General features: G+C 44.0%; 8 protein-coding genes across 12 annotated transcripts; 2 read left to right on the forward strand and 6 right to left on the reverse strand.

Annotated features, from left to right (window-relative positions):
* Positions 1–3,458: 3,458 nt before the first annotated feature.
* Positions 3,459–52,461, reverse strand: RHBDL3 (rhomboid like 3; the record flags this gene model as incomplete). Of its 2 annotated transcripts, XM_080356594.1 has the most annotated exons (10): positions 3,459–3,730; positions 4,444–4,504; positions 5,609–5,709; positions 8,377–8,489; positions 12,915–13,063; positions 13,780–14,004; positions 20,857–21,015; positions 32,209–32,292; positions 48,878–48,901; positions 52,342–52,461. In XM_080356594.1, the coding sequence occupies 10 exons, from the start codon at positions 52,459–52,461 to the stop codon at positions 3,459–3,461; spliced, it is 1,308 nt and encodes a 435-aa protein (XP_080212720.1). The 2 variants fall into 2 exon arrangements, with proteins under 2 accessions (XP_080212720.1, XP_080212721.1); XM_080356595.1 differs by lacking the exon at positions 32,209–32,292.
* A 6,800-nt stretch (positions 52,462–59,261) lies between these two features.
* Positions 59,262–83,827, reverse strand: RHOT1 (ras homolog family member T1). Of its 2 annotated transcripts, XM_080356659.1 has the most exons (20): positions 83,682–83,827; positions 80,557–80,615; positions 78,257–78,338; positions 77,575–77,618; positions 77,054–77,107; positions 76,694–76,746; positions 76,032–76,140; positions 75,363–75,464; positions 73,954–74,052; positions 73,419–73,527; positions 73,126–73,246; positions 72,369–72,453; positions 71,861–72,006; positions 71,145–71,245; positions 70,768–70,898; positions 70,333–70,416; positions 69,477–69,596; positions 68,935–69,137; positions 67,476–67,598; positions 59,262–60,368 (listed from the first exon to the last, which is right to left on the reverse strand). In XM_080356659.1, exons 1-20 carry the CDS (start codon positions 83,716–83,718, stop codon positions 60,251–60,253), a joined length of 1,980 nt encoding a protein of 659 aa, XP_080212785.1. In that variant the 5' UTR covers positions 83,719–83,827; the 3' UTR covers positions 59,262–60,250. The 2 variants fall into 2 exon arrangements, with proteins under 2 accessions (XP_080212785.1, XP_080212786.1); XM_080356660.1 differs by lacking the exon at positions 67,476–67,598.
* A 1,096-nt stretch (positions 83,828–84,923) lies between these two features.
* Positions 84,924–89,686, reverse strand: RNF135 (ring finger protein 135; the record flags this gene model as incomplete). The annotated part of the gene is made up of 6 exons (XM_080356706.1): positions 84,924–85,459; positions 86,319–86,420; positions 87,066–87,222; positions 87,787–87,978; positions 88,514–88,600; positions 89,351–89,686. 6 exons carry the CDS (start codon positions 89,684–89,686, stop codon positions 84,924–84,926), a joined length of 1,410 nt encoding a protein of 469 aa, XP_080212832.1.
* A 1,920-nt stretch (positions 89,687–91,606) lies between these two features.
* ADAP2 (ArfGAP with dual PH domains 2) lies at positions 91,607–99,287 on the reverse strand (the record flags this gene model as incomplete). The annotated part of the gene is made up of 10 exons (XM_080356264.1): positions 91,607–92,209; positions 92,780–92,857; positions 94,138–94,200; positions 94,581–94,664; positions 95,398–95,544; positions 96,221–96,330; positions 96,678–96,763; positions 96,893–96,984; positions 97,537–97,667; positions 99,194–99,287. The coding sequence occupies 10 exons, from the start codon at positions 99,285–99,287 to the stop codon at positions 91,991–91,993; spliced, it is 1,104 nt and encodes a 367-aa protein (XP_080212390.1). The 3' UTR covers positions 91,607–91,990.
* A 2,695-nt stretch (positions 99,288–101,982) lies between these two features.
* On the reverse strand, positions 101,983–117,108 carry ATAD5 (ATPase family AAA domain containing 5; the record flags this gene model as incomplete). Its single annotated transcript, XM_080356735.1, has 23 exons — positions 101,983–102,061; positions 102,240–102,404; positions 103,247–104,073; positions 104,362–104,549; positions 104,966–105,146; positions 105,909–105,973; positions 106,136–106,229; positions 106,829–106,947; positions 107,612–107,782; positions 108,177–108,327; positions 108,442–108,587; positions 108,704–108,786; positions 109,184–109,280; positions 109,452–109,739; positions 109,961–110,111; positions 110,427–110,584; positions 111,354–111,535; positions 112,020–112,074; positions 112,526–112,664; positions 113,047–113,211; positions 113,709–113,796; positions 114,170–115,941; positions 117,043–117,108. The coding sequence occupies 23 exons, from the start codon at positions 117,106–117,108 to the stop codon at positions 101,983–101,985; spliced, it is 5,430 nt and encodes a 1,809-aa protein (XP_080212861.1).
* A 603-nt stretch (positions 117,109–117,711) lies between these two features.
* CRLF3 (cytokine receptor like factor 3) lies at positions 117,712–133,319 on the forward strand. Of its 2 annotated transcripts, XM_080356393.1 has the most exons (10): positions 117,712–117,844; positions 120,459–120,666; positions 122,469–122,556; positions 123,021–123,198; positions 124,645–124,867; positions 125,497–125,629; positions 130,270–130,382; positions 130,725–130,900; positions 132,318–132,375; positions 133,212–133,278. In XM_080356393.1, exons 1-9 carry the CDS (start codon positions 117,722–117,724, stop codon positions 132,324–132,326), a joined length of 1,251 nt encoding a protein of 416 aa, XP_080212519.1. In that variant the 5' UTR covers positions 117,712–117,721; the 3' UTR covers positions 132,327–132,375; positions 133,212–133,278. The 2 variants fall into 2 exon arrangements, with proteins under 2 accessions (XP_080212519.1, XP_080212518.1); XM_080356392.1 differs by having other exon boundaries at positions 130,725–133,319.
* A 2,055-nt stretch (positions 133,320–135,374) lies between these two features.
* On the reverse strand, positions 135,375–160,548 carry SUZ12 (SUZ12 polycomb repressive complex 2 subunit; the record flags this gene model as incomplete). 2 transcript variants are annotated; one of them, XM_080356504.1, is made up of 16 exons in its annotated part: positions 135,375–137,578; positions 137,911–137,990; positions 138,526–138,724; positions 139,128–139,285; positions 140,024–140,167; positions 140,612–140,703; positions 142,934–143,111; positions 144,623–144,728; positions 145,291–145,393; positions 146,126–146,357; positions 147,752–147,837; positions 148,923–148,972; positions 151,304–151,372; positions 157,240–157,304; positions 157,394–157,440; positions 160,236–160,548. In XM_080356504.1, 16 exons carry the CDS (start codon positions 160,546–160,548, stop codon positions 137,233–137,235), a joined length of 2,268 nt encoding a protein of 755 aa, XP_080212630.1. In that variant the 3' UTR covers positions 135,375–137,232. The 2 variants fall into 2 exon arrangements, with proteins under 2 accessions (XP_080212630.1, XP_080212631.1); XM_080356505.1 differs by lacking the exon at positions 157,394–157,440 and having other exon boundaries at positions 160,236–160,338.
* Positions 160,549–169,318: 8,770 nt separating this feature from the next.
* On the forward strand, positions 169,319–178,984 carry UTP6 (UTP6 small subunit processome component). The gene is made up of 19 exons (XM_080356597.1): positions 169,319–169,455; positions 169,542–169,626; positions 170,193–170,234; positions 170,319–170,411; positions 170,510–170,557; positions 171,158–171,221; positions 171,753–171,871; positions 172,360–172,437; positions 172,850–172,931; positions 173,649–173,730; positions 174,224–174,405; positions 175,238–175,317; positions 175,997–176,074; positions 176,243–176,422; positions 177,082–177,162; positions 177,510–177,619; positions 177,700–177,766; positions 178,059–178,131; positions 178,692–178,984. The coding sequence occupies exons 1-19, from the start codon at positions 169,364–169,366 to the stop codon at positions 178,847–178,849; spliced, it is 1,794 nt and encodes a 597-aa protein (XP_080212723.1). The 5' UTR covers positions 169,319–169,363; the 3' UTR covers positions 178,850–178,984.
* Positions 178,985–288,358: the final 109,374 nt, after the last annotated feature.

A 288,358-nucleotide genomic window follows, 5' to 3' on the forward strand; every position in this document is an offset into this window, starting at 1 on the left:
CTCTGGACCAGCGCTACAAAATATGTACTAAATGGGAAGTCCAGGTGTTGTGTCCTCACTCGAGGGCAAAAGCCAAAAATAACTCCCTCTAACATGCACTGTTCAAACCTGTCCACTGAGAACAGTCCTTGCCTTTTGCTCTAGCGCTGCACATCCGTAAGATTCGATAGATTCACATTTTACCCGACTGACGTGACATCCTGGCAGCAGCTGAAATAAAACCAGAACAATCACCAAACCCGGTCCCTCAGTGGATGGCTCCTTCAGGAACACGCTGCTGTGACAAGCTGGAACCACAAATGAGCAGGATGGAAAATATTGCAACTCCGACACAAGTCAGCAGCCTCAAGGACATTTGGAGGTAAAAGGCAAGTCTGGTTGCTATTAGCTCTCTGGTGCTGCAGCAGTGTGGCATTCCTGGGTGTATTAGAAAATAACATAACTAGATTTCCTGATACTCTGTAAAAACATAAGTTTCACAGTGTAATTTTAGTGATTAAAAAAAAATAGCATAAAAGCTTAAGCACTTTGTGCTGCTCCTGACTCCATGAGCTGATATATTCTTAGAAGACAACAGGCTCTATGTACAACCCACTCTATGTATGGGGAGAGATTTCAGCTCTGATGAGCAGGGATGTGAGAGGGTTTGATTTATTCACCCACAACACATTTCGTACTGCTTTAAAATCTGGCCTTTCTGATCCCCAGGGTTGCTTGTAGACTGCTCAGACAGGGTATGGGGACACAGAAGAGGAGACAGAGAGATGAACAACACTTTAAAAGAACAAGTCATAAGCTCAACCTCAGACCTGCTTCCAATCAGTTCGTGTAAACCATGTTCATCTACGGATACAGGACCGAAGGGTGCCTGGATTACTCTGATCAGCTCCCTCCTACACCTGAGCAGAAGCAAAAATATGTTGGCTAGGGTCAGACTGATGAATAAACTGGTGGCTCTTGAACTTGTAGCATGCTGCTTCACCCCACAGCACATCACCAGAGGCACAGAAACCTTTCCTGGGGAGAAACTGATGGGCATTAAATAGCTTTCAGTTGAGAAACCAGAAGTCAAAGTCAATCAGTGCATAATGTACTCTGGTAGATTATAGGCAAAGTAATCTGTGTTTTGTTGCGATTTAAATTTTAAAGTTTTCCTAAAACTTCCATGGGAACTCCCATTTCCACTCACCTCTGTTTAAAGGCATCTGTAATCAGAAAGACTTAGAAATAGGTCAGGAATGGAATGTCTGCCTTACACGCTAACCATGTGTCTGTCAGTGTTCTCCCAGCTCCCCGCCCTCCTGCTGCTCCCCAGGGAGATGATCTCCACCGCTATGAAACTCACTGGGCCAGCACCTGAAACGATGCGTGTAAACTCTCACAACTGCTTACATCTGGACCCAAACCACAGAAGTAAAATGGCACAGGGAACCAATCCCCTTCTCCAAAATGAACAGACCTCTGACCCTTGTCCCTTCCTCTTGTTCCTTGTTCTGAGAGTGCACAAGCAGTTTACCAGCCACACAGAATGGCAAAGGTGCAGTTGCCCTCAGAGGTTCCATTCCTGTATACAAAGGTGGCAAATATTGTTTCTTCTTCAGGTAAGGCTTATTCCAGACTGTAGAAACACTTATTTTGTCCATGCTCCCGTTCCACCAAGGCAACAGGAATTCTACTAGTGCGTTCTGTGGGGGCAGAACTTCACCCTTCCAGATCAGGGAGATTTTTTGCCTAAGAGGCAAAGAAGGGGGCAGCTCCTGAGCACTTGTGAATGTCCCCTCCAGAAAGACAGACTCCTACTAGTAATTTGTGGCATCATCTGGCAGCACTGATTACACAGCTGAGAGAATAAAGCCCACGATACAGAGACATTTTGCTACAGAGCAAACACAACTGCTACAGTGCCCATGAGATGTGCTGTGGAAGGCTCTGGTGGCTGGTGCCTGGGCACCTGTATGCAAACAGAAGAAAGGAAGAAAGGAGCTAGTCTAGAGAGGCTCCTACAGCTGCTTTATCCAGGCCATCAAATGAGGTGGGTAAAGGGGGAGAAAAGAAGGGCATCCATGTTCCTGGACTATAGTTTGACAGCTCTCTCAAGTGAGAAGCAAAATAACATAGGCACCTTACAGAGAAGTGTCCCTATAGGCGTTGTTTGTGCTACAGGTGTTCCAGTCTGGTCCCCAGGTCCATGCTACAGACCAGTTACAAATTGCTAAAACCTGGGCTTGACTCATGTTAAAGAAAAAGGCATCATTGCAACTGACTGTTGCTTGGAGCCCCTGAACATCCACTGCCTCAGGAAGAGGCATCCTCAACATTTAGCCGTCACTTTAAAACCAGTTTTGTCAGTTTCACAATGGTCACTGTAAGACTGTGAGACCATTCCTGCCTCAGTGGGAAACAAGTGCTACATACAACCTGATTTAACTCCACTTATTTCAGTGGACAGATTTGGCCCCAAATGGACTGTATGGCTGTAAAGATGAGATAGTGTCCACCCTGTGCTGCTATGGGTGATCCTGGTCCCCCTTTTCTAGTAAGAACCTGCTGGAAGAGTGGAAATCCTTGCTAGCAGCTTGCTACAGACCAGATGTTAGGTCAACGTGGCCAGAAACAAAGTGAGAAACAGCACCTGATTGTCAGCTGATAAAAGCACAACTGAACATTTGCCCTCCTTTTCTCCATTCCCCCAAAAAGAAACCCCAGCCACATCCTCTAGTCACAGCAGACTGGGAAAAAAAATAAGTCAAGTGAAACATGCACAGTAAAAGTCACCTCTGGCTGGGTGCCCACAGCACTCTAAGAGTTCCCAAGGTTTATAGTGCAATTTCATTCGACCTGTAGTTGAAGACCAGTCTCCTTCGCCTTGGGTGATCAAGTTCTGCCGATTCCTTTGAAAGGTGTGCAAGACAGGTGTCACCGTAGGCTAAAATATCTCAGGAACCATTCAAGTAATTAGACTGTGGCACTGGTATGGCTGAACAGGCAGATGTGTCTGTAGAAAGCAAACCCAAGCTGTCTTCTGAATACCATGTGAGTCTCTAATTAGTAAATATCTGCTCTTCTTCCCTTTTAGCGTTCAGTAACATTGAGGAGATTCATTCAACAAGTGGCCATAATTCTAGCACTGACCTGGAAAATACAAACTTCTCATACAAAATATTTCTGTGTGCTAACAAACCAAGCGGTAAGTGCCCAGGTACAAGCTGCCCAAGGGGAGCCCTGACAGTGGAGAATCCGCAAGGTCCACACCAGCCAATATTACAGTACCTGCTAGTTCTGTGAACAAACTGATCAGCCCATTCTTTCGCGAGATCTTTAAGCATCTCCTCCAGCACTCACTGGTGTTCAAAAGAATCATCCTCCCTTAAGTAAAATATAAAAATAGATCCTCCATCTTTGTTCATTTAACATAGCTGGCAGATGACTTCCGCTTTCGAGCTTTCTGTCCCACGTTTTCAAGGAGGGGGAGGTAGCTTTAGATCCAACAGGCTGTAGGCAAAAATGTTCCAGAAGATGGCAAACAAGACAAAAATGACATAAATAGAAAGGAAGATCCACCATAAAGTCTGATCTTGGAGTCTCTGCTCATAGTTCCTCAGGATGATGACACCGAGGGTGATGCCAACCATCACTCCTCCCAGGTGAGCCATGAAGCTGGGGTGTGGGCATGGTGGGTAAGCGGAGGGGTGGAATCGCAGCCACACAGCTCTTCCAAATTCAAAGCTCACTGGAACAAAGAAGGAAAAAGAAATTAATCGCCTAGGTCTATCCCTTCTTAACTCCATATTGCAGGCAGTGCTGCATCCACTGAAGAGATGGAGAGGGAGAAACTGCCTTGTATGGTGAGGACAGGGAAGACACGGCCATGTAAGGGCTGCAGCACAGACATGAGGTCTCCCCAGTGGCTGATAAGGGGTCTGGGTTCATGGGAGTGTGGATAGGTGGAGGAATATTCACCTTCCGAAATTTATATAAAACCATTTAAAAAAAGGAGGAGTTAGACTTTGAAGACAATTGTCTGTGATGGATACATGGCCTAGTTTCCCTTATCATGTCACCCTAGGGATGTGGCTGAAGAGAATTCATTAGCGTGTGTATCATGCTGTTGCTGTCCCAGACAGGAAATGCTCTAGGAAGCCTAAGTATTATCATTATGAAACCATTGCTTGTTTGTGAATTCAAAGATGAGATGTTTGAGTCCCAGATCTCCACAAATGCCACAAGCTACAGATGCTGGCTAACGACAAATCCTCGTTTACAAGCGCTTCTGCTGAAAGCCAAAATCTGCATTTGAGACTGATGTGGTTCCTGTTGCCAGAAGGTCCAGCTGCGAGTTCCTACCAAAACTGCTGCAAAGTCAAAACTCTCTGAATCAGCATGAACACTTACGACAAGGACAAAGCAGGATTGCGTGTGTGCCAGGTATTGCACAATACTTACTACAGATCAAGGCCACAGCCATGCGCAGCAGTTTGAATTGGCACTTCATTCCTGACCAGTTCTGGAAAAGAGACAAGGAAAACAAAGTGATGCTGCACCCAAACCAAAGGGATGCTAAAACAAACCAAAATTGTCCTCCTCTGACCCTGCAAATCTCGATGTGAAGAAACCACGTGTCTGCATTACCACCCTGTGAGACAGAGGAAACTTCCTCCTGCTTCTGTTGGCCCAGTGGCAGGGAACACAAATCGCAGTGAAAAAATGAGACTACTGCCTTCACTGCACACGAGCATTAAATAAAAGGTTTTCTTTCAGGCTTGACACAAAAACCACCATACATGCACATTTTCCAGCACCCATATAACAGACCTTCTGTCTCTACTCAGCTGATGGGCATTATCTTCCCACTCAAATCCCGAGGAGGACACATTACCATCATTTTAATGGTTATTCTGCTCTGACATTGCTGGCACAGGGCAGACACGCAAACCTGCACCATCACACACTAATCCTCCCTCCGCAAAGCCATGTTTTCCCAGTGGTCAGTGTAGGAGTCACACAGGCTGATAGGCTGCGCTTTACCACCACCTAGCTGAGGACCTTGGACGAGCTCCTGTTTCCAGCTCTCAGAGGAATGATGATGCTGGTACTTCCTGACCTTTGCAAAGTACTGCATTAGGTGAAATGGCAAAAAGATGCATCACTCATATGCCCAGGCTCCAGCTTCAGTCTGGGGTTTACGAGTGGAGATAAGGGATGTTCTGCACACAAATCCACCAAATTCTAAATTTCCTTAAGTACCTACTGACATTACATGGCACATGCAGACAGAAACAGGCCTGCAACTTCTGCAGAGCCCATCAGCTCATTCTTTTCCCAGCATTTGCCAGCCCTTGCAGGGAGAGCTGATAGCCGGGAGTACATCGGTAAGTCTTGGATTACCAGCCCCTTTGGCTCCTCCTGGCAAGCTGCCAGTCATCAGGGCACCAAGCCACCGACTGCGGTGTAACATTTCCATTCCAGGACCATTTGAATCATGAAGAGCAGACTTAACTGGGGCAAGCTCTGAATGACCAACAGCTGGGTCAGGCGCTATTTCCAGTCCCCTTGGGCCACCAGGCCTGGCTCACTTCCAAAGCGGTTAGACCGTCATTCTGGTACTCACCATGACTATATTGGCCAAGTGAGCGGAGACGAGAGCATACACACCTCCAGAGGAGCCCACCACAGGCGCAGTCATATCAGCTACTGACACTGCCAGGGACCCTGGGAGAAAGAACAAGGGGTTTTGACAATTGCCAGCCAGATAAACACACTCTCTCCTACCCTACATCTCTGCCACTGCCTCTTTTGTGCTAATTGCTGCAGGTCGGTAATACACAGATAAAGAGAAGGGAGGGTGGAATCGATTGACTTGTGCAGCCAACTCAGTCCTGTGGTACTGCCAAGGCAGCGACTGATTGATTCTTTTGCGCCTACTTTAAAAGCAGCCAAGCAAGGCAGCAACATACCATCGATTCTATGCTGCAAAAAGACACTGACTAAAATAACAGGGAAGCAGCAGATGATAGAAAAATGTCTGTGTCTTGTTCCTTACCTGAAGATAAAACAGACGTAGCTCCCATGCTGGCAAGAAAAATACTTGCACAGTAAGAAGGAACTGTGGATTTGTAACTTAGCACAGGTGTCTGATCAAAGCACAGCCTGTTACTTGTTAAACTTCAGAGTAAAACTAGCTAAAAATAACCTGGATGGAGGCAGTAAACACAAGACAGCAAAAAGACAGGTCGAGCACATAAAGGCACCACTAATAACAATAGAACCAAACATAGACATTGCTTCTCCTTATGCCAGTTGGAGGCTTGGATCAGCTCAAAGCTCCTCTCGTTGCAAACTTTAACAGAAATTTAAGAGACAGAGACAAAGGCAGACTTGGTGCCACAAGGCAGGGATAATGAAGATCTTTGTGATGAGCGGGAATGGGAAAAAGACACAACGGCAGATCTCGAGAGAGTCCTCAGTAGTATAGAATCTAACAAACTTATTTGCTAATTGCTCAGCTGATTCTGGGTCAAGAAAGTGTTGAGGTTCCACTAGCCGACTCTGCTGATACCTCCCCCTTCTTCACTGTATGGCCCTGAGACTTCCCAGCTCTTAAACGCTGCCATTAAGGAAAAAGTTAATGAGAAGTTAAGAAAGGAGTATTAAGAACTTGCAGTTAAGTCCTCGGATATTGCACTGAGCATATACCTTCAGTCTCTTGATCTCAATCTCAACATGTCTTCTTAGTATAGTCAGACTAATGAGGAAAAAAAACCCATAAAAGTAGGGAGTGGCCATTGTGGCTCGTGTCTACATTTTACTGCTTATTCCTGGTTGTTTAGGAGTTATCTTTATATTGCCAGATCATAAGCATAAGTGTGCCTCTCTCTCTCTCTCCTGGCACACATCAAAGAATAAAGCATGTTTAATACTTGGCTAACAACTTAAACAAAAAGGGTATCATGGGATGCCTTTCTGTGTGGGACTGTCTGGTGACATTTGTAATTCAAAAGTTTTCCCTTTCCATTTGGCACTTTGACAATTTATAGGTCATAAGTTGTGAAAGGCAAGCATGTGAGAATGTGGCATCTTGCCTGAGGAAAAAAAGTGGGATCATTTGTGTAACAGAAATGATCCAATAGTGCCAGGGGGGCTAGTGAGCTTCACACAGGCTCTGACTACAGCCTCCAGAGCTCTGGGTGCTAAGCCCAGGCCAATGCCTAGTAAAACCTGCCCCTAGCCCTGCAGATCCTGCCGGCAAGGCCATGGCCACAGGAATCCAAGAGGCAGCGGCAATCAGAGCTCTCGCCTGGGCTCAACTGCAGCAGACTCAACGCTTGCTTCCTTCGCTTACCTGGCACAGTTGTGCGATGCATATTTACAAACATATAAATGAAGCCCTGGGGTGTGGTAGATGTATCTATATAAAAGAGCTAATGTCTGGAAAGTTGTAGATTGGGGACCACTTTAGTGCTTATTAAAGTAACAGGCAAGGGACAGTGGAGCTGGTCTGCTAACTCCTTTCTCTGTAGAAAATAATGTGGTGTTTGTACCACGCCTAGTCCTGTGTCCTAGTCCAATTATTCTTTGCACAATCTCTCTACTGGACTACAGAATTTATTAGTATCCAATGCAGCCTGTTTTACAAAGGCGTTATCTGCTCATTATGGAAAAAAATAAAACTAAATGCCTGGGAAAACAAATCACCATAAACCAGTCAATCATTGTCCAGCTTCCACTGTGAAGCCCTTGGTTGTTTTCACACCCTCCTCCTGTTTTGATTAGATGTTGATCTATTGTCAGCTAACTTCCATCACCTCCAAACTGCTAGAAATGCCAAACAAATAAAAGCCATAAAGCACAAACTAAAAATCAATCAAACCCCACGGCTTCATGATTAAATGAATTTTCAGATTCCTGTGCACTGCTCACAACCTCCAAACACTTTTTGCTTACTCATGCTGTAGAAAGCAGACAGCACAGGACAAATGGAGGAAGAACTGGCACAGGACCTGGGGAAAAAAAATGACTCTTCATGCAGGGATGCCTGTGATGCCACTTTTCTTCTGGGCCTTTATGAGACACAAGAGGAAAGGAACAGCAAAACCTCCACATTCAGAAAGACCATCTAAAGGAAGGCTATTTTAAACTAACAGGTTGTTGGTGCCTTTTCAGCAGATCTCCTAAACACAGAGCCTGTGGCTAGTTAGAAACAGATGTCAAGTTGTAGTGTATTTCCCACTTCCAGCCTTCAAAAGAATTTCAACACACAGAAGATCAGCAACTGCTCTTCTCCTACACCCAAATGTCACAAAATATTTCTCCTACACAAAAGTCAGCACAGACCATTTTCACGTTTCTCCATCTGGGGCATCCAGAGGTGTCACCTACCTGCCACAACTCCAGCAACATACACAAAACTGATCCTCGCAGCTCCATGCACCATTTCCAGGGGAACCCCAACCAAGAGCTGAAGGACAACATTGAGTCCAAGGTGTTCTATCCTGCGGCAAGGAAAAACAACAGTTGTCCTCTTTTCTATGTCTTTGTCTCCCTTCTCTACCCTTGAGACAGAGATGTCTTGGAAAGCAAACCAAATAACACCTCCTTCATGAAAGTAGATTGTAACACTGGGAAAAAAAAAGTGGTTCCTGAAAAAGAATTAAAAAATCAGCCAGAGCTACGATGTTTCTTCCCTCCCTACTGCTCATTATCTTTTTCATATCCATCCAGGTCCTTCCAGACAAAGATCTCATTAGTATGTTTGGTTCTTAGTGAGACTCTTTTTTTTCTTGGGGGTTTGTTTGGTTTTGTTGTTATTGTTTTTCTTGTTGTTATTGTTTTGTTTTCAAATAGGGGGTTTGAAGAAGTTAAATGGCTCGTCCAAAAAAGCAGCAAGATGGTAGCAGAGCCTGGAACAGAAGCCAGAAACTTGACCTGCTCCTTTCTTCTCCCGTCTTAATGATACAGCCTTTCCCTGCATGTATGACACTGCCATGATGGGAGCAGATATTAAGTCCAGAGCAAGGTAAGCCTAGCAGTCCCAAGACAGTTTCTATTGCGTTGTGACACATATGCCACTTTACTGTTTGTGCTGTCTGACCCTCAGCCTTTTCCGCTGTGCCAGCTTCAATGTGATCATGGCCAGAATGGGAAGCAGAGGGCATTTTTACCTCTGGTTAGGTGTCCAGTGAGACACAAGGTGTATTCACTGAAGGCCTCTGCTCACCCGTCCTTGTTCTCATGATAGTCAATAGCAAAATTCCTTCTGAACGCAGGGAAAAGTTGGGCTGAGACTAGTCTTGTAGATAAACCCTGCTGTGCACATCAGGACCACTGCAGCCTAGAAGTAGAGAGTGTGACAGCTAAGATGGGCTTAGCTGGTAGAGTCCAGTGCAGCAGATTTCTCCTGTGCTGAATCAAGAGTTTCAAAGCAAGCCCTTTGTTGTCCTAATCAATAGTATTTAATGAAACTGTCTTGCTACTTTTCAAAGCTCTGTACAAATATTTACCCGTGCCTTCGCATAGGTAACAACAGCCCCAAGCCCCTGCACAGGGTCCTTCTCAACACGGTGCTGGTGTCGGAGATTTATCAGGGCTGGGACCTCGGCAAAGGGCCACACCATGCTGGACCAGGGGTCTCATGCATTCTGTTTGGAGAGTGTCCCAGTCTGCTTACAAAGCAGGTGGGCCTAAATGACACAACAGTACCTTTAACACAAAAGGCCAGCATCTTTTGGGGGAAAGAGTGCAAAATAGCTACTGCACTGAAAAACTATGTCCTGGTTTATACAAGAAAAGGATTGCTCAGACAGCCACAAGGAATATTTGGTTTAAGGTATATGCATTTTCACTGTCTCGGTCTTTCTTCATGTTACCATAGCAATTTCCCATATACATCAGAGAAAAATACTGATGATGAGATGCAGCAATGACAGAACAGTCTCATAAAAAAGAGTTTAAAGTTGGACCAGAAAAAAACTGCTAGAAATGATACTGCTGGAAACAGTCCTCTCTGGATATCTTAATAGGTTTGTTTCCACCGAATTTCTCTCCAAGGATAAATTTATCTCCTGCACGAGACACACAGCACTGCAATTTGTCATAATGGGAAACTGCTGCATGTAATGGAGTGTTTTTATTACCTTGCTCAAGACTTTTGAAGCCACTGGGTACAGGCACATTCTGGCACCCATTCTGATCCTGCGTGCTCACAGAACTTAGGAACTAATTTAGGAGCAACCAGCAAAGGTCAAACTGAGATCACAGAAAAGAGTCAAACCATCCAAGTGCCCTTTCACAGAGGGGAGGGAAGCAGCTTTGGCTGGCACACAGTCAACGTCATGAGGCAGCACCTGACATTTCCACACAAAGCACTGGGTCTTATTTTTCAAAGGAAGCTTTTGTAAGAGCTCGGCAAAGTTTATCCTAGACTCTAAACTGACTGCCCTGATTCACAGCTGTTCTTAAAAGACTTTCCAGGAGCAATCCCATTCACTTCTCCCCATCACGCTAAGAGCTTTGAAGGCTTCACAGTCAATAAGCACCCATAAAATATAATTAGCCTTTGCCAGTGCTGAATGCATCATTCTTGAAATGACAATTTCATTGATTTATTAAAGACTTTCTCCTTCCCCGGGACCAAACAAATGGGACTGAGCATCAATGCAAGTCATTAGTTATGGCAGTGTTACAAATGCGTGGGCCGCAGATAATCAACGTCTGCTTTCCATGAAAGCAGAAGGGCAGAATTTACAACTTCGCCTGCCTTTTCAGCCCTTGACAAAGCTCCCTCCACCAGGACCAACATGCATTTTTGGAATCTTTCTCGAGGCACAGCCAGCCAAGCCTTAGCAACTGCTGTCTTCATGGACACCTTCTGGCTGTCACTTGCTCTTCAAAAAGCAGACCAAGAGCACTAAATTACGGAGCAGGCCACATTACCATTTTAAAGTCTCAGCTGGAAGCAGGATAACAATAGACCCCATGGCATTGTGTTAGCTTCTCATTTGAAAATTAGAGGAGAATGATGGGCTTCCACTAACAAATGTTATTACCTTTCCAAGATTTATCTGTTCTCTTGATATCAAAGGAGTTTAGCGCACAGAAGTTAGCAATAAATGAACGTTTAGCCTAACTTCAGATAATACAGATAAATCACTGGGTTTATTGTCCCATTGGGACTCTCCATTGTTTCGAAGGCTACGTAGCTACAGAACTTTGAATCCATCACAAAAACAATGAGTCTCCTGTAAAACACCTTCCTCGCTGTTCATCTTGGAGCCAGCCACAAATGTGAAATAAACCTGCGATATTTTTCAGCCAGTAAGTGTGAAGAAATGCCAGAGTTCTGTCTGCTACAGGAAAGGGTCACCTTGCACAGGTTAGGAAAGCTTGGCACAGGTGATACAGGAAGAAATTGGAATGCTGCAAAAATTGTTCCTGTGCAGGTGCTTCTCTTCAAATATATCCCAAAGCAATCTGCGGTTACATGAGTGAGATAGTAGAACACCACCATGACCAGAAGAAGATGCAGATACAAATTAGCTAATGTTAGTTAATAACCAAGTGTTTCTTCCTTTTTACAAGCCTAGCTTTACCCATATCCTCAGCAGTGGAAATCTACAATCCTCATTTTACATAACCAGCCTCACGTCTAAGCCCAATAGTCTCCACTGCAGACTGAAACTTGTACACAATGGATTTTTGGAGGGATTTAGCATGCAGAGAACAGATGTTGCCTTGTACAAAAGTTACATCTATAAATTTTTTCCTGCTCTCCCATTGGGTCGAATCTGTTCTGTGATTTTTATCCAGAGATCTGGGGCACACCTCGTGCTTAAGGGCAATTACACGTGGAGGCAGTTACTTCATGGCAGAGAAGAGATATCAGCATGTCTTCCATCAGAGACATAGAAAAAGGAAAAGATCAGCTTCATCCTTCTGGCCTTTCATAGAAGAACATTGACTGATGGGAATATAGGCTCTCTGTTTAAGAACAAATGGTCTTTATCCACTTTCAAACTATAAACTACTGCTAAAAACCTTGTTGTGATTTTTTGATGACAGAATTAAAGAAAATTGCAATTATCTGCCAGGAATGTGCAAAGATAATGATCTGAGAAACTACCCAGAGGGGGCAGAGTGTTTTGTACAGGGATGAACTTTCCTGTGACACTCACTCATCACCATGGCATCACAAACATCACACAACTAAATCTCTTTGAAACTCGGGAGGACTAGCACAGTGGAGAAGCACAGAGTTAGAATCCCCATGCCTTTTATTCTCTTCCCAGGTCTGCTACATACCTCCCACGGGATGAAGGAGGATTCATTTTACTGTGCACCTTCATTTTGCGTTAGATGGACCATTCTCTGCTTATCTGGTCAGTCGAGATTGTCAGCTCTTCAGGAACAGTGGTGTCTGTACAGTGTGTACAAAATGGGAGTTCAATCTTGACTCAGGCTTGTAGGCATTACCTCAGTCCCTACAGAAGGGACGACATTACTAAGTGATGACATACCATAGGCACAGGGAATTTCATTGACTTTTCCAACCTCAACCAGGAAGTCTAGCAAGAATGCACCACGTAGTTTCTTTGCAGGCTTGTTCTGGCACCTGCACAGCTCCTCGAGAGGGACACTGGCCTACAGTCTGGTGAGTTTTCGGAAGCACACATTGGGAAGTGCACAGTAAGAGGGAGGTGTGGTCCAAACACTGCTGGGAAGAAGAGCAGCATATGTTAAGTCCTTTATGTTGCCTCCTCCTTTCAAACAGCTGCGAAGGTTTGCCCCACATTGCCAACACTCCACAACAACCTCAGATTTTTATACGTGCTTTAAATTGATTTCTGAGCTGATTCTGCACTTCCTCCCTCTCTTTGGGGAACCTGAACTGAGGAGAATCTCTGCAGTTTGTAAGTACTCACCCTGCATGCATGAATATGTAGGTTAGGTACCTCCAAGCCTGAGCACGGAGCTGAGGATGGTAAAGTAACGTGTTCTTCAGGTATAAGGGATGGGTCACTTGCAGCACAAATCTGTCTAATACCACTCCGTTGTAAAGAAAAAAGGCAGCCTAGAAGAGCAGGGAAATTTCTTGGTTAGCAAATGCTTTCTCTGGCTGAAAAGCACTCGGTAGCTCAAAATCATGGAGAAGAAAGTCAAATGTACAATAATTTTTCTCCCATTTGACAGCTTCACACACCATGGAAGTTCCTTGCATTGAGGAACCTTCAACACATCAGTATAATTCAGTGTGTGGCTTTCTGTAACACACCAGCCACTGAGTCAGAGGAACTCAGCACCCTACTGATCAGTGCCACATTATATCCTTCTGTGTACTTATTCCAGTGCACTACTCAGCAACTGTGCAAACAGCTCATCTGGGCAGCAGATGAGCAGGTCAGAATATTTAATCTAGTTTCTATTCCCTCCTTCTTCTCTCCATTCACAGAACAGAAATAACTGCATAGGAATTTTTCTTCCAATTCCGTTATTTGACTTACCAGTTTCCCTAGAAATGTTGAGACTTTCTCTCCTCAAAGTTTTGCTATAGTTTCCCAAATTCTGTAGTTTCATATACAAATTGTTTCAATGACTAATAACCATGCTTGGAGACATATAGGATCACAGTCTCCAGTTAAACACACGCATGAAGTGAGCCAAAATGGCTATCAGCTCTGTGCTTGTCCTTGTCTCAGTCTGTGTCCCACTCTAACCCTTGTTCATGTCCCAGCAAAGCCTCTGGCAGTGTGGGGTGAGTTCCCAGCGGGAGGACATTACGGTACTTGCCTCTACAATAGTGATAGTGATCATGAACCAAGGTGGAGGGCAGCAGGTGTAGCTGTCGTAGTACCACTTGCGGTCTATCTCTCTTGGCAGGGTCTCGTATGCAACATGCCGGATCAGCCTCTGTGAAAGGCTCAGCCCTGTTTCCTCCAGCAGCGCCTTGCTGCACAGCCTCCTGTTGCCCTGAAGGATGGCTTGGCGGAAACTATTCGACCTTTTGTTGCTCATCTGGATAAAAAGAAAAGGAAGAAACGCTGAGGACAAAGCAAGGCCTGGTTCAACCATACAGGGAGATCAGTGCCAGTTTGGCAGCACCAGGTTGGAGCTGTAGGGACCAAATCTCAGCATGATCACGGGGTAATCTACATGTGGTGTGAGGAAAACCAGTACCAGGGTTTGCTAGTATGGTGCAAATAAGCAAGGTCAGGGTAAAACAGTGGGAAAGCAGAGCAGAGGTGGCTGAAGCACCAGGCTGAGCTCTTTGGCCCATTCTCAGTTTTCCATCCACTGTGTTCACCATCAGTTATCACAATCCCCGTTCCTGTGTTCTCCTGCCCTCAGCTCTCCCTGCTCTGTCACACTTCCCTGCACCTGCCATCTTTTGGGGCAGAAAATTTCTTGAATGTAGCAGCAGGTACATTCACAATATCTAACCCTTGTGTTCTGGTCCTTGTTGGCAGGAGTCAGCTCTGGGCAAATAAAGTTATCTCTTTCTGTAAAACAAAACTGCATGAGCAACAGAGGCAAAACAATGAACTAAACTGGTGGACAGGCTGTCTTAGCTGCTGTAAACTTGCAGGAGGAAAGGATTTCCTCTTTTAAAACAGTTATACTCACAAGGGGGAGGTTTTGAGATGGCACAGGCTTTGGAGGACACAGCTAATTTGTATATGCATTATCATCATAGAATTAGCTATCTATCTTTTGAGATGGATCCCAATTTGGATGCATAATTAAAGCAATTGCATTTGCAAATTAGGCAGATGGAATTTCATGCCTAGCCTGCTTAGGAGGGAAAAAGAAAATCAGGTCTGAAAGAGCTTGCTCCAAGATTTGGGTAATTGCTAATTAGCCCTGATGTCAAACAAACCTGCTGCATTAGAGTCACTGTCTGTAATGGTTGAATCTTTGGCAGGAAGGCTCAAAAGGATAACTGTGCATCAAGACCACTGCAGGGGGACCCTTTACAGTAAAAGACAGAAAAATGAATGCAACAAACTGGTCCTTCTTCTGAAAGAACTGCTGACTGATCTCAGAAACACCAGCAGTCTCACAGAACCAAATAAGAGATGACATTCAACAGCATTGGCTTCCAGTTGTCTTGGACCACTCTGGTTTCACTTAATATCCCAAAGACAGCAAAGCCCAGAGCTTGTGCTCTCAGTGCCCAGGCAGCTGGGTAATTGTTCCAAGCTGGACCAAGCTGCTTAAAACACAGTAATCACTGCAGGGAGTCACCTCTTGTTAATCACTGCAGGAAGACGAAGGGGCCATCTGAGGTGATGGCACTACGGCCCATTCTCCCAGCAGCTGCCCAATCCTCCTTAGCCTTCCATTTGCAGTCTGTGCTGTGTCAGCGGGAGCCAAACTTCACCCAAAAATTAAAAGCCTTACAACTCTATCTCTTCAGAGCTCTTAGCACTAACTAAACCTCCTGCCAACTCAAGCAGGAACATAAAAACATTTGTCAGGCCCTCTTTAGAGCAGAGGATATGGAAAGAAGGTCCAGGTTCCCTCTAAATGCCTTGGAGTAGTTTTACACCCAGATGAGGCAGGGACACAGTGTCAGGAGCTACTACGCACACAGAAAAGCCCCACAGTCCAGTAATATGTGGATGACTGGACATACTGAGCACCTGTTAAAATGAGGCATCTCAGTGAGAAGGCATCCTGGTCCCCTACCTGAAATTATTGCCCATCACACCAAAGGGGAAACGAGTGCCAAAGGGGCAACACAGGTGACTGCCAGGTCTCAAACACACACATAACCCCACAGGCCTTTGGATGATGCTTTTAATCTCATACTAGGAGGTGATGGGCATGAGGAGAGACAGAGCATTAAGTCACTATCGCTGCTCTCACCATCTCTTGATGAGAAGCCTATTTTGGAAGACTCAAATTTTCCCAGAGTCTCCCCCATATGGTCATAATTTTCTGACTTGATTTTGGAATTACGTAATATTGGTATTTATGAGCCAAGTATTTAATCATCAGCTGCAAGAACATTGGTCCCATTGTTGGCCTGCACATCATTACAGCTCCAGGAAGCTCAAGGCAGCCCACCCCACTTCTCTTCACGCAACTGATCTGAGGCTTCTTTAATGAGCATGATATTAAAGCTGTAGGCAGATGAGTACAGCAAACAGTATGTGGGGAATGAAGGTGGCAGTGGGGACAACATATTCCCTTAGTCCTTCATGCCTGCAAAAGGTTATTATGCAGAGAGAAATAAATTTCCCTTGCAAAACGGCCAAGCTGACACGACTGGTAAACATGCACTGCCACCTCTGCCCTTTGGTGTTCCCAGACCAAAACAAAACAAGGCTTATGCTACAGCTCTGCTCAAAGGATGGGTTTGGTACATCTGCCAGAAGGGAAAATTTTTTCCTACTTAGATCTGAACCTGTCTCCAACATTGAAAATGTCAAAATTTAGGATAAGAGTCCTTATCTATCGTCTAGTGTGGGACAGTGCCAAACTCTGGCAAAATACAAAGCCCCACTTCTGTTCACAACACATGCCAATCCAGAACTAGTCTCAAATAATCTGTAACTCGCAAGGGCAACTATCGGTTCCCATTACAGACCAATTTCTCTGGGCTTCTTGGCTATCTGCACTACTGTTGCTGCCCCAGATAAACAATAGCCAAGTCATGTAGCATTTCCTCATCTCCAGTTTTGTGGTTGTGTGGGGCACAGTACACTTTCCATGGATTTTATTCAGCCTCACTCAGGAGGTTTTGAAAAATATGGATTTCTGCCCATTATGCATTGACATCTTTGAGGCTAGGCTACAGCTTTTTTAAAAACACGTACTACACTGTGATAGGTAATGCATTTAGCAGTCCAGCTCCGGTCCTCCAAGACACAGAACATTAAATCAGAAGTTAGCAAAAGCTTTTTAAAAGCCTCTGTCAGCTCCAGTTTTATAACCCACTTTACTTACAAATGCAGCCTTTCCAATCAATTTTGCTTTCAAGATTCACATTTATTTCCTTCCCTCACTGTGCACTTCTACAAAATGCTAATGTGGGTAAAGACTACTTCTCCCAAAACGCATATCTCAGCATCAAGTTCATCTGTCACAGATGTTCACATCCTCTGAGCCAACCTGGGAGCACTTTCCCAAACAGTATCAAATGGGAAAAAAGCAAATATCAACATCCTGATTAGCTCTGACGAAGCAGTGGTTTCCTCGGGGGACTGGAGAAAAGTTAGAGGCAGGAGAGACCAAATAAATCACCCTGGTCACTGCAGGGGTATTCCCTGCTCAAGGTTTTCTCTGGACTCCTGTTAAATGTGTCAGACTTAGACCTTCCAGCACTTCCATTAGAAAAAGTAAACCACATTCAGATTTCAAGGTTAATTGCAAGAACATCGCTTGCAAGACAAGACTAACACTGTGGTTAAACAGTATTGTGTCAAAACAGAGTGAGTTTGAAACTTCAAACCCCCCAACACTCGTTCCATTTTCCATTGGTGCTGGGAATGGTTCCACAACTCAAATGAATCCAGATTCAGTTTTCCAAAGCAATTTAAAAAAAAATATCTTCATGACATTTCCCACGCAAGTGTGTGTTTTAGATACATACACAATTAAAATGACCATTTAAGTTGACATTGTACTTTCAAGTTCCAACTATATATGATTGGAAACAGCTGAGGAATCATGGTTAAGGATGGAAATTTCTATGCTAAGTTCCACTTTAACTGGCATAATGATGATTTGCCAGAGTAGCTCACTTAGAAGAAAGTTCTCTCTTCTGCTGCGACGTGTAGCCAGTATTTAATGGACTCAGATCAATGTTCAATCTAAACACACTCCAAAAGCAGCTCTTGCATTGCAGTTATTAAGTTTCAAGATACTCACCTGGCCTTCTGCAGCTTTTTTCCCTGCTCAGAAGATGCATGTGGCTCTTGGAACACTAAAAATCATCAGTTTTCTCCAAAACAGGAAGGAAAACAACATGAAGGCAGCATGAGGCACATTTGTCAGGAGAGGCATCCAGCTCCTGGAAGTGCTCCCTGGAGTAAGAACTTTGCACCTCAGTAGTGGTTTTAATGTATTGAGAACTAAGAGTTGGATAAGGACACAATCACATGACCGCTCTCACCTATCTCTGAGAAAACTTCCTCCTTACTCATAATAGCATAATACTAGATCAAATACTGAAGTAGGGAGATTTTCAAACCTTTTAAAATTAAATATTTATTATTATTATACTCTGAATAAAGGCCAGGAAGAGAGCTCAGGAATTCTATGCTTCCAGCCAAGACCATGAATCAAGGACAGAGGAAGCACTTAAAGAGGTGTCCAACTGGAAGCTGAAGGATGTCCCAGAGGACTCCAGATGGGAGTCCCTGACGTTTGGCAGAGGCCCTGCCCTGGTTCAGCAGTGCAGCAACTAGAAACACAGAGGGGAAGAAATGGAGCTATAAAACCCGCAACTTTTCCCGCAGCAAACCTTTCCAGGTTAGCGACAAACAGCGGACAAGAACACTAGAACTGAGGTCTTGGGTTATTCTGCAATAGCCTTTAAGCTTAAACCACTCAGAAGGAAGTGAACAAGGATTTAGCAGGAAGAGGATATATTCATTTGGCCAAACTTTTGTCTTGCCTGGGGATTCCCCTGAGAACTGGAGATTTAGGCTTTATTGCTTATCTTCCCAGGGGCTCAGGTAATAAATAATTATATACGGTTCCTGCAAAGCCTTGTTCACCAAAGCCTTCTATGCAGGCTGTCAGCTGGTTCAGTAAAGGACGAGCAAAGACACTGAAAGTGGAATTTATAGCTACTTCATGACTGTGCTATGAAGCACTTCTAAGTACTTTTAAAAAAACCCCAAAGCAAGCCATGGTTTAAAGGACCTCTCCTTCCCCCAAGAACACGGTACATAACTTCTTAGAAGCTGATCTCCACAAAGATAATAGAGCCCTCCTGGTGCTGTGACAAAGCACAAGCATGTACTTAAACACCACCACATGTACTTTCCAGGACTGACAGCTATAAAATGAAGTAAAACACTAATTTCACAGTGATTCTGTCTCAGCTATGCTGCTTCTTTCCCTCAGGAAGTTCTCAAGGCAGGTTTGAGAGCAGGAAACTAGGGAAAAGAAAAAGAGACATAGAAAGTTTGGATGTTAGAAATCAATAGCAACCAGAGGAGTGAGAAGAGAGATGCCATTTGTAAGTAGTTTAACATTCTGGCATTAGTGTTGCCTATTGATCAGAAAATGCAAAAAATGCAGATGAGTTTAGAAGGACTGATGACATAAAAATCAATGGCTTCTTTACAGGAGTTATTCAATAGTAGTGAAGAAAATTTGCCATTTTGCAGAAATCACATCAGGTGGGTGTGAGCTGGCACAATCTCCCATTCCCCAAAGGAGGAGGATGTTCAAACCTTTCACCTCCCACCTGCTGCTCATTAGCTTGTGCTGCTCCAGGGCTCAGTGCAGTGAGGAGAGAAGAAAAAGCCCAGTTCTATTCCTGAGCCTGATGCTAGCGTGTTGGCTGGCCCTAGGCCATCACTGCTGTAAAAGAAATTACGCGATACCGCTTCCTGCTACCTAAGTGTTGTGCAGCTCAGTTAGTGAATGCTTGCGTGGTATTTTGAATACACCCAACTGTAGAACAAGCAGCTGTTACTATAAATACACTGCTGATCACCGAGTGCCATCGACAATTTATCAACCTGGACCTGAGGAAAACCTCACACTCACTGTGTGATCTATTTAATAGTTGCTACATTTATTTTACTGTGTACTGAAATACACACAAGGGGCTAACAAGGCAGCTTGATCAGATACAGCAAATCTATGTCACAGCATCACAGTAATTTCACCTTCACATTGCCCATGGCCAGACTGAGGTTGTGACCTGGATCCTTGACAGCTGTGCCCTGTTATCATGCTTTTCTGATTCATGGAAAGACAAGACACACAGAAGACACTTTCTTTCTAAACCAATAACACATGCATAAGTGACCAGCACAAATGGAGGGACCAAATCCCCATGTCGACCACAGGAACGCATAGAGATGCCTTCAAGAGGTCACTAACTTTAATTGCTCATTGACTTTGTCACCCACGTTTCTCTTGCTGCTGCAGTAAATCTGCTGAGATTCAGGTGGGGAATGACAGCAAGAGTGGTGCAAAGCTGCAGGAATAGCCACTGTTCAAGATACCTATCTCACAAACAACATTTCTAGGCCATCCTGGGCATTTAAGAACACGTGTATACATCTGTGTTGGCTCACCAAACTGCCTTGATGAGAAACAGGGAGATCTCTTCACTAATTAACTCATTAATAGAGATAGGGAGGCATCCAGATTATGACTCATGCAGTCTGAGACATCTCACCTGGGATTAACAAATATGACCTAGGAACGCCTTATCCCCGTTGCTGTTGATGCCTACAGCAGTGTAATATGACTCCACCCAGCAAGTCAACACATTATCTATATATTTTGTCTGGAAGTGGTGAAATCTCTAGATAAAATAGGAGACATCCAGACTGACAGACCTCTGCTTGCAAACAAATGGCTCTTTGTGACAGCTACCAACTGATCCTGAGAGCAAAAGCCTCTAAAGCAGCAAGCCACCACTGCTTCATGCTCCTCTTAAAACAGCTCCCACAGTTTCTTCCAATGCAAACTTGTTTCCCTTGGAAAAAAAAAAAATCAGCAGTAACTTGACTCTTGGCCTGAGAGTTCAGTCCCCACTGAATGCTTCAGCAAGCCCATGCAGAGTGTGTGTGATGCGGGGACACAAAACACCGGTGTTGATAGAGGGAGGGAAGGAGCCAGTGTTTGAAGCAGAGCAGAGGACTCATTGGCCCTGCCAACCAGAGCACTCACCAGGTTGACGAAGTCCTGGTAGCAGATCCTCCCCTCGGAGTTGCTGTCTGCCAGGGCCAGCAGGACCTCCAGCTTGTGGGGGTCCAGCTCTGAGCCGTGTCTCTGGAGAAGAGAGCGAAACTTCTCGGTGCTGATGTAGCCGGTGTTGTCAGGATCGAACTGGGATAGGATGGGAAAGTGCTAGAATTAACCATTCCATGTTACACACAGCTCTGCCCTCCTATGTATTCATCACCTGCTGCAGACCCACAGGGACCTCAGGGGCTGCTCTAGGCTTTGGTGACACCAAGTTTTTGATGATCACCTCTACAAATGCCTTCAAAATGGTGCGTCCACTGCCTGAGAGCTCTTTATTTTAAGATGGATTGGCAAGAATGTCTTTCGGTAGGGAGCAAAGCAGATTAACCTTATGATAAACTAAAAGTGACAAGGCAACCAGATACCGTTTTCAGAACATAAACCAGAGTCTTTAAAGGAAAGTCACAGGTGAAATTTGGAGTGAATCCCCACTCTGACCAAAAACATCACAATTTTCCCCCAAACTAAGCAGTTCATCTCCTAAAAATGCCACCAGCTGAAAAGAGACAGCTTTGCCTGACTGTTCAAACTTGAGTGCTTCCAGCAGCCTCTGTGCCACACTGAGCTCCCCAGGGCGCTGTGCACGGGGCTGCCAGCCCGCAGGCAGGATCACCCCCGGCCCGACAAAGCCAGCGCTGGCATCACGCCCAGCGCATTCCTTTTGTGCTTTGAAAACCAGAGGACGCAAGCTGCCAGACCAGCCCGCGTTCGCTGTGCTGCAGCCCCATCTCTGCCAGCTCTCTGTTGCTGGGAGATTTGCCTTTGATTTCCCAGACTTGGCTGTGAGGACCCTGGTACTCACTGGCCTCCTTCTGTAGATAATGATATCAAGCTTGTTGGTTGGGCTGAATGGCTGTCAGGGGGCAGGGTGGTCAGGAGGGAGTCTTTTCATGGAAATGCTTGGGACATAAAAGGCCTTGGCAGAGCCAAAAAGGTCCTGACAGTCCTCGCTCTTTCCTAACAGAGAACAAAAGCTGAACAGCCACCGAGCCTTCAATCTGACACAGTGCAGCAAAGGCTGCCTTGGCAAGGGAGGAGGTGAGAAGGGGGTGTGGGAGAGGAGGCAGCCTGCCAGCGGCAGGGCTGGCACCGCTCTGCGGCGAGCACAGCAGCTGTAAAACAGACCCGCTCCAGGCACAGGCAGCTCGTTTAGAGGACGCAGTGCCCACGTGCGAAGATCTGGCTCCATCTCCTCCCAGCCCAGGCGCCTTTGTCCTGCTGCTCCTGGGGATGCTGCGATCACTGCTTTGTCGAGGAGGAGCTGTCTAACCCGAGATCACAGCCCTTTGCTGTAGTGGGGCTGCTCTGCTGTTTTGTCAAAGCAGCAGCCCCTTTGTGAGGAAGCTGCTGGTGCAAGTGGATTAAAGAAAACAAGACAAACCAAGTGATCTGTGGACAATCAGAGCTGGGGACTTTCCCCCACCCTTTGCCAAGGGCTGTTCTGTCCTTGCAAGGTGGCCCGGATGCACCTTCCTGGCAGCTGGCTCCCAGAGCCAAAGGTGGATTTCCTCAGCTGTTGACTGTTAAACTAGGGCTTAATATTAATCCCAGGAGAAGTTTAGCTCTCCTACGCCAGTCAGCCCACTCTGATGCTTTGAGTTAACAGATAAAATTCTAAAACCAACCCCAAATCAGGGCTTCTCCACTCAGGCTCAGCTCATGCATTTTGGCTCTTGCTGGGACTCCCAAAGCAGCCCAGGTGTGCTGTGCCCGACCCCAGAGGCACAGATACCCAGGAAATAAAGTATTATTAGCACAATACCTGAAATGACCTTTCTCAAGGGGAATTTGCAGAAGCTGGGAGATGAGTCATTTAGCGAATGGATTTAACACCTGCAATCCCATAGATACTGCTGTGTTCATCCTTGTTTCCTGAAAACATTTGACCTAACCAACATCTTACTTAACGGCACCACTTTAACTATCTCTTGACATTTAAGACGTCAGAACCTATCTTGTCTAGGACAAAACCATTTGATCTTTGGAAGCTTAAATGCCTCTCTATTTTGAGGGCCAGAGTCAGCGACTGAAGCGTGGAACTCTCCCTCCGCACTGTGTGCTCACTGTTTGACTTCGTAGGACAGACCAATGGTCACAGCAGTGGGGAACATGGTTATTCCTTCAAAGAGCAGAGGACATACAGACCTGAAGCACCCAGGCCCCCAAAACACAAGAGAGCTGCTCAGATCACAAGACACTTTTAAAAGACTTTGTCCTGATTTAAAGCATTCCAAAAAGAAACACTTTGTTACCGAGAACAGAAATTACCCAACCACTTCAGAGCTTCAAACCAGCCCACAAGGACACACCAAAACTCCAGACTCACTAGTGCTACAGCAGATATGATCCTGTCACTCAGACAGCACTGTCTGTGCCTGCTGCTGGCTGCAGGCTTTCCAAACGGACAGACAGCTGAAGCCTGTGTGGTGGCTGCAGAAGAGCCTCTGCTCCAGAGATGCTTCTTTCTCACATTCCTTCTTCAGCTGTCTTGCTGCTCGTCCCACCGAAACCAAAGCAGTGGTAGAAGGTAGCTAGTATTTTCAGTAGTGCAAACATGCTAGGGAGCCTGTTCTCCCTCTTTCCTGTTACTGTGTATAATTTTATTTTTGGTACTAAGTTAATTATACCAATTAGAAACAGGTTTGAATGAAAACTGTGGCTCTGAACAGCACAAAAGAGTAAGAGGTGAACAATGAACAACTGGCATCTGAACTAAAAAGGCCTGTCCCAGAGCAGGACTAGACCACTGCTTCCACAACCTAGAGCAGAATGTTGTACTGTAAACCCCAGCTGTAAGGGAGTTCTCTTATTTATGCTTAAACAGGGTTTTTTTCCAGCATATAAAGACCTTGTCTGTCAACACAGCACTCAAAATCCACCCCAACACTTCAAACTGCCTCAAATCCTGTTTCTGATACCACAACTAGCCACAAAAATCAAGGCATTGAGCTGGTCCTGAAGAACATGTGTCCCACACAGGGCACAAACAACATGTGATGGCACATGCAAAACACTTGGGTCCATCAATTATAAAAGAGGCAACTGACCTTTGCTAGACGTTTCATGTATTTATCCATGATGATCTTGTTAAGGACCAGCCCAGCTGAGCACCGTTGTCTCACGGTGAGAACAGACGAGGACCAGCAGCATGGCTGCGCTGAGCCCCAGGTCCTGGAGCCCCAGGTCCTGCCCCACCGGGACAGGTGCCCAGCCACGGCCTCCCTGCAGCTCAGTCGCTTCCTTCAGTGCACTCACTTCTGCCTCTGCCCGTCTACTGGGGCAGACAAGTGCAACACACCCGGCACAGGGATAAGGAAGGGCATTTGCCCCCCCTCACCCTCACAAACAATAGGACACTAACAGCAATTTCATGCAAGGTTTCCTCCGCATTTCAATGACAATCACCCTTAACTCCCTTGATCCTCAAACCAGGCTCTTAAGCAAAATTGTAAATATGTTAATGATCGTAGCAGCCATCTGACCCAGGATCTTAATTCCCTGGCCCAAAACAAGCTGTTTTTTCCTATTTCTTCATTATTTTTGAGCAGACACTCCATAAACTGAAGGCACCACAGCAAAACCACAAGACGAAAATAAGGGGAGGGGGCCCCACAAACTCTGATGGAAATATGGTTGATAAAATTAAATCTCAAATTATTCTTCCTCTTTAGTTAAAGACACATCAGACACGGCTGAGTGAGTAAGTAGGGTGGAGGCTGATGCTGCAGACAGACAATGGGTGTCTTGGGAAAACGCAGACGTTTCACAAAGCGCAGGCAGCTGCTCCTCTCCCCCATGGCAAACAGCCCTCTGGGGCACCAGAGCAGCTGGAGGGTCAAATGCTGAACTGGGCACAACATGAGGATCCTTGGCTGGCTTTGGGATTGCAGATATGTTGCAGGAACAGAGAATTTGCTACCACCCATGGTTTCCCCATTCAGGGACTGCCACGAAGAGGAGATATCACCCAAGCCCTAAGTTGTTGCCACAGGCAAGGCTCCAAGCAACTTAATCTAATTTGTAAGTTGACTTTGAGTTGGGTCAGACCTTTCAGCTGTGAATCATTCTACGGTCTGGTAGTATCTCCACTTCTGGGAGAGACCGGCCTGGCAGTCGAGCCTCTTGGCACTGACTCCAGCACTGCTCCAGGCTAGGAGGTACATTCTGGAAATTAATTGGCTTGAGCTTTAGCTTTCCTTCCTGTTGCATAAAAATGGCACCAGAAAGGAACTGTCAATAGTAGGCCTGCTTCTTGTTCACATGTAGGTCCTTTCCCATGACTGGCACTGGAAAAGGGGAATCAATCATGTGCAAAATCTGTTCATCTCCAAAGGTTTCAGAAACCACTCTGAGCTTTGGTGGATTTGAACTGAGACCATTAGATGGCACAGTCTCCGCAACTGAGAGATGCTAACAAGCTTTGGAAACAACCAGACCACCCCCAGCCTCAAGGGCCATGCTATAGTTAAATCAAGAGTCTCCAAGTTGACACATGGAATTGACAGACTCCAAGTTCAAGCTGTGAAAATACGCTTAGGACAGGCATTGTGAAACTCTCCTCGAGATAGTCATGCATCTTAGCAGAGCCCATTCTCTACCTTTCAGGAGTCTCTGGGATCATGCTGTGAGTCTAAGCCAGTCTAAGATAAGTGCATATCCCTCCAGCTCAAAATCCAGCTTCTCACCATTAAAAGTCACCTGAAACAAGTTGCCTGAACACATGTGGTAAAACATTAGTGTTGGCTCCAGTGACTCACACTCTCTTCCCTGTAAATAATGAATTTACCCACCACTGCCCAGACAATACGAAGCAGTTAAGGGCTTTCCAGCAGTACTTTCAGTGCACATTAGATTGCTTTGACCTGAGGTGAACCCAAGGGCTGGAAACATCACCCAGCTCTCAAAAGCCGGACTTCATTTAAGCATGGATGATATACCTTCACTAACTCACCAAGCAGGGCCCCCAGAAAGCTGCAGTCAGAGCACAGCGCTACCCAGCTTCGCTTTCACCCGGGCAGAGAGGTGTTCACAGCACAGATGGCCCGTTACCTGGATTCAGATAAGTGCCTCTCTGCATGCAGCTCATAGCAAAGTTGAGATGGTATAAGATTCCCTTTTCCTCAAAGAGCAGAGCAGTCTGGAGGACCACATCCATCAGCTAGCTGGCCAATCTGTAGAGGCATTTCTGCTCTAATTTATTTCTCCTGCTATGTTAAGGTGCAAAGACCTACATTACTACCATCTGTTGTTATCTTCTGCAAGAGCACTTAATCTAGACAGACACTGGAAGCACAGATTCAGCATGAATGGGGGAGTAAGAAGTTTCAGGAGTGCACCACTGCTCAGTCAAGCAGACAGGAAAGAGGGCTTTGGGACCAGGTTTGATTCTTGGTATTACCAAGACTTCTGGAGTGAGTCCGGGTGCCTCTTGTAGTGCCTCAACGTCCCCTCAACGTACCTGTGTCTGCGAGATACAGCACAGTGAGAGCTGTGGAGAGCTCACAGGGCACAACTGGATGATGGCTGCAATGGCAAAGGGCAACTAGTGAGCCACAACGCCAAGCAGCGCAGGGGAAATATGAACAAAACTTGCTCTCTGCCAAGGTTTCACATATAGAAATATATTGGACTTTCCAAAGCCAATGATGGCTGGACACCACACTGGACTCCTGGACTCCACAGAGGTTCAGACCCCTGGTCCAAGTCACCATGAACTGAGCAAATCCTGAATTCAGAGACTCCAGGAATTTCTGACCCACAGCTTGCTGGGGAAGCCTATCATGTTCAGCTAGGTACCTAAATCCATAGTTCTGTCTCCATACACATTTTTAACACAACTCTCTCCTCAATCCTTCCTCTGCCCATGGGTTTCTTGCTGCAAATCCTTCCTAAGACACTAATGGAGGATAAAGCTGAGATGCACTCACAGGACCTGTTGAGCTGGCTTTCAGTCCTCTGCCTTCTCGACAACCCACAGCTCTGAGAGATCCCACTGCCTCTCTCCAATCAGCCTTCTGGCAGAACACTCACAGGAATCAGCCTCCAGTCTCAGCTGGGGAATTGCACACAGTGTTCAAGCCACACGGAACTAAATTATTGAAAATATGCCACTGTGCTGGCTTTGAAACCAAAGGCACTCCCCAGAAAGAAGCCTGAGTAAATAGAAGCTCCATTATCAGCAGCACTGACAAGGAAGGAGATGCAGTACCAAAAGTGAGGGAGATAATTACATGATTAACGAGACAGCATGGATGGCAGGAGATGCTCTCCATTATGCCACAAGGCTTAATGCAAAGAGACATGTTTATAGACCGAGCCTTCTCCAGCTCCACTTCTTCCTCTTATATTATTTATGTAAGTGCTTTAAGACTAACTGAAAGATGCTGAGGCACTCTAAAAAGTGGTGGGGCTTTTTTTTAGGTAGAAATATAATTTTTGATCTTGATTCAACCCTGGGAACCTTGCACGTTTCACAGGATAGATGTCCTTAGCTGTAGCAACAAGCTGGGCAGGTTACAAGTCCCATATCTTCTCTCAACAGCCCAGCTCTGGTGCTGACCATCCACACATTTCTGAAATTGTGGACAAGATAGAGCCTGCAAGAGATCACCTAGTGACTGCCATAACCAAACCCTAACAGTTAAAACCTTTTCTTAAATCCTTTGGCAAGAGGTTTAACACTCTTCCCAGATCTGCTTGTCAGCACTGGCCCAGACAGTGTTACATGTACAAGTACCCAGTCTCTTGCTCTCCCTTCTGAATTCCCCTAGTTTTCAGGGCTCCACAATCTCCTGAGGCAATGAGCTCTGCAGTCTAATTAAAATAAAACCCACTTTTCATCTGGATGGTGTAAGGCATTAAATATCAAAAGCTGAAAACAGCAATATCCATACAACCAGGACACACGATATTTTCATTTACCACCACATAATTATTGTTTATGTCTTTTCAGTCATGTCTTATTGGAGAATCTCAAAATCTTGTATCAATAGTAATTATATCTCCCAGGGCTTCTACACTGAGAGAGAATATAATGCGTAAGCCACTTTTTTCAGAGCTGAAATGCAATACACTGTGGGTGGGATGCTGCATTTATCTGGACTACAAAACTCAATGGAAGGCCTAGCATGCACAGTCAGCCTCACAGCCTGGAGACAGACAGGCTCTGATCACTATTGCTGCAAGGAAATTAAGACAAACAAACAACACACAACAGTCAGAATAGTTTTTCAGCTGGGGCTGTATTTCAGGCCAAGTTTCTTCAGTCAGATCCCTGCTTACCCCCAGGTTAACTAAACGTACACAAACATGCCTGTAAAATTCACAGCAACTTCTCGGCTGGTACAGATGAGGCAGACAAGTCTCCTCAGTCAAAACAAGGTTTTGGTCTGATATTATCTGGCAAAAGTAGCACAGGTGATGCCAGCACAAAATGGTCAGGAGCAGATGAAATGTTTCTGTTCAGTATATGGACAAAAGCCCAATGAATTATCTCTGTCATACAATGACGATACATTTTCTGTCCCAGCAGCAACTTTAGAATGTTACACAGCAGCTGCAAAAGTTAAATGGTTTTAAATCAGCAGGTCAAGGTAACTTTCATATGAAAGATTTTAAGAAGCTAGCGCTAATACTCATTTTCTGCAAGTCTGGGAACACTGGAGGAACATTGAGATCTGCTTTTTACCTTTCTTCCAGCTTTGAATCAGCAATGCAGCCCTTTCAACCACGGCTCCATAACTCCAGCCCACACATGGTGACAGGCATCCACACTGCTCCCAAAACTGCAGGGCTGCGACAAGAATTTAATGGGACAAAGTGTCTGCCAGCCTAATAGCAAACCACAGCAAATGAACAGATGACTGATACTGAGTAATGCATAATTGAAGGAGGAGTGGTCTAATATCAGTCAGAATAGGCTGCAGAAAACAGATTATGTTCAGTTGATATTATATGGATAAGAATACAATCTTGGTGGTATTAACTGCCAGTATTAACTGATTTCTGCAGGGCATTTGACTTGCCGTGCAACCGTGTGTTTGAGGGCTTGTGACACAAACTCAGGCTGTCACACATTCAACACGCCGATGTCTGTTTGACAGGTCTCAAAAATAAAACAAAGCTAGAGAGCTACCATCACCTCCAGATGCCACTAATGGGATCCCGTGAGAATTCGATCCTGCCCCTACAGAATTATCATTAGTGACTTTGGAGAAAGCCTAAGTCTGCATCATGCTCACGGATGAGTTAAGCACCAGGTTACTAAGCATGAGCTGGGTCTTTTGGTAAAGCTGGGTGCTTGCAAACAATACATATTACAGTAAAAACAAACAGAAAGCCATCTGGCCAGGAGCCAGGACTGCCAGCCAGCTCACAGGATGGGGAATACTGTCTGCACAAGCAGCCACTCTGGGGAAAAGAGAAAATAGCCTTGTTTGTTATACCAAATGCTCTAAACGTAATGCTGTCTTCAAAAAAGGAATTGTGAATTGCAGGTTCGTAGATGAGGTGACATTACCTCTGGGTTTGGCACTTTCTTACTGGTATAGTCTGACTGGCTCCACTGACAGGCTCATTTCGTTAGCTTACAAAAGGGCAGGTTAAGCAATGACTTGATCACTGTCCAGAAGAACCACAAAGGGAACAGAAATTTGGCAGTAGAGGATTCTCCACTGTGACAAAGGTATAATCCCATTTAGGGGCTAAAGGTCAAAGCAGAGCAGCTTTAGATTAGAATAAGTTGATTATTTTTACTATTAACAAGTGAAATGGCTCACTAACTTCATGAGAAGTTTTACAATGGAATTGTAAGTTTTCCTAGGAGATGAGGTGAGGTTGAGGTCAAGCAGAAGTCGGCTCAGAAAACCTTCTGGCCTTCATTTGGAGAGACCAGACAATCCCAATGGTTCCCTTGTGACCTGACTGCAAATTGTCAGGGCTCAGAAAAACTTAAGTGAAACAGATGCATTTAAAACCCCAACTAAAAGCTGCCATAAGACATGTATAACCAGAATGACCCACCTATACTGGAATTCAAAACATGCTTCTGGTTAGAAAAACAACCATGGAGCAAAACTGCTACTAAACAGACTGGGAAACATATTTAACTCATGCTGATTTTACATTTGGCTTTGCTCAGTCACAGGTACTAGAAGCTACCAAAGAAACTCCTCTGCTTTCCAAGCTAAACAGGAGCAGAAGATAATGTCAGCCTTGTGAAGAGGAGACAGAGGTATTGCGGGATTCCCTGCAATGCCTTGTAGGCAGAGGTGCTACGCTGCAATGACACAACCATCTCTAAACACTCCAGCCAGGCTGGTTCCAAATGCAGCACGGAACTCCGAGTATTAATTATTACTCTAACCTCTACCATTTAAACACTTGAGAGCAAGCAGTCCTTGCATCTTTCCAGTGTGATCCCAGGGGTTATGACTACAGTAAGGAGCCAGACTGCTGCAAGCTGTGGTGGTGCACGTTGTTTCTTAGGACATATACCCAAATCAGCCCTGGAAGGCACCCAGACTGCAGGTTTCCTAGACGGAGGACTGCAAGGGTAAGGTCTGCAGTGTTTGCACTTTCCCAGTGTTTGCTGTGTCAAATATACTTTGGTTTAAAGGCAGAAGAGATTTGTCCAAGTGCCAAAGGTGCGCAACTACAAATCAGAAAAATCAAGCCACATTTTTGGCTTCTTATAGGTCCTTACTGGATATAAGGGACAAATGCAAGGCAAGGCACAGAGTTACTCGAGTTTTCTTTGTGCAGTTTTCAAATGCACACAAAGCTTGTTAGAAATTTCAAAGCAGATAATGACTCAATAAAGACTCCAGAGCAAGAATGCAGCTAACTTCATAGGAAGAAGTGCCACTCATGCAGGTACCCAGCCCAAGCCTCATGGCTGGAACAGAGCAGCTCTCCCTGCAGGTGACAAAACAGCGCTGGCCTGGGGCTGGCCGTGCCCTGGTAGGTGTGGGCTTGGTTTGAAATGCCTCTTGTAAACAGTTATCAGAGGAAAGGCTCCTTCTCCCAGCACTGACAGAGCCTGGCCCTGCCTGAGCTGTGTTAGGGGCTCCTCACTGCCACGGGAGCCAGCAGCCGATAATCCCTTCACAGCCTCCAACACAACATTGCGCTCATCCCGTCACTCACACCTGCACTCACACAGGGCCCTGTCTCTGTCTCTGCCTCATTTCTGCCACCTTTACTGAGCTAATCAAGATTTCTCATGTGTACAGGGCTCACACATGCTTTAAAGAGCACCTGCTTCCTCTAGCAAGCCTGCACTCTCTTCCCAAGCTCTAATATTCCCCTTTCACTTGAACAAGCTGGTTTGAATGCAGTTTAACCGTTCAAAGCTGAAGCCCCCACGGCCACCAACAGGCAAGCAGACCTCCCACTTAGTTTTCCTGCCACACTGCAGGAAAGAGACCTTCTCCTTCACTAGGACTGGGTGGATATCTGTACACAGCCAGCTTGGGGTCAGGTGTGCAGCACATTGGGGGATCTTTGGCAGAGGCCGAGCAGAGCCTTGTCAAGCCTTACTGAGCTTTGCTGAGCCGAGCCTTGCCAAGCCGTGCTTTATTGAAACATGAATATATATCTACGTATATATATACACAAATACATGTGCCCATAGAGACTATTAAATCTCTGTCCCTGGAGAACACCCAAAAGAAAGGTTCTGAGCCACACACCAAGGTCATTGGGCCCTGTTCTGGCACTAGACTGATGACACACACATTTAACGGTCGCCTCCCACACGTACCACCGAGAAACTGAGTCCCTATCATGAACTGGAGGAAGCACAGGGAAACTGTGCTGGGCAATGAGACGCGTCCATCCCCATGCCAGCGGGTTTACACCAACATAAACCAAGCTGAGCCTTGCTGAGCCAAACCCAGCCTTGCCAAGCCATGGAAGCAGCAGGGAGATTAAGGGATCGATGTGTTTGTGCAGGCATAGGCACGCTCACAGCAGCGGCACAGGGACTAGAAGGGTCTCCAGAAAGGCTGCTCTGCCAAAGCTGACAAGCTCGAACACTGCAGCTTCACAGGCCAGCAGAGCCCCCGAAGAACCATTACTGCAAAAAGACAAGTGTCTTGCTTTTCCATCTGCCAGCCTGGGCACAGGCAGATCATGTTACATATGGCACCAGGGGGAAGAGAAACAGAATATGAATAATTCTCAATTCAGCGAAAGGAGTGTGAGCTGTGCAGCTGCTGCAGTGCAAGCAAGCCCTAACAGCACTAGCTATTGCTTTGGGTCAAGAGATCACACCGTTTCAGCCTGCTTCCTGGCTGGTGCTTCATTCCGGCTGCTTTCCTCTCCCTTTCGTGCCTGCCTGCAGGAACAGCTAGCTCTCTGGAAGAAATCCAAACACCAGGAGGAGGGGTTATGTGTGCCTGAGGGAGGTGACAACACAAGGCAGGTCACTGCTTAGTATAAAAGCATTCAAGCAGGGTCAACACCTACTAAAAATAAATACGCAAATACACACCCACTACACAGGAGAAGGATTTCCTCAGATGGGACAGCCAGGAGCTCAGGCGTGCTTGAGGTTCCTTGAATCTGCATCTCTGGGAAACTGGCAGCTCTTACAGCCGAACCAGACAGAGTTGTGCTTCCAGCGGCTGGGAGATGACAAGTCATCCTCCTTCCAGGCAAGGTGGCAGTAGCACCCGTGCTGTTAGGGACCAAACTGTCACTCCCTCCCCATCCCACAGCCAGCCTGGGAACTCTGGTTCTTTTCTGCTCCCCAAATCTAAGTATCCAACATCAGACAGCCAAGGCAAAGCCACTACCGCAGGCTGGTCAATCTTCTTATGCAAATGAACTCAGGGTAATTGGGACAGTTACAATGAATCCCTGACAATGTTTGCCTTTGTGGACACCACTGGTAAATATAGACTGAGCTGCTTTCTAAGGATGGGGGGTGAGGGGACAGCTGCACTGAGGGACAGCAGCTCAGCTTCTTCGAGGGACGATAAGGAAGCAAGCACTGTTTAAACCCAAGGATGCTCTCAGAAGTGTGGAGCTGGTGGGCAAGGAAGGAGGCAGATGCTACAAATAAAAGCTGTTGGCTGGAAGTCTCAAAAATATTCAGGGAAGCACAGCCACTGTGGCAGGTCCGTGGAGCTGTGCCCCACATTATAACCTTCATTCCACAGACAGAAAACTTCCACAGCATTCATCTGGCTAAGGATCTCAGCCCACCGGATTCAGACACACAAGCAGAGCTCCCACCAGAGCCAAGACTGGACACAGCACAAACACCCACCCAGAGCAATTGCAGCTGGTCCCAGCACAGTGACTGGCTCCAGCTCCGCCGCTCCCGTGCTGACAGCTTTGCCTCTTGGTTATCTCAGCACGCTTCAGCCCCATGAATCTCATATATATGCTCTGCCTTTGTTGTAGCCCTCCAGGGCCCATACAGCAGCCATGGAAGAAACCTAAACAAAAAGCAATCGCCCCCTGAAATCCTGTCATGCAAACAAGACTCTTCCCACCCATCGCTACAAGGACTGAATGGAGAGGGACTGAACACCCCCCGCCCACCCCTGCCTGGTGGTCTTTTTGTCTCCTGACCTTCCCCACACAAACACAAGCCCACAACAATCAAACAGGCAACATAATGCACCAGCGCCGGCTTTCCCAGCCCTTCAAGGCAAGCTGGGGAGGGGAGGGGGAGAGCTGGGGAGAGCTGAAAGGATTTGGGGATGAAGAACAGACAGGATGGGCAAGGAAACTCCAAGCAGCGTTTTAATTTCTACTTGCACAGGCCCGTGAGCCAGGATAAAACCAGTTTTAATGAAAGAAACAGAAGAAATTTTATATCAAATGGCTTAAAGTGACATGGGAATAGCAGCCAGTGGAATTTTCATATTAAAAAAAAGAAAATCCAACAATAATTCTAAACCCTGTGAACATCTTTTAACATCCCCTCCAAGAAGCCCACAATATTGAGCCCTTTGCTGTGTACTTTGCTGGTTTTACTTGGCTATCTTTGAGATTTAAAGTCTGAGACGGATTAGATAGAAAGGTTTTCCTTTAGACTGGGAGAAGAGAGAAGATTTTTTAAAAATTTTTTTTTGGCACCAGCTGTAGCTGTAGACACCATTAATACACACAGAAACCCCCTGGTGTGGCAGCTTCAAAGCACAGAAAGCTTCTGCCAATCTGTCCTACCTATGGAAAAAGTCTTCACTTGTGCTATTGAAAGCAAGGCCCCGGATTGTGCTCGTAATGTAACCAATACTCTTTGGTTTCTGCAGGACATATATCACCTTTGGGAAAGAGCAACAGGATGTCCAAGGACTCATTAGGAGTAGATCAGGACACCAAAAGAGGTAAAGGGGAAATCCTACCTTCTGAAATGCCAAGGGATTCGCCCCTGCTCCCTGTGCACATAAAGAAAAAACACAGACTCTATACAAAAGAAAAAAAACCCAAACAAACTAAAAACCATACATAATCTCTCAGGGCCTGGATCCAGTGAGCTTAGCAGAGCCCTCGGCTATGTGTCAGGGCACTGGAAATATATACTAAGTACCTTTACAAGGAAAGGAAGCCATGCTTTTGCCAAAAGCTAAGATCTGTGTCCCATGAAAATCCTGGCAGCTGAGGCTGTAGCAGAAGCCAAAGCTACAGGAAAGCACTTGTGTGATGTACAGACACATTAGCCACCTAGGGAGCATGACACAGTAAGAAATGACATCTCAACTCCTACTGCCAACATTCCCCACGATGCTGTTATCATTATCCACATCCTTGATTAAAGTACCGCGATCGCACAGGGAAAGCCACCTGATGAGCTGGGTATGAAATCACCTCCATGGGATGGTGCAGCTGATGCAGAAAGTCTTGACAAAGGCTGCGTGCAGCAGCTGAGTGCAGGAGGCCTCTCCCAAACCAGCACATGGTCTATCAGGCCACATCTGGCCAGCTGGCCTCGCTGAGGCACGGAGCTGTGACGGGCCCTTGCCTGTGTCCTGACGTGAACTGGAGTAACTGGAAGAGCAGCAGTGCTGAGCCCACACACAATTGGCAAACTTCCCACAGCAAGGATACTGTCTTCTGTCAATCCACTCCAGCCTTAATCCTCCATGGAAAGAGCCCATGAGCACCATGCTAAGAGGCAATCTTTCAAGACAGACGCTAACAATTAACAATAGTGAAGATGAGTGAGGAATGAGGAAGGGACAGATGGAGAACAGATATAACGAGGCTCTGCTCATCACACTGAGCAACTCTGAGGAGCTGGACAGGAGATATGCAGGCAAGACTTTTAGCCTTGCTCAGCCCTGCAGTAAAGTACTGCACATGAGCATGCATGGGAGAGCAAACCTGTTGCACTCCCAGAGACACAGGGAGGCCAGTGCCACAGTCGCTCACTGCTTGTTCTCTCTAGAAAGGAAAAATATGTGGCCCAGCTGTGAAGGTGCTTTGGGCTCAGCAGTATTTCTGTCCCATGCAGGACTGGCACAAACCTGCCACTGGTCTGAAGATTTTCACCCTGAATACTTTCCCAGTGTGAAAGGGAAACTAGAGTTTTGACTCGGCTCATTCAACAGACAATTATTTCAGCAGGAGGTGTCACCCACACCCCTAGCCACCCCACAATGGTACTTCACCCTGGTTCTATTCCTGCTGCCCACCCAGCAAATCTGTTTCTTTTGGTCCCCTCTCAGAAATGTACCAAAGTGCAGTCATTCCCTCAGGCTGCAGAACAGAGACACTATCCAGTCTAACCCTGACATATATTCCTACGAGATCAGATCCATCAGAGATGGGTGCAGTACCCACAGAGCTGGACATTACAGTAAGGATAGACTTTCCACAGCCAAACTCTGCTGTGTTGAAATCATCAGCATTTAGAGATGCTGTGGCCAAGGAAGACGCTGGCAAGTAATTTTTTCCCTGACATGAAAGATGCTAGCTGTTAGCAAGGCTTGGATCCAGCACTTCACCTTAGAAAAAATTGAGACAAACCATAAGAGCCTCAGGGGAAAAGATCATTTGAGCCTGGCTGTTCCTTTCTCCTTGGCACAACTTTATGGTGCATATCACAATATCCTCCCTACATATTTGCTGCTGCCCTTTCATCACTTATGCAGGCCTGGGCTGAGGAGCTGAAGTATTTGTCTCACAGAGCTAAGGGGAAAAGCAAGAAGTGCCCTCAGTAGCTGAGAAATCATCACAACCTCATGTGCCTGAAAAACAAAGTTTATGACACAAATGCCCTACCATGGAAAGGGTGCATATTGTGTAAGCTACCTTTACTAAAACCCTCAGCAGAAGAAATGGGGTATTTTTATGTCTGCATGCTTAAAGGAACACTGTAAAATGAAAATCTGAAATCAGTAATGAAAGTAGTGTGGGGCCCAAAGGAAGCAAATGAGGCCCCTTCGGAGGGGCCAGGATTTCATCCTGTGTTTAAAACCCCACAGTGGCATATCTGTACTTATTTTAATGACCCACCAAATCCTTTTAGTCCTCTACATCCCTCCATGAAAGCCTAATAATGAAGAATTATCTACTAAAACTTGGCTTTTCCTGAAAAATAGTATCTGGACAGATCTCCAAAGACATATATTTGTGAACACAGTGAATTTGGCCTGCAGTGTTTTGTTTTCAGATATCATTGCATTTCACATTTTCACAGCTTCCTTGGAACAACATTTGAAACAGAAAAAGTGTAAGCATTACTCACAGACAAAAGAATAGCCAACCCTCTGAAACCACAGGGCCTCTCCATTTGTATTGCTTTTGTAACAAATATAGCCCGAGCCACAGAATTCCAAGTAAGAGATCCTCAGGCAACTTAAAAATTCAAGCTAACCATTGCCATGCAACATTAAATGCATTCATTTCTATGAGCATCAAATTCCAGCTATTAATGGATCAGTCATCCTCTGCAGCTTCCCATTTACATATCCAGCCTGCAAGCTGCTGGGCGGCCAGCGGACACGAAATACATGAATACATTAAAATTGAAAAATGAAACTAACATCCGTCATAATTCAACTTAATGATCACATTCTCTTTACGAGCAGCAGCAGAGTCCACGGCTGACAACCACGCATCCCGCAAAGGCACCCCAGATGCAGTGAAGCACTGAACTCTCTACTTAAAGGTTGTGACTATATCACAATGTTCACAACAGAATCACATTCAGGCCCTGGGCAAAGAGCGAATTCCTTGGAGGTACATTTTCCCAAGGCGCTAAAACCAGTCCTATTGTACTAAATTCAAAGCCCTGATCCTCACTATGGAAGACAGTTTATGTGAATGTACGTTAAAACCCTGGAACAATTTCTCAGCCCTTTTGCCAAGCCAGGCAGTAATACTACTTTTAATGTAACAGCACTTTTGATCGTGTAACAGCTAGAATCGTGCTGGTACATCCTTTATTCCTCCTGGAACAGAGCCATGCTGATATCACACCTACAATTCACTCTTTTTGTGCACAGATATCTAGAAACAGATGTAAGGGAGAGCTTCTCAGCAGCATATGTACCCCTTCTGTATCTCAGGGAGGTGAATGACTCTCCAGTGCCCAATCCAGTGCCAATTACAGCTACAGCAAGAAGAAAATCTTCTATTTTAAGCTTGTTGAAGAGGTAACTGGGTACTGCAAGCAGAAGGAAAGTCTTTTATAAACTGGTTCTCCTTTTTCTCAACTGGGCACCATGCAGGTAGACAGCAGCTTGAGGAAAGAGGGGCAATCCCACGATGAAACGGATTCCATTCATTTTTTAGGTCTGTAGCAGCCTCTCCACCACTGTAACAGGATATGATCACTGTTCTCTTTATTCCATGTTCCCAACTGCGAAACTAAATGAACAGATAATGGAGAACAAGCTTTGAAGCCCTTGAAGAGGAAGAGCTATTGCACTGCTGAATGAGGCCAGTTCCCTACAGCCCACAGCCACTGCAGTGATACAAGAAAAACCCCAAGGTGCAGAAAAATCGGGCCCTGAAGGAAACTAAAAAGCTCTTAGAAAAGATGAAAGAAACTGAACATGGAAAGTTAATACTGCTTTGAACATTTACTGAGCAAAAATCCTTCTGAAAAGTGACAGAACTGCAGTTAGCAGTCAGGGGGTTCTGGTCTGGCATCCAGGCTGTTACGCAAGACCCACACCTCCCAAAAGATCAGGCTGTAGGGCTTACTCAGACACATCTCACAGGCATCAGCTACAGCAGTTTTTCAGAAATGAAGAGCAGAAACTCTTAGTTGACCAGTGGAGAAGCAGCAAGCACCACTTGTTTATTCACAGGTCTTGCTACTCCAACTTGTTGCTTGCATCAGATGTCACAGTGATAAGTACCTGTTCAAGAAACAAAACAGTAGCAACAGCAAAACCATCCCCCCTACAGCTAATCTAATTAAGACTCGGGATAAAGTTGTAGAGGTTAATCAGATCTGAGCCGCTGGGTCTCTCTCTGCTGCTGCTTAGTGACATATCTGGCGAGCAACACCGGTGAGACGAAGGCCAGGCAGAAACTCCAAAGATGTATCTATCGCCAGGAGTCGAGTGCTGCTCCTCTGCTGCATCAGGCAGAAAAGAGCAACGCCTTGCAGGGCAGGACTGCGCGTCCCTTCATACCACAGCATCACACTGGACTTTGCTAGACTCCTCTGTTAAATTGTTCCTCCTTCTTGGTAAATTCTTCAATCCAAGGACAGTGCTTGATGCTGTTTTTCAGTTTTATCAAAGGAAGTAAGATTCATAAGCCCCAAAATGAGAACTTTTGCCCTTCCTGTTGGAAGTTTTATCCTTCCTTTAAGGACAAGGAGGTTTATAGCAATCAGCCATGAAATTTGTCAGGAGAAAAACTACATTTTATAGTTTGGACTTGAAACATAGAACATTTCAGATTAAAAATAGCTCCGTTTTTCGCTGTCTGCCAGATCTGGGAGGAAGGTGAAAATCCACAGGGACTTGATTCAATGCGTGAAAAGGCAGAATTCTATAGCAGCAAGTATGCAGACACTTATTTTAGGTCAAATAATAGCTCTGCAATAATATGCAGCTTAGCAGAGAAAACCAAAGTTCAGGATAGACCCTTGCTAGCTGGTAGTCTGGTACTGAGTCCTCCGACAATTCAAGCGCATCCATCAGAAAGAGAAGAGTCAAAAATTATAGATAAATACATAAATATTTTGTAAAAAGCTAATCACATCACCGTTTTTCTGCCTTTGAGATAGTTTCTCTTTCCAATTCCAAATACCCGCCCCTGTATCAGCAATCATGACAAATATCCTACCAAGATAGGAGACTCTGTCTGTGTGACCCAGGTGTGGACACAGACCTGACCGTGACAAAACCTTCCCCCAACAGCAGGTAACTCCAGATCAGGCTCCCTCATTCCACAGCCACGTAGCGGGGCAGCAAAGGGTCCTGGTACAATATTCAACCTTCCTCCTCTCCCTTCTCAAGATGGGGAGAGGACAGGCCACGCACTGCTTGCAGCTTTCTGAGGGACTGGAGCTCAAGCCTGTGCAACTCAAACATAGCAAACATTTGCACAGTTGCTGCAGAGCACCCTCTGTTCTGCAAAAGGGCCAGCTCTGCTCTTTAGGGTGATGAGTTATCAATCAGAAAAAAACAGCAAAGCAGCATCTTGTGTGCCAGTGAGCAAAGGCTCTATGCAAAGCTCTGCCACCTGCTAAACTGAGCGACCTTAGCAAAGGGGAACAAGAATCAGCAGACACAGCCTTGACTCTAAGAATACAGGCAGCTGGCCATCCAGTATTAAGGGCTACTGAGAAATGCAGGAGCAATGGGATGGGAAGGGTTACTTTAGTAATTCGATTAAGCAGGAAGAACGGCCGGTCACTCCCTCCCTCCAAGCCGGTGTAGGATGTCAGAGGCTGGATCATCTGTGCAGTGTCGGTAAGTGTCTTGTCATTGGCAATGAACACAACACCAGGGCACTCAGAGACACCCCTCCTCTGATGTCACCATCACAGCCGGCACACGCAGAGCACGCTCACCGCAGGAGGCAGGTCCTGAGCAGGGCTGACTCGCTAATATCAGAAAAACACCTTGGTGTTCCACCAGGAAAGAGCTCATTCAGCGATCAGTGACCTCGGAAGGACTGCAGCATTTCATTGAAGGAACTTCTTCAGCTGAGGTTGGGTGTGTGTAATTCAGGCTGGTTTAGTCTACAGGAAACCATCCAATGCAGCTTTATGTCAAACCTTCACCCACACACCAGCTACATAATTAATAAGGATGAAAGAGAACATTATCCCAAGCTGGTATTCAGATCCTCAGTGATCAGTAAAGCTTGTTGTAGTCTCTTTGGCCTCAGAAGTCAGCTAAAGGAACACACTTCACACATCATACTGCGTGTTTGGTCATTAAATACAGGCTTAGAAGCTCATAAAGTCACTGTTGCTTGCAAGTGTGAAGTAATTTTTTGCATGAACTAGTTTGTTTTGCACCAGGCCCAAAAGTTAATTAGTTTTCACAGTTTTATTACTCTACATGGTCAAATAACAGCCTGGAGCTTCCAGTCAGCTGGAGCCGCATAAGGTCCAGAAAATTCTCGCTGTGCTTTCCAGGACTGTTTACTAGGGCCATAAATCATCACTTTTTATAATACTGATCCTTCCTCTGCCAAGAGGCAAGCATGGCTACGTCTCGTTGGCTGTAGGCTGTCATCAACAAGCACTTCTGCTACAATTGTACATCACAAAGAAGTATGTTACACAAAGCAGGGTCTCCATCATCTCTGGTACCCAATTGTGAAGGATTTCAGAGGCAAACATGCTTCTGCAGGGAACACTGCCCCTGAAGAAGTGCATGAGACCAGAGGTTTGATAAGAGTCACAAGCAGTTTTGCCTCCAGCAGCCTCATTCATTTTTTCCTCATGCAACTCAGGAAACTCCAGAGTAGAGGCTACTTACTGAGTACATCAGGTATCAAAGAGCACAAAGAACAGTTCCAAGGGGCAAGATTGATCTTGCTTGTTTAACATTTTCGTACATCGTTACTCTTCTCACCAGCAGCACAGGGTCACTGCAGACAGCTGTTTCTAAGCAACAGGAACATATACTAAGAATACATACATTCTCTGTGTCTTGCTCGTGCTGGGAGTTTAGTTGAAACTTTAGCTTAGTTTTAGTTGAAAGAATTCCAGGTCCAAGTAAGACTCCTGTGCCTTCTCTTCATGATTCTCTAGCACAGAGAACAACCCCACGCTACATGCACTGATAATTAGTCGCTGCTAATTGAGGTCACTTCCAGAGAATCTACAATTCTTTACTGCCTCGTGCTTTTTAAATAAGGAAGAGAAGTTCCTACTGGGAAGTTCTGGGTTGGTCCCAGAGCAGCTGATGAGAGCACAACAGCAGCCCTTGCACAAGACGCCCAACATAACACTACGACAGCCCAAAACAGAAGTGAATCTCCAGGTTCCTCTGCTCCAACACAGCATCTGAAAGAAATGCTTTACAGGCTTACAACAAGTTGGATGGTCAGATCTCATGAAGTCCTTTGGATGGTCTTTTCCCCAAGCAACAGAAAGTAAAGCCAACTTTTCCAGTGGAAATGACTGTTGGAGAAGTACTGTTAGCCAGCTGGAATCTGTCCAGGGCAGAGAAGATCAGGACAAATGTGATCACAAACATTCAGGACTTTGACCACACATTTCACCAAGATGTATCGTCTCTGGTGACAGAATACCCCCAGCATCACCACAAGCAGCTGAATCAAGGGAATGCCAGCACTCAGGAGATTAGGAGAAGAGAGGGAAAGAAGTGACTGTCCTAAGTGCTACAGCTTGAAGAGGCAAACGCTGCAAGGTTTGAATCACATAAAAATCCAGAGCATTCTGAGGTGAGCTTTCCTTAGCTGTCTGTATTGTACAACAGTGCAGGAAAACAGCCCACTACCTGAACCCCATCAACTTTGTCTCACGCTGCGTTAGTACCAAGTTGATTTCAGACCAACGCCTTGTACAATGCCTACTGAGGAGGCAGAAAGAGATCACAGCTTCCTTGGCTGCTGTCAAACTCAAACACACCCACTGCTGCATTTAATTTGCAAATGTGTCCCAGTACATTTGCACTGATGGCAAATAACTGAAGACAACAGGAACGTCATGCTTCCTACCACAGAGGAGAAACACTTGCTTTCCAGGTGTGGTGAAAGTAACTTCAAAAGCCCTTTAAATGTTACAGACATAAGTGATGATGGTGTAGAAAAGCACCTCCAAACTGCTTACACTCGCTAAGCAGCTGGTTTGTTCCTCTGGAGACAGGATGATCTCTTCCCCTTTTCTGTCGTAACAGAGCACACAGCCACAGAGCACAATGCACCAGCGGATTTGCAGAACAGCATCAATCTGCTCTGTTTACGGCTTCTTTCCTCCTTTCTTTTTAAACATGCAGGCTTAAATGTTCTTATTGCTTCAGTGACTTTCTATGTGCAAAACAGGATTTGAGAACAATAAATTAGCAAGGATCTATGTGCCTAAAAACCATCTCGCACATTCAGCTGAACTGGCAGAGCGCACGCTACCAAGGGCTCTCAGTGCAGCTGGGATCAGGAGGCAGCAGAGACAGCCTGAACGCAGCTTGCCATCCCGCTTGGGCTCCGCGCTCTAATGTGCAGGTTTCCAGGCAGCTCAGCCACGGAAGGTACACAAATGTGTAATGAGTAGGAAGCCTCCTGAGGCGTTTACAAATCTAGAGACATCAAGCTGCCAGTAACTCACGAGCTGTGTAAGACTGACTCAGCCTCCATGTGCTTTTCAGTGTGTTTGTTATGAATCCTTGAAACATTTCAGGAGATGCCTCCTTCCAGCAGCACAAGCTTAACAGTGCTGTGTTTGCTACACTGCTGATGTCTGGTTCCTGTTGATGGCTTCTACTCCCAACTTTTTGCAGGAGGCAAAGCAAACAGTCTGTGCACAGGCTGGTGGGATTGGAGAGAGGAGTATCCAAATAGCCGGGGAAAGGGGGAATGGGGTAATGGGTCACAAACCTTTCACACTGCAGAGGAGGTATAAATACAATCGCAGAGACCCATGCCCTGGGTCTGGCTGGTGTTTGATTTACAGAGGTATTAGAAGATTAAGGAGGAAATTGGAGACTTTTTGCTCTTCATCCTGCAAGAAGCAGGAAGATCATTAATGACCTCCAGGTAGCTTTTTCATGCTGAGCCATCACTCCAGGGTATCGTGGCTAAAAGCCAAATCTGGGTATAAGCCTTGAAGTGCTGGGAGACTGCCATCCACTGTAACAGCACTGGGGACAGATACAGGCTAATCCAGGCATGGTAAAAGACATTACCCTGCAGAAGGAATAATCTCTCAGGTATCTATTTGTTGCTTGATGCCTCAGTTTCTCCCCTTGACTAAAGGAAGGATAAATTCCCCTCCCCTCTTTCCTGGGGGCTGCTGTGTTCCGAAAAGCCTCTGGCAGAAGGCAAAGGGCTGATAATCCAGACAGAATCAGCAAACCAATCTTCTTCAACAAAAACAGATCCTGTCTTACCAACCCATTCTTCCCTTCAAGTCTGTCCCCAGGGCAATGAATTTGAAGGGACTCTGGGTTTTTTTTTCCCCACCCCACAACCCAAAGTGGAGGAGTCAAAGGGTAATGCTGCATGACAAAGGTCAGCCCAGTTTGGGGAGGGAGGAGAAAGGGAAGCATTGTGACCACAGCCAGCAGCTCCCTTCCACCACAACCACCACTTGAGAAATGTAAAGTGATGGCGTTGCTCAGGAAAAAAGAGCCCTGCCTAAATCCCAGGGCTTTATCATTCACAAAAGCCCAGCCCCTCGAGTCATTAATCGTGTGCTCCGTGGCAGTGTGCCTCAAAGAGCAGCAGATGACACAAGCCCAGCTGCCATTGCTGCCCCTCCTCAAGGTAGCGGGGCAGAGGCAGGTGCACTCCCAGTGCCCTCTGCTTGAGACTAATCTATTCTCCCTCCTTGTCCTCTGCCTTTCATCTCCTGCAGCAGCCCAAGCTGACAACTGTAAATGAGATTAGACTTGAAGGCGTGGGGCAGATGCAGAATCCCCTCTGTGCATTGCCAAGAGACCCTTGTAGATTTTAAAGTGTCTTTCCCCTTTACAATGCACAGCTTGGTGGAAGGGGAGAAGGGGGCTATTTCTTGTCACGCTCACAGAAGTGTCTAATATAGCAGACAAGGCAGACCCTGGTTTTAGGGCTGGATGCTAATCTGCTACCACCAGGGACAGTTTCACCACCAGCACCTCCAATCCTCTAGTTCACATTAGGAGATGAAGTAACAAGTCTATGGCTATTTCCTGATTCCAGTTCCTGCAACCTCCTCTTCGCAGCATCCCTCCACTTCAATGCAGACATATGTCCTGACAAACCTGATCTAAAATGGCAGTGATAGCCCAAATATCAGGCAAGGACTTGAAGGTCACATACAACCTTGTGCTCAACCCCTGCCTATACTACTGCTCTCACTGCCATCGTTTCCTATTCCTCATTTTGCAGTTTCTGCTCCTCCCACTCCCAGTGACCCACACAAACCAGTGGTAAAACACAAGCAATTTGTCAGAGAAAGTGGGAAAATCTCCAGGCACAAACCACTGTCAAGAGTTCAGAGAGACCTGCCTGGCAGGGTTTTTTAGCCACAGCCAGCAGGCGTCCGCCAGCAGCAACAGTCAGGGAAACTTTTCAAAGCCAAGTGTGATGTTTAGTTCAACAGTACCCCAGTAAACAAGCTGGAATTTCTTTTACAGTGTGGGAAATAGCTCAACCTGTCTGTGCTAAAGGCTATCCAGAGAAAACGGACACAGCTAACATAAAACATCATTGAGTTCAGAATAATTCCCTTTCTCAGCTACCACCACCCGTGGCCATAGCTGGCCTGATTGTATGGGTTGTTTTGCAATTTCAGTCATGCAGGAACCAGCCTGGATTTAAGAATGCTGCAAAGTCAGTATTTTTTAATGTTTTATGAGACCATGGCAGAGCAGGTTCAGCTGCACCCACTGCTGGTAGTGTCAGCAACTGAACTCTTGCTGGCAAGTGCATGTCTGGTCCAGGATATCTACAGCCTTTTTTCTGAGCTCAAGTTTTCCATTAGCTGCCTACACAGACCTTGGCATCTCTCTGCATTCCCCATAAACTCTGTTCATCTGTTACCATCACACCCACATACAAGTCTCAGGAAGGAATTCAGGATTTCTGAAGCAGCTGCAACAAAAACACAGCCTGGATTGACAAGCAATAGGATCAAGGTGCTGAGCTAGTAAGGGGGGGTCTTTTGGGGGAGTTTTATGTGTGTCTATTTAAAACAAGTTTGTTGTCATGACTACAAACCAGGGTATGGGTGAGAAGAAGTGAGAACTCTGAGATGAGGGCTGATAATGTTAATTCACCCTTGAAATCTCAACAGCCATGGAGATGAGGAAACAGGGATGAGAGGAGCTTTTGGCATCTAACAAAGCTAAAAGCCACCTTCAGAAGGCAGGTCTGTCAACAAACATCATCCTCCTAGACAGCCTCTTTCACCAGCACAGCCAAGGGCTGAATAATACCAATTAGCTGCAGTCATCTCTAAAGCAGGGGCACTGGGGCCATGGAGGCAAAGAAGGGCACCCAGGGCCCTAGAAAGGACACAGCAAAGCAGGAACAGCCCCTCCAGAGACTCATCTGCAGACTCACTGTCTGACCATCAGACAACTTGGGTTCAACAAGGACAGGGAGATGTTCTCATGTCTGTGTGCAAGGCAATTAACGAGGGATCTTACTAGCACAGTGAAGTGTGTAACTCTCAGAACCTACTCCTGGGATTGTCGCATTTTTAACTTTACCAGAAGATTAACAAAAAAAACCCTTTCTTTTGGCCAGTGAAGAACAAATGAAGAAAAGCCCAAGTGATTGCGGAGGGCTGGAAAAAGGCAATGCCTCACTCTGCTCAGAGCTTGGATTCCACACGGAGAGCATGGAGTGTTCAGTGGCGGCGCAGGCTCTGCAGAAGGCAGCAGATGCAGAGCTAATGTGTGTGTGGGTGGAGGGTGTTTATGAGCACAATAAATAAATGTATGAATCTCTATAAAAGTTCCCATATAAAAGTGAGTTAGGGCTGCCCAAGGGCCAGGGTCTCGTAATAAAAACCGCATCTCGTAAGCACAGTATGAAGCAGCAGCTGTACTGTAGCTGCAGCACTGAACAGCCACGTGTCTGCCTGCTCCCAAAGTCTTGGGTGAAGTGCTGACCACACTAAATGCAGGAGGAATCTTGGTGCTCACTTCAGTGTACTCTGGATTTTGCCCTGGGAACGGTTTCTTCGATGCTCAAAGCCTACCAAGCAGATCTGGATCTGCTTTTTTGCCAAATTTCAGTTATTTTAATTCTTAAAAATAAGTGATCTGCAACTGGCTGGAGATACTGACTTGAGTCACTGACAGTTCTCTGTGTGAATGATTAGAGCTGGATCAAATAAAATTAAAAAATTCCTCCGGAAAGCATTGTCTGTCACTCTTCTCCCTCAAAATAAACAAGGAAAAAAGCACTGCTTTATAGCCGAGCAGCAATTTTCATTAGAAGTCTTGAATTTTTAATTTAAGATGTTGGGGAAGTCATAAAAAAACCAAACCCTTTAATTTTGTATACCTAAATAGAAACCTGCTTCTTTGTCAGTAAACCTAAATAAAAGTAGTTTTTAAATTATCTCCCCACAGGAAAGAAAAAAAATAAAAAGGCATTAATAATAATTTATTTTCCTCCCCAAAGGCAAGGGGGGAAGTGCTGACCCCTCCCTACCCTGTTTGCTGCCATAGTCCATCACTGCAGAAACAAGAGACTTGCAGACTCCCAGTCTGTGAATTCCCAACTGCTCCAACACTTTCTCCAGAGCCTCCTCTTGCTGTGCTGCGCTCCGGGGACAGTGAGCACACAGACCCATGTGTCTCGGCTGAGAGGGTGGCTATCAAACTGCAGTCGCAGCCCATGTGCCACAGAGGCACAGGGGACGTGAATCTTTGGCCACCCATTTCTACTCTAAGTACCCACAAGGCCAGGTTGTATCTCCCAGGGAGAGCTGCAACTTTTCTGAGCTTAAACACATAGGCCTTCTCTAGTTATTAAGACTGTCCTCATGTTTCACATGGTTGCCAATCAGAGCTACATAAAACGCTCCCTTCTCCTACCAGCACAGAGCCGCTGGGAATAGCAACCTTGTTCCATGACAAACAGCATCTTGCAATTCACTGCAGGGCTAATTGCATCGCATGGCTGATATAACGTTTGAGGAAGACGTCAGCTCCTCAGCTTCGCCCACAGGCAACAAGGACGTTATTGATTTATTCAGGACTTACAACTAGTTGTCACAGGTCACATTCTTTTTGATAATAAAGCCCTACAGACAAGGCTTAAGTTTCAGCTGCAGCCCTAATTGAAACATAGCTAATTATTGAAGGTCTGCTTTTACAGTCCATTCCCTTGTTACTGGGGTAATGTTCTGTAAATCCAACAGTCAAATCCTCCCCTCCCTTAAAAAGAAAAAAAAGAAGGAAAAAAACACCATCTACTATTCAAGCGAGTCCAGTGGGAAATTACAGATTCCTCTCATTGAGCCCAAGGTAGCTACCAGCCAAGAGTCCCATCCCACAAGGACTCAATGACTTCAAAGGATGCTTGTAGAATCAGGCACCAAATTAAGGCCAACATTTGAGACAGGAGAGAATTCAAAGTAGCCGAAACCAACATTCAGCCCAGATCACAAGCAATTTAATTTGCACCCACCTTTTGAGAGGCAGCATGCCCTACGAGCCCCAGCAAATGCAAGTACACCACACAATTTAGGTGTGATCAACAATTACAGTAATCTAATTCCCAGCTGCCAGCTTGTTTGACTGTACAACAACAAATGTACTGCGATCCAGACACATGGATTGGCACTCAGTCATGGCTAAGCAGGTATAAAGGAACACTCATCGGAACAGGCAGCCTGTTAGTAGCTGAATGATAACGGGACCTCCAGGGTACCAAGGACATCTTTTCACAGAGACTGCACCACAGCTTTCGGCTTTGCAGTTCAGCCAGAAGCAGAAGCAAGATTATCGCCTCATAAAGCAGGGACGAAATCCCATCTGAACTTTAGTATTGCCAGGACGATGCTAGCATCCCAGTAAGCTCCCTTACAGAAGGTGACATTTACACGCACACACAGCAGCACCAAAGTTTATGACATCAAGAGACTGCTAGAGTTCAGAAGCAAGTCAACCCTAGGAAAATCCTTCAGTTTATAGCTGCTTCACATTTCAACCTGGCAGATGGAAGGAATACCACAAAGCAAACATGTCAGTTAAAGCAGCTAAAAGCATAATTTACAAACTAGAATCCACAACCCAAATTCTCAGTAGCTATAACTCAGAGCTCCGCAGAGCTGTGTTGACTTCAGCCAGCTACAGATCTGACCAGGGCATTTACCTGATAAAACCACAGTCCTTGGTACAGAAGCAGATATTTTGCTCATTCTGTGCAAGTTTAAATCAGCAGGTCCTCTCTGGGAGGATGTAACCCTGCAGAAGTCAGTTGAGCAGCTGGGGAGCCATTTCAAAGAATACAGCGCTGGTTTTACAGGTCCTAGTTCACCTGCCTCACAGAGCAGAAGATCTTTTAATCCACAAAGCAAGGACAGTGCAACTGGCAGCAAACAGAGCACCTGCTGCAGCACCTGGGCTCAGCCCCTGTGCTGGGAGGGATGGCCAGGCTGGGCCCACTTCTGTCCCTGGCTGCTCTGAAGAGGAATTGAGAGAAAGGCCCAAAGCAGCAGGGACAATTGTGACTTGCATGCCAGCATCCTGCAAACGGGGAGCACAGAGCACATTAGTCCTAGGCTGTATTTTAAATGAAAGAAAAAGCATATTACAGAGGAAATTAATTGGAGGTTAGACTCTTTGCTCACAAGACAGACACAATATATCAGTTGTTCACATACCTGATCAAATAGGACTTTCCAGTGCTGAGAGGCAATGCATAAGGGAAGAAAAAGAAGAAAAAGAAGGTATAAGAGCAACGACATTAACATAGAGTAAACTGTAGAAGTATATTCTAACAGAGAAATAACCAAATGATTTAGTGCCATTTCCAACATCCTTCTTCATCCCAGAATCACCTACCCTTCCGGGGGAGGAGGAAGGGGGAATCTACCAACCACAGGGAGGACAGTTTTCATTTACAAATCCAAATTAGGATGAATTCAGAACATTCATGTGTTAATTCTGTTTTCTCCCGCTTTGTCTACTTGCAGGCAAGCAAGGAATAAAAGGTTTTTTTACTCACAGGGATCAAGAAAGCTTGGTGTGTATTGAGGGGAGGGAGGAGTTAGCAATGGTTTCTCAGATCACTTTCTGAGGTCTTGTGGCCCAACACTGACCCACAGACCACTGTGTCTGGTTCTCAGAACCTTGTCTGCTGCCTGCTCCCAACTCTGGCAGGGTCCTTGGTAACCCATCAGTTCTTCGAGCCTCACATGTCCACATCTGAAAAACAGGTAATTCCTCTTGCACAGGTGGGAGGGTGAAAGGCCAGAGAGAGCCCATTACAAGGATTTGGCCCACAACTTTTGTTCCGGCAGATCTGCCTTAAAAGCCCTGTATAGGAGGAAGCTCCACTTCAACACAGAGACCATGTGAACACAAGTTCTTGTCACTCGGGAACAGAAAAAACAGGCTGGTGAGTGGCTCCAGCTTATTATTTGTAGAAAAAACAATATCAAGTCACCTCCCTGCCCCATGGAGCAGAGGAAATTCCTAATGAAGTGTTCCAGTCTCTCATATCTCCTGGACCAGCTGAGAAGAGAGCAACTTCCATGGGGCAAGAGTGGGGTAACCGCTGGCTTGGCATCTCCAGAAAAAACCTGCACATTTCCAGCTCTCCTATCTGAAGTGCTGTTCAGCACAACACTTTGTTTCTGCCTCATTCATCTTCCCAGAAACATAAAATGTGAAAAATAACAAATATCAGACTCATAGAAGCAAATCTCCACGCTGTTATATGCAGAGCTCTGGTGAGAGTCTTATCTAGTCCTGGAGAAACATTTGCTTTCACATGGTAGGCAGATTTAAAGCAGAATTGACTGAAGAGACAGTGGGATTATCAGGCCACTGAATCCCATTTAATAAGTTAAGTTGTTGGCTCCCCTGCTCCCCATGTCTCTATCCATTTATAAACTCCCATTTATCATCATAAATCAATCCAGCACTTTGAACAGAACATTCTGGGACTGCCTGAATCCCGGCTTTGTGGAACGCTGCTCCAAGGACTGCAATGACATCAGAGCTGAGCTGTTATATACTGTCAAGCCTGTGACAGCCAGACCTTCACTACGTAATATTTTTGTGGTTAATAACACATAAAAAACTGACCCTGCGTCAGTGCTTGCTCACCAAGCCAGAGAGGTTACATCAAGCTTTCGAATGTAATAATAACAACAACAGAAAATCAACCCCAGTTAGGTCTCAGGGGGCACGCTCCCAGCACAGAGCAGTTTGAATTTTCAGAGATGATGCTCTGTAGCCTGCTTGTTTCAGCAGGAAATCTTGGCGGGGAGAAGGAGAGCATTTACACCGCTTCCTGCTCTTCCGACTTGCAGATGATACATGATACCTCAGGCTTCTGTCATATCATCTATTGCCAGGTCTCAGTAGCTTCCCATAACCAATGCAACTGCGGGCTCTAGCTCTGTTTTGTTGATTGCAGAAAACAAGGTACCAGAGTCAAATAACAATGCAGATCCCAGTGTAAGTAACGGCAAGACACTGCGAGCTGGATCAGACTCACGCTGTCCTACCTCAAGGTCAAGCAGCAAGTCAGCAGCAGAACTAGGATGACAATCTAGATTTCACTAAGGTTCATGGTCTCCCTCCTGTCTCAGAAGCCCAATCCTGCCAGACACTCAGCACCTCAGCATCTCCTGGGAGGATCCCTGGCAGGATTTAATTGCTAATGGCTGCATTTGTGTAGAGGCTGGAGTAACTCCGGGGGACCAAAGTGTATCACAACAGGAACTCTTTCTCACAGACCATCCAGATAAGCACAATTTGTCAGGGAAGAAAAAAGGTCATAGTCTGAGACAAGCAAGCACTAGTATTTGGGAACCTAGACTGTGAAACCTGGAGCACCACCCTTTCCAAGTGAAAGCCACACATGCCCTTGGGTCAGGCACGGGGACTGTCCGGCAGCGTTATAACCGAGGTCAAACTGCATCACACGTTCCCTCCTGACAGTGCGGTGCTCAGGGATACAGCCCGGCGAATGCAGCTCTACCGGGCAACTGCGCTTCCTCGGCTTCCCTCTGGGGGGAAACTCCGACAACAGCCGAATTCTGGAGGATTCAAAAGGAAGGGCTGGGGGATGAGCGGCAGCACTGCCCCTAAGCAACCCCAAGCGGGCTCCTCCAGCAGTGTAATAAAAGTAGACGGAAAAGGGATGTGCCATTGCTGGAGGCTTAATTCACAAGTGTCCCCTTCATGCCGGTTCACGACCCAAGGCAGAGCACACTTCGGAAGGACATTTAGTATCACTGCTTCATCCTCCCATAGGCAGGAACAGACCTTGCGCTTACCTCTGCAGACTGAGTGCTTTGCACAGCCCTCATCCCAGCAGAGTTTGCTGGGAAGCGGAGCTGTGAGCAAACCTGTGATGCACCAGGAACACAGGATCTGCTCACGTTCGCTCCCTCCCAAACAGGTGCACAGCGAGCTCCTGCCTCCGGGGCCAGCAGATGCAGAACGACCGCCTCAGCTCTGCAGGCTTTGCTGCTCAGTGTGGCAGGACCAGGCTCAAACACGCAGAACCACTAGCGTCCTTCTAGGCAGTGGCAGAGACTCGGTGCCAAGTTATCCCACTCTCAGGTGCAATCAGAGCTCAGAGGGTGGAGAGAAGCTATCAGGCCTGCCGAGCCGGGCAAAAAACTTCCTCGGCTGTTTGCTTCTCGGGGGCTGGAAGAGGGAACGTGCTCCCGAGAGCTGGAGCATTTCACATCTGTCGCCTCCAGAGTGTCTGGAACTCTGGAAAAGCTCTCTGTACCCAGGAAGCCCCTCAATCCAAGGCGTCAGTCCCTCTGCAGCCTCTGGAGCCGCCTCTGCTCCGCCAGCCGCAGCCTGCTCGGAGCCAGCATCTCCCGGCGGCGCGGCTGCGGGCACCGAGCGGACCGGCAGCATGCCCGGCTGGGGCGGGGAGAAGAAGGGAGCTGCGGCTCCGGGGAGACACAGCCCGGCGGCTGCCGGAGCCCGCAGACAGTGAGGGGCGCGCAGAGCGGCGGGGACGGCGGCTTTCCCTCACCCCAGAGGGTCATCGGCCCCATTCCTCCCCCCAGCCCGGACTTTATCTATAAATAGCTTGAGCTGATTAACCCGGCCCGGGGGAAAGGGAGGAACACACGGAGCAAAGGAAACTTACATCCTCCGCGGCCATAGGTAGGACATCCTCGGAGTCCAGCACCTCGATTTCTTCCGCCTCTGAGCTGGCAGCCACAGCAGGGGAAGAGCTGGCGTGAGGCTCCGGCAGCCTGTCTCCCATGCTTGGAAACGGTCCCCCTCCAGCTCCCGCCCCCCCCCCCCCCCTTTCTCCCCAGATCCTTAAAGAAATTAAACCTAGCTGCTGCTTGGCAAACTTTCAAGCGCAGCCGAGCCTGCCTTCATGACTCCCGCAGCCAGGAGGGGAGGGAATCCTCCATCCAGGGAACATCCAATTAGCGCGGGCAGCGCTGGCGGGCGGCATCCCGGCGGCCGGCTCCGGCCGGGGCAGGTGACCCCTCCCCGGCCCGGCCAGCTCCCTCCTCCCGCCCCCGCAGCCCCCAGCCCGGGGCACGGCCGGCGCCCCCCCCGAGCCATGCCGGCCCGGGATGGGGGGGCGGCCTGCCCTGCCCTCCCCTTCCCGGTGCGGGGGAGCTGCACGTCCTCGGAGGCTCTGGGAGGCAGAGCCCGGAGCTGCAGCACGACCGAGGATGCGGGCTGGGCGGTGACGGGGGAGGGTGGGAGCCCCGGGTCGCCCCTGCCCGGGCACCGCCTCCCCCCGGAGCGACCCGCCGAGGTGCGGTCGGTACCGGGCAGGTCTCAGCTCGTTCTTTCTGCCCTCATCGAGCCCGCCCGCAGGTACCGGCCGTGGGGGTCCCCTCGTTCTCAGTCTCGCTGAGCAAGTGCGGGCAGGTGGCAAGACGTGCCGGGGGATTTGGGCTTTCTGAAGCCAACTTCTCCGTCCTGGAGAGTCTCACAATTCAGGGCCGGTGTGGGGTTTTAAATTCTTTACCATAATTATTTGTTCCTATATGTCAAGATGGGTATCTTAACCATCTGGAGCATGGATTAGGAACTTGAGGAATGCCTTGACTGAAGGCAAAAATCCAACAGTTTTAGCTTCTTCCAATCAAGTACAGAAATAGCAGGTTGGCAAGGGGGAAGGGCAGGCAGAGCCAAGCTGATCCACACGGTGCCACTGTCTCTGCTTCAGCGACAGTCAGAGCCAGACAGAGCCCAGAGTCAGAGCAGAGACGGGCCAGTGCCATGGGCCACGTCTTCTTGACCCAAGAGCTCCAGTACCAGATCAGACAAACCTCAGCCACAACGACAGAGCCAAAGTAGAAGTCCCCCTTTTCCCCTACAAATTTGTTTTAGGAAAACAACCAACCAGAAACAGCCAAATAAAACCAGACAGAATACCTCTGAACAGGAATGGGATCTTCCTTCCATCAGTAGCAGAGCATGCACCACACTCTCATCCACAGCTGTCATGAACTCCATACTGCATATTATTTTTGATCTGGATCAAATTTCTCCCACACAGTGATGGGAAACCACACAGCCCATGCTCTTAGCCACTGGGTCCTAGCTCCTTAGTTACTAAAAGATTTTTCCGTAGGAAAAGTGCCAAGTTCTTTCCATGTACCCACATGAGCTACAGCCACCAGAGAACAGCAAGCTTCCACATCTCAGAGTCCAGCATGGCTGGCACTAATCTAAGGTCAGGGCCGAGGGTTAAAATATCATCCCACACAGGTGAGCAAGGTCAAGTAAAGGGAATGATCTCTGTCACCTGATCTGATCCCTTGGCAAAACCAGTAGGAGACCTCAGTCCTGCAAATGATCTGTATTTTGGGAACAAATGAAAGAGTTAAGATGATAACCTTATCCTGTAGTACTGCCCAGACGCCCCATCTTGAACAAACACTAGAAAGAAATTATCTTCTTCAAGGAGTGCTACAGTAAAAAACTTCCCTCCATTGATGGTTCTGAGCCCAGCTGATCACAATCCTAGCCAAAAGATATTTTTTGAAGAAATATCCCTTCTGGTATTTTGAAGATTTTAGCTAAACGTTTAAAGCAAGTGCAAGAAGACAAACCAGGACCTTTGGCCATGAAGAGCAGAACTGTTCTACTTCAGGATTCAGATGGGAAAATTATAACAAAGTAAAAGGTTTTCAGGGCTCTCCAGTGCAACTGATGGACAACAGAGGTTCTCTCCCCTCAATGAGCAAACTGTCATCATCAGCTAAACAGAGCAGACCTTCTTCAGGTTTAACGGTGATTCCTTGAGCACAACATCCACTTCTTGCTCATCTAGAGCCTGCCCAGCCTGCTCCCCAAAGCGTAAGAACAGGCTACCCAATCCAGCACTTTTGAGAAGCACTAACCCACTTTACTCATACGACACCACTCCTGCCAAAATAGGCACTAAACAGCTATTATAAAAACAATCTCCTTTTGATTAAAAAACTAAATCTCATCAAAACTTCAAAACAGATGGATAAAGAAAATATGCTATGCCAACAGAAAGAAACAGCAATCACTTAAAGATGTCTGTAGGAAGGGAAGCGAGTTTTTAAAGAGAGAATAAATGAGCTGAATTTCAGGGGTAACAGGTTCCACACAGTTGGGGACCGCCGTGTCTAAAGCTCTGTATGGCCTCTGATTCCAGATGCTAGTGGGAAAATACTAACAATGAAATCTAACATTAATGCAATAGACAACAGAGAGAACCCCCAAAACCTTACTTTAACACCAAACTCCCACTGAACTGGAAAACCACTGCAAAATTATAAGCTCATTTTTTTCTTCTCTGAGGAATGTTTTTCACTGGTGGTAATGATAGTTTTTTTTCAGGGAAATATCTCTGCACATTGCACATATGAGCTAGTGCTGTGCTATAATTGTCACAGAAAGGAAATTAACAGTATTCTAATGAGGAGTTTTGTTACAGACAAATTATCATCTTCCAAGTCCGTGAGAGCCTCTTAATTTAGACTGTCATTTCTCCCCACTGCATCCCCTGGTGACTCTACCTTGGAAAACAGTAATTGCTACAGAAACTAGGGAACTGTGGGTCACCGCAGAGCAGATGCAGCCAGAACACAGAAGGGCTTCAGAAGAAATTTAGAAAGAACTTGAGATGATAAGCCCCAATTCATTTTCCCATTCAGTCATGCAGGCAACCTTTTATATTCCTAATACTGCAAACAAAATGTAGATATACATCCTTCCTGCATTGGAAGTGGCTAAAAAGGTCAGCTCATGAATATGCAGTAAAAAGCCCTCAAAGTAGGGACCCAGCCAACATCTGTTCGCTAAGCCTCCTGGAGCAAATCGAAACAGTTCGTTCATGGATCCTTTTTCCACCTAAAGTATCCCCAAAGGGCTTTTACAAAACTGCCCAGCTCTCACAATTGGAACTAAATGGAGCAACCTACCCAGCCGGCCAGCCCTGAAAGGAAACTTGTGGAGCAAAATGCAGTATTTTGGAGCAGAAGCCAAAAAAAACCTGTTCAAACACAACCCTAGCAAGAAGTTTGATACCACATACAGACCAATCAGATTAGCCCCTTCAGACTCATGAAAATGGCAAAAAATTTCTAAGGACCACAGATGGTATGAGATTGGGGTTTAAACTGTGTCCAAAAGGTGACAGTGGCAAAGGGCTCTTTTACTATCAATGATACTTGCTCACTTTTTAGGATCAATATGAATTAGACGATATGTGCTGTCTTTTGGTTTCTCCCTGATTCATGGATATTTTCCCTTCTAAAGAGAAGGAATAGTGGGAAAAAATAAGGTCTAATCTCTTCTCTGATTTCTAACCTGTGTTGAAAGACTGTGCTCTTGACCCTCCCTATTCTCCATGTTGTACTTAAAACTTTGTCAAGTCCAGCACTGAAAACGTAGACTCTAGTCTTTCCACCTGCTGCTCTCTTCTGCCCCAGTAGCTGTTATTAGTTGCAGCTGATTCTAATTGTCTTTTCGGTTATAGCTGGGGAAATAATGAAATTTGATATTAACTCTTTTTTGGGGTGATTGTCTGAAGAGGGAACTCTCCTATCAGGTCAACCATATGGTATTCAAGATGTGTCTCTGCTCCTTTTTAACTGCCACTTGATGGGATCACAGCACACATTGGTAGGTTCATTCCCAGTCAAAAGAACTGTTTGAATTTGAGACCAAATAGTAACTCAAGGTTAATTTCTGACATAAAATCAAATCGCGCTTACAATGAATCCGGGGCTGGCCAGTCTTGAGACAGGAGGTCAAAGGTGAGGGCTGAAGGATGCATCTCCAAGGAAGATGAACCAAGATCTTAGTCGTCTCAGCGACTTTGCACCATGGCCGGGCGGTCCCCACATCAGACTGGACACAAGAGGGAATGGAATCTGGTTTTGGAAAATACAATGAAAGAAATTGTCAGGAAAGTGACCAGACCAGAGGAAAGAAACAAATCACTGTTGGGTGTGAGGGAGCAGAGAGCTGACTGGGCTGCTACTCCTTCTCACCGACCAGCACCCAACAGCCAGAGCTCGATTTTTGGACTTTCTTAATGTGAAAAGTAGAATACTTTCTCTCAGTGTGCCTATAACCCTCACAGGATCCCGGGGGTCTCGGCCCTGATACAGTGAACATTGTCACTCTGGGGTGAAACAGCCACAGGGGTTTCCCAGAGAACCCGGCCCCCTGCCAGAGCTGCAGGATTTATCTTCCCAGCTTTCAGTCTAAGCAAATTCCACTCCCTAAGCCAATAGAGAAGCCCTTTTACAGCAGTACGTAGGGATCGATTCTGTCTCTCACCGTCTCGCTGGCAGCCCGGGGGCCGGGACGTTCCTCTCCCCGCCCGAACCGCCTCAGCGCTGCCGCCTCCACAGGCGTTTACCTCAGGGGAGGTCCGGGGAGCCCCCCGCGGCTGTCCCCCGCCGGCCTGCCTGGGCTGGGGGAGCTGAGGGAGCCGTTTCACACGGCAAAGCCGGTGTCCCCAGCGCTGTCCGCAGCGGGTCCCTCCGCCCCGGTCCCGCCGCGGAGCCGCTGCCCCGTCAGCCCGGCGGCAGCGCGCCCCCCGCCGGCCGCTCCCCGCGCCGGCCCCTCAGCCCGCGCTCGCGGGTCCCCCGGGCCCGGCGCGGCTCCGTGTGCCCACAGACACGCGTTGGGGAACGAGTATAAAGAGTGTTTAATTAACGCGAAAACACTCACCAGTTCTACCCACCGATCCCGAAGAACATGGGGCGGGTGATGTGCAGCAGGCCTGGAGCAGCACACCATGTAGCGCGTCATTAACATCGAACTCAAGAGATTTCTATGAGGTACATACGGATGGTGAGGGGGAATCAGTACAGAAACAGTCCGGGCAGCGCTGTAGGGCCATCAGTCTCCCAAAAGGCCCTTTAGCATCAGTACATGGGCAGTCTGAGATAAATTTGTGAGAAATGAAGTCCTGAAATACCCTTTCAGAAAGTGTGTGGGGAGAGTGGGAGATTAATCGGCTAGATTAAGATCTACTAAATTAGAATTTCTGATTAAGAAAACAAAGGAAAAAGTCTCAAGGCATGTGCACATGTAGTCGTCCCTGCTTGCTTTGATGTTAAAAGGTCAACAGGCCCAGAGGAGCAGTCAGAGGTCCCTGCAGATTTACACTATCACCATGTTCTTCCTTCTGATTTCTTATCACAATCTGGTCTCCCCCTACCAAGGCAGGTATGTTGTACCTGAACAGGAGAAAAAACAACCACAAAACAAGTGGTCTCTGAGCTCTGGAGAACACATCCTGCACTTTCCAGGTGCCACGTGCTGTTGCTGCACAGCACCACGAGCCCACGAGAAGTAAAACAGGGTATGGAAAGTAGTAAAGAAGTAAAAAAGGGTATGGAAACATTCACTTGCCCAGGAGAAGAGGAGGCTGAGGGGTGACCTTATTAATGTTTATAAATATATAAAGGGTGAGTGCCATGAGGATGGAGCCAGGCTCTTCTCGTTGGCAAACAATGATAGGACACGGGGTAATGGGATCAAGCTGGAACACAAGAGGTTCCACTTAAATTTGAGAAAAAACTTCTCAGTGAGGGTGGCAGAGCCTGGAACAGGCTGCCCAGGGGGGTTGTGGAGTCTCCTTCCCTGGAGACATTCAAGACCCACCTGGACATGTTCCTGTGCGACCTCACCTGGGCGTTCCTGCTCCAGCAGGGGGATTGGACTAGATGATCTTTTGAGGTCCGTTCCAATCCCAAACATACTGTGATACTGTGATCAGTTCAAAAGCACTGATGTGTTTATTTTCTGCATCGTGGAAGTCAGGAGACATATCACAGAAAAAGAGCAGGAGATACTGTTCATCTCCCTGACAAACGTTCTGGTGGAGCTGGAACAGGCTGAGAACAGGTACCTTGTTCCATTTTACAGGAAGGTTAATGTGGAGGAATCTAATTTCTGTGGTCTCCAGTTACCTGGCAGGAGGAGGATGCAGAGGTGATCTCTAATGATCAGTTTCCCAGGGAAAATAATAAGATTTTATGTAACAGCACACACACCTCCCCCCAAAAAAAGTATTAGCCCTGTTTTCTTAAAAAAGTATTAGTAATTTTCTATATAGAGTGTGGTAGTTTCCAGATTGGGAGCACTCTGATCTGGTTGATAAAACTTTCTCATTTACCACTTCTAGCCTCCCTTTTCTGGAAGGTCAGCACCACCGACAGGCATCAGCTCTCCCAAACCACCCACCGAACTACTCGCTTTCTTCTCCTGCTCTGTTTCACCCTTGACAGTAAACACAAAACTCACGCTTGACTACGCACTTGTGTTTCTACTTCAAAATATCACAGGAGCCGCTTTTGTCTTCTGATAAAAATCAGAAATAAACCTCTAATGGAGGTGGCGTGGTCTATAAGACAAAAAGAAACTACATAGCCAAGAGGTCCGACAACTGAAGGCACTGACAGTATTTTCTCAGAGAAAGGACATGGTTTTATAAGGACCCCCTTTCAGGGCAGGGGCAGGGGAAAGAATAGAAAAGAAAAAGATAACCACAAACACAGTACACAGTCATTTTATTGAAATACCTGAAAAGGCCAGCAATGGAAAAATAGGTTTGTCATGAGGAATTAATGTTTGATTTACTTGATCGTTAAAAAAGCTGTGTCTATAGGTAATTCTAGCCGGTTACAGAATGCACTGTGATCCATGCAGCTAATATACTACAGTAGAATAGGCACTGTGTATTGTTTTAGTTTTATCTTATACACAGCTTTCAACAGGTATGACTGACAGATGTGAGAAATTAAACAGCATTATAAACATTTATAATGTACAAATTTGCTCACCTGACTCATAAGGGTTATAAAACACAACATAACGGAAAATGAAAAACAGGAATTACACACAGCGTACTAATTGATCTGACGGTTTTTGAAGTTTACATTTTTCCTTTTAAAAGAAAAATCAGACTGATAATGATGTCACTGGTCAGGTAACACACAAAGCCACAGGCCAGGACAGCAACAGTGACCTTTTTTTTTCAAATACATAGTTAGTGGGGAAATTTGTTCGTCAGTTAAAAAGAACCGCTAAGGATGAAAATCACAAATTCCATCTGGTATAGCTTATAGTCCAAAAAGATGAAGTCACTTCAGATCCATGTGAAATAAATAAGCAATCCTTGAGGAAGTACGATCCGGGAGTTGAATCTACTCAACCGAAAATGAATTTCAACTATACACTAGTATGTCGTCATGGTGAAACATCTCTGAACAGTATTTGAATAGCTGTTTGGGAAGCAATGTCTTACTGCTTTAATATGTACAGGTTATTTACAACAAATTCCCTTTTGGCCTCACAAGTTAAGCCATTTTAGCTGGCTGGTAAGATGCTTTTTTTTTTTCCCCACACATTATGCAATACTGTAGTTAGAGCTATAATTTAAAATAATCTTATGCATGAATTACAAATATTAATAAAGTAACTCTGCATATATAAATATTTCTAGCAGAATTTAAAGCATTCAGAATGTACATAAAATGTTTTTTTTTACTATTGATTTGGTAGGGCCAGCTGTGGTTCTTCTCAGATCATCGCTGCTTCAATAACGCTTTGTACATAGCAAAACCCAAAACTGCAAAGACAGTAGCACCAAAACTTGCTCGGAGCCAAAACGTGGAGCTCTTGAGGTCAGCTTGTCTCACGTGCCTAAAATTTAACACACATACAAAACCAGGTTAATGCCATGACAGGAGTATCAGACAACTTGTGCTAAAACTACTTTGCTTTTGGAAATTCATCACTACACTTGTCACAGGCAAGCAGCTTACATTTCAGCCTTACGAGTATTTATATTGTTGTTTCACTTTTCTTAAAAGCTCAGGATCTGATCTGCAGCCCTGATCCCATTAGTGTATCTCGCTAAAGTCAGAGAGCTCGCACCGCTGAAGAGAAATGCAGGAGCAGATCATTAGTTATGAATGGGGGGGGCAGCGTGTCTTCTTCGAGTGCCAGCAAGCATTCAGGAAAGGAAAACAAAACCAGCTAGCAAATAATTAATAAGCCATAGTGACAACAACTCTGTCCAGCAAAATCCTTTTTTGTAATGTTGAGTTTGCATATTTCTGCTTTTCCATGAAAAACTTTCCAGTCCTGTTGAGTATCTACTTATACTTCTTCCCCCCAAAAAAGGTCTACTGACAAGTAGCAAGTAATATTTTTCCAAAAGCTAGAATCAAAAGCAAGACCATTTGTAAATCCCTTTCTTCCCAGTACAGTCACAAGAACAGCAATAGAACGTCATCCAATACCAAGCTGAAAGCTGAAAGTGCTAGTGAAACAAGCAGTGACGATGGCACCAACAGAAAAGGACAAGATGTAATAACAGTATGAAGTGACTGTATGACATAAAAAGCCACATCTTGCATGACATTAGGGACAGCACGACCCAACTCTCCCAAACATCGCCCGAATTCTGTGAGCATGCTCAGTTAAACACAGCTAGCCAGCCTCAACAGTAGTCTCAAGTATGACAGCTTACCAGAAAGCAGGAGCTACCGTTTAAAACAAGTTATCATAAATGCCATAATTCAAAGCACAAAAAGTTCCTAAACAATAGTGAAGTTTGTTTTTAATGTTTATTTACTTTCATTTAAGCTAGAATTTACACTTCTATTTAAGATTGAATTTACAACACAACTTCGCTAGCCTTCATATTTTAGGCTGTATTAATCATCGCGGGTTACTTGGTGAAAGCTGCAGGAGTATTAATATTAAAGATGGGAGGTTCACACAGCGTGAGCTGCAGAGCTATCGCATACAGGCTGTTTAATAAAGCAGGAATTGTTACTTGCATCAAAATACACAGAACCAGTTTAGGATGTTCTTTAGTAGACATTTGCAGGTGAAATATAAGCCATCCAGATAATCAGCGTACGGTCACACCACATGCTGAAGAACAGGCTCTTTGGTGCACAAACACAGCTGGTCGCTAAAAATTCCTAATCTCATGTAAGAATATCTTGCTGGGTTACGGAACAGATCACACTCATGAATTCCTGCAAGCATTAGTTCCTCTACAGCTAGTTTTGACAAAACTCTCTGCAAACTCGATGTCAAGGGGTTTGCCGAGGGGAAGAAAGGGAAGAGGCAATGGCAAGGTCGCCTTAGTTTGGCTGCTGTTACCTGGCTTCAAGCAAACGCGGACCAAGAGATGACTCCATGAAGATGGAATCTTCTACAGAGCTGACGGCGTGCACCTGCTGCATAATCCTGCTCTCCTGGTCTGCTAACAGCATGGCCCCCAACTCAGCTAGGTAGGCTCTTAACCTTTTCATACACACATGTACAGTTTGCAGTTCATAGCACGGCTCAACAACAGCGACTGGCTCAAATACACTCAAATGGGAAAGCCCAGACAACTGATAAATTTAGCCATCTAGCACCTGATTCTCATTCAGTTGTTAAAAACTTAGTGCTTGGGGAAAAACAGAAATATGTGGAGTTTGTACTTTTGATGAGCTAAGTAAAAGCTATGATTTTACGTAGCTAAATGCCATTACTTTAAGAGCTCAGAAAACTGCGTAAGAAATGAAATCTCTTCCCACTCCATCCCCAAAGCCTCAATGTTTGTGTGTCCACAGGAAACACACGAGCTCGAGAGTCCCTGCTGAACACTCTGGACGACCCCAGGACATCAGCTCTAAACTGACAAGATCTCATTACTGTTGACAATTCAATTAAAGACTGTATTTTATCACTACATGTGGTAGTTGTTTTAGTAGAAGACTATAAAGCCCTTGTCTTTAGATCTGTAAATTACAAAACTTATTTGGGTATGTAAAATAAATCCCTTGTATGTGACATGATTGTAATAGATTATGTGACAAGATCTGTTGGGTGAGTATTTGTATAAGTAACAACACAAGTTTAATTTGGTTAATTCAGCTGCTCGACTCTTTGTGTAATTCAAAAAACATCCCTTTAAATGTGCAAATCTCTGTTTAAATTGCAAATGAATTTTTTTGCGTTGCCTCATAAAGCACTATCTCTCCAATCTAGATTTTCTGATTCCTATCTACGATTTACCTTCTTTTGACTTTTGCACGTGTCCACATTTAACAGTATGCAAGAAACTTGCTGAGCGTGCTTCATCCTTTTAAAAACAATTCATATATTCTCAGTCATGATAAAATCCTCTTTTCATGTCTAAAGGGAGAGTAAATTGACTCTGATCCCCTTCCTAAGCCTAACAGAGAGAGACTCATTTAAATAAAGGAACTAAATCAAAGGCAGGGATTTGTCTAATAACCTCAAGGAAACCTACTGACTTCAGTAAGAAATTATTAGGGCCCTCTGAATATCTCAGGCCAAAAATCTGAAGTCCAAAAACACTTACTGGAGTTTGGAACACTATGGATGTCTAATTGCTTTACACCTTTGAAAAAAGTTCCTACTTTTCTTCCTTAAATGTTCCTTATGCTGTCACAAATTCCATTTTGTAACTTTGATCCCTAATGTTGTTTAGCTGCCATTAACGTTAAAAAAAGAAAGAAAAGGAAAATCTGTCTGAAATAATTAAAAGGATCAATATTTCCAGCACAGGTTCTTCTACCTCTTGTATAAAGAATGTTCGAATTGTATTTCAGTGCAGTTGTGTTTATGAAACTAATTTCCCCAGTGGTAGAAATTACCACCTTGCTGGTAAGAGAGTAACTCTGAATTAGAAAAGTTCTCTCCAAGGGTAAAACTTACATATGGATGTGCACATATACACACACAGAGTAGCAGTTAGGACTCCATAAACGAAGCTGTATTTGAAACTCTTGCTTACAAGTAATAATAACTAGCTTTCAAACTTGCCAAACAGATTGGTGTGTGTATTTAATTATATAATTAGTTCTACATATATAAGAAACTCTAGAAATTTTGCCTTTGGCATAAAATTCAGAGTTTAATGCATGTTTTGGAAAAAAAGCCAGATTTTTATTCAACCTACCCCTAACTTGTGACTTGTTGAATAAGATGTTTGTAATCTGTCATGTCTCTCCTTTCCGAGGCTTTAACAAGTCCCGAGCAGTTTGCAGCACGCAGGTACCAGGCGGTTAACTGAGCATGCCTGTCACGCTCACACACACAACCACTGAGTTACGGGCCGGTCCTGGCGCTTTTCCCCATGTCAGCAGCAGAACCCCAAGTCTGGGAAGGTTTAACCTCAGCTACAAAAGTCGAAGAACATTCCTGCATTAACCTCAAAAGCATTTTAAAAGCGCAGCGGCGAGGCTAACAGGCCACTCACCCCAGGATTCTAAACACACTAATGCAGCCAGCGAGCAGCAGCCGCCTGCGCTGACAGGCAACAGCTTCCAGCATTTAAATATAAGCAGCTGAATTCCAAAAACATCGCGTAACGTGCACAAGCTGCCGCTGCTTCCCTTCGGGCACAGATTCTTCTAGGATGCAAACCAAGCCCAGCAGTTAGAATTCGCGCCCATGCATTAGACATGAAATGTGAAAAGCTCCAAGTGCATCTTAGTATCTACAAAACCTAAACATAATGTAAAATGGTAATGAATTATATTCTGTTTGGAAAGAAATCGGGGGACGCAGCTTTGCAAACTTCTCAGTACGGGGCATTAAACCATTTAGAGAAGGAGGAAAACAGGTAAGTAAAATATTGTGATGCTGTCCTAAGTATCGGGGTAGATTTCTCCAATAATGTCTAATGGCAACATACTATAGTTTTGAAAAATAATCTGTGTATACTGCACATAGTTGAAAAAGAAATCCTCGGTTATACCCTTAAAACTTTCCCATTACTACAGGAAAATTAAACTATTGTCTTAACTTTAATTTCACAGAAGGAAGGTTTTCATAGGGAAAAAAACATCTTACAGATAATTTCTGAGACAACCATGTTTATATGCAAGTAGAACTCCCCTTCTATTCTGTAATATTTAAAAACTTTAGAAGGAAGAAACCCATGCTCTGAGAAGCCTTCCTCACTGAACAACACAATTCTCATGCATTACAATTAGTTTATTTTGAAACGAAATTAACTGACAGAAGAATGCCACTACTACACAAGCAAAAAGCAACAAATGAATGATTTTAAACCAAGCAAGCAGAAACACACACTTAAAATCAGTGCTTTAAAAAAAATGCGCCAAATCCAAGCTCATCATTAAAGGAAGGGTTAGAATGAGAGAAGCAGAAACCTCGCTTTTAAAAAGAGGCACAACAATGTAGTAAAAAAGAGATTAAGGGCCAGCCAGACAAATACAAACGAACACCCAAAGGAAAGAATAAATTAAAAATATAAAACTGCTACAAGACAGGACCAGGTCTCCCACATGCATGCGCGGTGCTCTGAACGCAGCCTCCTCCTCCTCACAGAGCTGATGAAGAGCGAGCCCGGGGAGTTCAAACCAACAATCCTGTTCCTGCATGATCAGTCTCTCCACGCTGAACCCCCACATTTGCTGAACTTGCCTTTCTGATACCCACAAACCCTCAAGAGTCTGTGAAATTTGCCAGTGGAACTGAAATGGAAGGTGGGCATGGATAGTATTTTCCAGTTGCACAGAGGCAATGTTCTTCCTTTAATTACTACAGTGGGAATATTGAAACGTGATATTATGTTTTGCCTTGGTAATAGTGTCGAAGCATTACTTAGCAACAAATAATACAGGGAGGGGTCCAATGTGAAAAATGTTACCTGCTTCTACTGTCTAGAGCTTCAGAACAGGAAGGGACCAGGAGAATAAGCACCTTCGAGAAACCTCCTTTACCACTCAGTTATCTCATTCTTGCCCAACTACCTGACCTAAGGGTAAGCACTTGTAAAGGCAAAATAAGAAAAGTTATATAAACTAACTACATCGGCAAATCCTTCTTGATTCAAAGGCTTTCTCTGATCTCATCACAAATCATTAGATTAAAACCACATCTAAGGAGCTACAAGTTTTAAACAAGAAAACCGCCTGTACCTACTGAAGTCTGCGATTAGGAGCTGCTGCCTCTTGTTTACAATCTCAGCTCTACTATACATTGTTATACAGAGGTCGATGTAGTGAATGGTGAGTAACCTGGGGAGATGAAGTGAACATGCTGGAAACTGGCAACAAAACCCTGGTGACTGGCTGAATGATCATAGACAAAGAGTTTCCAGCACATTAATTTTTCCTTTCTGTGGGGCAGTGGAAAAGTCTATGAGGAACTCTCCTTACCTTGAATTACGTACTTTTTTAGGCAGTAGCAGGTTCCTATGCTTATTCCACACTATCCAGTGACAAGGTGTGGATGGACAGCTTTCCTGAGACTTCTCAAAAACCACTTCAATACCCTGAGCCCTTGACACTGTTTCAGAGGAACAAAGTGCAATGTCTAATGCAGGACTCAAAAAAACCCCATGGGCCCATACAAGAGAGTAACAAGCCATGACAGCTAAAGTAGTGACCCATAACCCTTCCAAAAAATGAGGATGCGTTATAGAAGTGATTTCAGCCTCAATAATGAAGAGCTGGGATTTTCTAGTAGTGACGGCTGAATGAAGTTTTAGAGTGACAACATGCAAAGAGATCGCTGTTTCAAGGCGTGTTTGTCTAAGGGACAACTGCTGTAGTAGAGACGGAACATGAACAGTCTCATTCATATTCACAGTCTTCTCCTAAGCTAATGAGTTTTTCACCCTTCTCTGAACTCGCGCTCGGTGGTTAACATTTTCATCTCGGATTAAAGTTGTCTTTCACAAAGCTGCTCACTCCTGCGGGTGGGTATATCAGTAGAACTCCTCTGTGCATGGAATTTGCATTTAAAGGAGAGAGCCACTCTTATTTGGAGCAGCTCCAGCTGAAAACAGTAGAAAGCAGTAACATCCATACACTGCCAGCATGTCAGGATATTCTAAACGTGGCCTTCAAATAAACACACTGATCACGGCTGCCACCAAGAATCACGTTTTCCATATAACCTCCAAGAAGGCTGTAAACGATGGAACCGCTGCACTATGAAAATTGTTTGGTTTGAACTCCCAGCCGCTGGGGTGCGATGGCAAGCGCTGAGGTGTTAGTACATCACGGTGCCGAACCCGCCCGCAGTGCACACAGACAAGGTAAAGCGCTGTTTTCTATGCTGAAAACCAGTTCTCTCTCTTTACCAATTGTTTTTTTCCAAAGTATCTGCAAATGCAAACGTTTGACCTTTTACCAATTCTTACATGTTGCCTTCTGTTCAGAGAGGAATTGGATGTTAAACGCTCTAGGTTTTTTACACAAGTATCCACTTTTTGTGTAAACCAAGCATCACACACACACACACAGAAATTCTGTGAATTCCCAAATATCAAACTAGCAATTACAAACAGGTAATACGTTATATGATGCTGCTATAAGCCAAGCTGTGCCTTTACAAAAACATTTGTGTAACTTGTATCTAAGAGGCACTACCTCTGATCAGTACTAAACAAAACTATAATGTCTCAAGTGAAACGCATTACAGAGATTTAGAGCTACTGTTTAATGGCCATTACCAGTTCCCTAAAGCACAGTCCTAATTCCTCCACAGTATTTTTTCAATCTCTAAGTGCCTGAATCGACTACCAAACTGGTAATGCTTCAAAGAAAACACTAGACTAAGCTCAAAAATACCTTCAAATTTAACAAAGTTTGACAATTCCGTGACAATAATTAAAGTAAGTATCTGCCTATTTAGTGGATATGGAGTGAAAAACCTGCAGTATATAAGGTTACCAATTGCTTTTCCAAAAACCCTTTATTTTAAAAGCACACCTGGTACCTAGTAAATAAAGTTAAGGACCTGTTAAGAACTGCAGTGAAGAGTTTGTTCTTTACAGATTGCAGCAAGTCTGAGTTGAGGAAGTTCTGACAGATGCAAAATGTACACCTGTTGCAGGCGCACATACAGCGTAACCGGGCATGGCTGCGAAAACACACAGAAGGACAGCAGTTGAAATCGCGCTCGTCAAATCAGGTGCACATCAGGACTGTGCCACAACCAAGAGAGATTCAGGAATAAAAGGTACATTTGAATGAGTAAGGAGAGGAGGAAAAAATAAATAATACACTGGGGAAGCGAGGGTACAACTACAGCTGTGCAGAGTTTCAGGGTTCGATGTTCTGTATCTTGGACACTTCGGCATTACCGCCGTAGGCTGATCTTAATAGCAAAGCACAAACGTGAACGAAAATGTTTGCTAAATTTATTTAAGTTTGTAAGGAAAGCATCTAAATGCTTCTGGGTATGTCTGCACAGCAATAGGTAACACCCCTTGTTCAAAGGAAAGTCAGCCACGTTTTCTACCACTTTGAATGCACACTTTACCAAGTGACATTTCCTCTGCTCTCGCCACCCTAACAAACACACATGCTTGAAAATTAGGGGAAAAAGCAGGAATGTTGATATGACAAGACATTTGGCCAGTGCTACACTTTAGTGCTATTCCCAGTATTCCAGCGCTACAAAATAAAACACGGGAACGAAAACAAACAAAGAAGCTTTACCAATCTAATTCAATACATAAAGTTTCAGATATTTCTTTTTAATTTTACTATTCTGGGTGGAAGTGACATTAGTTCTATTTAATTTAAAGCAAATGTCAGCTGTCATACTAGACTCCATCTGCTGTAATATTTATGTAGTTCTACACCATATTAAAAGCTCTGTCCATCAAAAAAAAGAGATGCAAAGTGAGCTTAGCAACAGTGAGATGTGTAGTGAAGAAAGTGAGTTTAATTATCTTCTCTCTGAAGCCCAGAAGGTGTTTATAAAGAAATTCTATTAAAAATATATGAGATCTATTAGACTAATGAACTGAAGCATGTAATAATAAACATCCTAAAAATAAAAAAAAACTTGAAGCAGTGCATTGGGGGAACTGTTGTTCACTTAAAGAGTGTCTTTACCTGTAATCGGCTGTCAAGGTGAGCTATCAACAAGGATTAGAGTACAACTTCTCCACAAATATCTCAAAAATGACAGGATATTAATATTGCCATATTGAGTTATGCATCCACAGGAAGGACAGAGCAGAAGCCAGCACATTCACTGGCCTTTGCAACGCTGAGTGTCAGCTGACGCTGATTTAAATGCTGGATATATACCAGCTTTCCCAATTTGAAGACTCTACTCAAGCCACTGAAGTCTCTCTGTTGCTAAACCTCGGTGAGGCAGTTCCACCCCCGTGGCTAACAATGACATGCAGTGGGACTGTGGATGACCCATGCAACGCCAAAAATATAACAGTTCAAGTACTTACGGATACATTGCCATAGTTGTCAGTTTAACAAAGATATCCTTACTTGGCACGTCAATCGTATTACAAGTAAAGGCCTGAGGTGGAGGCATTTTGTGTTTTTTGCAGAATTCAGCAGGAGAAATGCTATATTCCTGTCTAACTTCGTGCAAGTCAGACTTCGCAGCTACCACTAAGCATGGTATCCTGCTATCCATGAAGTGCTGCTGCAAATTCAAAGAAAAAAAGAAAGTGAAAGAAACAGTATGTGATACATTCGACCTGGAACAGCCTGAGCTGAACTGGTTGCAGGAGTGTTGAGATATATTCATTGCACTGAAGTCAGGCATTTCTAGAAGCAGAATATTTTGTACAGACAAACAGATATTAGCTTTGTATTATTAAGAAAACTGCATTTTTAATGTGTTGCTGTATAAAGCCAGCACTCGCAAACAAAATGTCTTTTAAACACTAGAACTTGTATACAGGACCAGTAACTGACACTGAACATTTTGCCAGCGAAAAGATATATAAACGTAAAGGCTGTCTGTATAAACTATACAAACCTTAAAAATCCTGGCACAGTACTCAAAGGACTTGGGGTTACTGACATCATACACCAGACACACAGCATCGCATATGGTCTCATTGTCAGTTAAAAACTCAGAGTCACTGACATCATGTAGCTAGAAAAAGAGATGGTCGGAGAGGGAGAAAAGCTTTGTCATTATGTGGAAAAGGAATTTTATACCATTATTTTTCTCATCACTTTTATGGCTCATTTTTATGTATCCTTAGAACTACTGGACTGACAACAGGCAGAATTAATGAAATAGTAGGAATTTACCATACAGCCAACATATGTGAGCTGTTAACATCACATCTGCAGGTAATCACAACCTCAGCGTAAAAAGTTACATTTACTTTAACGCAAAGTCTTAGATTCCCACAGAAACTGGCATTCATCCTACCAAGGAAAACCAGAGAGCAGAAGACTAAATCTTGGAACACAAAGGACAATATAATATTATCAGAAAGGAAAACTACACTGGAAGCAGCTTTAAAGGAAGTATTTCACCCAGTGAAGATTAACTTAAGCCATGCTAATCACCGTACATGACAGATTCTTCTTTCTGAATACACAGATTGCTTGCTGATAATTTATCATGCTATAATTGGACACCCTGCAGCATAAACATAAAGGACCAGGTTCTGTACAATTTAGGGCAAGGTTTCAAAAATAACATGTTCCCAACAGGTTCACTTTGAAGTACTAGCAACATTTAAAACAGCAGTTACTTGAAACAGAAAAGGTGTGGGGGAGAATCCACATCTATGAAGAAAGGACGATTAAAACAGAAATTTGTTTGCAGAATTTTAAGATTAGCCAATCATACGGTAACAATAATGAGGCAACCTTACCAGCAAGTATTTTTCCTGCCCGTAGACATAGACTGTATTAATGGCATAGTAAGATTTGTGTTCTGCACGTATCTGCCTCTGCCTCTGAAAACGCAGAATTCCAAGTTAGACCACAGCGACTTGCCCCTTTAAGTTACATTTGAACAGCTGTTTTACTCCATTTATTGAATGAAAATCACAGTAATCTGTAGTTTATTTTGCAAGTAAATGCACAGCTATAATCCGCGAGGTACAAGTGACTATTGCATGCAGTAGCTGTTTGTCTCTTTGCTAAAAACAAGACAAACCCACAACCTTCTCCCCAATAATTCTCTATTCCCTCATAGAACTCTCCGAACACAATAATAATCAGTAAAACTCTAAGATCAATTGGGTTTGCTGTTCAGCGTTAACTCAAAAGCATATATAGGTGAATATAAGCAAAAGGCTTCTTACTATTAGATTTCTTCCAAGAAGAGCCTGAAGAACTCCACTTTTCCCACAGCCTTTCATCCCAACAACATTGCAGCGGAACACGTTCCTCTGAGTCTGTTTCTTCTGCAGGTCTATCTTTTTATCTCGTGTTACTTTGGAAAAAACACAAGTGTTTTTCACAGGATGTACGTGCACGTATTTATGTGAAAACACAAACTGTCCGCTTACATGAAAATGTACACAAACCAATCAAAGATATTCAATCAAAGGCTTGACATGAACAGAAAGCAAAAACGAATATAAGTGAAAAAAGAGTGTTTGTTTTAACAATTTACTCTTGAGTAGATTTCTGAATTTCAATTCCTAAGTTATACTTTTTTTTCTTTAAATTTTATTACCTGTAATTGCTGATGCTTGAGATTCTTGTTCTGCAAGTATCGAGTAGCCTAAATAACCCAGGTACTCCAGGCAACGCTGTACATCTAAGTATGTGGTGAGTCTAGCACAGGGGACAAAAATAAGTTTCTAAGTTGTTAGCATGTGTGACACCAATTCTCTACAGTACTGAAACAGTTTTTCCTCCTATCTCCAGCCTGACATAACAGACGTATTCCTGGCACTACGTAGTACTGAGGGACTAAAGCACTCTGAAGGTAAATGGTGGCAATTTTACCCATCTAAATAATCAGCGTAACACTATGAAGCCAGTACTTGCTCAGGCCTATCAACCTACACCGTATTATTTTTTCCCTTGACAAATAATGTTTTCCTCATTTTCCATATTTTCGGTAAGAAAAAAACCTCATCATTGAATACCCTTATTCATACAGTCTCTAAAGAGTAGAACAGAAATAAATACTTCAAGAAGTTTTAGGAGAGTTCAACATTTTGCAGACACTTCTTCACAGTTAGCGCTAAATACCAGCCAAATCCTGAACAGGTGGTTACAACTGTCTGAAGATCAGGCCACTGGATGGCTATAAAAACTTGCTTCCTTGGGGTGGTTTTCAACTACTAAATGTCCACTCTTTCTACTAGATTTTTAAGAGGAATCTACCAATGCGTTATCATATCAAAAGTTCTCAGCTACTAAAATGCATCGTATCGCACTCACGTCCACTGAGAGAGAAACCCCTGGTAGGTGATCCAGCCCCTCTCGTTTGTACACACAGTGTTGTTGACATCAGGCCCCCATGGCATGTAAGGGAAGACTTTGAACAAATCCTTCAGTTCATTGGGAGACAAAGCACAATCTCTGTCCTGGAAACAAGCACACGATAGCAGACATAAATCACTTCATTCATGCCTATTCTAAATGTATTTTCTTGCTGTACGCTTGCAAGATTCAAGAAACTGAGCTGCTTTGTTTTTAATCATTGTTCTTGTTATTAAATAAGACTAAATATATGAGCCAGTTTAAAAAAAATTGGTAGCACAACTATAACTGGCAATTCTCCTTGTAGGCATAAAGAGCAGACTAGTTCTGACTGCTTAGCTTCAGTCAGAGCCAATTTCTGAATGAAGTCACATAATGACAGGACCAAACTTTTTTCTAGTGGAAGTGTGAGCAAACTAAGGCTCTTCGGTATCAGGACACACATACACTCAACTTAAAATCTTACCAAATCATGTTTATCAAAAATACTTTGAAGAAACAAGTATGCATGATGATTTAATTCTGTCGTGCAGTCTGGAGGAATTTTTAGCCTGTTTATTGAAAACAAAACCAAGAAGTGTTAAGTGCGCTTATGAAATACAGAATTTTAAAAATCAAAACACAGACTTTTTGAATTACAACATTTGGTATTTGACCTTTGCATTTAGCTTTAATAGCTTATCTTTAAAGAGATCAAAGCACATACTTTTTATTAGGAATTCTAAAGTTACGAGTGTGTTCATGTTACATGATATATATATACATATATAGGGTAATCAGTTGTCATTGCTCTGTTTGGTGGTGTTTTTTTTAAATCAAAATTATGTAGTTACATTTTTAAAAGAAGCCACAAAGTTGGTTGATCTCAATTTTTTAATTTGAGGATTTTCGAAGGATCTCAAGTGCTATGAAATTACTGAGAAGCCTTTTCCACTTTGCTGCTACATAAAATAAGCAACTGCTCAGATTTATGTTCCAGTTTTGTATTAAGAGTCTCTTTTGCCATCTTTCTTATAAAGAGAAATAGTAGTATATGATTTGGCACAAGAGACAGGAGTTCTTCCTTTGTAATTCTCAGTCACATGAAGATTTTGGCTGGTAGGTCATAAATAAGGGAGATACTTGATGTAACCATGTGTTAAATAAACACACGACAATAACCCTGCCAAAGCAGGAGGCAGCATAAATTAGATGAATGTCAAGCTAAAATAAGTGACACATACGGAGGAAACAAGTACTCTGGTGTAAGCTCTAAGTCATCGTCGTATCCAAAGCGTCGTAAAACAGTCCAAGTTGTTTCATGCCTTCCTCGCTGAATGAAAAGTGTGTGTAGAAAAAGAAAACCTAAAAATCAAATGGTGAAATATTAAGGTTCTGAAGTGTTTTATCTGCTATAAGTATTTTTAATGGAATCAGTATCAGACCAAAAATAAAAAAAGCTTGACATACACATTCAGATTTGAAACCTCCTGGGTGACATTACAGCATCATCTTGTAAGAGTTAAATAAGGCTCACCTTTTAATGTTAATCCATTATCTGCCACTCCATCACTTAGGTTTTTCCTGACTACATTCTTTACATCTTCTAAAGCTTGAGGTGCCAGCGGTGTATTGAAACAAATTCTCTACCAAAAACCAAAAAAAGTGTGTTAAAACCACTGGCTGCTAAGCTGGACAAACAGCACGTCCTGTATGAAATACAGCTTTAAACGTTTTGATAAGCTCATACAGGACAATCCAATTTCTTAGTGGAAATTAAGGTGTACAAACTTTATTTTCTTTACTTCTAATAGATTTTTTTTTTCAATTTTACTTTGCTCCTGAACTAAAACTTGAACAATGGTTAGAAATCAAATTACATTTGATTTGTAAAAATTTACATTTTTACAGATTCATTCTTTTATGCTGCACTTGAGACTTGTAATATCTAGACCTGATTCCCTTACAATTCACCTCACTACTATTCCTTCAAAACCAAACCAATCACTTGTTTTTCTAGAATTGTGTAGTTCAACTATTACGCATGGAGAAAAGATAAGCAAGAGAGTTACCTGAAAGAAGTTGAGTTCTGCATCGTTGAGAGTGCCGTCATTATCCTGGTCAGAAATTCTAAAAATGCGAGTGAGGGCTTTAATACAGGCAGGTTTCATCTAAGGAATAAAGGAAAGTTCAGTATCTAGACCTGAATACAAAAAGATTACACTGAATGACATCAGGCAGCTCAATCAGTAGCCTTCATTTTACATGTTTAGAAAGGAGACATTAATATACAGAGCAAGAGGAAACAAAATCCTCTAGCAAATTCATATCCATACATTTAAAGTAATTACTCCACAGAAACATCTTTCTATTCAATTATTACAAGAGCCTCAAGCTCTTGACAAGCTGAAGGTGGCACTAGATAGTTATTAAAATAAAATTAAAAAAACCCAGCATTTTTGGTGGTGAAAAAAAAGGCCTTGCAATCTCAGCACCTTGTAAAAACAACCAGCTCTAGAACTACCGTAACTCCTTCTAGGCAAGCACACTGACTCTAGTCACCATTTCAACTACACCCAAACTCTTCACAGGGCTCACTCATCTACCAGGCAAAGCACTGATCAGAGGGACTATCTCTAGGACAAAAGAACTGCTGGGATACCTCCAGGCGATGGGAAACAGACACTGGTCATTCTCTCCCAACAACTACAGTGATGCCGAACTCTTCTCTTCACAGAGGTCACATAGATTGCACAGAGATTGGTTTGGGAAAACCAAAAAGATTTCAGCACAACAATTTTACCACAACATTACTAACTCATAAGGATGATTCTGATGGAAGAAATCAAAACAGGGTTATTTTCTAGTTCTCTGCTCAACAAAGTATTTATGATTGAAGCAACTGCCCAGTACTACATGGGGGTTATGTTAAAAAGATTTTATTTGTATTTGCCCAATAAATTAATGTTTTAAAAAACATACTCCTCCATAATACACTCAGCTAACTAACCACCTGTGATACTTAAAAACCAGCCACGTCACTTGTATTTATCCCTTTTGCCAAAGTCTCAGAAGATGCTCAGAGAAGTTCTTTCCATTAAATCAGGCCAAGGCTGGAATATTTTCCTTTATATAAATTGAGTTACTGTTAAATGTATATTGAAATGAGAACTGAATTGAACACATGATTGCGTTCACATTACATTTGGCTTCAAGTCATTACCAAAGCTGCTCATTTTACTTGGCAGTTCACATGGACAACAAAAAACTTTTCATTGCTTTGAATGAAGAGGAAAGACAGATTAGATTAATGCAACACAAAACAACCACCACAGCTATGGAATATAATGCTTGATATTTGGGGGTAGGGTGGTGGTAGCAGAACACACTAAGAAATGCAAAATCCACTGAAAAGGAAAGAACAGGGAACTGATTAACACCCCCACCATATTATTTGTTCTTAGAATCTATGTGTAAATACCTCTTTCTCCTCTGGGCAATAGAGAGGACCTGTAGGATGCAGAACAGCTTTCTGGGCATAGTAAAACAGCTCAGATATATTCTTCAGGTTTTTGGCTGAACACTGAAAGAGAAATCCTTATACTAATTAGTTAGTTTCTTGACTCTTTGGTGATTTCTTCCGAAATTCAAGTAAGTATCGAACTTTTTAAAGATCTAGCCCCCTCTTGTGGGTACAGTGCTGCTTTGGAAAAAAGACATCGAGCCCCTGTATCTGCTCAGTAATTAATAAGGGAGGTCTCATTACAATTTGCTGTCATACCAATGACAGAGAAATCAAACAGTTGTATCTACTTTGAAAAAAAAAAAAGGCATATCCACACATATTAAATCAATTTTTAATACTCTGCAGACACCTGTCTGGCTTATTATTAATTTTAAACCGTGTGCTAAAGGCAAGGATGTAAGGAGGCTCTAAATATTCTAAGAATTCAACAGTAATATTTGATTACACAATGGTGTAATCTACTCTAAAGAAAAATAACATCAAAACTCGTGATGATAATGACTTACATTGGAATATTTTATTTTGAACCACAAAAAAATCAGCTTTTCTATTAGAAAGTTGCCATACATGCTTGGCTAGAATGTGGTTTTGTTACTCATTCTAACTTGAGAAAGTCTCGCATACCTCTACACATGTTTCTATCTCTGTGTATTGATTCATAATGGGAAGGATAGTTTCCATACTGCTATATTCCACTAGATCAGACTTGTTTCCAACTAATATAAGAGGCAGCCTGAAAACAAAAAAAGGTTAAGAGCTTTAAAGACAGAGAGATAAAAAGACCCATGTTAATTTAGCATCCTGCCTCTCACCAGAAGCCATTATATTATTTTCATTATTTAATCATCACTGGCAGCCAACAGGCAAAGCTAAAAGATGGCAGTTTTAAGTAAATTGTTTTGATATATGCTTAGACTGCAATGTATTTTTCGTTGATACTACAAAACCCACACTGTTAAACACAGAAGTAACTAATCATATTATTATTATTATTATTATACAAAACTAGTATAAATAGAAAACCTATACAGACCATGTAGCCAAAACTAGTTATACCGTAACAAATATAAACACACCTGGTAAAAGCTGACCGTGAAATTCAAAATAAAGAGCATTGCTGGCATATGTAACAGACCTACATACTTTAAATCTCTTGTTGCTTGGACTTCTTATATGAACTTTAAGTTTAGAATTTGATTTTCATAAACAATAAACATCCTCAACACTGTCCATTGACACCCATCGATGTGCAGCCTAATCCACATTTCTCATCTTTACTTACGCACCTGCTGTCTTTGTCTGTCCTTTCATTGATGAGAGGAATCCACCGACTCGTCACCTGAAGTGGGGTTAAAACAAACATGAAAAACACATTTTCAAATTTAATATGAATGAACTGTGCACAAGTTTGACCTCAACTGCTACAAGAAGCCACATATTTACCCACAAAAGGGGAAACTAGTGACTGAAAGCTCAGACACTGAAATGGACCAGAAGCAACACCACATCTGTACGTTCTCTTAGTAACTTGATCTCAAACGTCACCTTATGCATTTTAAACATCTAATACAGTTTTCAGCTTGCCAACAATTAGCAGTGCACAAGTTACATCTCAAGCAATAACTGAATAAAATGTGTTACCATACCTTATCAATAGAGTTCTTGTTGTTAACAGCATACACTATACAAATAACATTTGCCTGAAATGAAAATAAAGGAAAAGCTGTGAATTCCACTGCTCAGGGGCTCCAGAGCAACACAGACACTTAAGAACCATATGTAACAACATGAGAGTAACAGTTCCACAGTGAGTCAAAAACTATGTCCCTGACTTTGCTTAAGCTATTTGCAGCCTGAAAAACAGCTTACAGCAAATAACTGATAAGCTGAGATGTGCCAGCAAGCGTCTCGCAGTGTGACGTTCACAGCTCCTGCCCGCAGAGACCTCTGCTACCCAGGAATCTAAACTGAAGAATCCTAATTTGCAGCCTCCACTCAAGCACTGCACTACATGCCAGCCATGGAACACACCACCGTGAGACTGCACAGAGAACGTCCAAAGGTGCTCAGAAAGAATTTAAAAGAGGAAACAGAAGGAATTATAAAATTACCAAGAACCCCATGCTATTTGCAAACTATTTTCTAGTAAACACTAAAATACACTTACTTGTGATATTTCATGGTAAAGCTGCTCATCATTCTGCTCTGCTTCTGCATGCAACAGAATAAGCCATTCGTTAATATGGAACGTTTTTGAGAACAAAACTGAAAACCCTAAGCAACTGAACTAGGGTATTTCACAACACTCAGCCCTGTGAAAGCTCTTGTGATTTGAACATCTTTTTATAAAAGGCACTAACACTGAGCCTATGTATCTGTTCAGTCAGGTCATGGAGATTAGAATAGGTCAAAAACCAAAATTACAAAATATGAAACTGACACAAAAGGATAAGGTGTCCAAACTTAGAAATGCAGAACGACATAGAACATAAGGAAGGTAAAGTCTCCTGCATCTTAGTAAACTCTTCACTGAAAGAACTAAAAATAGTTTTGAATTCCACAAAAGTACCCACCTGTAAACCTGTCTGCCAAAGAACAGGAATTCACTGGAAGGTACCTATGACTGCCTCTCATGGAAGTACCAACAGCAGTTAATGTTGGGCTTTGAATTTGTAGGACCAGTCATCACCATCTGATTCAGTTCTACCCCACAAGTTTCTGCTTTAATCTAGTCTTTCCCTACATGTCGCTCTGGTCCTGTACAATGTGGCTGTGTAAGAGGCCCCCGAGTTAAATAAACAATCCCACACCAAATCAGTCACCCAGGAGCGGTATTGGCTTGTCCTTACCTGAATAATCCACTATGTGGGTGGGCACTCTTTCAGGGGTGACATCGGCTGGAATGGTGATTTCCTCAGCCCGGGGTGGAACCTTGGGTTGGACAGAAACAGCAAGAAAGAGCCTTTAAACTTAATCCAGAAAACGCAGATGGTCAAAAAACAAGTTGTATACACTTGTCGATTAGTCAGCTTTAAACAGAACAACTTCTCAGCAGCGCAAGCGCTTTGGTTTGGTTTGGGGTTTTTTGTTTTCTTTTTTTATTTCAGGGCACTGAAAGTCACTGCTACTGTCTCATTCTTTATTATTCTACATATTGAATAAGGACCTTCTCACATGCTCTGTAAGAAAGCAATGCCATCAAGAGATTCAATCAATGCTTCTATAAAACTCAAATCCACTATACCCGACCACCTACAAAGAACGATCACCCTAGTGAAAACTACAAACAAAACCTGAATTGCAGTTCAGCTTAAACAAAAATGTCATTTAATAAAGAAAAGTTCTAAAATGTGGGGGGTTATCAGATTTAATCAATTACATCAAAGGGTGATACATTCTTTAGCCGGAGACTACCATCAGCCTTAGCGTGCTATTATTGACACATTAAACACCGTTTAATCTATGTTTAAACATTTTATATTTTGCACAAGATATTCTGATCCTACTCCCACTGAAATCAGTACAAGAACTACTCCTGTGAACAGTGCACAACTTGTCAAAGAAATGTTCAGTATTCAAGATAGAGTAACCAAGCAGGACGGAGAAAATACAAGCCTCAGTGTTCACACTATCACCACCTGACAAGTTCATTGCTTCCGACAGAGCACCAAACGTTAAGTTCAGAAAAGCCTCCAAAGAAAACATGACACTAATAAAAAGTGTGTTCTGCAAAATGCTATAAACTAGTTATGATTGTTGGTCATTTTTTTTTGAGAGAACATTAACCCATATTCAGGAACTTCAACTTATTTTAATGAAAACTTCCTGCTCAGCTCCCTATTGCCTCCTACCTGCTGATGCTGAACGTTAATGGTGCTTTTGTCTTCTAATAAAAAAAGAAAAGCCAATCACGGGAAGAACGGCTCTTTGTAAAGCTTCAGGCTCTACTTACATCTTCATCAAGTCTGATTGCTGATGACACCCAGTATTCAAACACTATTTCAAAGCCTGAAATGTCCGTTACACACACCCGCACAGCCCTGACCCGCGTGACCGACTGCAGGAATTGTACGTGTTTCTTGCAGCAGTTTATATAGGATGCAGCATTTCTTTACAAGCTTTTTCTATACTTTACGGCAGATTTTGTCTCATATATAAATGATGCTTCTTTCCCCTCAACATGAATCTAGAGAAATATTCTAGATTATAGAGCAGGAAGAAGCTGAGAAGTGAAAAGAGGCCTAGAACTCAGTGACCACACCACCGACCAGGCTGTGAAAGGACCAGCTCCCTGAGCAAACAGAAACTGGAGCCACTTTTTACCTGCCAGGCTGGGAACTAAATTCGGTGATGTTGGGAATCTAATGTGGACTCACGAACTGCGGTAACCCACGGATTTGCATTAAACACAGCACAGCGTAGACTCAGAGGGCAGCACATGATGTCTATTTTAAGACTTGTGATCGGAAGAAATAAACATTCCTGTTTATATGCAAAAAGTTTAACTATTTGCAGCAGCTGCAGCTCTTTTTATGGTATAAAGAGAACTATGTGCTGGTTTTTTAAAGGAATAAAGTGTAGAAGTAGGTTCACTTTTATTCTGGAAGAAAGCAGTAAGAGTTTCCGGCATTTTTTACTTCAAAAGAGTCAGGAAAACATTCTTCAAAAACAAATAAAGGAATGTCTCGCTTAGTTACAAACAATGGCAAAGTATAAGTTATACAACATGACTTTTAAATCTCTCTTTCTCACTCATTTTTCAATCTACTTGCTCTTTAAATACCACGGTCAAAACAATTTGAGGGTCTCGCCTCTTTCAGCACCTTCCCATTTACAAGTCTCTAATGTTGAAAATGTGGCCAGTTAGGACCAGTTCCAGCTGCTTAAAGAAAAAAAAAGTAACATTCCTCAGATATCAAAAAATGAGTTTAATTAACCATGTGAAAAACAAGAAAGGAACTTAGATAAAATGTAAATTCTCTACCTTCACACAGAGGTGTGTTTAAAGTAACCTACATCACTCTTCTAGGAGTCATTGCATTCTAGACTTAGACATTATTTTAAAGCAGAGCCTGCTAACTCACTCTTAGAAAAAAACTTGTACAACAAGATAGAAGTAAGACATAGAAAACAAATAAGGATGCTCTACCTCTTCTGGAAATTCTTCACTGACAAGAGACATAATTAGTGACGTCTTCCCAACTCTGGCTGCAAAAGCATTAAAAACAGAGATTAGATATTTGGGGTTTTTTTTACACTCAATAGTTGCATTGCATCTTAAAATGGAAACTATTTTAAAAACATTTTCCAACTGATCACGTTAAAGGCTTTTATCTGTTGTTTAAACATACTATGGATGACGGCAATTCTTTCATAATTCTATAAGGACACAAAAAGGAATTTAGGAATTTATTACTTTTACAGTATTCTTGATATGATGATTGTGCTTCAGCCCTAAACTATCAAGGAGAAGAGCTGGACCAGAACACACGTCTCTGTTTGTAAGACATGTCTTAAAACCCAAAATACTGTCTGGGATCATATCCCTGTGACAGCCCTCAATTCAAGCAAATAACTATTTTGTCCTGGACCTACAGCATCTTCGTTAGCGTGCATGTTTTACCAAGACATTGCTCGCAGTCAGTGCCTGCATCCCTGTTCCTACTGAAGACAACAGAAAATGTCATACATTGACAGAAACTGTTTTGCTGATATCACTGCATTTACACTTGTCTATTTCATTCTATATCATTCTGAATTTGGGAGGAAGAAGAGATTAAAGACTGTTTTTGTGCAGAAAATGGCATTACTGAACTGATGATTGTCAAAGTACATTTGACTTACCCAAGTCTATTTTTGGTATAGTAACAATGGGCCTTCTGACATCCAGAAAGAAAAGCTTCTCTTCCTCATGGTAAGTTAAAGAGCAGTTATCACATTATGAAAGGCAAAGGAAAAGTTATCCTGAGGAGGAAGACTTTGGTTTTCCTCAGGGAGAACAGGTGTGAACTTCTCCCCGGCGGTCAGAGCTCGGGAACAGTGAGATGCAGGTTTTGTAACAATTGTGCTTTTACCAGACACTCATCTGAGCTAAACCCATAATTTACACTGCCAGGTGTCCTCCTGCTTAAACTACATCTTCAGTTTCATCCTGACTGAATCGAAAGAGCTTCACAATCTCTCCTGTTTCCATAGGTAAGTACTTTCTTGATAAGCAAGTGATTAGATAACTACTGAAAATAGTGCAGCATATTTTGCATCTGACCAAATCGGCTTTCATTCAAAATGATGACAAAACACGTTGGTTTTGAGATATAGAAACTAATTTCATTAATATTATATGACTGAAAATAGAAACTCATTTCATTAATATTATATGACTGAAAATAGAAGATTATGTGTTGCTGGTTAGTAAAGATGCTCAGTATTGACAAGCTTCTGATACACTTCCAAGTGTTCTAGAGTTGTTTTTTTATGGAAATCCGTAGGTTCGAGTGTCAAGATTTGGTGTATTTTGCTCAAATCTAGGTCAACCACTTGCTTTTCCAATTCTGTTTACAGTCTTTGAAATAACAGCCTAAACAATATCGACTGACTAGGACGAAGAAAACAGTACAGCACTCTAATAATTCACTCACCGTTTTTCCTCCTGTATAAGTCTTTTAAATCATGCTGCATGAAATAACATGCTGAACATATTCTGAAGATTGTTGACTATTAAAATTGATGTTTGCACCCTGGATACCAGGAGTAAAACAACCTTAAGCCTAAAATGTAGACCACTGGGGATGGCAAAGGCTGTGTTTTGGAACAGCCTTACAACAAAAGGTCTGTCCAATACTTCAGAGCCTGATCCTGACAGTCTGTTATCGTCTAACAAGTATTACATAGTCTAGACTAACTTCTGGTTTCAGACTAATAAATATATATAAAAACATGTTTACCGAACAGCACTAACAGTGTAACTGGCAAGTTTTACTGATTTGTAAAACAAATTTCTCCCCACTGTTCATTACAATTCCAATAAAAATATGACATAGAGATGCTCACAATCTCTGAGGTACCACGTACTATATGTTGCTATACTTAAGAGACTTGCATCTTCGACATTTTCAGGTGGACACATAGTGAACTTAGTTGCCAAACCAAAGCTCCTGTTACACCTGCACGGAAACCACTGTACGGAGCCAGTTCAGAACACACCATTGCCAGAGAATTAAAGCACATTAGACGTATATTCTGAAGAGGAATTCAACTGTGTATTCAAATGCACTAATACGTTTCTACATAAACCAAGTCTTGCAAAACTAGCCAAATACAAGCTTAACAACTTAACTCTTTCTGCATAAACCCAGCTCCCTGGGGATTCCTCTCTGAAGAAGTCACAGAGGATCTTTCTAGGCAGTACAGACAGAGCCAACCCACACTATAAAACAACTGCATAAACTGTACTTAGTAGTACTACACTCAGTATAATTAAGTAATTTTACTAATAACACTTGGTAATTACTCTGTATTCTTTTTCTTGTGAAGAACTTAGGCGCACTTTACAAGCTAACAAACCAGAATGTCCTTGCTGCTATTTACATCAGCAAGCAGCTGTATCTTTGAAAGCGTAGCCACTAATTTGGGTACCTAAGTGTGAACTTAAGGATATAATTTTAGGTCCATATGCAAAAGCACAAACACGCTGTATCTTTAGCGGGCATATAAATATGTGCTGTTTATTCAAGGTCACTCAGTAAGCTAATGGGATCTGGCTCCGTGGCCCTGTCCTGGCCACAAGTCCACAACACTTGACTGATAAGGGCTTGGAGCACATCTGCCCACTGACTTCCACACTCAGTGAGAAAGATTTCAGGTTGGTTTCCATAACTGAACTTTAAACAGGACACGCCAAACACAGGGCAAGAGTTTCAGCCCCGTTTCATTTCCAGGGACGCCCAAGGGACGCGCCAGCTCCGCAAACGGACTTAATGACTTGGGGATCCAGCAAAGGGACGCGGGGAGCGCCGGCTGCCGGCCCAGCGCGGTCCCTGCCCCGGCCCCGCCGCGGGAGCACAGCCCGGGGCGGCCACGGAGCGCCCCAGCCCTGCAGGGCCGGACTCACCGCCCCAGTGAAGGAGCCCGGGCAGGGATGAGCGAGCCCGGCCCGCAGCCCCGGCGCTCTGACAGCCGGCGGCATGGCGGCGCAGCGCTCCCTCAGCCCCCGCCCTGCCCCGCAGCCGCGGCCCCCGCCCTGCCCCGGGGCCGGCCCGGCCCCCCCGCACTCACGCTCTCCCACCAGCAGGATCCTCACGTCCTTCTTCATGGCCCCGCTCCCTGGCCCCGGCGCGGGGCGGCCTCACATGGGGCTCGGGGGAAGCGGAGCCGCTGCGGCCTGGGGTCCCCCCGCGCCGCCTCCTCCCCGCCGCGGAGCGGGCGCTACGGCGGCTGCCGAGGGACACACTCAGCGCGCCTGCGTGCGGCTGCGCGGGGCGCTCCGGGCTGCGCGTCCCCCCGAGATCTGCGGGGTCAGGAGGGACAGCCGTACCGGGGTGTCCCCTCCGAGGGGAGGGCTGCTCGGGGCTTCCCTGGGACGGTTACAGAGGTTTCTGACATTGAGGAGCCGTTATTCTGATGTACCGTAATGAAGCGGTGCTGGCTGCAGGGGGGCGCCTGCCAAGTGAGCGCGTCCCACACACAGGAACCCTCCCGTTCAAATTGTGTTCACAGTGTTCAGTGACAGCCAAGAAGAGTAACCTTGAAGACTGCCGGCACTTCTGCCAATGACTTCAAACCCCACGGAGCTCCATTGGTCTAAATAAGCTAGTCAAATCCTACATGCTTTATTCACATTAAACTTACTCTGCTCATTGTGGAGCGGCACTGCCTGAAAAAAGCTTTTGCTTCTCAGGAGCTCTGTTTTCAGTTTGCCTGCACGAAGGTCCTCTCAGAAATTCAGCTGTGGGGTTTTGCAGGATATCTCGGCCCTGGCCTCTTCACCCCACGCAGGCAACAGGGACCTCCCTGCAGCCAGAACGATTCTCTGGCAAGGAAACTTACAGAACCTCGTTTCCTCAGGTTCCTCGGCAAGAAAACACAGTCCTTGCCATGACACAGTCCTTTTTACAGGCTCTTTAAAAGAACAATAAAGTGACCTCATGATTTATTAGCTGGTACAAACATTTGAAAACATCCACTTCCAAAACCACTCCAGTGGTCACACCACCACCAGGACCGACAAACTTTTGGCCTGGGCAAGACTTAAACAAGATACGGTGCCAGTGAGACGATGTTCTGGGAGACCTCCCCGAAGTGCCAGGTCCTCAAATACAAAGTGTATCCCCATAGTTTAGTACATAAAGAGTAAGTCTTTCACACATGAGATCAGTAACTTCATTGTCCTCTGAGTATTCCTTACTCAATCAGATCTTTCTAAAGAAAGCTCACTTGACAGAATGTAATGGCATCATCTCTTCTCCTGTAATTTTTTTTAATCAATGTAGGAAAAATTGTCGCTTTTCTGAACAGGCTTTACCTCCTGTTTGTGTGACATATAGTTAAAGATCCATTTCTTTCTAGACTATATAGCCAGAAAGCAGGGTAAAGAGGATTTGAGGTATTGATTTCAAAAGTATGCAAAAGCATTTCTTTGTCAGTGATGGAGTAAAATGACATGGTCTTCTTTTGTAGCTCCAGGAAAACTCCAACCTTCAATGGTTTATCCTTCTGTAATAATGTTTCTTGATCCCTATGCCATGCTGACAGCTGCTTTTTGGGACCTAGCCATTCTACACACCAGGAATGCTCTGTTCTTCCTAATTTGTCCTTTTTACCAATCATTTCATGGGCGACTCCAACAGCCCATCCATCACTGTCCTTGGTAATGACTTCCCAGTAGTGGCACCCAGTGGAGAAGCTCTGCGAACACATCACTTGACTGATGCAGAATCTGTTGGGCGATGGTTCATAATCACCTGGGTGGCTGGAAACCATTACTCGCCTGTTCTGGGCTGTGATTGCTAAGCGCTCATATACTCTTGTGAGATCAAAAGTCACATCCTCTGCCCCTAGAAGAGAGAAAGGAAAATATTCTCAACCTGCAGGCAACAAGAAAGTTCACCTCAGTCTTTACATCCATCCTGAATAACAGTGGGTGTGCATCCCCTACTCAAGAACAGAAAGGAAAACCAATACAAATAAACCTTAATCAAAGTTCAACCCTGCAAATCAGCAAGAATCCCCAACCAAACCCTAACAGTAACCTGTGCATACCGAAACATTTAACAGGCACAATTGAGTAAGCATCCATGACGGACTCATGCACTCCAGTGGGAAGGTGAAAGTACTTTGCACCTTATGGGATGGATCTTATTCCTAAACCAAATCTTATAAAGAAATCACCCTTTTGCCAATAATAAATGGGATGCTTACCCTAATAAAACTTACATAGTCATCTGTTCACTGGGACATGTTCTTGGATATTTTATCGGCAAAAATACCTGGTTTGTTTTTCAGGCTACAGCTGCAGTATTGTGTGTTGACTGTGGAAAATATTTCTGTAGAAATGATGCAGAATTCTGACAGCAAGTGGAGTCATTACAGCTTAACGGAATAAAGATCAGTAAGGTGTGGTAAGTGCCCACACACCAACTCAGACTCTGCAGCCAGCACAAGCTACAACACGGCTTATGTACCTCCATGAAACAGGTTGCTTATCCTTTTAATCTTGCATATGTGGTCAGGTATAGTATTGCGTTACACTGCTGTAACTGATTAATGCATGGTAACTTCATTGTGTTTCTATGGTTCAGGTAAACAGGCAGATCTCCTGCTGATGTCTGTAAGTTCAGTTTTCTTCAGCAAATCCACAGTCTCATAGTCACGTGAATATTGTTACTGAAGAGTCACCCTGGCTTGCATACTTACACTGAGAAAACTGCCTTGAAATCGTTGGTTCTGGATTTTCAGCTGCAGCCTCTGGAGATAATGAGCAGACACTTGTCTCCTGATGGAAGTCTGCAAGTTGCACTAAATGCAAAAAAATCAAAGTATTAAGGCACTTCTTCAAAATGTCAATAGAAGTATTTATACTTCTAAAGGCAAATCTACATAAAATAAACCTAGCTAGTGGTTAAAGTACAAAACAAATAGTTGCTTTTATGATTGTATAAATGTGTAGGAAAATATTTTCATCCAAAAATGTATGCTGCTTCCCTAAGTGTGATCAGATGCAGCAGTCAGAAAAGTTAGATGGGTAAAGCAGTTGGATCTTTCTATGCGTATAAGTCGTTTCGTCATAAAAGGGGTTTTTTTGTCATAAAAGTTTTTACAGTGTTCTTAATTTTTCTCTGAGTATCGTGTGTTTCTTGTGTTACCTGCACGTGGAATTCATAAGTACAAAGTATTTTTTTTACTCTAATTGCTGACCAAAAAGCCTGACATTCAGCCCTACAGCTTTAAAAAAGATTTAGATAGATGGTATTTCATTCTCCACTACTGATCTGCATGTCAGTCACTTCTTTTCTTTTGGGCTGCCACGAAAGAAGTCTAAAGTAATCATGTTGTCTCCGAAACTGCAAGGGGTTTATAATACTGACACACATGCACTGTCTTCTCCAAGGTGCCCTGCTAGATCCACTCCAAGAAAGAGATTTCAAAATAAGGAAAACTCACCTGGTACGAACTGCCGAGCATACTTCTCCAAAAGTAAAAATTCCAACTTTCTCTTAAGATCTTCTACAGCACTTTTGACAGCATTAAGCTTCTCATCAAGTGTAATTTTAGTCGTTGAAGGTGAGCCTTTGTACTTATGTCTCTCAGGTAAACTACTCTAATAATGACATGAAAGAATCAAGGGGAAGATGTAAACAATAGCCGTTATTTCATCTAGCACATCAAATTATATGATAAAGCCAGAGTGGAGAAACAGCAATGACCTCTCCAAAATCTTATTCTTTGTATTGAGAGCTTTCTTTATAGGAGAGTTATCCAAGAGAACTAACCTGAAATCTCACACAAAACATGAAGGGATAGTTTATTCTTAATGAAAAATAAAATACTTTGTTTTCCCCAAGAAAATTGAAAATGGGACAGTTGTTTCATATATATATGTGGAAATCTGCATCTGAGACACTTCACTCCAGGTCACCAGCATCCTTGGAACAAATATAGTTCTGAATTGCATGCCCGGCCTGTGCCTTTTCTAACGCATTTTCCCCCTGAATTTCTCACTCCAAACTTCCCCTGGTAACAGTAAAGTCTGTGGTTTGGTATCATTGTCTCTAGTGAGCACAGTGCAGTGGGGACCTGAAAGTGCTCTGTACATGTTCAGCTATCCAAGACATTTAGCTTAAGGGTTTCTGCTCACATTCTGCCGCTTCATTTCATCACTTACTGTTTGGGCTTTGAGGTCTGTGGGCTTGTTCACTTCAGCAGAGAGCTGGCGAATAGTCTCCTCAATTTTCTGTTGAGCTGCTTTTTGCTCTTGTTCAATGAACATCAGTGTGTTTTTCTCCTGTCTTTCAACATATTCCTTCATGCAACAGAAATCTGTAGTGATCTGGCTTTTGATCAGAGATGCATAGTCCTGAAAGGCAGCAAACAAGCAGTTCATTGTGTTGTTAGAAAATAAGTGTGGAATATGAGAACCTAGTGCCCCATCTAGCATGCTCTTTGACTGACCCCCACAGACCAGAGACAGCTACCTTTAGTCAAAGAAATAAAATATATTTGACACCATCCTGCGTTACCTGAAATGAGATTTTGGGCATGCTCAGGATCTTAACTATTTTATAGCTCAGCAACTTAGAAAGATCAATATTCCCTCTCTTTATGATTTGCGTTTTGCACTTAAGAGTTCCAGAAACATTTGGGCTACTCCTGGGGTAGGCAGAAAAAGGCAACAATGCACAACTCCGGTGGCCTTTGTGCCAGCTGAGACAGGACTTAGTATAGGTGGTGCCATAGTTTGTTCTTATCAATAAAACCAGAGTTGTGACAGCAACAGAAGGAAATGAAAAGGCGGATTCCTGCCGCAGGCTGGGGGCTGCCCTGGAGTTTGTCACGTCTCCGTGGCAGTGGAAACAGAAGCTACCTGCAGGTAGGGAATGTACAATGTGTACCTTTGCTTCACTGAGATCTTTCCTCAAGAGGTGGATGGTCTCTGCAGTCACTTCTGGCTGCTTGGAGATGTCCCATGTCTCTTCCTCCTTTAAAGCAACACATTGGACCATTTATCGATATAATCCTCAAAGAAATCATTACTATATTAAGCAGCAAGATAACAAAAATCCCCATGTCATTGACGTTAGCTAAGTGCTGGACTGGTTGAGGAGGGGTCTGGAAGACAATTAATTCTGAGTGGGAATAGTCACAATAAAGTCAACATGCAACGGTCATAAATTACATCTTCAAATACATTTGTGAGCTTCAGCCCTTTGCTTGACTGCAGAGACTGAAGACATTTTAGATACATACGTGCGAAAATAATGAAGGTCAGTGGAACTTTCTCACCTCCTTCAAGTTTGGGAGTTCTTTTAAGCAGAGAGCTATATAATGAACCAGTCCCATTTTGAGCCACTCAGCTGAGTGGAGCTCTAGCACCGTATAATAATACTACATGTCCTTTCAGGAGTCCCCAGTGCTATACTGGTGGATAAATAACAACCAGCACAAAGAACAGTTAGTAATTACTATTGTACATGACCTCAATACATGCAGCTATTAGTTTTTCTAATCCAGCTATGCAGTCCTCAACGTACCTCCAATGAACCCCAAACACTGCTTTCCCTAAACCTACCTGCCCAACATACATTATATTGTTACAACAATGCCAATATTAGCATGGGAAATGTAAAGAATCTGGGGGAGTGGGAGTGAAAGGAAAAATAAAGTTCACACAATCCCAGCCACGTCCCATGTTCAAGACGCTGGTGAAGTATTTGGAATTGTGGCCGTACCTTCTCCCCAGGTGAACTCCGGTCGCTGCAGGCAACAGCTCCGGCGGGTTTCCGTTCAGCCCGTGTTTCCAACTCCCTTTCCTTTACCTCCTGCGGGATTAAGTTCACCAAAGCCACCAGCTCCCGGTTGGGCCGCAGGTCCTTGAGCTCGAAGCCGTCCCGGCAGAGCGGGCAGGCGGCGCGCTGCCGGCCGCTGCAGTGCCGGGCGATGCAGCCGCGGCAGAAGCTGTGCCCGCAGCCCGGGAGCCGCACGGGCTCGGTGAAGTACTGCAGGCAGCAGGCGCAGCTCAGCTCCAGGGCGCCCAGCAGCCGCTCCAGGTCGATGGCAGCGGCCATGGCTCGGCCGGGGAGGGGCGCAGCGGCTCCAGTTTCGTTTCCCCCGGGCGCCGCCTCCCGTCGCGGAGCGGGAAGAGCGGGGAGAGCGGCGGGACGGGCGCAGACGCGGGGCTGGGCGGCTCTGCTGCGATCTCGGCTCCGGGAGAGCCCGTCACCGGGACAGGGCTGTGCCCAGTGCCCACCTGCGCCCCAGAGCCCACCTGTGCCACCCGCACCCCTGCACCCCGCCGCAATGCGGGAGCTCCCCCGGCAGCCAGAACGCCGGGACCGGCCCGACCCTTCCTCGGCTGGTCACTCGGTCCGAGGCTTTGGGCTGACGGTAGAAATGGACTGTGACACAGAGCTCTCTGTGACCCGGCCTTGACTTGTATTGACTCTCCAAAAAAGTTGCCTTTATCTGCATGGTTTCGTTTTTCACAAGGAGTTTCCCGGTTTTGTAACAAGTCCTATCAGAGTTGCTGACATGGCAGGTCTGCTCATCTATCTGGGGGGGCAAAGAACACAGCACAGAGGGACTTGCAGAGCCCCATTCATGCAAAGTTCAGGCTACTGAATGGACTGAACTCTTCTGAGGTCGTCCTGGGTTACTTAGCTCATCTCAAAATAACAATTAACATACACCAAACCAAACGAAGACTGAGTGTTCCTTGTACAAGTCAGAAGGTGCTTTGCTATGGATTTCAAGGCTGCAGGATTAGATTGTGAAAAACATTTGCTGAACCAGCATGTGAGCTAGAATGAATCAGGTTGTGTGGGGAGAGTGGGAACACAGGGAAGTTTGTGGGAGCCCATCAGCAAGAACAACTGGTGCAGGTTGTGCAGAGTTGGATGATGATGAGCTGGCTGGGACAGGCAGAATGTCAATCCAACTCAGACAAGTCTTCACCATTGTGGAGAAGGAAAAAAAAAAAAAGAGTTAATCTCACTAGTCTCTGCAAGGATTGACACTTCCTTATTTCTGCAGTAGAGAACTATTCCGGGTATCTCGGGCTGGCTGGCAATTGTCAGCAAAAGATGGAAGCCCCACCAGAAACTTAGTCTGCGAAACTTCCTCTTGATTTGCAAACTAAGGCTATTTGAAAAGAAGAATTAAATATCTGAATGACTGGCTGCTTGGTAGAATCAAGTCTCAGACTTGGTCTTGAGGCAAGAAAATACTCAGTGGACTGTATCAGCCAGTGCAAATCTTCACCAGTTCCTGCACAGAATGGATGTAAGTGGTTCCTGACCAGGAGGCACTCACCCTTCACTTCCAGCACCGGTCTTCATTCGTTGAAGCAAGTCACTGAAGATAACACTTTAAAATGTCCTTTCTGCCTTTCAGTGCTCAGCCTAGTCAGGGTCATTAAGCTTCAGCTGATTTTTAGGATACAGATCAGCACCATGTGGAGTTGCTTTGGAAAAATTAGGTCTTAGTATGTTGGATTTGCCACTCATAAAAAAGTCAAACAGCAGAAACTGTTGAAAGCAAGAAGCTAGAAGTATTTGACATCAGAGTGATTCCACTACAGCATCCTTCACAGTTCAAACTTGACTTTTATTTTTTACTGTGCCAGAAATGGAACACTATTAAAGACATTAAACCCACTCTGCTGAAAACAACCATGTCCCTACCTGGACAGGAGCTGCAACCAGGTGGAGTGTAGCTGCCTGACTCCGCTCCTCCCTGAGGACATCCAGTGACTGCAACATGAACTGGTATCTCAAGTCTATCCACCAGGATACCCTGCACCTTCCTGATAGGTGACAATTCCTTTGCCCCTCAGTCACTGTTCCTATGTACTCATGCAATCGATGACCCCGTTCACTGGCAGGATCTGTGCCACTGGCTGGAGTGTCAAGTGCATCCTTTGGGATGAACAGGAGTCCTTCTGACATCAAGGGCAAGAAAAGGAGGATCTGATATAACAGCACCTGCAGGAATCCTCACGGAAATGCATGGCAGCCCTTCTGGGGTCAGACTTTCTCCATGGACTTTGTTTTTTTTCTCCATAAGCCAACACTGGAAGTGCATCCCCAGGTCAGGCTGGGAAGGCCTCCCCTGCTCAAAGCAGAGAAGGGTAGGAAGAGAGAAGGCACTTCAGGCAAGGTTCTCTAGGGGCACAGATTTATTCTGATTATCTGCTCTCCCTCTTACTCATTTCTCAGTTCCACCCTTCCTGTGCCTGTAGCTGTTAAGGAAGAAGTCCTTTGTATAATACTGGAGTCACAGTGGGGCCTTGAGCACCATCCTTGCCAGCAGAAAGGGGCCACAGAGCAGCGCTGAACAGAGCCCAAGCAGTTCAGCTGAACTCTGTTCTAGTCTTAACCCCTCAAAGACTGGGCAATGACTCCATTTAAAGCATCTATCCACTCCTTCTGCTCCCGGTCGTTCTCACATATAAACACAAACTCTCTCACTGGCGTGACCACGGTGATCGCTGGTTTCCTCTTCTTCACCCGGACTCCCTGGGGCAAGCCAGCTCGTACCTCATATCCCTCATCCATCGTTCCAATAAAAACCTGGCCCTGTGCAAAGGCATCCTAGAAAGAAGGAAGCAGGAGACAGCCGTTAGCCAGCAGACAGTGTAGCTCCAGCATGTTCTGTCCATGGGGGACATGGATTTGGTGACAAGCAGCAGGAAACACGCTGGAGTTTTTTTTACACTCAAAGGCATTCTCAGAAGGAGGAGGTGGGGACCCTTGCAGGGCTGGCTGGTGGGTGTTCAGAAGGAGCAAGGAAATTCATTCTTGTGCCTAGAGCAGTGCTAGGAAGGATGACACTGGGGCTGCCAAGCCTCTGTTATTGGGATATTGTTCATCATGATAAGGTTACAGGCACAATGGCGACAGGGCTGGGAGAGAGTGGGTTCTAAATGCCACAAGTAGTAGCAGCTACTTTTAAAAGACTCAGATCTTCCTCACAGTCACTGCAAGGGCCAGAGCTCCCAAACAGCTCAGCTTCAGAGAGACCCTTTGACAAGGGAGACGGGCTCTTGAGACTGAGCGCGCTGCAGTCTTGCGCAGCCATGGAGAGCTGGATGAGAACAGACGCTGCTTCCTCACCCAGTTTCATGAAGTGGCTTGTGGAATAGCAAAGAACAGCTGTCTTACCAGTGGATTTTTAAAGTACATCAGGTTCCTTTCTTGAGAATCCAGGCAGAACCAGCGCACCTTAAAGGCCTCCTTCTGCTGTAAGGAAATGGTAGAAGTTCTTTAAAGACGAAGTCCCAAAGGGGAGTTTGGCCTATTCGAGGCAGATCCTGGACTGCTTAAATGACTCAGAACTTGAGATCAGTTTCATTCATGCCCGTGACCGGTAATGGCTGAGTCTCTGCTGTGTGCAGCCCTCAGCTCCCTTCTCCCTGGGCTCAAACTAGAGATTTGCATTCAATGACAACCCTTTGGGTAAAAGGAAGTTTGGTCCTACCAGTGATGAAATTACCAGGATTAAGAAAGTTGCAGCAAGTGGACTGATTGAAAACACTGCAGAGAATGATTCCTGGGCCAGTGGTGATGATGAGAACGTGCAACCAATTTCAGCATTTTGGTTTGGGGGTGTTTCCCTGGCGTTGTGGGATGCACAATGGTAGGGAGAAATGGTAATTTTTCTAAGTGCTAATTCCATCAACTACACTTATCTGACCATTCTCTGAGCTATTCCTTGCTCCATGCTGAAGCTCTTCTGGGGTTCACTACAGTTTAAGCAGAAATTAGGCCTCAGGAGAAAAACACACAATCTTTCATACTTGTAGCTGTGAGTATTCTCTGTGCAAGTACCTGCAGGAAGACGTATTGTGACACTAGCACTGAGCTGGGCCAAAACCCCAGTATATTCAATATCAGCATTTCACCACTGAACTTTTTAATGGGACTTCAGCTCGTGGTTCCCTCAGAGAACAGCAAAGCAAGAAGTGACAACGTTCAAACAAGACCTCAGATCTTTATCTCCTCCTTCAGCGGAGCCTGAAATCTCCCTCTCCTGTTTCAAGCAGTAGTGGTCCAGATACTTTCCCATAAAAACCAAACGAAACCACAGGCTTCACTGTGGAGAATTTGCTCAATCACACTTTGCTGCTCTCAGCAGATGTGACTTATGTGCTACTGACTTTAAGAGAAACAGGGAAGTAGGGGAGTCAGCATGTGATGTTCTGTTCTGGCAGGAGCTGCAGTTCTAGAGCCCCAATTAGCAGATACAACAGCCCATCTAGTGTTGCGTAACAGGACTTTGCATGGCCACTGCCAGTTAATCCATCTTGCTTTCTCTTCAAGGAGGATTCTTCTTCCCACTCTTATTTTCTACACAAAACCCCCCATGGTCCCAAAGAACATGACAGGCTTGAATATAATGTCTTTTATCAAGCCAGGAAGAGTAGTCACTCAACAAATTGTTTGCTAGTAAACATAGTGGAAATACCAAATACTTTCCATCTGGAATAATCTCTTTTGTGTACTCACAAGTATGCACTTACTTTTGGTCCTGTTTTCTCCATATATCCTTCTTTGACGTAATTTCTTGTGATCCTGGGTATGAGCTAGGAGAACACAAACAGATTTTAAAAGTCTGTTTCATTCAAGCTTGCTTTTCTGTTCTGTTTCTGTCAAAGCTAATCGCCATCAATTTTGGCTTTTGGGACCTGGGATTTTTTTTGGTTGCCCAGTAAAGGGAAGTCTGAAATAAGAAGGAACATAAGGTTTTAAAGATTACACTTCGTAAGTACCATACAGAGACTTTTAGGCCTTCAGCGTTGACTACATTTTTGCATGTTATGCAGGGTGGCCTTTCCTTCTACCTCTTCTGCCCATTCCCAAGACCCACATGCTGCTGTTTGAGCACTTGCCTCTGGCAGAAGTGGGAAAATGTTTTCCCATGCTATGTTTGCATAGACCACTTCAAACCCTGTTCAGTTCTCACCTCAGCCTCAGGGACGGTTGGGAAAGTTGTTCTGAGATAGTGGTAACGTGCTGCCCGAATGGCATTGAACCAGTCAACAATCTCCTAAGGAAAACAGCAAATAGAAACATAAAGACAAGAATAACAAGGGGCAAGAGCGCTGCCTCTCCAAAATGCTCTTCTCCTTCCCTGTGACTTCTTGGCAAAGCTATACTTTCTCCCCAAGGGGCAGGAGAGTCAGTGACTTGTCTCAGACACCTGAAAAAAATTGAGCCTCCAAAATAATTTTAAAATGCCCCTTCAGGGAGGTCCCCAACATTCTCAGCATGGATAGTCACCCGAGTCTGCGTACACAGGCTTTTTCAGTTGATTCAGTTATGGTTTTGTTTAAGAACCTTTGTACCTGGATAGACATGAGAACTATGGCAAGGGAAAAAACAAAACCTAACAAAACCCATAGACATACTTCTTAAAATTATCGTTGTTTGCTTGGAAATAATGCAGAACAACAATATTTTCGATGTATGTCAAGAAGGCTTCAAATAACATAACCATAGAATTGTATAAAACCGTTAGGCAGTAGTTACCTTGCAGAGATTTATATACGTGCCACACTGAGCCCATAAGACTGCTCAGGGTGTGACGTTGCAGGTATGCCCCAACAGAACAGAAACAAGATGTCATAGTTGTTAGTGTCAAATTCTGCAACTTTATATATTCTACAAGTGATAGTGACTTCAAATAAAACCAGATCCTGCAGAAACAGGGTATATCTCTTCCAAAATATAGATCCAACACCTAAGCATCTTGCTTTTTCCAAAATCTCTGTGGTATTCACCTTTCCACTTTCATGATAGACAAAAAGATTCCTTGTTTGACCATCTGTGTTGTATGTGATCTGTAGCCCGTGAGCATGTTGGATTTTCGCTGTCTGGAACATTGCATTCAGGTTCTTAATGCTGATAATGGCTTTTGGACCTCTGGACTGTGAAAAGAAAAGCATCGTTGTATTAAAGTGCTCTCAGGGAAGATAGTGGAGGACAGATTAGCTGTATGAAAACTAGATCCCTACTGAATAGAAAGCAGGCATCCTAAAATATCTGAGTATTGGATATACCTGAAATGTAAAGCTTTAATTACATGCTACATAAAATCACTTACAAAGAGGGACTCCCTTTCCTTGAGAAATGCTGTGGTGCTATTTGAGAGGGATGTGTCTGAATGGTAAGGGATGGGGTCTATCTCCAGCCTCATAGTTGAAGAAAAACGAGCTACACTCTCCCACAGAAGCGAGACATGTTGAGGGTGACACTGCAGTAGTTGATGGGAGAATATTTTGTTAATGTAAGAGGTAGCAGCTGCTAACAGATCTCTTCTTCATCTTGCTGTTCAACTGTCAGTATCCATTTCCTTTCTTCACTAAGCAAAAGGAGGCTGCAGGGTTAAGATAAGGGATGAGGAAAAGGGCTAAATCCAGAAGAGCAGTTGCCTAAGATACCACATATGTTAATTGGGAAACATCTGGGCTGCTCCAAACACAGGCTGGCCTGGCCACAAAACTAGAGACAAAGCTATTTATGGTATTTTTTGATGGTGAAGAGCAGTGTCTGAGGGTGGAGGTTTACCAGCTACCTATGGCCAACTCTGGCTGAGGAACTCACTTCTTTGGTGTAGTACTTCATCACCCCTTCCCCTGCTGACAGGAGAAATCGCCTCTTCTGGAACTGTCTGCTTTCCCGCCCCCGCTTCCAGAGGAATCCTTCACGGGTCCCTGCAGGTCGGACCACGGCAAGTGTCAGAGACGGGCAGCACAACAGCAGGACTGTTTATCTAAAGTGGTGTGGCACAGAGTTTCAAGTCTCTTCTCCATCTGAGAATTTTCACCTCAAGTGAAAAAAAAATCAGTGGAGAACTAGAGAACTGTAAGATTTGAATACACCCTTGCACTTGTCTAAGTGCCTTTTCTTAGGAGCTTCTTCTCAAAGTTAGACTCAAAGCAAAACCTGCACATCCAGCAGTTCATAGATGACAAGCCAACCTTAAAGGTCTTCAAAGTTGCAAACAAAACACTCTGCTGTTGGCCTTCAAGGCCTTTTCTCTGACAATCCTGACCTTTACCTGCAGAACAAGGATCTTGGCAGACTCGAGTGGCGACAAATTCCTCACGCTCATATTTAGCTCTAATCCATTGCTCTCTTAAAACCCTGAAAGAGAAAAACGTGGATAAAGCTGATCTGCCTCTATTTTTACCAGCCACCCAAAGACACCTGTAGAGGGAAGCAGTATTTCAACAGCTCTAAAGGTCTACAGCAGTAAACATGCCATCCACTTACAAGCAATCACAGGACTGAGGGATGTAATAGTAGGAAGGGACTGTTGCCTCATATTTAGCTTTGGCACAGAGATTCCCATGTGTCTTCATAAACTGAAATACAGAAGAAGTTACAATTAGGTGTGCAACTACAAAATCAGTACCACGTCAAGAACATAAAATGAAACATATCGAAGGGCACATTGCAGTTTTTGCTCAGCCTTGCCATAACTCTCAGTGCATCTCTGAACATAAATTCCCTTTAGCACCATCAGCCATTTAGGTGGCTGAGCCTTTTTCAGTAGTTACAGTACTGAACCAGATGGGAAGGAACACCAGCTTGTGGAGAAAGATATTTACAATTTCCCTATACCTTCATCTCCTCCTAGACATTAATGGTGATTATATTACTAACACAGTTCCTTTGAAAGGTGAGAGGCCGATACAACATTTAAGAAGGGTATGTTGATTAATGAATAGAACATACTATCTGGAAATATCTGTGGGCTTCTAAACCACAATGAGGAGTTTCTGTGTGCTGTGAAAAAACCCCCAAACACTGCAGGCTGTTAGAAACCTGATCACCTGCCAGTGTAATTATGAGCCACAGAAGGCTATGATAAAACGTGGAGAAAAGTAAATTAATTACTGCTTTTTGCTCTGTACCTCTATAAGATCATCCTCCCAGAAGTCGAGCCGAAGGGATTTAACTCTGCTGATGTGAGGAAGATTGCGATGGATTCCAGAGCAATGCAAACAAATGAATATTCCAAGTTTGTATGAAGCCCACTCTGGATCTAGAGACAAACACAAAGCATGAACTGATAGATGCGAAAAGGCACAGCCACTGGCAAAGGCAAGAAGCACATCTGATGCGCAGCCCAGGCTCCACACGTAACACAGCAAATCCCACCCCACTGCTTATGGCTGTCACTCCATGGTGTCACCTGCTTTCCTGAATGAAGAATGTGGCCCCTGCCTTTGTAAGCTCTTTGACTATTTGTTTAAAAATTAATGTGGGTGTGCAGACAGCCGAGTAGTGATGTAAAAGCTCAGCTAATTATTAGTTCTACATGAAAAGCTCCTGTTGCTGAATTAACAATGGAAGTATGTTGCAGACAGCGAGCATTATTGAGAGTACAATGGAATACAGCCACCCAGAACCAGGACTCGTGTCCAGCGCTCACGGCAGCTTCTGCTCTTGGCTGCTGCTTCCCCAAGAGGCCTTGAGGAGCTGACGCTCAGAGCTGTTCCGACGCTCAGAGCTGTTCCGACGCTCAGAGCTGTTCCGACGCTCAGAGCTGTTCCGACGCTCAGAGCTGTTCTGACGCTCAGAGCTGTTCTGACGCTCAGAGCTGTTCCGACGCTCAGAGCTGTTCTGATGCTCAGAGCTGTTCTGATGCTCAGAGCTGTTCTGACGCTCAGAGCTGTTCTGATGCTCAGAGCTGTTCTGATGCTCAGAGCTGTTCCGACGCTCAGAGCTGTTCCGACGCTCAGAGCTGTTCCGACGCTCAGAGCTGTTCTGATGCTCAGAGCTGTTCTGATGCTCAGAGCTGTTCCGACGCTCAGAGCTGTTCCGACGCTCAGAGCTGTTCCGACGCTCGGCGGCATCCCGAGCGCTCTGGCAAGGCTGTGTCCTTAGATCACCACGCTGCCCTCCGCCTCTCCCTCATCACGAACAGGAGCTACTTGTCACCCTCCAGCCGCTGTAGGGCACGGACTGATGCTCACCTCGCTGAGGGGACAGGGTTGAGCGCAGGGTGCCAGCCTGGAGCGGGCGTTCGGCAGGCTCCTCGGTGCCTTTATCCACGCCAGCCCCAGCGCAGAGACAGAGCTGGAAAACCACCCCACGCACCCTCCTTGTGCGCTGTCTACAAATAACCCTGGGGAAGCTGCTGCTGCACAGCGGCCGCTTCCTGTCCCACGCTGTCCCCTCCTGCCCGCGGGGCTCCCGGGGGCTGAGCAGAGCCGAGTCCCGGCGGGCAGAGCCGAGTCCCGGCGGGCAGAGCCGAGTCCCGGCGGCCTGGAGCCCGGCAGCCCCGCAGCCCCCACCTGAACGGCCGCCCCGCGATCGAGACCGCCCCGGGAAACCACCCGCTGCCGCCCCTGCGGTACGAGAAGGGAAAGGTGGGGACGGGTCGCGCTTTCGGGAACCGAGGGAAGCAGAGACCGGCGCACCGGGAGACGGACCGCGGGGGGACGGACGGCGGCACAGCCCGAGGGGCCCGGCCGGCGCCTACCTCCCTCACACTTCCCTGTCAGAACGCAGCGGGCGGGCCCGGGGGATCGGGCCCGGGGGCGCTGCCGGGCGGAGCGCCCTTACCCGGCTCCCCGCAGTCGGCGCAGCGGCCGTTCCCGGTGCCGGCGGCTCTCTGCAGCTCCAGCAGCAGCGTCTTGTTGCGGTCGCGGTCCATCATCGCCGCTCGGCTCTCAGCCCCGCGGGCCGCTCAGCCCCGGGAGAATGAGGAACTCGAGCGCGGCCCCGGCGCCGCGGGGCGCCCCGTCCCCTCCCGCGGCCCCGGGCGGGCGCTGCTGGGCCGCCCCTCGGGCCGCCTCCTGCCGGCGGTTCCCCCGGAGCGGCGGCCCCGGCTCCCGCCAACGGCCGCGGGCGGGGCCAGCGCGGGAGCCGCCCGTCCCGAGCCCGCCCGCGCCCCGGTGCTGCGGGTGGGGCCGGACGGCGGCATGAGCCGCTCGTTCTTAGCTCAGCCCTCGGTCAAGCCTCCCCCGCGGAATTCCTGCCCTGTAAATTAATGACTACGGGTCCTGCTTGCAGCAGGAGGGCGCAGCCCCGCACCTACGGGTTTGCCTCAACTGCACCTCGTGTTTGTCTCTGAAGAAATAGTTCTAAAAGCTTGCTACCTAACAGCATCTGCTCGCCAAACGTCGATCAAGCGTCGACACCCCCGCAAGTGCTCGGCCTGGCACATGGCGCCACAGTGCTGCGAGGAAAATAACCCGTCAGCGTAACTCAACATACATAAAACAGAGCAGTTCAGGATTGGCAAAGCCCATGGAAATGTTCCTCCTTCAGGATAAAGCCAATGTCACAGTCAGACAGCTGAGCGTCACCATCTTCCTGCAGCTTGGAAGAGACGCGTCCTCCCAGCCCCAGCTGTCAAGATGCATCTTGCCCCATTTCAGGGCTTTTACAAAAAGTGACAGAGTCTTGCTTGGAAAGGGATCCTTCCATCCTCCTACTCGGCATCACTTTCAATACACTGTTGCCTGCAAGAACATGTCTAAGGCTTAACTGCTTCTTTCTCTATTACTCATGGGATTGTAGAATAGTGTCAACTTCACTTGCATTCTAGAAAGAAAAGCGTGAAACTTGACTGAGATTTCATCAAGAACATGTTAATTGGGTTTATTTGCTTTTAAACTATTGTACACCTAGTAATAACTACTGCTTAAACAGGGTGCAGTCATTGTGAAACTCCGGGGTTTTTTCACTTCTGGTTTCACTGAATTGGGTAGATTGCAGACAGGGCTCTTGTCCTTTTCCAGGTACCTTCAGCCATTCTCAAGGTGCCTGAAGCTGATTTTTATGTTTTGGATGAAAATGTGTTTTCTGCTCAGCAGGGCCCGTTAACAAAAAATAAATCTTAAGCAATTATTAGAAGCAGAGGGTTGACTTAAATAGGAGGTATGTTGTCTACCATTGATTTCTTCTTTATGTCTTTTAAATTACCCATGGATTTCCTAAAATAACACTTTATAGGGCCTGTTTCCAATGCATGCAGGTACCCACTGTAATCTAGCTAGACTAAGGTTGCCTTTATAAAGCAGTGAACAGATGTATTTTCACTTTGTTGTTTAAAATGTTTAAAAATTATTTATTTTTACAAAAATGTACAGGAGTCGCTTAGGCCATTGACACAGCAATACAACCATTCCAGATTTTAACAGCCGCCACTTCATTTCATCCTTATTTGATAATTCTGGGCTACTGAAAGAGTGAAACTATAAAGATTATTATCTACAAATAAAATAATTTACTGTTTTCATGAATATTTCTCATTCCTGAACATCTTTAAGACATGAAAAATAATAGATGAGAAGAAAGTGTACTAGAAAATGCTCTTGCTTATTATTATAGACATTGAGGTAAGTGGAGCACCAGTGCATGGCACCAATTGGACTCAGCTTGAGGAAGAACAACAGTCCAACTGCAACATAACAGCAGAAAAGTACATAGTTGAAATATTTCCAGTTTAAAAAGCCTTAAACATCATCTTTACAGACTAAACCCATTATGTTTTAGGAGCATTTTCATACAAGAGAAATATTCAAAATTGTAGCAAAGTCTCACAAGTTTATTGTCGTACAAAAGCAGATGCAATCACAAATAATCAGGCTGAAGTCTTGTCAAATACAAAATGAAGTATAAAAATAGAACACAATATACAAGACTAGAAGTAGTTAAATATTACTGAAACCAAAGTAACACTGGAATAATTGTTATTTACAAAATCTTGTCTAATCTCCGAGTCCCTCTTGAGCTACCGTGATGATTTCTCTACCTTTTTAGGAGATTAACATGCAGACCTGACAGTTGTAAACAACGAAATGAAGCCAACGGATACAGATGTATGTATATGGAGGCACAGTGCTCTGTAAAGACCTTGTCCTGGTGAAGAGTTGGTTTTAGTTGTTTTTACTTTAGAAGACTCACCATGTCCTCTCCGTGCCCACTCCCACCCCGGGTTATTTAACACTTAACTGCAAATTCAGAGAAAAAAATGCTTATTTTAATAAAACAGTCTCCTCAAATAAAGCAACTTTGCTGTGGAAGCTGTGACAGTTGCTCGTTACAAAAGGACTTCTTGCTGTGTGATTCACAAATTACAGAGAAAGAGAAAGAGCATGAAGTGGTCCCCACTGAGCAGTCTGTGCATTTAGTATTATAAACGCACTTATTGGACAAGCACCAAATGACCCCACATTTCAGCTGTGGAGAGCAATATCATGACAACAGATATATACATTATTTTAAATACTTATAGAGATTTAATATACAAATGGCTCTGAATATACAATAAAATAACGTGTTTAAAAAAAAAATATGGTGAGAATACCACCATTAGGCACAAAGTATTTCTGGTGTTAGTGATTTTAAGGGAAGTCCAAACACAGACCATTTATCATTTGCCTGGGTATTTCGAGATGAATCCCTTCAAGATAATGCAAGAACCTATAAAAAGAAAAGTAAAAGCGACTGTAAGAGGACAAAGTTCTTTCCAAATACAAGGCAACGCTTATTATTTAGAGAGGCCTTTCCTGTCTAGAATTATTATACAAAATATTTTATTAAGATTCTCAAATACTTTGTATATTGCAATGTAATAAGATTTAGCAAAACCAAAACTTACCTTCTTTTTGTCTTCCCTTGCTCTTTCAGCTTCTCAGACCTACAGATACTGCGAAGCGTGGGGAGGTATTCAAGTACGGTGGCCTGCTTATTGCCAAGGTTTAAAGGACTTCTGGAAAATACAGTTCTGATGACTGCCAGCCGCTTCTGTGCTTTTTTGTAAACGCTAAAACGGAGAATGAAGCGTTATTGTTTCTTGTTCAAGAATGTACAGTCCCTACTTTGTTCCTTTAAGACCAGGTCTACTGGTTTAAAACTCTGTTAAACATCCTGACATCCAAAGCTGTGTTCCAGTGGATCAGACGCCTGTAACTTCTGACCGTGTGCTGGCACAAGCAGGAGGGACAGGGCCTAATCTGGGGAGGGCATCACAACCTCGTTACATATGTGAGGTTTAGTACGTCCGTCAGACAACAGAACCAAAACCATCTGCAGTCTTCAAAAATTAAAAGCATCATACAATTGCTATTTGCCAGAATGTCAGTATCAGATCTAATGTATAAATCATGATGTAATATATTGGCCCAACTTAGTCAGATCCATTTTGACATCGCTCCTCTCAGTACCAACTTACAGAAATAAGAGTCTAACCTGTTTTCCTACTCAGACACTTGAACAGGTTTTATTCACCTGTTATGCCAATTCTACATATCACGACTTATGTTAAGCGTTTCATATCCACATTTCCTAGCAGTAACGTATTCTTTGATCTTTAATAAATGAAAGGTTATTCTTCATTAGTGTGAGTTACTACAAAAAACCCGCAGTCAGGCTACTCAAACAAGAAAAGTCGCTTTTTGCAGAGATTGCCAAGAGGTTCATTTAAGCTTATGCCAGCAAAGTGAACAATGTATTCCAGCATTTTGAGAAATACTGACAACAACTGTATTGGCATGAATGTGTATAATATAACACAGATAACACGTTATCTGACAGTTCTACATCCTGTGAAATGCTTTTCTTGACAAATAACTGCATTATAGTGCAGAAATATTAGCAAAGTCTTACCTTGAATCAGCTGACTGGCTGAAGGATACATCGTTTCTTGTGTTAGAAATATGCAAAGTCAGTCCCTCCAGCTGATCGCTGTCAGGTGTTTCACTCAAAGAGGATTCCAAGTTTTGTAGAATATTAACAGAACATTTGTTAAAGCTGAGTGCTTCAATAGCTGCCTTTATTTCACTACAGCTCTGGGAACTCCACCAATCAGTATTTTCTATACTGAACTCATCACAAAGACCATTTTTGATTTTGCCATTTGTCCAATTAAATCCTTCATCTGTAGAAAACTCCATTGGTGCCTTGGTGCTGGTGTTTACACAGCAATCCAAGAAAGACATGTTCTCCACAAATTCAGCCAGGGAGTGCAGACACTGAACAACTAGAGCCGACCTCTTCTCCTTTGCTGGGGTTTTAGTTTTAGTTTCTTTTTCTTCTTTATTCATCAACAATTTTGGCTCCTCTTTATTCCCTTCAGCACACGATGGAGGACTATCTGATGGCAAAGTTATGAATTCAGCTGAATAGTTCAGTCCAGTATCAAATAAGTCACTATCATCCAATGTAACAAGCCTTTTTTGGTTCTTTGTCTTTTTAGACTTTCTTCCAGTGCTGCTTTTTCCAGAGCAATGACTGTCAGTAGATCCGGCTTTTGAAGAAACTACGTTAGTCTTTTCAAGTATAGAGTTAGAGGGGTCAGATGGGTTTGAAAGAACTCGCACCGGTAAGGGAAGAACAAGCTCGAGATTACTATATATAAAATCCACTTTCTTCATCTGGAATTCTGTGAGAAGCTGCATTAATTTATTCAATTTCTCCATAGTTGTCATTTTGTGCTGTAAAATAATAATAATTGAAAATTTGTTAATACACTATAATACCTATAATAAAAATTTTATTCTAGAAAAATCTCATCCTCCTGGCTTTGTGTTTATGAGGCGAGAGACTGTTTCGCTTGCAGGCTGCCCCAGTTCAGATCTGGCTTAATAATGACAGAATCCCCTAATTTCTACAACAAACATTTTCAAAGAGATTTGCTTCTTAGAAGATGCTATTCATAGTGATCATCACATTCAATTAGCTGGCATGCATTCAAAGTATTAGCTAGTCAACTACAAAAATACCTTAAGAAATGTAACCAAATCTTCTGAAGGCAACAGGATATTCTTAAGGCCAAGCAATGTCTCTACACAGCCCGTATCACATTTGGGAAATTCCTGAAAATGTGCATCAGCTTGAGAAAAATCCATCTTGGAATCAGTGGTCTCTTCAGAATGAATTACGTGATCCGCTTCATTTGTCTCATCTCCTCCTGCACAAAGACAACGTGCTTTACTTAACATGGAACAACTGCATAACAAAATTGATTTTCCCCCTCTTTGCCTCAGTTCCTTTTATAAAAGATACTATAACTGTTGGCTCTTGCTGCAGTTCTGAATGAATACAGCAACTGAAATTCATCCTCCCCATCCCCATTTAATTCATTTAAGTGTCACCGATCTGCCCGCTCTCCCCTCTTTGCAAGTGACCACCTGAAACAGCCTCTGCTTCCTTTCATGCCCTGCTGGTCTATCAAAAACACCCCAACAACTCAAAACCCTACCCAAGTGTTCAGGACTCTTACAGAAAGTCACTATCTATTCATACACATCTAAGAATGGTTTGATTTAATCAAATTCATGTTAAGATGGAAAGGTTTTTTTTTTTAATTAAATTAAATCAACCTACCACGATGTGCCAAGCGTTTGTCTTTCAAGAATCCCCCTCCACTTCTAACCCAAAATTGCAAGTAGAGAACACTTTGTCTGATATCGCAGTTATTCGTGGTTAACAGAGCAGCCAAGTCTTTCACATCTGTTCGCAGATTCTCAGCCAGGCACAGCGCTTGGAGAAAGCTGGCAGCATGGACCTGAGCGAGAGTGACACACAGAGCACTGCAAACAGCTCTTACCACTCACACTGCAGTAAGGCACACGCAAGCAAATTATTCCATTTATGCTTGCAACATGTTTTTCTTTTTAATATAGAGGATTAGTTTATTTAGATTACAGTCACATTAAAACCTTGAGAGAAAAGCAGAATACTGTACTAAATTCTGCCTGTGCTCCTGAAACCACGTGCACCTTGCTTTTCATCACCAGCAGAGAGCATCAAAATATTCCCCTTCTCAAAAGTTAGTTCCTTATCATTCTCATTTATTTTGCTCTTCCACATAATACATAGTTGCAAATGAAACTATTTGCTATACAGAATCCTTGTGTTTACATTAAAGGAATAACCCATAATATTCCCAGAATAGCTCCTATATTTTTTAATGAATGAACCAATATTGGCACAGTCAGCCTTCAGATGAAAACTGTTGGATATGTCACCTATTAAATTATTTACTACAGCCTAAACACTTGATTATGTGATGAATTGATGTTATTATTGTAATTCTCTGAAACACTACAAAAATAAATCTTCCATGCTAGTAATAAAAATTCTACATGTAAAGATAAACACATCCTACACATCTTTGCATACCCGCCCCCCCCCCAAATAGTCTTCTGATAAAAGAGATATATTGCATCAGATAAATATAAACCTACACCAACATTTACATTTCAAACTTCAATTAGCTGACAATTCCTCGCTTAGGGTGTATCTGAATTTCCAAACACAGACTTACCAAAGAAGGGGTTTTAAAGTTGATCTCTTCAAAATAGCCATCAAACATTAAGCTGAATGTTGGATCTACATAAAGAGACATCAGTGAACTCTCATGACATCATTTTCATACCTAATTATTTTCTTTACCCATTAGAGCAGCCTGTATCTTTATTCCAATACTGAAATACTCATCAAAAGAGGCTCTTCTGCCTGTGAAGCCCAACTCCCATACCGAGCGTCACTCACCATTGGTAGTGAGAACTACAGGTCTCTTTGCAGTTGCCATGAACGTCTTTATTGCACTTAGGAATCCTGCATCTTCATCAAATATTATATCCACCTATAGAAAACAAACAAATGCAAAATATCAATAGTTTTCACCGTAGGCTTTTGAAGTTTGTTTGGTTTGGTTTTTAATAGAATTGTACCAGCAACCTGCAGGATTGCACCATAGTTGGCAACACAGCTATACCCCCTTTATTGACTTAAAATTACATTCCTGGCTGCAATTTCGTATACTTAGTTTAAGACTTCAGAGACATTTTTGGGCAAGAGGTTAAAGAAGAATTTAACATGGACTTAGATATTGTAATTATTGGGGTGTTAATGGTGGTTTTTAAAGTGCCTCAGTGCATGTAAGTTGTGTAAAATTAGAAACCATAATCAAAGGAATTAAATTAGCAGAATCCTACAAACTGTTCCAACCCTGAACAACTGTTGATAGATGATAGTTTCTTTATCTTTTAAAATAATGACCCATGGATAAAAAAGTACTAATGAGGATGAAATCATTAAACACTGAATTAATTTTTGAGAAGCTGATAATCCTCACACTTGAATCTACCTAGAGGCCTCAAGAAGGAAGGGAAAAACGTTCTATTCTTTAAACATAATGAAAGGATATGTTGTTCACATTGATATATTTCATGTGAATTTTACCTCTTCAAAAAGAATGAGAGATGTTGCACTTTTTCTGTTGTGTTCTCCTCCTTCTACTTCTTTGCTTATTGACTTGATTTGAGCATCTTTCTTTTCTTCACGTGAATCCTGAGTATTCCCTGCAGAGGGGTGAACAAATGAGCAGGAAGTAAAGGAGGACTGAAACCATGTAATATGCATTCTAGACACCCATTTCAAAAACACCCAATGTATAAACTGCTTAAGAATATCAACACTGACACAAAAACTTAGAAATCTGACCTACATCCTTTCTTGATGTCGTTTTTTAAAAAAAAAAAAAGCAAGAAATTTGCTAGAAATTCAACAGCGTTTGGTGAAGGGCTGACAATTTGTCAAGTTAATTCTGCACCTAACCTGCTTGTGACCTGTGGTGTCTCAGGGCCGTGGAGTCGATGCAAGTCCTTTAAGACTATACAATTGTTCCTGAAAAGACAAGGACTCGGCTCAATCTCACCAATTCTATTCAGTACTTTGCTTTTGCATTCTCCTGTACTGTCTTGGGCAAAAATACTACTTGTCCAAATATATTGTTTCCTTTCCAAAAACCTGTCTTTAAGGCTTCCTGATCCCATGAAACACTTGGAAATTTACCCTCCTATGTGAAGAGACTCCAAAATTTCAGTGTGCCTTTATGTATTAAAATCCCCAGTTTGTAATCAAACATTTCCTGGCTTTACAAGACCATAATTGTGTAGCAGTAATTTTGATATATATACAGCACCTAGCACAATGACCATTTACTTGTTAAATAGTGATACCTACCTTTACTTTTTTCTTGAGCTGTCACTGTTCCATCATTATCTTTACGTTTGGAAGAAATTTTGAAATAGTTTGCCAGTGTTTTAGGGGGAAGGCTTCGTTTTAATCCTCCTCCTTTCGGTGATAATGGAGGTTTTCTTGGTGAAATAACTTTCTTGGGAGAATACATTTTTTCTGCAAGATATGTTGTATGTTAAGCTGGAAATGTAATCTCAAACTGACATTTCTCAGGCAAAAATAGAGCAGATCCCAGTTTTGTATCTAGTACAGGATAGGTTTATTGTGCTGATTGCTGCTTATTTGGCTTTTCTCCTGTTACAGGGAATGCTTTCTCTTCACCTTTCTATTCAACCGCCATAGCACTTACTCCACCTCACTATCCGATCGTCCAGACCGCACTCCTTCAGTTTAGCTGCAACTCCCTCAGTTTAGCTGCTTGGCATATAGCTGTCTTAAGCAACTGAGCATTTCTTACTATTACAAAATTTGCTCTCTTTTTAAACCCAAATAAAACCAAAAATACCAACAACCAGACAAAAAACCCCACAGGTACAACCATGAAACTTACTTGGTGACTTGGCACTGCTACAGCTGTTAAAAAAGCAAGGCTTGTGTGCATTAACGCCTTTTTTGTCCACCTGATGAGACTGAGTAGCTTCTTTTAGTTGGGACAGTATCTGTCTACCGCTACGCTGGCAAGAGGCATTGACTTCAAATATCTGCAATGGCATTTAATTTATATTAAAAAGAAATTCTAGACATCTTGTATTATGATGCTTTCAAATCACTTGGTACAAATAAGAAAAACGGCACGAAGAAAGGACTCCACAAACCTTGAAACCGAGCTCCTGAGCACAAGCGTAGACCGCAGCAGTCTTCCCCACTCCCGGCGGGCCGGTGATCAGAACTGTATTGCACAGGCTGCTCTCTTCCTCAACATCGGACTGATTATCTTTAAAGTCAAGGCTGTCCAAAGAGTCTGTAGAATTATTTAAAAGAAAAGATTGTTCAAAGTATTATCAATTCATGTCATTTTTATGCCAGCTCTAACAAAGAGAAGTGTTATACATGTGTTATTTTAAATTCTATCCGCACCTTGATGCCCTTTGTCCTCCTTTTCCCCTTTCTGATTTCGTTTTTCTTCCCAATCAGCTCTTTTTTTCCATTCTTTTAACCAACTATAAAAGGAAGGAAGAGAACACAAAATAAAAATTACTGCTGAATAAAATGAACCAAATTCAGAACATAAAATTAGGGGACATTAGCCACTTGTTATCCCTCCTAGAAACTCAATCATTTCAGATTTAAACAAACTGGTTCAGCTAATGTAGCATTTCATGTGTGGTTTTGGTTTGTACTATACCATACAAGCCACTGAGGTGTTACTGTAAAAGAAACGATGACCAAAAGACCTTTCACACCATCCAAAAATTTGTTTCTGCAGCTTTTTGGAAATAAACCAAGCCCAAGGCCACACACAAGCATTGTGTAAAGTAACCAAATTCACTTCTTTGAGCAAAAGCAATAGGAGGCTTTGAGTTATTTTACAAATGGATCCAAGCTCCCACTTCTGACCTGCGTAGCCTTTCAATTTCCTTCTTGTTCCCTACAAGTTCACTGGAATCTTGAGGCTGATATTTTTCTGTCCAGAGCACGTCTTCCTTTTCAACACCTACAGAAAAAATACCTGGTTTTAGTTAGTTCTCCATGCAAAAGAGTTGATCCATCCAGTAGAACAAGAAGGCCAGATATGATTTTTGCATCCCAGAGGAAAGCTGACACACATCATATATGAATTCCCTCAATGCAAAGAGAATTAAAATCAGACAGGAAATGTAGTTACCAGAAAGTGCATTTGGCTCTGATGAATCTTCAGTGTCTTCTGTCATAACATCTGGTTTCTGGGCCTTGTTTTTTCCCAGATGTGTTGCTTGTCCTGTCTCGACTTGTCTTTCTCCAGATAAGGGAGAAATAAGGCTCTTGGAAACTCTGGATTTTATTTCAGTCTCTGTACCTTCAATTTGTTTTCTCCTTTTTGATTTGTGGTCTTCTGTTTCTTTCCTTTTCCTCTTAGTTTCCTTCCAGTTGTCAGAATGTTTCTGATTTAGCTCAGAACTTGCAGTGCCATCTTCTAAGGAAAAAAAGAATTACATCCTTTTAGAATGTCAAGCTATGTCCACTACAACCGTATGTTTGTTTCAGCCATATTTTAAGAATTTATATAAAATGACCTAAAACGTGAGGGCCAATTTATTTCCAACAACACCGAAACATTTCTGGAAATTCCAGGTTGCCTTTTATGCCAGAGAGAGTGCGAGTGTAAGTTTATTGTAGGTTACTAACCTTGTACACTGTTACTGTTTTCAAAACCTGATCCTTCCATTTGCTTTTTCAGAAACTTGTTGAAGTATTTTCTCACCGGAAATTGAGAATTAGAAGACATTATCTCATCTAGTAAATCTTCCCTGAACGTATCAGGAAAAACTGGTCGGTGGCCAGAAAGCTGTAAGAAACACATAAAAAAAGTTATTACTAGAAAATATTACACGGAAAAAACAACGACAGTTTTGCATAATCTAAATCAGTTGCTGTCTCGTTAAACCCAGAGATTAGACTATTCTCAAGGCTTTTTGTTAATGTTATGACACAGAATGGGTAAATCACACACAAGAAAATAAATGAACAATGAACACGGGACTGACACGGATTCAAACGATAGGATTTTTTTAAAACAACAGAAGTCCTAACGAGTCACAAACCAATTTTAATTTTCTTTTCATTTTTCTTGTAACACAAGCCCCCATGTGAAAGCACTAACCACAGGTGCAGAACAGTTTCCAGTTAGTTTTGAATTCACAGTGGAGAATTCACCAAGTGAGAGGGCGATTTTTGTGACATTAGTGACTTCAGTGTTCAGTTCCCTCAGCTTCGTTAATAGAGGACACGATGGTGATTTCAGTTTCCACATGGGATAACCTACAAAAGAACCCCCACCAAAACAAAGAGGAAACTTCTGTTAACAAGCCAGAGATAAAGTCACAGACAAAACCATCCCAATGCTCTTCAACTACAGCTTTTTCATGTCAAAGCCAAGCTTATTTAACTTACACTGCACCAACTGTTTATTAATTCCACCTCCCACAAGCAGAAGGTATTTGCACATTTTTACATACAACATTTCTGCAGTAAGTTGCCCCAGGCTCTGCTTGCTCTAAACAACAACCTGTGCCCTCACCAGGACAGATGCTCACCAAGGATTTTGTTTGTTTATTGGTTGATTTGCAAATATAAACTCTATTAAGTGCTATTCTACACCTTCCACCTTTCATGAGGACACTGTAGTTTGCTCCCTCACTTAGTGGAAAGAAATGGGCTGTTCTTTCCTCTTCTGAGAAACGTTTTGTCTTTGTCAGAAGGAATTGGTTTCTGCCCAGATCAGTCCAACATGATCTTTAGTCTCCAAACTGGAAATTGAAAGACTAACTTTTCTGACTAAATGTTAAGAATTTTGCACCCCCACCCATAAATATATACATTACGTTAGCATCAATTTAATTTGTAAATTGTGTATTCAAAACCATCCCACTGGAACCTCGTTGGTTTTGTTTTCTTACCGCACCACAAACAAGCGGGAACTACCAATTACTCCAGTCGTAAGAGTAAATTCTGCTGTTCAAGTTTCTTTTCTGCGCAGATTTACTAGAAATTATCAGATACCGTTACACAACGGCTGAACAAAACTTACAGTCATCCTTCTGCTGCACGTGGACAACAGTCCTAAAGCAGGAACTTGCAAGGGAATACGCTTCCATCGCTGCCGCTTTCTTCGCAATCTGCCTCTTCAGCAGCTCTGGCAACCCGCTCATCAGGAACTCGCGTTTCGCTCTGAACTGATCGTCATCTTGAGAATTTTCAGATGCGTCTTGGCTTTAAAAAAAATAGAAATGAAAAAAAGGAATCATTAGAACTACCAGCTATGTGAGACTTACAATGGAATTTAACCACATTCACTTCTACACGAGTTAGAAATAGTGCGGGAGAACTGATAAAATTAATTGAAGTGTAACAAGCTTACATTTCTTTCTTACATTTCTTTCTTTGCTATGTTAGAGATTTTAATTAGAAATAATCCTCCTAGGTTTTGTATTTTTATACGCAATGTAGGCTTTCTTTTCAATCAGTCATCAACTACATTTTCAGCCATGTAAAACGGCTCAACAATGGCTGAGGAAACATCTCTCCAAAAAAACCCCGGAATTTTGCAAGCAGATTCACACATTGATCAGTATTAAAAAAATGAACATCTATATCACATTCCAATAAGTGTATTTAGATTTGTGAAATGAGAGAATGTTAAAATAACCTTGAAACATATTTTGATTCTTAAGCAAGTGCAATCTTGAAAACTGACCTGCCTTCATCAAAGATCACGATGGGTTCACCTGCAGAGATTTGAGCTCTTCGGCCTTGGAAGGAAAAAAATCATTGTTAGATCTGCACTGCTATAAGGTTCTAATCTTGCTTCTCTTTTCACTATCTATATGTTCCATTTAATAACACTAGGGAATCTCCTTTAAGGGAAAGCTGAGTATTTAACGAAATTCATTGTAGTTTTACTTCTAGTTCTTTCATCACTTCATACATTATTTTCTGTAAGATTTGACAACAAAACATGGCTACTATTGGCAGGTTTTAACACATAGTTCTCCCAAAATGAAGGAAAATCAAAGCAGCACATGTAAATAAATAATCTTTGCACTATTAACTCATCATGTCAAAATAAAATGGATATATTGAAATTTTATATTAAAAAAAAACAACAGAAGATTAATGTACTGTAAAGGCAGCTTTATAAAATAAAGTTACATAGTCAACAATGGTAATAAAAATTAAACACACTTAGTAAAACCCAATTACCATTTGAGTTCTTTGCAACATTCGACTTTCTAGACTTTTTCCCCAAAACATCATTCAAGCTCCGAAGGCTCTTTTGCTTCACGCTGTGCACTGTAGTGCTGGTATCACTCAGGCTTGAATCTAAAATTATTACCGATTCCTAGAAGGAAAGCAAATAGAGAAAGGAAACAACTTTTCCTCCTTTGCTAACAATACGATTTAATGATCAGTACTGAGAAAAGTGAAGAAACTGCTGAAGAGCTGAGAAGTTATCAAACATAATTTGAAGATTATGCTACGCTTTAATTACTGCTTCTACAGAAAAAGTATATAGAATAAGATCTCCAGTATATAAAGGACGAACTTTCCAGTCTATGCCTGGCGGTTACTTTACTATGTGACATTTACCAGACCACTGCATAGATATCCACCTTATTTGATTCCCTAAAATAAATATCTGCAAGATAAGAAACATTTTTGCTGCTTAAATGAATCAAAGACTACAAAAATGTTTATTTTCCTTACAAATTATACAGGTTTACCTCATCTTCTTGTAGCTTTTTCTTCTCAGCGAGCGCTCGCTGTCGAGACGAGCGCCGGACGGGAGCCGGGGCCTCTTCGGTAACCTTTGATCGGTTGTGCCGTATGGCCTTCGCTTTTTCTACCAGCTGTTTTGCTTTCGATATATTTTTAGAAGTAGAGCTTATCTGTTAACAAGGGACAAAAGAATCAAAATACATACAAGTTAATATTTCACATACCAATATGATTTTCCACATTCATAAAAGCATATGATTGTTAGGTAATTTTATTTGTACCAAAAAGAAAGTGAAAAGACGGAAAGGAGGAACAAATCAAGATGATATCAACACTTTTCAAAAGGATCTGTGAGCCCTGCAAGGGGATCCTCCAGTTTGCCCAGATTAAGCTGCTCTGCTGTGCCCAAACACCACGTCCCAACCTGAGAACCTGCAGAACACAAGCACATTTATACAAATAAAACAATACTTTTAAATCTAAGGTTCGATGACTGTACAAGAAACCATCTCAAATTCTATCACAAATCACAGCAATAATCTCTTTCCATCAGGCACCCGAGAACTGCCCTATTGTATCAGACTATTACACAATACCAAATACTAACACAATTATACGCATATAATAAATTACAAAATACTGAAACAGAAACTGTTACATAAATTACCTTTATATTTTTGGAGTTAAACTCTTCATTTTTCATTGCTTCAGCTTTACTTGATTTTGTAGTTGCACTGATACGTGTAAACCTCATTCTAATTTGAGAAAAAAATATGAAATGATTACTTTTTAATAAAGGAAAATTTTACTAACTCATTTTCAAGTGTTTAAACAGAAGCTGCTCCTCAATTGGTGGGTTTTCATTTCTTTTGTTCTTTGTGTTTTTTCTTAGTGTCTTCAGTGCAAGCACATTTATAGAGTCACCTTTGGTTCTTCTGTATGATTACCCAACACAATCTGTATTCATGCAGCTTTGGTATGCATTCCAATCAATTTATCATTATTTCTTACTCTTAAAATACTTGCAGGAAAACAAAGTGCAAAAAGATAGAATATATCTTATAAAATAAGGTAATAATATAATAATAAACATAATATAATGAATAATATACCTTATAAAATGTTTACCTTATCGGGCTGTTTCCATCAAAGGGCACAGTAATCACCTCGGCTTTATACATGTTAATTTTCTTCAGGGCTCGCTTGCTGGCTTTGGGTGTGGAAGTCTGTAAGGGCCGGCCACTTAATTCATTATTTCCAATCCTGACTTTTTTAGGTGTAACACTTTTTGGTGTTTTGATGTTCTTCTGCCTTAAACTCCTCCTTAACTCATTCACTTGGGGACTTGATGAAATTCTCGCATCTGCGGTGTTCTCCTTGGTAAGAACGCTAGATCCTGAATCCTCATCTTCATTGTAACTGCTTATATTCAAGACATTGGTTTCCTTAGTCTCGGAAGCCTTCCTTCTGTTTCCTTTTTTCTGAAACTTTTTAGGTCTTTTAGTTTTAGTTCTAGCACTAGAACGTGTGCATTTGTCCACAAAACCTTCTGGTTCTCCACTTTCTAATCCTTTATTCGAAGCAACGCCATCTTCGGGTCCTCCTTTTTCTTTTGAAGGCTTTCCGACGGTTTGCTTTTGTTTTCCAGGTGTCTTCTTAACTCCACTTTTTACCACGTCTGCTGTTGGCTGTCTAAACGCCTTCATGAACTGATGCCTTTCTTCCAGACTACATTTTGGCTTCAAATAATCTGACCCTCCAGTTTCCAGCACAGCTAATTCCAGTTCTTCTTCCTCAATAACTACATTAGATTTTCTTTTCTGAGTAACCTGCTCCGTTTGTTCGCTGTCCAAGGGGGGTGGGCTGCTTTCTTTTTCCCCTACGCTTCTTCTCTGCTTCAAAAAAATGGAAGCTATTTTTCTAGAGCCTTTTTGCTCCTTATGTAATGGAGCTAATTTTGGGGGGACAGAATGAACCTGTGCCAGGACAGTTACTGTTCTGAGCGGCAGCTGCTGAGACTCCTCACCCTTTTCCAGGTCACCAACACTATCACTTTTGTCTGTTTCATTTGCTGGGGCAGAATTGTCCACTGTTGGCTTTGTGTCTTCTTCAACACCAGCTCCGTCATTTTCTCCTTGACTCTTCAGGAAGTCCTCAAATGACACTGTTATGATACTATTATTTACCTGCGATGTTTTGTCATCTGGATGAGCTTCAAAACTGGAGTCGCTAATAGCAGCATCACACTCTGCTATTGCAGGAGACACCATCTTTTTCTTATCTTCAGTTTCCTTTTCCCACTTTTCATTCAGCTGGTTTTCAGATGAAAAACTTTCAGACAAATCCATATTTACTTTGTGCTTCCTTTTCCTTGATTTTCTTGTTCTATTTTTTGTTCCATTTACTTTCAAACCAACTTGATCTGCATTTTTTCTGTAGATGACATCACTGGAAAAGTTCTCTCTTTGCACATTATCTTCTGCTAATTCTCTTGTACATTTTTCATCAACTAAAGTACAAGGAGCAGTAAAATCATCACTATCTTGTTTCAGCCCTGTTGTTTCTCTGTTGTCATCACCAATAATTTGTACTTGATGTTCATTCTCAGATTCTTTCCTCTCTCTTAGCTTATTATTTAAATTAACTCTCTTCCTCTTCCGCTTTAAAGGTGGTTTGAAAGGTGACTTACAGTCTTTGTCATCAGCATCCAACAGTGTTTTATTTTCTCCAGCTACCACTGGTAATGTAGCTTTCTCAGCTACAGACGTCTTTTTAAAATAATCCAATATATTGTTGGGTTTTGGTGGTGACAACACTTTATCCACTGGTTTTGCTAGTGGTGAAAAATATCTTGTGATTGTTTTCACAGAAGCATCTTCCTCTCGCCGTTTCTTGCATGGCTATAAGAAACATCAACATTGATCTTAGTTTTTCAAAGCTTAAGATGCCTCAGTACGGTAACAAAGTAGCGCAGTATCTGGAGTATGTATTAGTGACACTGGTACTCTTTCAGATGGTAAAACCCGCTTATCGACGTGCTAAGCCTGCATGCACATCGACTTCCATCTCCACGTTTGCAAAAGCCATTTAAGTTCAAAATAAAGACTGTGCCATTTTGAAAACATTAAAATCCCATGTAGATCCAAGACTGCCCAAACCAAAAGCGACCACAAGGTCTTGAGAACAGCTCTGCAGGGACCTGGTAACACCCGAGTTCTGAACGTCGGAGTCAGTTCTCATGTTCTGTGAGTTACGTGGTATGTTTGCCATTCGTAGGACACTCAATCGAGAGTTCCCATGTTACTTAAAGATGCACGATCCTACCGTAAACATCTGCAGTATCTTAAGAAGAAACTGCACCTTTTGAAACACTTAAAGAAAATGAATACAAGAGAAGTCATATCTCTTAATTCAAACCATAGAGGAGAATTAACATGTAAACCTCCGAGATGGCTCACAGGGGCTTCTATAACTCCCCTAGTGCATTAAAAACCGAACTCTTGCGAAATCTCAACACCGGGAGCTGAGGACGCTTCTCCTCAAGGCAACGGGGACCCGCGGAGGAGCCCCCGGGCGTTTCGTGACAGCTCGGCCGGGCTGCGCGGCGCTGCCGACCGCGGGCTGGGCACCGGTAATGCACCGGTAATGCATCGGGCTGGGCACCGGTAATGCACCGGGTAATGCACCGGGCTGGGCACCGGGTAATGCACCGGGCTGGGCACCGGGCAATGCACCGGGCAATGCACCGGGCAATGCACCGGGCTGGGCACCGGGTAATGCACCGGGCTGGGCACCGGGCAATGCACCGGGCAATGCACCGGGCAATGCACCGGGCTGGGCACCGGGTAATGCACCGGGCCGGGCGGCCGCCCCGCAGCGCCAGGCGACGTTTGCCGCCTGCCCCGCCACACCCGGCGCGAAGGACAAAGCGGCGCCACCGCGTCCCCCGCCGCCCCCGCCCCGCGCGGCGCCCCGTCCCGCCGCCGCCGCCGCCTGCCCACCTGAGCGTCGCCGTCTTTCCCGGGGAGGGAAGCGGCCGCCGCGGCCAGGGCGAGCCTGCCCACCATGCCCCGGGCGCGGGCGGCGCGGGGCGCTCAGGCCATGGAGCGGCGCGGCCCGGGCCCTGTCAGGCGCGAGAGCCAGGCGGGCAGAAAGGCGCGCGCGGGACGAGATTCGGAACCTCCGCGCGGAAGGGGGCGGGGCCGCGGCGCCCCACGTGACGCACCCGCTCGGCCAACGGCCGCCCGCTCTCCGCCGTCACGTGACGCGGGTCCGCGGCGGTCGCCCCGCCCCTTCCCCGCGCGCCGGGTCACGTGCCAACTGAGCCACGCCCCCCGCGGCCCCTTCCCCGCTGCCGGGCGGGATTTCGCGCCGTGGTGCGGAGAGGGGCGGGACGCGTGACGTCACGCGGGCGGGGCACGGGCCGCGGGAGGGTCCAAACTTGGCGGGCTCGGCAAGAGCTTCGCCGTTGCGCTGGGTCGACCCGAGCGGGTGGGCTCTCTGGTGGCGCGTGCCCTGCGCGCCCCCGCTGACCCCGCCCTCCGCGCGCGGCCGCTCCCGCCGCCGGTGCTGCCGCCCCGCCCCGCCCCGCCGGGCTCGGTGCCCGGATGTGGGGCCCTTCCGGGGGCCCGGCCCGCCCGCCGCCCCGCCCCGCCGGGCGCCTCGCCGCCGTGGCTGCCCATGGAGGCCGAGGCCCAGGCGCGGCTCCTCTTGCAGGAGGCTCAGGAGAGCATCGAGGCGGCGCGGAGCTACCGCCGGGAGCTGGAGCAGCGGCTGCGGGGGCTGCACCAGGCGCGGGAGCAGGTGGGGGCGCGGGACGGGGCTCCGCGCTGTGCCCGGACCTCCCTCCGGGGCGCCGTGGGGCGGCTCGGTCGGGACAGCCGCTCTCGGTCGCCGCCGGGCCCCGGGGCTGGGCTGCTCGCGTGTGTGGGAGGAGAACGGGGTGCGGGCCGAGCTCTGCGGCTGAGCCGAGCCCGGTTCGGGCCGGTCGGGAGGTTCCCGGGGCAGCACCGGTGTCCGCAGAGTCCGTGTGCCCCCTTACCTGAGGACACCGAGGGGGAACTCATTCATGGGGATCGATATGTAAGGGTGAGTGTCAGGAGGATGGATCAGGCTCTGCTGGTGACAGCCAACGGTAGGACAAGCGGCAGTGGGTGCAAACTGGAACACAGGAGGTTCCATGTAAATCTGAGAAGAAACTTGTTCCTGGTGAGGGTGGCAGAGCCTGGCCCAGGCTGCCCAGGGGGGTTGTGGAGTCTCCTTCTCTGCAGACATTCCAACCCGCCTGGACACCTTCCTGTGTAACCTCATCTGGGTGTTCCTGCTCCATGGGGGGATTGCACTGGATGAGCTTTCCAGGGCCCTTCCAACCCCTGACACTCTGGGATTCTGTGTTTATCTGACGGGAGCGGTGCTCACTCTGCCCCTCGCACCGAGCAGCCCCGGCAGGTCGCTCTCCGCCCTGGTTGCTCCTGAGCTGTCCTGTCCCCGCACACCAAACTCCACGGTCACGTACTCCGTGGTCACGGATCAGCGCTGCCAGCGTTGCAGGGTGGCTGGTTTTCCTGCAGCTCTGCAGAGGACTCTTTCCTTTGGGAGCAGAGACGCTCCCACCGTGCTGCAGGTGCCCCATGAGGTGGTGGTGTGGGCAGGGAGGCTGCGGGGAGCAGCCAGGACTGGCTTCTCTGCCGACACATCCTCCAAACACCTCAGTTCTTGCAGACTGGAAACAATGTCTTGCTATCTTTGATTCAACTCTGCAAGGGGCAAATAAGTGAATAAAGTCAAACTCAGAAAATGTTTCTGTGGTGACCTGATGGTGTCTCTGAAGCAGATTCCACTAGTGTAGAAACCGGCTGTAAATCTGCTGGGCTGGTGACCTGCCACGCAGTGAATGTGGGCGATCACTGCGCACTGAGTTAGTCACCTTCAAAACCACAAGCTACTTAAGAAAATGAATTGCTATGACTGTCTTTAATCTAAAGCTGATCGTCTCCAAATTGTGCCTGAAAGCTCCAGGTGCGTTAAGAGGGAGCCAGTTTGAGTTTCTGCAGTGCTGGCGTGTCAGTCAGCTCACCCTGCCTTCCCTTTCCTCTCCAGGGGATTTCTCTGCTGTGTGCATGTTTGTTTCCTCTCTTCCCATCTTCAGGACCACACGCTGTTTTGTCCATAACACATCAGCAACACATGCCCAAGAATTCCCTGTGTCCAGAAGTGCTGAATGTCTCAGGCTGGGGTTTGGAGAGCGGAAGCTTTGTTATCTGGGGTCTGGTGGGCCGATGGGATAGGAAAAGCAATTGAGATCACTGATGTCGCATCCTTTTCAACCAGCAGCACATGATTTTCAACAAGCGTCTTGCAGCTCTGTGTTCAGAGACTTGTGTTTCCCTTTGTGCAGAGCTACTAGTGTCTGTAATTCTGAGACTCGTTGAATTTGTATCTGCATACGACGGCAGTAATGGGCTCCGAGCCGTGGCTGCTCTGCCTTCCTCCACCCCACCCCTTCGCCAAGTTAAATACTTCCTTTTTTTCTCAAGCGTTAAAATAACAAGAGAAGGGAAACTGAGCAGCTGCAGATGTTCATGAACATTACTTGAAGAGGAAATTTGTTTTACCTAACCAGAGAACTTCCTGTGATGCTTGTCTGTACTTCTGAAGATCTAGAAATGACGTGTAAGGCAGCGTGCATGTTGCAGCGTTTCCTTGTGTGTGTGACTTAGAAAAGTTGTTCGTAGGGAGATGTTCACTTCTGACTTTTGCATCTTAAGATCAGGGGTGTTCAAATGTGTTTCTTCCTTAAAAGTCACATTCAGCAAGTTTGCAGATGTTTTAATGAGCACTTGTAGAACCTTCTGTAGTCAAGTTCTTCCAGAATCAAACCAGACTTGCTGTTCGCCCTGCCCAGTAACCTGGAGCACAGACAAACCAAAGGTGGCTATTTGAAAAAAAACTTAAAAGAAAGCAGCTTGACGAGGATTTTAAAAGTCCAGTGAAGTGATAGGGCCTGGAAAAGTGCTCCTAGATAGTCCAAAGCCTGATACTTCTTCTTTTTCCCAGTTGGGATTACCTGTATTTGATGGCAGAGTGGTTTTTGAACAGGATTGCAGCCATTTTTTTGGGGGGTGGGAAGGAGACCTACAAGGGAAAGATTCCTTGATTGAAGTACACGTAACCCCATTTGTGTTTTGCTTCGTTAACATCTCTTCCCCTTGCCCAGGCCGGTTTCTTTGCCTCCTTCCCTGCTGTACGTGTACCAACAATGACTGCAGTAGCTGTTAAATGCCAGTGCTCCTCTTTTTGAAGTTGACATCACACGCAGCTTTTTACCAGCAGATGCAGATGAGGCGGTTTAGAAAAATGGAAGATGTGCAGCCTTTGCCTTTACCCTGAATCCTTCTTTCCTGTTACCTGAATTTAGATCAGAGAAAGTGCAACGTTGACCAGAGATGTACTTGAGCAACACTTCAGTGATTTAAAAGGGACCCTCAAGAAGCTGTTGGATGAGCGACTGATGTCGCTGCTGCAGGAGGTGGATGCTATAGAGCAGGAGAGCATCAAGCCCTTGGATGAATGTCAGAAGCTGATCGAGCACGGGGTCAGTACGGCCGATGATCTGCTCCGGGAAGGTAAGGCAGGACCTGCTGCTCAGCCTTGGCTCTGCCTCCCAGCTGTGCTCTAAAATCTGAAATGTTCCTGTTATGATCAGTGTATGTCGCTCGTTTTGGACTTCTCTCAAACCAAATGGTAAAGTCGGGTAGATGTAGTGATGAGCTGATCAATATTATCTCCTACAAATCCATATTTTAATATTTCACTCCAGTCCTAGGTTGTACATGTGTCACTGTAGCCTCTCTTCAAAGTACCTACTTTGGAAATACCTCACTGCAGAAATATTTGTACCCTCCACCCTAGAAAAAGGATTATGTCAGGCTGCTTTGAAATAAAATACATCTTGGGTACCATAAAAACAGGATGTCTGTTGGTTGAAGAAAGTTATTTGTGCCTTAATGGAACAGCAGCTGAATCAAACAGGTTCTCTTTCCTGTTAAGTGTGGTTATTTTCACTGGCAGCGGGCAACACAAGGAACGAAACGGCCACCGTATGGGAAAAATTCCTCCAGACAGTCTGAGGATGAAGCAGACAAAAATGGACACGTGGAATAATATTGTAAGGGCCAGTGTGTGCCCTGCCGCTGCTAAATACCGAGCCAGAAAGGAGTAATGTCACTGCTGCCTGCGTTCCCCACGCTGGAGAACCTACTGGGAGCGTCTGAGCCATGAGTGTGTTGGCAGTTTCCTCGCATTGTTCTCGTGTCTCAACTTTAACTTTCTTTCAGCATGAGCTCAGTTTTGTGAACTAAAGTGCATCAAGCAGCCTCCCAGGGGCGGGAGATCGAGCGGCTTCACCCGCTTGGCGCCCAGGGAGCCTGCTGGCTCCGCTCACCGCAGCGCTCGCTATATTGAAGAATTCTTTCATGTTTCTTTTTCTAGCACCACAAGCTTTGGGACAGCTGATAGTCATCTTGTTTTTATTTGAAGTCTCAGGTTAGTGAATCACCGGGCGGTGGCAGAGACTGCTTGTGTTTTAAGATGAGTTTCTATCAGATCTGAGAACCTGAGCAGCCGCGCACCTGATCCCACAGGTCACCGCAGCGGTGGAAACGCTGCTGAGTCGTGTCGTCAAAATGAGCAGACGCTGCATCTGAGTCAGAAAGGAGTTAAGCCTTCGTGGTTATTAAATCTCCTGCTGCCAATTATGACGTGTGCTTTTCTTTAGAGATTTGTAACGTTGGTAATCCTCCATTTGGGAGAGGACTGAGCTTGCTTATGCTGTAAATTACCGTAAAGTCATCAGATAGGAGAACAGAGCATATGTCTCTGTGAGCTGAAGTGTGGGACGCTACTTTATATGGAAAGCTTATGAAAAGATTTCTATTTATCTCCACGCTTTAATGCATGGATTATTTCCTTCATTATGACAATAGTTACCATTTAGATTGTAGCAAACAACAGTGGTTGAATTTATTTTCTTTTGGCTTTTAAGGTCCTGCTTTTTTACTCTCCGCTCAGCGAAGGGGCTTTGCTTTTTTCTTCCTTTAAAGCAGGTGGAGGAAGAGATTGATAATCCTGATTTCTGGCATCTGACCCCAGTTCTGCTGCCGTCTGAGACCTGAGGTGGATTATTACATTTGTTATGGGTGTGACGACAGGAAGCTTCAGAACTTCAGAGCTTCAGAGCTTCAGAACTGCTCGATAGTCTTTATATTGTTAACTACAGTTGTGTTTTCTAGCTAAGAGTCTAGCAAAAGTGCTGAGAATGCTTTGTGTTTAATTGGTTGTTCATGTCAGAACTGGTTCTTCTTTGAAGCAAAGAATTCCTTTTCTTGGATGTTTTCTCATTCGGAATATTTTCCCTGTTTGATTCCAGGAGAGAGTGCGGTCCACGGAGATGTGGGACAACAGAATGAGAAGCTTTGCAGCTTTACAAACAAAGCTTTACATATTCAGCTGGACAGGTGAGATCCCGCGGTGCCGAGGTGATCTGAGGCAGTGGCACGTGTTCTTTTCCTCTACAAGGGATCTTTTATCCTTTGACACAAAAGCCTTCTGCTCCAGTGCCTTAAAAGACTCATTTGAGGCGTTACTGTCCCGTTTGTTTCATAGACTTTCACTGGGGCTGGCAGTCGCAGAGTGGAGTCATTTTCACCCTCCATATGTTCTGTAGAAATATAGGCTGTTTATTTGTGAACGGTGAAACCACTCCTTGGGGAACAGCCTGTATTTCAGAGTATTTACTGAGAAACAGACAGTCTGCTTAGGGCTGAAACACAACGTTTTCCAAGTCTTTTAAGTCTGAATTGCACATGCCAATTTCTGCAGCTGTTCTCTCTTTGCAAATCTGCACAGATTCAAGCGTATGGACAAAATATGAATTTGTAGGAGCTGGCCCCTTTCATTACAGCAAACTTTCCTTTCTCAGCTTGCCAGAAGTGCCCTCCTTGGTTGACGTGCCTTGTTTATCTGCCCAGCTGGATGACTGCCTTCTTACTATATTGAAAAATCAGATATTCAGACACGGAACCGTGGCATCTCGCCCACCTGTACAACTAGAGGAATTTGTTGAGAAGCCTGGAGGCATTTTAGTCCGATGGTGTAAGGTAGGTAAAATATCCTGGGAGAAAATCATTCAGACTTCTGCTCACTTGAAATCAACTGGAAAAGCTGCTTTCATTCTGGATTCTCTGCAGCCTTCCAAGGAGTGTGAGACTTTAGGAGAGATTTTTATGGAAATAGCTCGTTTACAGGCAGGGTGATCTGGCCATGTCGTGGCTGCCACTGGGGTTTTTGTGTGAGACTCTGGTGTGTCAGACTCTTGCTGCTGAGCTCTGCCCACTCCCTTCTCATGCGGAAAGGGCCAACTCACTCCTGCTCCTTTGCCTCACAACCTCCTTCCCCGTGGGAGGAAAAGCAGCTGAAATCGCTTCTGCCCCTGCTTCCCACAGTGCGGACGATGCCGGGTACCGGCCGGGCAGGGAACGCCTCCTTCACGGGCTCTTCCCACCAAACACATCAATAGCAGAGTGTAACCCGCTGGTCGTGCTGTTGTACAAACAAGATGAAGAAATCCTGGTGTGTGTGTTTCTTACAGGGCTGATCCACACGTAGCCGTTTGTGCTGTGGAACAGAGTGGTTTGTTTGTGTGGCAACAACAGCGAGACGCTCAGTGAGACTGAACTTGATTGCAGGGGCGATGCTTCTGTTTCCTTTGAAGACACTTTCTCAGGCCCAGGCTGAGGCTGAACCTGTTCTGTTGCGCTTTTACACCTAAACATGTTTGTGTTGTAATGGAGATGCAGGGGATGGAAAGAGAAAACGCTTTAGTATTTGCATTAGCTAGTCGAGTAGCCTTCCTGTTCAGTACACAAAGCCTATTTTTAGGTAAATCACTGCTGTGCTCTGCTGTGGTTTAGTTGTTGTTGGACAGCTCTACGCCCCTTGGCAGCGTTAGAGAAACTTGTGTTGTTGTAGCGACAGCCCAGCGCTGCTCAGCCGGCCGGACCTGCGAACGGCGTGGGCTCGGATTATAAAACCATGGGTGCTGTTGTGACGCGTGGTCTGTGCCGTAGGGAGTTCCCTGAATTCGGTCGTGCTTGAGGGACAGTGGAGCTTGTGGGGAGCGCAGGGCAAGAGTGTCTTTTGACTTAGAGATACGAAAGGATTGGAAAACATTCCTTGGAACAGTCTGTGAAGGGTGATAGTGAATTTCCCTTGCTGTTAAAAACCAGCACCGAATTTCTTCTGCAAATTTGTCTTCAGATTTTGGCTGAAGGATCTTATATCTCCACTAGATTGAAAAACCTTTTGTTAGTTTCTTCTCGTATAGATACTTCTAAGCTGTGATCAAATCATTCTTATACTTCTTTTTGGATTAATTGGTTCAGACACTGATTTTATTTTCTATGAGGTTTGTTTTCTGCTCTTCAATACCATTTGACTCTGAACCACCTTTGAAAGCCTGCAGTGCTGTCCTAATCTCTGTCACTTCAGAGGTGAAATTAAAAAACAGAGGAGACCCTTTATTAACCTAATACATATTTTTCTAGGTGGACGATGACTTCGTACCACAAGATTACAGGCTGCAATATCGGAAGAGTTCCGTGAGTCACTTTGAGGATGTCTATGTCGGCTCGGAGACAGAGTTCATCGTGCTGCATATCGATCCCAACGTGGATTACCAGTTCAGGGTCTGCGCCCGCGGGGACGGGCGGCAGGAGTGGAGCCCGTGGAGCGTCCCGCAGACCGGCCGCACCACGCTGGTCCCGCACGGTACGGGTCACTCGCTGCTCGTCACCTCCAGCTCCTGAAGGTCGACAGCCGGGTGACTTACGGAGCTGCTTTTTGTGTGATGTTGGGGTGTCCTTAGCTGTGATGTGTGTGTAATGGGTGATGAACTGCCCTTTCAGCCTAGAATTTATTCTTTGCTGTGTAGTGATAGCTCGTGAGCCTTTCCAGCAGTTACATCCATGCTTAGCCTTGGAAAGCGTCAGTGAGCCAGAAGTGAGGCATTTTTTCCTTGTCCCTCACCCCTACCTACGCATTGTTTGCTGACCTAAGTCACATAACAAGCTCTTATCTTGGAGACAGAAACACCTAAATTTTCACTTGGAAATGTTTAAGGGTGGCGGGTCATGAGGGTTTTCCTTTGCCTACAATGTGACTTTGCAGGGATTGCAACAAAGAGCGAAATTCTGGTGAGCCCTGTGAGCTGGGAAGTATTTTTCGTAATTGCAAATGACCTGACAAAGAAACCTCTGGCAAAAGCAGCCCCTGTTCCTCACGCAGCTTCAGCTTCCTGGGAGGTCAACTGAGTGGACATTGCGACCGGTTTGGTTTTGCCCAGGCAGCAGCTGATCCAGTTGAGGTTCACGCTGTTTTTTTCTGGTTTTCCTTTGAAGAATGGACAGCTGGTTTGGAGGGTTACAGCTTGAGCAGTCGAAGAAACATCGCGCTTCGGAATGATTCTCAGTCGTGCGGTGTGCTCTACTCCAAAGCTCCCACTTATTTCTGTGGGCAAACGTTAACGTTCAGGTAAGTGCTTTCTGGACAGCTGTTGTCTGGTGGAGTTTTACGTCAGCTCAGCCCCAGTCAAGGTAGCGTGTCTGTGAAGTCTGAACTTCCTTCCCTCTCCCCTCTCCTCTCCCCTCTCCTCTCCCCTCTCTCCTCCCATCTCTTCTCTCTCCTCCCATCTCTTCTCTCTCCTCCCATCTCTTCTCTCTCCTCTCTCTCCTCTCTCTCCTCTCTCTCCTCTCTCTCCTCTCTCTCCTCTCTCTCCTCTCTCTCCTCTCTCTCCTCTCTCTCCTCTCTCTCCTCTCTCTCCTCTCTCTCCTCTCCTCTCTCTCTTCTTCTCTTCTCTGCTGCGTCCTGGCTCCTTAGGAAAACACCTGATGTTTTTGTAGGACCTGCAGTTATGTAAACCAGAAATGGATGAACTCCTGAGGGATGGTGCAATACGGCCCATGCTGAGCAAATGTGTGGGATGTGGAAGTTCCTGGAGTCCTGCAGCAGCTGTTCCTGGCTGGGCAGGAGCTGGTGGAGCTCACCACTGATTCTGTTTAACCTCACCTGGTTTTTTCCTTCTCAGACTATCCAAGTGCTTTGATGACCTTGGACTTGAAAAGGATGACAGGACAGGAAAGGATGACAGTCTGGCACTGATATCATTAACATCTCAGACAATTAGTGCTGATCAGACTACTGCTTGGAACTGCCATTAGAAACTCTTGAGTGGAGCAAGTGTCTTGTGCAATTCAAGCTTTGAATTTGACACAATGCAATAAAAACCTCGGCAGCTTTGCTGCCTTTACTCCTGTCCTTGAGATGATGCTGTTTAACGGGGTATGAGGAATGTCCTTGTGGATACATCAGTTGTAATTACAGACCTCAGAGACTCTGGAGCTTTATTCCATCTTTCCCTGGTTAAATACAACTATTTGCTGTACAGCAGGCAATCCCGAAAAGCAATTTAAGGGGGCTGTTGTTGATATCTTTGTAACTTATTCCATGGTGTTTCATTTCTCCCTTCCTGATAACGAATTACCTGAACTTTAGATGATTGTAGCATGAGGATGTATTCAGTTGCCCTGTCTGAGATGGGATAAAAAGATCTAAGCTTTCATTTGAAATTTGTTGCTAGATTTAACATCTCTTGGCTCAGAAATGCCTGTGAAATTAGAGGCAGAACTTTGAGGTTTCCCTTGGTTCTCTTTCAGACCGATGCCTTTTATCTTCTTTTATTGGTAACACATGAAAATCTTTTGCTTCACATTTTGGTAATGTGGACTTCTCTCCAAGAAGAGATTTTTTCAGGATGGCAGGACACCAACAAACACATTTCAACAAGAACTATCATGGCACTGATCTTAAGACCCAGGACATCCTCAAAAACTGGTCGTGTTCCTCTTCCAAGGTCCCAAGAGTAGCTGCTTGTTTGAAAGCATGTGAGATTTCCCTGGGCAGGGAGATGGAGTGCTTGGCGCTCGGCTTTCTCCATCTGTTGAAACAGAAGCGTATTCAGAAGGGGATAAGCAGCTTGCAGAGCAAAACAAATAAGCAAGGTTGGTGTTACAGATGTCTGTGGAGCAGCTTGTTGTTCTTCTTGTGCGTTCAGGACAAGCACAGCGCAGCAGGGACAGGGGAAGCTGTGTGAACGCAACACTTTGTACCCACCTCAGTCATCCCTTGCGGGAGGCGTTGGACCAGCTGTAGGAAAACATCATTGCTGCAAGTCAGGATGTTTCTTTGCAGCCTTCAGGGACCCGTCCTTAGGAAAGGGAAGGTTTCTCTGCAGCTGCTCCACAGTGTTTTGTGGCGGTGGGGACCCCGGTCACCCTGGCCAGCCCGGGGATTTGGGGTCACGCTGCAGACACCATGTGGAGATCAAGCTGACTGTGTCAGGAACCCACCACGACTCCGCCGGCAGCTGATGCGAGGGAAGCGCTTGTGATGGCTCACAGATTTACTTTTCTGCTCTGAGACGATCAGCAGCGGGTGGTGGTTGAGCTGGGTTGGTGCACGCGGCAGTGACAGGCGAAGGTTTGCTCTGCAGCCTTGGAAGTGCTGGGAAGGGACTCCAACAGCGTCCTGCTGAGCGTTGTTCCTACCATGTAGTCTGTGGGCTTTTAAAAATTTGAATTGCAGGCATCACAGAGGCCGGAGAAATAACTTTATTAATGTGATAGGAAAATTCAGTGTAGGAAAGCAAAGCTTAGGTGATTGTGCAGTGATGCTCTGAACTGTTTGGGGCTCTTTGTCTTGGGCTGGTCATTAACTGCTGAAAAATCCAGAGCTGGTGAGGAAAGGAGCGATGGTCTCCAGCAGATCCTGGTCGTGTTCGTGCACGCGGGAGGAGGGAAGCACCCCTGGCCGCTGCCTGGTCTTCTGCGGCTCCTGGTGCAGGTGATGTTGTCGCTGTGCTGCAAAAAGGGGCCTGTGTGGAAATGAGCAAGTGTGAATATAGGTCGACATGATAGAATTGCTGCTTTTTAATGGGTTCATAATTATGCATTTTTTGTCGTCCTTGTAAACGTACAAACACTTTTGTCCAAGGCAAAACTCAGGAAAGGCTCCCTTAGGTAGGGATGGAATGAATTAAGGCTCCCTTATGCATGAAGTTTACAGATAAATACCCGTTTACAAACCTTCACCAGTAACTCAGGCAGAGTTTAAAATCTAGAGTGCCAAAATGAATGTGAAATCTCATGTGAGGTTGTTTTGGGGAGCACTGGGGATTGCTCCCCAGTGAAAAGCTTCTTGGATGTTTATTTGTTTTAGCTTTGCTTTGCAGTGCAAGGCTCTTGCTGTCTGAATGACATTCCCGGGGGACTGAGAAACCTAATGGAGTGCAAAAGGAAAACATGGTTCCAATTTTAGCTTCCCTGTTTGTCTTGAAAGAGTTAACCCCTCGTGTGCCACTTCATCGGCGCTTCATTTCCAGCTCTTAAAAGCTTCTGCTGCAGTTTTTTCTATTTGGCAACAAGCACCTATCAGTGCTGTTCTTTCTCTGAAGCCGTAATGAAAATAACCAGTTTAACTGTCTAGAAAAGGCAGTCTGTGTTTCCCACGTCCCTCGGGCTCTCTCTGAAGTACGATTTCACACCTTTGAGAGTTGGCAGCACCAGAGAAAGGACCCAAACCCAGCAGAGCCCTGCGAGGTGCAGGCGGCACAGGGGGTGCAGGTGGCACAGGGGGTGCAGGCGGCGCAGGGGGGGCAGGAGGTGCAGGCGGCACAGGAGGTGCAGGCGGCACAGGAGGTGCAGGCGGCGCAGGGGGTGCAGGCGGCACAGGAGGTGCAGGCGGCGCAGGGGGTGCAGGCGGCACAGGAGGTGCAGGCGGCACAGGAGGTGCAGGCGGCACAGGAGGTGCAGGCGGCGCAGGGGGTGCAGGCGGCACAGGAGGTGCAGGCGGCACAGGAGGTGCAGGCGGCGCAGGGGGTGCAGGCGGCACAGGAGGTGCAGGCGGCGCAGGGGGTGCAGGCGGCACAGGAGGTGCAGGCGGCGCAGGGGGTGCAGGCGGCACAGGAGGTGCAGGCGGCACAGGAGGTGCAGGCGGCACAGGAGGTGCAGGCGGCACAGGAGGTGCAGGCGGCGCAGGGGGTGCAGGCGGCACAGGAGGTGCAGGCGGCGCAGGGGGTGCAGGCGGCACAGGAGGTGCAGGCGGCGCAGGGGGTGCAGGCGGCACAGGGGGCGCAGGGGGTGCAGGGGGTGCAGGCGGCACAGGGGGCGCAGGGGGTGCAGGCGGCGCAGGGGGTGCAGGCGGTGCAGGGGGTGCAGGCGGCGCAGGGGGTGCAGGCGGCACAGGGGGCGCAGGGGGTGCAGGGGGTGCAGGCGGCACAGGCGGCACAGGAGGTGCAGGCGGCGCAGGGGGTGCAGGCGGCACAGGAGGTGCAGGCGGCGCAGGGGGTGCAGGCGGCACAGGGGGCGCAGGGGGTGCAGGCGGCGCAGGGGGTGCAGGCGGTGCAGGGGGTGCAGGCGGCACAGGGGGTGCAGGCGGTGCAGCCTCGCGCAGGGCTGGGGCACAAGGGAACTGCAAACCAGGTCATTTGCACAACCTGTTTGCTTTTTCTTTGGCAATTCTTTCCCAGGACCAAACTCTCGAACGCAGCGAGGGAGAAACCAAACTTTAAATGCCCTTCGAGGCATTACTGGTTTTAATATCCATTTGCACCAAGCTGGTTTGTTAAAAAATAAAGCAAAATATACAAAAATCCCACGTGTTCCCCAAACCAAACAACCCACCACCACCAAAACACATCAGGCTTCTGTCCCTTTACAGCAGAATACAGCAGGGCTCAAAACCCCCCGTTTTAATCCTGCATATGAAATGCTTGCTGAAAATACAGCTGTCTCGCCATAATACGTGATGTTGGTGATAGATGATTGTAGGTTGTGGTTTTGCGCATATCGGTTGTTTCAGACAACTGGAAATAATCTCAAAAGACTCTTTAAGTTGTGACGGGGGAGTTCTATTAAATAGCGATGAAAGTTTGCAGGAAGCGGATTGATGTTTTGTGCAGATGGGCAGCTGGAGCGTCGCTCGGTGGAGCTGGTGCCGTGGGGTCTCATCTCGCAGCGGCTCGGGGGGTTTGGAGGCCGTGGAGCGCGGTGCAGAGGGTGGTGCCGCCTGCCTTTCACCCCACGGTTTGATTTAAAGCTTCACTTTTTGCTTGGTAGAATTGAAACCGTGGGACAGCCGGACAGACGAGACAGCCTGGGAGTGTGTGTGGAGCAGCAGAACGGCTACGACTCGCTGCAGCGGGATAAAGCCGTGTGCATCAGCACAAATGGTGAGTCGCAGTCACGCAATGGAAGAATGCGAGCCTTTTGGTTGGTTTTTTCTTTCCCCAAAGCCACAGCCTCCGGTTCTCTCTACCTTTGGGTCACACCTGAGCAACTTCATCCACCTTCTATGAACACGGACACGCTGGTTGTGTAGTTAAAATCTTTGGTGCGATCACAGGTCTCCTTTTCCTGCTTGCAGTTATTGCAGCCTGGTTGATGTGGCAGAAAGGAACGTGGCAGGGTGGCTTTCCAGTTCTGTTTGCCCGTAAGAAAATAGGGAGCCATAGTATTGCATGTTAGTGTGCATGGAAAGTGAGACATAACGGTTGATATCTCGAATGTTTCAGGTGCTGTATTTGTAAATGGAAAAGAGATGACAAACCAACTGCCGGCCGTTACTTCTGGATCGACTGTGACATTTGACATGGAAGTTGTGCCCCTGGGGCCTTCCAGCAATGAGGGAGGGACCTCCAAGCTTAGAGTCACCATCAGCTCCAACAACAGAGAGGTCGTCTTCGACTGGGTACTTGATCAGTGCTGCGTCTCTTTGTATTTTGGATGTTCGTTTTCATACCCAGGCTGGAAAGTTTTGGTGTTTTAGCAGCGAGTGAAGGGATTTTTGTTCTTCCTGTAAAGTGTAATGTTAAAACCTGTATTTCCAGCTATTTGATATCAGCAATCTGTTAACAGAAACCTGTCTTTATACTACTTGAACTCCACTATATTGTACTTCCTACTGGATTCATTTCAAAAAATAATGGTGAAACATTGAATTTGTTACTCTGGAAAAAGTTAGAAACAGGTATTTGTGTGGGCCAATTAATTTAAACAGTCCATAAGCCCTTTTCCTTTTTTCCTCCAGACTTGATTTTTGTCAGTATTTCATTGTACTCTAGTCTCAGGGTACGCGTGTTGTGTAGAATTAACGTTGCTTAATGCTGCTGTTCTGTGAAATAAGCCTGTGAGTGTTTTAGGCGGTGGAGGGGTGGTAATGGACCAAAGTCTTATTTATACCACTCGTGAAAGAACAAAGTATTGAGCACAGGGACGTCCTGCTCCGCTTCCCGGCGCTCGCGCTGCCCTCCCAGGGCGACCAGGTCATGGGTTCCGCGTGCAGCGGCACTGGTCGTTCCTCCCGGGTGGGGACGTCTGAGCCGTAACATCTGTTTGAACACGTAGCCACTCGGTTACTGTCTCATTTACCCAAGTGCCTTATTTCCAGGTGTTTCTTGAACTGTTTTCTGTGTTGTCACTTGGAATCTATTTTCTAGAGTAGCTGCGTGGCGATGCCGCCATCAAGGTAACGCAGACGCTTGCTGCCGACCAAAGCAACGCCCAGAGCAGGACAGTTCTCACCTGCTCCGGTTGTCTGCTCTAATTGCAATTTACGGTGCAGCCGATGTCAGGGGAAGTCTCAGCAATTTAGTACGTGGGCACGATACGCAGATGGCAGCCGGGATTCCTCAGAGAACCTTCGTTGCGTTGCCAGCGCAGGGGAGATGACGGTTTAGGTCTCCGTGGGTGAGGAGGGGACAAGAAACGATGATGAATTAATTCACTTTGAATTCGGAAGTTACATAAAGTTACCAATATTTCCCCTAAGGAGTAACGGAGATTTGGAATGAGCTTATCAAAGAGAGCCTGTTCCTGGTCAAGAGATTGCGATACTACTGGATTTAAAGAATACTTTAAAGTAATGCTCACTGAGGGCCTTAAAAGGGACCTTCTTACCTCAATTAAAATGAAATATATTTTAGCATGTTAGAATAGCAATATTTTTGTAAAATCTCGACAATCATTCTGCCCTTTTTCCTTCAGTGTCATCATGCTACATTAGCCCTCTATGCTGGCATGAAAAGCTTCATTTATGTTGGATTAATATCCCCCGTCCTCACATTTTCAGTACAAAAAGATTAACCATCCTGCATTTTTTCCCCAAGGAGCTGTAGTAGCGGGGAGAACGGTGGTTGATCTGTATTCCATTTACAAGGGAAAAAAGTGAGTAGATTGACGTGGGTGCAAAGAACTTGTGTGTGACGGAGGTTGGAATTTACTGTAAGACACGAGGTGAGGAAGAGCGGACACCTGTGGGCAGGATTATCCAGTGTTAGCAACAAAACCCCTGCAGTATTCTCAGCTGGTCAAGCTGCAGTGTGTCGCTGTTGGGGAGCGAGAGAATACGAGCTTATCCTATGTGTTCTGCGTTCCTTTGAATTATTATGCGAAGAGTATTTTCAGTGCTTTTTAAATACGTGTTTTTCCTGTCGGCAAGAGTTGTCTCAGCCCCGTCCAGCGCTGGGAGCAGCAGCCGGCTCAGGCTGGTGGTGCTGGCTTTACTGCAGCACTCCAGGTGTCAGGTACTAGTTGTAACTCAGTACTTCTGCCAGGTGGAAACTCAAACTGTGAGTATCCGCGCTTCCGAGGTACCAACAATCAGGTACCTGTTCATCCGTCTGTTGGTTCTACAGGATATTTACTTGCATAGTAGAAAATAAAGCTTAAGCCTTGAATTCAGGTACTTGCACAGTGATGCCTCGACATTGTTCAGAAAATACAAAGGGTTTGTTCTGGCTTCAGCCCTTAGCGTATTAAACATGGGCAGTTTGCCAATGGTGGGGTGGGTTTCTGGTGGTGTTTTGTTGCAGTTGCTTATTTTTCTTAAGCTCAGCCTAAGCCCAGCTGTCCCCATTACAGATTCGGTACTGTCAGCCGCCTCTTAAACCTGGGAGGGGGGAAGAATCTCAGGGCAAGAGACCGGAGTAATAAAGGAACAAAGTATGCAAAGAATCACAAGAGGCTTGAATTCAAAGGGTTGAAATTCAGTTCTTCCACAGCAGAGAGAACTTCACACTCCAGATGTTCACCTCTGGCTGTTGGAGCCTCATGACCGAGAACGTGTCCTCAAAGTGTTTTCTGAAGCTGGTGGATTCATTTACCTCAACTCAGACTTATGTGTCAAGTGAAATTTGACTTTTTTTTAAATAAAGTTTTATCCCTCAACAGTGTATGGTCCAGTAAATTATTTATTGGGACATAAAGGTGAGCATCACTGCATTCATTCTTCTAAAAAGAACATTGTTTCCTATACCCTTAGAGTTGTCTTTAAGAGCTTCTCGCGCCCCCTCCCCCCCTTTTAAAATTACTTTTACCTTCTGTCCCTCAGAATTCCCACATTTCTTTTTTCCAGTTTCTCACTTTCATTTGCAGCTTAACTTCAGATCTTAACCCGCATCTCTTGCAGAAATGAGTTTTCCTTCTTTTGTTCAAAAGTAGTTCAAGCATCAGCAAAGTACCTTCCTCAGTATTCCATCACAGCAAATTCATCTCCATTTTACTGTTCCCATCTCCTTACAGTTGCATTAAATGGCGCAACTCATGAATCAGTTTTTGGCCTCCATGACCGAGCAAGCAGCAGAAGTGAATCCCCTCCTAATAAAGTCCATGGTGAACACAGTTTTTCTTTATTCCCCTAGTTGTTTTACCCACAGCCTGGCCCAGGAACCAAGGCTGCTGGCACAGGAGCTTTCATGAACACACCACTCGCATCAAGAACCTTCTCCATGAGGAGATACCGAGTTTTTCTCCTGGGGAGCACATCTCAGTCCCAAACTGATGAGCTCCAACAGCAGATCCCAGACTGACAGAAGGCAGACAGACAGACTATCCAAGTATAACCGGGACGTGGTCCGGCAGGAACAGCCTCATTCCAGTGCTGGGCAGTGACAGCACCAAACTGCTCTGGGAATTGAGAAATACTCAACTTTGAACGATATTGTCAAAATTCTCCTCGCAAAGGTAAAAATCAAGTGGCTGGTTAGGTTGGAGGGGAGTTGTTTAGTTTTGGCGATTACTGATATAATCAGAACAGTTCAAATGATTTGCAACTATGTCATTCCAGGCAGTGACTCTTCACCCCATGCCCCAAAAACCCAAGGACCGCATTGAAGACACAAAGCAACATCTGCTTAAGGTTAACAATTTAAATTCTTCTAACCATTTTGAATATAGCATTTAATGCACTGAATTAAATATTCAAGTCATATGTTCGGTTCCAACTCCGGTTCACAGACCCACGGTGTTAAGATAGTCACCAAATACAGAACATCATGAAAATCTGCCATGAGCACGTTCCAGGCTGGATGCGCAGAACCTCGCCTGTTTTACAAAGCACCATGGTCACCTGCAGCCTGAACTCGCATTTACAGAATCCAGCTGCTATATCCTGTGTTTTAACATCTGTACTAACGTGGAAAAAGGTTTTCAGCGTCTGCTGTTCACCAGTCACCTGCAATTCCTTGTTTTGTTCTGTACTACCTGAAGTTCCCATCCTCTGCACTCCAGAGAAGCACCATTTTAAACTCCATTCCAAATAAACAACGTGTCTTGTAAAATCTGTTGGAAACGTTAACCACTTGCATGTTAAAACCTCGTAGGTCTTATTCTGATAACTGCCACAGATACGTTTCATTTTCAGTTCTAAAAGTTCCAGTTCTAAACAGTAACACACAACTCATATCTCAGGTATTCAGTTCTGCCCTGAAGAAAGCTTTTATAATCCAGCTAAAAACCTGGGAACTCACAGAAACACCTTCAATACAATAAAAAGACCAGAATTGAACCACCTTTGGAACGATCCAGCAAAGGAAGAACTTGTGTCCAGGATTCAAGGGCCATGCAAAGAGCAGGTTCACGGCAGGTGCTGCTCGGGGCCTTCTGCACATGCACAAACAATGGGACAAACCATCATGGCAGATTTTGGATTCATTACTGAACTTTATGTACAAAAGCAGATTTCAAATAAAACATTTAATGTAAAAACAACGGTTCATTCAAACAACTGAATTTGGCTCGGTGTTTTTGTCTAGGGTTTTGTTTTTACATCTATGTACCATTCAAATTCATTTTAACCGGCTTACAGGATTATCTTCAAAATCTATCAAAGGTACATATAGAAAAGGCATCTTTATAAATAGAAAACAAAGGGATTTTTTCAGCTTTTATTATAAATTGACATGACATACAAAGTTTACTGGACAGAAGTAATTTCATTACTATTTTTGGGGGGATCACCAACTTTTTGTGCAAACAATGCTAGCCTTCTTTTAAGCATTAAGAGCATAACTGCTTAAGAAATGACATAAGCAATAATTCTAGAACTACTTCTCCCCTAAAATAATCTATTTTTTTACATATGTGCAGAGCTTTAGCAAATTAAAGCCAGAGAGAAATGCTCGATGTACTATCCAGAGGCGTAATTACAGTTTGCTAAAACTCGAGAGAGCTGGCAAATGCAACAAGTTCGTCATGAAAGCTGCAGGTTCCCTCTTTCCTATTTTGTACACAGAATCAGTGACTAAGAACTTAATACTGGATGACAAATCACATCCACACCATTAGTTAAATAGTCTCACAGTTAAACACATCTTAAGGACCATCAAAATCAGTATTTACATTTTATAAATTTCTGAAGACACCATTAGAAAGCTTATATACCCCTTAAACAAACAGGGAACTGCATCTCATGGTGATGGAATGAAATAAAAAATTAAAAATACCTGTATTTACAGCAGCATTGTTCCTTTATAAATAAAGAATATGAAAAATGCAATATTTTAAGGATAATAAAAAATTGAGGTGATGTCACTCAACCACAGTGCTTGCTGGAATAAACCCTTCGGTGCTGATACTGTACCAGTAGTGAAACCACTTTCCATTGGAAAAAATCTGTAAACGTATGCATAAAATGTGTTAACAGCAGTGCAAAACTGCTCAAATATACTTTAGTCAGCATCTTAGTATCTGTATTGAATACAATACATCGCAGAATACTTGCATAAGAAGTGCAACACATTTTCTGGTCCAATTTTACAGTGCATTTTTCCCTCAAGAGTGGCATCTCGAAAGCCAAAGCTAAACCCAGGGCCTGGAGCGCAGTCCGGACTGGGGCGGAACCTTCCCGAGAAGCTGAGCGACACGACGGCCACGTCCCGACCGGAGCCCCTGGGCGTTAGCGCGGCACGGCGATGCGGAACCCCCGCCCACAGGGGGCTGACATCAGATCCTTTGTGTAGCTGTGTAAATGTGTAAGAAAAAAGATTAAAAGAGCTAATGTTCAAGTTTAAAATGGTACACTGGGTGATCGATACATCAGAATTATCCACGACAAACCAAACTGCTGGTAACCTCAAAGAGCCAAGGTGGGAACTTCACCGTGTCCATAACGTGAAAAGCCAAGATCCTTCCAAACAGGCACAAGACAAAGGAAGTGCTACGTTCGCCAACTTTGATAATTTTAGTGTAAAAAAATTAAAAAGAAATTGGAATTTATGATCAATTGATAAATGATTTCAAATACAAGGATCAAGGTTAAACTTTAAATAGTGAGACGGTATTTTCACAAAAAGCTAACTGGAGAATTTCTAAGTAAGAAAAGCAGAAACTGTATCCCAGTGCCCTTTCCCCAAGGTTTCACAACTTCATGGTAGGAAAAACAGCCAGATACAGATGCAAAAATCTTAATATAAAAACGGTTTTACATATACTTAAATTATGTAAATTCCATAAAGTTCTTAAAACACTAATGACTAAAATTACAAAAAGATTTTCATATTGCTCTTCATGCTCAAACTCTTAGAATATTGTCATTACATCACCAAAACCGATATACATGTAGTACTTGCATAATTAACTGAAGAGAAACCCTGTTAAAACAATATCCTTGTTGAAATCATTTATTTCCATCCAGCAGTGCCTGTTTGGAATCTCTGTATTTTTGTGTGTAATTCTTTATAGAGCTCATGCACCCTAGAACGTCATTTCAATGCTTGTCCGTTGAATGGCAACTGACTTCAGAGTTCAGAGCTTTTGTTTCTTGCTCTGTTTTGTGACACCTGAGATGCTCTCCATTTCCGAAATCCTCTCTCTCATATTATTTTCACTGTATCCATTTGCTGTCCCACTTTGTTCCTCAGAAGATTCCTCATCCGCCGGGGAGGCCGATTCTCCTTTCTCCAACTTCTGCTGCATCTCTCGGAGCCTGGCAACAGCTTTGTCTATGGACATGATGCTGATGAGGTTAAAGTCATGCATGCTGACCAGATGGAGCATAAAGTTTCGACACAAGTTCTTCTTAATTATTTTTTGTCCGTAATTTTCAACAAACAGCATACAGGCATGATTCATTTGATTGTCAGCAATAAACCTGTCAAATTAGAAAGCCATCATTATGCAAGTAGAATGTTTTCAGAAACAAAACGAGACTCTACAACACTATTTATAGAACTGCACAGACCAACTATTACACAGTCTCAACATTGCAATGTTTTTTCTTTTCAAAGCCATAGGGCTACGAGGTACAAGAACATTTTTTAAAAACAAGCAGTCAAAAGCTTGTTACCAAATTATGTGTGAACAATTCTTCCCTAAACAACTGAGCTAACTGAATTTTAAAGTATGTAATGAACTGCAATGCAAAGTGGTCAAGCAAACCTATACCAGAATTTACTTCTATCAAAGCTAAGCGTTGTAACATACCCGTGCTTCATAACGTGAAGATTCCATAATTTCATCACTTCTTTCTCTCCTTCGTTAACATCAGAGAATTCTTCAATTTGCTGGAGAGAGAAAGGATTGGGAGAAAGGGCAGGAGAAGAAACAAACACACACATGAGAACCGCGTGTCTGCTGACAGGCAGCGAAAGCACACCTACAATTAAACTTAGGCAACCTACACATCACACAAATAATTACTGCCAAAAATTCAGGCACTGCAGTCAAAAAGGTCAGAAAACAGTCCTATCATGTAGAGATCTGTGATGATAAGTTACTTCGGTATTACATATTCACATCACTATGTACTCCTGGGATAGCTGCACCTCCTCTTTGAAGGAGAAAACCAGCCGCAAACAATGAAATCTTGTTGGGACACACATGGACTGAGCTGGCTTTGAAACAGAAGAAGACATACTTGAAAACACAAACTCTGATTCCATGAGCTTCTGTCATTAGCATCTCAGCATCACAAAATTTCCTACTTGAAGTAAAGGCATCATTTTCACAATATGTGCCCTGTTTATTCCCTACAGCTGCAAACCGGCTTTCAAAAACCACAATGCATTTAAAATAATTTTGTATAAATGGAATAATTACAGTAATGGTTTTCTCCCGTAGCCATTCAGGGTCCTTTTCATCCTCGCTATCTACTTCCATTTCTTGTGGACGCAGAGGTAAACACGTGTCGCTGTGGAAATAGAGCCGATTGTGCCCGCTGCTGTATGTTCGCTGCTGTTCTACCTCTCCATCCTCCGACTCCAGAAATTCAGACATACTTGCTTTCGTGCGCTTTGGCCTAGCAGAAGGAATAAGAAAAAATAACTGCTTTCAACCATCATGTCAAATAGGCAAATATTAGGAAGAGTAATTGATTCTTAAAAATCTATTCTTTTAAGCTCTAGCTTGCCAAAATGCTGGTGGAGTTGAATCACCAGCAGTGAAATAAACACCCCACTCCACCTTGTGGGGAAGAAAAGTTTTAGGATGCAGCAGTTAAAAAAAAAAAACAGATGTAGAAAAATCACAGGTGAAATTATCATCCTTTGATAACATTCTGTTTAGTGATAAACCGCTGTACTTTAATGATAGCGGAATTTAACACTAAGTGCACTTACAGATTTACAAATTCCCATTTCCCAAATTCGGTCCGTATGCTTTATTACACAAATAAAGACAGGGTTTGTTTTCCATCTCCCTACCTGCAAACAAGTATGTGTGTGATGGGAGTTCTTTTGACCGGTCCGTTGCGACTGAAGGCGAATCCCGGCTGGCGGTGGATATCCTGGGGATTTCCTGCGTAGGAGCCATCGTAGCACTCGTTGATAGATACGTCTATCCTAGCACCTTTCGGATGATACTGAAACATAATTGCACATACACTTAGCAAACAGTAATGACAATACATCAGGAGGTTTAAACGAGTAATCTTTTCAACTCTGATTACCTTGAGCATTACCCTGTCAATAACCTGATGTAGCTCTAGTGCCTTTTATAACACTCAAATTATTTTTAACTTCTAGAAACAAACTATACTAAAGTTTCCTTGCTCTGAACTATTTTACACAAAATCACTCTGAACAGAACTACTTATAAAATTAAGTAAAATACCAGCACAAGATCGCTAACAGGCACCCTAGAAATTAAAACATTTCTAACCATCTAAGGAGTGAAGGTCCGGAATAATGATCTGAGCAGGGCAGCAGGTATAGGGAACTACGTTATCTTCAGACAAATAGGACAGAACTCCTCTTTGAGGTCAGCTTGGTAGGAACAGGTCATTATCAGCATAATATGATACTGTCTTTAAATATTTACCGGCTTTCTAAAGCTTCAAGCAACTTCCAACCAAATGTAGATTATATTGCTTTATACATCACATAAAAAGAATAAATTAATGCAAAAGCAACAGCTAAAAAAAAAAACCCCTGCAATTTTTTTTCCCCCATGTAACATTCACCTCGTATTCAAAGGAAGCTGCATTTGACCTGTAGATACAGTCCTACAACTGAGCAGGCCGGCAGCAGAACCAGTGCATATGTAATTATCTGTGACAGACTGTATTTCATAGTGCCAAACTAAAAAAAATACTACTTACAACATAATTAAAGATAAATCTGCTGTGGCAAAGTTTCAGGTGTTTGAGTAAACTATAGAGTTTCCGACAGTTGAGCGTGCACCACGGGCAATGCAAGTCGTCCCGGGCTTCGGTCTGCTGCCTCGTGTTGTTGTTGTACAGGAACTGCGGCGAACAAAGAACAGCATTAGCATCAAATGGGACGCAATCTCTAACCCCCAACCCCAAACCGAAGTTAGGCGTTATTTCAGGAAACCCCCCCAGTAAGCTCTCGGGAATGCTACATTAGCTCAGTGTACTGAAATATTGGGATTTCAATAATTTTTTCCAGCCCATCAGGAGACCACCTGTCCCATTCCAGACGCCTCACAAGAGACGTCCTTTGTATTTTGAACATTAGACATGTCCACAGGAAGATCAGTTTTCTAAAATGCTTCCTGTAAGAAGAAATATGCAGAACAGCTCTTAACCTGTGAATCTCAGACCCCTTATGGCACCCGCTGAAGAGGCAAATGGATATTTCAACCCAACTCAGTGCAGAAGTGAACATTTTCATGCCAATCAATATCTATATTATTTTTTTTCACCTCTAATGTTTATTTTCAATACCTGGTAAAATATTCGCAACTTTTGTCGAGGTTCATTTAAAACATCTCTCTCTTTTCTTGTCTGAAGGTCTGTCGGCAAGGATTCTTTCACAGCTGAAAAAAACATGCATAGACACACAATTCTTTGGTGAAGAACTGGTGAACAGACACTGTTTCCTACCCTAGTCTGGAAGTTCTCAGTAAGATTATTTCACACAACTAACAAGCAACTCCGTATATCTAAGCAGGTTTATAAAACTGTCTTCAGGAGAAAACAAATAATGACACCTACTTGCTTCTGAATACTGAAAAAAAAAATGGCAAACCAAGTCTCAGCTCTACTGACATATGGAGATCTTTCAGAAGAAGCACTTATATTTAATATTTTGGAAAACAAGGGAAATTTCATCCTCTTTCCATATGAAAAAGTGAGAAGGCCTGACACTTCAGCCTGCATCACATCAGAGAAATGAGAATTCCACGGCTCAGTTACTTTAAGCAGTTTGCAATTACAGCAAAGCTTAAACCGCCACATTTAGAAAGTCTTTGATGCCTTTATTCCACTGGTCTGCCTTGGGAAACAAGCCAAAGTAAAATGACAACACCAAATTCATACACCCTTGGGAAAGATGCACCAGATCTTTTACTATCAGAACTACTCACTGGTAGAAGTTTCCCACTATTTCCACTCTTGTCCTTTCTTGGTGTTCAAAGACTGAAATCAGCACAACCATCATAAATACCCTACGATGCGCACATTGTGCTACGATATATTCCCATGTGAAGAGTCTGCTGGACTATTTTAAAGGAAGAGGGCTCTTGCTATAACTCTACCAATTTACTGGAATACTTCTCTGATGCAAGAAAGAAAATGGGTCCATCAGTACATTAGCAATGCAGCCTTGCCATGTCCCTACTGCCTCTGTATTTATTATGCAGTAAAACAGGACATACCTTCTAGTGTTAGTCAACATACCACCTTTTTTTTTTTCTATCCTAAGCATAAAATCTGCCTAACAAATTACAATATAGGTCTCCAAGAAACTCTAATATACAAGGAGGCCTGGTATGAGGAAGCAAAGAGAAAGCAGAACAAGTACAGCAAAAGTGCAGTTGGAAATTACTTCATGTTTGTGTGCGTTGTCAGCCATCTGCCTGCTTTAAGAAACCTAAGTGCCCGTAATCCCTGGCTCAGGTAAAATATTAAATTCAGAAGACAGGAATCAGTCTTATTTAAATATTCTTGTACTCTTTCTGATGACAAAAATGTCAGTGGGTTAGTTGGGGATATTAGGGATCCATTCTAGACAGTGGCTTCTTGCTCTAACTTTCCTATTACTACCCACTGAAGTTCTAAAAGCAGCAGAAACCATTGCCACTCTTAGAAAGCCTCACCAGAGATGAGCTATTGTTGACCCACCAAGTCACCCCCCATGTACTGCGATACAACTGCACATTTGGAAAAGCGCTATTTTTTTTCATAATGATCATTCTGTTGGCAGCACCACTACAGCTCCAAAACCTCACCGTTACATATCCGACACTAAATCAGCCTGAAATACCATTCTGCACAAACTCTCCGATGTGCTGCCACAGGTGAACCCCAAAACTCCAAACAAGGCAACGCTTCACGACCACTGCCTGGTGACACAGCCCAGAGACGGAACCCCTGCACTCCTGTCATTATTTCTACAGGAGGGACAGAGAAGTTTCCTTATTTACAAAGTCTCAATCCAGTTCAAGCTTGGAAATACTGATCACTGATGTGAACTGGGCACCATGAGGAGCCAAGGAATGTCCAGAGGGGTCTCCCCAACAGGAGCAGCCTGTTAACAAAATCGCAATTCAGCAATTGAACTAAATCACGATTTTGTATTTAAGAATATAAACACTGTCATTTCAGTCACATTTCAAAATAGCAGCTATGTTTTCCAAGAGCTAAATAGATCATCTGACAGGCAAATTTAAAAACTACTTTTACCACAAAGCGTAAAAAAAGGAACTTACTAATACTATAAATCCCAATACTTACAGAACAGTAATTGAGTACAGTGAAACAGACAGTCTTGGAAGTCCTACTCACAGATTTCCCCTGACTTATTTCACATCAGGTTTTATGAGCATTGTATATAGTCCCTTCTATGTTGTTCTGAATTCAAAGACCTCAGTATTTTTAGCTTCTAAACCTATCCTAAAAAATGTACAAGATGTGAGATACAAAAAGCCCATTCATTTTTGCCTTTTCATGCTTAAGATGACCTGAAGCAGTTGTACCAGTGAGCCAGGAACCCTGAGGCAGTGCTGAGCAGATGATTATTCAGCAGCAAAACCAAAGTTTACTCACCTATAGTCTGAGTCGGTTTAACAGAATTGGGCTTGTTTTCTTGTGGGAGGCTTTCAGAATTGCGTGTTGCAAGAGGCTTAGCTATAGGAGCTGTAGACTTATCATTTGTGTCTCCTGTCCAGCGAAGAGTAAACTGAAGTGTAGGTCCCTGAGAAAATGTTTCAAATGGAGGCAATCTCTGGGGGAGGAATGAAAAAATAAAACAGCAAAATGAGTGTCTTCCCGTGTACAAAAACAACCATGAGAAAATATTCACAAAATGGGGACAGATGTTATTTTTTTAGTCATCTGAAGTCCTTGTGCTTTCAACGTTAGCATACACATTTAGATATACTAAAAAAAAAAGCTGAAAATATGACTATGCAGTTTCGTGCACATTACTGAGCAACCACTGTGACACACACTGATCTTCGTGAAACACCAAACAGCACCTACCCACCAGCCTGCTGCCAGTGCTTTTCTTTCTGCTCACACCTACTCGTAACTCTGCAGTCCCGTACGGTGTATTCATACACGAGCTCTAAAACCTGCACCACTGTCTGCTGGGATAATCTCCTGTGGCTATGTTCTTATATTGAACTCACTTATTGAGACAATAGCAATAAAGAAATAGAAGAGACTACAAGTTCAAACTCCCATTATTAAGTACCATAACCTAAATTTATCAATGAAATTACAGAAAACCATCTTAAGCTTTTTATTATAATGAGGCCTCATTAGTTTACAGAAATGCTATTGCAAAACCAGAAATCCAATGACAATACCAGATCTGGGTGATAAGCACATTGGTCATGACTGTTTTTACTTCTCTTTGTGTAGAACCTTCAGTATGAAAAATCTCCCTCACATTTGCCCACCAACAGAAAGCAACTATATCCCTGTCTCAGTTTAACAAAGTTCAGCAAATTACATATATATCTATACATAAATTTAAGCACATTTACATGTAGGATCTCATCCCATGACCTTCCTATACGCTGTTCCTGGCTTTTTCTATTTTGATTTCTTTAACGTAGTTCAACAGAATTAGAAGCAGTATTCCAGGTAAAGGCTGAACAGGATAATAAAGCTTATAACTATATTTCTGCTATGTACTTTGGATCATCTCTGCTTTTTTCATAATTATATAATAATGTTGATTCACAATTACCTCATAACCATCTAGAATTTTTGTATTCTTCTCCTTGGCCACAACTGATAACAACTTCTCTTTCCATTACACTGTCCTACACTGACACCCCCCCCCCCTTCTTTCATCACTGAATTTCAGCATTGTCCTGATGTCTGTGTGTAAGATCATACCTGTGGAAGCTCTGAGCTCCTCTTTGTTTACCCAAAGTATCCTGGTTCTGCAGTTTGTCCCTTTTGATTTGATCAACTTGAATTTATTACAATACCATTTAATTTACCTGATTTTATAGGACAGAAATTAAGAAGTCATTGAAAGACACGGTTGCCATACCTACAGTAGTTAACACCTGCTCGTATTAACGATCTAGTGTAGCCAAAGCTTTCCTAAACTGAGTGCTAAGCCAAAACTCATGTCCACACATCCTGAAAGAGAAGTGCTATTCACTGTTCAATTTAGTCCATTTTCAGAGCCACCAACTGAACTTTGATTTGTGTCCCACCTTCATCCAGATTATTTTAAGTGAAGAGAGGTCTTTCAGCTACTGAAACAATCCATACCTTCCCATCAAGTATTGTTTCCCATGTTGCTCTTTTCTTGCTAATGGGACACTCTTCCATCTCCTGCATGGCCACTTCATATTCCCCATCCAGAAGCTGCAAGCGCCTGCCCACACAAAATATGGACTATGAGTAAAGAAGCTCATTTGTATTGTTTGTCTATTAAAATGTAGAATACATTTCACAGTAATTAACTTTCCATGAAGCTAAAGGAAGATTTGCAGGCAAATTTACTTGGCAACTCAGTGTCAACAGAATGTAAGCAGTAAGCAGATTTCAGAGACTGTTTGTTTTACTTTTTAATTATGTTGCCACTGATGTTTTACTTGTTAATTATGTTGCCGCTGATCTTTAAGAGAAGCACAGAAATTGCATCTATGAAAAAAAAGACAAGGACCAGACAAACTGATGCATATTAACAGGACGATACTAAACTTCATAAAAGGGAATTATTTGCAATGTCACTGAACAGGTCTCAGTACAAAATGTGCATTATGAGACTTGTAGACTTTTTTTTTTTTTAAAGGCAACAAGCCTAAGCTCTTATTTTAACTACCAACTCAAAATGCAGCCAAATACAGCCTAAACTGAAAATAGAGACTTAAGTTTAATATTAAACAAACTCCTAATGATTAACAGAAAAAAATATTTATATTGGATAATATTACCTGTTTTTATCAAATACAGTCATCTGCGCTACAAATGTCTTTTCTCCATCTTCACGGTTTGAAGCGTTTCTTTTTCTTCTAGCTGGAAGCTCCTCGTTGACATCTGTAAACAAGAAATATGGTATTCAATTATGATATAAGCACAAATTGAAAAGATCAGTTTCTATGCAATCTTAAAATATAACTGGCTGTTGATTATGTCAGATGTGTCATACAGCAGAAAAGGACACAGTATTTAATGAACAGCTCAACAGCAATGGAAAGAGCACTTAGCTTAACAGTAATCATATTTTAGACATGCTCACATATAGTTTAGTCATATTACTCTGTCAGCACAAAGACTTTGGGATTTGACCTTCTTCCTCTGGCAGCTATAAAATAGCAAGGAAGCTTCTCATTCTATATGCACTCTTCAACGTTGTCACATTTGTCACGTAACTTATAATGTCCTGACAAGATTAAGAAAATAGCTTATAGAAAATGGTTATGAAGGTATTTTCTCTATTGACTAGTCACATCATTTTGCTGAGAGCACCCAGAGCTGTGTCAGCAAGGACCGCTGCTGCTTGAGGTTTAATGAGAGTCACAGCAACCACATTACTCACTCCTCAGCGTTGCCTCACACGTTAGTAAAAACTGGCATTAAATTCACACAAAAAATAGAAGCACGGTTTCTGGCTCCATCTTGAAAAGGACTGAAAACAAATGGAAGCCAATTCAGTCACTCATCTACTACAGGCCCTTCTCAGAACACAATCTATGCTGCAGACCAAGACAACTACATATGGCCCCACAAGCTAAACCTTATAAAAGCATATTTAAAGACTGAAGTTACCAATGTTTTCATTAGTTTCACCATTGATCAGTCCATTAAACTCTCTTCTTCCTGGGCGAGTTACTCTGAATAACAACGAGTAAGACTTCACCATGTGGCTGTTGCTTGGTTCAAACTCATTGCTGGAAACCGCAAGCGATGGGAAGTTGCCTGGTTTGATTTGGCTGAGGTCGGGGTTTAAAGGCACCTGCTTTTTACCGGTAGGAACCTGTCTTATCGGACAACTGACATCCTGCAGGAAAACAAGGTTCGGTTTTCAGAATGCAGAGCAAAGATGTTCAGTGCTAAAACTTACATAAAGTGTACTTGTCCTGCCTTCTTTTTGAAAATAAGTCTTGTAACAGATGGAAATAAGAAAATCTGGAATAACAATCCCAGGTTTTAAACGTAAAAACAAGTATTTGAAAGTGTAAATAAAACTGGCATTTTATAACTACTACAGGCAGCAGCCATCTTTCTCTAAGTGATTAAATTAACACTAACATGAGGCACTCAGAAAGATTACAGAGCAGTCATTAATACTAATTTAATTCTGTTTACCTAAAGAAATTCAATATTTTGGTTATGTATATATTTTGAGGGCTTCCTATCTCCCCCTTCCAATATTACAAAGTGCACTTTGCCCTACCTGGGCGATAAAGAACCACTTACCTACGATTTATTCTATTCACTATCTCTCAAACAGATCATTGAACACTGTGCACTATTGGAAAAACAAGGCAAGATGGCCTAAGTATGGAACTTGCAGCAAAGTATTTTGAATAACCATCAGCACCTCCTGCCTTTACCATACTTATCCATACCATAGCAAATAACAAAATTGGCTAGAAACAATATTAACTCTTAAAAAGATGTCAAAACAGCTTTGACATTCTTGGGGAAAATCTTGACTGCAAGTCTTTCCCTTTTTGGTTAAAAATTACAGCATCTGTTACTGAGTCTCCCATATTCCCATGGCTGTGAAGATCAATTGCCAAGCAGTGTGAAACAAGCATCACTAACATAGCAAGCAAATTCAAAGATGCTTCAAAAAAGAAAGAGACCAAAATTGTTTATGATTCACAGTGGCTAAAATCTGCAATAATCAAGATGGTTAATGTAAAAAATATAGGGACAGAAAAACCAAGGAAAGAGACAAGACTTGGCAGATGACTGGGGATTTTGAAACAATCACAACTTGTTCCCTTTCATTTCTAAAAGAGATAGACTATGATCTTGCGATTGCCTGGTTTACTTAAGCCTCCGGACATCACAACAGAATTAATAGTTTAATGACATGATACCAAGAACAGAAGTAAAAATAGAGGTGACTGAAATTCACAGGGAGTGAATCTGCCTTAAAAGCAAGCTAAATTCCACACATAAAGCACTATGTTTTTTAAAAAACTTCCAGTTATTTCTCAAAAAGCAGAGCATAATCCATACATATATATATATTCACGCACATATATATGCTTCTGTATAAACCCTTACCCAGCCAAAAGAAAATAACTTCAATAGATCAAATTTCAAGACTAAATCTCAACAGAAGCATTGTTTCACCATTAACTTGTATGGCAATGTTAAATAGATGCTGGTAAACATTTTGCCTTAACATATATTAACAGTTTGTCAAATAATTCTTACCTTCCGTTTCTTGTGGCAAACTTTCACAAGCAGGACTTCCAAGGTTACAGAATTTTGTTCATTCTCTGAGTTTTGTGATGGCTTATCTAAACAGAAAAATATTTTAAATTCTGAAAAAGTGAAGATCTATTCAATGGTGTAAATCCACCCAGAATCACTTTTTAACCACAGCAAAAATTGTAAGTTTCAATCTTGCCCAAACTTACTGCAGGTTCCCATCTGAGAGCACATCCCACCTGTTCTAATACTAGCAGATTAAAAAGCAGTAAACTTGCTACATTGGGCACTGCCATAACATTTTTATAGCAGAGAGAAGGGATGCAGGTAGATTTAAGGAAAGTCAGAATACACTAATAACTGAAGAGTGTAATTATATCCTGTATCTTTCCTCCTTTATAGCTTGCAAACCAAGAATTTAGCTTGCATCAAAACTTCAGATGCAGATGCTCTCTTACTGCATAGTAAGAGAACCTTTATTCATGTGAATTTATATTAAACTGGAAATATGCCCTCATATGGAAAAACAATAGAAATTTAAAACATGTTTAGATATCTGGCTAAAAAAGCTTGTCAAAAAAATTCTGAAAAAGAATGACAAGCCCAAATGGAATGAATCTATAGGAAGTTACGTTTGTTGGTTTAAGATCTTACAAATATCATTATGGGCTTAAGTTAAAAAGCACAACGGCTTCACCTTAGTCCATGTCAAAAAGACATGGGTATGCTGGGTATGCTCAAGTGGAAGAGGAGAGTTTATAGATCATGGAAGGAGGGGTTGGCCACTTAGGCGACTTCTTCTCAGTGAGGGTGGCAGAGCCTGGCCCAGGCTGCCCAGGGGGGTGTGGAGTCTCCTTCTCTGCAGACATTCCAACCCGCCTGGACACCTTCCTGTGTAACCTCATCTGGGTGTTCCTGCTCCATGGGGGGATTGCACTGGGTGAGCTTTCTGGGTCCCTTCAACCCCTGACACTCTGGGATTCTGTGAAGAATCTGATATTCATTGAAATACTTTGTTATGCTCATCAGATGTAAAGACAACGCAACCCATGTGCCTTCACTTGCATACAAACAGCAGAGATTCAAAATGCTAATATAGATCTGTGAATAGAATATTTGAAATTCAAAGGTGCTATACAAATTAACAGTATAATGAATGAATTAGCAAACGTACCATTTTTATGGAAGAACCCAGTAAACGTAAGTTGCAAATGAGCAGACAAGCTAAACAGAAAAAAAAAAGGAAATGTTAGAAAAACTAAGTCTTTTCCTCTCACAGCAGCCACTCCGCTCCATTCACTGACATTCAAGACAGTTTTAATTTTCTATTTACAGACTGATTCTTCTCTCTGTGTTCTATGACTTGATACACTAAAAAGAGAAAAGAAAAGTAGTGGTTTAAGCAGTCCGGTAGCAGAGCATTCTCTGAAGAGAGGAGATCTTGCCTTCACAGGCAAACACATTTCCCAGCAACTACCAGCAGAGATGGGTTGTGGTGGAAATGTTCTAGAACTTCACCCTGAACCATGCACTTGGTACTATGTTGGGGTTTTTTTAATAAGTATTTTAAGTTTGATAAGCAGTCTTTACAATGGGGAAGGTGCAGCCTTAGAAATAAAGATTATGAATCACATCAAGTCCGTATCACACAAAACATGGGCAATCAAAATAGTAAGTACATCTCTTTTGTTTCACAGCACTGCAGCTCACGGCCTATTCTGCTGACTGTAGACCCATTTTATTTCAAATTGTTAAATTCAGAATACATTTCGGCTTAAAGCAAGTATTCGTAAACCTAGATTAAAATGGGTCTCGAAATCACTCAGTATTTCTGAAGTATGTAGTATTGAACAAAATGGCATCTGCTACGCTAGAACAGCAGATACAATTTTGAGCACCTTCAGTGACTTCTCAGAAAGATACAACCTGACATTCAACGCCTATTTTTAAACACAAACACTCCCGAGAGCACTGAGCTGATGAGGGAAAGTGCCCAACAGCTTGAGCATTCAAAAGCCTCATCTATACCACCTTGCATCATTCATTCGTGTTGCTTTTCCAGACCAATTCTAGACTAAGTGCATTTTTTTGATATTGAAAGCACAAAAGCCAACACACAAATCAATATTCTGACTATTTCAACATGATCCTTGTCCTTAAAAAAAGACTATTTACCTAGCAAGTATCCACAATACATGCAGTAGAAGATAAAGAAGAAAAATAACAGAGTAAACCTATAAAACCTCTTAGAACACAAAATTTATACATTTGTTCCAGACTAAATTGTCTCTAGCATGGTTGCCTCTGAAGTCATCTGATTATTTGCAAATGCTATGGAAAAGGACCAGCTGATTAAAAACCAAGCAAATACCACAAAAAAAATCTCAACAGGTCTTCGCATGTTCCAGCAACTTATATTGGTCTTTGAAATGTCCAGTTCTGTTTTAAAAAGTCCAGAATGCTTTGCATTTCTTTATCTATTCAGTATATTAAATACAAGGGTTTTGGCAAATTATCTACTGTTTTTCTGTCAAAAAAGATCGTGAAGCCAACCTGCAGGACTAAAATGGATCTCTGACTAAATTGTGTAGATGAGAATAAAATTATTCTGGAGTCTTACAGTGTATCGGTTAATTTCCATCATATATACTTTCATAAAAAGTGTATGTGTTTAATTCATACAGAAATAATCTAATTTTTTAAATAAAATAATTATGGTCATCACGTATCACAAACACATTGTATGCTACATCACTTCTCCATGAATAGGCTTTTCATATCATTTCAACACTAGGAATTACGTCAAGAAACACCCGACCAGGCGTATTCACTGTTCCTTCTTTTTGCCATCATTACAAAGACAGACGAGGATGAAAATGAACTGAAACGCATCACCTCCAAGTTTCACATCTCTGTGCAACTTTGACTTTTGCCAAATACAACATGGCAAATTCAGCAAGAGTTTAGTATTTTTTTCTGAGGCAGAGTAGTACGATCTGATAAAATACGCGATTTATCCAACACTTAAGTGCGTTACATAAAGAATGTGGAAAAACAAAAAAATAACATGATAAAACCAATAGGTACACTATTAGAAAGGTAATTACTATTTCACAATTAGAATTCAAAGAGTAAGCTGCCCTCCAAATTACAATTTCATATGGAATTAAGACCTGAAATTATATATTTTTTAGAGAGCACTGATTTTCAGACAGAACTATGCCAAGGTTCACCATGAGGTATATGTGTGGTCAGACCAAGTAATATTTCTCATAAGAAAATTAGAAGGGAAAACTGTTAAGTTTTATAGCCTTTAATGAAAACATCTTCTAACTAGTCACCCTATCATGGCTTGAGATGGGTAAGATCTTTTAAATACTATTAACATAAGGTTAAATATAGCAAGTATATGACCCTACGAACCCCAAATAGCGTAACTTCATGGTATTCTCCCAAATCTGCCTTTTTTAAAAAAAAAATTCCAGCACACACGGATTAGTTACTGACAAAAGTGTGCTAATTCATACATACACAAATATATATGCAGGACAGTACCTGTGAGATTCTTGTTCTCCCTTCATTTTCTCTACTTTTGATAACATGTCGTCTACTTTGAATGTTTTCCTGTGAAGAAAAAGCAGAAAGAACAGGTTCACACAGCCACTATTCCCATAAGATATAACAAGAACATTTATTCAGTCTAAATTTTGAGTTGGTTTTTAATCTAAACCTATTTATATACACAATTTTACCCTTCCATCCAGAAAGCACCATTTCTATCCCATTTTAGGCCTAGTAGCAGAACCGTGTTGTAGGGACACAACAGCAGCACAGCTTCTCAGGCAGTATCAAAATAATACAAAGAATTAAAACCAGAGCTTTCAGAAATAATCTTATTGCTCCGAAGAAGTGTCATTTAACAGCACCTCATTCAAAACTTGCAATGTACACGTTGAACTTTGGTGAAAGAAAATGTTTCCACTTTAACGACACACTTATTAGGAACTTACAAGCAAACTTTTCAGCCATTACTATATTAATCCTCATCATAATAATGAAAAACACTTAAAACCTTATCTGACAAAACAGTTAAAACCATAATCGCAAAACCCCTTACTTTCTCCACAAAGTTATATTAAATAGACACAAAGAACAATGAATTCTGCTTCTTCTAGAGCACATTCCCAGGAAACGGGGGGATGACAACGAGCAATGACAACAATGTCACGGAGAATAATCACTTCAAATCACTTCTCTGCGTAATTCTGACATCAGCCTGTTCGTGCTCATATGTTCTGTCTGCTCTACCATACATACAATTTAATGTTCATTGCTAAATAAGGTTCACTCAAATAGAAGTTATTCAACAGTGTCCATAATAGCCCTCCTTTAAAGGAAAATTAATGCCTGGATCTAGATGCCAACAAAACTGCACTAGATTCAAGTGACAATGCAAGATGAGCAAGGGTGTCCTTGCTTAGAAAAATGAAATAAGAATATAGGCTGTTGCCAAATACTGGATTTCTTGTGGGGGGAACAACGACGACATGTTCTAGGGATGTGGGAAGCATCGTCTACGGAAATATCCTGACCGAAGAAACCCTGATGCCATACGTTGTCTACATTTGGGATGTGACGCATCTGAATGATTCCATTACAAATCACACGGTGGCTCAACAGTAACACCGGGCAAGAACCACCACACAAATACAGGGCTGCTGACAGATAACAAGGAGAAAGAGAATTTCTCATCCATTTTTGCAGTAAGCAATCCCTGATTCAAAGCTCTACTCAGCCTAAGGTTCACACAGATGACAGATTCAAGAACTGACTCACCTGCACTGAAATGGGGGATTACTAAAATGAACATTACAATGCTCAGCTTTAAAGCAAGAGGTGTTAAGAGGAGAGGAATTTGTTGAAAGTTTCAGATTCTAAGGTGAAAGAGTCCCCAAGCTCATCCAAATCAGCCACTGTCCTGCAGAACAGCAAGTAGCACACATATCTTTAGGCAGCTTTCTTCAGACTAAAGAATTGCCTAAACCAGCTCTACAGCAAAGTTATGTCATGATCAGAATATGAGCCAGAAACCAGCTGAGACAAACATGTTTCAGGAATGGGGGAAAGTTTAACAATCGTTCATAAAATACACTACTACCTGCCACAGCTTGTATTTAACATTTGTGAGCATTACCGATACAGAAAGACAACGACACAACCTTTCCTACTGTCACACTGAGGTTAGCTGCAAGAGTCCTCTTAAAATCTTGCAGAAAAACTAAGAATAGGTACCGAAAACCCCCGTTAAATCAAAATTGTTGCCTTTGAAGCTAACTTGTAAGAACGTTTAAAAAAATACAGAAATTCCTTTAAACTGAATGAGTATTTTTATGTCACCACATCCTCATGCATAACAGACAAACCTAAGTTTTGTAATAACTATCTGCAACACCCAGGATTTTCAAGACAGCATCTACTTCACAGAATCACAGAATGTCAGGGATTGGAAGGGACCTGGAAAGCTCATCCAGTGCAATCCCCCCATGGAGCAGGAACACCCAGATGAGGTTACACAGGAAGGTGTCCAGGCGGGTTGGAATGTCTGCAGAGAAGGAGACTCCACAACCCCCTGGGCAGCCTGTTCCAGTGTTTGTCACCCTCACTGAGAAGAAGTTTCTTCTCAAATTGAAGTGGAACCTCTTATGTTTGTTCCAATTTGAACCCATTACCCCTTGTCCTATCATTGGTTGTCACCGAGAAGAGCCTGGCTCCACCCTCCTGACACTCACCCTTTATATATTGATAACCATGAATGCGTCACCCCTCAGTTTCCTCCAAGCTAAAGAGCCGCAGCTCCCTCAGCCTTTCCTCCACTCCCTTCAGCATCTTTGTTGCCCTGCGCTGGACTCTCTGCAGCAGTTCCCTGTCCTACTGGAACTGAGGGGCCACAACTGGACACAATATTCCAGATGTGGTCTCCCCAGGGCAGAGCAGAGGGGAAGGAGAACCTCTCTGACCTACTGACCACCCCCCTTTTAATCCACCCCAGGTATCATTGGCTTCCTGGCCACAAGGGCCCAGTGCTGGCTCATGGTCATCCTGCTGTCCCCAGGTCCCTTTCCCCTACGCTGCTCTCTAATAGGTCATTCCCCAACCTATACTGGAACCTGGGGTTGTTCCTGCCCAGATTCAAGACTCTACACTTTCCCTTGTTCTATTTCATTAAACTTTTCCCCGCCCAACTCTCCAGCCTGTCCAGGTCTCTGATGGCAGCACAGCCTTCTGGCGTGTCAGCCACTCCTCCCAGCTTGGTGTCATCAGCAAACGTGCTCATAGTGCACTCTATTCCCTCATCCAAATCACTGATGAATATATTGAATAATCCCGGCCCCAGTACTGCCCCCCGAGGCACTGCACTGGATTCAGGCCTCAACTGGACTCTGCCCCATTGACCACGACTTTCTGGCTTCTTCCCTTCAGCCAGTTCACAGTCACCTCACTACCCGCTCATCCAGCCCGCACTCCCTCGGTTTAGCTGTGAGGATGCTGTGGCATCTTGCACATTCCTTTCTCCAGCCACTCTTATTCCGGTCAAGCACAGTAATAATTAACAGCATGTTGAAAGCCATATCATAGCATGCCATTACTATGCCAATCATTTTTTTTTTTTTTAATTCTTCATCCAAATACTGTATGGGAAACCACTTCTATTAATAGTTAGTAGCTTCCTTCCCATGTCATTGTTTGGTCTAACCATCTACTGACACCTGAAGACAAACCCACAGGCAGAAATCCTATTTCAGTTCTCCGTCAGAGACCACTGGACCCAAGTACATCACATCTCCAAAGAGAAGCAGTAACATCAATATTTTTTAGCCTAAGCTCACATGTGTCCATTAACTTATTCCCTATCAACACTTCTCTATACTCTTAAGCATCTTGGTCTTTATAAACACTATCTCACTATTAAACACACAGACCAACAACAACGGAAACTTTTGTGGTAAAAAAGCAGTTTTACTTCCCTACCTCCAAGTGATAAATCTGTCTGGCATTTTTCTCAGACTACCATAGAGCTAGAGATAAAACATGTGGAGCTATAATTCCTCTTGTGATAGGTAAGTTCTACAAGGTTTGGAGATAACTTCTTTATATTTTAAATATGATACGGTTTACTGAAGTGACAATCATCGGCCATTTGAAAATTCAGAATTAGGAAGTTCTAGGTGAATAAATAAATAAATATACATGTAGAGTCATGGTCCACATAAGCAGGCTAATAATGATGCAGTTCCAAAAGACATAAAGAGAACTATACTAACACTTTTACTATACTGGAGCTAGGTATACAATTTTTTCCTAATATAAGCTTCAGGAAAACCTCCTATTCTAGTTAAGATATTTTTTTCTGCTTTTAAAGCCTCTTTTTCACCATAACAGCAGGATCACGTACCTTAACCATTTCTACTGAATGAAGAATGGCAATTAAGGCCTTGTGCACGTTTGCAAGTGTTTACCAGCACAGATCAGCAAACAACAACCCCGCGAACCTCGGCTGGAAGCCCAGGTGAGACTGTTTTGCCACTATATCTAAACAGTTCAAACTACCTTTAAACTATAACTTTTGTGGGCTTAACCAGGCTGAAAGAGAAGGAGCAGAATATCGGCAGGGCATGGAAAGGTGGGAGGAGGGGCCCAGGGGAGAACACACCACTATTTTCTGGGTGGTTTTGTTTTGTATTTTCCCTCCCCTCAACTATGCTAGCTCACTTCTGTTGCATTATTGTATTTTTATAAAGAAAATATACCAGAAGGTATTACTTCATCTTCCTAGACCTAATTACCAGCATGATTTCAATAAGTCAGTACTGTCAGAAAACCAGTCAGTGAAATGGCTATTAATCTGCTATTAGAACACTACCTAAAATCACGGTTTTAAAACAAAGTGTTAAATGAACTAGCAAAAAAAAAATTCAGAGTTTCAAAGAGAAACTAAGCATCGCTTGTGCAGCTGAATTTGAATTGGAATTTGGAACAGGGGACAACACAATGTCCATGTAAAGTACCATTTCTTGTTTCCCAGCAACTACAGCAGATATCCAAAGCAACAGATTCAGGTAACAGGACATGCACATTCAATCAGCTCTAACTTAAATTAAGTTATAAACAAGAACTTCCTGTTGCGACAATTCTAGTTGAAAAAAAACAAAACAAAATCACCAAGGCTGAACATTGTTTCTTAAAATCTGGCTCTGCCCTATTTTAAAATAGGCGAACAATGCACTTTGGTAACTTTTGTAAGGAAAAGTAAGCAGCAAATTCAGGTTTAAAAAAAAATCTGATCATTACCTGTCCTAAATACGCGAAGTTGTGTGTTAAATTCAGTTTTAAGAAAAAGTTTTGTTGTAGTGTCAAAGCTATTGGCAAGAACATTAAACAACATCCAAGAGATCCAAGAATGCCCAGTATAGCTTTTTAATTTAAATAAAACCATGCAATTTTGTTGCTCAACAAATCATTCAAATATTACCTTCCTTAGCTACAAATACAGATTACATTAGAATTATCTGCAGAATCAGATTTTATCGGTATTCCTTATGCATTCGTGATTAAGTATTTCAGTCCCACAGCAACTGTTTCCAAGCAATAAGAACTTTAGTGTTAAAATATTATTTTAAAATAATAAGTGTTCAGGCTACAAAAAAATCCAACGTGTAACAAATGATTTTCAGTGAGGGAGGAAGTAACTGAAAGGACCTAGCAATTCTGCTAATAAATAATGTACACTGCACTTTTCACTCTGCAGTATTTATATGTTTTAAAGTCTACTGACACGCAGCTGTAGCACCTCGAATGATGGAAGCTACTGGTTTGCAGTGTCAAAACTGAAGCCCATTTCTCAGATGTATCCGGTTCAAAGCAACCTTTTTAAAGCATTTGCTGGATTTTTTGTAAAATACTATTAACTAATCTTATTTTTCCATCTTTTACAATAGATACAGAAATTATTACTGGATCCTTCCCAGACTAAATAACAAAAACAATATTTTGGGGGGGGGGGACTTGCCTTGCATTTTTTTTTAATAAACAGTTGTGTTACGGTTTAAAACAAAATGCTTTGTATGATTATGATCAAGCACCATTGATTACAAAAGTTCACATGTTACACAGTTTTGTTTAAGACGTTCTCCCCCAAAATAGAAAACAAACATGGAGAATTAGCTGAGATTCTGCACATAATTATCCACATTTAAGTACCCCCAGTATCAACAGAAGTCACTACCACAGAGTCACACACAACTTTAACATTGCAGAAAAGTTGTTCGGTCTCAGAAAACAACTGTAAAATGACTATGTGGTTTTTAAGCTCCTCAAAAAGACAAGGTCACCTTTTACACACTTCATGAAAAGAGGATGTCACCCTTCACTATTTTCTGGACTTCTGCTTATTGCTTAACATTCTAGGATTACATTGCAAAAAACAATTTTACCTTTTGATATTTGTTCGGGAGTTTCTGTGGGACATGTAAGTTAGAGTTCTGTGCAAAAATATTGGCTGCAGGAAAAAAAACAAAAAAAGGTTATGCTTTAATTAACATTTCCTACAAGTCTGAAGTAAAGGAGTTATAAAGACCAATTACTCACTGCTATTAGATTCCGGGTACGTAGAAATCTGTATATCTGTGTTGGTTCTAAGAAAAAGAAACATATGTCATACAATATATCTTCAGAAAGACAACCTTATAATGATAAAAAAAATCTAATTTAGCATTTTAATTTTTTAAAACAATTATCGCAAAAGTCATCGACTATGTGAAGCATCACAATGCCCAAATAATTCCAAATCAACAAGTCAAAGGTTACTCCACCTGCTGTATAACACAAAGTAACTTCTTGTTTAACCCCCCATAAATCAGCAGTCACAATTCAACTATGACTGTAAGAAACATATTTTGTGGAAAGCAAGAGCAAACTTTATACCATAAAAGGGCAGGGAAAAAAAAAAAAATCAACATATTACAACCTATTATCAAACAGGTAAGTTTTCTTCATTAGGTTAATGACCACATCTGGTAAGACATGAAAATATTATACTAAATTTACATAGTTGGACAATTTGGTATCTGATTGTTTTATCCTTCTGGAAAGTACCAAGGTCACTCTCGCAAGGTATCAAAACAAGAACAGGGACTGTCAGTTGACTATGACACATTACAGATCATTCTAAGCTTGGGAAATCATGTCCAAAACCTTTTACATCCATAAGATCAGGAAAATGTTGATTCTGGTAAAGCAGCTACTGTCTCAAAGCGCAAACAGAGGTAGGGTAACACAGCCATGTGCAATACCGACGTGAAAGGGTGGCATCATTTGAAATAAGAGTAAAAACCCAAGTTCAAAAAGAGCAAGACTCACCTACAGAAAAGATGACCTTCAGCTTTAACCAACTCAGTTAAATTGAGACAAAAAAGGTTTTGTCCGGATCAAGTTATATCTAACAAAAATTCCAGTCTAAACTGAAATAAATACACGCTTTTAAAAGAGAAATAAAAGCCATTTTACTAGGTAACATCAGCAAGAAACCTGGAAATTACTTGATAAAACATATTAAGTGGAAAGAAAAAGAGAATTGAGAATGCCTTGATACCTACGCTAAGGCTGCTAATGCTGCCTCCATTTCCCATACACACAGAAACAAACATCTATTTTAAGAAATATAAAACTTTATTTTCATATGATTGCAAAAAACTTATTTCAAATAGCCGGACACCTTATTGAAATTTAGAGAACTCTATGATTTAAAGCAAAAATGGAAAACGTTTTATATTCCTTATCTCTTTTTAAAGATATGATTCAGTATTACTTCTACACTTACGAATGTAAGACCCCAAAGAATCTGTTAATAGAGAAGGAAACCTTAAAATGATCCCAGTATTTCCTTTTAGAAGCTTGATGAAAACCAGTAAAATTTTGCTCAATGCAAATTATCATAATAAAATTTGTATTTTTCAAATCAAGATAAAAGATAGCAAAGAAAGAAATGAAGAAAGATGCCCTTTGCTAGAAATTGAAAATAGAGTATTCACAGCTTTAAAGAAACATCAAAGTTCCATAGTCTCGAAAAAAAGAACAAGATTATAATTTAGAAACGTATGAAAACATTAGATGACATTCACAGGGATGTAATTTAATTTAAAGACTGCACACCGCTGCTTCAACATCAGTTTTCCCAAGTAAAAAATTTCTGAAACACACTTCTCAACCTGCAGACAGACACATGTTTCACAAGTCCGTATTACTCAGCAAAAGCTCAAAATAAAGCTTTATCTTTTTCCAGCATATGACCTTGAAAAGGGACAAAAACATTCAGGAAGAACGTGATTCAATCCTACATGCGTTAGATTTTTTTAATCCAGTATTTACCTATTGCAGTTTTCCCATAATATTCATACTAGGAAGTTAACGCACTACGACACATTTGCAGTGTGACTGAGTCCTGATCCCCACCTGATGTGTCCGTCCCTTGTCTGACAGACTAAGACGTGGGCAAGAGAATTTTTTTCCCCATCTCAGACACCGACACTGAACAAACCTCTTAAAACTCATTTGCCACTTGATCTGTTTGCAGCATAGTATTTACTGAACATAGAGCTTTGTTAACAGGGCTAAGGTTCAAAGGACTCCGCATTGCCAAGCATTTGAGACACCACCAAAAACTCCAACACTCTCTCCAACACTGTCACTACCTACAGCGAGTGCGACCAGTGACAGCACCAATCCCAGAACCACACCGTGTATTTAGTAGGGCATCGAAAATTTCCTTTAATCCTAGCAAATGCACAGAAATATTTTCTTTCTACAATCCAAGTTTATTGCTACAATCTGCCTTTTAAACAAATTTCCATAAACTTTTCTTCTGGCACATCCAAGGGTCTCTCCTCCTATCTGGAGCTGTCACGGGGTGATGCGGGGGTCGCAAATGTCGTTTTCCAATATGAAATCTCAACTAAGGGACAGTTATTGCCAGACAAAGAAAACCCAAATACAGTGAAGTCTTAATCCCATCCTGCCCCTGGAAGGGGCTGCAAAGGCAGTCGCCAAAGAGGCAAGAGCCGCCTCGTCCTCAACTCCCTGGTGCCTCCAAGGGCTGAGAGGAGGGAAGGGAACCAGCCACCCCGAAAGCCTGATGGGAACTGTGACTGAGAAACCAAGTTCATCGGCTGGGCGCAGGCACACACCCCCGCCCGCCGGGCCCCGGCCGCCGCTCCCACCGGCCCCGAGCCCCGCGCTTCCGCCCCAGCCCCGCCGGGCCCCCCCAGCCCCGCTCGCCTTCGGTCACAGCTCCTTCCCTCCCCCGGCCGTGTTTACCCCCGGAAGCCCCTACTCTCCACAGCCCTCCCCTCCTCCTCCTCCCGCCCTTTCTGCGGCGGCCCCGGCGGGTCCCGCCGGCTCGGGCCCCCACTTCCTCCGCCGGCCCGGTACTCACTCTCGAAGGCCTGAAGAAAGAGCTCGTGGTCGGCCTGGATCTGCTCCATCTTCGGCTTCTTCACGGGGGGCAGCGCCGCCGCCGCTGCCGCCGCCGCCGAGGAGGCCGAGGAACCGCCCGAGTAACCGCTTCCTCCGCCGCCGCCGCCGCCTGCGGCACCACCGGATTTACCGCCCGGAGCCGCCGCCGCGGCGGAGCCCCCGAACCCCCCGCCGCCACCGCCTCCGCCGCCACCTCCTCCTCCTCCTCCGGCGGCGCCGCCAGCGGAGCCCGAGCTGGGCCCCGCGCCTCCACCGTGCTTCTGAGGAGCCATGGGCCTGGCCCCCGAGAGGGCCCCGGCAGGACGGAGACCGAGCGGGGAGGGAGGGGGCGGCTGGGGCGGGTGGGGTGAGGAGGGGGGAGGGGAAGCGCCGAGCTCCAACTCCTCTAAGTCTCCTCCGCTCCGCTCTCCTCAGCGCTACGACCAGCCGAACCCGACGACCACGACGCGCCCGCCTCCCCCACTCGCCCATTGGCTCCGAAGATGGCGCCGCACCGCCCGATTGGCCCGCGCCGGGCCCACCCCCGCGTGACGCACGGATGGTTCTGGAAGAGTTTGGTTGGTCGGTGCGCTCCGCCGCTTGGCGCTTCTCCCCTCCCCCGCCTTTGAACTGAATTCGCGGGAAAGGGCCGCTCGCCCTGCGGCGCGGGGCATGCTGGGTAGAGCGGGCCGCCCCTCGCCGGCCCGGGGCGCCGCTGCCTCGGGTCCGGTTCCCCCGCTCCTCCCTTCGCGCCGCTCCTCCCTTCGCACCGCTCCTCCGCGGGCTGCCCGCCCCGCTGGGCTGCCCGGAGCGCCGCGCTTTCCGTGCGCCTTCCCGCGGCACGTCCCGGCGCCTCCATGGCCGCTCAGGTGCTCTCTCGCCTGAGGGAAGGTGCCCCCTGCCTGGCGACGCCTCTGAGGGGCCGCTCTGCTGCCCGGAGGAGCTCGGTCATTCAGAGGCAAATTATTCAAAATAGAAGCTTGCATATGAATCGGTATCGTTTTTGTGGTAAAAGCGGTTATACTGGGTCGGACACGAGGTCCTGCTGGTACCTGTAGCTTTAATTGTAATTAACCATGAAGTTTCCTCAGATGATGGCGCAAGAAATCACCCATAGGTGCAGGGAGACTCCAAGTCTGATGTCAAATGTTTCTCTCTGATTTTATTCCCGCCTTTCTTTGCCAGATGAGGACCCATGGAGTACTGGGGCAAGTACAAGTTCCAGAGCCCAGGCAGCGTCCCTGTGTGGCTGGGTGCAGTTTGGAACCTGCCCTTCAGGACAGGCCCTCGGACTGATGCCAGGGGACCTCCCGGTGGCCCTTCTGCTGTGCTGGGCATCTGCCATCTTCTGAGCTTGTAGACTCACTAGCAACGTACACCAAATGAAGAGCATCTTCAGGTGACCAGAGATTGATCTTGGGGTCGGTGATACCCCGTGAGAAAATGTGACAAATATTGCATTAGGTGTGAGAAAGGCTCCTAAATGTTGGATAGCTGCAATTTTGTCCTTGAAAGCTGTTCATTGCTTAAAATCTATCGCTGTTTCCTCCCTACTGTTTACAAGCTTCTGCTGCTTCTGGTGCTTCATCCTTCTAAATTTCAAAACCAGGAGGAGGAGCCAGAGGGCAACTTTCCAAGCAGGATAGTTAGTTAGATAGTTAGGCAATTAATCTCTGACTTTGGAGCTGGATCAGCTCGTGAGCAGAGGAACTAAGGATGAGGCTCCAGCCTTGAGTGGGACTGGACAGTGCAACACAAATGTGTTGTTGTGTGTATATTTTCTACCACTTCTGAATTTTTTCTTTATTTCATAGCTGTGTGCCTTTCTTGGTTACCTGTAGTGCCCCTATAGCCACACTACTTAACTTTCCAGCTTCCAGTCCTCCAAAGTACTGTATCTCAGCACAGGAATATTTACAAAGTAAATCCTTTTTTTAAAGGGGAAATAAATACCTTTGTATGTGGAGCTCGGTTCAAATGAAACTTCTGTCGGTACAACTACACTGTTGTCCTCACATCTTTAAACACAAATCTGTCTATATAGATTGTAACTAACTAAAGAAAGAATACTACAGATCTAGCTTAATTTCTGAGAACTTAATTTGAAATATAACTTTGTAATAATAGTGCTTACTAGCTGAATATAAACTTACCGATTCAGGCCATCATGAAAGCCAGTGTCAGTATTGATTAGGGAGCGCTATTCTGTCACGTCTGTAAGGAAATAAAGTTTGCTATTTGGGGCATTGCTGAGAATAACAAATCCACAGCGAGTGTTCTGGCTAGCTGCATTTCTTTATTTTGGCCTCGAGCTAATGAGCACATTCAGTGGGATTCAAGGGCATCCAGCATGGAAGAGACCTGACACACTCCCCTTCTGTGGTGACATCTGAAATTCTTTGTTTTCATGTTCCAGGTTTTGCCCTCTCCCTGTCCAGCCCACCAAACCCAGGCTGTCCGTGAGAGGTGAGGACGCACAAATGCTGTAGGACTGAGACAAAACTACTTTGTGCACGCATGGGAAGGTACGTGTCCCACAGCTATATTGCTATACTCCAAATGCAGATCCATTTCAGGGGCTTCCCCTTCTTTTCTTTACACAAATAAACCTCACTAGATGTTGAGTTAATTTCTTCTGCAGTAGTTATTGATTCATTTTTTTCAGTTCATATTTATTTTCAGCCTGATTTGATGTCGTTCAGCAGTAACAGGCTGTGGAAATCATGAGATAAGCACTTCCCTATCTACTTGGAAAGCAGAAGTCAACTCCCACTTTGTGTTTTCCCAGTCTCTCGTAAACAGAGGCTACATAATATTGCAACTGGAGGAAGGGAGTAGCTCCAGCTTTCTGGTTAACGGTGCAAGACTGGGCAGGCGAGTGTTGGGTATTTTTAGGGTGGCAGGATCAGATTGCCGTTGGGCTGGTAGCTCTCAGTTTCAGTTTGCTTTTCTGCATGCCAGTGTCTAGTGCTGCCCTGTTTTTATAAGCAGGAAACTGAGAAAAGAGAAACTTTACTGTAAGGGAACAACTGCCCTGAAGCATGGCAAAGAGAGGAGCTGAGATCTTACACAGCAACCCGAGTGTCCTGATGTGCAGCCCTGAATGCAGCATGTGTGGAAGATTGACAGAGCAGCCACTTGTGATTCTCATTCATTGGTTTGGCTGGGAACTGCTTTTGTACAGAGTTGTTCAAATGTATTCCAGGGCATGGTACTCAAGGAACTTGGCCCTCAGGGAATCTTAATGTACCCACAATGCGCAGCTTACAGTGAGCAGGTCACTTACATGTCTGGAGTTACTGCAGAGAGTGAAAAGTGAATGCGCAGTGTGTTTTGCACCACTGAGTCACCTATCTTCTGCATTCATGTGGTGAACAACAAGTGATAATTATTCGTTATTATTACTTAGTAGAAATGTGTACTCAGGAGTTGTTTCTTGGAGTTCTCTTAGTGATGTTTTAATATATTTCTCATTATATACTACTTTTATATACTCGTCGTTATTCTTCATTACTCTCCTACAGTGATTAAATATAAAAGAAAAATCCCCACCCACACTACAATATGCTTAATGTATGATTCCAAACAAAATCCACAGAGGGGAAAAAAGCCACGTCTTGACATATAATGCTTAATACATGGAAATGGAATAGGAATCATGCTAGTTCATACTGTAATTTCAGAGATCCAGGAAAGCTATCAATTCTAAGTGAACTTTTGGGATTTGTATTCTCTTAATTGAGTCCTGGAAACTGTGAAAGATACGGCAACTAAAAAACTTCTGATGTAAACTTAATGACTAAACTCAGAAATGCAGAGATCAAAGAGAAACTACTGGGAAGATGTGAGAGTTAAGGCAGTTACAGATATAAACAGAAGATTCTCACCAAAGAGTCTGTTGACAGTGCAAGAATGAAAGCTTCAATCAACCAAACAGAAAAATATAGGAGGGCCAACGAATATGCCAATAGATAGTAAAATGAAACAAATTAATTTCAGCTTTAAGTAAGGGATAGGTTTTAACAGAGATCAGTTCTTTCTTTTGGGGCTAAACTGAGTGCAGGTTAATAAGATAAGAATTATGAATTTTATCATCAGGAATTACTTAAATGATAAGATCAGGGGAGATCTTATTTCCAAGTCTTTTCTAGTTAGCACAGATATAGAAAATTCACACATGGGAGAGCTTATCTAACTGTTTCATACCAAAGTTAACATGTTCTCTGTGGGTTTATATACTAGGTGTTGCTTCAGAAGGCTTTTACAAGAGTTTATCTTGTTTTCAGGATGCTGCTTGGAATGTATGATTCTGCACACTATAATCTGAATTATCCATACTCCAGAAGTATTAATAATTTGATCAGTTGTTGCCATGACTGTGGTCAAAGTACTTTTACCATCTCCAAAGACGGTGGTGAGAAACATAGCAGGAGGCAAACGGTGACCAATCCTTATCCCACTTTTTGGAAAGAGAAATAAACCTGTATGTGGCATAACTAATGCCCTTTGGCATGGCTGATTAATTGGTGCTGATGCTAACATCTTTGCATTTAAAAGATGCGAGGCTTTGCCCCTAGAAAGCTCTATCTTTTCCTGCCTTATTACGTATGGTAGTACTGGGGCACCCGAGGCCACGCCACAATTTCACCTCTCTTTGAACCCAAACAGGTTAGTGAGGTAAAGTAAGATCAGCACAACTCTGTTCTACAGAGCTCTGGCAACACTCCTAAGTACAGATGTGCGTGCAAGAAATAATACTAAATTAAACGTAATTAAGCAAGAGATGTTGTGGTGTTGGCAATTTGGGAGTATGGAGGAGATGACTGATATAGTTTTAAATTGTTGAAATGTGACTGTCAGTTGCTGGATTATGAATTGGCAACTAGAATATGGTGACTGACTCACTACAACTGCCCTGCTGCCTTTAGACAGGCTGTCAGCTACTCACTAACCAGCCAAATGACAAAATCGAATTAAAAGCCGTACTTACAGCCACTACTGTACAAGCCCCTGGAGACCCTGAATGAGCAGATGGATCTTGTACTGAGTACCAGATGTGAATTGGCAGGGAAACCATTCCAGAGGCATCACTCCCCTTCACTGAAAATTCCTCGCGTGTAGGTGTTCAAATCTTGGGGCAAGTGAGAAGAACCAGAATGCCTCAAAATGAGTTGAGTAACAGGGAAAATTTCATTCATAAAAATTCAAGTTCACAGGCAATGTAGAGGAGAAAGTAAAGTTCTTGCCTTTTATTTTAAAACACTATACGTAAGAGTAAATTGTCAGATAATAGTTCTGTTAAGGCATTGAATGAAAACGTTTATGTCATTTTTTTTTTTTTACTAATAATAGCTGAAGAAGAGATAAATGAGTTAATTAAATTCTTGGGAGCATTCAGACCAAATGCTGCAGGGTAAGGCCAACAAGCTCCAATGCATTGAGAAAAACAAGCATTTGTCTATCAGAATGGAAAAAACAACAACTGGATAGGACAGGTACATGTCCCAGTATCAGTGGAGGTATGGAGCAGTCCAGCCGACTGATTGCATACTCTTAAATATAATTTTTTGGAGGCTCAGAGTGGAACCACAGTGGTGAAACCACTGTTTATGCAGATTGACTGCCGGTTTTGGCAGAGGCAAAACCAAACCATCATGTAAAGTGTTTTAATTACAAAACTAGGGAAGTTAATGTAGTCCAAAGTTTGGGTTAGTCTATTTTTGACAGTAAATTCCAAGCTCCTTTATTAACAGATGTGTTCATATATTTTTAAAGCAAAGCTCCACATGTTCAGTAAATGCTTTGAGGGCTTTGTTAAAAATGTGTCCCTAAGGATGAACCACTGAAGCCAGTGGAAGTTTCCCAAATATTTTCACGAGGTCAGAACACCACTCTCAATTGTTTAAAAGGCATCTTTATATAGTATAAGTTAACTGTAAAATACTGTACATCCAGTGGCATCTTATAAAAAGCTGTAATTTAGGCACTTAGGCAGCAAAATAGCAGAAATAAATAAGATATACCTAAATCAATTTATAATTTAAATATTTGCCTTATGCACATCGACCATCATGCATTTTAACAGAGACAAGACTTAAGGCAAAACCACTGTTATTACTCGAAATTCGCAACATATCCATTGCTTGCAGACTATGATCTATAAATATTAAGTGGCGGAAGCTTCCCAGAACTTCTCCTGCAAGGACCTGCTGGTGGAGTTTTTGTGAAGAGGCTTCAGAGAGGAGCAGTGGCAGCAGAGTGACCCCACAGGTGCCAGCTCAGCCGTTGTCCCTCCAGCCTTCTCAATAAGATTTGGTGAAACTCTCTGCATCGCAACGTCTTTATCGGTAATGGATCCCTCCCTTAATTTGCGCTGATGCATTTGGAATGTCAGCTTCCAAAACAAGGCACATGGGAGGCATTTAAAGTAGATTTTTTGAAAGGAAAATGAACAAAGAGCATGTCAGGTTCCATTTTGATTTGCATGACAAATCCAGCGTGCAGTGTTCTGGTGGGTCGGGCTGGGCTTGCCTGCCACTCATGGCATTTGTCACTTTGGTTTGAACACTTTTGACAGTCCGTTATGTTAATTGTACTAAGGATTGTTTTGCCGGGTGAAGAAAAGGAAAGGCATTTTTATTTTTGTACGCTTTCCATTTACAGGAGAGGAGGGATATCTGAGGGAACAGAAAATGTTTTCAATTGGTTTCTGATCTGCTTAGTTTGTAAATCATCCTGTGAGGTCATCAACAAGTTCAATATTTTAAATCTTATTGTTACTCACTCCGTGCCTGTGTTTTTGGGTGGGAAATACTGGGCCCTTAAACTAGAATCTCGGGGAGTCTATTGTTTTGACGCGCACCATTCTTTCTTTCTTTGAGCTGCACGGTGATGGGTCCTGCCGAGTGGTTTGTGCTGTGCCTGTATGCTTCTAGCGGGTGATATTGTGGTGCTTTGACAAGTGCTAACAAGGGGTTTAATGCCTGGAGAGGCGTTGTTGGACACACATTGTTCTGGGGCTGTGGAGAGTGTGTGAATAACTCTCACATGGCAAAGACCTGTTGTAGACATGTGCATATGGCTGAATTCTCCTGGAGGCACAATTCAAGGTGGAGGTTGCTGTTGCCCCTCAGGGTCCACACACTTCTCCATCGCTGACATTAAAATGAGTCATGAGTTGTTTGGTGGTGGGTTTTGAGTTTCCAAGGTCCGTACTGACTGCAGGTGCCAGCAGTAGGTTGATCAAACCCAGGATTTTCAGACTGATAGAATGATCAGCCATAAAGTTTCAGGAGAAGACTCTGTTGTTTATCGTTTCATCTCTACCGCTGTTTTTCAGCCAAAGGAGAGCTTAGTGTCTGAAGAATGAGGAGAGCAAGAAGACAAATACAGTTTCCCTGAGGTTTCCAGGTAATGACCGATATCTGCCTTTTAAACTTTGAACTCCTACGCTGCATGTGGTGTTCGCGTTTGCCTGTTGTGATCTAAGTGCACCCTGGCACATAAGTTCTACATACAGAATGTTTTCATAGTATAAAATCATGCGATCAGATGCAGAAATATCAAAATAAATGGAGTTAAACAATCAAGTGTAGTAATTCCAACCACATTCTTGCTTAGTGATTCAGTAAACTCATGCTGCTTTCCATCCCCAGTGTTGTCCTCCTTAAGCACCAATTTAGTGAATTTCGTGTGCTTACACAAGAATCAGTTTAAGCTGGTGCATCTGAAAAAAAAACAAGCCCAAGATAATTAATAAATGTTACTGGTGATGATGAATAATACTCTTATGCTCCACTTTGAGGAGAATTACCTGTCATGCTGCTTTACAAAGCTGAACTCAATGGGAGGTGAACTCTGAAATTTCCTGGTAGCTTTCTGGTTTGCTCACTTCTTGGAAAACAATGTCACTATTTCCTGTCAGAGTGAGAAGCTGCTAAACCTCTCCCACTAAGAATCAGGGTTGTTCTTTAATTGGCACCCAAGTTTGAGAAAAGCCACCATAAATCCAACTCATAGAGGGTAAAAAAAATTACAGCTCTTCTTGATAGTTCTTGCATTTTGCTGTATGTATGTTTTTAGCAGGAGTCAGGTTCTTGCTGCTCTTGCCCTCGCTCCGCTGCCTCTTCTCCAGTGACCCAGCTCCTGCAGGGGGCAGGGAGAGTCTGAAGGTGTTTGCAGATCAGTGATGGCAGCAACAACTCAAACCACAAGCACAAGACACCTCTGTGAATTATACGCATTTAAAGCAACTTTCTTAAATTATCCCAGGTTCCAGTATAAGTTGGGGAATGACCTATTTGAGAGCAGCGTAGGGGAAAGGGACCTGGGGGTCCTGGGGACAGCAGGGTGACCATGAGCCAGCACTAGGCCCTTGTGGCCAGGAAGCCAATGGTACCTGGGGTGGGTTAGAAGGGGGTGGTCAGTAGGTCAGAGAGGTTCTCCTGCCCCTCTGCTCTGCCCTGGGGAGACCACACCTGGAATATTGTGTCCAGTTGTGGCCCCTCAGTTCCAGCAGGACAGGGAACTGCTGGAGAGAGTCCAGCGCAGCCACCAAGATGCTGAAGGGAGTGGAGGAAAGGCTGAGGGAGCTGGGGCTCTTTAGCTTGGAGGACACTGAGGGGTGACTCATTCATGGTTATCAATATCTAAAGGGTGAGTGTCAGGAGGATGGAGCCAGGCTCTGCTCGGTGACAACCAGTGACAGGACAAGGGGCAATGGGTGCAAACTGGAACACAAGAGGTTCCATGTCAATTTGAGAAGAAACTTGTTGGGGGTGAGGGTGGCAGAGCCTGGCCCAGGCTGCCCAGGGGGGTTGTGGAGTCTCCTTCTCTGCAGACATTCCAACCCGCCTGGACACCTTCCTGTGTAACCTCATCTGGGTGTTCCTGCTCCATGGGGGGATTGCACTGGATGAGCTTTCCAGGGCCCTTCCAACCCCTGACATTCTGGGGTTCTGCGATCTCCCATGACCATTTTTTAGAAACTTCCTCGGCGGGCTTTCGCCGTTTCCCCGCCGGGCCGCCAGGGGGCGCCAGAGCGACGCGGCGCGGCCGGAAGCGGCGCGGGACCAAGCGGCCGCGTGTGGCGCCGGGGCCGTCGCAACCATGGCGGAGCGCACCGAGCAGCGCCTGGAGGACCGAGTCCCCGAGCTGGAGCAGCTGGAGCGGGTCGGGCTGTTCACGCGTAGGGAGGTCAGGTGAGCGGGGCGGGGGCCGCGCCGGCGGGACCGGGCGGCCGGCGAGGAGCAGCGATCCCCGCGGTGCTGACCCCCGCTCCCCGCAGGGCCGTCCTGAGGAAGGCCTCGGCGCTGGAGTACAAGATCCAGCGGAGAGCGCTGCGGAAGGAGGATTTCATTAATTATATCCAGGTGGGCTTGGCCGATTAGCAGAGGGTGCTGACTGCCGCTGTACGTCCAGCTCGGTTAGAAATTAAGTGATTCTGTAGTTACGTAGGAAACAAGTTGTTTCTTGAGGCCTCTCCTCTCTCCTGCGTGGTTTATCAAGACGCACCAGAGCACGAAGTGTACCCGGGAGTTGGTGTCTGAGTCTGGATGAAAATCCTCGTTGTGGTCTGTTCCTATAGTTTCTTCTCTCTCCAGGGATGCAGAGGCTCCAGTTCCCTGATGTGCTGTGCAAATTGTAGTTAAGCGCAGTTAATTTTTTGTGGTGTTAGAAGTTGGGCTTGTGTGTTACTGTTCTAAGAATACATAGGGTGCTAACAGTTCAAGTCTGAAATATCACTTGCAATACAATACTCAAGCTTAGCTTTCAGTCAGCCTTAAAAATGTGGTGATCTGAAAAGAGAAAATGTTTTCCTGCATGTAATTTTTATTGTCCATCTGATTAACTATCGAGAACTTGGATCTCTGTTTTTTTCCTTTATGTTTTGTGTCTTCTCATTTGCTTTTAAATGTTTTTTTTCTTCTCATTCCAGTATGAAATTAATCTGCTGGAACTGATCAAGAAAAGAAGAGCAGTAAGTTTGTAAATTAGAGTGCAAAATACTTTATGCCAAATTCTGTATTGCAATAAAATTAATACTTTTTTTTTTTCCTCCTAGCGCATTGGATATTCATTTAAGAAGGATGAAATTGAGAACTCTATTCTGCATAGAGTCCATTGCCTCTTCAACCGTGCTATAGGAAAATGGAAAGTAAGTATGTTTATTTGTACTAATAGGTTGAAAAATGCCCTTTGATTTTTGCGCTCGCCTATTGTAAGTTTGATTCTTTCCCCTTGCATTTCCAACAGGACGATATCCAGCTTTGGCTTTCACATGTTGCATTTTGCAAGCAGTGGGTGAGTTTTCAAAATTATAATCTTATTTGAGGTACTGGATTGGTGTTTAATCAGGCATCTGGAACTTGACTTACAAGATGGGTACAAACTTTATTGCCACGTGCTGTATTACTGAAACAACTTTGATAGTATTATTAGAGCTGCCTGGGATTGTCACTGATGTATTTAAGTGTAGAATTTGACTCTGAGTGAATTGGTATGAAATGTTATGTTGGCAATTCTGTACTCTGTAAGCTTACTTGTGCAAGTTTTCACATTATTATTAGCATTCAGTCATTGTCCTTCCTGCATTGAAGAAGGTGACCGTGACATAATAATGCACGTGGCCAAGGAAAATGCAGTCTGTACCTCCAAAGTGGTCACTTGTGTTAGTTGTGTAGTTCAGAAGGTTTGAGTTAACTATTTAATCTAGTCTGGTGACATTTGAAAGCTGGTCAGTATTGAACAAATATGAGAAACTTTCATCTGAAGATAAAGTAGCAGAGAAATGTTTTTTCTGGTGCAATTACATTACAACTTGTAACCTTTCATAATGAAAATTTGGTGCTGGTGGTTCAGTTTGATACTAGAGTGGGTAAAACACAGCTTCTTCCTTTACAGAATGCAAAACATCAGCTTAGCAAGGTGTTTTCTTCCATGTTGGCCATTCATCCCAATAAACCAGGTAAATAAAACAATGGCGAGTGCTGCGTAAATGACTGAGTATAGATTGTTTAGTGTTGGTTTAAGTTCTTGTAGATCTCGGTTCAAACTATTGGGCTGAAAGTTTCTACTCTCCTTTCTTTGCCTTGCTGCTGAGAAGGGCTCTGGCTGGGTTGTGCTGACCGATCAAAGGGTGGGAAGCAGGAGTCCCCGCGCTCTGAAGGACCATTTCCCAGGCAGACTGGGAACCAGGTGAACGTTTCAGAGGCAGGAGATGTTGAATACTCAAGGCTGCTTTTTGGCTTTTGAAGACATCATTATACATCATTGGATCTGTAGTTATACCAGATTAAACTTCCTGGATCTGCTTTGCCTTTAGTCCTTTAACTTGGTTTTACATGGGAGATAATTAGTCTTATTCTGTTCTGAGCTCTTAAGTTGTGTTGGGGTGGGTACATTGAACAAAACCAAGCCGTGCAACTTCAGAATGGGTTCTTATAACCAGCCGCTTGCTTTGCCTTAAAAAGAATTTTATTTGTATTGTCTGTTGCAGCACTGTGGATTATGGCAGCAAAATGGGAAATGGAGACACAACTCTCGTCAGAAAGCGCCAGGCACTTGTTCCTTCGTGCTTTGCGCTTCCACCCAGAGTGTCCAAAACTTTATCAAGAAGTGAGTTCCTGGTTTTCTTCTATGACCAGTTATTTGATCAATCAGAGCAAATCACTGCAGCATATTTCTCAGACCAGTCTGAGAAAACTGGAAAAAACTTTTTTCCTCATCAGTGGGGAAATGTCAAAAGTATTTTAATTTAAAAAAAAAGTAGTTTGTACTCGTAGCATTTTTCAGTTGTTTAGGAAATCTTGTATTTGTGTATGCAAAGTGAGGTTTTTATACTGTTTATAGATAAATGTGTCCAGATTCTTTTCTGAAGTACTGTGAGCTCTGCTAGGACTTGGCCCTCTGGATTAGCCCCAGCCCTTCTTTGGGGGCAAGTTCAGGTATAAAGAATGACTGGAAAGTGGTAATTTCTACACGTGGGAAATTTCAGAGTAAATATGTAGGCTGTATGCACAAACCTTTAAAAACCAAGGCTCCGGACTTAGATGTTTTATGATTTATCCCCACTCTGCAATGATTTTCTTCTCTCTCTCTTACAGTATTTCAGAATGGAGCTGATGAATGCTGAAAAACAGAGGAAGGAAAAGAAGGCATTTGAACAAGCAAAGATGGATTTGGTAGGTCAGCTAAACTTAGTTAAGATCACACATCTGTGGATCACACATTTGAATGCAGAGTTTCAAGGGATCTGTCTTAATGGTTTGTTTGAGAACAGCTTAGTGAAAGGTTTTGTTCATGTCCTGTGCCCCTGTTAAGCTTTTCAAGTGTTGGCTGTTGCTCAGCTTAAATACTTCACATATGGATTTTTATTTACATTTGTAAAGTTAGATCCCCCAGTTTGAAAATCAATGGTAATTTCTGGAAAGGAATAGTTAAATTTACTATCTAGTTGACTTGTGCAAATTGGTTAAAGATCGATTTAGAGAAGAAAAGTGTTAATATCTTTATCTTATGTTCTTTCCTCGTTTGCAAAAATGATAGCTGAGAAAGGAAACTATATTTTCAATTACTTCATGCTTGCTATTGCAGGGGGAATTCAATTATTCTGAAGAGATTCTCAATGGGGAGATGGCTCGTATAATCTACAGGGAGGCTGCTCAGAAAATTAAAGGTGATTTAGCACGTCTTGTATTTATTCAATAGGAAAAATGTGAACTTTAACTCAGCCGTCCAGTAGGTAACACAGACTTAGCTCTAGCGCACACACTAAGATATTTTCAACTATACCATTTCTTCAGTAGAACCTACATAATACTAAGGTAAGAATTATAGTGCTGGTAATTCTGATTTCATAGCTGTTCTGCAGGCTGACACCTCCACCAGTACAGTAGCTTTTGGGCTGAAGCGGCATAGGTGCTGGGCTTACCGTCTCAAAACTTGTTTGTTTGCCTAAAAAAACCAAAGGGAGGACAGTTCAGAATGACACATCTTTTTGCTTTATTGTTTACTGAACATCAGATCACAACTAACCAACTAGAAACAAAGGAGGAGTAGAGGAGGTGCTGTGGTGCAAGTGGAACCAAGCTGGAAGGAGCTGTAAGCATGGCAGGACTAGTTTATCACTTGGGAGTCTGGAATGTCCTGCCTCTCACAGCTTTTTTTTGTAACTGGGCAACATGTGGTGGTGAAGAATATAGTCAGGCAATTAACATCTGAACATATGGCTTATCATATGGGTGGAACACTGAGATTAATAGATAAAGGTGTCTATCTAGGCACTTAAATGTTCTCTGTGCCTTGACAAAAGCTTGCAAAGACCCAGAAATGCAAAGTGCAATGGATCCAATATTCCACTTGATAGCCTTTCTTTTTTTCTCTTGAAATGTAGGTGTTGAGTTCCATCTGGCTGTGCTTTCTATTGCAAAGCTCTTTGATTTCACCCAAGATTTGCAAAAAGAAATTCTTGAAAGGTGAGGTGTGGTTTTGGGTTGTATGGATGGGGGGGGTGGTTTTTTTTTTTTTTAATAACTTCTCTATAGTGAGTTGACTGGTTAACAGCTAAAAGCTTTTTCTCTAGGGAAATAGAATGTTAAGACCTATGGGAAATCCATTAAGAAAGACAAAACAAGAGGCAAGCTTGCTCTTTAGAAAAGGATACTTGGATCTAACTTCAGAAAAGGCTTTGAGAAGCTGCTAAGAGATCTCTCTGCTCGAAAGATCTCTCTCAAGAGCTGCCTGTCTACTTCATGATCTTAATGGAGAATATCCATACTGAAAACCAAAAACCAAACCACCAAAATAGACTAATAATTTTTCTCTATTGTGGAACAGTAAAATGTTTCTTCTCTGGCATTTGACTACTTAGAAATTCAGTACATTTATATACCAATATAAGAACCCTTCTAAACATACTTGTGAAAGCAGAATGGTGGTTCAGGGCTGTTACAGACATGGTGTGTTTAGTTTGCAGAGCAAGTACGCTGACGATCCTCTCACATGGGACTACATGGCCCGCCGTGAGCTGGAGCTGGGCTCCCTGCCGGCCGCACAGCGTGCCACAAAACAGATGAAAGTATCTGAAATGGCCCAGAGAGAGGAGCGATGCTGTGCCGTTTTTGAAGAGGCTGTGAGAGCAGTCCCAACAGGTGAAAAGTTCTGCCTCCATTTAAACATTATATTTTCCTGGTACTTTAGCGTACTGTGAAAGTCTTGAAGGAAGTGTTGGCAGGTTCCACCACACCAAAGAGAAGGCAAACAATTTTTAGATGGTACCTCTTTTTGGGATTTATTTTATGGGTTATTTGGGTTATTTTCCAATGCATTTATGCTCTTGAAGGAGCTGCATAACTGAAAGTGCTTTTTGTTGTGTTTTTTTGCTTTTATTAATGTGATGTAACCAATGAGGAGAATAGAAGCCCACAGATGAATAGAGGTTTGGGAGTTATAACTAGAGAATAAATAATGGCAACCTGTAGAACTCAAGTATATTGGTGGTTAGCTGTGAGTAAGCAGTGTTTTTGAGTTGCCAGTGGAGTGGGTATCCAACTTCAACATCCGGCATTGTCCTTGCTCACAAAGGAGACTCTCAAGGGACTGTCTGTGGAGGGGACTCAAACTTGCTGCTTATGTGGCCTTTGAAGACAGGGATTTTCTCGACTGCCTGCGAATGTCCTCACTCTTGCAGGCCCATTGAAAACAACAGGCAAAGGGTGCACGGACCATTGGTTGTGACTGTGCTGAAGCCTGAACTGAACCAGGAGTTTGGTGTTCTTCAGAAAGCGTTACTGGCTGCAGCTTATGCTGGGAAACTGGCTTTAGATGTTAATGTTATAAATGTAGAGTCTCTTTTATAATACATTTTAAAACAAAGTTGGCATGAACACTTAGTGGTTGGATTCTCTATATTCCTTAAATGCAAATATTTGTGCTTACTCTCTTGATTCTATGAAGTGTGATATCATGCCTTTGTTTCAACAGAGGACATGTGGAAATGCTTCATCACTTTTTGCTTAGAGAGATATAACAGGAAAACAAACAGTGAAGAATTAAAGCAAAAGGTAAAAGTTTATTAGGAAATCATAGTAAGAAATCATCCCTATTTTACTGACTTTTGTAACCTACCAGGCAAGGAGCAGATATATTTTGACATTTTACCAGAAATACTTACCTGCAGCCATCATTAAAAATCATTTAGTCTCTGAGGGGATCACTTTTACCATCAGGCTCACAAGTGGCCTGAACACGAATAACCTGGGCATAAACCTGCCTTGTTAGTAACGGGCAGTGACCTCTTGGGGTGGAAGTTAAGAGTGCAAACTTCTTAATGTTTGCTGACCGTCCTGCAAACCTGTGCTTGTTTAAAGAAAAGCATGAATTAAAATGACTCCTGCAAATAAGTCTAAGTTTGGTGCTGGCACGTAGGTGCCTTAATTATGTACCCGTGCTTGAGTGTGACTCAATGAATTAACTAATCATTCTGTGCAGTTTGGTTGACTTTTAATACTGTAAAAAAACACTGGTATATCGTTCATTTATTCCTTAAGGAGGGAATGTAATTCAAATGCTTGAATTTGCCGTTTATCTTGGAATTTATGTAGTTACCTAAAGCATTAGATATGTAACTCATATTCAGTGACATGTGGGTACACTAATCCACTTGGCTTCTTGTGTTGCTGGAGTCTAGTATATGCAGGAATAATCCTTATTTTCTTTACTTTTTTTCTCTGTTGGTTCTAGAGGCTGGAGAGGACACTGAGTGTATTCAGCAAAGCACATGAGTCCCGTTTGCTGCCAGAAGCTCTCTATAAGCAGTGGGTAAGAGCTGACACAAAAATAGATTGTGATACTGTCCTGCGTTGCTTGTGTGCCTGTCTGTACCACTTTGAGTAGATAGAAAGGTGGGCAATATTTTGATCAAGGCCTTGCTTTTAAGAAGGTATTACAAATGTCTCGTGCTGATGAGCTGTGTCTGCTGGGTTCTAGCTTCAGCTGTTACTGGAGTCCAAGCTCTTTGAGACGGCTACAGAGGCAGCAGCTGCTGCAACTGAGCGCTTCAGCCAGTCCGTGGAAATGTGGCACGTGAGGCTGCAGGTGCTGATCCAACTGAAGAGTGACTGTGTGACCCAGTGTTTTGAGGAAGCCATTAAGCACGTGAAATCTAAGGTCTGTACTGGTTTTATAGACTTACGATGCATTCAGAGTTCCTAACAATTTTACCATTTTTTAGGTCAAAAATAAGAACTTGACATTTCACATGGGCAACATATTCAGGAGAATTAGCGAATTGCAAATTTGCTTCATATTCACAGTTTTAAAGTCTGAATGCTCACAAGTGACGTTTTGCATAATCTTCTAGCAGTCAGCTGGTATTCTTTGTGTCTTGAAAAATGTCTGTCCTTTTCTTTGCTGTCCTGGTACAGTGTTTGTATGAGTGGTACTTCAAGCTTTGAATCAGCTTCGTGCTCTCTTACAGTTCCATTTCAAACCCTGGACACAAGGAGTGAGGAGAGGAAATAAGGAGGTGATGGTTTCTTTTCCCCTTGTTCTTAGAAGTTACCTTTGTACTGCAGGGTTTGGTGATGGAGAAGAACTTGTCTCTCATCCCTGGCAACATCTTGCAGCTCTCCAGCTAAGCACCATTTGTCCTGGAAGTGAGGAAGGAAATGAGAAGTGATTTTAGTGCGCAGTCCAAAGTTGTCCTTTAGACATGGCTCTTAGACGTTTTTTACGGCAGCTGTGATACAGAACCTGGTGAATGTGTTGCTGTCTGTAAATCAGACTCACTGTATTTCGATAATTTGACTTATCTACTTCCCTTGTAGGGCTCTTTGCCATTATGGACCCTCTGGGTGGAATGGAGTGAAGGCACCAACAGCAAGGAAGACACAGAAACTCTCTACCAGGTACTTAGCTAATCGAAATCTGCTTTTTATGACACTATGTAAATAAATGGGAACAGTGTGTGTGGATGGACATGTAACAAATGTTTTTCAGACATCATTTGGGATGCTTTTGTTCAGTATTTTGTCTCGCTTATGAGATCTGCTTTACGTCAGATGCCTGATGGTGCTGTTTCGTAGAATAGTTTGGATTGGGAGGGACTTTTAAAGGTCATCTAGTCCAACCCTCCTGCAATGAGCAGGGACATCCTCAGCTAGATCAGGTTGGTTTCTTCTCCCTTGTTGCCTTTTGATTGTAGCTTATGTGATTGGTTTGTTTTTCTTTCCTTTTTTTCCTGTTAAACTTGCAGAGATCCTTACATGCCACAACTCCTGGTGAATCTGTGACTATGAAAGAAAAGTATCTTGACTGGACTTACAGAAATCGTGGTTATAAGAAAGTTAAAAAAGTCTTTACCAGGTGACAAACCTCAAACCTCATTGTTCTGGAGTATATGTTAAAAGGCTTGAAGTCTAAAGTTACTTATGTTTTTACTTCAGCATGTGCGAAAACCGTCCATTTTCACTTGGCTTCTTCAGGAAGATGATCCAGATAGAAAAGGAGCAAGTAAGTTGATGAATATCCAATTAATGCCTTGTATTTGTAAAAGACACTTCTAACTTTGGGTTTAAATAGGAAACAGAGGGCTTGTGAGTAGTGTCACTAGCTTGTGATCAGTTCATATTTGTCTTCTAAAGCTGATTCATAGCATGCAATACAAAACCAAGTTCCATGGCGACTAATCTTTGGCAGTGTGCGCGTGTAATTACCGTGACTCTCCTTCTTTGTAAGAATCTAATCAAGCTGCAGATTCACTTCTGTACAAAATAAATGGCCTTTTAATACCTTCTTTTGTTAGGAATCCTGCAAAATGATTCATCTGAGAGAATACTATGAACGTGCCTTGAGAGAGTTTGGTTCAACAGATTCTGGTAAGGAGATTTTATTTATTTATTTGTTCCTTCAGCGCGGCTTCCTTTGTTTCCATCCTTTTCAAAAGGCAGCTGTTTGTTCTGCCCTTGTTGCTGTTGTGCAGCATGGAGCGAGCTTCTTCTGTGCCATTAAGTGCATGACGCTGCAGTGACCCTTCGCTTTCAGTCCAGGGTTGTCGTTACAGTGGGATGGCTCCAGCAGAACTACAGCAAATAAGGTTTTGACAGTGGCTGATATAAGGGATTTGCATCACCTTTGATTTGATTTTGCAAACAGTATGGAGCTATGTTTTTATAATCAAGATTTCTGCACTATTCTTTTTAAGAAAGCAAACAGCTCGATTACTGCTGCATTTTTCTTAGGACCTCCCTGTTCCAGCTAAGAATAGACACCAGGCTTTTGGCCCTCAAGGGGCTGGGGGTTTTAGTCTCACAAAGTAAACCTCACTGCTTTAACATCAAGGACACTTGAAAAAAGAGCGTTTCTAGGTTAGGGTTGGTATGTTTGTTAAATAATATCTTGTCAAAATCTAACCAGAACTTCTGTTTTTCTTTGAAAGATCTCTGGCTGGATTATATCAAAGAGGAGCTAAGTCATCCCCAAGGCAAACCAGAGAACTGTGGGAGCATTCACTGGCGAGCTATGAAGATGTTGCAGGGAGACCTGGTGGAAGACTTTGTTTCTAAATACACTTTATTGCAAACTGGACATTTATGAAAAACTATAAATAGTAATAACATGACAATGTGGATTTTTTTTTAAACTTGTTTGTACAAAGATAAATATGTGCCTGGATCATATTAAAGTGTACCTTCTTTATATTGCATATGTGGATTAAAAAAAAAATCATCTGCCCCATTGGAGTTGTTTCTTAGTGTTGATCCTGCCAGGGGCAAGTTCAAGTGCACAGTTTGATGAGAAAGCAAAGGCATTTCTGAGGGTCTTTTTCATTGAAAATTCTCAGGGCAAACTCTTCCTGCTGCCTAAACGTTCAGATGGAACAGACATAAGGCATCAGCTTTTATACTCTGGAAAGCTAATGTTACAGCACATAAATGCCAAAAAAATACTCCAAACATGGAAACTGCAGCTGTAGGTGATCTCTGTATCTCACTGGGTTGAATAATGAATAGTGAAACACTTCTGTAAAACGATGGTATTTGTTTCCTAACCTGGAAGCCATCTGTAAGAACTCTTTTGTGTTTTGAAGGCCAGCAAAGCTGCTGACCCCTCCTTTTCTGCAAATTGGCCATTTGCTTCACCTGTTGTGGCTCAGTACAGGTGTGAATGAGTTTGCGGTTGCTTCAGGACCTGCAGCACCTGTCAGTGACAGACATCACCTAATAGAACATTGAGCTACACCTGTGCATGAAGCACCGCACCGCTGCTCCCGGGCAGCATGCTGCTGGCACAAGCCCTGCAGCATCTTGTTACCTTTGGCAAGATCAAGGAGCCACAGAACCTGGAGGGCTCTTTCTATTGTTCTTAGAATGTTTGCTGAAGGAAATTTCAAATGTTCCTGATAGTGAATCTGAAGAAAGAGAATTCTCTGATGTCTCTCGCAATGAATCTGATGGCAGTGACCCTCCTGCTGCCTGTGCTCATGTACAGCCTGACCTAGAAGACCTGGATGGTGAAGTCTCCAGTACGCCTGAGGCTGTAACTGTTGCAGAGCTGCAAACTGCTTCTGTCTGCGAGGTGGAGGACTGGGATAAAGAATTGGAGGACACCTTTTGTTTGTTTGTAAATTAGACCTGTGGTTTTTCAACATACCTATTTGTTTTAAATGCCAACAGGTGAATGTGGTGAAACATGATTGCTGGGTCATATGCCCTAGTTTAAAGAGTTCTTTTCTAACAAGATTCTGTTATTATTATTGTCCTATTTGACCTTGCAGCCTTACCCAGACACTCAGGCCTTGGTTTAGCTGCCACTACAAAGTCCTACAAAACATAATCAAACTTGCACAAGCGCAGTTACTGCTTACAACAATATGCATAATAGAATTGAGTTCTACTCGATTTGTTCAACAATAACAATTTTGACCATTACTTATTACATTTTATTTACAACTTCATGAGTGTAAAGATGTCTTTTTACAGCTCTTATGTATTACCGCACCGTTTTTCCCCCGGTTAATCGCTTTTTGTCCCCTCCATCAGGCCGCTGTCCTCTCTCTGCACAGTGTCCCATAGGGCGGGAAGCTGAGCGCGGGCTGTGAACACGTGTGAGGAGCGGCCCCTGTAGCGCGCGCGCCTGAGGCGGGAGGAGCTGCCGCGCGCCCGGCGCCTCGTGCCGCTCCCGCCTTTCGGGCCGGGGTCGCTCCGGGTAGCGCGGGCCGAGCCGCGGCCGTTACAGTCACCGGCTTCAGCCGCAGCCGCCCCGCCGCGGGGACCAAGCGCCCGACGCTGCCCGAGGCCGCGGGCTGCCCGGGGCGCAGGCGCTGCTGCCGGCGCTGAGGGAACGAGCGGCCCCGGCAGGGCGGGAATCGAAGGCCCGACGTCTCACGGCAGCGCCACCTCATGGCAGCGCCTCCTCGGCAGGTGCGGGGGGTCCGGCGGGGCGGGCAGCGCCGGGGCCCGCCGCTGTGCGGTTGCTCGAAGGATGCGGCACTTCGCCCTTTTTCGTCGGCCGCGACCCGTGTGAGCAGCAGACGCGGCCTCCGGCGAGCCCGGCTCGGCCCGGGGAGCACCCGGCAGCCCGGCTGTCTGCGGGGGGAGCGTTCTTCACTGGCTTCATCTTGGCTGCAGTGGCAGTGACCCACCCTTCCCTTCCTCCCCTGGGGACCGTGAAACCCCTTTGCGGTGTTCCCTTCCCTTCTCCAGCTGTGCATCCACCGTCTTCCTCCAGCGCCCCGGGGCTGTGGGAGGCTCTGGCCCCCTCCTGTCCCCTTGGCCTGTGGGCTCCCAGCATGGGGCTGGGTCACAGTCCTTAGTGTTTGCACTTGTCCCACTCCTTGTGTCTCTGCAGTGTTCACAGTCCGATGCAGTTCCTACAGAGGCACATTTTGGGTTAACTTTGAGACCTGTTCCCAAAACTCAGGGTGGCAGCAGGACTGTGGGGAGGCTGGCGGGTCTGTGTTGGCTGCTGCCTGGGGTGACTGATGAGCCATCCCCAAACAGATTTGCTTTCTGAAGTGGAAGCCTCTGCTTTAAAACCTCTGATTCATCAAGGGAACAAACACATGGGTCATGCTCAAGGGCTCAGAAGCACCCAAATGTGGTGGAAGTTGCATGAGCTTCATTGGAGGGATCAATTAAAGGTGCTACTGGATTATTTAAAACTGTCTTGTAGGTGATGGCTGCTGCTGAGTCTGCAAGCTTTGAGGAGGAACATCTTCCTCCTAAGAGAGAAACTAGGATCTGGAAGCCCAGAAAAGGTAAGCCTAAAATATTAGGGCAAAACAAAGCAGATGGTGAGTAATGAAACTTATGCTTTGCTTGAGGAAACACACTTAAAATTCTTTGGTGATGCATGGGAAGTGCCTCTTCAGTTACTGCGCTGAATTATTTCTATGTAGATATTTGTGTATGTTTAGGTGCAAGAGTAATTAATTAATATTACCAAAAAAAAACCACCCACCTTTTTTTTTGTTGTTGTTTGTAAATTAGACCTGTGGTTTTTCAACATACCTATTTTTTTTAAATGCCAACAGGTGAATGTGGTGAAACATGATTGCTGGGTCATATGCCCTAGTTTAAAGAGTTCTTTTCTAACAAGATTCTGTGGAAAATCCACAATACAATTGAATTCTGCTCAATTTGCTCAAAAATAATTTTGACCATTAATTATTACAATATGTGGAAAATCCTGGCTTGGGCTAATGTTGTGATGCAAGCGTCTGTCTGATGTTCCCAAGCATCTGAAGCAGCATTGTAGTGATATTACATACATAGGGAATGTCATATAATTAGATTAATGATCACCAAGTGCATTCATATACCTGGCTGAATTATTGTATCCTAAGCATTTAATTGTTCCTGTTTAATTCCAAAGTATCTATGTTGGCTCTTTCTATTGTTCTTAGAATGTTTGCTGAAGGAAATTTCAAATGTTCCTGATAGTGAATCTGAAGAAAGAGAATTCTCTGATGTCTCTCGCAATGAATCTGATGGCAGTGACCCTCCTGCTGCCTGTGCTCATGTACAGCCTGACCTAGAAGACCTGGATGGTGAAGTCTCCAGTACGCCTGAGGCTGTAACTGTTGCAGAGCTGCAAACTGATTCTGTCTGCGAGGTGGAGGACTGGGATAAGGAATTGGAGGACGCTGAGCGTAGTCCTTATGGCGAGTACAAATTTACTTGTGCTTTGAGTTTTGGTTAGTATGCGATTGGAGGTAGGTGCTTTGCAGGAGAATATGTTTAAATAACTACATGTTCAATTTTGGGAAGCATTTTTTTGTTGTTGTTGACCTTGTGGATTTGTAATGCATAATTTTGTTGTCAAATACAGAATTTAAAGGCAGTGTTGTAAGTCCATATGAAACTCTTGCTTGAGCAATTGAATGCTTAGGGAGTGGAACGGTAAGAAGAATTGTATGTGTGTATCAGGTTTCTCTGGAGAAGCAAGGTCTCAGTAGTATATCTTTGTTGTTCTGAAGAAGAAGAGAAAGGTGGTACATGGAGTGCGGGAATGTAGCTTTTTTATGTAAACTCTTTTATTTTTCCAGGAAAACTCATCCAGACTGTACACTGTATAATGGAGCTCTGGAGAGGAGCAGTACAAGCATTCAGTCTCTGAGAATGATTGTTGTTGCTTTTGCTGTGGGTTGGTTGATACGTGGTTTGTTTTTGGGGGTTCTTTTGGTAGGTTTTTTTCAGTGTTTGTTTTTTGTTTGATTGATTTTTTTTTTTTTTTTTTTTTTTTGAAGCTTTATCCTCCTAAGTGGTTGTGCATGTGATCAGTCCCATGGACAAAGGTAGCAAGGGATAGATCCAGTTTCATTCACATCATTCGAGTCATATTAATCCTCCGGTTTGTAAACTGTTTTACCATTGAGTCGTGTAGATCTGAGTGTCTCAGGCTTCCATTTGCCAGGTTGTGTGTGAGGATGGAACAGGTGGATGGAGTTTAGCTAGCAGCAGTGACCTGCTGTGTCTTTGCTGATGCAGAATAGTACCGTTTCCATTTTCTTCTCATTAATGTTGTATTCAAATTCCATTGTTTGATAACAGAAGAAAGTGGGAAAGTTTTGGCAGCCTTCCTATAAAATAATGCTGATTTTTAAACGGAAATACAGTATTGGTTTTTCATACTGGGTAATCTGAGAAAAAGACTGTTTCCTTTTCAGATGTTTCCCTCCCTTTCATTCTGGGCTTTCCTGTTAATCTCTCATCTGCTCAGATTTATGGAATGTTTTGATCTGTTTAACTAACTCATCCCTACCTGCAGCTTATGCTCCTTAAATCTTCACAAACTTAGCTGAAGGAAGTTGTGACTGTGGGATTCAGGTACTTGTGAAGGATACTGAATAAAGTGTGTGTGAGTTTTTAGTTGCTTCAAGTAAGAACCCTGCTTGGTCAGTCATTTTATGGCTTTTCAGAAATTTGTTTAGAATACTGGCTTTGATGGCTCGTTGGGCAGTGTGACTGGAAAGCTGACAGGTACTGTGCTGGGTGCTCTGCTGCCCCACGCTCTGGGCTTTTTGTTTGCTTAGTCCTTTCAGCATCTACTGGCAAGAAATCTTTTGCTTCTGTAAAAGTACTTTGTGCTATTTCTGTGCTATGTCGGTTAAATGACAGGCTTACTAGGCTTAATTCTAGCCTAGTGGAAATGTTGTTCAGAGCTCACTTTTACAGGACCCCACCCTCCCATCCAGTGACCCTGTTCTTAATGGGTTTGGAGGGCTCCTAATTGGGATGTGGTTATGGAGACAGCAGGAGGGGGAGGGGAAGCAAAAGTAATGATTTTATGAGCCTTTAATGCCTGGAGAAAACAGAACTGTTATAAGAGCTGTGTCTGATGTTCTGAATCCAGGTGTATCACCGAGCTTTTTGGAAAACTGTTTTATCTTTGTGGCAAGAATCCTCATTAAAATGAAGGCGTCGACAAATTCAGCTTTCTCTTTGCTGTGTTTGTAGGTCTAACTCATGAGTTAGCACATCAAATTGACATGTTTAACTGGAAGATGCTGTAAATCTGCAAAATAATCTGCTGTTATATACTACCGGTTTTCCAAGTATCTTCCATGGTTTAAATACTTTCTTTGATCTTCTTTAGATGCTGACGATCTCTACTGTGGAAGCTTTCAGGAAAATAATCTTTTGGTCTCATACTCCTGGCAAGAGGATTGGTATTACAACCCAAGCTGTCACCATGCACCTCCCCTTACTTTTATACCACCAGTTAGAGTGACTGAGATTGGCCAGTTTGATGCTGATGAATGAGGTTGACCCTGGTTTGGCTTCTGAGTTGGATGATGTTCTTCACCGGTTGAATCATGTCAAGTCCTTTGGTTTGCTTGCAGAGTTCTGCATAAGGCCAGAAATGCCTCACTGTCACCTAAGTTTGGCTGAGACTGTTTTGAGCTGTTTATAAATTGACTACGTTTGACCTCTGGAAATGAGAGCACAGGTTCTAGCTGTAAGGAGTCAATGCATTTCTTGACTTTTTGTTTGTATTATATAGATCTGTGTTGTTGCTGATGAATAGCTTGAGAGGAAGTATGTAATTTGTAAACTTCAACTTGTTTGCCAAACTTTGCAAGTTTTGACATGCTGATCCCTGCGTGTCTGTGTAACTTGTAGTTTTCTTTCTTTTTCATTTGATGCTGCCAAATTGCTTCGGATAGCTTTAAAAACTCTTACTCCTTCCAGCTTCTCTGTTGTATTACCATGTTGCAGTTTGTGATTCCATGTCTAATACTGGTGTTTAATAAAGTTAGCCATGACGAATACAGAATGAGATGGTTTGTTTTTATTTTTTTGTGTTTTTCAGTATAAAGGAATTACAAATATGTGAAACACATTTTGCAAATACACATGTGGCCGTACAGCAGGGTTGCTGCATCCAATAGGAATGCTGGGTGCTGAAGACTGCCTCCCAAAGATTTCTCCACAGCAGACCTTCTTGTATGTGGCTGTATTATCCTCCAGTCTCACATTTGTCCGTATAACATTCTCATGTGACGTTAGATATGCAATAATGAATATCTGTTCTTAGAGATTATATACTGCAAGACACTATATGTATATGAGTCCTGCAAACAGCAGTGAATTAAGGTTCATGATACTGCTAATATGCTTGCTTTGTTTTTGATTGTGCTTTGGCAAATGAACATAAAAATACCTCCATAAAGTGTCTAAGAGGGTAGCTGCAACTAGAAGCATATCCTTCTTGCCTTTGTTTTGGTATTAAAGGAAATGTTCTCAAATGAAGTATGTAAGTGGATTGAATGACTGGACATTTGAGTAACAATAATCTTCTTCTAATGCTCAGGTTTCATTAATCACTTACCTCAGCGACTTTTTGATGGCTTTGTGTTGTGACACTGCTGCTGAAGCACTGTGCCCGTGTTGATTTATTCTCAGGTGAGGAGTTAACAGTTACCACTGGAAGACTATTTTTTTTTTTTAATCCAATGTATGAGACTGAAATAATTGACACATCAGTTTGGAAGGAGGAAGTGAATGACACAGTGATAGTTGCTTAATCTTTTCCTTGAGAGCAGAGGAGGATAAGAGCTTGAAAGAGTCTTTTCCTCTGGTACCTTGCAGTTTCTGGTTACATCTTGGTACCTAGCAAGCAATTGAAGTAAAGAAAGGAAGGCTGGTATTGAGGTTGCAAGAAAGAGGGTCTCTTATTTTATTCTTATATGATGGAGTAGTATTTCCATCAAAACGGGTCTGGGCATGCCTCCAGAACATATATCCAGCAGAAAGCACCGTTAACAGACTTCTCTCCCTACACGAAAGCCCAAGCTGTGCTCTCCAAGGCCTTGGGTGTGTTTTCTCATTCTGTGTACTGCTGTGTATCAGAGAAAGAGAGGGAGAGCGCTGCTCTGTGAGCCCTGCATTAGTTAGAACATGCACTTGACTGCGGAATGGCAGTAAGAATTGACCATGCTCAGTTTGTCAGGTTTGGATAGATAGCGGCTTCATTGTATTCAGTGAGAAACAGAAATTAAACTGTAAGTATGACTATAACTGACTTGTCAACTCAAATAAAATTGTTGTTTATAAATGCAATGTTAATAAATATAAACTGAGTACAGATTACTGTTGAAATAACTATGCACAAGTAAATTTTAAAAGTTCCTCTGAAAAGCACAGATTATTTTGTGAGCCTATTCATCACTTCCCCGGTTCCAGCGGTAGATGGCAATCCTGAACGCTTCCCTGCAGAGGGCAGCAAAAAATTGTCCACCCTGCTCAGCGTATTTTCATCTGGCACCAAGTTTCATCAGCAAGTGTCAGATCCCCAGGCTGGATTTCTAACGCTGATAGCAATTCAGAGCTGTGTTCTGCATAGCCCTGTTGCTCCCCAGTGAGACTGATTCATGGCCCTGATTAGTTTCTCATTTTTTTTATTTTACTCTGAAGTTACACTTACTGGACTTAAAAATTTCTCCCATGGCTGAGAAAAGAACATCACTTGACTTCAGTCTTAATATATTTTTTTACTATGCTTGTGGGAGATGTGCCACTGTATTTAATAAAGATGAAACCATCGGAATTCTGTGGAAGCAAACCTGCCTTTTTTCGAAGCCATTTTCTACACACTCTATAAATCAAGTGTTTTTTCAGCCTGTACCTTTAATTACAATCAGCCTTGTCTATCTCAATTGTGTTGTTATTTGAGGAGAAATTGCCTTGAATGGCAGCCTTGACAAGCTTTTTGTATTTAAAATTATTATAAACTTAAAAGGAAACTTAAATCTTTTAAGGTTAAAACTGATGCCACAGTTGGAAAACATGGCATGAGGATTTTACAGCAGAAATGCATTGTGCTCTCTAGGGATATGCTGGCGAATGTAACTTTGATTGTCTTGGCCCTGCTTGTTAGGGAAGGAGCTTAATGTAAAGCTTGATCTGAATGCTCTCAAACTTCCCTGGGATTAGAAAACCAGATGCAGACTTCTCAGAAAGCATCTCCCTGGAAGGATTTGAAACCAAGCTCTGGGATTCCAATGTTTCTGCACGACAGAGTGTTTCAAATTCCATTGTGATTCTTGCACTGAGCCTGTTCTGTGTTGACACAAGTGTGTCACTCTAGGCAATTAAAAACAACATAAGGTAACACATAAAACAGCATTTCAAGCCAAGAGAATCAGCACTTCAGCCTGCTAAAATTATTGGAGGAAGAAGAGTCCCGTTGCAGGAGCAAGACTGTAAATATTTTACACATACAAGAAACACATTTGCACTACATAAGTAAGTGAGACAATTTAGCACAAGCGTCAAAGATCTCTTGGTTAAAAATACATACGTCTTTAACAAGATCCCCCCTTTTATACCTACAGTAGGAGATACTGTTCAAGGGGCAGCAGGCTCTACTGCAGCTCGATACTCTTGCTGGGTTTGTATCGTGAGGGAGGCTCAGTAGTGTGGCATAATATGATGACTCAGAAGGAGACCTGGGTAAAACTGGTACTGTCCTTGCTTTTCTTCTCATTTCCCCATTTTGTAGATAGGCCTGTTTGTAAAATACGTCAAATTTTCTGTGCGAGAAATCTTGTCTAAATAGTGAGGTGTTAAAAAACCAAACCAAAAGAGAGTTTTTCGTTTTCTTTAAACAGGCCAGCAAAGAAAACTAGAACTTGTTATGGATGCATCTGTTGTTTCCTTTGAGACCTACAGGGAATGATTTCCAAGAGGAAATAATTGAAGGAAATGTGTTCATATTTCCTGTTGATAAGGTACAGCATTTGATTCATACATCAGATTGAGATAGTGGTTTCTTGCCCTTATATAACTACAAAATCCAGCCCATTTTAAAGACACTACTGCTTGACTTGTGTTGTCTCATCTTTTTAACTAGTGTACTTTAGCTCTTGAGCTGAGAAAATGCCTCCACTGTTGAAGGGGCTTTGAATAATTTCACAGACTAAAGGAAAACTGCTGATGGCAGCAGCTTGTCCTGACCATCTGCTGCTTCCAAGGACACCGGTGTAAATCCCATTGTAACGAAGGTCACTTCATGAAGCTTGTGGGTTAGTCTTTATAGGCACAGGGATGGAGCTTGTGATACTGATCCTCTGTGGTTCTGTATTGGAAATGTAGACATCGGAGGCTTGAGTATTAGAGAATAAATGTGGTGGAGTTGTTAATCCTGGGAGTACCAGCTGCTCACAGCAGAGCTTCCCAGCTTGGCAGAAGAAAATGTAACCTACTAAAAAAAGCTGCAAAGCACACAACCCTAGTAATTGGTTTTAGTGATGGAAACAGCTTCCTTTAAGCCAAGTACAGCCAAGGAATTCTTGTGGAAGAAGAAATGCTTCTTCTGTATTGGTTTAACACATCTTGTAAACTCTTACTTCACAGGCAAAATAAAGCTATAAATACAGGTTTCATAATTAAATATGAACACCTGAGATGTTGTACAAAATAGCACCTGGAGTGCTGATCTGCTGGAACAAGCCCTTGTCACTATGTGCAAACCTGAGGTAGGCCAGGAGGGAGCGGGTCTGGAGCAGGAGTCGTGGTTGCTTCGTTCTCCTTAGTGCAGGAGAAGAAAAGTTCACAAATTTTGTTTCAGCTGCAGTTAGCTCATTATATCACAGACTGAAGTGGGACAAGTTGTAATCTGAAATGAATGCACAAAGGTGGAGCCTGTAAATAGCCACAGTGCTAATTCAGAAGCCATAGTTATTTTCTTGTCTGCTGTCACTACTGGATTTTCTGGAATATGAGACCTACCTTGCTCTCGGTGTTACATTTATCGGTACCTTCAGTTCCATATTCTTCAAACAGGCCATTGTTTTCCTGGTCTGAAACACCTCTTCTGTTTTGTTTAATTCTAGCTTTTCTGCATCATTCGTACTTGATTTGTTTGATTCAGCCTCTAACTCTGCCGCTTGTAGTTTGCCGGGGTCTGATCTTTTCAGTGGGATTGGTCAGACATTATATTATAGATAAAGCCACTTCAAAGTTTCCGAGGCAGAGGCTGCCTGTCTACTAGATAAGAACTACATTTAATTCTATTATCTCCACTTGTGTTGGTGGACTAGATTTCATTTGGTCTTTTAGAGAGAAGCATTCTTCAGACAGACAGATCAGGGATTTGTTTTAAGAACAGGCTTTATTATGTGGTCTATAAAGTGCATTGTAGCCCTGTAGGAATACTTTGTGTGTCTGGTTTCTGCCTGCAATTTTGAGTGCTAACTTTATTGGTGGCGCTTCTAATTATGTACACAGGTTAAATTCCCAGCCCAACAAACAGGGCGTTTCATCATCTGTCCCATTAAGTGCAAGAGGGTTTCTGTGCTGTGGAGAAGTGACAGCCTAAAACCGGGACTTACCGCTGGCAGCGAGGGGAAGCCCTTCCTGGTACGGGCTGCATAGGGCACCTTCCCATCCCTCCACAGTGCTTAACTCATTAAAGGATGTATCTACCGCCTTCTTAAATCAGCCACAACTTCAGCACTTACAGGTTAGGTAACTATCATTTAATTAAGTTCCATCTGAAGAAGGGGCAGATGTGGATGGTTTGCCAGCACGTAGCAGTGTGGCTGTTGGTTTTACAGGACTGGGGAAACTGGTAACACCCATCCTTTGTGCTCCCGACCGCCCCTGAACAAAAGGGCTGAGATCAGTGTCCTGCTAATGGACTTAACTGGTCCATAATCGAGGCTGCAGGTACTTGGGAAACAACCTCCTTTGTTACATACCCTTTCAAGTTTGGCTTAGTTCTTCCCATTCAGTTTACCTTGGTACTGGGTATTGCTAAGGCTTCAGCGCTGGCTTCCACCACAGTTCAGTCCTCAGGGCTTGCCAGTAGGGTTTTTACTGGTTTCAGGGCTTACATCTATGGTGTTTGTTCCACTTTCTGCTTGAATTTTCCATTTTGGAAGGTTTCTTTTCCTCCTTTGTCTTTTTTGTACCTAGTGACTGCTTCTGCCTGGGGTTAAGTTTAGTTTTTGTTTCTACCTGAAGTACTAAGCCCCAGCAATGGATGCTAGCTAAGGAAAAGAAGAAATATGTTCTCTGACTCTTACAGCAGTGTTCACCTCATATAAAAGCTCCAGGATTTGACTTCATTCCTTCCTCTTTGATTAATTGAAGCCTAGCCTAACTGAGCTGAGAGCTTTCCCTTCTCTAGTTTAGTGTGCCTTGTATCCTGTTTTGCTGTACTTGCTATGGTACCTTAGACATGACACTGATGTGAGAGGGATATTTATTTTTAGCACTTCTTCCCATGATTAATCCATGCAGGTTCTATTTGACCGTTCAATGCTATTTTAATGATGTAGGCAACAGCTGTTTTCTCCGTGTCTTATCAAATATCCTCCGTGTTCTAATAATAACAAATAAGTTTCTTTATTCTTGCCTATTATGAATTTCCACCCGAAGGATCTCATTGCATCTCTTCATGGGGACTGCAATCTAGGAATAGGGACTTGTGGCTAGATAGATTATTTGCTTTAAAAATAAGTATGATTGAGGATTTAGCATTAATTTTGTCTTGATTCTATTGTTACATCTAGGATGACATTTAGGGCTAATTTTTTGAACAACTCAGTAGTTTTAACTATTTCCTTGTTACGCTGGTAAAATGACAAGTATACCAATGTGCTTTGCTGTCAGAAGCTGTACAGATTATTTAGTTACACTAATTTCGGTTTTTATTAACACTTATATTGACTGTGTTTTAATGCTCCTGTTTACAGATTCTTATTTTGTGTTGTTTTTTTTTTTATATATATTTTCTCTCATCCTTTTTGTTGCCTGTTTACTGTCACAAAACTGTTACTGTACCAATTGTCTAATTTTACAGGAGATCTCTCTTTGATAGTATCTGGCAAAATATGGTATCTGCACCACTGTTAAATGGTACATACATAAATATATTTTGTTGTTGTTGAGCAAGGCTGCATGTGATTTAACTTGTCCTTCGAGTGGTCTGTAGAGCCACTGTCTGTGTTTATATGAGTGGCTTATGCCCACTTGTTCTTGAAACTCGTCTTGCACTTCTGAACGTTTCTGCTGTAAAATATACCTTGGCTAGTAAATGCAAAGCTTAAGCAGGAATGACTTTTATGGCCGAGATATGCCATTATTGTTCCGTTAGGGCGCGTTTCCTCTGAAGTGCAGGTCCTGCCACCATTCTCATGGTGGCCGATTGCTGCAGAATGTTTGTGAATCTGTTGGAAAATAGAACCTGTTATTTGCGATGTGAAGGGGTGGACATAAGCCCCTGGTGAGATCCTGTTAGACAATTCTATGCAGCTTTCCTCACTGAGCTCAATAAATGATAATATGAGCGAGGTTATAAAAACAATAGAGAGTGAAGCAGAGGAAATAAAACCAGATGATTTTGCTCTGTCATCCTGGCATCTGGCCGCACCAGCAGCACATCTGCCCAGCAAAGGTCGAGGATCAAGCACTTCTGACACTGCTCTCTTTTGTCAGGGGTTGTTCGCTTTGTTTTGAGCACAAAAGAGTCCGTGTTTAGGCGTTTCCTGTCGTGTCCTCTAGCGTTATTATGTAAAGATGACTCTTGTTTTGGCCATACATTTTCTGCATATTGTCAAACCTTTTTTATCCCATGTGAACTTCTGCTTATGGTTTTAAACTATTTTTAACATGTACATTTGTATATAAATAAATAACGAATGGATGTTTCTTTTAAGCCTTTGCTACCTTTAGGTTCATCTGCTCTGTAAGAGCCTCTATCCTCTTTGCAGACTCTTGAGTCTGAGTAAGAACAATCAATATAATTTTGTACACAGAGAAGAAAGGGATTAAAACTTGATATTGCCACAGTATCCATATCCTCTTTTTCATGTTAAATAAACAGGGAACTGGTTATTTAAATCCTAGGAACAGTTTTGAAACTAGCTGAAAGCCCTCACAGATCTGCAATATGCAGGCAAGATAGTTCTTCATGAAAACAAAATTATTCCCGCATGTACCTTTACAAGGACATACTTGGGTTCATCCAGGGCATATTTCTGAAAGAGCTTGTTCACCTATACCAGTGTGCTTCAAAGTTCAATTTTCTGGCATTTTAGAACCTGCTGCCTGAACACATTTTGAGGATTGGAAGCATCACATGGTTTGAATGAATAAAACCACCAAATTGCCTGGGGTGCGTCGGTGCCCCTTGCTGCGCAGGCTGCCCGCTTCTCTGCCATCAGCCCGACCATTTCAATCAAGTTTTTAATGGACTCCTGGGGCCTCCCCAGTTTCTGCTCAAGCAGAGTCTGGCACCAGTCTTCCCAATTTCATAGCAATGAAAAGCTTTATTTTAGTTTCTGATTGTACAGAAATTTAGTGACAGGTAGGAAACAAACAGGCTGTTGGACGAGTGTGACAATAGCAGGAAAGGATCATCTTTACAGAAGATTCATAACTTGCATTTTGTTTTGTCAAATTAGGAAAGTGCAAAGTATTATATAGAGCAACCATAGCTCAGACTTCTCTGGAATATCTTTCAGATTTTGACAGACTGGCAGTTTTAATTAAGAGGGTTCTATTTAATTCCTTTTACCTTTACACCTGAGAGTGCTCACAGGCCTATGCAGGTTTAGACTGCAATCCTGCAGTGGTTGGGTTTTTTTTTTAATATAATTGTTGGTCATTAAAGAAATTGAAGTAAATATTATGAAGGCTTTTCATTTTCATTCTTGTTCAGGAAGTTTCCAAATCACCTCTTACACTTACGTAAGATATTTTCAACAGTTTCTTTGTATTTCAAAACCTTTTTGTTATAAATGAAGACTGTACCCTAAAACCGTAACACTTGCCACTTTGCAATAATTATGGGCTAAAAGAAGCCATTGTGATTGTCTCTCAATGTTAGGTTTTTAACAGCAGTTGTTTTAACAACTGGTAGAGGTTGAAGTACTGTCATCTACCTGAAATAGATGTTGGGTTTTTATGAAAACGGTATTCAGTATCTTTCTCTGTATCCTTCAGGGAGTTATGAGTATTATTCCTCCATACAGTAGGTGGAGACAAAGACCTAATGAATTTTATAATGTCTCCTCAGATGGATTTAATTAGCTATGCCAGGTCTCTCCTGATTTGGGGTATTGTTAAATTCCTTCATAAAAATAACAAATATCAAACAATTTTGTTCCAAAGGTTGCTAATTCATTTTTACATGAAGTACCATGATGCATTTGCTGACTACTATGGTTAAATTGTTTTTTTTCAAATATAAGGTCTGATTTGGAGATTGAGGAAGTATCTGTGAGACCTTTCTGTGCGAGTTCAGATCTGCCTTAGGCCCAAAAATTCAGAGGTCAAAGCACACCCAGGATTGACTTCAAGTTTGAACGTATCAAGAAATTCCCAGTGGTGTAGGAGTTGGATCTCTGTGCAGACGGGAAGATGGAGGTGTGATCTGCCTCTGCTTATAAAGTAAATTCATATGTGTGCATGTGTTTATATAAATCATCTGCATGTTTACAGGTAGGTGTTTGTGTGCCTACAGCATGTTTGGCAGCACACAGAAGGTGGCATTGGCATCCTGCCTCTGCCGAAAGTTAACTGAAACCTTACCATATCATTTGGAATAGTGAGAACAAATAGGGTATAATCCGTAAAGTAGGAGAGATGGGTTTATTAGCTTTTGAAAAGGAAAAAGGAGCTTTGCAGTGCAAGGTACGTTTCTCCCGTTCTGTCGGATGCAAAGCAGGTTGCCTCAGGAGAGAAGTGTTTTCCCTGTCTGTGCCTCATTCTCAGCTAAGGTTACAATTCGATATTAACCTCTGTGATTTCAGCACATTATGGGTGGATTTCCTCGTTCATTGATCTCAGACTGGTCTGTTAAATGTTTCTGTGCTTAAGAAGTGCAGAGTTCATCTAGTGAAATGTGTGTGTGGCAGCGCAGATGTGAGGACGCAAAGCGGAGTTTAACCAGCGGGAGGGAGTGGAGAGGAGCCCATGTGTCAGGATAGATCAGATGACCTGATCTCAAAAGCCATTTAAACAAACCGTTTAGGAAGAGACTTCTTGCCTTGCTTGCAGCTCCATGGGCTGCTTCAAAGCTTGGAAAGGATTGCTATCGAGCACCTTCTGTTCCTTGTCTGCCTGTGAGAACCTGACATTTGCCTTCTTAAAAAAGATCCTTAGGATTGAGTTTAAAGCAAGAGAATGAATTGTTCTGTGACCATTTCCTCATTATGCCACGTAGCTTTGTGGATGTAGGACGTATCTCTTGATTTCTCTGGGCTCCTTCCACTGGAATCCTGACAAAATCTCCATCTCATGGGGAGAGTTGTGCGAGACCTGATTTTCACTCGTGGGTGGTTATACGCTATAGAAGGTTAAGATGCATGTTATTATTAAATACAGTTCAAATGAAGAGGGAATAAGCACAGTCATTCTCCAAAAATAAGACAACACAGGCTTTGGGGATAACTGATAAAGTCAAAGCCTCCTGCAGTTTCATGTCTGTTCTGGTGAGATGGGTGTTTTGCAGGGCACCTCTTTCAATAAATCAAAATATCCTCCAGCAAACACTAGTGGGAAGCTGAGAATGACACAGCAGTGGGTGGATGGATGGATCTTGCCACTACGGATGCATGGAGCCTGTCATTCAAATAGAGTGAAAGGGGAATGTTGGATTAGAAAGTCGGAACATCTCAGCGTCTCAAGGACAGAAGCAGTATTCAGCTCTTCAAATGCAATGTGGTATTTTCCAATTTTGACCTACTGAGCTAATCTCAAGGATTGAACAGAAATCCTGACTTGGAGAACAAATGATGATAGTCAGTGAACATGCAGTCAGGCGACAGCATTACTGCTTGGTACAAGGATTACTTTTATTGGCCTCAGTTAAAGTTACGGTTTGTCAGGGTTTCTTTAAGAGTGTAATTTAATTTAAAATGTCAAGATCTGTGTAATAAACTGAGTTAGATCATTAACAGACATAAACTATTATGTTCCTGAGGCTTGTGGCACTACTTGCTGTAAATCCAGCACGATGTAAGCAGGCATGCTGCCAGGGCTGAGAGCTCTGCAGGAACCTGGCTTTTGATGGACCCGTCTGACCTTTGCTAGGCTGAGAAAATAGGATTTTGAACAGCCCAGAGCCAAATGGGGATGGTCAAACTGACGGCTGGATCTACCTGCATCTGCTCTTTGACTGGCAGATGCTGGTTGAAAGATGCGCTCTCTAAATGAGGTTGTGTCAAGGTGCCCAGACTCTGCTTTTTTGGGCTGTGGTCGTGCAGAGGATGCGATGGGAAGCAGCGGAGGGCTGGAGTCATCGGTGTTCGTGTGCTGGTCATTGCCCATGGGGAACAACAGGGTGTCAGTGCTGGGAGGGGGCTGAACTAGACCCAGTGGAGATATTGTCAGCAATACCCTACTTAAAAGACACAAAGTAAACCCCATTAATTTCTCCCTCCACTTCCAAGCAGAATAATACAAGTGAAGAACTTCTTAAGTTCTGTATTGTGTGGGGGTTTCTCTGTGTGTGGTTTTATTATTATTATTTTCTTTGGTGGTTGTTTTTTGTCGTTGGCCTTTTTTCCCCTGTTCCTTACAGGTGATGGTAGCTTTTATAAGAAGCTTTCTGGAATGAAGGAAATAATGGATTCTGTGCTCTTTGCATGTACTTATTCATGCTTCTAAAATTAATTGCTTGAGTCGTAATGGAAATTGCAACTAAAAAGCCAAAACACCAACAGATATAAAAAAATAACATTCGTAGACTTCAGATGGCATTCTTTACTGTATGTTGTTGAATATTTCATACAAAAATGTAGAAATGGATCAATATAAATGCCATCCAGTCTATTGGTTTTCTGTGCATGAATTTCCCTTATGTTCCTCTATAAATGCATGTACATAATTTATACATTGTATTATTTCTATTCTATATCAATAGCAAGCATAATTGATGAGGAAGAAAAAAACCAGGGAGATATTATAGTGTATTTCGTTATCTTCTCACTTGTTTAAAAATGCTCTTGGAAGTGGAAGGATAATGAACGATGTGCTGTCATTTAGTTTCATTTTTAAGTGTGGCATGTGGATAATATCTGGTAGGTTTGACAAATGAAGCTGCCAGAGCTGTGAACTTGAAGCGCTAATGGTCAGGACAGAGAGGTACGAACTCTGCCCAACACAGAGCTCAGAAACTGGGCTGGACAGAGCTTTGCATCCCAGCGTATAGTTAAATGTCTTTGTTGGCTTTGCTCTTTCTGTTGGCTTACATTGAAAGGATGCAGACTACTCGGGAAAGGAAGAATGAAGTGTCAAAAGTGGCTGGAGGGGAGACTTCTTTGAAAGTTCCTGAATTTGTGAGCCAATAAGTAAGTGGGCAAATGTAGTGTTAACTTAGAAGGAAGTAAATTTCATTGGTGTGATTTATTTTGTTCACAGATGGCCAAATCCTGAGAGATACTGAGGATTAAGTGTTTTTTGATGAAATGTTCTTTTGTAGAAAGTTGCCTTGGGTTTTCTTCTCCAGATATGCAAAGATTTGGCTCTGACTTTGACAACTCTAGTTTTGCTCAAATTATTTATCAAAATGCTTTGTAATGTCTGACTCAAATGCACGTAACATTTGCCTAAAAAATGTGTTTTGGTAATGAAAGCCCTTGCTTGAGGTCTCTGCTATTAAATCTCTGCTGAGGGGCAGGGAGAGGCTGTGAGGTTTTTGGCGAAGTTAATAAAATGTGTGGATTAGTGAAGTGCTGATTAGTGAGGTTCTATTGTAGACAGAAACATTCCTGCCTTAGCTGAGACCCAGATGGAAAGCCGCCCGCCTCAGATTGCGGAAAATGCTTTATGTTGCTGGTTTGCTGTACTGTGTTGCTGAGGTTGCAGCAAAGTGAATCTTACTCATGTCTTGAAGTGTAATTAACTCTGTTGTTCGATGTAAATATTTGAATACTGCTTGTTCAGTCTCTAGAGGGGCCTGTTTAAAACAATTTTTGCCAAAGAGCTCAAAGGCCAGTAGGAATGTGTGTGTGTTACTAAACACACTAAACTCTTTGTCCTGGACTCAAGCCAAAGCTTATAGAGGGCAAATGGGAAGATCTCATCCTATCTGATGTATTTACAGTAGAGCTCAGAGCACTTGATCAACGCTTCACTGTGCTGTCGTTGTTCCTGGGGTTCAGTTTAGATATGAAACAGAGTGTAGGACATGGACACAACAGGCAAAAGATCCAGGGTGCTGGGGGGCATAAAAAAAAAGAGTTGATCAGAAAAGTAGTGGACTATGCTTTCCTCTATATTACATTAAAAAAACGGCTTTTTAAAATTGTAGAGCTCCCATTTTTGTTCCCAAGCATCAGTCAACTGATGTGGAGCCTCACGTGCTGCTTTCTGAAGTTTTGCTCGTGCTTGTTCCCCCACCCAGGATGAGCAGGGAGCTGACACTCCTCCTGCACACTGTGCAAATGGGTGCTCTCCATCTCAGTGAGATGAAACATTCATTTCAAATGGCTTGTCAGCTTTAAAGAACTCATGGTGCAAGTTATCCTTCTATTTGGGCTTAACTCCAGCTTCTTCTATCTTTTTAAATATTAATGTGTGCTTATAACTGTATTATGAGCCTCACATCCTGTTGTAAACTGCTGTGAAACTCCCTTTCAGGAGACTGCAACTGAACATTTTTCAGGTACTGCATAGTTTTATAAAATGCTTTGGGTTGGTGCAGCTGTGTAAACTAGGATTTTTGCCTCTGTATTTTAACAGAGTTTCCTTATTGCTAATTCTGGGCACATAACATAAATATACTGTTGCTTTTAGTGAGATGTAGACTGTGGATTTCAGATTGACACAGGTTTCTCTCCTGGCCCCTCAAGGTCCTGTAGTTTTGTAAACAACTCAATTTCAGTCTGAACTTCTCTGTAAAATGAAAATAAATGAAACCCTTTCCCACCTGGTTTTGTTTATGATGTTTGTTGAGATTCCGAGGAGGTTGTGCATAGCTGGTCAGGAATATACTATCAGGTGGTCTAGTCTTGTCCATTAAGATCATTTTGTTGTTGTTCTTTTTTTCCCTTTGGGGTCATGGGGAGAAGGAGAGGCTGATGAGAGAGGCAGAGAAGAGATTTACTGTGACTGGCAGGGAGATTCATTCCTCTTCCATGACAGCTCACATTTTCCTCTATGTTCTTCCAAGCCTGTGTTCGAAATTCTTCTATTTTGGACTAATCAAGATTTGGTAGCTGGAGGAAAGCTCACCCGTTGTGTAAGATGCCAAGTGCTTTCAAATTCATTGATCTGGGCGGAACGTGAGGGAGATTGGCCATCAGCACAAGCGTTTCAGTTCCTAAACATTTCAGGCTCTAAAATGGGGGATTAATCTTGGCTCTGGCAGAGCATCCAAGGACGTCAGCAGTGTGGGATATGTCCCATAAAGTGCAACTTCTAGGAATCCTTTTTTAACGTGTAGAGCGCATTCAAGGCTCACATTCTGTTTGCATTTAGTCTAACGATGTCTCAGAGTGTTATTTAGAGCACGTTTCAGAAGGGATGGAAGCATACAGCCAGTGTCTGGGCTGATGGGCTAATACAGCAGGACTCTCAGCTGTATAGGAGTTCAGTGCTTTTTATAGGGAATATTTATTTTGAAATAAACAAAATGGAAGTTTAGAGCAAAATCTCCATAGTTTAACATAGCTTTATCTGTTTTCACATAAAAACTCTCAGTCCTTGTCAGTCTACCTGAATTTAAAAAAAAAAATCAGTACTTTTAGGTGAGAAAGCGGCAGGGACCTGGTGTCCTTCGTTTGGTCATGTCTAGAAAACCTAAGCAACCCTAACCTAAGCCTATGGATCCTGGACAACAAATGACCCTATAATAACAAGGGGATGTGACATGAAATGTGCACGGGGAGGTTGTTTTTCAGCTGTTTTTCAAAGCAGCAGACTGCACTTTCAAATTTCTGAGGGTTTCAACAACGTCATAACAATGGGAACTGTGCTTTTTAGTGCGCTATACATTCCCAGTCCACGTGAAGCAAATTTGGCCATTGTGACGTGCTGCTTTGTAAGAAGCGTAGTAGCAATTACCTTCAGGCTTGTGCCAAGGAGTAACCCGTGGTTTAAGGCCAAAGGGTCCTGGTCTGTTGCCCATGACAGTCGGCAGAGAGACTTGCAGCGACTTGAGCAGCTCCGGGCTCAGAGCTGGGAATCGCGGTGTGAATGCAGCTCTTGGGCTGCCTCGCGTTCTCGGTGTGACCCGCAGGAACAGCACTTTCTTCTCGCTTCACTTGACTTTGGGCAGAGCTGCTACTCTCGCTGTGCCTCACCAAGAAAAGGAGGCTTAAAAAACCATTAGTATTTCAAAAGCACTCGTTCTAGAGGGAAGGGCTGTGGAGGCAGAGCAGTAAATCCTGCTCTATTGGAGCTGTCCAAATATTATTGCTCGTATTGAAAGAAAGCTCTTAAACGAAGGCTGGTGTTCAGACGCCGGTACAGCCCGAGAGTCCTCACAACACCACTGATCTTCTGCTAGAAACGTGCAGCTTGCCAGTTGACTTAGTGTGTGTTCACGCAAACACCAGTGATGAACTTCAAGTTTCTAATTTAACTGTTTATGTCTCTAGGGGAACAGATTTGTCATTGTTTTATGGATATTCTCATCCCTCTTTTTAAATGGTGCTGCATTTTGTTCAAGGTAGTTTTAGAGTACATAACTCTGGAAAGCATTTTTTAGATTTAAAACCAGATGTCACAGCCTAGTCCTTGTAGAACTCTCCACTTACCAGTCAGTCCGTCACAGGCAAAGTGCAGTTTATCTTTCCTGCGGGTATATATAAAGCTCTCACTCTATATATAAAATTAGGAGCAATGAAGCTTTCATTGTCTTGATTCAGAAACTGCTAAAGATCTGCAGATTTTTGTTCAGCAGCTCCTGTTGGTCTTTGGTTCAAGAGGGTCTGAATTCTTAAAAACAAACCACAAACAAACAAAAAACGAAAACCCAAATGCACTAAGACTGACAGTGAGATCTCAAATGAGAACTGTTTGGTGGGCTGACTGTGTGAAGACCAGTGTCTCGCACGCCCGGGACGGGCTGCTGCCTTCAATCAGAGCTTTGACCTGTGCTGTGTACATGGAAACACGTGAGCATGTGAGTGAATTATCCTTTTGCACTGGGACCACTTAAACTTGAAATTTCCAATGATAAATTGAAGAATATTTCTTTTTAAGTTGCAGTGCAGTAATGGGAGTTAGGATTTATAAGCCCTGCCAAATTCAATAAACTTGTGTTATAGCCTTTTAAAATTGTTATATCGAACACTGCTTATAAAGAGCCGTCTTCTTTCTATTGTTTCATAATTTATTCAGTGTTTTCTTAACTGGACCATCAGCAGAACAGTAAAAATGCCACTGAGTAAACTTTGTTTAATGGTGAACAATTTTTGTCTATGTTACAATAATGTCTGTGGGAAGAAACAATTACCTTGTGATTTGCTGTCAAAGTGGTAAGTGCATTTTCTTTCCAGTTCATTTAGAAGGGACATCACTTTCAAGCTTTCCCTTGTTCTCTTTGTGGGGTTGTTTCCTCTTCTGTACATTTGGGGTTTTTGCCATGCACACTGGAAAGTACTGGTTCAGCCCCGAATCCAGGATCCATAAATCCTCTGCTGTCCTCTGTTCAGTGCTGCTCTTCAATGATGCATTTTTAGTACAGCTCAAGATCGTTGCTCGGCTGTTTACTGAACCCCCTGCCAAAACAGAACGAACTTCCCAGTGACGGCTATTAATGCTATTTTTCTACTGAGTTTGCTGTATGAACCAATGCTGCTGTTTGTTTTGTTATGTTTCCATCTTCAATTGAAGTGCAGAGAGTCTCAATGATATGATCTGTTTTCTTTTGATACCTGTCCAAAGTTGTGGATGGGTTTTGATAGATTAAGACCTGTTGCTGAATTAGTCAGGCTCAAAGGTATCTCAAGGCCACTTCGAGAACAGAGTCTGCTGTGAGAAAGAGGGGCGTTCCTCAATCACCGGGCTCCTGGCGGGGCGTGAATCATCGGACGTATCATCAGTGAGACTCCAGAGCACGGACAGCCCACGATCCTCATTTAACGAATCCATGCTTGGAGCGTGGACGCGTGATTAGAATATAGTTACGTATATAAGGAGACTTGTTTCTGTAATAAATGACTTAGCGTGATTCACATTGAATCGACTTGTTTTGCTTGGTCCTTATCTCACTCTACACAAAGTGTTAGGGATGGAAGCATTTGTGAGTCTTTGACCATTGCATGTTGCATTTATCATCGTTATTATAATAAGGTAAGAAGGCAGTTAAAAATGTTTATTGTGGCCTGAAACTTCACAAGTGTTTCACAGTCCTTCCTTTTAGTGAGTGATGGTCAGTCCCTGGTATGTTTGCTGGGACGAGAGCGTTCAGAGGGACTCAGAATCATTAGTTAAATCTGAAACATATTCTTTCCTCAAAGAAGAGAGGAGGATATGTCGCTGCCCAGAAGCACGTATAGAGACTCTGCAGGAAAGATGCTGAAGATTCAAATACATTAACAGAAAATAGTTCTTGGAATTGTTGGGGAGGGAGATCAGGGTTCTGGGCAGCACTCGTGTGTGCCACCAAGCTGGGGGTGTCTGTAAGCAACACGGAGCCTGTTGATTTGTATTTGTATGGTCTAATCCAAGATGTCCTTCCAGTACAGTTTGCGGGGCTTTCATCCTCAGAAATGCCTCCCAGTCTCAATGCTCCCGTTGTACGCTGAGAGGATGGAAAGCTAAACTGACCCCAGGGATTCAAGGTGTTTCCAATCTGAAGATCAGGCTGCTGTACAACACTCTGTCATGAATACCCTAAAATCTTTCCTTCAACCTCTACGAGAAGGGCTGAGGCATAATCAGAGTAGTTGGCTCCACATATCACATTACTCTTCTTGGATGCCAGAATTCTGTTACAAAAAACATATTTGGAGTTCATAAATTGTTCTGCACTCTTCTCCAGCACGCTGGCCATTAACCACCACAGGGATTAAACAGCTACCATTATGTAGGCAGCATCATGTTTATAACAAATTGCTTCCTTATAGCCCACCTGCTGCTTTCAGTAATTTGAAAGCACAGTGAGTTAGGTCTCAAAAGTTGTATTTTGGAAGATGACGGGGGTTTAAATAAAAGGTTTTAAATTACCAGGCCTCAAATAGCTACCTAGAGAGGCAGTGTCTAGCATCTGGACTGTTACCGAATTACTGTAAGTCTCTTAATCAGCAGAGCCCCTAGAATGAGTGGCTGGTGGGAGTGAAACCTGACACTAAATGGACAGCAATGTAAGAACGCTTTGTGAGCAACTCCCAGAGGAGCAGGATGAATAAGTGCATCTTTAGGGAAAGAAAACCCAAGTTTCCTTTTAGGATAGAAAAGCACATTCCGTTCAATGTATTTCCTCTTGTTTTTGTTTTTTGATGGGTTTGTTTTCCTCATGTGGTTTTTGAATGCCTCCAGACCAGATCTTTGGTGCTATAAATTGATGTAGCTCCTTTGACTTCACTAGGGTTATGTTGATTTACTCCAGCTGAGGATCTGCTGTGAGTCTATTCTCATACCGCTGGAGTTAGCAAGTTCAAGCCCACATTTTGAGTGCTTCATGCATGCACAAGAAATTAATCATAGCAATGATGTGTGCAAAGTATGTGTGAACATTTTTCCACAGGCAGTTCTCAAAATCCTTGCCTCTGCTATCTCCATTTAATGTTCACCTTGTCTCTTCTCTCAGCTGTGCAGGTTTTACACTGGTGTAAGTCCGCTGACTTCAATAGGTTTGCTCCTGGTTTACACCTGCCTGTAAAAGTAGTATTAAATCATGCCTGTAACATTAAATCTTCTGTCTCCATGTAAAGAATAATATCCCAAAGGCTCATAGTTTCGGAATTACTATCCCTCTCCATTTAAGGTAATAATGAGTGATGAACTGTATAGTTCCCATCCAACACCTCCTGCAGAACATTGTTTCGCAGCGACTTCTGTGGATCTTGGCTCAAGCTCAGATTTCTTCAGGAGTGGTTTAGCATCCTCTTGCACGAACCTCATCTGTCTCTGTGTGTTGTCTTGTCCATGGGCTGAGACGTGGTGAGCCTGGAGAGGAGAGGGGCTGGCTTAGATGTTTGTACTACTTTTTTACGATGTCCTGAACCATCATGCTGACAAGGCAGAGCTTTTTATCTAACAGTTGATATGGGGGAAACAAGATGCTGTCCATCTCTCTTCACCTGAAGTTAGCAGTGACCACTGCCTTCTCAAACAGCATTTTTCCAAAACTAAAGATCTAAATCATCTTGGAAGATAAGCTTTAAGATGATCTCGGTCCTGAAGGCAGAACACAGAAGGGCCCATTGAAATAACCAGTAAGTGAATGTGTTGAAGAAAGGCAAAGAGGCTTTGGCAGCTTGGTGGGGACGGGCCCTTCAGGGGAGCGTGCGAGCAAAGGAGGCGTCTTCCTCCATGACGCAGGGCAGGGACCTCAGGATGTCGGGAGCTTCTTTCCTGTGCCGTATTTCACTTCTGCTTTGTCTGTAGTAAAGCAGAGGAGGGGTCACCTCACCCCAGTCAACAGCCCTGCCTCCTGTGCCGTTTCCTTGGGCTTCCCAGCAGAGGAGAAATCCGTGTCCCGCTAACACACACAAGGAACCTCACAACCTGGCAGGTGGAGAGTCCCAAAGAGAAAAACTGGAGCTGCCAAAGAAAAGTTTGGCCTCCTTGAAATGCTCCACAGTAGAGTATTTGTTTCAGTTCTGATACCTGCGGTATTTTAACCTGACCTGGCTTAATTTAAACCTTCCTGCTATATGCACATTTGCATGTTTGCACAGATTAGCAACGCAGGCAGCTGCATGTTTGCACACATAACTACTTAGGGCAGCTGTTTAGGCTTCCACACTGCCAGCTATATTGATTTATTTAATTCTTCTGTTGGCTGCTGAATAATGCATGCCAAATGCACAACTTGGATATGCTTTATGAAAATAATATAAACTAATGTAACTGCCCTGTAGAAAGGACATTATTCAATTTTTACTAGCGGAATTCATGCGCTGTATTAGTGCACTGGTCTGCATGGTGTCTTTCATTTTATTTCCTTGTCTGAGTTGGATCTGATGGACCTGATAATGTGAATAAACAGATGAACATTTTTACTCCATATGGAGTAAAAAGCTTAAAATCTTTGTAAGTGAAAATAGATCTGAGGCGTTATTTTTAAGTATGAGAAGCAGAAGTGTACATATGGTTTGTAGTCTGAGTTTTCTCTGTTCCATCAGTGACAGGAATAACATGAGCTGGAATCACTGTGGTTGCTGAGAACTGCATTTAGCCGATTACTTCTTTAAAATAACAACATGCAAACATGCACACCTAGGGAAGATTTAAAATAAAAATAGTTTAGCTATGTTAGATCGTTATTTTGAAGATTTGTGTATGTAAGGGCTGATTGTTCAATCTCTATGCAAACAAATCTCAGTAACTTCATTCCTAATATAGTGAAGTTAAATTACATTTTCTGCATTCCTTGTCATGGTGTGCTATTTTAATTGGGGAAGTTTTGTACTTGCCTTTTTTTTTTACAAAGGCCTTATGATTATGCTTGGGAAGAACCCTAGTTCCATGGTGTGAATAGCCCTTTCTTCCTCTCCTGGGTAAATACTGTTCCTGCCATCTCATTGCCACCTTAGTCATCTGTTCCTGGAATCTCCTAATCCTGGCTATGGGGCTGCAGCTGCAGTTTACAGAGTTCAGTTTAATTCTCTTTTGCAGATCTCTTCTAAGAACCAAGTTGTGTGTTTGTTCCTCTGTTTGCCATCTGTTTAAAAAGACAAGAGTTTTGCTTCCTCTGACCAAAGCTGTTTGAAACTGTGCAAGAGATAATTACAGACTTCTTAATATTATGTAAAAATGTGCTTGTGTCATGTGTAACGTGTGTGAGCGGCTCTGCCCTCCCGTGGATAGAAGCAGAACTCGGCTACATGCCCGGTCCCAGCGCTGCCGATGCATCAGAAATGATGTTTTCAGTCGAGAGTCTGGTTTTTGGGGCAGGAGACTCTGAATCCTGCTTTTCTCTGGTGTTAAGCACTCCTTCACTGGAGCAAGAAGCATCAAGACAACCTTGTGGTTTGCTGGAGCAGCTTCCTTTCTTGAATCTTGGTCCTGTTTTTGTTTCCTGTGTTTGTTTTGTCCCTCCCCACCCGCTCAGCGCAGGACGCGGTCCCTGCTGTCCCAGCTCAGCCTCACCTGCAGTGGCGCGGTTCCTGGGAGCCTCTGCCGCGCTCCCTGGGGTACTCGGCACCCTTTGGAAGAGCCGATGTTGCAACACGTGGATGTGCGTCACGGTTGAGCTGCATTGAATTTGAAGTGATATGTAGCAGCGTATCAAAGCATACTTGCTTCTGGTCACAGCATATTAACGTGATTTATTTTCAATTCTAAGAAGCCACTTAACCAAGTCATTGTAACGTGTCTCCATATGCCCTTGCTTTTCCTCTTAGTACTAGTACTTTATTTCTTCTCCCATGCCTCACGAGTTTTTGGGACGTGCCAAGGAAACTTTGAATAAATCTTTTATATCCCGGAGAGGAAAACCATTATTAAATATAGTGTTAGATGATGTTCTAGCCCAGGTGAGCAAGACCGTCCGACTATATGGTGCTGCTGCTGGTGTCCAGAGGGTGAGGGGAGGAGGATTCACATACAGGTTTTTCCATCATCCTGCTGAGCTTCCTCCAAAAGAGCCAAGATTGCTGACACGAGCAGCAGCCTGACCTGCAGGCAGCAGCGCCGAGTAATGCCGGCAATGTGTTTTACACGAGGGTGTGCTAACCTCGGCATTTTTACCGAGCTAGATCATTCCCACAAAAACAACTCTCTCCCCTCTCGAGCGCAGACTGCAGTAGAGAGCTTGGTTTGCAAGCTCTGATTTGATCAAACACGCCCAGCAGAAGACAAAATGGAACTGCAGCTTTGCAGCTTTAGAACGCGTGCGTTTCCACATCAATCAGAGATGGTAGGCTCTTCCTGCTCAGAGCTGCTCGAGTTGCATGTGATAAATTTTGCGTGGCAGGAGGAACGCGCTGTGTCAGTGTGTCAGTAGATTTGACAATTCACAGATCAGACTCAACAAAAATATTTATTGCCTGGATTTACTTGTCATGAAATTGCCTTAAAATATGGGTGGAAAAAATATCAAGTAAGGCAAAAAAAATAAAAGGAAAGTGCATTATTGGATTAACAGAATAAAAAGTCTTTTTGGAATTGGTATTTTATAACCTTTATGTAGGTAGATTCAGTTTATTGTAAATGAGTTTATATATAAATCAATGAACTCTACACCTTAACCCAGAAGGATGCTCTCAGGAACTCCTCGTCGTGGCACTGGAAATGAATGACCTGGAGGAGGACGCTGTCAGGATTCTCAGTGTCCCTTCTTGTTATGCTGGTGGCTTTTTGTGCGGCTGTATCAAAGCACAGATTTCAATAGTGAATATATTATTGAATTTGATAACATTTTGTAATTTAAAAAAGAATGGAAATAGAAGATTCTACAGTAATTAGGATAGAAACTGTGTCATAAATTCTAATAATAAGAATTCTTTTTAGTGGCTTTTTTCTTTTTTTCTGTCAATTGAATATTGACATTGTTATTCATATTTAATTTAGAAAGATCCTATTGTAGAAGCAACTGCCGAATCTTTATTCGGGATATTCAGAAAGATCAGTTTATTTTCAATCTTAAATTCTGCTCATAAGGTGAGATACATTAGAAATGCTGCACACTGGAAATCAGGCAGCACTGTTAACTGTATCACTTGAGCTTATATAAAAGTGTATGTGAGGCTTAGGCAGTATTAACAGCAGTGTTTTATCTGCAAGGCACTTCACTCAGGAACACTTTCTGTATTTCATTAAGTGCCTGGTGAAGCTGGAGCTCAACCCTGTTCTAGGTACAAACCCTTTGCCAAGTATCACGTTGACACAGGGAACCTGGGTCGGGTTTCTGATCGGGCGCCACAACTTGTGGGACTGTTGGCCACTCGCTTCATCTTTTCGTGCCTCACATTTGTGACACAGGGTAAAGACATTTCATTTTTATAGCTGTGCGGTGAGAAAAAACTAAGAAAGCTGGGAAGTCACAGGTGCAGTGATGAGTAATTTGAAGTGTTTTGGCAGAGTGATGAGTTAGAGCTTTTGTCGAGACTCATCCTGAAGGCGCCTTCGTTCAACCAGTGCAGTAACGTGCTGCTGGAGCCTGATCTGTGTCCTGACTCAGCACCTCGAGCCCTGTGGGGAGCTTGGGTTCTTTTGATGTGTGGTTTGGCAGTTGAGTGTTCTAACAAGCAAGCAAAGAAATCTGCTGGGATTCAGCTCCCCTTCATATTTTTTCTAGTGACACAAACAAATCCCGGACGTGTTTCATTTTAGCAAAGTCCTTTTTTTTTTTTTAATGTCTAGAAAAAGAATTAGTGTCATTTTTAAGCATATAATTTCTAAGCAAAATGTTAATAACTTTTAAGAATTCAGTGAAGCAAAACCTTGCCAGGTTGCTCCAACTTCTCTTTGTGGAGCCGCACCTGCTGCATCTCGATAGGAGCTCAGAGGACATTGGTGACTCCCCTTGGCCTGGCGGGCACTTCAGGCTCTCAGGTGCTTTTCTTCATCTGGGTGATAATGACAGTGATGGTTTCTCTTCCATTCAGTTACACCTCTCAGTGTAAATCTGGTGAATAACTGTGATTTATTTCCCCTCCAACCTTTTCCTTTGTTCAGGGTGGAAACACAGACAACTGAGGGACTGGAGGGTGCCACTTACCTCAGGCACTTCTGGTATTTTTTCCCATCAAGCCATTTTCTTATTGTTCTGGAGCCTTTTCCTGGGCTTCTCCTTGGCCAAAGTGTTTAACTGTGTCACTCAGGCCATGCTTTTAGCATTTAAACATCTATTATTTAAGGGTCTTAATCTCTCAACCTCTCTCTTCATTTTCTACTATTTTGTTTGCAACAGCAATGAACTATTGCAGCAGAAATGCTGAGCCAAATTCCTTGCTGATATAAAACAGGGTTGGGGAACTTTGTAATGGCAAAGATCTGGATAATTTGATTGTACCTGTCTCTGTAGGAACCACAGACTTTTAAAAAGTGAATTGGGAAATGAGGCCAAGGAGAGGCTGATGAGTTGCTAACGTCGCCCACGAAGCTGGTAATATAGCAAGGAATAAAACCCATGCGTATGTTTGTCACCTCCTGCGATGCTCACAGGACAATAGTTGAACTCCACAGTCCTTCAGCCCTGACAATCCTGGATCTTGTTCCTACAAGTGCCCTCCTGGAGGAGCTTCCAGAGCATCGTGGGGAACTGGGAGACCGAGGCTGCCAACTCTCGGGACCGGTGTTCTCAAAATTGTAGGTGGAGTGTTTGCACAGCTCCTCTGTGTCCTTTCCCATTGAACTGGAGGTTGTTCAGGTGCTTCTCCTGTGTGCCTCATTGTGCTGAAGTCAGTCCCTGTGTTGTTCTCCAGCAAGCACTGCAGAATGCAGTCTACAAGTATGCAGTACTCGCTTTTCTTGTTTGCTGGTTTTTGGCCCTCCTCCCTTCTCCCATCCGCGTTCAGCCATTTACAAAGTATTATTCATTAGAAACTGGAGCATCTCCATCCTGAGGAAAAATAAAAAAAGCTTCTAGTGAGCCAAAATTTACTCATCCTATCTCAGATTTCTGCCTTCTAAGAAAAATATATACGGTCTAATCATAATTCCCTAGTGACCCGTAAGCTGGGTCTAGCTGTGGTAATCAGAGCCTGTACTGGCGGCTGTCAGGGTGGGTTGTTAGAACAATCGATGCAGCAAACATCTGTCTCAGCTGAACTCTGCTTGTACCCTTTGGAAGAGAGGGAGTGTTCATTTGTATACATAACATGGGGACCGGAGAGAACCCACAGCTCCGCTGCCATCTTTCTTTAACGAGCTATCATGGTATTTCATTAAAATAACACGCACACTTTGAACTGTCAGATCTCTGCAGAAGGCGATGCTTTAGTAGCTGGAGGAAAAATTGCTTCACTGCACAGGATGCAATACTTGTGCAATTCATTGGTCTGCGGCTGAGTGGCATATGGGGATAAATTAGTGAAGGACAGAAAGATAATTTTTGCTTGTATAATTAGGGCTGTTTAAAATTTAAATATATAAAAAAACCTGTTTGTCCCCTCGTATTTCAGAGACACGTTTTTGTGATGCTTTTGGAAACAATTCATACTTCTAATTCTTCCACAAAGATTATGCTTCTGGCAATACAGAATTTCCAACAAATATCAGGCTCTTGAGTCAAACACGCAGAGACCATCATGAGGTTGAAAAGCACACAAACACACTATTGTTAAAATTTGCTGATGCTGCTGGCATTGCCAAGGGGGCATCTTGTTGTTCTTTGCTCATATGATTTAAAGTAATGAGCAAATTTGGAATGAGACAAATTAGGAGGCAGATCGTACGAAGAGACCAAGCCTTCCCCATCGCTGCTGAGCGGTATTCAGACATTTACACAATGGGGCCTGTCACCTGATGGGCAAATGCGTTCTAAATACTGGATATCAGTACCAAGGGAATATAAGGTTGCTATTAGAGGAGCTGTGGAGGTTCACAGTTATATTTATGATTTAAATACTTAAGTCCCAATTCTATAAGCACAAAGAATCTCTTTTTCTCAATAAATTATCATTACACTCAGCTGACACATATGACAATGAATCGGAAAGCGCATCATCCCGTGCAGCCAGGTAAGTTTTTCCTCCTCTAAATATATTACACTGTTTAAATGAGGCTATGTTTTTGTGAACAATGTGTGTATCAATAGAAAATGAATCACACTCACACATTCTTCTCAGGCCTTTATTTAACACTTCCTTTGCTCAGCTTCTGAAATACAAGAATATATATTTGCCTGTTCTTAGTGGAAATTCTGGTATACAGAGTCCTTCGTAGTGTATCAACCAAATAGTTCAAGCATCTGTCTAAAGGCCTTCAGTATATCAGAAAATAAAGTGTATGAAGCATCAACTGAGATGTTCTGCGTACTGGGAAATATATTGAACTCGAAGTTGTGCGCATGGCTCATGTACCTTTTTGACTCCTTCTCCTTGTTTTCGTTTTCAGTGTTGTGTTTTTCCAGTCTGACTTCAGTCCCCTGTTCCTGTCATAACACACGTGGTGTGAGCATTGGGCAGAGCAGCCTATTTCAAGCTTCAGTCTGGTTTCCTTTTTTTTGTCCTTTTAAACCGTGGTACTGGAGACTGGTAGCCATGGCAACTCCCTTATCTGTGCTGAGAAATAAATACTAAAAATTGCTTTTTTTACTATTTATATAGAAAAATGCAGAAGCAAATAAAACCTGCGGTATATGACTCACTTCATATTTTGACGTCTCCACTACTTCTGTTAAATATGGAACCAAATAATCTGAGAAAATTAAAACAAACTGTGCTCCTTTTCAAGGGATTCCACTGGCGACGTGCGGAGGGCCGGGCTGTATTCAGCTCCTCTTGGTTAATGTACCCAGAGAGGCGAGAGCGGCTCCCCATAGAGCCTCAGCAGGGGTGCGGAGTGACCTGAGCGACCGAGATGCTCCAAAAGGAGCCAGATCTGGAAAAAGACTTAGGCTGAACTTTGTTCTTTTTCATGTCTCTGTTAATCAGACATTATCCCACAGAAGGGCCTGTGTTGTTCATTCCTTTGTATCAGCTTGTGTGGTGTTTTGTGTGTTGTGATTTTTTATTTTTGAGAATCAGCTGAGAAAGGCACCTGCTGTCAGTGAATTTAACAGAAACCTTTCCAAGACGGAATTGCTGCAGATCTAGAATTCTTTGTTTAATTACTGCACCTTGATATCCTGAGACTAGTGCATAATTCAGTGATTCCTCCTAAAGCAAATCAATGTTTTCATTGCCACATACCCTGCAGACCACTGGGATCAGCTACCGGGAAAGTAACTCTGACAGTCTTAAGGTATCTCTCAGCCAAGAGCTCCATTTATTTTCCAGCAACTGGGCTCCAGCTGTTGCTGAACTTGTCTGCCTTTTGTAAATGATGATCTTTCTAGCACATCTTTCAGGCTAATTCTTTCTTCCTTTCTCCACTTGCCTTGCTGGAAAGTTTTGTTGGGAGAGGTAATACCTTTTATTAGATGCAGTGATAAAATTGCTGGGAAAAGACACACAAGTTTTTGGCCACTACCACATTTGTCCATGCCCAGCTCTTTGATGAGTGTGTTGTTTCAAGTCATTAATATCAGCTTCCAGGAGAAAAACGGATAGCAAAAGTTTTCATTGATGACATTTGAATGGCTGAAGTTGGCAATAATGTATTTTAAATTTGGATAAATGCTGTTTCAAAAAAAAATTTGATTTTGTTTGTCTTCTTGGACTGGATGAATGTAACTCTTAGGATTTCAGTGAAAATGCTTTTGCATGTGAATTCCTTGAGTATATGCCAACATATGATTAAAATGCTCTTGTTTACAACATTCCTACTTATTTGCTGGAATAGTCACATAGAGCAAACACAAAAACAGCCATGAGGACTCCATACAAAGAAAATGATTTAAAAATGTTTTTATTTGCAGAAATATTTGGTTTGGAGTAGCTCTATTTCAGTGTCACTTCTTGTATTTTCTGTACATGCTAATGTGTGCATTTATTTTCCAATAGGGCTCCCCCACGTGCTGTTCCATTGCTCACCGTCTCTCCTGCTCTGGCTCTGATTCACTAATAAACTGGTTTTGGTTCTTCTTTTCCTCTGCCCGAATTTCAGCTCCTGTGAAGTTGCTGCAGCTTTACCCTCTCCCTGCAGCGTGTTAGTCAGCAGTGATTTCTGTCTTGATTTTTATTTCTCTTTTTGAATAGTTGATGTTGTTTTGAATGGCGGAGCAGCTCTGCAGCTTGTTCCGTGCCCATCCCTGCTCCGACAGGCATCCAGTTGTGACAATTTCTAGGCGTGATGTTGAAGGATAAATTGGAAGCATCTGTTACTCCAGAAATGGGCCTATATATTGTCTTAAAGCCAAAGGGGCTTTAAGAACTTGTGGAATTGCCTGGGAATTGAAAGAAAAGGCAAGGAGCAGTGTCCACATACACATGTGTGCATTTAAATGCGTACCTTTGCAAATACATTAATTTAGTCAGTCAGGTATTTTCAGGTTTTCTGCCTCTCATGTATAAAGGGAGAAATGACTCCCAGAAGAGTCTTTTGTACTGGCTTTTGTACCACTTCAGTAGCAGTACTGGTGTGGGGTGTTGTGTTTTGGTTTGAGGGGTTTTTAGATGGGTTTCTGTATGGCAGTATGAGGGACTTCACAGCAAACATGGATTTGATTCTCAGCGCAGTGTTGTGAGAGCTGTTTGACAGGCTCGGCACAGTCCAGCTCAAGGGGCAGCTCCAGACACAGCGGGTGTTCGGCAGCAAAGCTCAGCACCACAACCCAAGTGCCGTCCCAGAGCCCGGGCACTTGCGCCCAGTTCACTCTGCCCGTACGTGACCTTGGCCTCCCAAAAGTTCCACTCCAGCCTGAGGTGCTGCTGTTTTATTTGAGCTTCTTCCTTTGGGAAACAGGGAGCTTGCGTTTCTTTGCAGAGGTGTCTGACGGGAGTGAGAGCTCAGGCGAGCTGCAGAAGGCTCAGCACTGCTCATGGCACTTGTGTGTTACAAACTGTGCAGAGAGAGGAAAATTTGCTCTCGCTCTGTAGAAGCTTCTTTAGCAGTTCTCGAAAAATCTTTCCCCTTCCTGAGCAGCATCTCAAGTCCATCCTCCCAGCACAAAGATGGAAGTTCTTGTTTAAATCTCACACGTTTCTTGCACGTACCATGCCCCTGATATGTGCTATTTCATGCCCTTATGTGGAATCTGCTTGTCAGTGATGCTGACGGATGCAGGATAAAGTGCACTTTCCTTTGGCTGTGCCAAGTGGATATGCAGCAGCGTGCTGAGCTGGAAAAGCTAACAGAGGATTCCGTGCAGAGCCAGGATTGTCTGCGGCAGAGATTTTCTTTCCTAAAAGTGCCTGTTAAAAGGGTGACCGTGCAGCTGCTCTGATGCACCGATAGAGATGTGACACCGGCCAGCAATATGGGGAGAGGTGGACATGCTGAGACTGTTCCTCCCAGCTACTTAGGATTTTCACATCCAGAGCGATTCTTTAAATTATCTCTATTTCAAATTGAAACACAAATATTCAGTTTCCTAGTTCAATGGCTCTGCACTCAGGTCTGACGTCAGGACCCATAGTTTTGAGCTGCGGCATCTAATCCTTGCTACTGAATCATGGGTGACTTTACACAGCAAATATGTTACAAGAGCTGAGGTCAGTGGATGGGAATGAAGAGCCCAAAAGGAGGTTTGTCACGTCTCAATACTTGACATAACAAACTGAGTAGCGAGAGCCAAATTTGAGCACCCGTTATGGATCATGTACCTTAGCGCTCAGTTTGTTGTGAGAGCTACTGGTGGTGAAGTTCACAGTAAAATATTTTCAGGGAGTAGATAGACATGGCAATGAGGCCAGTAGACGTTGCCTTTCCATTTCTAGATTTAAATAATTACTAGATGTTCGTTTACTTCTGCAGTCTTCTAATACTGGATGAAAACAGGCGTGATGCAGCAAATCACAACACTTGGGCTATTTCTTCCCTACAAATAATAGTTTTCCTGTTTGCCAGCAGCGCTGCTGTTTACAGCCTGCAGACTGCCGTCAGATGGGTTCAGTCAGTGTGAATTTCCAGGCACTCTTCAGCCTTTACCATATTTTGAAGTGCCACGGGAAAAATAATCCTTGTCTCTGTGTGCTGGTTTTTGTATTAATAAATGGAGTTGCAAACGCTGGGTGCCAAGAATGCAAAGGATCCAAACCTGCAGTAACTGACTGTGTCACTCTGGAAATGTTGTCATGTCTTTAGGCTTTTGTTTCTTTTCCTTCAGTGAGGCTGCAGAAAGCAAGGACTGAGCAAGTGGCAGCAAAACAAAAGTTAATATCTGTATTATCTCTTCAACTCTTCCTCAGAAGTGTCTGGAGAATGGTAGACTCCAAAGTGGGATTTGTCAAGGATAAGCTAACAAGAAGCTTCCCGTTGTGAACCAGCCCTTTTTAACGAGCAGGTGATTGAGCTGGGAAGCAGTAAGAAAGGCCAGATTCTAAATCCTAATTAACCATTGACAGTGTCTACATGAGAACTGTCAGAGGTCCGAGTCGGTGGTGAGAGGCTGTGTTGTCACCCCCGCCATGCTCGGTGCTGTCCAAGATCCCGTCCGTTCCCAGGTACAACAGCTCTGCTGGGGCTCTGGCTGAGCAGAACCACCTTGACATCCTGCAGCGCATGAAAAGATGGGGTGCTGGGGGCTTGGTCACTGCTCTCTGCTGTTGCTTTGGAGAAAAACCAGATTTTTGAAACGGATTTCAGCATGATGAATTCCAACCCCAATTAATCACATCTAATTATCTGCCCAAGGCACAGGGTATCTGTCAAACTCTGATAAATTCAATGAACATGGAGATTGTATCATCTTTTGTCATCAGTACCGTCTGTTCTTGGCATTCGTGCTACAGGGCTAGACTGTAGATATGTTGATTAGCAGATACGCTGATCAGTCATGAAAATTCATTTCCAAAATGAATTTGGATTTGGAACGAATGTAGTTTTTTTTCCACCTCAGGCAAAGGGAGCCTGGATTCTTGATTACACATAATTATTTATACTCATATTTAGGCCATTTTATATACCCCCAAGGTGGTGTGAACTGCTACGAGTTTAAATAAGAGGTTAGATCTGAAACATTTAATCATTTCACTTGTGGGGTACTTTGAGGAGGAGGCATAATGGGAGTTTTCTTTCTTTTGAATTGTCTTTATGTACGAGCTAATTAGATGTCCTGTGGTTGTTTCCTCTTTGGAGGTCTGACTTCATCTTAATCAGAAATAGCCCAACTGGTTCTCTCAAGCTGTTCCTAGAAAGTGCAATTTTCAGTAGTGATGGTTAAGGAACATACTCTGAGGGGTGGCTGCTCTCCCCATTTTGAAGTTAATGGGAACCCTGCATGTTATTTCCTGAAAGAGAGATGTTTTGTCCTGCACTTGAAATCCCAGGACATGAGTCTGCCTTCTGGTGTTGCTGGGAATATCTCCCTTCATCTTTACTTCAGTGTGTCACAGGGAGGCACCCCTGTTCTCTGGTCGTACTGTTGTGTTGAAGGTAATAGAAGACCTTGTGCTATGGGCTTTCAAAAATCCTTGCAACACCAGTCACTTGGCATTCAAAGGCAATTTTTGCAATGTTTAGGAATGTCAGACTGTAGCATGTGCCAACGTAGCTCAGCCAAAATTGTCGCCTGGTGTTTCCACAACAAAATGGCCTGTGCAGAGTTCAGCGTCCACCCTCCCAACACCTTGGGACTACTGATGGCTCAGTGTCCCTTCACGGCTCAGTTTTTCCATGTAAACCCAGACAGGCCTTGGTTTCACGATGCTAAAACTGCCTTGGTACTGTGAAACACCAACTTTGTCCATTAGTGAAATTTAAGGAAGAACACTGTTTTAAACTACGTCTTGAAGAAATAAACAAAAAAACACCACCAAACCCAAACCAAACAACAACCAACCAAACAACACACAAAAATCATTAAAACCAAACAAGCAGTTGGCTTTCTACGTAGTCCAAATTTGCAAGATTTTATAGAAATTCATACTGAGTGACAGCAGGGACTGGACTCTTCAGTCTGTAAGTGTGTTTATTATAGAGGCCAGTAGGTGTTGAAGCACATATTGGCAACCTGGAGGCACGCTAAGTTGCTGCTCTGGGTAGTAAACCCACCGGAGGCTGGCACAGCTGCTCTCTGTCTTTTTTGCTATTTATTTCAGCCGGCCCTACCTGATGGACAGTCTCTGCCTGTTCACCTACGACATTCTCAAAGCACTCGAGCTCCGTCTCGTGTTTAAGGCTACGGGGAAGCAGTGGAACTTGTTTGGGTGTGGTGGAGGCAGAAGGATCTGCCTGTCTGGTACACACAGGTGATAAGAACCTATTCTCCAATATTCTGTATTCTTCTTTCCTTTTTAACAGATTAGTGTTTATTTGATCTTCCCTTGGGTGTGTGTTGTCCTCTTTTAATTGCAGTTTTTTGAGTATTCATACTCCTGTGCTTAGCTCCTAAGTTTTGCTAATAAGTTCCTGATGTATGCCAAGATAATGAAGATGATTAATGAAATTGTTACACTCCCAGATTCTTGTTCTAACTTGCTGTCTTTAACTGGTTGCAAACTTGGATTCATCTGCACTGTTAACTGCAACACAGCCCTTGTGTTTTAGCCACAGAAGCAGAAAGACGGGAACATGTTTTGCAGTCGTCAGAGATTGTCGTGCAAGAATAATCCCCAGGGAAGTTAAGCAGAGTGAGAAGGCTGGTGGCAAGTGGCTTGTGTTTTACTGAACCTACAGGAAGGTGACACAGGTATAACACTAGCTGCTCTCTTTTGTATTTGGCAAAAAGCACATTCCTTCAATGCCAGACTGCAATTATCCCACATGCCATAAAACAGGACTGGCGAAGATGGTGAAGGAATATGTACTAGTGCAGAGTGGTTCGAGGGGAATCCATAGATCTCACCATCTCTGTTATACTGCTTGTTTTTCTAAGTACTTTTACTCTTCCTCCAAGACTAAAAAACAGCAGTTAGGCTCATTAAAAACACTTTGAGTTATAAACACTCACCATTTTTCCTTTCCTTTGAAAACAGCACCGATCTGATAAGTGCATTTCCTTTCTCAGAGCCGTGAGAAGAAAGCTTTCAGAGGAAGAAAGTTTGCTGGGATACAAGCAGGTTTAGTAAAGTGTGAGTGTGTGATTATCTTTCCTCTGACAAGTATTTAGCTTCTCACTGATGTTTTCTTTTCCAAAGATCTGCCCTGTACAGGGAATTTCAGATGTGGAAAAAGAGCCCTTCACAATGCCTAATGGAGGCATTTGATATAACACCCACTACATTCCTTGAAAAGCAGTAAAAAGTGCTGGGACATGGGTCAGATAATTCTATTGAGAAATATGAGGAAACACATTCAATTTGCTTCAACTAGCTTTAATAAAAAGGTGTGTCAGTGTAAAGCAGATCCATCTTGTTCTAGACATTTTCACAGACTGCAATGATGTTTTAAAATACTGCCTGTGTTAACAACAGCTGTATTTTCTTCTTGGGATCCTTATTCAGGAATGGTCTGAAACAGTGTGTGATGGTAGAGCTGGGAATCACCAGAGTTTCACTCCTGCGTTTCCTTTTTGAGCTTTCTTTTCATACTTTCATGCTTGTGTGGATCCTTCCCTGGGAAGAGCAAAGGAGGAAGGGGCCTGTGCAGCTGCTCCTGAGCGGGACTGATCGTCTGCAGGCAGTCGGCGTGTGCAGCTGTGGCACAGAATAAGGTGTGCAGCTCTGCCCACCCAGCCCTGCGCCTTTACGCAGCCTGGAAGCAGTTGCTGAATTGTTTCCTCATTTTGTCCCGTGGTTGATGCTTCTGCAAGAGCCCAAGTGCACTGGAAGTACAAAGCCCAAAGCTGATGTCTCACTGTAAAGCTTGATGTATTCCAGCCTCATACAAACTTTTCTTCTGTACTATTCAGTGACCCCTCTTGTTATCTGCTTTGTAACAGACCTGGAGAAGAGTCCAGGCACTCGCACTGGAGATTTATGTTTCATTCAAGCTTGTAGCTCCCAAATGTGCAGAGATTCATTTGCCAGCAAGGATGTGTTGAGCTGCTGCCTGATCCAGAGCAGTTCTGGGGCCAAACACACCCACAGAAACACCTTGTGTACTCATGATAAGAACAAAATTATTAGTTTCTTAAAACAAGGGCAGAACTAACGTTTTCTGGAACAAACCCCATGCACTATAGAGCTAAAAAAAGCTCCTTTTATTTTTAACTCTGGAATGTTTGGAGTTTGTGATTGAAAATGAAGTAACCTCATCATGGTTTATGGGCACATCTTGCACGCTTGCATCATCTTTCTACAAACAAATTACTTGTTTGATAAGAAGAGAATTTAACAGCCACAGCAAAGACATTTTTCAGGAAGCAGCTCTGAAGAGAAGTACAAGCTCGTGACACTGATCTGAAGCGTGAAAAACCTGTGTTCAGGTCCCTGCTATCCCACAGGTTTCTTCTGTGACTTTTGGCAAGTTAATTAATCTCTTGATCTGTAAAACTGCTACGAAAGTATTTTCCAGGTTATGTGGCAATATTGTGGGGATCAATGCACGTAGAGTATATTGCACTGGAAAATAACAATTAGATGCTGCGGTAATTGAGGTCAGGCGAGTACTTAAGGAGCTCTCTGCGTGTGGGTCTGAATTTTGCTGTTCTGTCTTGAGAGGGAGCAGGAGTGTGGGCTCCCTCCATCTCTGTGCAGTAGGTTGAACCTCTGTTTCTAGGACGTATTATTTCTCAACCGCCGAGTCTGCACACTAAGTCTACATGTAGCAGGGCATCCTCTCGCCTAATTGCAAAACCCTGCTGAAAAAACAATTGAGACAGCAGGCTGCTAAATCATCCTGCTGATTTTCTTGCAACATCCTTTTCTTCTCTGTTTCATCTGGAGGCTCAACAGCACTCAAATCTAAGAATTAATGCCGGTGATTCGTGAATCAGTTATGTAAAGATTGTCTGTAGAACTATAGCTTGCAGTTCATTAGCTGGGCTGATATATTTAATGATGCTTCATATCGCTGATGACATCACATCCAAGCCTGATTATATGTGTGTGGGGGGGTGGTTGTTGTTTGTTTTGCTTTTCCTATAGCTAACATTGCTCTTTGTCCAAAATATGTTGTTAATAGTGCACAGGGTTATTGGCTGGGTTCCTCTGAAAAGCTCCCATGTAGGTAGGGAGGACAAAAGGGGGAGACGTTTCTTGAAGAAGGTGGGGGTGGCTGTTCAGTGCCTTTCCATACAGCGCATGGTTGTGTAAAGTGCTGTGGGCAGAAAGAGATTCTGCTGAAATCCTGTAAATTCAGGCATTCACAGGTGTTCAGGTGCCTTATCTCCCCTCGAGGATTTAACCACAGGCTGTTGATGGTCTCCTTAAATGCAAACTCTGATAGGTTAAATTTCAGCACTAACAGCAGAGATTTCAACATATGAAGAAACGTTCAGTATCTATGAATTTTGCTTAAGAATTGAGAAAGCTTTTATGCTTCTCGGAGAGATGTAAAGCTTGTTGCATCTGTGGCCAGAGTATGTTCAGACTGGGCAAAGGGTCCCTGATTTTGAGCTGGCAGAGAGGTATAAATAAAATCAGAATCCAAAAGATTTCCAATAATGGTAATTTTCTGAATTTCTGTTTCAAGGGCACCTCAGCTTTGCTTTCTGTCCCCTGTGGCAGCCAGCTCCAGCTCGGACTTCAGAGTTTTCTTACTCCGGGGCAAGATTCAACAGTCTTTGAGATTTGTGACCCTGTGTCCAAAGTCAGGAAATGGTAGTTGAGCCAAAACCATTGGCATCGCTGCTGAGAGTCAATAAATACATTCATTCCCGTAGTACATTTTTATTGGCATGAGTGAGGCTTAATACATACCACCTTGTTTTCTCTGTGCCTGAACAGGGAAAGTTGTACAAGTTGGACTTAGCAGTGATTAAGAGACCTAAGCAAGCTGGACTGATAAGACCATCGATTTTACAACTGCTATGTGTCATTATATCATCTTATCTGAGCTCCTGTGTAGCACAGGCTGTAGAGCTTCATCCTTTATCCTTCTTAAGCCAACACATTTTGTTAGAGTGAGACTTCTCTCTAGGGACTACCAGTCATTACTCTCTGGGTTTGAGTTCTTGTGGGTATGCTGCAGAATGACAAACAGCTGGCCCGTGTTTCTAGACAACTTCTATTCCTGGTTCCAGATGTGATGTTTCTGATACTTCTGCAAAAAACAGGCAGAAGAAGTTAAAAGCACCTCTGAAGTGTCCTGGAGCCCATCCCTTGGGGTGCACTCCAGGCACGTGGAGCGCCTCCCTCCCAGAGCGCAACTCCAGCCCCACATCTCCTTGGCTGTCTCTGCTTCCATGTGTCTCCACTGCTTGAAGCTGCTTCTCTTCCTTAAATGTGTCTAAACTGGGGTACTGGGAGCTCTTCCGAGGGCTGATGCTCTGGGGCATTTTGGGTGTTTCCACGAGTTTTGCAGCTGGCCGGCACTGGCTGTGACCAGCACCTGGCAGAGGCACCAGTGCAGCCCCAGCTGCCAAACCCCGCACACGTACCCACTCCAGCATTTGGGGTGAGTTAATGAGCTGCTCATGCGTGGAATATTTGGGTCCTCAAGCATAAATTCCTTGGGCATTCATGCATGTACTGATTTGGATGCTCATGCATAAAATCCATTCCTCAAGCATGAATTATTTGGGCTCATGCATGAAGCATTGGAGCACTCAAGCGTGGCCTAATAGGGCATTCAGGCATATACCAATTAGGTGCTCGTGTCCAAACTATAATTGGGTGCTCATGCATGTACCAGTTGAGCATCCATGCATAAAGTAATCGTGCTCATGCATTAATTAATTGTGTACCCATGAATAAATTAGTCGGCTGCTCATGCACAGACTGATTAGGCACTCGTGTGTGTACTAATTGGGCACTCATGCATTAATTTGTTGGGTGCTCATGCATGAACTACTGGAGCATTCCTGCAAAAACTAGTTGGGTGTGCATGGTTGAACTGATTTGGCACTTGTGTGTGACTTGATGCAGTACTTGTGTGTACTGGTTTGGCACTCATGCATGAGCTAATTGTGTGTTCTTGTGTAAATCCCATAAACCCTGCAATTTATGCCCCCCAATGCTCCCATTCCTGTGCCTTTCGAACCCTTTAGCACCTTGGGTGGTTTAGAATTGAATTTGAATCGCACAATTTAGACGTAGAGCTGAGTGGAGCAGTAATTAGGAACAGATGGCCCTAAAGAAGAGCTCCTTCTCTTGCAGAGATTAATGACCATCGGTTATACATTCTGTGCCATCCTAGAACACTCTCCTAGCTCACGCAGTTGCTGTTCCTGTCCTTGGCCTTTGTAAACACCAAATTCCCTTTGTCTGTTCCAGATCACTCTGCTGTTCTCTGCAAGCCTCTTTGTTTCCTTTATAGCCTCTGGTTTTAGAGCTCGTGTTTGTTGCTTTCTTTACAGAGAGCAACTTTAGTAAGTAAGCAAAGCTGTACCTGTTTCTTTGCTCTTGTGTCCTTGGGTGTTTCCCAGGTAGGGGCCATGCCTGTGTGCTGGCTGAACATTGCTCCTTTTCATCATGAGACTGTTCAGCAGGTGAAGCCTGATCCCTCAAAGGAATACCGGTTATAAAGGGAATCAGCACCTATGAGACAAGTCAGTCCAGCACTTTGAGCATGAAGAATCTCTCAACAACAAATTGGTGGTGGAATTAGCCAGTGACCTGCTTTAAGACTGCCACCACAGCTAGGAAGAAATTAAAATACTGGTTGCGATGGAAGCTATCACGATAAATATGTACTGAATTTGTCATGTAGGTACACATGTGCAGCTCAGGCTCACATGTGGCTCAGGCTGCCATCACCAGATGGCACTGTTACATACACACCGCTCCTCCCGCCCTGCTGGTGCTGTAGGGTGGGGATGCTCTTTTGGGAGAGCCAGTAAACAGCAAAAGACTTGCTGTTCCCTTCCTTTCTCTAAGGAGACTCATGTCTTGTGACAGAGAGCTCCCTGGGGAACGGGCAGTGGTGCTTGAGGGCTTTTTGCATACTTTTTGTGATCGCTTCTCTTTAAAAGTTGTAGTGTAACCAAAATCAAGCTATACTAAAAACCCCACCAACAAACTGCCCCCAGACACAATGGCACCACTTTCTTTTCTAAAGAGAAACTCATCTGTGGATCAGCGGGTGAGAGGCGGAGCTGGTTGGTCCACTCACTCATATGGATGTGTGTACATGCAGGTTGGTTACCTGCACAACCAACAAACTGTATTTCCGATGCTGAACAAAAGTCTTATTTCTAATTTCCAGGAACTATAATTCAGAGTTTGCAACCATACATGTTATACAAGTCTCGCTGAAGTCAGTAGATAGGTTTTTGGGTAGAAAATGTTGAAGAAATCAACTCTTTGGCTGGCATCCATCCAACTTCATGTTTTATTGGTCTTAAACCAGCAGCACTGCCCTGTTGGTCGCTATTGCGTATTTCCAAGTGGCTGATGTTGTGGTTTTGAGGTTTCAGGCAGAAACCTGATTGGAAATAAGGCACAAATAAGATAAAACAGCTGTCTACAGCCTCTTTTCCTGAGCTTATGTGGTGCAAGTTTAGCAGTCCAGACCTACAGAACTTTTACAGCAACATAAAGAAGTAGCAGACCAGCTCCACCCAGGACATTTCCCTCCAGAAACACAAAGGTTGGATGTTTCAAACAGGCTCATTTCTGTATTGCAGAAGCCGATGAGAACATGGCAACTCAGCTCTAACTGTGCAGCAGCTGGGAGAGCCCTGGAACTGGTCCTGGAGCTCAGTTTGGCTTCCTGGGGCTGGTGAGGGGTTTGATTCACTCCAGGCTGTGAGGGGCAAGCTACCGGGAGAACCTGCCTGCCTCGGTCTGCCCTGCGTCTGGGATCTTACCCTCCCTTTGGTTGCTCATTCTTGCCAGCTATTATACTTTAGGAAAGCCAGTGTCCGTGTGTGCCCCGCCTTCTAGCAGCAGCGTGTTCTCCTGCCAGGTTAAACGACATGTAACCATGGCCTCTTAGTCTCCTTGTAAAAATGACAAGCCTTGATTGTGTCCAAGGCAAAGCCTCATTACAGTTCCCCTACTCGATGGATGCTGCACTGCAAGTGTCAGTACCTGACTCGTGTACAATAAGGCACACAGAGGAAAAGTGTGTTAGGGCAAAGCTTTTTTTGTTTGTTTGTTTTAAAAAAAATGATTTCTTGGGGGCTTTTCCAGGCTTCTGCACTTGACTCATTGTGAAACTTCAAGCAAGTTGTCTCCCTTAGTTAATGCAGATATAAAACAAACATGCAGACATGTATTTATGCTGTGAACAAACTCCCACTGGAGCAAGACCCTGGCTTCTGTTTCTGACTCTCCCATTGATCACTGCAACATCTTAATGCATTGGGCCTCCATTTATATATTGATAAAATAGAGATAAAAGTATTAACTCCCTAGCAGGTGCATTTGGAGTTAATAACTACTTGTAAAGCACTTTGAGACTCATAGGTTTGAGATGGGTTATCCTGGAAGGTGTTGCAATTCTGGTCCTCTGGTGTGTTTCCCTAAAATCCAGCCTGGATTCTGCACTGGGGAAGGGGCTGTTGATGGAGCTCCAGCGTGAAGGTGGGCAGGTGGCTTTGCTTTGCTTCCCATGTCACAGGGTGCCACCTGCTTCTCCTGCAGCTTTGTCACCTGCTGTGTCAGACCAGCCCCCTCAGCCGTGGGTGGCATTGTGTGGTGGGGCAGAGTCCAACCCAGCCAGCTCTGAGTGCAGCTGGGGCCCCCGGTTGCTCCCCGACTACAAATGCTGAACTGATCCCCTGTGCTACATCAGGACTTGTGTGTTCTGCAGGGCTGGAGCCTCAGTGTCCCCCAGGCTGCTGCCAGCTGACTGGAGAGGTAGTTGGCTAAGAAAATCAAGCGTTATTTTCATTTGGTGAATGGGAAACATGGAGCAGCCCTTCCCACGTTTGTTGCTCCCTATTCAGATTATTCATTTCCACACCATTAAAACGCGAATGTAGTTCCTGCCCTTTAAACTAATTCATGTAAAAACTTTTCCTCCAACCACTGTGTAGTCTCTTAATGAAAGCTGGGACCGATTAAGCCAAGGATGGAAATTAAAGCATTACCAAAGTGCTCCACTCAGTGCTGCATTCCTGAGGTGTCTTATCTGATCCTGTACAATTGCCGCAGGCCTTTCGGGGCCGGATTCTGCTCTGCTCAGCGCTGAGCTCCGGCAGCAGCTGCCTGAGCAGAGGTGGTGGCTTTCACCAGCACAACGCTGGTGCAAGTGGGGAGAGTCGGACCCGCTGCCTCCTTCCTGGCAGGAATGAGCTGCACCACTTGAAGAGCAACCTTAATTGCTGCTGAATCAGTGAGGCCATCTTTAATCAAACCCTCCCCTCCCCAGCTTTGACATGTGATTTTTATCTTTTTCCCTGTCAACAGTATTTAGCTGTATTAATGGCTTTCCTGGCGTGAGCCAACGTGGGTTTTAGTCTACTTGATTTTGGTAGTTCTTTCTCTTACACTAGGAGTAACCCCATCGTATTGGCAACCCAGTTTTGCCCCACGTTTGCACAGTGAAGAGAATGAGTTATCAGCACAGGCACCTGCCCGTTGTCCCATTGCTGCTGGCCTGTCATCAGGGACTGCCACCAAGTCTTGGCTGGCTTAGAGCAGCCTGAGCTCTGAAAGCCTTGTCCTGGGGACCTCCTGGCTGTCCCTGAGGTGACGTCTCATGGCCAGGGGAAATCAAAAGGGCCAGAACTAGAGGGAGGTCCCAGGTCCTTCCCTGCTCCACAGTGGGACAGTGACTGTCCTTATTCGGATCAATGTGTAGCGTTACGAGCTAGCCCAGGGTAAGTTATTACTTAGCACAAATAAACCTATAATAATGTGTCCATCTGCATTTATAGATAGGAATTTCAGGTGAAACTGAACCAATTAAAATAACTTGAGCTGCCCCGGCTGCTTGAGGAGTGGCAGCGATGCTGTGTGGGAGCAGGCACTGGGGACACTTAGGGACGAGTGAGAAGAGACAACAGAAACCAGGAGCGGAAAAAAGACACTTCATGCGGCTGGTCCTTCTGCTGATGCAGGGTTGTTTTGGCCCTTGTACTTTCTCATGCTTTATTGAGTTTAATTTTAAACATCTCTGTTGATGGGGCTTCTACGGTTTCCCTGGGGAACTCATTCCTTTAGCCTACCCTAAATTTCCCTTCATCTTTATCTTAGATCTTCCCTTTTAAAATCACACTAATGAAGTGAAATACTTCTTTCCCTTCTCTCTGTGTTTCTTATGATATTAAAATATATTCTTCCACACCTCGGTTGGCAGGGAGGGATTGAAATCCATTCTGCAGCCATGCTGGAGCTCTACAGGAACGGGAAACTGGATGGGAAAGAGTCTGTAATAAACCCCCTGAACAGCAGCCAGTTGTACACACAGATTGTCTCTACGGGGTCTGTCTTTGCTATGTCTTTTCCTCTCATCCTTCAGTGCATCCAGAATAACAGTCAGAAAATACATATTTTCCATCATTTTTGAACACCAGAAGAGCATTCAGAGCAGCGGAGTTTTCTGCCAGTGCTGTGTGTGTTGGGGCAGAGGCAGGTAGGGTTTTGGAACCCACCCACGCAGGAACCTCCAGAAATGGGGCGTAGAAAACAACGTACCAGTGGGTATTAACCTCTTCTAATGGACATCTGCCTCACCGGTAGATGTTAAGTTTGACTGGAACTGCACGGCAAAAGGGAAGTTTGTTCTTTCTGATTTTCTTCTACACTTAAAAAAAAAAAAAAAAGAAATCATTGCAATTGATTAAACACAAAGTATTTTTTCTATGACAAATAAATAAATAGGCAAAAGCTTTTGTTTACAAGCTTCGTGATTTTCTTTTTCCATAGAGGTGAACTAACTATCGACCTGGATATTTTGAACTAAAAAATTGGAGTGGTTTCATTTTTCTGGATTTTCTTTTCATATACTTTCTCGCAGTCTTGAAAAGCTTTATACGAGCATTTGTGGGCAAGTTACGCACAATATTTCAGAACAGATTTGATTTTTTAAAGACACTTTTTTTTTTTTGCCATCCCTGATTCTAATTAAAACTAAAATTGAGGTTCACATTTGCATAGAGATAGAAGATCCAAGGGGATGCTGGTTTTAATGTTGCATTTATGCATTTTTCTTTCAAAGCATCTCAGAGTGGAAGGGAAACAATGTAGGGAATAAAAGAGAACAAAGGCTCGATGCAGAAACGAGCACGATGACAGTGCAGAGAGGCAGTTTATGACCAGAATTGTTCAAACAGCTGGAGATTGTATTACGCTGTTTATCATGGTTAAACCCGTGTCAAAATGACATATATTGTGGAAGTTTTTGTGTGAGATTGTGAACTAGGTATTATGTGAAAAAGTCGACCATATGTTATAATATTCTTCTGGGGACAAGAAATCTCGCTGCGACTAAAGGGGCGGGTGAGCTCAGTAAAGGAGTCGTCTTCTCTTGAGACAGAGGTGACGGTGTGGGCTGCATACAAAATACTTGTGTGGTTTGCATAGCTCTGTGAATCATATAATTTAGTTGACTATTTTTCCTCCACAATTTACCTTTAGTAGAATAAGTTTGGGTTTTAAGGTTTTTCTTTTTCCTAATCTGGGGTGGGGGGTGGAAATCGGTTGCATTTTCTTCGGCCTGTGACAACCAGGCTGGCTGTACCTGTGGCTGCCTGGGACTCGTGTGTCACTTCTGTTTTCCCAAACCCACCGAGACTTATTCTTGTCACCACGTTTTGCTTGTGAACACTTCTAAAATTTGCAAGTCAGCAGAAGAGCGGGGCAGGGCAGCAAGCGCCCCGGCCGCTGGACAGATTGAATTTCACCCACTAAATGTGTTTCAAACTACGAGAATTTAAGCAGCTCACAATTTCTGTGGTCATTTGTGCTAATAAAGTTTGACAGCCTGAATGTTAATGGAAAGTAAACAGGAGAGGGGGTGCTAACAAGGTCATAATGAAGCTCACATTTAAATTGAATTGAAATGAATATATGAACACTCATGAGAAACAGTTTGTCTTTCTCCTCCAGGCTGTAGTGCAGCATGTGGTAGCAATGGGCAGTTGGTGAGTGGCAGATATAAGGGAAGCTGTAGGTATTCTGCAAGGACAAATTGGAGCTAGTTTAATGGAGAAAACTGAAGCGAGGAATCGGAGAAGCAGGGGAGGATGCTGCTTCTCGGGACCCACCAGTCCCGGCAGCTGGCGCGGGCCCTGTCGCTGTGTGACTCCAGCTAACCGCACTTCTGGCTCCAGCGTCGTTCCTATTGATTCCACTGGCACAAGCCTGCGGGGAAGTGCTGATCTGGGGTCAAATTTTACCAGATGCGAACGCTCTCAAATACGATTTTGAACTCAGATCCGCTTCACTTCTTGCAAGAGGGGGCTCAGCCGAGATCGGGCTGGCTAGCACATCCTTTAAAGCAGCCTTTCGCTGCTGCCATGGTCAATCTTGTGATTTATTCTATCTTAAATAATGGCTGAATACAGACAAATGAGTTACTTGCATTCTCTCGCACGCGTGCATACAGTGAATACGTCATAGCCGAGGAATTGGGCTGGCTTATCCAAAGCTGTTGGCTCTTTCTTTCCAGGCGTGCTTTCCTAATTCCAGATGGATAAGAGAACAGTGGTGTGCAAGGAACCATCCCCCTCCTTCCCCTCCTCCCAACTTTGGCATAGTTGTGTTTATTGCCTGTGACTGAGGGAGTTTCAATATCCCTGCGAAGTTCTGTCTGAGGAAACCCGGCGAGCAGAGCATTATTGGTGCAAAACCCTCTGTAACCATCAGATGCTTTTCCGTGACTCAAAAACATTTCAGGCTCTTTTGTAATAAATGTAAATGGCAAACCAGAGGTCAGGGATGGTCTCAAGGGCAAAGGCTTGAGTCTAATCTTTATTTTCTCTTTATGAGCTGCTGTAACAACTTTGAAGGTATGAAAGAAATCAGCAGAAATGTGAGACAAGGCAATCTTATTAGGAAACTGGTACATAGCTTCTCAGACTTGTTCTTTGACCTCCTTTGAAACAACTATGGGGCCAAGATCCTCAGATGGTGCAAAAGCATAAATGTAGCTGCGGATTTACTTCCGTGGGGATTTAGTGTTTCTGTTCGACGGTAGTTTCCCTCCCCCAAGCAGAAGATTCTTGCTGCAGAAGTTTTCAGCCATTTTAATCTTGGTTTTCATATAATGGTCCTCTTTGCATATTTTTCAAATTACTGTAGAGATGACAAATTGCTTGAGCTTAGAGTATCTGGATGTCTTCAGGAAATGGGGCCAGTTTAAGAGATAAAGGTTTTGTCTTGTGATCTTTAAAGATGAACCCTCATAAGCCTCCTTAGAAATGTGTGTAGATGGGGGCAATTTGGGGTTGGACTCTTGGTTTGATGACATTATATTCTTACCTTTACAAAAACAGGGGTTTTCACCATTTAAAGGTCTTTTGGTACTGTTTGCAAGGGTGGAGATGTCTTCACATGCTGCCATGCATGTGAAGCTTCCCAAACCATCCCATGCTGTTTGACCACGTTAAATATTGTGCCGAAGCTAATTAACTTGACAGTTTGGGAATGTTTTTATTAACTTTGCTTGCTGAATTTCCTTCCCAGTTTGTTTCCTTCCAGCCAGTTTGTTAGGCTGAATCCTCAAGTTTTTTAATAATCTGCGTATTTCACTCGTGCCCTGTATACACATATGTATACACTTTTTGGCTTGACAACTAAAAAGTGAAAGGAAAAAAACCCACTGAATTCCTTTTGTGTCTAACAAGATGTTCCATTTACCACTCCACCCCACAGAAGATGTGTCATTTTGAGGCCGTTGCACTTAAGTGGGAGGTTAAAAAGTAAGATTTGCAAAGCACCCAAGTGGAGCCAACTCTGGTGCTTGCTCTGTACTGTGAGTGACTGGGTAAGAGGCTCAGCTCCAACCAGGGGGACCAGGTTTGATCCCACTCTGTTTAAAAGATACCCAAATCTTGCCCAGCCAGACTGGAAGCCCTCCCAGGGTGGGGAACTCACTGAGGTTCTCCCCAGGCTCGACTTTGCACAACACGCTGGGACATGCAGAGGAAGGGCTCTGCCGTCCCGTGTAGGGACCAGCTGAAGGTGAGCGGTGTCTGCGGTCCCCTGCCCTGGCCACAGCCGGGCAGCACTTCGTCCTGCAGCCAGACATTGTTTCCCAGCAAACAAAACATTTGCCAGCGAGTTTGTTGTGTACCAGAAAGAGATTTCTTCCATTTCTCGGCGAGGCGCTGCACGCCTGCTGCCATGCATGGGAAGCTTCCCAAACCATCCCATGCTGTTTGACCACATTAAATATTGTGCCGAAGCTAATTAAGTTGACAGTTTGGGAATGTTTTTATTAACTTTGCTTGCTGAATTTCCTTCCCCCCTGAACCGTGGCTCTTGTAAGAAACTTTCAAAAACTGATTCAGAGCAATTTTCCTTTATCATGTTCACTTTGGTGTGTTAGCCGATAGGTTGACGCTGGAGTTATTGCCTATATTAGTACAAAGGAAGAGTGGACATCAAAATGCTTTATCTAATTTAATCTAGAGGCATGTGACTGGCAGGCCTTTAAGGATGGGAAAATTGAATTTCTGACACATTTAATTCTCCTTCAGCTGAACATCCTCGCAGCAGGTGTCTCTGACAGTGCTGCAGGGCGTCGGGAGGGCCAGTCTTTACAAAATACCAAGGCAGAGGATCCCAAATGCATGAGGTGTTCACAGTGCAAGTTTGCAGCCAGCGCCAGTTCTTTGACACAACGATTTCTGACACTGAATTTTCATGTTTAGTGTTCTTCATATTTTACGTGTAAAAAATAATTTGAAAAATCCACCCCTGTCTGGCTGCAGGTCCAAGAATCGAATGCTCAGGAAAAAGTCTGAGCCATTCCATAAATACATCTTGGCGACCTTTACCTTCTCTCAGGCTGGTTCCTATAACAGGAAGAAAAATCTCTGCAGGCCTTAAATCTGATTAAATTATTCCACTGCTTCTGTGTGAGTAAGTGGTTGAAGTGACAGAATCTGGTCAGTCTGTAAAAGCTGGTTCAGTTGTTGATGAAAGGCCAATCTTCATAAAATTACTGAGAACTTTTTCCTTTGGGATGATAAATGGTCAAGTCTGTGAAAAAATATCCCATGCTTGAAAAAATGCCCTCTGAGCATCAGAGCAAATCCAGGCAAGGGCACAGATCTGTGTGTGCCGCAGGTCTGCTGGGACAGCAAAAAGGAGACGAGCACATTGATGGATGGGAAGGGGATTTAAATGTGGCATAGTAAGTCCATTTATTTTCTTGTCACCCCAGACATATTAAGCACTGGCACCTATAGCTGACAGATAAACAAACTGTGCTCTCTTTTAGAATATATACGAACAGGGTTGCTCATTGTCAGTCTGGTGGGCAAAAGAAATAATAAACACAGATGTGTATTGGAGAGGGCTGGAAATGCTCTGGATTCTCCCAGCTGAGACGCAGGCTCTGCGAGGAGCCGGGGGGCCCGTGGGTGCTGTGAGCGGCAGGGGCTGCCGGCCTCCTGCATAAGGCTTGAGAACATTGGCAGGAGGGCCTGGCGTGCTCCTCACTTCATTCTGGGGTGTTTCTGTCCCCTAAACGGTACCGATTTCTTTTCCTCCCGACTCTGATCCCTCTTGGGCTGTGATAGCAGAGAGGATGTTGATGACATGAGCTGCCAGCCCTGTTTTTCTACCTGTTATACTGGTATATCACTTGGAATCTGAGCAGGGAGCTGGTCTGCGAGCTTTGCTGCTTTGAGACTGCTTGGCTGGTAAAGAAAAATATTGGACGTAAATTTACATTTTGTTAATCCTGTATACAAAGTAAGGATTTTCTAAGTGACGAGAGTTTACTAATTCTGAATTACTTTATTAGGCAGCAGTTTTAAGACAACCCAAAACACCACTCAAATATGTCTAGTAAAGAATGACCTAATTAACAAACCCTGCTGTCTGCATTGTACCCATCCCTGGGAAACGTTAGGATTTTTCAAGTCAAACTGTTAACTTGAGCCATTAACTGCGTGTTTTGAGCTGTTTGTTTGCAGTAAAAGAAAAAGAAAGCTTCTGTAATGAAAAGAAAAACGGAATGCACACAATAACTTCTCAATAGTTCTCATCAGGAAACTTCCGCCCATATGTTGCGATCCCAAAGAAAATTCCCCCCACACTGGTAATTTTTGGTTTATGTCAATGTTCAGAAGCTCCAAACAGGTTCACTCTCCCCATGTGCCAGATGCTGTATAAACAGTATGAAGGAAAGATTCAGCCCAAGCAAGTTTACAATCTGAACAGAAAACAAACTGGGATTAAGGAAAACTTGGGAGAAGTTAAGGATTCCCATTTATGAGTGATTTTTTATTTGGTGGTGTCCGAAGCCCCACATCTAGTTATAATTACGGTAATGATTAATTTCATTATTGTTATGGGATCTGTTCTCAGGATCTTATCGTAAGTGCTGCATTAATTAGTGTTATTTGGAAAGTCCCAGCACCTAGAGTTAGGATGTTGCTTAAGACTCAACTCTCATATAAAAAACCCCAGCAAGTTTCTTGTCTTTGTGGTTTTCAAAGGAGCTTGAAAACATGACTGAGATGTTGAAAAAAACTCCCAATTTGTGATTTTTAAGAAGCCCGACTCATGACTTTTTAAACGTCTAGTGTTAGAAATATTGGTAAAATACTCATGAGATAAATCCAGCCTAACACGAGGCTCATGAATCCTTGTTGCATAATAGGATTTTCATTGTTCTGCCCTAGAGTTTATTCTGCACAGAGTCATGCAGGAACTCGAGCCTCCCATTTCTAACCTGGACAAAAGTGAAGTGCCAGCAAACAAGGCAGTATTTCATTTCGGCTGCTTTGCTTTCTCGAAGCTTTGCTGCCTTGGCTCTCGGAGGTGCGTGTGTTGAGTTTTGGAACGCGCTGAGCGCCAAGGCCGAGATCTGGGGAGCTCCTGAGCATGGAGAGCGGCTGCGGGAGGGTCCGACCGCGCTGATCCCGCTGCTCCGCTCGGCCCGTCCAGCACTCGAGCGCGTCCGTCCCCGCGGGGGCTCTGACCCCGCTTGGATGGGAAGCTGGCGGCCGGCTTGCTGCAAGGTGTTGAGGGGAAAACAGATTAGTCTGAGACACAGCGAGTCTCAGAGCTGTCACGGTGCTTTAAAAAATAAAGCCTGAGGTAAACAAAGCAACACGCCTGTTTCCATGCAGTCTGTGGGATTGCTGCCGCCAGCCTTTCCGACAGGCTCAGGAATTCCACCTATTTCCTACCCCAGCTCCCAGCGTTGCTGGAGACTCCCCCTGTGCCAGGCGCATGGCGAGCAGCACATCCCGCCAGGGAAACTGAGGCACGGGGGAGAAAGGGCTTGTCCTGGCTGAGCAGAGCTGGCGACCGGGGCACAACCCTCATCATTCCTTGGTTTGTGCACTATATTAATACCATATGTTTGGTATTTCAAATGTTTATATTTCAAATTCATTAAACACCAGATCATTTAGTACTTTTCCTGAGACAACTGGATTTTTTAATTGTTATTATTTGTTGTTGCTGCTGCAGCGGCAGTGCCATAGGCAGGACTGGAAACAGCTGCAGCTGCAAAAGACTAAGAAAGTTTAGCAAATATATGACAAAGGAAAACGGTAAAGCTACAGGGGAGCGCAGGTGTGATCACATCACTGCTCACTTAGAGACTTCCAAGGGCGATCATTTCCAACAGAAATCTTTTTCACTTTATTTTTGGAAAGAATAAGTAACCGGCAGCCGTGATGCGGAGCAGCCGGGTGACTGGCAGCAGCACCCTCAGAGTTATTGCAAGGAAATGAGGATTTTCTGCCCCCTACTCTGATTTTGCAATTCTTTTATTAATTGGATTTGACTCAAGTCAGATGCAATCGAGCTGCCCTGCCACTCATCTCCTCTTTAAGCTCTCCAAACAAGGCATACATGACAGGGATCTAATTTTTTTGCCCAGTTCTTGCTGAAAGGATGGATTTCAGCCCGTGTGCATGCTGTGGTTAATAAAACACACCCCCAGACAAAGGCTGCCCTCCAAGGGTTCTGGTTTTGTCCCCTGCACTCAGGCCGTACCTGTTGGGTGCCAGCTCCAAAGAACTGTGAAAGAATTGCATCCTCCTTAATCCCTGGCTCCGATTTCTACTATGAGTGACCGTTAGCTGTGAAAATACCAGTAAACTTTATTTGCAGTAAAAAAATGATGTATATGATTTGAAAACCAAAAAAGGCAAGAAAAAAAATGTTATGGGACTATTAAAAGGTCCACAAGGAATCCTCATTTCATGTTTGCTTTGGGGGTTTGAGCTGCTCCGATGTGAATGCTGTCTTACCAAATGCCTTGCGCCACTTTTTATAGAAGATGAAGCAATTGCTTCTGGAAGAGTTTTTCCTAAAGTCTCTTAAAATACTGTCATTGGGGTGACAGCAGCAGTTGAGTAATCATTTGTGCCTTAAAATGGCCATATAAATTTGATGCTCATATTGAAACAATAGGACTTTCTTAGGGGATTTAGATGCTTTATTATTGCTTGCAAGTGCTCCATAGTTAGCTACGGTTATGTTTAAAGATGAATTTTACGTCTTTAAGATCACCACTATAAATCAGATTGACTTGAGAATTTGAGATCAATTGGTAAAGTTTTTAAAGGGTAGAGGATCCATTTCCCATCCGAACCTCTTCCTCCTTCGCTCCTTCCCCTCTTCTTTCCTGTGTAGTTTTTAGAATTTTGAAAGCATAACACATAAAAAAAGAAGACATTTTTCATTGTTAAATATTTTCATTGAGAAATGGTCCTTTACTAAAATAAAAATTCACTAAAATGTGGTTTTCTTCAAAACGGGATGTTTTGTATTTTGTGACTAGTTTAATTTTTCATTTAAAATGTTATCATAGTCTATGGATACTTCCCATTATAGAGCAATATCATTAACGTTTTTATGTAATATGTAAATTGAAAAGGAGCAAAGAATAACTGTAAAATCATCCATTTTGTCTACCGAACAGCTGACAGTTTTTGATGAAGTAGCCTCAGGTTTTTGCCCATCCTGACTGTAACACATCCTGAGGCACAAAAGGGAAAACTCAGAACATAAAGTATGTATCAGAGCTCTTCTTGTTCTGTTCACATAGCTCCAAAAGGATCTAAAATACTTCTAAATTCTTCTTTTTGATTAGTTCATATAGAGACCTGGTTGCTATGAAAAGAAATGACTGGAGCTCAGACGTGCTTTACTTACATAGCCAGGTTTTCTTTTGGTCTTAAAACTTTGTTCTGATCATGTGTCATCTGCCCATGTAACCTGACGGGTGATTTAATACTTCATATTATGCTATGATGAAGACGCAAAGATCTAGTTCGTTACTATGCACTATGTTTAAAAGAGTGAAGGAGCAGAAGCTCCACGTAACGTCTGTTTTCCCCTCACTGCCAGCTGATGGGAATTACACTTCCACTTGATTCTCTTTTTCTGGTGCTGACTTGAGACCCATGGGGGTGACTTTGACCTTCAGCGTCACACCCACTGTCACAGCAGTGATTTACTGTAAATCGCTGCATCTCTCAGCAGAGCTCAGATGAGAATTGGAGGATTCCTTTGGCTCTCTTCATCCTGTGGACAAAGCCGGGGTGGTGGGAGGTGGTTGAGTTTGCAGCTGGGCCACCCACCCCACATTGGGAGCCTTGGCAGGAAACAGAGTTACCATCCTCATCTCGAATACCTCTATTTTGTAGCAACCCACATCGGTTTTCCTTTGAATTTCCTGTGTGATCACTTTGTCTGATGGGAAGACAGCTGTCTAGACATCTATTTTTAAAAAGAAAAAAAGTCTCTCTGTATCCTGCAGTCTGAGAGAGGCTAGAGCACAAGTACAGATGGGTAAATACGGGACAGATGAGATTGATTTGAAACCAATAACTGGGAAGGTAAGTACGTGCACTCGACTCGCAAAGAGCTGCAGCTCTGCCGCCTGAGTCCTACACGGCTTTTACATCTCGCTCCTACTTACCTGTTCGCTATTGACAGGACCGGAATATTCCATTTCCCCAAGAGCCTTAATGGATTTGTTTTTATAAACAGGCAGCGGTTCCTGGGAGGGGTGCGGATTTTTTGTTGGTTTTGTTTTGGTTTGTTCTCATAGGAAAAGATCATCTTAGCATCCTACTATTCATGGCAATCAGCTTAAGGAAGACAGCAAAGCGTGTTCTGAGCTGGCTGTTTGCCTGGTTATTTACAATATGCCTCTAAAGGTACAGTGCTTGGTGTTTTCCCAACAACTTCATTCTGTTATTCTGAAGAGGCATTGTGCAGGTATTTCACAATAGAAATATTTTGTTCTTCATTATTTCACTGAAAACTCACTATTGTCTTCAAATGGATGCTCTTTTAAAAAAAAATAACTTTGGATAAACATGTTATTGAGTATTTTACATAGCTAGGAGAAAGCCTGCTGAACTTTATGATAACTGCTTGGAACCGAGTAACTCCTTTTGAAAATATCTGCTCTTGACTTATTAACCCTTTTGAGGAGGAGTTTTGGGAATTTTTCCATTTGGTTTGACAGTTGGGTTCAGATAGTCCAGTTTCTAACTGAGGTGGTTTCAGCCTTTATAGACCCAGCCTGCATGAGCAGAAGAATTTGTCACATCAGACATGTAGTCAGAAGAGGGAAATTAGTGCTTGTCTGTTGTTTTGCCTTGTTCCACAAAGCAGCAGCTTTGAGAAAAGTTAGTAAGATGGAACCAGAGTTTAGATTAAAAAAAAACCATTTTGCTAGAATTGCACAGATTTTTAAGATACCACAGGAAAAATAAATAAATAAATAAATAAATAAATAAATAAATAAATAGGTTAGGATGAATAATTGTTTCCATCAAAGGGACTCTGGTGCTTCAGTTAGGTAATTCTAAGCTCCTTTCCCATTAATGGTAATTTGCCAGAAAAGAAAGGTACATTACATAAATATTTCAAAGTAACCTGGGCAGCAATTTGAAGATATTAAGCTTTCAACTTGACAGCCCCAAGCACCTTGATTCATCTTAACATCCAGTAAGATCTTAAATGCAAACAAACACTTCACTTGAACAAGGCTGACTTCAGAACCCAAACGAGCGTCATTCTATAGAACTGAACGAGCGTTAGGGACCAGTCAGTGCTTTCTCAAGAAGGTTAATTATCCCAGCGGGAAGGGCAGCGTGCAGAGATGGACATGTGAAGTAAACCAGAGTTGTTTTCCTAAACAAATCCTGGATCCGCAGCGCACACGCAAACCTGTGTGCCATCTGGGCCGGTCTCAGCGCAGTGCTGGTGGGATTGGATTCTGCTGCCCTGGGCCAGTGCAGCAGGACTGTGCCCTGCCAGAGGAGCGGTCACACGCGGAGGGACAAAAAGCACCCAAAACAGATGTCACGGGGCATTAGGGAAAGAGATGCTTCTCTATGGCATGAGCGACAGCCGGCAAAAAGGGAATTAAAGCCTTTTTGGTGACTCGCTTGGCCTTTGGATGAGCAATGGTGGGCTGGTATGCTGAAGGACTTGACACCCACAATCAGGGGATAGTTACAGAGGAAGGGTCAGCTAGTGGCTGCAAGGAACCAAAATAGAAACCTAGAATCATTCCAGTTGGAAGAGGCCCTCAAGATCATTGAGTCTAACCATACATTTAAAGTTAGCAGACCTGCCTTGGACTTCCTACTTTTATTTTAAAGCTCCCAGTTACAAGGGGTTCTCTCTTAGTTTCTCCAAAGTGTTGCTGAATTTCTGTCTGTTTCTGTTTGCGTGTGTGTGTGTTTCTTTTCTCTTGGTTTATTTTTAATAGGGTAAAGAGAGAAGTGGCTTCTCTTAATTCTCTGTCAAGCGCGAGCCTGCTGGAGGGAAGGCCCAGAGTTCCCATTCACACCAAGGCTCATTTGCCAGTCTCCGTAACTCCAGAAAGTAGGTTACAGCCAAGAATACGGGGATTTGATTCCTCGTGGGATATGCTGGCCAGAAAATGACATGGAGAAATATTGTAGTGTGTATCTTATACCTTGTGATTATTTCAGAGCCTGTTTTTGAACTCCTATTTGACATGCATGTCCTCAGAGGATTCATAAAACAGGGGTCACAGTGATTTGTGGTCATTAAAGATTACTCTAATCATTGCAGTGATCCTTGGGACTGATATATAAACTCTGTATAAACAAATACCAAAAGACTGTCTCTGTCTTTAAGAACTTACAATCTAAATAGAGAAAAAAAGCAAACAAAGGATTATCATCACCAGGGTTGGGTGGAGCTAAGAACAAAACCTAAATCTCTTGCACTGCCTTTGCAACATGTCCCTGCTTGTTCACTCTGATCACCTTGATTTTTGTTCTCTTTTTTTGTATCAAGTAGAAGGGATTTCATGCCAGAGGCCTGGCGTGGTTCCATGTTGGATAACTGTGGCTATGTTTACACTGCGCATTGGAGTTGGGTTTCCTGAGCAATCAGTAAGTCCAGAGGGCACAAACCAGCGTTGCTCAGGCCTCCTGACTCCTGCCCAGGAGCCGTCCGGCTGCCTCGGCTCTGCGGCCGCGCTGGAACAAGGGTAACGCAGCCGCTCCAGGCTCGGTTTGGCTCCTCTCTGGCCAGCACGGTGCAGCGATTGCAGCATGCCACCGAGGTGCTTTTCTACCACCCTCCCCACACCAGACCATGTGGGAAGACTGTGCTTTAGGCTGCAGTACTGAGACATGCCCTGTATTTCCTGGAGTGGGCTCATATCCTCTGTTTCCCAGGCTAAACTATAAGATGCTGCTGTTTGATGTTACATGTGCACCTTTGCAGATGCTGAGTTTCACTGTGAGTGTGTATGAGTCAAGGGGTTTTGGGGATTATAAAATACTACGTGTAGGCTGTTATATTATACTGTGATTATTCCTGAAACACGCAAACCTTCTCCAGTCTATTGTTACGCGGAAAAAGGGCTGTAGCAAGCCGTCCCCTTTCTGAGGCACCACTGCCGCGGGACTGACACTGGTGGGTCTCACACCGGCAAAGGCTTGAGCATCCCTGGCTGGGTCAGTCAGGGACAGCGCTCAGCCCCAGCCCGCCTGTTCAGAGGGAGCATGTATAGCAAAGCTCCTGCGCAGAACACGCGGCTGGAGAGGGGAGTTTGCATTGTCAGCACTGGCTTTGTGGGACCCAGTGGAAGGGCTGTATTTCTTAGTGCTGTGGCAGAGCCTGACCTTCCTGAGTCATCAATCCATCTTTGAAATCTGTCTTTTGTAGGACAGGTGTGAGAGTTGATAACTACTGAATTTGGTGATGTTGAGCTCCCTGGTTAGTATTTGTAACATGTTGTAGGAAGGCTAGGTGGTACTCTTGAGCTGGATTCTGGCAGTGCTTACCCAAGAGGAAAAGGGCTGTGGCAATCAGTAGAGGCACTTGCCCTGCAGAGCCAGGTTCTCTGCTGGGAAGTGGCAGAAGGTGCCCTGTTGGTCTTGGGGCCACAGTCCAGATTCAATCAGGAAAACACTTAAGCACATGGTTAATTTGAGGCATGGGCTTATTCATCTTATTGCTGTTCAGTATTTGTGTGTTTGCTTTGCTAAGTGGGGACAAACTGAAGTGCAGGAACTCCTGACGCAGAGCTGGGGGAGCAGGTCCTTCATTCGTGATGCCTTCTCTGGATAAGGCATAAGTGCATTCGATGAAAGGTTTTTTTGTCTCAAGTGGATCATCTGGTGCCATCAGTACAACCGGCATTTTTACACTGCCGCTCAAGGGAGCTGCAGGAGCAGTGAGTGCCGATGTGCACAGCATCACCCGCATCCTCAGATACTGGTTTCTGCACAGGAGACCCTGGTACGGCGGAGCCCCACGTGCAGTATTTCCCCTCTGGGACCTTTCACGCCACTGAAACTGGTGGTGTTCGCAGGCCTCTGGGTCATTGGGCAGTATATCTATTTCTGAGATCTCTGTGCTCTCCTCTCTCCGTCAGTGTAAACACACTCTTTGGTTTGTAGCAGCTGGATTTTTGAAGGGTATATATCCCTCTAGGATAAAAATAGGAACTGCTCTAAATCTTCAGATGCCAATGCAGCCTTACAGTCTGACCCCGGATTCCTGTTGAAAATGGGATTTAGGCTTCTATCTCCTTAAAGTGTCCTTAAAAGGTTTATTCCTGGACAAGTTTATGCTCAAATTTAGAAAGTTTGCCACTCATTGTTCATTTGACCATACTAGGTATTTCACCAAGAAGAAGTTAATGTAGGGAACAATGGGAGATGATTTTGAGAAGAAACAGCAAATAACAATATTCAGAGGGCAAACTTATATGAAGTTAAACTGTGAATTTCTAGGAAGATGTTGTTTGTCGCAAAGAAACAGATGGTTATAAAAATGAAAATATATAGATGAGCTATACACTTCACTTTTAATTCTCTCGGCTTGGGAAATTCGGGAGCTTTCTCTGCAGGTGCTGAGGCTGTGTGTATTCTGCACATGGCACAGGATGCACTGAGCTCACGTGGTCCCCATTGCAGATGTTCCCTGGTACTGCTGTGCCATGGTCTGTACAGTCCCACAGGCATATCGGTCCAGTGTCCTGCGAAAAGCATCACAGATTATTGATAATAGGATTAAGGTATCTGAGCACTTAATTCTGTGCTCATGTGTTTTCAAGTTGGTCCTAAATAGAAGAAAATTTCAGTGTAAGAAAGAGCATACTTGAAAGACTGAACTTCTCAACCCAGCATCAAGAGGGATAAATTGTATTTAAACAATATGTTTAAATAAAGTTTGAATTGATACTGATTCATTCCAGATGAGACTTTTGGATCTCTAAGACGTGTGTGCTTGCTTTACTGTAAACTTGTTATCAGAAATAGTCACCCTTTGTACTAAAACAGGTATCTGCAAGACTTGGACACATGATCGCGATCACGGCAAACTGACGTCCCTGGCCTTGGGTTCTTATCGGCTTCAACGACCGGGGTGTTGGCTCAGAAACAACTCCCCTTGCTGGTGTGTTGGTGCAGAGATCAGTGACTCAGCCATGCAGAGCACCTTCCCAGCTCTGATGTGGCATTTTGCAAGTCATATCACCATTCCTTGCCTCAGTTTCTCTCCTGGGACATGAGGATACCAGTTTATTATATCAGAATCATATTAGAATATTAGGGTGAGAAACACTGTACAGATGCAGTGCTACATTCCTTTGTACTCGTTAGACTATCCAATATCCTTTTTGTCCATCTCTGTGCTCCACGGTCTTTTATCAGTGCATCTTTATTTTTTTTTAGTTTATTTTCTCATCATATTGCTGTTTAATGATGACCATTTGTTTGGGTTTATTTGTCTCCCTTAAAAGACCTGACAGGAGGACAAGCATGCTTAAGAAATATAAGAAAGCTCTTAAGTATATGCTTAAGACCTTCATTATTCAGGGTGGCATGTAAACAGGGTGTACTTTTTAGAACATTTCTGAGTTCTTTTGTGAACAGAGATGTTTTCTCACATCAGAACAATACTGCCTGGCAGAAGGGATGCAGAGTGCTCCCCGAGTCCTGATCTCCATTTAGTTGCAGGGTAGTTTCTCTTGAGCCGGTACGTGGCTGTGAGGCCAAAGCTCTGACTCGAGCATCATCACAGAGCACAGCGCTGGCCGCTCATTGCACTGGGGTACTCGTGGTCTGAGCGGCTGCAAATGCTTCGTGAGATCATCTCCTTCTTCATCTCTCTGCTCCTTTTTCTCTTGCTTTGTTTCATGGCTCCACACAAATGGGGCATATATATATATATGTGTATGTGTGTATATATGTACGTGAATATACCTCAGAATCGGATTTCTCTACGTGCTCAGGGTTGCTGAGCAAAATTTTAGAGTAAGAGGTGACCAGCTGCACTCTGAGGCTTTCAGCAAAGGAAACCCAAGTCATCTCCAATTGCGAGAGTGTTTAATTGCTCTCCGCACAGTTCACTGATTTCGGGGCCCATAGGGACCCCTGCGATTCTTTTGCCTGAACACCTGCGCATTACAGCCTGTGGCATTTCATCCGGTGTTTTCTGCATTACAGCCATTCACATGTGGCTGAAACAGAACATATCTCTGAGAGCAACATCCAGCTGCAATTTAAGCTTCTTTTATCAAAAAGGACCTCATAGAGTTAGAAGGAAATAAATTTCTAATATTCCAGATAGGCACGGGACCCTTGGAGCACTTCAGCTCGAAAGACTTCAGGTGAGGGAGCAGCTACCATGTCCCACTGCATGCATATACAATTGTTAATTAGCGTGAAGAGTTTCTGCATTATTTCTGGTCTCAATAATTTTTTGTTCAGTTTGTAGTCACTAATGCCTGTTTCTATTTGACTGAGGTGACAGATTAAGACACCATGTAACGTGTTGAATTTCGGGCCCCTCGATGGGAAAGCCTTCCAGCATCAGTCCAGCCAGAAGATGAGCAGTTCAGGTCATGGGATGTGGAGCTACCTGTGGCTTTTTTGGGGCGGGGGGCTGGCGGGTGTTGCTTTTGAATCCTGTTGTCTAACGTGCAGGCAGTGTCCATGTGAGCTTCTTACCTGGTTCTTTCAGATCTGGTTTCCTCGTCCTTCCTCTTGCATTTGGCATCATTCCCAAAAAGCTTATGTGCTGTCTGCATCAGCCAGGAGACTGCTTTATAAAATCCTGGCTGTCCTTGCTATTGAGTTAAGGCCGTGATCACTGTTGTCTGCTCATGAGCGTTATTTCTGTAATGAGGATCTCGGGCTATGCCGGCATTGATATGGACTTTCATTTGACTACTTTTCCAAGGTTTTGCAAGACGTTCTTCCTTGCTTTTTATCTTTCATTTAAGGCTTCGTATTATTGTAATACTCTTGTAAAAGTTTGTCATTTCCACCATCTCAGGTTCCCTCCATAGGTTTCCACAGTTTGGTCATATTTTCTGATGACATGTTCAAATGGTCATGAGTCAACTCACAGACTTAAGAAAAACCTCTGTTTTCCCAAAGGGAAGAACCCGCTCAATGTCTTCCCTGCTAGGGCAGATATTGAAACTTTGGTTCCTCTGAGGTAGGTGCTTTTTGGGAGATAACAGCCTTGCATGCCCATCTCACAGAGAACCAGTTTAAGCCCAAGAAATTGCAGTATAAGGACTTGTGAAATCTCTGTTTTCCTGCAAGCTAAGCAACCTGCCACACCTCCAGATGTTGCAAACAGTGCATGGAACTGTACAGAGCATGTGGTGTTGTTGTGATCCTTTGATCTTGCAGCACACTGCAAACCTCCAAGCCCCAACAAGCCCTGCTCATATTGCTACCTTTGCAAGTTTGGAAACTGAGGCACGGAGGTTTGCCTGCCCTATGGCCACACCACAGTCAATGGCAACCTGAGGAGTTCCACCGACCTCGGGTGTAGGGCCAGGATTTCGGAGTAAATCCTTTGATTCCCAGTAATGAATCTTTTTCACTTTGCTGCCTCTGTCCCTGGAATTTAATTATGTCCTCCCTACCTATTTCGCCCCTTCTCTTCCTTCCATTTTAGAGCAGCAGCTGTTGTGAAACAGATTGTTCAAGCTGCTCATCTACTCACCTCTGTGTTCCCAGCAGCAGGAGCATGGGACATACTGGTCATGGGAGAGAACCGCAGTTTGTCACTAGGGAGCGGTGCTGGTGGGTTGGCAGGAGTCACTGAGGAGTTGAACATCCCTCTCTATGAAATGAAGATACTCGCCAGATGATTTTCATAGGGCTGGATGCGAAGGTTGGGCTGAATCTGTGTTGTATAATATTGACCAGGTTGATTTTTAATGTAATGACAGTGGTAGGTTTGATTTGTGAATTCATGTATATTCACTGCACAGCTTGGAAATCCTGCTTCAGAAGATGTTACAGAACTTTGGTATTATCAGATATGAATCTATAGATTACAAGGATGTAACTGCAGGAACTGTCGATGCTTCATTTCAAGGAGGAAACAAAGGGCTCAGTAGTTAACTCCTGCTTTTCAGGAGGGAAAGAGATGTTCATGTGTAATGGGAAGTGTCTCCATTTAAGTAAAACCCAAACTACATAGCTTAGTATAGGAAAGAGTATGTAGAAAATATACTTTAAGATATTCCCTCTCTTTGTCACCCTCTTGCCCTTAAATCAGCCACCTGCATTATGTTTAGCAGAAACAAGGGAGTTTTTAGATTGAGAAAGAGCTTGAATTTTTTGGAGATGGCCTTATATATATATTCTGTGCTTTTGTTATGATAGACTTAAGAAACCACTCCAAGTTCCATATAGACACTTATGATAAAATGGTCTGTCTCGTTGCATGATCTACTCAAAAATGCACTTTCATCCCAAGATCATAATTACACAGATTTCCAGGCAAAGGGTAAAAAAGATAGATAGGCTCTGTAAATATGCTGCACATTTTTAAAGGCAGGGCCAAGCAATTCCCGTTTGAATGTAACAAACAAATTATTTGTGTTCGCAAAGGCACCGCTAGGTAGGGGAAATCTTTGGCTGCAGAGGAGCCCATTGAATTTGGAATGCGGGAGGAGGTGGGTGGCAGAGGACGTTCGGCAGCTGGTGGGAAAGGTGCAGAGGGCAGAGGAACAATAGCGGATAAACGGAAACTTTCTGAAGTCTCTTGTAATGGTTTCTTCTTGAAAGCATACAACCCACTAAGCAGCTTTAAATAGTTACATTCCCATTTGCCGAAATTAAATTAAAATAGGATTTTGAAGAAAAGGAGACATGTAAGTTGGCTGATGGCTTTTAAACCAGGAAGCTGAGCACCAGGAGGAGGCCTGTGCAGCAGATTCACAGACTGGGTATCTCTAGAGGACTGGTTTAGGGCCAAGAAATGACAATCTACCTTTATGAATTGTGATGGAAACAGATGAGCGTGCACAGCCCCTGTAAGGGAGGGCTGTTCTCTGAGGTGGTGCCGGTGACAAGGACGAAGGCTTCGCAGTGACCGTACCCAGAGCGGCTGGGCATGGCGTGTGTTTGTACGTCAGGGTTTGGACAGCGCAGGTCCCTCGTCAGCTCCTGCACTGGCTGCTCCTCACCTGCATCTTCACACAACACAGGGCTTGAGGTCCGGCTGTGTAACCCGCTGATGCTCGGGCTGGTACCGAGGCAGCATCTGGATACGGGACAATGACCTGGTGACACCACTGTGTGTGAGGGGCTGTTCTACCGGGGCCTGAGGCTGGGGATGGCGGGAGAGGCCTGCAGAGAAACGGAGGCATTTAGGGCTAAACCTCACAGTAAACCTTCTCAACCTTGCATCTTGTTTTCAAACAATGTTATAATCTCAGTTTTGCTGAAGAGCTGGCAACATGGAGAGAGAGAAAAGGATCTCTAGGCTGACAAGGTTTGAGTTTTGTTCCCATTGCCTGAGATATGGAACATCTTCAGCAAGCTGCTGGGTTTTTTTGGGTGCTTTGTTTTATTTTTTCACCAGCTGAATATTCAGTGCTTCTCCCAGCTGTGCCACTGAAACGCCTTTGTAAGAGCTGCTGTATCTCTTTTCGTCTTTGTGCCTCCTGCCACACCTCGTGTGGGGGTTTTGGTTGTAAATTCTTCAGGACAGGGATTATTTCTTAGTAGGGATCATTTGCAGCACAGTTAACTCTGCAGTGGAGTTAACTCTTCTCCAGTGAGCTGTACAGGGAATTGACAGAGGCGGCTTGCATGTGATAATGTCATGTTGCTTCTATGTAGGGTAACTAGTGCCCATTGAAAGCACCCTCCAAAGTCAAAGCTTTTCTGTGTAAGTGGTACTTTGAGTGAGGACAAGACCCACATCATTAGCTGAGTTAAGTCAGTGGTGGAAGCAAGTCCTAAGTAACAGTGCAGCCCATAAGAAATTGTATCTCTGGTCTTCTCTGAGGCCACTAGACATTTCTGAAGTGAAAACAGTGTTAATTTGAAGCTGTGCCCAGTGTTCAGGTCCCCTGAAGAGTGATGTGCTCGTCTAAACAAACTGTTCAACTCTCTGTCTCCTACAGCAGGATGTAAAGGACTTTCCCATCTTTTCTGAATTGAACTGAAATAGTATTTGTATGTTCTGGTGTGGGTTTTGGGGCAGGAGCAGGATAAATCCCTCTAATTGTGCCATTCAGTAGACACAGCTTTGTTTATTTTTTAAGCTGGCACAGAAATGCAGGATAAGCTTAGCTGACCACAAGCCATTAAGCATTATGACTTGAATTGAATACTGAACGGTATTGTTAAAGCATAAAGGGAAACTCTGGAATAAATTAACAGGTCATATAATATCTCACATTTCCCAGAAATGCAACAGCAGCCACTCATCTCTTTTCAACTGCTTTCCCAGCTAAGGGTGAGATATTTCTGCTCTAACTCAAGGCATCCAGAAATCAGACATGTAGGTTTGAGCTGGACACAGCTGGAGCTGCGCTCCCTTCGCAGTGACGAGGGGCCATGGGAACCTCCAGAGGGTGATTCAGCTAAGACAGACATTAAAGATGGATCAGATGAGTTAGTTGCTCTCAGAATGTTCCTGTTTCTCTCCACTGAAGGAGTTCTGTAACCACTTTCTCCTCCCAGGTATGGGTGATTATCGCTTCACTGACTTTATGAAAGGCTGGTGTGCAGCTCCATACTGCTGTGCCTGGAGCAGGATGGTGCTGATCACCCTTTCCTTGGACCATTGGGATATTTGGAGGAAGAGCCTATCTGGTGCTTACAGACTTCTGTTTGCTGTTGGCGGATGGCAGGGCTCACGTGGCACATGGTGGATCTGGTTCATCCATAGTCTGTTTTGTTAGTTTTTCTTGTGTTGAGGAATTCTGCGCTTTAAGAGAATTCAGATCACACACTGACAGGAGCGGACACAGGTATGTTACTGTGAGAGGGCACAATTGCGCGTCTCTTCTCTCAAACAGGCTTCAGCAGATCTGAGAACAAAATAGCTCCTGTCTTTTCCGCGAGGGTGATTGCGGGACCCAGCTCTGCTCTGATTAAAGACGTGCAAAAGCTTGGGGGCTGCCAGAGCTGGCGCTGGGGCTGAGCTCAGCCCAGGACACAAACCCAGCCCATGCAGGCTGCTCAGCGTGATACACGCCACTCAAAATAGGTGGTGTCACCGCACTGGGATATCAAAGCCACCTTCTATAGCCGACTTGATGCAGTGGACACGTCTTCTGGTAGTTGCTATGTTTCTTTGAGCTGGCTTAGGGAAGGGTTTAACACTTGAGCAGTGTCCTTACATTCGTATTTTGACTATTTCTAGGAGGCAGCAGGCGAACTGCATTGAGACTGAAACCTTTTTTTGTGTGGACGCTGTCTGCTACAAATCCACATTCACATGTGTAATCCCAGACACTTTGATTGGAAGGCTGGAGCTCATTGGAGTAGGAACTTCCAGGATTAGACCCTAAAAATATATGTTGTTATATCAAATAATACATATTACTGCTTAAAATAGCACAGTTATAAAGCAGTGGCTGGCATCCAAAGCCTGACATCCATATTTCTGTTGCCAGGATATTTTCCCACTAAAAGTGAATTAAAAATATAAAAATCAATGTCTATTTAGACTGTTCATTATTATTGCTTGGTTAAGTATAAACTATTTGTCAACACATAACAGACACTTGGAGAGGATATTTCCTTGCAGTAACACAAATCTGCAATTCTCCTGGCTGTTTCTTAACCTGGCACTCGCAACCTTGGATCCCAGTGCACAGCTCTGAAGTTTTGAAACGAGCCTTCTGAGCTGGGCTGGGGGGGAAGTTTCTCAGCAGTATATAATTATTCCCGTTATACCTGTCGTCAATGATTCATTGACCGCTGAGGCATACATACAAGCTATTTTTCTCTTTATGACTTTTCGGGGGGATGATTCACTGGTTATAAGTGTACATTATCATATGACTATATAAGAAAAAAAGATAAATGGAGTGAAGCGTCACTGAGATTTTCCATATTAAAATGAAAAAGAGCTTGGTCAATAAAATGGTGATGCTTCTCCCATGGAAGGCCAGCAAACATCTGTAAAGCTTCCAAACAGCCAGAATCCATACAGCTTTACTTTGGTTTTACACTTCTACAATTCAATACATTGAAATCGGTGGAGTACAACAAAGTAAATCCAGCTGGGAAAAGGCAGGGGTGTATTAGCTTTTCTTCGGAATGACCTGACCGTTCTCCGCTCAGACGTTGGTCGTTTGTCGTTCCTCCTGGGCTGCCAGGGGAGCGCTCGTTCCTCGCTGTGCATGGGGAGCCGGGCTCGGTGGAACCAGGGTGGGTGGAACTGGGGTGCTCCAGCACATCTGTTCTGCTGCGTCTGGCAACAGAACAGGGGATTGATTCTGGGCATTGACTCCAATGGAATGATATCAGTCCTGGGAGATGGTGGGGCAGCTCTTGCAAACAAAATAATCAGTGTCTGTGGTTGGTGAAAACCCCAAGCGGTCACAGGACTCCCTTGACTTCAGTAGCTTTGAGTAAGTTTGCAAGCCAGAGGCTGATGCAAAGGTGGGTAGCAAGCACCATTCAAGGTGCTGACTGAAAGACAGAAAGAAAAAGCCTCTTCCACTGCAAAATCTGGTCAGCAGAGTGAGATGGTTGAGCAAGAGGGAAAACAGATTTATGTGTCACTGTTAGCTTCTGCGAACAAGCCAAATTGCTTTGGCACAAAACTCATGATATTTATTCACAAAAATGTGGAATTAATTGCTATCATCCAGATTTTTTAATGGGAACATATTTGAATTTTTTGGTGACAATGGTGCCGAGGCTCAGCCATTGTCAGGAGCGGGGCTGCCGCGCCGCGGGAGGGGCTGCCAGGAAGCGGGGCTGGGTCCGGGAGGGAGCGCCATGGGAACGTCCATCCTACGGCAGCCTCGGAACGGAGGGAGCTCACTTACGTCTCTGTGCAGTTCACATGTATGCCCGAGTACAAAAGTCTGCTTACGTTACTTGTTACCAAGAAAACAGCCTCCCAGACATTTTACTCATTTCACAGTCTGTTACATTTGGTTGATTTTCCTCTTCTCTGGCTTTTATAAGCAAAGGAGGTGAATTCTCACCCCTACTCTCTGTCTATATCTATCTTCATGGATGACCTGACCCATGTTGAAACTGGATCATGGGTTTATTGTCTTGGATCCAAAATTTTCTCCCTGGATCATCCAGGCTCTTGCCAAAGGAGAGGCTGAGCTGAGGCAGAACGTGCTCAGTTCCTCTGTTAGGAAGGCAATTCCTCTGGGTTAGCAGGAGACGTTTCTGCTCTCACCCGAACTGTGACTTGGGTGTTTTCCGGTGTTTGTCCGCACCATTTGCACAGCAGCAGTGGAACTGTAGCTGTCCCTGGACAGACTGTCCCCGTGGTAGTACTGGAGATGCTGAGCTGGGCTCAACGTGCTGTATCCACATGTGCTGCGCTGCCTGGTGTAGACCTGCCAGCTGATGGTGATACGTGGTTTATAGCCCGCAGCAGCGCTAAACTCTTCCCTATTTCCACGTTCTCATTGTGCATTTTAGGACATAATTTACCTACGCTTTGCACTCTTCACAGTTTTGCTGTATCTGGGTTATCTGCTCCTTCCATTTCCTTGGTTGATGAAGAATTGACTCTGTCTTCTCAGTGCTTTCATACATGTGCAGAAGAAAGAGATTTTTATCTACAGAGACAGAGATCGCAGATATATGAATTATGTGAGGGGTGAGCAGGTCATTCTGATGCAATTCCATGGAAACAAGCAATTACATTTATAGGCACAGTTGAGGAAGGTGAATTGGAGCACAGCTGGCCAGTAGCAGGGATTTTCTGCTCTCTAATCATTGCTGTGGACCCACAGGCTGGAGAAAAGCCCAAGTTGAAAGGGTCACTTGCAGGCCAATAAAAGAATATATGTTGGCTGGGAACACACCAGACTCAAGTTTCAAAAACATGTTTTTCTTCATCTTGTTAAAACACAAGATTACACTTAGTCATCACTTATATGGTTGGACTCTTATGATCTCACAACTACAAACCTTTTCCTTTCTTTCTCCTCCCTCACTTTTTAATTTTTTTAAAATTTTTTTCTGAAGAACCATTTATTAAATGTATGTTTTATTCCTGGCTGGGGATTTCCACTCGCTGTTCTGTGGTTGATATCCCAATGCCTGGAGAGTTCTCAGATGAGGGTTGGGGAGATCTTAGTCAATGCAGCAGGAAAGAAGTCATGACTATTCCCTTGCATTAAAGAGGTGGGTCAGATTTCCAGCTGGTGTAGATTATCCTGGCCCATAGATCTGTTCAGATGGTGTTTGCAGCTTCTTTTGGAGATGTGGAGGAGTAAAGCTTTGCTAACAGAGATGCTGAGGGAAGCGTTCAGTGCTCATGAAGATATGTTCGCGTTGCCAGAGTAGTGTCTTGATCTTGTCTCTGGGTCGACTCTGTTGGGAAGGATTGTGCCTTGTCCATTCAAGTGAGTGCTGCACCAAAGTTTGTGAACCATCTCCATTCGTCTCTCTCTGCTCTCCAAACCTTTTTCACCATCTCCTAGAGCTTTGACTCTTGCCTGCAGTACCCCTAAGCTTTCTTGGTACTGCAGCAATTCACTGGGGCTGGGTAAAGCTGGCCTCCATATCTAAACTGCCACCTTGGTTTCTGGAGGATTTCCATTAGTTTATTGCAGTGATGAACTTTTCCTCATCCCTTTCCAGGCAGAAACTCTGTCAGCTTCCCTCTGCTTCCCCGCTGAAATGCTGCTACACAAGTCACTGCTTCACCCTCTCACCCCAAACTCATTATTTCAACCCATCTTCATTATACAATGTTCTTATTACATTTACTATCGTGTCTCAAAGGCTTAAAATGCAGACACACAAAACAGAGTAAACCCATTTGTTCTGCCCCAGTGATCTTCCTGGTTGCTAGAGACTACTTCAGCAACCTCCAGCTCCATTTACTCGCCAATTAAACCAAATCCTTGTCATTTAATAGCTCTATATAAATATTTGCTTGAAATAAGTTTTCTATCTGATTTCATACTGCGTTGTACAACTTTAATTGATACAGTTAAAATACAGCCAAGATTTGAATGATTTTTTCTTGTGACATGTTGTGTGCTGGGATATTCGAATTGCTGTTGTATAATGATGACTAATTCCTAAGCTAAACTCCATCAGTAAAATCTCAGCTTGGTATCTTTTTCTTTTGAAGTATAAAATATCATTATTTCAGCTCTGTGATATTGTTTATATTTGTCTCTTTTCAGTACTATTGCACAATTATTTACCAGCATCTGTAGTATCATTTGTTGTGCATATTTTTCAAGAACTGAGTCTTAAGTATTGCAAGTGAATTTGAGCTGTCAGCTGTGTTCTCAGGACAGTGCTAGTTTAACCTTGAGGAAGGTTTTCTTGATTTTCAGTGGGGAAAGTTGTGCCTTTTAGGATCTTCCTGCTTACAAGCTCCACGAGCTTCAACCTAATCTCTATTTGGTCTCAGGTACTGCTCCCTCTTGAAGAAATTGTAATCTGAAGGGATATATTTTGGATAAGAGAAGGTAACACATCAGATAGACACTGTGGCAGGGAGCGTGTCCCCTCCCCTCGGCACAGCTACACCTGGTTACACCTGTGACTGGAGCGAGGAGTGACAGCAATATCGCTGCATTCCTGCGGCTCTTTCTAGGTTTGGTTTCTCTTCCAGTGTTCTTCCTTAGCTGTGAGTTTAGCTCAGCTCAGAAGCAAACTGGATTCCCTATTTTCAGCTTGTACAAGGCTGGAGTAAGCCTTGTATTTGGTTTTGACTTTTCATGAGACAGATTGCCTTTACATTTGTTTTTCTCATTTATAATTCAGAGTAGCTCAGCGCTGCTTCACCTCTGCCTAGTGCTGTAGAAGCCTTTTGTTGTCGTCATCTCTCTGTCCTGTCCTCTGTGATGTTCATGTACAAGATGCTCGTTAGAGGGGTACACTAGAAAAGCCAAAGAACAGCACTTCTGAAGTTGTATTTTCAACCAGCCATTTTGCACATTGCACCACTACAGGTGAATCCGTTAGGCTGCTTTGTTTCATTTCACTGGGATTAATTATAGAGTGAGAAGGTATATTTTATGGCAGTGAAGTGGAAGAGCAAAATCTTTGCTTTTAAACTCCCCAGTCTCACAGTCTGCAGGGACAGGAGAGACAGCACCTCTTCTAACTTTGTGTACATCAATTAAAATTTGTGACCTGGGATCTGAAACTTAGGCAGTTATTCAGTAAACAGAACCTGTGCTGAACAAAACCCTACTCTAGAACAGACCCTGCTTGAAAAGGCTGGTACCCCAGTTTCGTCCTGGAAATAACAGCTCATCTTATTAAAGCCATCGTTTGTTCAGTGTCAGAAAGTCTACAGCCTGGGCAGGAAAGTCAGTAGAAATAGAGTATGCTTAATAAGCTATTAGTCATATCTAATGTATAGAAAAGAGCTAAAACACTGTAGCTGTCTCACCAGTGCAGTCCAGGCCCGAGTGATGTGGAAATAGCAGAAGCCCTTGGTTCCCAGTGTCACCACTGACTGCCGGACAGCCTAACATGGACTGGAACAACAGGCTTCAGATCAGAGGAGAGGATGCAGGTAATAAGGATGGGATAACGATATCCAAGAGTGTAATTTAGGAAATAAACCAGCGGAATTGATAAAGCAAGCTTCAGAAGCATGCAGCAATGGTTCCGGTGCCTGCAGAAACCATCACCAAGTCCAGTTGCTGTGAGCAGGACCCTGTGCAGTGGCGCCTCACTCTTCCGTGCTCCTCAATCCCTTCATCTTCTAATGCCTCTATTCTTCAGCTGCAAAACAAGGATCCTGTATCACCTTTAGGAGGGTATGGATTGTCTTAAATTATGAATGTCTGTAAAGCACTTTGAAATCTTCGGATGGCTCTTGTTTCAGCTCTACAAGGTATTGTCTGCTCTGTCATTGCTGTGTTTGTTTGGGAAGTGTACAGTGGGTTTTATTTGCAGCTGTGGTCCCAGTGAGCCCTGCGGTTGGATGCTGGGGGATAGGTGTTCCATTAGAGCTGCATGTGGGAGCTTGGCTGCCTCTAAATGTGAGAGCTGCAGGAGTCATGAGAAAGAAAGCTGCAGGATAGAGATAGGTAAATGCTAGCTGCAGCTTTTGCTTTATTCTTCCCTTTTTCTTTGTCACAAATCTGGCCAACTAGAAATAAGAATTTATGCCTGTATCTATTAGGGAATCATGTCTGGAATGTAAGATTTATTGGAACCAAAATAAGGAGCAATTTCAGAAAGAGCTCTGGAAATAAATTCATGTGTTGGGGTTTAACTTACTCTGAACTCTTCCTCTACAAGGACTAATGAGCAGACCTGTGCCAATTAATCATTAACCCGTGCCACCTTTAGCAAAGATTCCTAAACTCTCTTCAAGGTTGGCACATGGTGCCAATACAGCTGTGAGGTGGGAATTTTAATACTGTTTTCAGCTGGACTGGAGAAAGTGTGTGATTCGTTCCAAGCCTCACAAAGTCAATGAGAGCTCCAATAAGACCCAGGCATGAGTGAGAACTCTGCTCTGCCCACATGGCCAGGGCTGAGTTCCTCCAAAATCTGAGTTCCCCGTGTGGTGGAAGCACACGAGAACTGTGTGAGATGTAGTGATGAGCAATGATTTAACATAGTTGTAAATGGAGGAGATTTTTCACCTCCTTTGCTTTTCTTGATCCTCTGGATTTAGCAAAAATCCTGGGAAATGATGTCCAAAGTGTCTTTCTCCCCACCGAGCTGAGTGGCAGCCAGGAAGGCTCTGCTCTTTGTGTGTGAGGAGCCTTTGTGGCTGGACACCTTCTTTCCTTAAACCTCCAGGATGCCCGGGGAGTCACAACTTGGGAGTCATTAGGAATGGATCATTAGATAAAGTGTGTTTATGTGTGAGATAGTCAACTTGGCACTGGCTTCTCACTCATGCACAGCTGAGGCTTAACACTGCTCCGAGAGATCAGTGTGTAACGATGCTTTTCCACGTCATTCCAAAGAATGTTTCTTGTGCCCCTCCTGTTCACCTGCCTCTTTTAGCTCTGGTGAACTGCAATGGAGAAAGTTCACTCATGGAGCTTATTCTGCTTTCTTGCACTTTTGCGGTTGGTTGCTGAAGGAAAGGCAACTCAGTCTGGTTTTCAAAGCATTTTTGTAGAACTGAGTGTAAAGCTTAATGGGATGCGTACAGTTTTACACAGAATGAAGCTCTCATGCTGCGTGCTGAAGATTTACAATTATTTTAATTTAACCCAAATGAAAGTATTATGAGCCAAGTTATTTTGCAGACATCTTTTCTGGATGGTTATTTGATTCCTTACACTTCATATGGAAGATTTAAGTTGAGGTTTGGCCGCTGTTTTCATGTGTCCGCATGTATTTTGGGGTTTGGTTTTTCAAAGCAGACCTCCTCAGCTTTTGCAGGTGCAGTTTTTTGTCCTTGCAACTAATTTTGCCTTCAAAGCGGCATTTGGAGCGGGTAAAGCGGGGCTCCCCTCGGCATGCAGAACAGCGCAATGTGGTGGGCAGAAATGTGGGGTGAGTTTGAAACAGTCCTGCAATTCTCTCTGCAGGGATGGGGAGGATCAGACCAGCTGTGTTGTTGGGGTGAAGGCTTCAGTATCAGGTGTTGCGGTTACTTCTCTTGCTGTGTTCTGTGTGCTGACATGGGCCTGACGTGTGATATGGGCATGTGTCCCTGCAGGGCCCCGGGGCTGGTGGTGTGCGAGGCTGCCTTGGTATCACAAGGTACTCTGGGCAAGAAAGGCTGTTAGTGCAGAGCTCTTTTTTACCATTCGTGGAGAGACTGAGCTGCTGCTTGGTGCCTGCGGTCTGCCGTTGTGAGAGCTCGCCGAAAGGACCCCTAGAAAGAGAATCTGGAGGCTGTTCAGTGCAAATGATGTGAAGAAAGGGCTGTTGTGTCCTTGCTAGCTCTGCACTGGCATTCAGCTTCTGCACAGGGTGGCCATGAAGTCAGGTGTGATCCTTGTGTTATAAGATGTTTTCTAAGGCACTGGAGAAGAAGAAATGACAAGTGAAGATTTTTTTGTGTATTTGATTTGTATTCAATGCAGTGGGAGCCGAGAGAGCCCAGGCCAAACAGGGACATTGTTCAGTTTGTCAGGTAACTTCCAGAGCTGTTGTTGCTTCTAGCAGATCCCCAGGGGCCAACAGAGGGGCTGGTGGCTCCGACAGGAGCGGGGACTCGGGAGCGGCGTGTGGCCATCGCTCCAGGAGCCACCCTCAACCCTTTACAAATGCCTCACGTTAATGGAGGAGGCTCCTTGTCAACTGCAACTGTAAATTGTATTTAACAGGCTCGGCTGCTAACACCCCTCTCAAAAATGTTCTCTCTTCATATTTTAAATTCCAGCATCCTTTTGTGAAAATTATTGATGTGGAGATGGTCTAATTGCATAGAACTTGGGTTGAGCAAGAATCAAGATTTCCTTAACCTCTTATTAAGCCCATCAGAAAGGTCTATGTATTTTTTGAGGTCATATTGTTAGCATGATGTGCTTTGCTTCATGTCTTACAGAAGTGTTCAAAAGATACTAACACACGGTGAATTGAAGGGAAGAATGAAGATGCTGATATGAAGCCCAAGAATTTTAAGTCTGTTAAAAGTTTAAGCGTAAAACCTTGGTTGCTGGACCATCTGCTTTTAATCTTCCTATTGCTATGCAGTCTTCTAGGGACTTTGGCTTGGCAATAGATTTCCAGATTGCTAAATTAATCTTGTCAGCTTCAGGAAGCACCAGAAAACCCTTGGGAGGTGGATTCCGTGCTCAGTTACACCTGTGTGAACTCACCACCCTGGGCCAGCACAGTGACACTACGTTTTCTCTGTAGAACCATGCGATCGTATATCTAGACACATTGATCTGCAAACTGCAATCTAGCTGGATTACTTGTCCAAAGCCTTTTACTGATAAATAGCCCTGAAATACTTGAAACAATCTGCATTATCATCAGGCAGTCTCAAATATCCATGTGGATATTGAATAAAAATGCTTAGCGACGCTGCAATAGCAAGCACAGCAGTATTGTTTTAGTTGAGCCATTGGTTTATGTGCGGATGAGATTCCCTCATTGCAGCCCTGTTCTGTCAACAAGGGCTGCAAGGATCTACATGGCCTGATCAAAATAGCCAGAGCAAAGGTCTTAAGTGCAGAGTGTCCCTCTAAAAAAACCCCAAAGTTAAACCTTCTTCAAGTTCCTTATATCTGGACGGCAGGCAGAGCTGGAAGCTGGCTTTGGACACCTGTTAGCTTCAGGAAATAGCCATGCAGAAACTCTAATTCCTTAATGTGCATGTCCAACAGCATGACAAGTGCTCAACAAACACTGCAACAGCGACGGCTGTTGCTGCCGGAGGCTTTGCTGGTATTTCACTGTAATGAAAGGTGCCACCTCTGCGTTTCTGGCCTTCTCATTTTTAAAGGCTACAGCTCCGGCAACAGCTGAAGGATTCTATTAGAAAGCTGTGTTTTCGGAGACCCGCTCTGCACCTGCTTTGTTCTGCTGCAGAACGTTTTCAGGCTCCACGTGCCTCATTAGATATATAAGGGCTGAACATCTCCCTTGTGCTGGGAACCTCCGGACAGTGCTGTGGGGCCGGGTCCCTGTGGAGCTCTGCCCTGGGGCAGCCGAGGTGGAGCCCCAGCAGCACAAAGCGGGAAGCAGAATTTCCATGTTGTTTTTCTTTTTCAATTCTCAGGAAAAGCCTTTAGAAAAAATCCTGTCAGTCTCAGTTGTGAAATTTGACATACAGCCTAAAAATAGAGTTTTGGTGAGAGCTGAGAGCGTCTACAGTGACTTGACTGGAGGAACAGAAGTTGGCAAATCCACACTGCTCAACATTTCCAAAACTAATTTTCTACATGAAGTCTCCTCATCCTTTCCCTGTGCTGTTTAAACAGGAATGTAAAAAGAAGCTGTTAAGGAAACCCACATATGTAATTGTTAGGGGAGGAAGAAAGTTTTGTGGCCGAGAAACAGGAGAAGAGCCAGATGATCCTGTTACTTCTCCTGCCACAGACTTACGTGACCTTGGCAAGGCAACACTTGCCAGATTGTTGACTAATATTGGCTGTTCGTTCCTTGGACGCTCAGCGTGGGACAGTTCGGGTGGGTGTTTTCAGAAGTGTTGAGTGGTCAGAGTTCCACTAGGTTGCTCAAAAGAAGACAGATTTTCAGCTGTGCTTCTGAGCTCTCCGTTCCTCTGTCTGAGTGATGGAAGTCGCCTCCTCTGGGCGGAGTGGTGGTGGCCGGGGCTGCCGTTGGGCAATGGCCGTGGAGCTGTGATTTTTCATACCAGCCGAGCATCTGTCCTTGTCCCACATTTCCTCATCTGCAGGATATTCAGTCCTGAAGCGTCAACAGTGAGTTCCTGTATTTAAAAAAAGCCTGTGCCCAGAGGAGTGGGGGAATAAGGCGGCTCTTGGACTGTACGGTTCCCCTGTTATATGCCCGTTTCTCAAGATAGTTATATTTCCCAAGTGCAATTTGTGGCTTGGTGTTTGTGTCTGATTTATTTCTACGTGAGTAGATGGAGATGGGAGCAAGATGACAAGGGGTCTCTGCTAGGTAAAGACAGGCAATGGAGCCACTGTTCCCTAAAAGGGAAAAGAAGAGGTTGTTTGTGTCCTGCACCTTCCCAAATTACGAGGGAAGACTTTGAAGTACAAAAATAGTTGCTGTATTATCCACATATTGTAGGATGTTTACCACTGGAGACTAAGGCCTAAACAATGAATTTCCAAGGCACTCCAAATGTGATCCAGCTTTATTCTAAACAGTTGTGAAAAAAATCCTGATTACAACAAATGAAACTCTGCTATTTGTTTTCTTTTCACAGTTGGAGATTCTGTACACACAGAGAAGTTGCTTGGGGTCTGAAAGTGTTTATCCTGCCAAAAATAAATGTTCTAAAAATGATCACTTAGCATTCCCTGCATCTCTGCATATTTATTTACCATGAAGAATCTGCTTACAGAGCTTTTATTGTATTTTTTTTACATTTCAGCTTCCGTGAAAAAAAAAACGGAGCGTGCTTCTTTACCAACACCCATTTCTGCTCAGAGTCATAAAACTGTTTGGTAACTATTTTTTACGCAGGCTGTGGTTAATCTCCAGACAAGTTTATTTAGCAACCAAAGGTGATGCTAAGAGCCAGATTTTCAAAGCAGCTTTCTAAATACAGGACAGTATTTGGAACAGCTTCTGTTTGTATGTGTGAGAGCTTGTCAACTTGCAGGTTTTCATGAATACAGCTGGTTTTGTATCCAGTATTAGTAAATTTAGAAATGATGATACTAGACGGTTGAATAAATTCACATTACAAGAGCAATGTGTGTATTAGAACAGCCTTTTTCCAAGAAACTGCTGGAGCACGCTTCAAATTCTGGGTATTCTTGGCCCCACCTGTGATTTCTTCTCCTGTAGGAATGCTCTTTTATCTCTGGATTTGCATAGTTACAGAGAATCTTTGCGGTTTTATTTGAATGCTTTCAGAATGAATGAGTTGAGCCTCCTGTGAAGTTGTATCACCACTTTACAGAGAGGGAAACTAGGAAAGAGAAGGGACTTACCTGAGGTCACAGGAGACGTCTGGGGAGCTTTGGAAGGTGCTCAGCATTTTACCTGTCACCACCTCCCCCCGGGCCATCTTCAGGAGAGTGCAGCAGCTATTGACCCCTTGCTCTGGGCTTAATGATGGTCCCTTGGGGAAATTGCTGCAACTGCTCCACCCCATCTTTCCATATGTCAAAAGTTTGTCCGTCTGTTCCCTTTCAGACCTGTAGAAACCTCTCAATGAATTGCTAAGGTGCAGTGGGAGGAAAAAGCCTCTGGGAGCTTTGCAAGTGCGAGATCACAGAGCACTTAGCGAAGCAGAAACGCAGTCTCCCCTTCGGCAAGGGGCTTGGAGACCTGGCTGCCTGCCTAAGGCTTCTGGGATATTGGGAATCGTTTCCCATCGAACTCCACTGGGCAGGACAGCAGGACAGGAGCTTCCAAACCGGGGCAGAGGAGCACCTGGGGGTGCCATGCCCTGGGGGTGCCATGCCCTGGGGGTTCCGTGCCCTGGGGTGCCTTGCCCTGGCAGTGAGGGGCGTGAGCAGCTCAGCCGATCCTTTCTGCTGTGCGGACAGATTACGGTCTCTCAGCGTGGTCCAGCCTCGTGTACACCTGCCCAGGCCAGCATCTGCAACTCAGTTGCCTGGTTTGCACGCTGGAGTGTTCTGCTCAGTCAATGGGAGATGGTTTTGCCATGAAGTGTAATACTCTTACCTGATCTTTGTAAGGAACTCCTGTGCGGAGGGCTTGGCATCTTCCCAGCTGAGCAGGTTCATCTCTATTTCTGTGGCTTTAGCATGAAGACAAGGGTCTCCCTTTACAGGCAGAACATGTGCAGGACATGCTGCTTAGTGGCAGATAAAACCATGATTTTATTTATTTAGCTTGTCCATCTCAGTAAGTTTATATTTTTAAGCCGGTGTTATTCCACCCCCAGCTCAATACAGAGAACGTGATGATCAACCACAAAGGTGAGGAGAAGCCCTCTGTGCTTGCGGTGGATAGCAATCCAGCAGCTAAACTCTGTACCGTGCCATTGTCTGATGTCCCTGTCCCCATGGCAGGATGCAGTGCAGTAAATGTTATCACGGCACTGAGTGGCACTCATCTAAATAGAAGTCACTTGTCACTTAACGTGACTGGCAGTTGCTATGTCATAGCTCGCACAGATACCTGCTATTGGGGTGTTTAGCAATTCTTCTGATCCAGTTGTTTTCCAGGCTCTCTGGAAGCCACTGCTCCCTGTGTTACCCACGACTTGGCACAAGCTGTGACTCAGTTAAGGGAGCCCTCGCCTCTTGTCACTGTAACTTGTCTTCTGACAGCTCGTGTCTGAATCCAGTGACTCGGTGGAAATGGTCTCACTTGCAACAGCCATTTCACCTCCTAAAGCTGGGACGTTCACTGCCGTTTGGATGCCATTACAGTTCCATGACCTCAGGAGACGGCTCTGCATCAACACTGCCAGGCTAGGAATAGTTGGCATTGAGCAAAAATTGCTATTGTGTCAAGGAGTTGGCCTGGCTCCCTACATGATGGGAAATAGGCGCAGAGCCCAGGCAGCATAATGCACTTGGTTTCTTGCTGATTTTTACCTGCCAAATCCGGAGCAGAATAAGTAGTTATGGCTGATGTCATTCTTTTTTAGGTTCTTATTTATTTTTACAGGCATCTGACTAGCTGGATTAGTGAGATCTAAGCTCATCCTACAAAATTCTATGCAAATACTTGACTATTTTAACATTTCAGGTTCAGGGAGTAAAGTACATCCTGATCTGCCTGCCTTACAAAATGCCTGCAGTCTAATTGAATAGCTCATAACTATTTTAAATAACTAGTTGAGATTTTTCTGTTTCCACTGCAAAGCAGCTTTTCCCCGTTATTTTCACCAACCAGCTAAAATGAACAACATAAATGTATCCAAAACTTGCTTTTAATGTGGTCCTGGCGCAGCCGAGTACTAGGTTCAGTAATGAAGGCAGGGCGAACTCATCCAGAGCCCATTTTATAATAAGAGAAGGATTTCCCACTGCTGGAAATACAATAAATTGCCCGCATATTGATATACTTCTGACCTCATGTGCATCTTGTGCGACATGTTGCCATCTCTTAGGATAAGAATTACTCTGTGCTACAGCGACAAAAGTCAAATTCCCCAGCAGTGTTCCCTTGCCCAGCCGGCGGCTCTCGCAGCGTAACGCAGCTTTCTGCCCATCGCCTCTGGAACGGAGCTCAGCTGTGCCGAGCTGAACCGTGCTTAAACTCCACCATGCAAAACGGCTGGTTATTTTGGCCTGGAAAGCTCCGTTTCAAGGCAATGCTGCCTATACGGGACTGTTTCCCTGCCAGCTCCCTGCCTCCCAGCTCAGGCTTGCGTGCTCCCTCGGGCCGCGGTGGCACGGGGCAGCACGCAGAGCTCAATGAGATGGGATCAGTCCCTTCGGTGCTCGGTTTTGCAGCCCTGGAGCCCGAATCCTGACAGGAGATCCTTGAACACAGACCTCTGAGCTCATGCAGATCAGTTTGCAGGACTGAGCCTCGAGAACCACAGTAATTAATAACAACTTGGCGAGAGTGTCCTGGATTTCCATAGGAGTTTTGCACTAGAGCAGGATGAGAATACAGCATTAAAATAAGGCAGACAGTTCACAGCAGGCTGAGGAGAGAGGCCAAGATCAACAGGATAAAGCTCTCCTTTCACAAAAGCTGCCCCAAACCTTTTTGTCCACACACATAGGGCCTTAATTCAAGGCTTGTTGAAGTCAACGGAGAAATAAAGCTCATTAATTTCAATGGGTTTGAATCCATTTGAACCCCAGTTCTGTCCAGAGGACAAGTGTACATAAGCTGGCTATGGATTCATTTAAGTTGGAAACTCAGGGTTGGTCTCCAAGTATGGAACAGGGAGGTTCTGGAACCACCTTTGCCAAAAGGGGGAGTGTCAGAAATGTCTTAATAATTATTAAGTTGGAGCTTGAACTGAGCTAAAAAGGAGGCTACGTAATGCGCTGGGTGTGTGATGGCAGAGAAGAGCTCTCTGGTCCCTTCCCAGCCAGCAGCCCCGCGCGGGCCAGCCCACAGGGCCCTGGTGTGGCACATTCCTGCTTTTCCTGTAACTGCTCTGCAGAAAACCCTATTTTAGGCAACTGCTATTTTGTGCTTCCGGCATAGCTTCATTTCAAGGACATGATATATGCCCAAATTATTGAGTATTGGGGGCTATTTTGTGACAAATGCTGCTGACAGATTCCGCACAACCACCACGCTGTCTGGAATTTCATCTAACATGGCTTGCTTTTTATCGTACTGATGACATATGATTTCCAGTCATGCTACTCTTTTTGTTACAGAGCACATGTTTAAAATATCTTCTTCTTAAGCCTCTTGTGTTTTAGCTGAGCCCTTATTCCCCTCCCAACACATGGTCGTACGAGTTCCTGAAAGCCACAGCGACATGAGTTTCTGATGGTTGAACTTCGACGTTTGGTGTTTCTCAGATTTTGTGACTCTGCCTTGTTAATGGCTTTGATGTGGTTGGGCTGGCATCCTCGCTGCATTCCCAGATTGCCGTCTTCTTCCTCAAAGTTTCTGCTTCTTGGCTCTGTTTTACGTTGCTTTGTAGAGCCGGGGTATGTCTGAGTACGACCAAATGATACACTGGCTGTAAACTGTGCCCACTTCAGATGCCACAGCTGAGCATCCCTCTTTGCGGGGACAGAGAGTGTAGTATTTGCAAGCATCTGAAGTGTAGAAAATCAGTTTCCTAAATGTTAGTGCAGTTAGTAGGAAGCACATAATTAGGTATTTTAAGGAGGGGCGTATTGCTGGATGTTACCAGGAGGCTGTAACTGTTCTCTGCTCTGGGCTCCCTGCTGCTGGGTAGCACTGTCGCTGGCTGGCTAGTGTAAAAAGTGCAGTTTGGCCTTTAATTCACATTATATTAAGTAAAATGTATGTGACTCAAATAGCATCAAGTCCTCGCTACTGAAATTAATCAGACTCTAAATTAAGTTAAACCTACTTTATTGACTATTTAACTCAGCTCACTTTAATGGGAGAATGATCAATTGCCCACTGTAAACATGCTGTAGTACTGAACAGAGCTTTGATCCCGTTTCGATTTCTCTCAAAATCCCTTACAAAACAAAATTACTTTGTACTGTCATATTTAACTTATTTTCTTTTATCTGACATTACAAAATATATAACTAGTGGATTTCCAGTATCTCCTTACAAAAAAAGCCCAAATTTGAGACAGTGATAGCTTTTCACAGATAATTAGTAAAATTAAAAAAAAAACAAAACAAAACAAACCACATGTCAAAAAATAACACTTGTCCTCAGTGGACGTAAATTAGGAAATTACTTCAAAGTTAAAAACAAATTATGTTCTTTCTTGGTTGTATTTTCTTAATCCAGAGCGGAGTGCTGCCAGCACTTAATGAACTTTTTAAACAAGATTGCGAAAATAAAAGTTCTGACATGGGGTTGAGCAAAATCAATAACCATGCAAGAAATGTTGTTAATTTCTGGGAATTAGCTTTTGATGGTAATTACACAGTCAAACCCAAACTTATCTCGCTTAATGTAATCGTCCTTTATGTCAGATTGAGAGCCACCTTGTGATTGAATACAGACCAGCACCAACCTGGGAGAATCGAAGCCGGTCGAGTCACTCCGAGTTTGCACCAAAGTCAAGCAGAGCAGAATCTGGGCTTTATTTTTTTTTTCTTTTTCGGAACCAAAGCGGAGATGTGGGTGCTCTGGAGCACGTTCATCACACAGATTTGTTTTTCTTAACAACTGTGAAACAAACTGGCTCGGAGTTTGTGCCAGATTTGGCTGAACTCCTGCCAAGTCTCGTTGTGCTGATTTGTATGGCAACACTGGCAACCCGAGCGGAGGTTTTTGCGTCGCCTGCCACGTTACACATTTACACGGGGCAGGGGGAGCGGTTCCATTCCAGTCACCTCCTGCTCTGTGTGCCCACGGCCAGGCTGAGGGAACAGTCATCTTTTAATGAGCTCCTAACAAAGTGCTGGGGCTGAGATTGAAAAGCCATTTATGGGGCATACAGTGTATTGTGGCCTTTCCTCAACGCTGCTGTGAGCACAACATGCCATCGAGCGTTTTGGTGGTGGGAATTAAGCTATTTGTTTTATGGATAAGTATAGTCGCAGCTATTTCCTGCGCATTCCAGGGATGGAGAAGTCGCCTTGCCAATTCGCTCTTGACATATTTACAGACGGAGAAGCCACCTTTGGACTAGTTTTTGCAAACATTGTGTTCCATTATGAAAACGTTCCCAAGGCTGAGGGTGAAGAGTCTGGCTCAGAATATCTCCAGCTCCAGACAGCGCAGGCCAGTGTCTGATCTCAGCTGAGCTGGGGAACGTCTGAAGTAATTCTGTTAACTTTTCAGCATGTGTTCTGGACGAGCAGTGGAGTAGCTGAGGTCAGAGCTTGACCTTCAGTCTTCAATAGGTCCGAAGTGGGCTACATTTCGCTGGATTTTTCTTTTCTGTATTTTCTAAGCAGGAAATAGCCCCAGTGAGTCCTTTTATGGGCTCTGCTTTCTCAACAGTGAGAGTCTGGAAACTGTAAGGACATCCACTCGTATCCAAATTCCACAATTAATGATGCATTCCCGGAGTGGAGGGGGTTTGCTGCGGTTGCCAACAAGGGCTGGTAATTCCGCATGTCAAAAGCAGTATTGCGGAGCAGGCGATCTCGGAACGCAGCTCCAGCAACATTAGGGCCATGAATAATGAACAAAATGGATGTTCCATTCTGGTACCGGCCAAGCTTTTAAATCCATTCTTCAATCCTGGGACTAATGCTCATGCTAATGGGCTGGACTGAGCAGAGCTGGCCTGTTTGATTTAGGTAAAATCATGCTTAGCAAAAAAAGCAAACGAATGACAATTGGGCAGCTAGTTGTGTTTTAATAGGGCCTTGGAAGATGATGGGAAGATTCTCCCCGCCCTTCGGTGAGCATTAAATGAGGCCATTGTTACTGCGTTGGCCTGAGTCTGGTGGAACAGATGAGAAGGCAAATAACCTCTCTGGGAAAAGGTTACACTGGTATCACAGTTGGGCCACTTCAGTGCTTGAATGGAGGTTTTTTCAGTTTACTACCAAAAGGTGTCTCCGCTAAATACTACTCTTGTGACCAAGTTCTAATCTCTTGGAAAAAGGTGTTTTAGGAGAGATGCTAAACTCGTCACATAGGCCTAACTACAGAGCACATTGCTTTACTGCAAAAGGAGATGGTGACATTTTATTGAACACAGTCCTGAGTAGGCAGTGCAGATGTTACAATGATGTGATGTAGGTTGCAAAGACAGCCTAGTTTGCAAAATTACCAAGGTGTATTGTGTTTGCTCTTACCTGTCCGCTGCCGTTGTTGAAAAACGACAGGTGTCACCAGCACAGCCGTCAGCCTGTCGTCCTCGTTCTCTGTATGTGTTGTCAGGTGTAAGTGCCCATTCTCTGGTGATGAGCCTTAATGATAAACCTTGCTAGCAGCAAATAAGATACAGTAAAATGGTGGAGCTCTCTAATAATAGAAAAACGTGTCTAAAAGAGATCCTGGCAGGTCCCCCTGTCTGGGTGTCTGGCGGGCACAGTGCTGCCTGCAGCAGGCTGCCCCGGCGGGAGCGGCTGGGGCCGAACTCCTGGGTCATTGCTGCTGAACCCCTGGGAGACTGTTGCTGACCGATCAGCTGAACGCACCAGCCAGAGGTTATTTTGTGTGTTCGAAGGGAAGGTGCTGTCTGTGGTCTTCCTTAGCAGGGAGTTAACCCTGTTTGCGATAAGCTTTGCTAAAACACATCTACTACTGAAATCATTGGATGTTTGCCACTGGCTTTGTAACAAGGTCTGGAATGAAGCTGTCCTGGAAAAGGAAGGGTTTTAAAACAGACCTCAGATAAAGCCCATGGAAATCGTGCACTTTGTTGTGGTTTGGCTGAAGCCTTCTCACAGGCTAACACTGGCAAGGATGTCCTCGGTGTGCGGGGCCAGGTGCCTTATGTGGGTTTTGTTGTCTCCCGTCAGTTGTGGCCAGGGCTGGGATCCTGGCTGGAGATGCACCAACAACCGGGGTGCTGCTGGCGGCAGAGGAGCTGCGTGCCGGGGACAAAGCTGCCCAACCTGCCCGGCCAAACCGCATCTTGCCCTCAGCCCCTCCTTGGAAGCCAAAAAGAGACGGGACATCGCCCACCCTGGGGATGGCTTGTGGTGCAGGTGGTCAGAACGGGCGTCCTCCTAACCCTCAGTGCCAGGCGGGAGCCTTGAGCTCCCGCAGGTCAGAGATAGAGGAACAAATCTGGAACAAATGGACTTTTCTTTTTTAAGGACTGAATGTGTCAGCCCACTCTGGGGATATTTTTAGTAATGGGCATCTGGATCCCAATGGGTCTGTTCTGTCACCTGATGCAGCAAAATATTTCAAATGCAGCAAAACACACAATCACTGGATAGGAAGCATGGGAGAGGATTCATGGCATCTTGTGATTTCAATGAATTGCGATCTGTGTATCATTGTCACATAAGTGTATTGCACAGGGATTCCTCAGAGGTCTTGAACCTCTTGTTGACACAACTTACAGATGACTTTCTCAAACACCGGAGTATCGTCTTGCCAGCTCTTGAAGTTGATAAGTGTTGATTGTATTTCTGTGTGTGTGTTAAATATGTAAAAGTAGCAAGGCTGGAGATGTGACTCAGGTCATGAGTCAAAGAAACAGTGGGATTTTTAATTAAGTCTGCTCATTTTCTTTAAGGCTGACAATACATCTGAGAATTTGACATTTATTTATGAATGCATTCCAGATTTGCACACTGCGTATCAAAACCCAGGACAAGCCTAGGGAGGGGTGGGGTAGTCTGCTGAGATACTGTATCTGACTTGCCCTCCTGCCCGCAAGGGAAATTCTTTCCATCTGAGTCCTGGCGAGGTGGTGCTGGGTGAAGCGCAGCCCTTGGCAGAAGGTTGTCTTGTCCCTGCTCCTGTCCCGGAGTCAACCGAGAAGGTTCGCTTTGTTTTCATCCGCTTCTGCCTCCCCTCTGGCATCCCGTCTGCCTCTGAGGGTGGTGCCTCCGCCTCCTGTTCTCACCAGGGTGGGGACGGGATCATCTTGCCTGCCTGCTTTTTTCCACTTGCGCTGTTGGAACGGGCCCCTGGGGTTAAGCAGGACTCCTCTCCTTCCTCCATTACCATCTCCACAGTTTAGACCCGCAGTGTGTCCTAACACAACTCCTTATTTTCCAAGCCTGTCTGTGTGATGTTCTCAGGGAACAGCAGAGGGGGAGGCAGCCCCTGCTCGCAGCCCTCCCCAGGCTCGATGTTATGCATTGTGTAGGTACAACAAACAGCTGGGGCAAAGCTTCTAACAGAGGCGTTGCTGGTGTATAAGCAGAAAGCGGCAACGACTCTCTTCTCCCCAGGGCCGTGCTGGCTCCATGGGCTGACAGCAGGGGCAAGCAGTGAACACGTCCACCTGGTTGCTGAAGTGAGAGGCTTTGAGTTGGAATTCACGCAGTGATTAGGTCTAGTGAGTAAGTAGGCAGTGTTTGAAGATGGCAATCACTTTGATGGCCTTATCTGCTCTTTGAAGCCAAGGAGCCGCTCCCTGCCCATACCCACGTGATAACCCCATCAGATTCTGCGTATCTTTTCTGCAGAAGTGAGGGGCTGAGTTGACTCAGCTGGCGCTGGAGCCTGCGACTCGGAGCGTGGGTGTGCGGTGTTTTTCCCACACGCATGCCGAGTGGCTGGCGCTGGCAGGGGCTGGCAGGGCTGGCATCTGCCCCAGGGGCTGCCCGGTGCACTCGGGCTGGTTGAGATGCCAGAAGAGGCGGCGTCCCCACCTCCAGCTGCTGCCACCCCTCCCTGGAAGGGCAGAAACTCCATTCAGACCAAAGGTGGTCAGTGACTCAGGAGGATGTTTCTTCAGGACGGCTTCAGTTATCACACGTGGCTTTCGGGTCCCCACCGCCACTCTGGCAGGACTTTGCCCTGGAGCTGCAGGGTCACCATAACTGGTTTGGGGTAACTCAGCGTTGAGCTGTTGCTCATGGGGTTCCTGTGGGCAGTATGTGGGGAAAAGAGAGCTGGGCAGCCAGAAACATCAGCAGCAATAAAGCAGAGCAAAATTAGTTACAAAGCAACTGAATATTTTTCCTCCCTCCCCCTCACATTTTTTAACAAGCTTATTTTACCACTAAGAATTTAATCCTAGAGAAAACTGGCAAATGTCTGAGAGGCAGATGTACGGCTCACCACGGCAGGGAAGGAGCTGGGAGAGGGCTCACTCTGGAAGGAAGACCAGCGAGAAATTGCCTTGTCATCTGAATTAAATCTTTCTAACCTATTAGTTAATGCAGCAACGGCACTTTTCAATAGCTACGTCTTGGCAGGCATTTAGGTGTTTCTGAGATATATTATTTGCCAGTAAAAAATTCACCTAGGCAGAGGGCTTGTGTGTAAATGGAGAGCAAGGGGATTGTCGGCCAGGGAAGGGCCCGTGGGGTGATCCATCAGCCTGCGCAGTCTGCTTCGAAGCAGTAAACATCCCGTGCTAAACTTGCTGTGGCAGTGCCTGATTGTATGTTAAACGATTTAATAACTAGGAATCCTGATAGCCGTAGATGGCTTCTTCTGACCCAAAGAATGTACATTCCACCTTGAGGCAAAGAAAAAAAAAAAGAAAAGAGAGCTAGAAAGGAGAGAGGAAAAGAAAAAAAGAAGTTTTGTGTTTGTAAATTCCGCTCTGAAGCCAAAAGATTTCATGTCGAAAGCCTCTTGGATCCCTACAGTAATTGCAAGCAACACATACAAGATCTGAGCTCAAATAGCTCCAAGTGTTGAAATTCAACCCATTTTGGGTCAAGAAGTCAGTGGGGAAATGCTGCTTTTGTTAAAAGACAGTTGAAGCTGGTTTAGAACAGATAGAAAAAATGACTCGAAGCTACAAAGCGAAGTTGTCAGAAGCGCGTTTCACTTACCAGGCTAAAATGCAATTAGGGCCTGATTCAGCTCTTATAAAAAATGCTGGAGGCGCTTCCATCGATTTCCGTGGGTGCTGAGTCACCAGCGGCTGCTGAGTCACCAGCCCCGAGTGCCAGTCAGAGCCGTCAGAGCCCTGTTGAAGGCCGCTCTGATTCAGCGGGGAATAGAACCTTATTTCTGTGTACAACATCACGGCGGTGTGTGTCGTTACCTGGGCTGCAGCTGCACTGTGTGTAACAGTCGCCTGACAGCAGGTGAAGTGAATCTTTCTTAAAAATACCTTCTGAAATGGCAACTGCTTTTTGTCCCTAAAATATGTAGAAATTTTACATTGTTTCCTCCTCAGCTTTCTCCCCTGTCTTCAGGGGCAAAAATGGGAAAAGAAAGTAAAGGTAAAAAAGCGGCTTCTTAAAAACTAGAAGGGGACTTATTGTCAATTGCTTTCTAACAGTGTATAATCAGGACATTTCAGGGACCTGAAAATGGTCATCTTTTACATGTAATAAAATAAAAATAAAATAATTGTGCATTGGAAACACATTCCATCCAGTCCCTAGAGAATGTGAGAAAACTGCCAGGGCAGTCAGAGAGGAGGAAACGGTGATTTCAGCTGAGCTGTTCCCTGCGGGGAGACGCTTTGTGGCAGAACTTCTGCAGAGGGCGGGAGCTCCTGAGCAGATCTGGGTTCCCGCAGTGCAGGAACACACCAGGCTGGGCCGGGAATCTCTCCTCTGTGCTGGCACCACTCAGACCAGTGGTGGGATGTGCTAAGGGCTTGTTTGGAGCAGCTGGATGCCCTGGAAGGGCTGTTTGTGAGTCTGTCAACAGCAGTTGCCGTCTCTGGAGAGGTTAATGCTGGTGGCATCAAAATAACCAGGGACCTGAAACCTCCACCTTCCAAGGTGTGAAACATTAACAAATCAGAATTGTTTTGGCCGGGGTTGGGTGATAGCACGAGGTGAGCGGCAGTGCAGAGCGATGTATCAGGTTTTGTTTTAATGAATTAAAGCTCCTGGCTCTTCTATAAGTCAGGGTTTGGGCGTGTTTCCTCCTGATCCCTGAGCTGCTGGCTCAGGTGGTGTGAGGAGGGTGCCAGTGGGTTTGCAGAGGTGGAGGGAGCCGGGGGCGCTCTCACAACCTCCTTCCCTGTCCCCTCAGCCTGCCCTGCCTCCCCTGCCGCTGCTTGCTGGAGCTCAGAGGAGCTGGTGAGCCTTCTGTGGTGCTCCTTATCTCCCACTCCTGTGCAAACGTCACAGGTACAAGCTGGTGATCTGTCCCCGCTGAGCTGGGCTGGCAGCTAAAGCAGGCAGCCCCAGCTGGGTGCTGGAGACAGACAGCGTTTTTTCTCTTCTTCTCTACCTCCTAGCAAATGCACAACATTCATAGCACTTCTAAGGCCTTTACCTGTTGAGCTTCACTAGACAGGAGCCGGAGATCTGGTGGTGGGGCAGGCTGGGGACAGGCGGGCAGTCACGTCCAGTCTCTGGTGGGAAGCTCCCAACCGCAGGGCTGCTCCGGAGCACCAGCCCCGGCGCGGTTGGTTGTGGAGGAAGTGCCAAGCAAAATAAATAGTACTTGAGGTTAAAAAGCTCAAAGTGTGTTAGTATCACAAAACCCAATCTCTGCATCTGCTTCTGCTTTTCCAAAATCCAGAGAGAGAGCGGCGAGCATCAGGAGGTCATGGAGATAAGTCAGACCCAGCTGACGCAATGCTGTGTCTGGTGGAGGAGCTATCAGCCCAGCAGCGAGGGGACACGCTTTCCTTTCCCTTCTATTTCTGCTGCTTCTGACAATTAAAGAATTTCAATAGTAAAACCAACGGACCAGGACTTGGAGTAGCCTGTGACACCCAAATAGTGGATGTTGATCCTAGATGGGCACTACAGCAGACGCGTGAAGAGCCTCTGCTCAGAGATGGTGTGAGGTAGGCAGGCGGAAGGTCATGCTGACAATCGCAAGATCAAGCAATTACATGGGCTGACAATAGGCTCAGTTTGAATTGCAAAAATATGTTTGATCTTCACTTAGAGGGGCGTGAACTATGTGCATGGCAGGGCTGGCCACATAGTCCCACATACTCCCAGACGGCAGCCGGGAAGCTGGGGCCGAGCTGCAAATTCTGTCTCATTTGGAGAGATAAAAGGGGGGAGAAAAACATGTTTACAGTTACAGCTCTGGTACTTATAGCTACTTGATGGTATTTTTAGATGCTGTGGTACTTGTAGGTGTAAATGACAGGTTTTACATGAAATGTGTGAAGTTTGGGGCCTTTTCCAAATGACGACATCAGCCCAGGTGCAAACTGCCAGAGCAGCTGAGAGCGTGGAGCAGTTGATAATAGCAGATTCTGATCTGTAACGCCTCAATTTGTCCTTTTCTACCTGTAGTACTTCTGCAGCTCCTCCCTGGCATGCCCCGGGTTCTGGTACTCACAAGTACATCCACTGATCTCACCTGGAAATCGTTCCTTAACATCTGATGTGTTTTACCTCCATTCAGCTGATGCCTATCTCATAATAGAATTTCCCATGGCTTATCAGCACTTGACAATTAGATGCTTAACATCCCACTTAATGCAAAACAGATTACATCCTGGGAATTAACAAAACAATCAAATGCCTAAAGGGATAATGGAAGATTTTATATAGACGTGTATATGTTTATATATATATTTATACGTACACATATATGCCTACAGAGAAATCTGGAGATGCCGATCGGCTTTCACTGCTTGATTGGTTTTCATGGCTCATTCCTGTCCTTGTTCTATGTTTCTGCGACTTTTTTTGGTAGAAATTGGTTTGCTTGCTGGAAGTGCCGCATGTTGACCTTCTCGAGGTGTGACTGGAAACCGGGGACAGGCAGGGGGTCCCTGTCGGGAGATCCCTAAGTGGGGGGTCCCCAGCCGGGGGCTGAGCTCTCCCTGCCGGCCACTTTGCTCCCTCTTGTGGCAAAGCGGAGCCCCCGGTGGGTCTGTCCCCAAGAAGGGGGTGGCGTATCCCACCCAGCAAGTATCTGTGGAAGTGGTCAGAGAGGGAGGACATGGGAGGGGGCTGGCCCAGGGCTGTGGGTCCCATCCTGCATCAGCTCTGCCTGCCGAGTTTAAAATGGCCGGTTGTCTCAAGCTTTTTCACAGATCGTGATCGGTTTAACTCCCGTTCTTGCACAGTGCTGATGCTGAAGCTGTCAGGAATAGCTGCGTTGCTGGCAGAGGCAGAAAGTTTTGCCTGCATTTTCTTATCCTGCCGTTAGCACTTTTGTCACTTGGGCTTCCAGAGGAGGCATATGGCCCAGCTTTGTGGGCTTGTGGAACCTGTCCCCTGGGACTTAAAAATTAGAGGAGAGGTTGAAAGGACTCAAGGGTCCCAGCAGATGCCCTGGACACCCTCACGGGGAACGGGGCCCAATCCTGGGCTCCGCAATTCGACTCTGTGTGTCTGAGTGACCCATGTGGGCCCATCCTGGCCCATCTGCACCCTGTGTGGTGCTGGAGCACAGGCCCACACGTCCCGTGGGGAACGCTTGGGATGCCCTGTCTAAGTACAGATGCTGATCTTTTGGCTGCCTGCCCTCAAAGAAGAAGAAATTTCTCTTGCAGTCTGGTCATCCTTCCAATAACGGACCAAATGCAGTAGTTCAGACCCTAACACACACAGCGTTTGTTCATTTAAGCGGTGGTTCGTGTGACAGTGGTGCTCTGTGGAACCCAAGAGGAGACAGCAGCCCCATGATGCTGTGCCCCACACAAGCACACAGAGACAGCCATTCGTGCCCTAAAGCGTGTAAATAAATGCCAGGCATAGCACTGTTACCTCTCTTCTGAAATATGAGAATATGTCTGTCTGATAGGGCTTTACAAAGAGCAATACTATTAAACCCATTTTGCAGAGGGGAAGACTGAGGAATCAAGCATTTATCCATGGTCATCCAGCAAGCCAGGGATAAAATCGAGGTCCTGTGAGTCCTGGCCCTGCTCATCAGGTCCCAGTGCCACATCTCAGGTCAGTAACTTGGCCTGTCCTCTGTCCTCCACCAGGGTGAACCTCTGGAGGATGCTCAGGTCCTGGTGTGCTGCAGCTTCTGGCTGAGCTTCATTTGCAGTTTTTAAAGCAGTAAGTGACTCTCAAAGCCAAACAAATGGCTGGCATTTGGCTGTGCCTGTTTTCCTGTGGCCAGGCTGACCTTTATGAACACTGGAGTGACAACTGCGACAGGCAGCTCACTTGAGCTGTCCCTTCTGGGAGATTTGGACATTTTGTAATTACTGAAAGAGCCAAAAAGTCTTTCTTCAGACCCTGATTTTCCTTTAGCAACCAACTTTCCTCCTTGATTTCTCTTCTCTTCACCTTTCCCTTCCATGGAACACCCAGCTGATACTCGTTCTTGAAACAATCTTTTTATTGATACAAATGCAATCGGCAAAAATGCTGAGCAGTTGCAGAGTTCAGCCCAGCTCTGTGAAATCACTCATAAATGTGCCTAACTTCACTGAAGCTGTTCTTGTTCTCAGTTTTAAGTGTGTGCTTAGGTCTTTCACAAGTCCTTGGCCTTCTCGCAGCCACAGCTGGGTCACACCGATTACCCGAGTGACGGCAGGGTGAGGATGGGGCTCTCCTTGGGATCTCTGTGAAAGCCTTTTTCTGAGCCTGCGCTCGGTGCTCTGCTCTGATGGCAGATGAGCGCAATTTGTGGTTGTCCGAAGAAGGAACAGAACATGAAATCCCCTACTAAGGTCCTCTTAGATACGTCTGCAAAACGCTGAGTAGCAAGTAAAGCTGCCGTGGCTGCCGCGTGTTGTGCTGGTCTCATCGCTCGCAGTTACTCGTCTGTCTCTTGTTGGCTGGTTTCTCTATCTTATTCTGGGCCTTACCAAGTTTCCATCTTGGTCCAACGTTAAAAAACAAAAAACCAAAAAAACCCACAAAACCACTAGCAAGGGTAGCACCATAAAGTTTTGAGACAGGTTTTTAAATGTAAGTCTTCAATTGGGATTTACTGTCTCTGCTTCAAGGAGTGTTCAAGATACACTTTGCCTTGGAACCATGAGCGATAGATACCTTGTTCTTTTGCAGTGGATGCAGGATGCTCACCTAATGGCTTGACTTGAGGAATGAAAATAGGATTATATACTTTATTATTGCTACGTAGTAAAGTCCTACAGAAACTGCGGTTAAGGTCTGATTTGTTAAATGACTGAGAAGCACATAGATTCCATAAGACGTATTTTAAAACTGCAAATTGGCACATACCACTCATTTCGGTTGCATATTCTTTGTGGCGGGGCTGCTCCTTGCTGTGTCCTGTTCAGCATCTAGCACTCTGTGGTGTGGTTCGCAGCACCCGCTGAAGGCAAATAATGATAATTAGTCCTAATAGCTGCTGTGTTTCACACCTCTTCTAGCTAGCCAAGAGAGATCGCCAGGAGATGTTACTGAAGCAAGTAATTACCATAATGCCAAACGACTTAGCAGGATTTCAGCACAGAGCGGGAGGATTTGCCTGTATGATCCAAGACAGAAGTGCTGAGGTTCTGTCCATTTGCCTGCCCAATATTATATATTTCCGTTCCCAGCTTACAACCTGCGCTGGTTCTGAGTCTTGCTTGTGCTGAGGACTCTCACACACAGGCGAGTTCCTACAGCACAACAAGCTCCTGCATGTCAGGTTCTTCACCACAATTGCCTTGTTCATGCTCTTACCCCGTGAAGGCGATGCAGCCATCCCCTTTCTTGTGGAAAGGGAAAACTGCCTTGGCTTACTTTGTGTTTGCCAAAGGGGGAGAGCAAGCACAAAAGGTAGTTATTACAGAATAGCTGGTACCTGTTAACTTGAGTTACTGTTCTTGTTCCTAAAAGTCACTTTATGTGTCAGGGTCATGCTCATCATTTAAGATACAAACTTGGTACGGAGAAGCCAAACGCTTTCATGGGTCTCCTCATTACCTTCAAACCACAAGGAGCTGTCTCCGTTGGATGAGTGTAGTAGCTGTGCCTGGGGCTGTTCAAGCTGGGGCAAGATATCACAGGCAGAAAAGAATCAACATAGGAATATTAACAATACTTTATTTTGCTGGTGCAGTTTTCCCATATGATTACAAGTGATGAGCGCTCCGTGGGAGCATGGAAAAAAAAAGATTGGGCCCATACTGATAGACTGTATTCAGCTGTTCACAGTCATACACCAACCTTTACTGTTAATTCGTTTGCTCTTATGCTACTGTATTCTATCCTGAAGGCTAACCACATATCATATATATTTAAAAGAACAGTAGCATGTAACTGGTATAGATCTTAGGGTTTCTTTCCCAAAACATTATGATATTCCTGCTGAGAATATAAAGATAAAGGCTTTAATCCTTGGGAACAAAAGGGTGTGAGTAATTCCATTTCATTGCATGACCTGGAATCTCCACCCATATAAATACATCAAAGAGTAGCTGTGATTTCACTCTTTGACACCCATGGGTTGAGGTTCTCACCCTGGGGAGCAAACAGCTCCTGTGCTTGGGCTGGACAGGGCCGGTGCGGCTGGGTAACATGCATGTTTTCAGCATTCTTTGATCTTCCTACTGGACCAAAATTATTCACATCTCCCCAGTGTTGCTGAAAACTTATCCAAGCACTCAAGGCAATTATTTTTAAATGTATGTGTGTTTTGGGTCAAGTCCATGAATCCTGACTCATGACTGACTCAGCCCTTACTTAAGCAAAACTCCACTTGATTTCCTTACAAACGGAGGCAGGACTTTGTGTTTTAGCCCCCTGAGAGCTGGCTCTCGCAGCTGATGCCCTTTCACAGCTCCCAGTGTGCTCCCGTGCCCCAAAACCCTCTGCACCTCTCTGGATCGTGTGAGACGGCGATGCTGTCTCCTTGGCAAAAGGACCCGTTTGGCTGCACTGTTCAGGCCACCATGATGGTGACGGAGAACCGCGCTGGCCCAGGGCTGTGTCGACTAGCAGCTCTCAGGGCTAATCCTACCAACCGGCCATAGGGAATTCTGTGACCTGTGTTCATCAGGAGGCAGACTAGATGATTGTGATAGCCTGACCATCTGGCCAAAACCTTGTACTGTGGATTTTAGTATTTTAATTTCGTTATAAATTAATTTCAAACATAACTCACCATTGCATGTTAGAGGCCGGGGTAGTTCAGGTAAGGAAAGAAACAAGATAATAAGAGCACTGGGAAGAAGAGCATAAAACACCCAGACAGGTCTACACGATAGAAGCCCGGCTAGCGCTACTGAACGCTGCTGGATCGGAGCGAGTCCCGGTGCTGAGTTTCCTGGTGCCGCTGGCTCTGGGTGCGGGTAAAACCGCGGAGCAGCGCTGGACCTGACCCGGCTCCTGCTCCAGCGGCTGCCGGAGTCACCTCGGGTCTCGCCAGCCTTATTGCTCTGGCTCAGCGCCGGCAGTTCCTATTCAGGCTGGCTCCACGCAACATGCCTGTGTGTCTGCGACCTGCACATCGCGACATGGGAGCGGTGTCCTGGTGTCAGGAATGTGGGACGGAGACGCGCAGGCTGCCTGCTGGGAGCAGCACGGTCACATTCACACAACCCAAGAGGCTCTGCTGAAGCAAGCTGTCCTGCCTGGAGGCAGACCAAGTGTCTCTGTCCTGGCACCGCTCATCCAGAAGCCGCCCAAGGGAGACCGGGAGTGAGAAAATAGTAATAAACTGTCTTGAAGCGTCCCTGCTGTCCAGCGCTCCCAGGAGAGCCTATTAAAAACCAACCATTTTCTGCTTAGCAAGCGTGACTGCCAAGATGTGGCTAAAGCAACCAAAAAACCTTTAGTGGAAATGTTATTTATTTACGTGTCATTTAAGATAAAGCCATTGTATTTTGCATGGCTGCACCTTGACAAATGGGCTGGTTGGTTTTATTCCTAACTACAGCTAGAAATAACAGAGCTGCTGTGCATATTAGTATCATCTGTGTTATTTGGATTTTTGGCCTCGTCAGAAGAGGAAGCGTTTGTGGGTTTGGGCTCAGTGTATTGGCCTGTCAGATGTTGCTGCACCCCTGGTTGCCTGTAACCATTTCTTTCGTCAAAGTAAACAGGTTTGTTCTCCACTTTGAGTAACTTACTGTTCTGGCTTTTGTAATGCTGCATTAATTGACTTTGAAGAGATCCATTTTCTGCCAACGTAAACACTTTCTCGAATGTAGCAGAAATGCGTCCTCGCTTGCATTAGTTTGCTGTGAACGTTAAGAAGGCTAGAAAATAATCATAAGTAGATGGCCACATCTGAATCTCCTTTAGGGTACTCCAGGGTCTCCTCAATAATGACTAAATGAGGGTCTCCTCTCAGCAGGCTGTTTTTTTCTTTATTTTATTTTTTAATTTAATTTAATTTAATTTAATTTAATTTAATTTTATTTTATTTTATTTTATTTATTTTTTCCTCTGTCTTATTTGAACAGAGCAGACCCGGAGCAGCCTGGCCCGGTGATGTTCCCCATCCCAGCCCAGGCTGCCTGGGAGGACACATGAAAAGTGACTGTGCCCAACTCCGTGTTCTGCACAGCACTTCACCTCTGTGATACCTGCAAAGGAGTTTTGCGTCTCTTAGATATTCTTGAAAGGTCAGTGTATTTCACAAAGGGGTTTAGTCATCTCTGAACTCACAACTCTCATCTTTTCTGCTGCAGTGCCTGCTTTGCTGTATAGACTTGAGATCTAAACCCCACCATAGTCAAACATGATTCCGCAGGTGTTAGGTCAGCCCTTTTATTTCTTCAAGGCTATCTAAGGCCCAGGCAGCAAATACGGTAAAATACAGAAAACTCTATGAAGAAATGTAAATATGTTGTCTTCAGCACTTTCACATCAACTACAATTTTGGCTCTTTAATTATGTAAAGATGCAGAAAGTAGTAGAGTCACCGGGATCTAAATCAAGACTAAGAAAAGCTGGTGAGTAGAGAAATTCTTCAACGTTAGCTCTTTTGTTTCTACATTCTTATTATTTGAATTGAAATCCCCCACACTGAAAAGCCTGGAAACAAGATCTTCAGGTCTTTCCTATTTGCAATGAGAACACACCCAGGCAGGGTACATGAGGGGAATTAAAGGAAGGAGATTTGCAAAACCTCTTGAAACAGCAAACTTCTTAATTTTGCTTTAGAATTCAAAGGAACCGTCAGCCAAAAAAATATTTGAGGACTGAAGCAGCAAAACCCCAGCAGAGTGGATGGCTGGCTTGGTTTGCTCAGGCTTATCTGAATTTTGTCCTGTAAAAGCGTGAATTACTGACTCTCTCCTTTTCTCTGCTCTACAGTCCTCAGGTACCTGGAGGGCATCCCAGAAAAACACGAGGTTGAGCCAGCCCTCTCAAACACTGGTGTTTTCTAAGTGCTGACTGCATAAACCCAAGTTTGAATATTTAAAGATCTTCAAAATTCCCAAGCAACACCCCCCACCCCAAAAGAAAAACCAGCTGAGCAGTGGCGTTCCCTGTAAACCCAGCCCAGACACACTGTTCTTCCAGCCTAGTGGTTTCCAGAAGCTGGGCTTTTATTGCTGTGGGTGAAATTCATACTGTGCATGGAGAGAACCAACAAGGCTGACAGGGGAGTGGGACTGAATAATGCAGAGGCCTTTGCGTAGGAATGGTTCCCACGTCCTTCAGGCAAAGCAGAGCGAATCGATTTTGAAGAGTCTCTGCACCAGTACTGCAGCAAATTAGAAAAAATATTATGAAGTATAGAAGACTTTTGGTCCGATGCTTTCTTTATGTTTTTTTGGTTAGTGATCAGGCTCTTTAGATGTCTGAAATGATGTATTTGTTCTTGCAGCTCTTGGCCGTCCAGGGCCCTGGGGGCTGCCACAAAGCTGGGTTTGCAGGGCGCTGGGCTTGCTGTGCTTTTCATGGGGTCTTTTGCTCTCCAGCCCAGCACCATTTGCGTCTTTGTGCAGGGCAGGGTTCAACACTCTCCCTTGTAAAACCTTGAATTAAAAAGCAGTGTCTTAGAAGGCTTAGATGGGATTAAGAAGCACAAACCTCTTACACACAGAGCTAATGCTAAGTAAGCTTTTCTAAATTACCAATACATGATGTATTAAGAGGAGAGCTCTCCTATCACTCTCCACCTCAGCTGGGTTGTTTCAAGGGATATAATGGAAGCTGGGTTTATTGACTTCCACTAGGACTTGGGTTTTTAATGCCTTTTTTTTTGGTCTTCTGGTGTTCCAGCCGTAACTTTTAAAAACATTTGCCACCTTTCCAGGACAAAACGAGAACTGGTGTAGTCAGATGTAGCTTCAGTTGCTTCAGCAAATCTGTGCTGAACTACAGCAACTGTAAATCTGGAGGTGGCAGGTAAAAGCAGAGGACCTTGGCTAATTCTGGCTCTGCTGCTGACCTATTACGGGATGTTATCTGCAGCTCTGCTATCCCCTCAGCCCTATCTTCTTGTATTTAGAAGACTAGACCTCTGGATAAGGATTCCTTTATTATTCTTTATTGCAGGAGTTAGTCTAAGGGGTTACAGTCATGTGCCACTTAAATAACTGACCCATGATATAATTTGCATTGCACAATTCAATGTGTTAAAAGCTTTCCTGTCCCATGTAGAGGCAGCTTGGAGATGTAGGGAAAGCAGCTCTGTCTTCTGTTTCCTTGCTGCCTTACCCTCCCAACATAGTCCCAGTTAGAAGATATTTATTAGGTGAGGAAAAGCACAGAAAGGTGTAAATCTTGAGCATCTGGAGCAGCATTGCTGTGTGAAGGAGCGCCTCCTTTTCACACACATGCAGGGTTCTTGTTACATCTTTAAAGAATCACAACAAAGAAAAGGAGCTGACACAATGAATTTTGATCTGGAAAATGAAATCTGACACAACCAGTAGTTACATTTTTCTTATTTCCTAGTAGTTTGCCTAAAGGCAGCTTTTAAATAGTTCCTGCTTTTCACCTCCTGAGAAATAATCTATTTGCTTCTGAATTAATTAGGCAGCATCATAAAAACTCTCTAGAGAGTTCGAAAGCTGCTGATTTAACTTTCTAAAATATACGGTGGGCCTGATCCTTAGAGCAGTCAGTGAGAATCCTGCCCTTAACTTTGGTGGGAACAGGAGCAGGTGTTTTATGTGTGATTCTACTGAAAACATAGTGTTCCCAGGGGACAGTAGTAGGTGTTGCTTTTTCTGTCTGCTTTACTGGTGTCTGTTTCTATAATATCTTGAGTCTCGCAGTATTGAGAGAGTACATCCTTTCTTATTTCATCTTCATTTAGACAGACAGTGTTAGTATTATTTCAGTAATATTTCCATTGTTTGCTGCCTTAATGAGCAGATGTGTGCAGGACAGTCAAGTGTCCTCTCTCCACTTATGTCCAGTGTGTGGCTGATACGCAGGAGTGGGTGGTTGTGCAAGGCCGGGGAAATCAGTGGAGCTCTTGTGGGCATAACAGATTGTTTCAAGCTTAAATTTAGTCTCATTGGTATGAATTTTTTTGGCTGAAAACCAAACCAAAACAAAAAAGCAGCCTTGCATTGACCAAACTGAAGATGTCTGTGCCAATCTGTTTACAGGTGATGTGAAAACTTTAATTTGACAAGGCAGAAGAAGCAGATAGAAGAAAGGGATAAGTTTTCCAGGGTCATGAGTTTTCCTGAAGTTGGGCTTTACGGCCTGGATGGTCTCTCTCTGTTGTACATTTCTTTGTTCTTACATTCCTGACTTTGCCTGTTGCCAGTGACATTATCACCAATACAAGTCAGGACAAGGATTAGATCAAAAGATGCATGAGGAACCCACGATGGCTCTGAGTGAGATCTGGAGCTCAGATTAGGAGATCTACACACCTGTATGTCTCTCAGGCGCAGGTTTGTGTGCTGCTGAGGGATTCGCTCACAGAGCTCGAGGAGCGTTTGCAGTCAGCGCGACGTCTGGTAAACGTGTGTCTTGAAACCGTTCTGCTCTTCAGAGCGACACAGACTAGAAAGGAATGGATTTGCAGTATGGACCAGAGAAGAAAGGCTTATTTTGGGGATCACCATGTCAAACCTCATTATTTTGCAGGGTTTTCTGCTAGCTTTTAGGAATGTGAAAACAATGTCCTTACCCTTCTGTTTAAACCGTGAAACCAAGTTCCACCCTAAAACCAGATATGCTGGACCCGTTCCTCTCCCTCTCTGTGAGCTGGCTCATGAGCGCAGCCATGACTTTCACCATTCCTTCCCCAGGTCTGCACCCAGGCTCGGCGTCACCCGCTCTGCCAGTCCTGCTTTGGGAAATAAAATGAGAAGAATTTGTCACAAGGAAGCCCAGATTGCGAGCAAGAGCAGGAAGGTAGATCCAACTGTACAATTATCAGTCTGATTATCCCCAGCTCTCCTGGCAAAATAAGAGGTTTGGTGCCTTCTCTGTAAAGGTGTTGGGTGTTTGGAAGGTTCCTGGAGAGTCCAGCAATTTATGAGGTGTGGGCTCAGGAGCCAACTCCAAACCCAAGTCAGCTCGTCTCCAGCAAGATCTGTGTGGAAAGGAATGAAAGGCCTTGAGCCCAGGGGGCTGTTATCTGACATGTTCTTTTTTCAACCAATGCCAGAGATTTTATTTGTATTTTTTTCAGATCTGCTTGTATATATTTTATGCACTGGAGCCTTGCAGAGCACAAATAGCATTTTCTAAGATGGAGAGGTTTGGCTACTTGTGTTCCTGGCATCAGCTTGGTCTTCCATGTCAGTCTGCCCTGGGAGGTTTTAAAAGTCAGTGTGTTCTCCCTGCTCTGTATCAAGCCTGAATTTCCAGTCAGGAAAAAACATTGTTGTGGGTAAAGTCCAAAGAGTTACAGCTTTATTTACAGTTTAGTTACCACCTACAGCAACGTAGCTCATCACTAACAGGGCCTTGGGCAGATTTCTACTGAGCCTGTTTGCAGTGTGGTCAACAGGAGAAATAAAGGACGAGGTGGAACTATGGCCCTAGTAACATCAATGGCAATGGACTTTGTGGAGCAGCGTTTCACTAAGTACCGTATGTAAGGAGCATGTATTTTGTTGTCACCTTGATGTCTGCTTGTTCAGCTGCTTTTCTCAAAGCACCTTCAGCCCATGGGCAGCCTCGTGGGCCCTGGTAGTACTTGAGGTACATTTTCTGTGATGATAAATTGCAGGTTGGTCTTCCTGTCACATCTGTCACTTTCTTCTCTGTCTTCAGATCACTGCTGTTTCTCTTTGGCTCTTGGAAGTTATTTTATGTCCTCCTGTATAGTGGCTCTAGATCTGAATCCATGTAGTGCAGGGAAGAGGAAGCAGAGAGGATGTTCGTGAACTTTCCCATGGCTACAAAAGAGGATCAGGAGTCAGTGAGAATTCCCTAGATTAACTAATCATCTGGTTCATAGGAGAAATAGATGAATCCTCCTGCTCCCTCCCCACAGCCTTTTTTACCCTCCACCCAGTTAACTTAAGTTGTGAAATTCTGGGCAGATTGTGTGTACATACACCCACCAAGCCTACTATGTAAAGATACACACATAAACACCCTGCACAAGCATACACTTCACATGGCACAAAGTTTGGTAATATTATTTCCAGCAATTAATCTTCCTGTTTCTGAGTTTGGACGGATTCCTGTCTAATCTCCAGAAAGATAATTTCTTTCTCCATCCTGAGTGCCGGTGATATGCAAAGGCCAGGCTGCGCTGCACGGTGCCCTTTGGGAAGAGACTCCTGCTTAAAAGCCTTCCAGACCCTGGCTGTCACAGAAGACTATATTTGGAAGGATGGGAAGGCAACATGAGAGGCACATGGAGCAAAACTGTGAGCATCAGCAGGTTACCACAAGTAAACAGTTTCACTTCTCTAGCTGTTGTGTTCATCAGTCTTGTAAACAGGATCTGACTACAGTATGATAACAAAACTGTCGGCCTAAACCTATCTTCTTCCTCGGCAGTTTGAGTTATCAACTGCCAACGCCCGCGTCAGCCATTCTGTTTCATCCCTGTATGATCCACCATTGCAATGTTTAATTCTACCATCACAATGTTTAATTCCACCATTGCAATGTTTAACTTGCCCCTGCAGGGTCCTTTGCTTTGCTGGAAGCGAAAAATCACCAACCTCGCTTCTGCTCCTGCAGGGATTTACACAGGAAGGACTTGGTGAACTGCCTGGGATCAGGCAGCACTCCAGATCACTCCGCAACTGGCCTCTGTGTTTTGGAGAATAGAATATTACTGTCCATGTTTTATCCTGGTCATCAAGAGACAGACAGTGCTGGCAGCTGTTCCTGCTGTCCTGGTTAAGAGAGCTGCGTGATCTGGAAACGAGGGTGCAGTCTTGTCTGATAGCATCTGCTTTCCCTGAATAATTGTGGACATTCCCACCTCTCCACTCCTCCCTCCAAGCACCTTGGAGTCATAAATCGCAATGCTAGAGCAAATGGAGTCATGCCTAGGGAATGATCTCCCTCTTCAAGGTGAATCTTGATACCTGATGTATGAGAAGACCAGGCACATGCTAAAAATTCCTTGCTAATTTGGGTTGCTAGTTCATCAAAAACATCCTCCCAAACACGCACAGGATGTATTAAGTTATGGTATAGTAAGCGATCAGCTTGTCATACTGACATTTCTGCTCCTTGCCAGAAAGTCCTGGACTTCATTATTTCTCTCAAGAAATCGAATCTGTGAGTGTCACCCTGCAATAAATTTTTGTAACTGGAAACCTCTCCCCAGGCACACAAACATATGAGGACAAGTGAGCATTGCTGTTCTCTGAAGACTGATATATAAATATATACTGGACTGACTGACACGTCTTCCCTGTTTCGGGTCCAATGAAGTCATAGTCTCCCGATCTTTATTTTGCCATTTGAGCCTTGGTCCGGTAGCACTTCAGCATAGGTGCATTGCATGTAACGAGGTGGGGCTTCGCTTTTGGGACTGTCAAATGTGGGGATTTAATTGTGTGGAAGTTACTTTGTGGTATTAAACCCCTCATGCTCTTTAAATAATCACCTCAAGTTCTTGAGGGCTGGGGTGCCTTGTGTCTGTGAACCCCACAGTAGCTCTGAGTCCACCACTGTGGCTTCTTGGTGTGGTGTCACTAGAACTGGACACCAATATTACACCATGGGGTGTATGGCTGGAAGCCATTTTGGTAGAGCTAGAAAGGAGCATCCATCCTGATCTATGGCTGATACCAAAATCGGCCAGTGATTTCTTGCAGATAGTTAAACTAGTAGTAATGACTCTCATGGTGTAATAATTTTCCATATTATCTTTTAAATGCAGTGCAGCAGGTAATAATTTACCAGGTGCTCCTTGACTTCCTTATGAGGCTAATTTTGGCATACTTTGTTAATTTCAACATTTCTTATTGGTATTTTTAAGGAAAATCAGTATAAATAGTCTATTTTGTTTTGCAGAGATCGTGCCAGTCCGTTTTCTGTTTTATCCAGTTTCGTACTAAGGCATTAGCCCACACAATTGTCTCTCATTTGCAATCTTGGCTCATTAAGGTGATAAATTGATAAAGCGGGTTGTTGTCTTTACCTTGGGGGATCTCTTCTGCTTGACGTATTGATACTATGGACAGACCTGTCGTTGTGCTGCTGTTTGTTCCCGGCCAGCGCTGTGGCTCGTCCCACGCTGTGATTCACGGTCCCCACCTTGCGCAGCCGCCAGCCCCGGCACCGCGAGCTGGGCAGAGCCATCTAGGGGTGTCCTGGGAAACAGCTGGGGATGGGCCATGGGAAGGAGGTTTCTGAGGAGACCCCCATGGCCGTGGCTCTCCTTGACTCCTCTTGGGCGCTGACAGGAGCTCGAGGAGGAGAGCTCGTTTCTTTAGTAAGTCAGGCGCTGCAATGGATTGAGGAGGGCACAGAGGTCCATGAGGGTGTCCTGGATTAGTTTCCCTCAGGGAGAAGTCAACACACATTGAGTGGAGAGGAGTTCATTCGCCCTGGCAGCGATTAGGGGCTTGGCCAGCACCAACCTGCTGCTTTAAGGACCAGTTTGTCACTCGGGTGCCTTGAAGGGACCCAAGGGGTGGAATCAGCTTCACCCCAGCAGCCCCTGCGGGGCTTGCGTCCCCTGCAGGGACAGGGCAGGTGTCGGAGCATCCCAAAGCGAGCAGGTGGTGATGGTAAAGCTGGTCCTGGGCACGTGGTGGTGACACAGCGTGGGGCTCTTCCAGGAGCACCTTCAGGCAGGTGTCTGCAGGGAAGCTCCTGTCCCATCATGTTCTCTTGCCTGTTTGAGAAACCTGAGTATAATCCTGCTCAGCACCAAGACCAGTTGTTTCCACACAGGGCTGGCTTGAAGATTAATTAATGGCACACAGTGTATGTTATATATTACCAGTAATAGTATTTTTGGAGATGGAGTGCTGATAAAGAGCTGTTTTTTGGGGAGAGGCACGGACATTTGGCATTAAACCAGTGTACCAGAGCAGGTACAGAGGCTGGCCACCTGTGGGAAAAGGCAGAAATACACCAAAGCAGCCCCTGCCCTTTCCAAGTACAGAAACTTGGTGGCGAAACATCACCTGCTCCTCCCCGATGATAAAAAGACAAGTTAGATAATTAATAATAATCCAAGTCTCAATGTGACTACTAAATAATTTTCAGTTAGACATTATGTAAATTTGGAGTTGTTTTTTTTTTTTACTGGTTGTGCATAATAAAATAAGTATAGTGATTAATTTTTCACCTTCAGAGTTTAATTAAGACCATTGAGGAGGTTTGGGCTGATACACCATCCTATAAATCACAGTCCAAGCCACTGAAAAATAACTGCCTAGCTTTCAGATTAGCTAATGATATTTTGGGGCTGGAAATGTTGCTGACAGCCACCCAAGTTGTCCTAATCAGGAAGGACCTTTGGTCTTAGCACAGAAATTATATACACTGGTTATTAATATATGCAATTCAATGTGTGCTTTTCTGGGTTTAATTTTAGGGATGGGCTCATTCCATCATCTATATTCCTGCATAACTCATTGTGAAATAAATAGAACGTTGTTCTGTGTTAGCGTAATTGGCTTTTAAAGCCAAAGCGACTAAACTGTCCAAAGGGATAAAGCGGGTAGTATCGAGTCACTTTTCATTCTAGAATATTTGTGCCCAGGCTGCGGCGTTTTGCAGGAATAGCCGTTGTGGTTTGAATGCAGAACCTCTTAGTTTGAATCACTTCTCAGGCTTAGACAAGCCCACGTTTCCCAGTCTCAGCAGAAGTGCTGCAAGACGCGCAGGGCAGCGCCGATTATGGTTCTTGTAATTGCAGCCTCTGCAGAGCCATCAGAGCTCCTCCAGGATGTCCCGAGTCCAACACCAAGGAGCTGCTTTCCAGGACATACGCAGTGCTCAAAATGTGGAGTAAAATGAGCAGCATGCTGATATCCTGGGAAAAAAAAGTGCTGGGGATGTGTCTCCTATATGGTAGTTGCTGGGGTGCGTGGTTTTCTCCCTGGTTTCCCCGGGTGTTCCCACGTGACGGGCTGTGCACACCTACGGCTCTGCCCCACAAGTTGCTGCAAGTCCGCGGGATGTGTCGGTGCACAAGACGGACCCTGACGCATGGGGAAAGCACGTTTGGAAAACATTGCCCTACTCCTACAGATGCTTGTTTTTCTTTTCTGTGTGATTCTTTTTTCCATTTTAAATAAATCAGGAGTTTGGCAATGAGAGCTAATGCTGAAAGGAAGTGGTGCAGGTGAGCCCTGTAGAATTTCACACTAATCATGAACAGAAACTCTTCAGGAGAGTCAACTGAGTTTGGAAAAAAAAAATAAGGTGGGAGGTAGTTTCTCTGATGCCCAGAAGGTAAAAAGTAAAATGGCCATCTTGCTAAATCTTCATTGCTATACTTGCTACACCAGAGTTACGAAATAACAAGACACTACTTCGGACTACCTATTCCTAAATCCTACCATTTTATTCCAAAACAAAAAGCGTCTTTTCTTCTAATTCGTCTGCATTCTGGGGAACAATTCAGTGTTTTAAATTCACATTCTATATTATTCCTAATTAATAATCAAGGATAGGCAAATTCTAATTTTCCTTTTAGTTTCGTTGCTGTAAATCCAGAATAACCCTGCTGAAATAAGCCAGTAGTTTTCAGCCGTACCTGGGAAATGTATCATTCCAAAGGAATTGCTCTGGATTTTAACACACAAATCTGGCCCACAGTGTGTGAGAAGAGACCAAGTTAATGAGACCAGACCGCTCCCTCGGCTGAGTGTCCTCCGCAGCCCCGCAGCCATCCAGCAGGCAGCGGGTCTCACTGCGGCGGCAGGAGGAACACAACAGCAAGGGAATCATTAGCATCTAATTCAGCAGTTAGACCAGGATCTGGGTGGGTCCCGGCATTAGGTAATTGCTTCCAGAGGTGGGCAAGGTACCTTGCTTAAATGTAGTCACTGTAAATGGCTTTAGAAACCTCTTAATTTTCCTAAAAGCCGAGGTTCTCAGCATAATCCTCTTTAAAAATCTGTCAAAGGCTTGTGGTTTGTGTTAGAGAAAATGGCCAACTTCCAGGCAAGTCTCTTTCTGGAGAAATGTGATTTGCTTTGCCAGATTCTTGGTGACTGTTTCCTACATTCTGCAAGTTTGGGTGTCAATGCATAGTGGAGCACTGGGACCTTCCCTGCCAAGCGGCCACCTTCAGTGTTCCTGTCACCAGCCATCGCCTCGCGGCAACACAACAAGGTCTCCTGAGAGGTTCAGGATGTTACATCCCCACTCTGTAACTCCACAGCTGGTTGAGATGGTCGAACCATAGAAAGAATAGTGTCCGCATCCCTCTGTCTGGAAAAGATCTGTGGTGGAGCTCCATAACCTTTCTAGCTCCCAAAGGCAGGGACAGGCAGGGACTCCGCTCCCTGCCATGCTTGTGTGTCCCTTCGTAGCCACCTCATGTCCCCCAGTCCCTCCTGTGCTTCTTGTCACAACACATACCCCATCAGCTTCAGCTTTCCCTGCCGTTTGGCTCCTCCCCAAGGAGACCACATCGTTTCAACACTTCTCTTTTTTGTAAATCCTTGATGCAGATTCTGGCTTTGATAGTTTATTGCCATTTGAAATGTGTTTCTGCGTCCTCTTGCTATCCCCCTCCCCGGCACGGCGGGTGAAGGAGCCCGGCAGCGAGTTCCCCTGGCTGCGCAGCCTCTGTGCCCGCTTGCAGGAAACTGCTTCTGGAATTTTCATTTCTGTCATTGACTTGCTGCAACCTTTGTTCAGCCTTTTAAATTTTCCTTTATTGTTTTAGCCTGTCTGTAAATATATATGTTTTTCTTCCAAAAAAAGCCGTTGCTTGCTCAATTATCAAGAGAGCTCTTTGTGGAGGGTGCCATGGCTCTGTTTCTACCATGGCTGAGCGCTTCTGGAGCATGTGGCAGCTCCTCAGCGAGGGTTTACCCTGCTGTCCTCACAGCGGGTGTTGCTGGGTGTCTTGGTGCGTGTGCTGCTGTGCGGTGCCTTGCAGAAAAGGACTTCTGTGGCACAGGGGTCTAAATGTCTTTCCATGGGCCAGGCTGATATATGCTCTCCCAAGCTACGATTTTAGCTGCAATTTTTGCTCCCTGCCCTATTGTGTCAATAGTGTGTTTTCCCCACACATGGGCTCTTGCACCATCCAGATTTTTGTATTTGCATTTGTCTTACTTAATGATTTTGCCGCTTTGTTTAGAGCAGAGGTTATGAGGATACAAGTCGAACCTCTCACATGTTGAGAGAAAAAGGCGAATGCTGGCTGGTGTGATGCTGGAAATACCTTCAGAGGTTTGCGTCCCACCCACCCCAATCAGCTCTGACCCCTGGCCTGAGGCACCCACCCTCAGCTGGGACCTGGACACGGTCCATGCAGCACGGGAGGAGTCTGCAGATCCGAAGGCACCTCCCTGCCTGTCCCCAGGGCAGATGGGGCTGTCCCCAGCCTGCCCGGCCACAGCTGCACCCCGGCCCCGCAGGACGGAATCCGTGGGGACTGCCCCGCTCCCCTGGCAGGACAGGCTGCAGGAGCCTCTGCCATCACTGCACTCCGTCTTTGCCTGGACACAGGATGAAAAATTTCTCCTCTCGGGGGGTTTGTGGCACTTTGTGTTGCTATTTTCTCTGTTTTTACAGTCTGTTTTACTTGTGGGTTTGGCCGGACAAGCTGAGGGCTAAAACCTAGTAGAAAACCATTTATAGTGCTGCTTACAGAATCTTCATGGAGTTCAGGGGCTATTTCAGCAAGGCATTCCTGAACAGTTCTTCCTGTTGGCCCCAATCTACTCCCTTGTCCACTCTGCATGCTATGGCACGGCTGCTTGGACGATGCTTGTGGACCCGCAGCCTTCTCAGGCTCTTTAACTGCCATGTACAAATGAACATCGCGACTTTGTGAGTGCCCCATGATCGCAGGTAAATATTAGGAAGGCTTCTGGAGCCTTGCAGCCTCCCTGCGAACATGGGAGCTGCTTTGGCCTGAAAGCTGAGCAGAACTTGCCTTTACTTTTTAGGACAGAAATCATTCTTGGATAGGACACTCACTGTTTGGGGACGTGGCATTAGGATCACATTCATAAGGCCCGTCTCTCACAAGATCCTGTGATCTGCATCATGTGGGTGCTGCTGGCACAGGGGTGACGTTTGCCCTTGCTGGAACTGAGTGGTTGTTGGAGCTGGTTATTTGCTTTGAGTGATTGATCACATCTGTATAGCACATAATGCTGCTTTGCGAAACAGCCCTTTTACGTGTCAAACTGACTCACAGCGTGACCTGATGTAG

Source organism: Nesoenas mayeri, assembly GCF_963082525.1.
Source record: "Nesoenas mayeri genome assembly, chromosome: 19".
Classification (NCBI taxonomy): Eukaryota; Metazoa; Chordata; class Aves; order Columbiformes; family Columbidae; genus Nesoenas; species Nesoenas mayeri.

Excerpts from the sequence above, each read along its gene's own strand:
- UTP6 (XM_080356597.1), top strand. The coding sequence starts at position 169,364 with ATGGCGGAGCGCACCGAGCAGCGCCTGGAGGACCGAGTCCCCGAGCTG. Across the intron at positions 170,558-171,157 it reads TTGCATTTTGCAAGCAGTGG|AATGCAAAACATCAGCTTAG; the intron begins GTGAGTTTTCAA and ends CTTCCTTTACAG. Across the intron at positions 176,075-176,242 it reads AAGCTCTCTATAAGCAGTGG|CTTCAGCTGTTACTGGAGTC; the intron begins GTAAGAGCTGAC and ends GCTGGGTTCTAG.
- CRLF3 (XM_080356392.1), top strand. The coding sequence starts at position 117,722 with ATGGAGGCCGAGGCCCAGGCGCGGCTCCTCTTGCAGGAGGCTCAGGAG. Across the intron at positions 124,868-125,496 it reads CACCACGCTGGTCCCGCACG|AATGGACAGCTGGTTTGGAG; the intron begins GTACGGGTCACT and ends TTTCCTTTGAAG. Across the intron at positions 125,630-130,269 it reads GGGCAAACGTTAACGTTCAG|AATTGAAACCGTGGGACAGC; the intron begins GTAAGTGCTTTC and ends TTTGCTTGGTAG.
- RHOT1 (XM_080356659.1), bottom strand. The coding sequence starts at position 83,718 with ATGAAGAAGGACGTGAGGATCCTGCTGGTGGGAGAGC. Across the intron at positions 77,619-78,256 it reads CCACATAGTGGATTATTCAG|AAGCAGAGCAGAATGATGAG; the intron begins GTAAGGACAAGC and ends TGTTGCATGCAG. Across the intron at positions 74,053-75,362 it reads ATTGCCCAGAGGAGAAAGAG|ATGAAACCTGCCTGTATTAA; the intron begins GTATTTACACAT and ends TTTATTCCTTAG.